Source organism: Musa acuminata, chromosome BXJ1-3, assembly GCF_036884655.1.
Source record: "Musa acuminata AAA Group cultivar baxijiao chromosome BXJ1-3, Cavendish_Baxijiao_AAA, whole genome shotgun sequence".
Taxonomy (NCBI): Eukaryota; Viridiplantae; Streptophyta; class Magnoliopsida; order Zingiberales; family Musaceae; genus Musa; species Musa acuminata.
The window spans coordinates 42,225,767-42,499,315 of NC_088329.1; the positions used below are offsets into that span (position 1 = coordinate 42,225,767).

General features: G+C 40.4%; 38 protein-coding genes, 6 long non-coding RNA genes and 1 pseudogene across 70 annotated transcripts in view; 24 read left to right on the forward strand and 21 right to left on the reverse strand.

The window, feature by feature from the left end:
* The first annotated feature begins 616 nt into the window (after positions 1-616).
* Positions 617-5,538, forward strand: LOC135632066 (cysteine synthase 2-like). The gene is made up of 6 exons (XM_065140418.1): positions 617-908; positions 1,077-1,151; positions 1,666-1,809; positions 2,946-3,332; positions 3,426-3,661; positions 4,938-5,538. The coding sequence occupies exons 1-6, from the start codon at positions 624-626 to the stop codon at positions 5,158-5,160; spliced, it is 1,350 nt and encodes a 449-aa protein (XP_064996490.1). The 5' UTR covers positions 617-623; the 3' UTR covers positions 5,161-5,538.
* A 2,628-nt stretch (positions 5,539-8,166) lies between these two features.
* On the reverse strand, positions 8,167-9,206 carry LOC135580850 (mediator of RNA polymerase II transcription subunit 32-like). 2 transcript variants are annotated; one of them, XM_065140427.1, is made up of 2 exons: positions 8,590-9,206; positions 8,167-8,340 (listed from the first exon to the last, which is right to left on the reverse strand). In XM_065140427.1, the coding sequence occupies exon 1, from the start codon at positions 9,037-9,039 to the stop codon at positions 8,590-8,592; it is 450 nt and encodes a 149-aa protein (XP_064996499.1). In that variant the 5' UTR covers positions 9,040-9,206; the 3' UTR covers positions 8,167-8,340. The 2 variants fall into 2 exon arrangements, with proteins under 2 accessions (XP_064996499.1, XP_064996507.1); XM_065140435.1 differs by having other exon boundaries at positions 8,569-9,125.
* Positions 9,207-11,241: 2,035 nt separating this feature from the next.
* Positions 11,242-15,046, forward strand: LOC135580854 (acidic leucine-rich nuclear phosphoprotein 32-related protein 1-like). Of its 3 annotated transcripts, XR_010494609.1 has the most exons (4): positions 11,242-12,870; positions 14,342-14,605; positions 14,835-14,916; positions 14,982-15,046. XR_010494609.1 is itself a non-coding variant. In XM_065140457.1 (3 exons), the coding sequence occupies exons 1-2, from the start codon at positions 11,650-11,652 to the stop codon at positions 14,576-14,578; spliced, it is 1,458 nt and encodes a 485-aa protein (XP_064996529.1). In that variant the 5' UTR covers positions 11,242-11,649; the 3' UTR covers positions 14,579-14,605; positions 14,835-15,046. The 3 variants fall into 3 exon arrangements, 2 of the variants coding, with proteins under 2 accessions (XP_064996529.1, XP_064996530.1); XM_065140457.1 differs by having other exon boundaries at positions 14,835-15,046; XM_065140458.1 differs by lacking the exon at positions 14,835-14,916 and having other exon boundaries at positions 14,941-15,046.
* A 245-nt stretch (positions 15,047-15,291) lies between these two features.
* LOC135632087 (uncharacterized) lies at positions 15,292-16,398 on the forward strand. Its single transcript, XM_065140464.1, has one exon. The coding sequence runs from the start codon at positions 15,750-15,752 to the stop codon at positions 16,239-16,241; it is 492 nt and encodes a 163-aa protein (XP_064996536.1). The 5' UTR covers positions 15,292-15,749; the 3' UTR covers positions 16,242-16,398.
* Positions 16,399-17,459: 1,061 nt separating this feature from the next.
* LOC135632075 (coatomer subunit gamma-2-like) lies at positions 17,460-25,441 on the forward strand. The gene is made up of 18 exons (XM_065140442.1): positions 17,460-17,646; positions 18,062-18,159; positions 18,259-18,309; positions 18,394-18,507; positions 18,595-18,795; positions 18,874-18,975; positions 19,784-19,891; positions 19,958-20,191; positions 20,566-20,816; positions 20,914-21,085; positions 21,186-21,341; positions 21,427-21,477; positions 21,853-21,993; positions 22,080-22,277; positions 22,361-22,492; positions 22,572-22,745; positions 24,553-24,792; positions 24,957-25,441. The coding sequence occupies exons 1-18, from the start codon at positions 17,601-17,603 to the stop codon at positions 25,149-25,151; spliced, it is 2,664 nt and encodes an 887-aa protein (XP_064996514.1). The 5' UTR covers positions 17,460-17,600; the 3' UTR covers positions 25,152-25,441.
* A 580-nt stretch (positions 25,442-26,021) lies between these two features.
* LOC135632084 (ATP-dependent DNA helicase DDM1-like) lies at positions 26,022-33,878 on the forward strand. The gene is made up of 16 exons (XM_065140452.1): positions 26,022-26,284; positions 26,382-26,475; positions 26,714-27,046; positions 27,127-27,225; positions 27,974-28,320; positions 28,396-28,582; positions 28,675-28,850; positions 30,354-30,423; positions 30,494-30,683; positions 30,839-30,943; positions 31,033-31,127; positions 31,214-31,333; positions 32,136-32,255; positions 32,342-32,440; positions 32,536-32,637; positions 33,317-33,878. Exons 2-16 carry the CDS (start codon positions 26,395-26,397, stop codon positions 33,545-33,547), a joined length of 2,355 nt encoding a protein of 784 aa, XP_064996524.1. The 5' UTR covers positions 26,022-26,284; positions 26,382-26,394; the 3' UTR covers positions 33,548-33,878.
* A 1,317-nt stretch (positions 33,879-35,195) lies between these two features.
* On the forward strand, positions 35,196-55,767 carry LOC103978765 (uncharacterized). Of its 3 annotated transcripts, none has more exons than XM_009394687.3 (16): positions 35,197-35,374; positions 35,487-35,738; positions 36,259-36,490; positions 37,285-37,364; positions 39,458-39,496; positions 41,275-41,293; positions 46,769-46,825; positions 47,542-47,669; positions 47,740-47,808; positions 50,872-50,957; positions 52,689-52,798; positions 53,766-53,816; positions 54,555-54,613; positions 54,709-54,753; positions 55,040-55,114; positions 55,193-55,767. In XM_009394687.3, exons 2-16 carry the CDS (start codon positions 35,565-35,567, stop codon positions 55,307-55,309), a joined length of 1,341 nt encoding a protein of 446 aa, XP_009392962.2. In that variant the 5' UTR covers positions 35,197-35,374; positions 35,487-35,564; the 3' UTR covers positions 55,310-55,767. The 3 variants fall into 3 exon arrangements, with proteins under 3 accessions (XP_009392964.2, XP_009392962.2, XP_064996548.1); XM_065140476.1 differs by having other exon boundaries at positions 35,497-35,738; XM_009394689.3 differs by lacking the exon at positions 46,769-46,825 and having other exon boundaries at positions 35,196-35,374.
* A 4,665-nt stretch (positions 55,768-60,432) lies between these two features.
* Positions 60,433-65,360, forward strand: LOC135632096 (BTB/POZ domain-containing protein At1g63850-like). The gene is made up of 3 exons (XM_065140489.1): positions 60,433-61,674; positions 63,579-63,904; positions 65,080-65,360. The coding sequence occupies exons 1-2, from the start codon at positions 60,529-60,531 to the stop codon at positions 63,855-63,857; spliced, it is 1,425 nt and encodes a 474-aa protein (XP_064996561.1). The 5' UTR covers positions 60,433-60,528; the 3' UTR covers positions 63,858-63,904; positions 65,080-65,360.
* A 1,483-nt stretch (positions 65,361-66,843) lies between these two features.
* Positions 66,844-72,528, reverse strand: LOC135632101 (probable LRR receptor-like serine/threonine-protein kinase At2g16250). Its single transcript, XM_065140500.1, has 4 exons — positions 69,931-72,528; positions 69,158-69,286; positions 67,930-67,952; positions 66,844-67,844 (listed from the first exon to the last, which is right to left on the reverse strand). The coding sequence occupies exons 1-4, from the start codon at positions 71,898-71,900 to the stop codon at positions 67,264-67,266; spliced, it is 2,703 nt and encodes a 900-aa protein (XP_064996572.1). The 5' UTR covers positions 71,901-72,528; the 3' UTR covers positions 66,844-67,263.
* A 4,462-nt stretch (positions 72,529-76,990) lies between these two features.
* On the reverse strand, positions 76,991-81,305 carry LOC135632107 (uncharacterized). The gene is made up of 9 exons (XM_065140509.1): positions 81,154-81,305; positions 80,853-80,924; positions 80,710-80,784; positions 79,701-79,784; positions 78,524-78,593; positions 78,346-78,437; positions 77,853-77,894; positions 77,437-77,517; positions 76,991-77,357 (listed from the first exon to the last, which is right to left on the reverse strand). Exons 1-9 carry the CDS (start codon positions 81,187-81,189, stop codon positions 77,274-77,276), a joined length of 636 nt encoding a protein of 211 aa, XP_064996581.1. The 5' UTR covers positions 81,190-81,305; the 3' UTR covers positions 76,991-77,273.
* Positions 81,306-81,747: 442 nt separating this feature from the next.
* LOC108952318 (uncharacterized) lies at positions 81,748-88,653 on the forward strand. The gene is made up of 4 exons (XR_010496462.1): positions 81,748-82,719; positions 83,594-86,429; positions 87,625-88,316; positions 88,431-88,653. It is a non-coding gene; the product is annotated as an uncharacterized LOC108952318 (long non-coding RNA).
* A 1,767-nt stretch (positions 88,654-90,420) lies between these two features.
* Positions 90,421-95,898, reverse strand: LOC135580868 (sucrose transport protein SUT2-like). 3 transcript variants are annotated; one of them, XM_065140530.1, is made up of 6 exons: positions 95,068-95,898; positions 93,134-93,879; positions 92,992-93,055; positions 92,866-92,909; positions 91,503-91,657; positions 90,819-91,389 (listed from the first exon to the last, which is right to left on the reverse strand). In XM_065140530.1, the coding sequence occupies exons 1-5, from the start codon at positions 95,591-95,593 to the stop codon at positions 91,514-91,516; spliced, it is 1,524 nt and encodes a 507-aa protein (XP_064996602.1). In that variant the 5' UTR covers positions 95,594-95,898; the 3' UTR covers positions 90,819-91,389; positions 91,503-91,513. The 3 variants fall into 3 exon arrangements, with proteins under 3 accessions (XP_064996588.1, XP_064996592.1, XP_064996602.1); XM_065140516.1 differs by lacking the exons at positions 90,819-91,389; positions 91,503-91,657 and adding an exon at positions 90,421-90,704 and having other exon boundaries at positions 95,068-95,895; XM_065140520.1 differs by having other exon boundaries at positions 90,815-91,657.
* A 1,253-nt stretch (positions 95,899-97,151) lies between these two features.
* LOC103978759 (uncharacterized) lies at positions 97,152-99,625 on the forward strand. The gene is made up of 2 exons (XR_010496465.1): positions 97,152-97,445; positions 98,535-99,625. It is a non-coding gene; the product is annotated as an uncharacterized LOC103978759 (long non-coding RNA).
* Positions 99,626-101,143: 1,518 nt separating this feature from the next.
* Positions 101,144-102,925, forward strand: LOC135632120 (transcription factor bHLH25-like). Of its 2 annotated transcripts, XM_065140549.1 has the most exons (4): positions 101,147-101,458; positions 101,545-101,982; positions 102,067-102,429; positions 102,513-102,925. In XM_065140549.1, exons 1-4 carry the CDS (start codon positions 101,423-101,425, stop codon positions 102,591-102,593), a joined length of 918 nt encoding a protein of 305 aa, XP_064996621.1. In that variant the 5' UTR covers positions 101,147-101,422; the 3' UTR covers positions 102,594-102,925. The 2 variants fall into 2 exon arrangements, with proteins under 2 accessions (XP_064996612.1, XP_064996621.1); XM_065140540.1 differs by having other exon boundaries at positions 101,144-101,458; positions 102,067-102,925.
* A 5,034-nt stretch (positions 102,926-107,959) lies between these two features.
* LOC135632127 (inositol-tetrakisphosphate 1-kinase 1-like) lies at positions 107,960-116,212 on the forward strand. Of its 4 annotated transcripts, XM_065140557.1 has the most exons (10): positions 107,960-108,333; positions 110,223-110,304; positions 110,571-110,603; positions 112,256-112,376; positions 112,786-112,878; positions 113,838-113,957; positions 114,035-114,211; positions 114,315-114,370; positions 114,552-114,636; positions 115,762-116,212. In XM_065140557.1, the coding sequence occupies exons 1-10, from the start codon at positions 108,161-108,163 to the stop codon at positions 115,857-115,859; spliced, it is 1,038 nt and encodes a 345-aa protein (XP_064996629.1). In that variant the 5' UTR covers positions 107,960-108,160; the 3' UTR covers positions 115,860-116,212. The 4 variants fall into 4 exon arrangements, with proteins under 4 accessions (XP_064996629.1, XP_064996637.1, XP_064996642.1 ...); XM_065140565.1 differs by lacking the exon at positions 114,552-114,636; XM_065140570.1 differs by lacking the exon at positions 113,838-113,957.
* A 361-nt stretch (positions 116,213-116,573) lies between these two features.
* Positions 116,574-116,900, reverse strand: LOC135638961 (large ribosomal subunit protein cL38-like). The gene has a single exon (XM_065152597.1). It carries the CDS (start codon positions 116,898-116,900, stop codon positions 116,574-116,576), a length of 327 nt encoding a protein of 108 aa, XP_065008669.1.
* A 3,054-nt stretch (positions 116,901-119,954) lies between these two features.
* LOC103978754 (uncharacterized) lies at positions 119,955-126,251 on the reverse strand. Of its 7 annotated transcripts, none has more exons than XM_065140609.1 (9): positions 126,103-126,209; positions 125,839-126,025; positions 124,329-124,415; positions 124,094-124,215; positions 122,042-122,171; positions 121,867-121,925; positions 121,586-121,784; positions 120,277-120,396; positions 119,955-120,153 (listed from the first exon to the last, which is right to left on the reverse strand). In XM_065140609.1, the coding sequence occupies exons 3-8, from the start codon at positions 124,387-124,389 to the stop codon at positions 120,281-120,283; spliced, it is 687 nt and encodes a 228-aa protein (XP_064996681.1). In that variant the 5' UTR covers positions 124,390-124,415; positions 125,839-126,025; positions 126,103-126,209; the 3' UTR covers positions 119,955-120,153; positions 120,277-120,280. The 7 variants fall into 7 exon arrangements, with proteins under 7 accessions (XP_064996681.1, XP_064996660.1, XP_064996653.1 ...); XM_065140588.1 differs by having other exon boundaries at positions 124,329-124,421; XM_065140581.1 differs by lacking the exon at positions 125,839-126,025 and having other exon boundaries at positions 124,329-124,421; positions 126,103-126,251.
* Positions 126,252-127,841: 1,590 nt separating this feature from the next.
* On the forward strand, positions 127,842-129,203 carry XET2 (probable xyloglucan endotransglucosylase/hydrolase protein 7). Its single transcript, XM_009394667.3, has 4 exons — positions 127,842-128,072; positions 128,140-128,240; positions 128,327-128,523; positions 128,613-129,203. The coding sequence occupies exons 1-4, from the start codon at positions 127,901-127,903 to the stop codon at positions 129,001-129,003; spliced, it is 861 nt and encodes a 286-aa protein (XP_009392942.2). The 5' UTR covers positions 127,842-127,900; the 3' UTR covers positions 129,004-129,203.
* Positions 129,204-130,290: 1,087 nt separating this feature from the next.
* LOC135638967 (homeobox protein knotted-1-like 4) lies at positions 130,291-130,858 on the reverse strand. The gene is made up of 2 exons (XM_065152606.1): positions 130,577-130,858; positions 130,291-130,497 (listed from the first exon to the last, which is right to left on the reverse strand). Exons 1-2 carry the CDS (start codon positions 130,856-130,858, stop codon positions 130,291-130,293), a joined length of 489 nt encoding a protein of 162 aa, XP_065008678.1.
* A 4,998-nt stretch (positions 130,859-135,856) lies between these two features.
* On the forward strand, positions 135,857-141,179 carry LOC135632157 (uncharacterized). Of its 2 annotated transcripts, none has more exons than XM_065140639.1 (9): positions 135,857-136,110; positions 136,211-136,266; positions 136,740-136,914; positions 137,376-137,464; positions 137,998-138,130; positions 139,226-139,318; positions 139,459-139,561; positions 140,468-140,908; positions 141,039-141,179. In XM_065140639.1, exons 1-8 carry the CDS (start codon positions 135,943-135,945, stop codon positions 140,845-140,847), a joined length of 1,197 nt encoding a protein of 398 aa, XP_064996711.1. In that variant the 5' UTR covers positions 135,857-135,942; the 3' UTR covers positions 140,848-140,908; positions 141,039-141,179. The 2 variants fall into 2 exon arrangements, with proteins under 2 accessions (XP_064996711.1, XP_064996712.1); XM_065140640.1 differs by having other exon boundaries at positions 135,858-136,110; positions 136,752-136,914.
* Positions 141,180-141,328: 149 nt separating this feature from the next.
* Positions 141,329-143,181, reverse strand: LOC135632155 (formin-like protein 20). Its single transcript, XM_065140627.1, has one exon. It carries the CDS (start codon positions 143,151-143,153, stop codon positions 141,489-141,491), a length of 1,665 nt encoding a protein of 554 aa, XP_064996699.1. The 5' UTR covers positions 143,154-143,181; the 3' UTR covers positions 141,329-141,488.
* Positions 143,182-147,929: 4,748 nt separating this feature from the next.
* Positions 147,930-148,912, forward strand: LOC103978749 (early nodulin-93-like). Of its 2 annotated transcripts, XM_009394660.3 has the most exons (4): positions 147,930-148,206; positions 148,331-148,392; positions 148,469-148,544; positions 148,612-148,912. In XM_009394660.3, exons 1-4 carry the CDS (start codon positions 148,143-148,145, stop codon positions 148,713-148,715), a joined length of 306 nt encoding a protein of 101 aa, XP_009392935.2. In that variant the 5' UTR covers positions 147,930-148,142; the 3' UTR covers positions 148,716-148,912. The 2 variants fall into 2 exon arrangements, 1 of the variants encoding a protein (XP_009392935.2); XR_010494642.1 differs by lacking the exon at positions 148,469-148,544 and having other exon boundaries at positions 148,545-148,912.
* Positions 148,913-148,961: 49 nt separating this feature from the next.
* Positions 148,962-151,670, reverse strand: LOC135580886 (pre-mRNA cleavage factor Im 25 kDa subunit 1-like). 2 transcript variants are annotated; one of them, XM_065140641.1, is made up of 7 exons: positions 151,306-151,670; positions 151,150-151,216; positions 150,248-150,341; positions 149,685-149,758; positions 149,489-149,575; positions 149,300-149,410; positions 148,962-149,199 (listed from the first exon to the last, which is right to left on the reverse strand). In XM_065140641.1, exons 1-7 carry the CDS (start codon positions 151,467-151,469, stop codon positions 149,128-149,130), a joined length of 669 nt encoding a protein of 222 aa, XP_064996713.1. In that variant the 5' UTR covers positions 151,470-151,670; the 3' UTR covers positions 148,962-149,127. The 2 variants fall into 2 exon arrangements, with proteins under 2 accessions (XP_064996713.1, XP_064996714.1); XM_065140642.1 differs by having other exon boundaries at positions 151,150-151,195; positions 151,306-151,636.
* Positions 151,671-152,220: 550 nt separating this feature from the next.
* On the reverse strand, positions 152,221-156,374 carry LOC103978748 (probable protein phosphatase 2C 6). The gene is made up of 5 exons (XM_009394659.3): positions 156,069-156,374; positions 155,004-155,973; positions 154,509-154,889; positions 154,309-154,414; positions 152,221-152,809 (listed from the first exon to the last, which is right to left on the reverse strand). Exons 2-5 carry the CDS (start codon positions 155,754-155,756, stop codon positions 152,475-152,477), a joined length of 1,575 nt encoding a protein of 524 aa, XP_009392934.2. The 5' UTR covers positions 155,757-155,973; positions 156,069-156,374; the 3' UTR covers positions 152,221-152,474.
* Positions 156,375-157,310: 936 nt separating this feature from the next.
* On the reverse strand, positions 157,311-158,587 carry LOC135638973 (U-box domain-containing protein 34-like; annotated as a pseudogene).
* A 6,396-nt stretch (positions 158,588-164,983) lies between these two features.
* On the forward strand, positions 164,984-167,371 carry LOC135632243 (cytokinin dehydrogenase 6-like). The gene is made up of 5 exons (XM_065140646.1): positions 164,984-165,733; positions 165,817-165,944; positions 166,012-166,278; positions 166,360-166,625; positions 166,694-167,371. Exons 1-5 carry the CDS (start codon positions 165,103-165,105, stop codon positions 167,004-167,006), a joined length of 1,605 nt encoding a protein of 534 aa, XP_064996718.1. The 5' UTR covers positions 164,984-165,102; the 3' UTR covers positions 167,007-167,371.
* An 85-nt stretch (positions 167,372-167,456) lies between these two features.
* On the reverse strand, positions 167,457-170,251 carry LOC103978747 (uncharacterized). Its single transcript, XM_009394657.3, has 2 exons — positions 169,881-170,251; positions 167,457-168,077 (listed from the first exon to the last, which is right to left on the reverse strand). Exons 1-2 carry the CDS (start codon positions 170,008-170,010, stop codon positions 167,764-167,766), a joined length of 444 nt encoding a protein of 147 aa, XP_009392932.2. The 5' UTR covers positions 170,011-170,251; the 3' UTR covers positions 167,457-167,763.
* A 1,564-nt stretch (positions 170,252-171,815) lies between these two features.
* LOC135632247 (glycine dehydrogenase (decarboxylating), mitochondrial-like) lies at positions 171,816-179,914 on the reverse strand. Its single transcript, XM_065140656.1, has 15 exons — positions 178,495-179,914; positions 178,133-178,378; positions 177,941-178,018; positions 177,753-177,853; positions 177,486-177,681; positions 177,286-177,411; positions 176,988-177,173; positions 176,570-176,683; positions 174,129-174,281; positions 173,326-173,514; positions 173,006-173,083; positions 172,799-172,924; positions 172,624-172,722; positions 172,309-172,426; positions 171,816-172,216 (listed from the first exon to the last, which is right to left on the reverse strand). Exons 1-15 carry the CDS (start codon positions 179,704-179,706, stop codon positions 172,122-172,124), a joined length of 3,117 nt encoding a protein of 1,038 aa, XP_064996728.1. The 5' UTR covers positions 179,707-179,914; the 3' UTR covers positions 171,816-172,121.
* A 777-nt stretch (positions 179,915-180,691) lies between these two features.
* LOC135632250 (uncharacterized) lies at positions 180,692-183,711 on the reverse strand. Its single transcript, XR_010494646.1, has 3 exons — positions 183,619-183,711; positions 183,429-183,523; positions 180,692-181,052 (listed from the first exon to the last, which is right to left on the reverse strand). It is a non-coding gene; the product is annotated as an uncharacterized LOC135632250 (long non-coding RNA).
* A 1,972-nt stretch (positions 183,712-185,683) lies between these two features.
* Positions 185,684-191,692, forward strand: LOC135632260 (uncharacterized). Of its 3 annotated transcripts, none has more exons than XR_010494648.1 (5): positions 185,684-185,929; positions 186,275-186,402; positions 189,164-189,542; positions 189,644-189,686; positions 191,351-191,692. It is a non-coding gene; the product is annotated as an uncharacterized LOC135632260 (long non-coding RNA). The 3 variants fall into 3 exon arrangements; XR_010494647.1 differs by having other exon boundaries at positions 189,164-189,527; XR_010494649.1 differs by lacking the exon at positions 185,684-185,929 and adding an exon at positions 185,940-186,141 and having other exon boundaries at positions 189,164-189,527.
* Positions 191,693-191,756: 64 nt separating this feature from the next.
* On the reverse strand, positions 191,757-193,386 carry LOC103978744 (oleosin). The gene has a single exon (XM_009394654.3). The coding sequence runs from the start codon at positions 192,457-192,459 to the stop codon at positions 191,959-191,961; it is 501 nt and encodes a 166-aa protein (XP_009392929.2). The 5' UTR covers positions 192,460-193,386; the 3' UTR covers positions 191,757-191,958.
* A 1,716-nt stretch (positions 193,387-195,102) lies between these two features.
* LOC103978743 (amino-acid permease BAT1 homolog) lies at positions 195,103-200,066 on the forward strand. Its single transcript, XM_009394653.3, has 8 exons — positions 195,103-195,493; positions 195,594-195,854; positions 197,005-197,023; positions 197,130-197,349; positions 197,439-197,620; positions 198,449-198,738; positions 198,890-199,019; positions 199,626-200,066. Exons 1-8 carry the CDS (start codon positions 195,357-195,359, stop codon positions 199,971-199,973), a joined length of 1,587 nt encoding a protein of 528 aa, XP_009392928.2. The 5' UTR covers positions 195,103-195,356; the 3' UTR covers positions 199,974-200,066.
* A 501-nt stretch (positions 200,067-200,567) lies between these two features.
* Positions 200,568-203,659, reverse strand: LOC135632271 (uncharacterized). The gene is made up of 4 exons (XM_065140696.1): positions 203,476-203,659; positions 202,537-202,732; positions 201,513-201,532; positions 200,568-200,878 (listed from the first exon to the last, which is right to left on the reverse strand). The coding sequence occupies exons 1-4, from the start codon at positions 203,592-203,594 to the stop codon at positions 200,848-200,850; spliced, it is 366 nt and encodes a 121-aa protein (XP_064996768.1). The 5' UTR covers positions 203,595-203,659; the 3' UTR covers positions 200,568-200,847.
* A 118-nt stretch (positions 203,660-203,777) lies between these two features.
* Positions 203,778-213,306, forward strand: LOC135632276 (CRM-domain containing factor CFM3, chloroplastic/mitochondrial-like). 2 transcript variants are annotated; one of them, XM_065140712.1, is made up of 11 exons: positions 203,778-204,771; positions 205,939-206,431; positions 206,531-206,661; positions 207,746-208,090; positions 208,509-208,665; positions 208,739-209,031; positions 209,160-209,219; positions 210,494-210,568; positions 210,646-210,830; positions 211,560-211,674; positions 212,997-213,306. In XM_065140712.1, exons 1-9 carry the CDS (start codon positions 203,917-203,919, stop codon positions 210,733-210,735), a joined length of 2,499 nt encoding a protein of 832 aa, XP_064996784.1. In that variant the 5' UTR covers positions 203,778-203,916; the 3' UTR covers positions 210,736-210,830; positions 211,560-211,674; positions 212,997-213,306. The 2 variants fall into 2 exon arrangements, with proteins under 2 accessions (XP_064996784.1, XP_064996778.1); XM_065140706.1 differs by lacking the exon at positions 211,560-211,674.
* Positions 213,307-213,838: 532 nt separating this feature from the next.
* Positions 213,839-215,392, forward strand: LOC135632287 (uncharacterized). Of its 2 annotated transcripts, none has more exons than XM_065140726.1 (2): positions 213,839-214,555; positions 214,700-215,392. In XM_065140726.1, exons 1-2 carry the CDS (start codon positions 214,001-214,003, stop codon positions 214,703-214,705), a joined length of 561 nt encoding a protein of 186 aa, XP_064996798.1. In that variant the 5' UTR covers positions 213,839-214,000; the 3' UTR covers positions 214,706-215,392. The 2 variants fall into 2 exon arrangements, with proteins under 2 accessions (XP_064996798.1, XP_064996792.1); XM_065140720.1 differs by having other exon boundaries at positions 213,843-214,555; positions 215,136-215,392.
* Positions 215,393-215,561: 169 nt separating this feature from the next.
* LOC135632294 (uncharacterized) lies at positions 215,562-219,390 on the forward strand. 3 transcript variants are annotated; one of them, XM_065140734.1, is made up of 8 exons: positions 215,562-215,918; positions 215,991-216,223; positions 216,325-216,882; positions 217,533-217,601; positions 217,681-217,787; positions 218,104-218,593; positions 218,787-218,947; positions 219,051-219,390. In XM_065140734.1, exons 3-6 carry the CDS (start codon positions 216,853-216,855, stop codon positions 218,402-218,404), a joined length of 507 nt encoding a protein of 168 aa, XP_064996806.1. In that variant the 5' UTR covers positions 215,562-215,918; positions 215,991-216,223; positions 216,325-216,852; the 3' UTR covers positions 218,405-218,593; positions 218,787-218,947; positions 219,051-219,390. The 3 variants fall into 3 exon arrangements, 1 of the variants encoding a protein (XP_064996806.1); XR_010494666.1 differs by lacking the exons at positions 217,533-217,601; positions 217,681-217,787; positions 218,104-218,593 and having other exon boundaries at positions 215,567-216,223; positions 216,325-216,680; positions 216,815-216,882; XR_010494665.1 differs by lacking the exons at positions 217,533-217,601; positions 217,681-217,787; positions 218,104-218,593 and having other exon boundaries at positions 215,569-216,223.
* Positions 219,391-220,917: 1,527 nt separating this feature from the next.
* Positions 220,918-224,044, forward strand: LOC135580906 (protein SAR DEFICIENT 1-like). The gene is made up of 11 exons (XM_065140752.1): positions 220,918-221,038; positions 221,183-221,269; positions 221,361-221,465; positions 221,545-221,651; positions 221,994-222,484; positions 222,649-222,809; positions 222,900-223,088; positions 223,186-223,273; positions 223,385-223,533; positions 223,620-223,692; positions 223,785-224,044. The coding sequence occupies exons 2-11, from the start codon at positions 221,237-221,239 to the stop codon at positions 223,913-223,915; spliced, it is 1,527 nt and encodes a 508-aa protein (XP_064996824.1). The 5' UTR covers positions 220,918-221,038; positions 221,183-221,236; the 3' UTR covers positions 223,916-224,044.
* Positions 224,045-224,552: 508 nt separating this feature from the next.
* LOC108952398 (uncharacterized) lies at positions 224,553-229,110 on the forward strand. Its single transcript, XR_010494669.1, has 13 exons — positions 224,553-224,814; positions 224,958-225,212; positions 225,305-225,428; positions 225,539-225,664; positions 225,797-225,864; positions 226,652-226,763; positions 227,101-227,592; positions 227,785-227,956; positions 228,058-228,169; positions 228,264-228,351; positions 228,445-228,549; positions 228,633-228,705; positions 228,798-229,110. It is a non-coding gene; the product is annotated as an uncharacterized LOC108952398 (long non-coding RNA).
* A 6,402-nt stretch (positions 229,111-235,512) lies between these two features.
* Positions 235,513-237,905, forward strand: LOC135632308 (uncharacterized). The gene has a single exon (XM_065140768.1). It carries the CDS (start codon positions 235,965-235,967, stop codon positions 237,765-237,767), a length of 1,803 nt encoding a protein of 600 aa, XP_064996840.1. The 5' UTR covers positions 235,513-235,964; the 3' UTR covers positions 237,768-237,905.
* A 10,088-nt stretch (positions 237,906-247,993) lies between these two features.
* On the forward strand, positions 247,994-250,464 carry LOC103979522 (protein trichome birefringence-like 4). The gene is made up of 5 exons (XM_065140783.1): positions 247,994-248,649; positions 249,207-249,399; positions 249,510-249,703; positions 249,778-249,936; positions 250,023-250,464. The coding sequence occupies exons 1-5, from the start codon at positions 248,066-248,068 to the stop codon at positions 250,336-250,338; spliced, it is 1,446 nt and encodes a 481-aa protein (XP_064996855.1). The 5' UTR covers positions 247,994-248,065; the 3' UTR covers positions 250,339-250,464.
* Positions 250,465-250,929: 465 nt separating this feature from the next.
* On the reverse strand, positions 250,930-253,354 carry LOC135632310 (leucine-rich repeat extensin-like protein 4). The gene has a single exon (XM_065140776.1). It carries the CDS (start codon positions 253,233-253,235, stop codon positions 251,079-251,081), a length of 2,157 nt encoding a protein of 718 aa, XP_064996848.1. The 5' UTR covers positions 253,236-253,354; the 3' UTR covers positions 250,930-251,078.
* Positions 253,355-255,401: 2,047 nt separating this feature from the next.
* On the reverse strand, positions 255,402-259,125 carry LOC135632319 (uncharacterized). Its single transcript, XR_010494678.1, has 3 exons — positions 258,524-259,125; positions 255,762-255,917; positions 255,402-255,625 (listed from the first exon to the last, which is right to left on the reverse strand). It is a non-coding gene; the product is annotated as an uncharacterized LOC135632319 (long non-coding RNA).
* A 944-nt stretch (positions 259,126-260,069) lies between these two features.
* On the reverse strand, positions 260,070-261,227 carry LOC103979521 (transcription repressor OFP14-like). The gene has a single exon (XM_018823262.2). It carries the CDS (start codon positions 261,090-261,092, stop codon positions 260,220-260,222), a length of 873 nt encoding a protein of 290 aa, XP_018678807.2. The 5' UTR covers positions 261,093-261,227; the 3' UTR covers positions 260,070-260,219.
* A 274-nt stretch (positions 261,228-261,501) lies between these two features.
* On the reverse strand, positions 261,502-264,769 carry LOC103978737 (aldehyde dehydrogenase family 2 member C4). The gene is made up of 8 exons (XM_009394644.3): positions 264,590-264,769; positions 263,392-263,534; positions 262,914-263,297; positions 262,757-262,846; positions 262,495-262,668; positions 262,132-262,407; positions 261,989-262,050; positions 261,502-261,917 (listed from the first exon to the last, which is right to left on the reverse strand). Exons 1-8 carry the CDS (start codon positions 264,693-264,695, stop codon positions 261,644-261,646), a joined length of 1,509 nt encoding a protein of 502 aa, XP_009392919.2. The 5' UTR covers positions 264,696-264,769; the 3' UTR covers positions 261,502-261,643.
* A 6,075-nt stretch (positions 264,770-270,844) lies between these two features.
* LOC135632332 (uncharacterized) overlaps positions 270,845-273,549 on the reverse strand; it is a 3,275-nt gene continuing 570 nt past the window's right edge. The window contains exons 4-9 of the mRNA XM_065140812.1: positions 273,448-273,514; positions 273,242-273,342; positions 272,195-272,239; positions 271,787-272,122; positions 271,595-271,697; positions 270,845-271,124 (exon numbers count right to left, since the gene is read on the reverse strand). Coding sequence (XP_064996884.1) covers positions 271,042-271,124; positions 271,595-271,697; positions 271,787-272,122; positions 272,195-272,239; positions 273,242-273,342; positions 273,448-273,514 — 735 coding nt within the window. The 3' untranslated portion in view covers positions 270,845-271,041. The remainder of the gene's footprint in view (positions 271,125-271,594; positions 271,698-271,786; positions 272,123-272,194; positions 272,240-273,241; positions 273,343-273,447; positions 273,515-273,549) is intronic.

Here is a 273,549-nt window from a genome sequence, read left to right on the forward strand (position 1 = left end):
CTTTTCCTATATTGCTGAAAATATTGTAATAGTATAGAATATAATAACTAAGTTGGTTTTACTATGGACCGATTCATAGGAAAAGTGATAAATGATTGGAAGTATTCATGGAATTAAACAAAAAAAAAGAACTACTAAGAAATTCTGAAAATGTAACCCATAAAAAGGGACATTTTTCTCGAGAATTCATCCATTATAAAATAAATATTATTTTTATAAAAATAATAAAAATTATGTGGGTAGTGAACAATATATATATATATATATATATATATATTCATAATTGAAATATAATAAATTAAAAAGACTTTCATAATTGATATAATAAAAAGTTAAACCGTTGATTATAAATCATTATATTGTTATAAATCAACATAATGATTTACAACAACATGAGCAAACTATTAAATGACATACGTTTAATTAAAAATATGAAGGACAATATTATTATGATAATTCCTGAAAATATTAAAAGAAAAGGGTAAATAATCCTTTAAAAGGACAAAGATTCCGAAAATTGGAATACGATGAGGTGGTTTGACGCAACCAAATAGCTCATATCAAATTTGATCAGGACCGTCCATGTACGCGACGAAGAGCATCATGTGCGTCTAATTTCGTGCATGCGATCAATTGGGACTCACCCCGACCCAGGCGAGAGAGAGGGGAGAGAGATGGCGGCGGTGAAGACCGCCGACGTTCTAACGGCCACGGCCGCAGCTGTTCTTTCGGCCGCCCTTCTCTCGTACCTCCTCCTCTCCGGCCACGGATTCAAGCTCCCGTGGCTTAGAGATCGTGGAAACTACCGTCGGCATAAGAGTCGCGGGAAGAGGAACGGCCTTGTCGATGCCGTCGGCAACACGCCTCTAATCAGAATCAACAGCCTTTCTGATGCCACTGGGTGTGAGGTAAAGATATTTTTTATCCAAAAAGATTGGATCTTTTATATCCTCGCTAGATTTTTCTTGGCGATTCTTGATGGCTGAGTAAGACATCTTTTCATGTCTTTAACTTGATTCGAGAACTCATTGGTTCTTTGTCTTGATTTGTGGATTTTGCTTTCGTTTATCTTTCAGATTCTTGGGAAAGCCGAGTTCTTGAACCCTGGGGGGAGCGTGAAAGACCGGGTGGCGGTCAAAATCATTGAAGAAGTGAGTGAATGATCTATAATCTACTAGTCATTTGTTTCTATCAGCCGAGAGTGAAAGAAATGACTTCAAACATGCCAATTTGACAACCAAAGCTTTCTTCTTCGCAAGCGAGCCTTTTGGTTTATTCTGTCGTCTTTGTTGGCCATGGATTTCTATCTTGGTATTCAAGAATATACTTGATGATATGACATCACTACTTTACTCATTTTATTTGGTAGGGGGGAACATTTTCGCAGTCACACTCTGATAAGGCAATGAAGGCAATAAGAAGATAGGAAAACAGCAACATTACTGTTTTTGTCATTGTTTTTTATCTATGTTCTGGCATGTCTGATAAATATGTGAAAAGTTCCACTGATATATCTTATGTGCTTGGTCATAAATTTTGTATTTTATTGAATAATGTCAAGCTTTAATATCTTATCCATGAAATATAGACTGCAAAATGTAATCAATTGAACTTTTTTATAATGACATGCCATACTTGTCATCATCGAAATGTAATTTTATGTAGGCACTAGATTCTGGGGGCCTCATGCCAGGTGGTGTCGTGACCGAGGGAAGTGCTGGAAGTACCGCAATTAGCCTAGCGACAATTGCTCCTGCATATGGATGTAGATGTCATGTTGTTATTCCTGATGATGTTGCCATTGAAAAGGTTGGTCCATCATCCTAATTTCATCTTTTGATCTTTTGCCTGTACCGTATATTGCATTATGCAATCAATTTGCAGTCAACATGTTCTTTGATTTTGCCCGTGCTCAAATTTGTTGATGTTCTTCTAAATTGACTAAATATCATTTCATTACATTCTGCAAGTAGTTTTTAGTAAAGAATCGGATAGTACATGCAAAGAATATTTTGTTCTTTGGATCAATGCCAGTGTGTGCCCGTGAATGTTGGTCAATAGAGATTTGTTGATCATAGACACTCAGGGTACTACCGGGTCGCTAGATCCATGACTGAAGCAAGTTGTGAATCTGTTATGATATTGTGTCTTTTAATTGGTGTTTGTATTCTTAGTCCTAACATGTTGGCCTCATAAGCTTTTGGGGTTGAGTGGTGCTTCCTTGCAAAGTTCAAATATTTTGTATATCTTAGGTTAAAGTTAGCACTTAGAACTGCCACCTATACGTATGTTTTTCAAATTTCTCTTGGAAACATGTTGCTATAATCTGAGGAATCATTTCATTTAAGGGATTGCATTCACGCAATTCAGAAACTATTTTAACAACTCTCTCTCTCTTTCTCACTCTCACTCACTCACACATGTCAAACGACTTCCTGGAAGAAAGTTGAAGCATAGGAGCTCATAGGAAAATAGAGCCGATAAGCTTCTGGTTGATAATCACCATAGTAGATGAGTGAAATACTGAATAGGAATTGGAGGTGCAAGTACTCCTTGAAAGATGGATGCAAATTTTAGTTCTGTTTGATCTTTGGTTTCAGTTGTAGGTTTAAATCCATACATGCACATTGCACACACCTTCAAGGCTTTAGATCAAGATAACACCTAAACAAGCCATACCTCTCTTTTGGATTGATAATACTGGCTTATTTGTTATCAAAAGAGGTTTAGCATGGAAATCAGACCAAAAGACTGAAAATTCAACCTTATTGAATCTGAGTAGTATAAACATAAAAAATATGACAAAAGAAATGATTGTATCTTAAAGGTGGCTGCATATTATGTCGAAAGATACAACACAAGGAAAATTAGTTTCTCCCTGTTTTACTTGAATACAGTTGTCTTTCTGTTTATTGTTTAATTTTCAACTCTGGATATTCTTTCAGTCTCAAATAATTGAGGCTCTTGGAGCTACCGTGGAAAGAGTAAGGCCTGTCTCTATTACACACAAAGACCACTATGTTAATGTCGCAAGGAGGAGGGCCTTAGAGGCTACAAATAGAGCTGCAATTCCAATTGAAGCTGATAAAATTAAAGGCATAGACTTGCTGCAAATGAATGGTCATGCACCAAAGCAAACAGAAGGTCATCCTTGCTCTGCTGATAATAAAGGTGGTTTCTTTGCTGATCAGTTTGAAAACCTAGCAAACTTCAGGGCCCACTATGAATGGACTGGTCCTGAGATATGGGAGCAAACTCAAGGGAAATTGCATGCCTTTGTTGCTGCTGCCGGTACAGGTGGCACGATTGCTGGAATATCACAGTTTCTCAAGGTTCATCATTGTTTGTACATTAGATTTTATGCTATATCTAATGCTTTGCTCTTCTTTTTTATCCTTCTACTATCTTGATGTTTTCTTATCCAGGAAAAAAATCCAAATATTAAGTGCTTCCTTATTGATCCCCCGGGGTCTGGTCTGTTCAATAAGGTCACGAGAGGAGTAATGTATACGAAGGAGGAGGCAGAGGGCCGGCGCCTGAAGAACCCTTTTGATACTATAACGGAAGGAATTGGAATCAACAGATTGACCAAGAATTTCATGATGGCCGAGTTGGATGGAGCTTACCGAGGCACCGATAGAGAGGCTGTTGAAATGTCCAGGTGCATGCTAAACTTCCAGACAATCATATTCAATTAGTGCCTGCATATAATTTAAAAAGAGAATAAAAAAAGGAAAGTATCCCAGGTATATAGATATTTTCTGTATGGGCAAATTAAGATGCTAACATATTTACGAAATTGGAAAGAGAAAGACTGGACTTGTTACTTCTTGTAGCACCGTTTGTATGACAGCGCTCGCATGATTACAGTTCCAATCCATTGATGATGTCAGACGACATATATCTTCGAAGATATAGAGATGCATTAACATAACAGTTGTCTATGAAGGTTGCATGGTTCTTTTCTGATTCTGTCACTATTTTCTCTGACAAATATTCTAGGGGTGCCAGTGAATCTTATCACTCATAAACAAATGTGTCTTATTTGAATAGACTGACATTCTTGAATTAGAAACTGTGATCATTTGGCATAATTAATTAGTCTATGAATGTTTTGTTGTTGGAGTGGCTCATGAAATTTTGTTTGTTAAATTATACATGGTTTCTGCTCATTTAAGGTCGTCATTACATTTCTGGAATATGGTTTTAGAATGCCTTTTTGGGTGCTGGACAACATCAACTCTGTCTATATGTAAGATAGGTTTCCTGAAATTTTTCGTGATTGTTTCAAGCCTAAGCTGCATATTCTTGTTTCCAGAGTTAACTTTGATGAACTGGTTAGAAAAATTTTAGGTCTTCAAACATAAATAAGCTTATCAAGCGGCCAACTTAAGACGCGCCACTGAGGAACATTGTGAATTAAAAAAACTAGTCTGGTTGTGAAGTCGCTGGCTTTTACTATATTCATTGGATCAATTAGAAAAATTGCTCTTTTGGACATCTTAAAATAGCTTTTGTTTCTGATTTTGATGAAATATGGACCCCAGCATCTCATCAGTTGATCTTTCAGGTTGTATCTTTCACTCTACAACCTGAAGTTTAATGCTTGATATCATTACTTGTGATTCCATTGCCTGAGAGTGGTGGTCTCATTATTCACATCATTTAGATTGATCTTCTTTAACAGAGTTATTCTGTATAAATAAGTTTGAACTCCTTTGGCAAGTTCTTTTTCCTTCCTCTTCCGATATCTAGACGTTGCAGTTTACCTCATGAACCGATGGTTTGTCCTGCTATCCTCCATAGTGAAACAACTATCCAAAATGATGGTTGATTCTGGTTTTTTATTTTTTTTATTACATGTATTTCCTCGATCCTAACCAAGTTTATGAACAGCAAGTACATATATATATACTTTCTCATATATATCCTCTCAGGTTTCTTCTGAAGAAGGATGGACTATTTCTCGGGAGTTCTTCAGCGATGAACTGCGTTGGAGCTGTACGATTGGCACGATCCTTAGGTCCAGGACACACGATCGTAACAATTTTATGTGACAGCGGGATGAGGCATCTGAGCAAGTTCTGTAATGCTCAATATCTGGTCGATCATGGACTGACACCAACTGCGACCAATCTGGAGTTTCTCGATCACTCTTGAAGTTGTATAGCCTGGCGGCATGCCAGAATTCATACACATATATCGGCATCATTCAGGGATTTCTTCTCATTGCTACCATCTGTGCTGAATACAGATGTGGCATCTCAGGAGATTTGTCACTGAAGCTCTCATCATGCTTATCTTACTGCATATTATGATGGAGCAAGAGATCATGCATGAAGCCTCTTCGTAAATGCAAGAGATGTGTGTGTTCTTGCTTGAGAAGCGTAGCCAACACCTAGGTATTGTTGTTTAGGGTTATTTATATGGAGTTCCTATTGCTTGCTTACACATTTATTCTAGGGATTTGAGGATCTTGGTTTTTTGTTCATGGTACTGGGATGATTAAGAGTCTCCTTTCTTTTCTACTTCCTTTTATATTCTGTGTCCAACTTTTGGATTTTTTGTGTCTAAATTTTGGGTATGAATCTCCATTTCGGCTGTAATCCAATATGCTTGCCGGGTTGGATATGGATCGGATCCCTTTATAATCCGTATAAGCTCATTTTCAATCCGAACCCGACAAGAATAGTGATTAAAACTAATAACGATACACACAACCCCCGCCATATGCTTAGAAGAGAAGCTCTTTCAACATTCATAGTAACATTATAGTAGAATGTGTTCAGAGAAAAATTACCATCTAAAGTTATCACTGGAATAAGCACTTCGAGCCGCAAAGAATTATCCGATTGGATGCTAACTTTTTTTGTTCTTCTTATGAGTAGATTATCTGCATGAACTAATTGAAAGAATTATTGAAACAGGAGACATGCAAGTAAAAAAAAATCGACGACAATTATAGGATTTTACAAACAGTCGCTGAAATTATTCAAAAGAAAAAAATTAAAGCAAAAGTTGTTTTTCTTGCATGAAAAGTTCCTGAATATGTCCAAGTTCAATAATAAACTATCACACTCTGAAATGGTTCATTTTATGATCTCAAAAGTGTGTTCAGATGACAAAGGCAGAGTCAATTGAGACAAAGGAGGTGCACATCAGTAGCAGAACAGGGTGTAATTTCATTATGGGTCTCAAACTACAACAGGAGAGGAAAGAAATGCTTAACCCAGGGTAAGGAAAGATGGCCATGCCAGAGTGTTATCACAAATTTCTTGACTATGATGAACCATTCTCCGAACTTAATCTTAATAATTAGGGCTACAGCGGTGAAAAGTCACGACACAAGTTCGGGACAATCTCATCTCCTGCTTTTTGAATATAAAGAAATGTCGTGCGACTGCAACAAAAACAAATACATAGTAACTGAAACACATGGTTCTCCATTTTGCATCATAAGAATGTTTACTCATTTAAGAAAATTTGCGGACCAAATGTTAAATTATTATCGGCATGTCATCTGTTAGCACTACAATTGCAAGTATAACATGCTTGGTACTAAAGAGCAAGACCATAAAGACCACAAAGTGTTCATTGGTAGGACAACCTGTAAGATCCGAATGCAAATAATTTAGTAACAAAATTTCCTACCTCAAGGTATGAAAGTTTGTTTCATTCAAAAGAAAGCATGCTCTACTCATGCTACTATGACTAACCAACAAGCCTCATCCACTGTACACAAGGCAAAAAGTTCATGATCTTCTCTTCATTGATTGCATCATCCGTAAGAATACTAATATCATTGCAGCGACATTAAGCAACAGGACTAAGCAACAAGCCTCATCCACTGTACATGAGGCAAAAAGTTCATGATCTTCTCTTCATTGATTGCATCATCCGTAAGAATACTAATATCATTGCAGTGATATTAAGCAACAGGAAAGTAAAGGTCGAGCTGGAAAAAGAAACTGTTGGTTCCATCGTGCGGATGCTTAATCTAGTGGTGCAGTCCCGCAAGTTATAAGACATAAACCTTCAGCTCAAAAAACGAATGAAGTGGGAAAACATTGTGCCATAACAAATATCTATAGGAGAGGACCTCAAATTTAAAGGATATAGTAGAAAAAATGTTCACACAAACATAAGATAAAAGCACTAAGTAGTCAGAGACACTCAAGTTCACTGTAAAAAAGTTCGGGATCATGATTTCAACACTCATCCAGAGCATTACGAGTATGAAGTGGTTACAATGAGACCAAACAAGGTTTCAGATGGAAGGGCCAAAACTGTTTGCCAATTATACAACAGGAAAGTAAACAGGAAATTGCATAAAAACAAAGGAAAAATCAAAAGAAGAACAAAAACTGTAAACCAGGCCCGACAAGAACGTTAATAGATGATCAATTAGTCGAAACAGGATCCCTAAGTTTTCTAAAAACATGGAAAGAGAAAAAAGAACCGCATAACCTAATTGCTAGAAATTAGAAAAACTACTTAACATAACAAGATCTGGGGCCTCTACCATTTTAAGAACAGTTAAGGCAATAAAAATCCTTGGAACAGTAAAAAATTGATGCTGCAGTCCTATGAGATTCAAATATATAAATCAATTATGAGTCCTAACTGTGTATATGGGAGGATTGTCACTAAAACAAAATAAAAAGACACAAATAGCGTTCATGGTTATATTATATAAAGTAGCTTTCATAATAATATAACTCATCTTAAGCGAGCATGAGATCAATAAATTAGTATGTCTACAAAACAGTAGGAGAGTTTAGCCCTGAGACCATTCCAATGCTCTTACATTAGTTTAAGGAGCCGGTAGCAATTGGTTCTAACTTTCTATGTTAGGAATTGGATATATATATATATATATATATATATATATATATATAGAAGATTTGAGACTTAAGAGCATTAAAATGCTCTTATAATAATTTTAAAAACCAGTAGAATTTTCAAATTTGTCAATAAGAATTAAATACTTCATTGTTTATAGACATGCCAATTTGGTGGAAAAAAAATTATTGGCAAATAAGGCCGGCATAACTGAGAAATAAAATGAAGATTATCATATCAGATATGAGGAGAGCATGCAAAGAGAACTTATATGGAAGATGACAAACAAGAAGAAATACTCTTTGAGATCTACACAGCTTAAGAGAGTTCTAAATTAGTGACATCCCATTAACCATTTTCCAGTCTCACAGGATTAGAATGGCAGCAAATCTTGTACATATTTCAAGAGAGTCCCAACAAACTATGAGCACAAGTTCTTACTACTGAATGCAGATGCTGTCCTGTCTCCGAGAACACCATTTTGCCTCTTCCTCTCACCTACAAAGAAGAGTTCACTGTCACGAGTTCCAAAGATCAAATGTTTGTATCATTTAGAAATGCATTGCAGTAAACCCAATCCCAATTCGCGTTCTCAATATTAAGGTTATGAACTTGAACAAACCATCAGGGAAAATAAGAGCATTCGAGCATTAGAAGATAAGATCACAACATAAGGCCGACAGAAATCATAATTTCACGCCGATGATTGCGGGGTCCAAGAAATACCTAACAAGGGATCACGCGCACCTATTGTCCGGCGTCGTCGGAGAACCGGGCGTCAAAGGGCGCGGAAACATGGGGATGGGCCGCAGCGGCGGCGGCTGCGCCAACCCCGGACCCGTTCTGGAGCTCGATGACGAGCCACCTGACGGCCTTGCTCATCTGCTCGAGCCGGACGGCGCTGATGGGCGGGATCCCGGGTGCCGTGGCAGGGCGGCCAGCCTTGGAGGGTGCGGCGCCGGTTGCCTCGTCGACTAAGCACTCGGAGCCGATGCGCTGCTTCATAGACTCAACGAACTCCTCGGCCTGGTCGCAGGCGACGCGGAAGAGTTCCCACCGCTGCTTGAAGGCCTCGAGCGCGGCGTCGGTGACGGGCGTCTTCTGCCCGCCGGACTGCTCCTTTGCCTCCAGGGCGGCCGCCGCCGCAGCTACGAACTCGTCATAGGCAGCGCTCAGTGCCTCCACGGTGCTCTCCATCGCCTCCGCCCGATGCGTGGTCGTCGGTGACGGGAGAGAAAAGTGTCAACTGCGACCGGGCGGCCCAGATAAGATCAGTACGAACCATCGAGTATATCGTTGGCCATTTACGGATCTTAAAGCAGTTTGGTCCTGTCACATTACGTGATTCGTGAGACTGATTCGATGATCACGGGATTACAAAGGCTGAGATCACAGAAGCCACATCAAAGGTGGAAACCAAAGAGTTTTTATCCAAAGAAATTAGAACTCGAGAAGGATAAATAAGGCGAATGTTATTTAGGTATTAATCTTATGATATTAGAAATGGGTACGATGAATTTATGAATTCTTGGTATCCATACGTGTCAATAAATGTGGGACTAAATGATCTTATCAATGTAACGTATGTAGCATAATATTATATAATTTTTTTTTATTTTAGATAGATAATAAAATTATTATATTTTATTTGATCATAATGTATTAACTACTTTATATGTGATCGATAAATCAATTTAGGTAATATATATGTTTTTATCTTTATTAGATGCATTACACAAAAAAGTACTTAGTGCATCCTCTCTGATCATAAGCATTAAACCCATTCTTTCATCTCCCCTACATGTGATATATTTTTTAAAAATATATATTTTTTCTTATTACATAAATATTCAATACATACTAAATAGACAAATAATATCCTCACACGTAATACGTTTATCTAAGATTTAAAGATTAACTTATGAAATCATTATCCTTTTTATGCCAAAAATAATTATTAAAATATTATAATACGACATGAAAAAATTATTTATAAATTATAATGAGGGGACTAATAATATGACAATTATCCATAATCAATATAAACTTAATCCATCAAATTTAGTCAGCTTTGAAATGACACGTGTCATATCAAATATGATATCCAAATATATTACATCAAATTTGGATTCGACCAAAATTATCGAGTTTAAGATTATATTATAAATTACATGGGTGTCAAAATTTAGGCTCACAATGACAGTGACGAAGAAATATTCTCATAATAATATGACAGAACAACTAAACGGTGACCACAATTAACTACGTGGAAGCATCATTTCATTGAATGATTGAATCCATGCAATGAACATGTGTGTATGATTAGAGTCCAAACAACACGTCAATTCGGATAATGGATGAAATGGCATTGCGCCTGTCATCATTGTTGCCTGAAGCTTTGGGCTTCAAGAACGGGTTTAGTTTGAACGCAAAGACTTCGCGAACCATATCGAGCAGCAAATTTTCAATTGATTGATCAAATGCCGTGATTTTGGAGACAAGAACTAAACATCGACATCGCTTTGAATAATTTCGAAAAATTATTCACTTAAAATCTAGTTAGAATAATATATGTTTGAAAATAATTTCACGTATTATTCGACTCTAGTTAAAATTATATTATATCAAATCTCGAGAAAATACGATAGTATTGCTATGTGAGTTATGGAAGTGTCAATCATTTGACATCGAGATGTCGATCAATATGTATCGAGATATCGATATGTTAGTGTTTGATGTTGAGGTATCGATCACATAGCATTGAGATATCGGATAATTGACACTTCAATATTGTTATTATTTTAAAATATATAAAAAATTAAGATTATTGGGTAATCGTACCAACATAACGTCGAAAAGATTAATCAAGACAGGAATGTTTTTGATTAAAATTTTTCATGCAGTCAAATAAGATCATATCAGAAAAATAATAGGCATTGCAAGAGGTGGACGGCTTAGATTAATGGTTCAAGCCTCCCATCAACTAGAACCGTCATTATTCAGACGAACGGTCGAGATCGCAGTGGGCCACGAGATTCACGCGCTTTAAGCCGCAGATCAAAATAGCGCGCTCCTTCTATGCTTATCCAGTTGGCACCTTCTAGACACGAACCGCTCCTGTTCTCTCTCAAAGAAAGCACAATCTCTGTACGCCATCATCGAGCCGTCTATGTCTCCCACGTCATCGATCTGAGGCTTCTGATCCAACGGTTAGAGCTGCACCTCCGCCCCAAGAAACCAACAAACTTCCCCACCCACCCGGGGCCCTTGGCGACCCGGTTCATGCCCCGGTCCGCTTCGTCGCCACCCCAGCGGCCATCGAGCCGGAGACGTTGCAATGTAAATGACCCCCAAACAGATGCGAAATCTCGAAAATGGTTAAATGATAATAAATAGATGTAAAAGGCTGGAGGGAGAGAGAAAGAGAAGGCATCTCGTGTTCATTCGAGGGTTTTCCTGGGGAAGAGCTATCCCTGTGCCCAGCCTGGTAGGAGAGAGAGAGAGAGAGAGAGAGAGAGGAGGAGGAAAAGAATTGGGGACGAGAAGGATTTTGTTCTTAGTATTGGGGTTTTTCTTAGCCAATTTCTCTTCCCTCTAATCGAGGATTTGGTTTCCCCCTTCCCAATCTCTGCCTCTCCTTGTTGCTCGCTTAGGATCCACGAGTGAGATCAAAATAGGTCATTTGATCGGGGGGAATTGATCTGTTTGTTGATTGATAGGGCCTTTTATTTGATTGGTTGGTGTGGTTTCTGGATTTATTGATCGTTCTTGGAGTCTAGGGTTCCTGTTTTGTTTTTGTTTGTATAGATGGACGAGGCCTGGGAGAGGGCCGTGGAGGCGGCGCTCGGAGGTCAGGCGGACTCGTCGTCATCGTCGTCGGCGCCGCCTCGGACCCTCACGCTTGACGGCTCCGTGAAGTGCCTCCACGGCCGTCTGCCGCCACCCGAGATCCTGGAGCGGTACCAGTCGCTGGAGCACCTCTCGATCGCTAACGTCGGAGTGTCGTCGCTGGAGAAGTTCCCGCGTCTTCGGAACTTGCAGCGGCTTATACTCTCCGACAACCGCATCGCCGGGGGGCTCGAGTTCTTGGTGGAGGCGGGTCTGGATTCGCTGCGGGACCTCGATCTATCCAACAACCGGATCCAGTTCCTGGAGGACCTGGCGCCTCTGGCTCACCTCCGGCTCGTATCCTTAGATCTGTATGAATGCCCTGTTACTAGGACCAAAGATTATCGATCAAGGGTGTTCGGAATGATCAGGACTCTGAAATATCTAGACAAGATGGATGCCGATGAGAATGAGCGACCAGAGTCTGACGAGGAAGAGGAGGAGGAGGAAGATGATGACGAGGAGGATGAGGAGGAGGATCCTGGCAGTGGCGAGGTTGATGGTGATGATCAGGCTGGGAGGTTGGTGAACGGTGTTGGTAGTGGCTCTAGAGGAGGTGGGATTGTCGATGTCGATGAGGAAGATGAGAGTGATGCTGAAGAGGAGGACGCTGAAACGGTTAGGAGGGCCGATTCCAATGCATCATTACAGAGGTATCATCTAGCTAATGGATTTCGGGTGGCGCCAGTCGGTGTTTCTTCTTTAGACGGGGAAGAAGATGAGGACGAAGAGGAGGATGTCGAAGATGATGATGACGAAGAGGAAGACAATGATGAAGATCTGGGGGAGGAGATTGATGCAGAGGATGGTGACGAGGATGATGTGGTTGAGGTGCATGACGTTGGGGACAGCGATGAGGATATTGATGGGGTCGAAGAGGATGGCGAGGAAGAGGTGGATGAAGAGGAAGAGGATGATGAGGATGGTAGCGGGGAAGAAGACCAGGAGGACGTCGAGGATGAAGAGGATGACGGTGTGCCTGGAAGCTCGGGGAGATTGATTAATGCAGAAGGGGAGATTGATGGTCACGAGCAAGGCGAAGGGGATGAGGATGAGAATGGAGAGATTGGAGAGGAGGATGAACAAGGAGTGGATGACGATAGATTTTCTGAAGAGGGCGATGGCGAGGATGATGATGAGGTATAATAACTTATCAAAACATATCCAGTGTGTGTTCTGTATAAAATTTATTCCATGATTAATTATTGATTGTTTTATCTAATTGGTCTTAGATGATATATGTGATATAATATTAATTTTCCAAGTATTGATTTATGATAGTAGTTTTTTCTCTTTTGGATGTGATATTTTTTTGGTATTACTTAGTTATTTTCTCGGTGATTCTTTGGTTCAAAGAAACAAACTTGGTTATCACATGTTACGATCTCCTTTTTTTTTATCTGGTGGATTTTCATGGAATATTTTGTCTTGTTGTAATTTAAGAAAAAGATAACTGTATAACCAAAAGGATAGTTAAATAGTCCATGTTGTAGTGGATCTCTTTGCTGCCATGCATGTTGGTATGCAACCATACCTTTGGTTATAAGTAGCTCTTAGACTAGAATTTTCTTCAAATGAGTGAAGCTTCCATGATTTGATTGTAAAACTGAAATTAGATTTGCTGTTAAATACTTTTGATTAGTCTAGCATGCTCCTTTGGTAATAATGAACCTGCTGACTGTGCAGTGGTGTATTCACCATCAACACTATTAATCTCCTCATATGGATAATGACAAGATTTAACATGTTGTGGTGGCTTATCCTTTATAAGCCTTCTTCGGTATATACTTTTTTTGCTAAATATAACACTTGTCTTTCGGTTAGATTTAGGTGTTATCGAATTCCATGATTATCCAAATTATTTTGAAAAATGAAAGTATGTTTGGACTATATGACTATTTTTGTCATTGACATGTACCTTATTTTGTCAAATTAATAAAAAAACAGATAGGTCCCACCCAAACCCAAAAAGTCAAACACAAAGCCTTGCTAGATGAGATTGATTGCATGTGTTGAATTTAGAACTGTTAAGTCTCGAGTGTATGCGATGTACGTGTTGGTTTTCTGTTAGGAAACCCTCTTGGTCTCGAAGGCTCAACACAAAATTACTGTTTTCTTGCACCAGTCCATTTAGTTACCTTTAGTTGCTCTGAAGTCATTAGTGTTATGGAAACCTTATCTTTGCATTAATGTGCTTTCCAATACCTCTCTCTGCTTCTCGAGTGTTCTGAATCAAGCCTGATTACTTTGCATGTGGACTTAATAGTTAGTTCTTTGAATATATTTTTGTGAGAGCATGATTCATCTGTTGCTTTCCCCTCTTTGCCAGTAAATGTAATAGCCTGTTTTCTTCTTTGTAGATTGTGTCTGTTATGCTAATGCTAGATTTTTTTTTGGCCATGTCATTCTTTGTTGATCATTGATCTTTTCACCTGCCTTGTTTGGTTTGTGATAGTTAGCCACTCATCTCAGTAAGGACTGTACTATATAATGTTGTATTTAGGTTTCTTCTTTTGGTGTTTTGTAGGTTTGCTTAGCCCTGCATATTTTCATTTCCTTTTTCAGAGAAATTTTTGTTTCATGATAAATTTTCTTGAATTTGATTCTGCAGGATGATGATATTGGCGGGGAATATCTGGTGCAGCCGATTGCTCAACCTCCAACAGTAAGAAGAGATTTTGATGCTTGCAATGATGAAGAAGAAGATGAGGTTGACGACGAGGAAGATGATCCTCACAGGAACACTACCTTGCCACACCAGCCTTCCTCTTCTCAGCCTAACAAGAGGAAGAGAGATGAAGAAGATGACATAGATGATCAGAATCTGAGATCCTCCAAGCATCCTTGATGATTCACCAGCAGTTTGAAGGACATGGTGGGTTTTTTTTCCTACAAGGCCTGTCTAGATCTTATTAGTTCAAAAAACTAGGAGGGAAGAGTTCTCCAGTAGGTTTCTTCCCTCTCTCTTCCCCACCCCCTCATTTCAAAAGTTCGGTAGTATCTTTGTCAGTACATGTTTTCCCGTTTAGCCGTTGGAACCCTTCCTTTCAAATGGCAGTTATATATACCTATGAGGCTTGAGTTTTTCCCTCCATGCTGTGCAGCGAGTTCAAATTCTAGTAGCCGTTGCCTCCTTTTGATTTACGCACATTATCCATCCGGGCTCCCAGTTCATCTGATATTGTGGTATGGATCCCTCGTATCAATCAGATATTGCATCGAACACCTGGTGTGCCTGATGCTGTTGTCAGGTCTTGCGGGAATGCGGTTGCATCCGCTGATGTGGAGAGAACCACATGCGTCGGTGGTGGGAAAATTTTGGTGGCTCCCCAAAGTGGTAAACTTTATAGCCTCACACATAGCTGTTAATTGACTTCTTTACATGGCTAATGATGCCTCTCCAATTATCTTGTCGTCTTTGGGACAGCTGTGATATGGGGCTTAGCGGTGCCAACACGCCAAAGGCCCGCTATGTCCACCGCCCGGTCCCGTTACCCATCTCATTCATTGAGTTGCCTCGTGTCGGATCGCGCCCCTGCTAGCGGTGCTGTGATACCAATTAATCAATGATGGACTCCGATCCGGCATCGTTGGATTGCAAAATGCGGCCCACTCCATGCGCTTGCGAGTCACTGATCTCCTAAAAGCATTGAATCTGATCCGAGACGTCTTTCTCCCAAGTCCGACTGCGGTGGCTGCATTCAACTATATAATTGCAGTACTTCAGAAATACTCAAACCGTGATACTTGCGACGAAAGGGGACATTTCTGTAAATTTGCATAAATTGTACGCGTCCCAAGCGGCGTCAGAAACGTGACACGAGACTCACATGCTTGACATGTTGATTCCATGGATGTAGGTCTTATCGATGCATCCTCCTTAGCCGCGATCTGTTGGGTTCAACCTGACCCGGAAGAAGATAAGCGGTCGGGCTCCATGGGCATGGCGCGGAGAAACGAACGGCCCCGGGGCGACAACCCAGGATAAGGAGGTGCTCGCATCTCCTCCGCTGCTGCACATGGCGTCTGCGTCTCTCACGAGCCTGCTCCTCCCGCCTGCTTCCGGGCCCCTGCTTCGCTCGCCTGACCGTCGCGTGCGGCGGCAGGCGGCCATCAAGTGCAAGGCGAAGGACGCCGGGAGCAGCAGCGGCGGCGGGGGCGGGGGTCTCGAGATCGCGGTGGCGGCGGGCGGCCTGCTGTCGTGCCCGGTGATCGGATTCTCCCTGTACACGCTGAAGACCACGGGCTGCGGGCTGCCGCCGGGTCCCGGCGGGTCGTTCGGGGCGGCGGAGGGGGTGAGCTACCTGGTGGTGGCGGGCATCGTGGGGTGGTCGCTCTACACCAAGACCAAGACCGGGTCGGGACTGCCCGCGGGGCCGTACGGCCTCCTGGGGGCCGCTGAGGGGCTCTCCTACCTCGCCGCGCTCGCCGTCATCGTCGTCTTCGGCTTGCAGTTCTTGGAGCGAGGGTACATTCCCGGACCTCTCCCCGGTGACCAGTGCTTTGGGTGAGCTTGATCCTTTGTTTATCTTGTCTCCCCGTCTGATTGCCGAAGCAGTACTTTATTGCCTGTTCTTTCCTTATGACATATATTAAAAGATCAAAAAGATGAATTGTGCATGTAATAAATTGATTTACGATTTTAAAAGTATATATCGTATTTGCTAACGAATTTGTCAGTCAAAAGTCGATTTATTATCTTTTCTATCATTTTTGAACTAATTATCTTTTAGCTTCTTTTTTTATCTTATTATAAAGGGGCAATTATACGGAAAAAAAATATGTTAGAATGTGTATCTTATTAAAATAGAGAATGTTCTTTCCAACATTTCCAATACAAAAAATTATGCCTAAAAATATATCCCTTCATAAGAAGGAGGATTTTGTGAGTCGAGCATGTTTCCGAAACCCTCGACGTGCTCTTATGTCAAAGTACAACAACAATAACAAAGTCATGACAAAGTCCCAACTATCACATTTAAACCATTGAATTCACTTATTAAAGCTTAACTTGCATAAATACAAATCATACCAAATTTATATACTCTCATATTTTCAGAGTTATATATTAAGAATTTAAGAAAATAATATATGTATTCTGTATAATGGTAAGAATATTTGATTAAGATTGTATATATTCATTCTCTCCCGATCTACGTTATATACGGTTGCACAAAGATATTTATGATGATATTACTCATATTTTGTTTCCTTCATCTCTTGTTATAGTTTACCACATTGGCGACATCGTCCAATCATGGGTTTAGTCGAATAGGGTTAAAGCTAGGGTTAAAGCAAGAAGAAAGGGGGTAAGAATAATAAGATAATAATGTAATATGACATAATCATGAGGTGATGATGATTACGATAGGAATAATTTTACCTTAAAAAAAAAAGGCATGTGATAGGATAAAACAAAATGCGACAAAGAGAAGGTGAAAACATGAGGTTTTCTTTTAGGAATTGGCATATATCTATCTATATATACATACGATTTCTATTTTATTTTTGTTGTGTGATTGACATGAGACGTTGGATATGCACTCTTCTCCATCATCTGCCGTTAACAAAGCACGTGCGTTCGCATGTGTTCCTATCCGTGCGATTCACGTGGTCCCTTGGATTTGCGCTCTCTTGCCTCATCCACCGTATACAAAAATACGCATGCGAACGCATCGAGTCCCGACCTCTATCCCTCGGCGCAGTTAACCGAACTTTGGGGCCGGTTACCAGTACAAATCTTGCACCGCAGAAGGAGGACTCTCGAGTGAGTCGAGTCTCCCTGCGTTTCTCTCTCTCTCTCTCTCTCTCTCCACTGAGCCGGTCGATCCCTTCCCTTCGTCGATCTCATCGGATCTCGCGGCTCCGACATGGCTCAGCCCTTCGTGAAGAAGGACGACGATCTCGACGAGGAAGGTCGTGTCGAAACCCTAATCAAACCCTCTTGTCTCTGTCGAATCCGTGGCTTTCTTCGTTTTCGCCTAAAATGATTGTTTCTTGATCAAATTCAACCGTTGCATCAAGCTTCCGACGTGGATCCGCCACTTTCGATGTGGATCTGTGTGAAGAGCCCTTTTCCTTTCGGAATTTATTACTTCTTACGATAGATCTGATGTGGTGGAGATGTTATTTCCCGGTGGAGTGATGGAATTAGCCTTATTTTCTCCGTCTCATGAAATGTAGTGCACTTTCCTTTTAGATCTGGCTGGTATTTGATGGGCGGAGGAAGATAGACTGTGCTGTAACTTAGATCTAAGCTCGTGTTTTTTGTGTTCGAGAAAATTGATAGCCGTATCGTTCATAATTTGATTCGTTCTTTGGTGTATTGCAGAGGAATACTCTCCCTTCCACGGAATAGAGAAAGGTGCAGTACTACAGGAGGCCAGAGTGTTCCACGATCCTCAGCTCGATGCCAGAAGATGCTCACAGGTAAGCTTATCCCGAATCTAGATATGTTCTGTTTCACGTGCATTTAGAGGAACATCTAGATGGACTTCTTTAAATCATCATTTTGAGCCGATTCTACAGGTGATCACAAAACTTCTATATTTGCTCAATCAAGGAGAAACTTTTACCAAGGTGAGATCCTGGTGTTATCTGATATCCTTTGCAGCTTTTGTTATGCCTCAAGTCTTTCACATCTCTGTTAACTTGATTTTGTAGGTTGAAGCTACGGAAGTCTTTTTTGCTGTGACAAAACTGTTTCAGTCCAAGGATACAGTGCTGAGGAGAATGGTTTATTTGATGATTAAGGAACTTTCACCTTCTGCTGACGAGGTTAGACAACAATAATCTGCCTTAAAATAGTTTTGTGATTTATGTAACTTGTGGTTTGAGGATAACTTGTTGATTTATGTTGTGTAGGTTATTATCGTCACAAGCTCATTGATGAAGGATATGAATAGTAAGACCGATATGTATAGGGCCAATGCTATACGAGTCCTTTGTAGGATCATAGATGGTACTCTTCTTACCCAAATTGAGAGATACTTGAAGCAAGCGATTGTTGACAAAAACCCTGTTGTTGCTAGTGGTGCACTTGTGAGCGGAGTTCACTTGCTTCAGGTACTGTTTCATCTCTCTTGGTTGTGGTCATTGTTTACTTTCAGGTTTAACATTTTCATTTATGTTAATCTAAAACAGACAAACCCAGAAATCGTAAAAAGATGGAGCAATGAGGTTCAGGAAGCTGTTCAATCAAGAGCTGCTCTGGTTCAATTTCATGCACTAGCGCTTCTTCACCAGGTGCATTTTACAATATAACAATTTGTTGACACCTTAAATGCACTTGTGAAATTGCATCCTTTCATATATAAAATTTGAGTGTATGCATCAACATGAGAGGGAATTGCATCAGTTATTTTATATGCATGCACGTTGGAACCATCAAACCTACTGAAAGGGTGAAAGTGAGTTGGACAATATCCATTAGATTACATTTATGACAGATAGGAGCTGGATATGGCCACAACATGCGTTTGTCATATACTTATATTCAAATTTTGTGATCTCAAGTCTTCTTGATATATGTTAGTTTTGTTTATCTTAAAACATTAAATTTAATATATTAACCTAGATAAGGTCGTTATGTCATTATTTTTTTTATGCATAATATATTTTGTTCTCCTCATTCTTTGTTTTATCTCACATTTGTTTTAAAATTTCTTATCCAAAAAATAATTGATTTATTAATTTCTGTTGCCATTTTTTAAAGTTTCATCACAGTTTTATCATGCCTATTATTTTCCTTGTCTATTTCCTAGGCCATATAGGAGTCAAGATTTTTCTACTAATGTTTTTGCAACTATCTGCAAGCAGTCCTATTTACGCTCCTATTAGGACATGAAATTTATTTTAGTTATATGTCTATTCTTTTAGGTAGTGAGGTTTGTCTATTTTCTATAAGTGTGTGCTAACTATTATGAGATTATAAGATAAGGCAAAATCTAGAATTACATCTCTCTCTTCATTGTTTTCCTTGTATCCTCTACTTAAAGGGATCATTCCAGTTCTTCATCTAAATTCACTTTAATAAAAGCATTTTTACTTGCAGATAAGACAAAATGACCGCCTGGCTGTTAGTAAGCTGGTTACCAGCTTGACAAAAGGATCAGTGCGCTCGCCTTTAGCACAGTGCCTTCTGATAAGATATACCAACCAGGTATTTTCTCAGAGCTTGACGATGAGTATAACCAATATATAACTGAACAGATTGGCATTTTGTCAGGTAATTAGAGAGTCGAGCTCAAATACACAAGCAGGAGAACGACCATTTTTTGATTATCTTGAATCATGTCTCCGGCACAAAGCAGAAATGGTTGTTTTTGAGGCAGCAAGGGCAATAACTGAGTTCAATGGTGTGACCAGTCGAGAGTTGACTCCTGCAATTACTGTTCTTCAGTTGTTTTTGAGTTCATCCAAGCCCGTTCTTCGGTTTGCAGCTATCCGAACCTTAAATAAGGTGACTCTTTATATTATACAGTGATCCTGTTTTATCGTTGTTGAAACCTGAACAAATGTCAAAAAGTTGCAAGTTTTTTTCCAGCTAAGTTGTCATATAGTATTAAAGTCTGATTTTAGTCCTTTTTTTCATAAATTGTAATATATGTACTTATAGTACTATGACAACGTAAAGAAACACCTTATCTGTTCTCTTCTGGTATACTATATTTATTGTTGGGTATGTATGTCTACACCAAAAGTTACTGTTGGTGTATAGAAGCCCAAAAGAGCAAACGCCAAGCATATAAAATCATGTTGAACATATATATATATATATATATATATATATATAATCTTTCATAGTGTTTGCTGAACTTTACTGGCTTCTTGCAGGTTGCTTCGACACATCCTCTGGCCGTAACGAATTGCAACATTGATATGGAAAGCTTAATCTCAGATCAAAACAGGAGCATTGCCACTCTTGCTATAACTACACTTCTAAAAACAGGCAATGAATCAAGTGTAGATCGCTTGATGAAACAAATAACCAATTTTATGTCAGATATTGCAGATGAGTTCAAGATTGTTGTTGTGGAAGCTATACGATCTTTGTGTTTGAAGTTCCCTCTCAAATACCGTTCACTGTATGTAACATTGCACATGACACTTTTTAATTCCTTGTTCGTAAGATTCTTATTTCTCGCGAAGTTAATTATTTTCTTCATTCAACTACCTGACTAGGATGAATTTCTTAAGCAACATTCTTCGGGAAGAGGGTGGTTTTGACTATAAGAAAGCAATAGTTGATTCAATAGTCATACTTATTAGAGATATACCAGATGCTAAAGAAATCGGCTTGTTCCACCTGTGCGAATTCATCGAGGACTGTGAGTTCACATATCTGTCTACTCAGGTAAGTATCATGTGACGCTTGTCTTCATCTATACTTTGATGTTCTTATCCATGTTCATTTGTCGAATGAGAATCAACTTACTTTGTACTACTGGTGCTAGATACTTCACTTTCTTGGGAATGAAGGGCCAAAGACTTCAGATCCTAGTAAATATATTCGTTATATTTACAATCGGGTAATACTTGAAAATGCAACTGTCCGAGCTTGTGCTGTAAGTACCCTGGCAAAGTTTGGTGCAATGGTTGACTCGTTAAAGGTACTCAAACAGTTTTTTCTCAAATTAAAGTTCATAAACTAATAATCTGTTTCTGATGTCTATTAAAATTTGGTTATTGCTGCAGCCTCGTATATTTGTTCTACTGAGACGTTGCCTGTTTGATGGTGATGATGAGGTAAAACTGTATAGCCTTCTAAATACAATCATTTGTTGGCAAATGCATGGATCAGTTTTCTTTATATTTTCATGTGGCAATATCTAGTTGAGTAAAATCTCTAGCACCTCCTGTCCTCTAAGATCTCTGGAAATCTCCCCTTCATAATTTCAACATGTAGGCTAGCAGGTATTCTTACATATGAAGTTATTTAGTTATTTATTAACCTTTAATCAGCATGATTACTAGCCACCAAACCATACTCAGACGTTAGTACCTGGTTATGACAAGCTATTGCAACATTTCAATCTTCTGTTTGCTTCCTGGGCCATTTCCCGAATAAGATGCTGGCTCTTGAAGTATCATCTTTCTCTATGTCGCTATGGTTTGACACAGGTGAGGGACCGGGCAACACTTTATCTTAACACTCTAGGAAGTGATGCATCTGTTGGTGGAACTGATGAAGACGTAAAAGATTTTCTATTTGGACCTTTGGATGTGCCACTTGTCAACTTGGAAACAAGCTTGCAGAACTATGTATGTGTCCTGTACTATTTCATTATGTGATGCTAGATAGTTATCTCTGACTTAATATTTTACTTCCTCCTCCCCTTTTAATCCAGGAGGCTTCAGACATACCTTTTGATATATATTCTGTTCCAAGAGAAGTCAAGTCACAACCCCTTGCTGAGAAGAAGGCTCCTGGTAAAAAGACTGCTGGTTTGGGGGCTCCTCCTAGTGGTCCTACTTCAGTTGTTGATGCATATGAAAAATTGCTTTCTTCAATTCCTGAATTTTCCAGCTTTGGAAAACTCTTTAAGGTGTTTGTTACTTTTAATATTGTAAATTACTATTCATATTATTACATTTACATGTCATTTTAAGTTTATCTCTGTCTTCTCAGTCGTCGTCACCTGTGGAGTTGACTGAAGCGGAAACTGAATATTCAGTTAATGCAGTGAAGCACATCTTTGATGGGCATGTTGTATTCCAATACAACTGCACAAACACCATCCCAGAACAGTTACTGGAAATGGTATACTATCCATGTTGGGAAACAGCTGCTCCATTAATTCTGCTTACCTTTGAATTTTGTTCTGATTTAATTTTTCCAGGTCACTGTTTTTGTTGATGCATCTGAAGCCGAGGATTTTTCAGAAGTTGTATCAAAGCCTTTACGAACCTTACCTTACGACTCACCAGGGCAGACTTTTCTTGCGTTTGAAAAACCAGAAGGTGTTCCTGCTACTGGAAAATTCTCAAACCTTTTAAAGTTTGTGGTTAAAGAGGTTTGACTCGTCACTCATTTACTCTGATTTTGTTTTGGATATCATTTCATGTATTTCAGTATGTAGCCATGCTTCTCTGGCTGAAATAGATTTAAGGAGGGATGTTAGTGGATAATTTCCATTTTCTGATTTCTTGAGTTGTTGATTCCATGCAATAAGTGCTGTTTCCCTTATAACATATGGGTTTAATCGTATTTGGTCATTAGTTCAATTACTTCTTTAAGTTCTGTCAGTGGCATTTCCAAGGCTACCTGTTGTCAATGTAGTAGTTGTAAAGGAGAAATTAAGATGAAAATATAGGTTGCTTGATTATGATAAGTAGCATATAGCTGCTTAAGAAGGTCTGTAGATTTTTCTATGAAGTAAATGTGCAAGAGTATCAGTTTTAGCAGTCTTGATTTTGGATCTGTTACGGTACTGTATTTTGTAAGTGATGGTGCAATGGAATTAGCAGGCACATCTGTTTGAGTAAGAACTCTTAGTGTGGTACTTGTCATGTTGCGAGCTCATTACGTTCAAAACAAACACTGAAGCATATGAGGGAATTGAGTTTTGTGTAATGATGCGAACTTATTTTAAATCTTCGATGGTTTTCAGCCTTCTTGGAGGGGATCTAATTTTTTTCTGCATTTAACATGGGTTTTACCTCTTAATATTATTTAATTTTTTATATGCTTATATGCAACCAATATCGAATAGTAGAAAATTTGCATTTCTAGATTAAGATGTGGGTTATTTATAGAGACGAAGTGCAAAAGGATGCTTATTTGAAAAGATTCACACTGTCTGTGTTAGAGCATGCATAACCTTCGCAAAAAGGAAAAATCAGCACCTGTGTATAAGCTACTACACTACAAAACATTTAGTCCCTCTTGATAAATGATTATTGCTGCCCAGGCCATTATGCACCTTAGATTAATTAAGACTTATCTAGCTACATTGTATATCAGGAGAAAAGCAGGTTCTATTGGAGCTCTCTACATTGCTTGTATGAACAATTGGACACTTAAGTTCTTCATTTTTCTCTAAAATCCCATTTTCATTTACTTGCAAAGAACTTTGTACTTATTCTGTTGGGAATCACCAAATTTCTTTTGTGACATTCCATCTGCAAAAAATCATTCATTCTCCTGTTATGTTGAATTTTCTTCCCAGAACCATTCGGTCGGAGAGCATAGTGATGCACATGGTGTCATTTGTTTAAGATTCAGTTGCATTAGGATATTTTGATCTTGTATTGGTTGTTGGGTATGGCAGTGGCGGTAGGTAATTTGGATGCCTTGCTACCCTTTCTAATATTCTCCAGATTTGGATGAAGATTCACGTGTGCTGACCCATTTCCCTGACCATATATTATCTTTTAAAACATTGCATTGGACCAAATCGGCTGTCTGGTGACTTGCTCAACTAATCATAAAGATGTTGCATCTACATAAATTAACTTCCCTTTTGAGGCATGCCTAAAACAAGCTGGAACTGAGCATACAGATATTTTGAACAAAGATAACAAGAACAGAGGGTGGACCTTGGTATCATAGAGAAGTTGCTCCTTTGTGATCTAGGTGACCATGATAATGATTCAAGTTGCAATAATGGTCTCTCTGCTTGCATGAGTAAAATTGTGTGCATTGACTCTTCCCACGCCTTGATTGGCAAGAGCCTTTTGCAATGTGTCATTTTTTTGCTTGAGAGGACAAGAATAACAACTTGCTACTAAATTTTTACTACTTGGTGTCAGCTAGCTGCTATTGCACATATTTTGCCATTGCTAGGGGTGTTCACCATCCACATGTTTTGTGTACCTCAGGTAGATCCAGCTACAGGAGAAGCAGAGGAAGATGGTGTTGAAGATGAATACCAGCTAGAAGATCTCGAAATTGTCGCAGCTGATTACATGTTGAAGGTGGGAGTCTCCAACTTTAAAAACGCTTGGGAAAGCATGGACCCAGGTAATGAGAGGATTGATGAGTATGGCTTGGGCGTAAAAGAGAGCTTGGCCGAAACTGTGACTGCAGTAATTGATATTCTTGGCATGCAGCCTTGTGAGGTTAGTCCTTTCAGTCAATTCTAATCTTTTAACCGATGCATCCTGCCTTCTTGTTCGTTGCGATCGACTGGGATAAATCCATGGTTATTTTCCCCTGCAGTTTGTTTCCTTTCTAGAATCAGATCGTCAGTGTTCTAATTCTTGTATGTCAAATCTGTTGGCAGGGAACCGAGGTTGTCTCGAGCAACTCGAAGTCTCACACTAGTTTGCTCTCTGGAATTTTTGTCGGCAATGTGAAAGTGCTAGTGAGAGTGTCATTCGGTATTGATGGGTCTAAGCAGGTTGCAATGAGACTTGCAGTCCGATCCGAAGATCCAGAGATCAGTGAGAAAATTCATGAAATTGTTGCCGAGGGCTAATTGCAAACATTATTAAGCCTTCATTTCTCTCCCCCAGCAGCCCCTCTTGGTGACATAGAAGCAGTGTCAGCCCTTTTCCTATAGTCCTTATTTTGTTGTTTATTGGCGTCAACAATATTAAGCTTGAAAGAACGATCCAATTTCCGTGGATTATGAGATACTTGTGATAGGAAAACAATTTTTTTTTGAAATTTTGATTGCCAAGAACTTTTGAAATTGTGAAAGAAGAGATTGTAATTTTCTTTTCTTTTCTTTAATTATATATACCATCTTATTTCCCTGTTGGATAATGGATCTAGGAGTCATGTTTTACAAAATTTATTGTTTAAAATTTTCAATAATGATTGCCACGCTTTTCTTTAGAAATTTGTTATTGACAACTCTCCTTTTGTTATTGGCAATCTCTTAAAAATAATAAAATATATTTTTTACTATTTATATTTTTAAATTATTAATTATATTTTTATTTTCATAATATTTTATTTTCATCCATTTGAATCCTACTTGTGTAGATGTCCCTCTTTTATACTTCATCGTCCGTATATGGTTCAGAAGTTATATTTAGATTTTTCTATTTACGAAAATAAAATATTTAATTTTACTAATCATAATATTTTTTTTTTAATTTTATAATTTTTTTTAATTTTATATAAAGATATTAATATTTTATTTTCGTAAGTATAAAAATTTGAATGTAACTTTTAAAAGCGTAAACATTGAGATGCTTATAGTAATTAATTAGATGGGATGACATGTAATTAGTAAAAAAAAAATGATGGTCGAAAAGAAAACATCTTTTCCTTATTTATATGGGGTCGGATGAGTTAGCGGTGTCCCACGTCGTGCCATTCTCGTAAATTTGTTAAACTAGGAGGCCCAAATCATGGTAGCCATCAAACCCTGCCGTTTTCCCGCCGAAAAGCCTACCTCCTCCCCCCCTGCCGTACTTAATCGCAGGGTAACCCTGGAGCTTCAAAATCGAGCAACGCCGTTCTCTTGCTCTCTCTCTCTCTGCGCTACTGTTCTGGCCGATCTACGCACGCACGCAAGGGAAAGATAAATCAAAGGAAGGAGAGGGCGCGAGGATCGATTTGGTTCCTTTTTTGGACATTGTTTTACCTTTGTCGTCTTTGGTATGGTCCTAACGCCAGAGCAGTTTGTATCCTTTTTGTTTTGGTCTTGTTGCCTATACGGTTGTGCCGATTGATTTCGATGGTTGATTTAAGTCAGATATAATCTTGCGATGAGGAGAATGGAAGGAGAGGAGAACGGGGTCAAGGTCGATGGAGCTGCGGATTCTCCGACGTCTGTCTTAGAAGAGGAGGTTTGCCTCGATTTCTTCCTCCATTTTCAATACAAACGCTGTCTTCTTTTATCCCTTTCCATCTCCTCTTCGTAATCATTTTCACTTTTAGGGTTAGGGTTTCTATTTGTTCCTTGTCATGTAATTGGTTACACGTTCCGTCGTTGAAACGAACATTTCGGTACATCTCGCTGTTTTATTTGGTTCCAAGTTTCTCTTTTCTTTGTTTACTTTTATGCCAAACGTTTTGGTAAAGCAGGGGATTTGCAATGCCAATGCCGTTGTGACTGCTTCCGAAGAGGAGGAGAAGCCCCAGATCGGAGGTCATGGAGAGAGCGTTGTGGCTGAAGAAGACACGGCTCTGCCGCTGGAGTTTGAGGCAAAGAATGGAGATACCTCTCTCATCACGGACGCCATGGAGAAGGAAGAGGGGAAGTTACTGGACGCCCGGATGAACGAAGCGAAGGTCAAGCAGGAAATGTCTCGGGACATTGACGACCATGAGCTTCGCTTCAGCAAGTTGGATGAGTTGCTGACCCAAACCCAGCTTTACTCGGAGTTTCTTCTTGAGAAGATGGATGACATCACATTCGTAACGTCTACCATGAGATTTCATATAGCTCCTTCATTTTGCAATGGGTTGTTGAGATTCTTACTTCTTGTCTTGTTCAGCACAATAACTCAGAGAACACTGCTGAAGTAGAAGATGAGGCTAAAGGGAAGAAAACAGGCCGAGGTAGAAAGAGGAAGCCAGCCTCACAATACAACAATGTGAGTTTCGTTGTCATTGTTCTTTAAGCTATTCTATTCTGATTGGAGGTCAGAGTAAATGTGATTGTAGTAAACATGATGTTGAAAGGGATAAGTTTTTATGGTATTTGTTTTCAGGGAAGATTATTGTTTTTTTGTGTTTGCATGGACTATGTTGATTTGTTTCCTGCCCAATTCTTTTGTTCCTTTGGGTCTCTAAAACAATCTATAATCAAATTTTGGAAGATTTTGTGGATAAATCATTTCTGTTGATGCATTTGTCTCTTCTCATACTCACTCATAATTTTATTGATGGTTTTATTATTAGTAATTGTTGTATTTAAAGTTTTCCAGGTTTTTCTTTGCCGACTTTAACTAACGGAACTTTTATCTAATACAGAATTTCAAATTTCTGCTTTTCTTCATAACTGAATTAATAATCATTTTACATCCATATGAATCATGCCATTCATGGAGTCATATATGGGGAACAATGGAGAACAAGTTTCTTATACCAGTGCTGACAAGTTAGCTTTCTGCAAGCAAGGGTCTTACTTGAATCCTATTGGCAAGGAAAACCTGTTTTTATTTGGCAAAAATCCAGGTGACCCTGTCACACACATGCACACACCTCTATATGTATTTGTATTACAGAGAAAGATGGTTCATCTGCATTTATTAGTAAGTTGCCTGTTGTTAGCCTATGTCACTTGTTTCCTCTTACCTTAGCTCTCAAGTCAAAATCTACATTCTTTATGCTGATTGTCAGAGGAAAGCCAAGACTGCAGTGCGAGCCATGTTGACACGATCTCATGAAGCTATGGCTCCTGAAGATGCTGGCCTCACAGAGGAGGATAAGGCTGAGAAAGAGCAATCTGAGTTGGTGCCCTTGATTACTGGAGGGAAATTGAAGTCTTATCAAATAAAAGGCGTAAAGTGGCTGATTTCTTTGTGGCAAAATGGTCTCAATGGGATACTTGCAGATCAAATGGGTCTTGGCAAAACCATTCAGACCATTGGATTTCTTGCACATCTTAAAGGAAAAGGTTTGGATGGTCCTTACATGGTTATTGCTCCCCTTTCTACTCTCTCAAATTGGGTGAATGAGGTTTCCAGGTAAATCTATTTATTTTTAGTCTCTTCATTTTACTCTACAATCTTCTGTGCTCTGATGGGCATTTTTTGTGTCAGGTTTGTTCCTTCTATGACTGCTATTATATATCATGGATCAAAGAAGGAAAGGTTGGATATTAGAAGAAAACACATGCCTAAGGAGATTGGCCCTAAGTTTCCTCTCATAATTACTTCTTATGAGGTTGCAATGAATGATGCAAAATTTCTAGCTCAATATAAATGGAAATATGTTGTTGTTGATGAGGTGATGCTGGAACCAAAGTTCACTATCTCTTTTTTCATCAATTTGATTTGACTATGGTTCTTTTGAACCTAATTATTGTTTCTTTATTCTAGGGTCATCGATTAAAGAATAGTAAATGCATTTTGTTGAGGGAATTAAGGCGTCTGCCAATTGAAAACAAGCTTCTTCTGACTGGAACACCCCTGCAAAATAATTTGGCTGAACTTTGGTCTCTACTAAATTTTATCTTGCCTGATATTTTTGCATCCAATGAGGAGTTTGAGTCATGGTAAGTATGCATTTAATTGTGTTCCTATTTTAAAATGGATTGCTAGCAGTGATTGACTAGGAAGTTACATTCTTGTTTTCTTGAAACTCTCATTATATGAATCCAGTTTTTCATCATGGTATATAAAGGCGGTTGAGGGATTTTTTCTTTTTCTTTGCTTTCTGGAGGACATAGACTGCAATTTGGAACACAAAATTTTGTGTACAAAAGTTGATGACATCCTGATGACTACATGAGTGAGAGATGATTGGAGTACACCTGTCTTTATGTCAAGTATGCATTTGGGTGATAGTCAATTGCAATTTTTTCTTTTGTTTATATTTCCCTTGGCTGATTATGTATTTATTTGGTTATAGACATTTATGATAGTTAATTTACTGCAGCATCTAATTCTGTAAGGCACTAATTCATGAGTTTTTTCTTTACTTTGTAACACAAACTTATGTACACTAGGATAACTCATATTGGTCTGAACCAACAAAATATAAGCATTCTTTAATCATCGTATCTTTTGCTAGTTTCCAGTATGCATGGACAGGCTATTTATTAATCTGTTGGAATTAAGAAAATCTTTTGTTATTTTTCCTCCTTAAAAAACAAACTTTACTTGATCATCTAGTAGCAAGTTAACCATTATCAATATCTATTGGCAATATTTAAAAAAACGATGGTTGTATGCTGGCAGTCTAGGCATTGCATGGAACATCCCTGGTATCTGAAAACATATGTTTTTCAATTAAAAAATATCGAGAACAAGTGCAATATATTTTATGTAAAAAATGTGCAATCAAGCATAAATTATGAATGTCTAAGACCAAAGAAAAATATAGAGGAAGTCATCTAACTCATTTTAAGTTATAATAAACAAAGAAAAGATTAGGCAACATTGTCATTAACCTAATATGTATTAGAACTAAGAAAATAGTTGAAACAATATTAATAAGAAATATAAAACATTTTTTATATAGTGTTACATTTCATGCATATGCAGATAATATATGTGCAATAGATATCACATATATAATAGCACTGCATAGTTATGGTGCATCGCCTTATGGGGTGTTGGCGTATGTACAGATGTCATCTAGTGGTAAATTGTTTCTTAAAGATACAAGTTTTTTTTTTTTTTTTTGCTAAATTTAGAACACTTTTGTCAAGTATGAACTGTTAGTGGGACCAGTGTGACTGCCATTGTTCTGTGCTGCTAGATGCCAATAAATGCTACTATATTTGATGGTATTTTTAAAGCTCTAAAAGAAGGGGGATCAGTAAGATGTTGGTTGTGGAATCTTTCTGCTCAGAAATTCACTATCTGCTGCAAATATACTCAAAGGTGTTATATGCTCAGCAATTACTACTTGCCACAATACTACTTGTTGCAAATATGCTTAGAAATTCACTATCAAGCATAGTGCTTGTGTTGGTCTACCTGAGCCATATGTTAGAGAACATGTTTCATCTCGTAAGTTTTCTTTTTGAGTAATAATCATCATGTTGTTGAAGGTTTGATTTTTCTGGGAGGGCCAATAGTGAGAGTCAGTTGGAAGAGAATGAGGAAAAGAGAAGGGTTCAGGTGAATAATTGATTACTTTAGTTATTCTTTTTGTATTCGTCAGTATTTCTAATTAACTTTCTATTTTCAGGTGGTCACAAAGCTCCATTCCATACTACGCCCCTTTCTCCTACGAAGAATGAAGGAAAATGTAGAGCGGATGCTTCCTCGCAAGAAGGAGATAATTTTATACGCTAACATGACTGATCATCAAAAACATATCCAGGATCACTTAGTTGATAAGACTTTTGGAAATCAGTTGGAAAAGGAAGCAGATAATGGTGAGTATTCATTTATTAAGTTTGTTATCTTCACAAAATACATATAGAGTAGATTTACATAATCTTGATAGGATAGCTTTGTTGCACGTAGTATTGGTCCGTTGTAATGTGAATTCTTCTAATTCTCTTCTACTAAATTTTGAATTACACTATAGTGACTTGGATGTCCGGCATGAAGGGTAAACTGAACAATTTGATTATTCAGCTTAGGAAGAACTGCAACCACCCTGATCTCTTCGAATCTGCAATCAATGGATCGTGTATGCATTCTATGAACCCTTGCCACTTTATATTGAATAAGTGCAGATTGAATTATTGGTCGTGTTTTCTTTGTCTGCTCACTTGACAGATTTTTATCCACCGATTGAACAACTAATAGGACAGTGTGGCAAGTTTCAGTTGCTGGACAGATTGTTGGGTTTGCTGCTTGCTCAGAAGCACAAAGTATATTGCTTGAATTTTCTTCCTTGCTGGAAAGCATCTTATGATTAATATTTCTTTTATCACTTCAAAGATGGGTACATGTACAGGTTCTTATTTTCTCCCAGTGGACTAAAGTTTTGGACATCATTGACTATTATTTAAGTGAGAAAGGGCTTGAGGTTTGCAGAATTGATGGTCGTGTTAAGCTGGATGAAAGAAAAAGGCAGGTGAGTGTCATTGTTTCCAGATGATATAGCTTAAGTCACTATTTTTGCTTTGTGGACTATTAAAATCATCTATGATTATTTTATTCTTAAATTAAGGTGGATGATCGAAGTTAGGTGTTGTAGTATTTGAGAGATATTTAGCAGACAAACATGTAGATATAATAACTCCAAGTAGGTTGGGAGTCAGAATATGATACACACTGTCCTTGGCGTCGTCAAAATACAGAATATGATCGTGCAGTGTTGTTTATGTGCACATAAGAGAATATGATTCTTGCTGCTTGTATTCTAATATGCTATAACAATAGTGTCTAGAGGTGTTTGCACTATCGTATGCAGTATTTAGGATGCTGATCTCAAGTACAATAGTGACACTTTTTCCCTTTTTATGACAAGTAAATGACTAAAATGGCCTCATTATTGTTTTGACATCTGTAAAGATGTTTTTTTTCTAATCTTTGGCTGGTGTTATGATCTGCTCTGGTATACTGAAAAACTGCTGAGATTGACTGGTTCAACTTGGTTGAATTTGATTTTGATCCAATGAGATTGAAGTTACATTTAAGTTAGTGATGGAATATGCAATCATGAAAAAATGTGATGTATTTAATGGGGTCTATTATGATCATTTGAGATTCACCAATTTCCTGCATAATTACCTTTAGGTGTAATAGCTCTATGTGCTTTGTGAATATTTAACTCTCATATAATTGAAGTATTTTTTTTTTTTTGTGAATTGAGTTGCAAATCCATATCAGGCCTTAAATGTGCTCTAATTCTTTTCTTCTTTTCTTGATGACAGATAGAGGCATTTAATGATTTAAACAGCAATGTTAGTATTTTTCTTCTCAGCACCCGAGCCGGTGGGCTGGGTATAAACTTAACAGCTGCTGATACCTGTATCTTATATGACAGTGATTGGGTAATTTAATTTCTCTAGCTTCGGTACTTGTGTTTATTATAAAGTTGAGTGGTCACATTGAGTAACTGACTTTGCATGGAATCCAGAATCCTCAAATGGATCTGCAGGCAATGGATCGATGCCATAGGATTGGACAAACACGGCCTGTTCATGTGTATAGGCTGGCAACATCACACTCCGTAGAGGTAGGATATCTGTTTTTTCTCCTTCATTCTATTATTTATCCTATCAATGTCTTGCACAGCCTTTAAAAGAAATCTTTTAAATTTCATGTTCACAGGGACGGATAATTAAAAGAGCTTTTGGAAAATTGAAGCTGGAGCATGTGGTCATTGCAAAAGGACATTTCCAACTAGAGCGGATGAAACCCAACACATTAGAGGTTAGGTTTTCTGTTTGTGATTTCTTTTCTTTTTCATATTTAAATCCGATTTTAGCATTTACAATATGCCTCTTCTATATACATACTCAAATGTACATACACTATGTTTATAGGAATGTTCATGGGTCTGATATGCTCCATTTTTCTGGTTTCACAAAACCTGAGAGGCCATTTGCTCCATCACATGTATCCAACACTGCAGAGACAATTATAATATCATGCTGGATAAAATAAATACTTTGAAATTGCATGCTCTGAAGGGGTTTTTGTACCGTCCATATAAACCTACAATCTAGCCTATAATGACATCTTATTTTTTCGGCAACTCGATTCATTTTTTTCTTTTATTGGGGTACATATTTTTTGCTTGAGCATTTGATCAAAGTTTTATTTTTTATGCCTTTATCATCGCTTTATTCCTAGTCATGCATTTATTGTTATTCGTGGTCAAAGTCAAAATATATTGCTTATTTCTGTCTTATATCCATCAGATCATCTCAGTAGACACCTTCGGATACTTGTCTTTTATAGGCACCACTTCCGATTTTGGCAATTAACTAAGATGCATTACCGAGCAGAATTAGCCTAAATTACCTTATACTTCAATTAGCTTTGTTCATTTCACATCAAACTTCCCTTCCCTTAAATCTGATTTATGTTTTTCTTTGATGCCCATTAGGAATCCGAACTGTTGGCACTGCTGCGAGAAGAAGAAGACCCCGAAGATAAGCTGGTTCAAACAGACATCACTGATGAAGACCTATTGAGAGTCTTGGATCGCAGCGATCTGACAGGTCCAGTGGATGGTGATGCAGCATCTCGCAATTCTCTTCCTCTTAAAGGACCTGGTTGGGAGGTGGTGATACCCACCAAAAGCGGTGGCGGCGTGCTGTCTTCACTCAGCAGCTGATTGGGGTGGATGCATCTTAGTGTTCTGGCTAGAACTTCACATTTTGTTCGGTCAACTCTGCAGCTTGTGAGGCTGATGGCCGACCACCGGACGGTTTTCGTCTTGGAACTTCCATTCAAGAAAACTTATTGGCAAAACAACAGCACGCATGGCTTTGTATTTTTCTTTTGGGAGGTCTTTCTTTTGTGCTGTTGCAATTTTGCAAATTACTATGTGTAACAGCAAGCAGCATTTAAGATCTTACCGCTGGCTATGCTACGTCCAATCTATATATGGAAACCTGATGACCTGTAAAGTTAGTACAAAAAATATTTTATTGGGCGTTTGATACAAATTGGTCCACGATAACTAATTTTGGGCTGAGCAAGTGTTTTAAGTGTATCTATATGAGATTTGGATTCACGGTGTAATGTAATGACCAATCTAACCATCAAAAGGAGAATGGGGGAGGTGGGAAGAAGTGGAAACGAAAGAGAAAAAGATTTATTTTTATGGTATTACATTGATATTTTTATAAATATGAGACATCCAAGTTTATTTATTTTAACATCGTTGATTTTATTAATAAAAATATAAAATATAAAATTTTAAATATTATTTTAATATTTAAGTTAATGATGATAGACGATAGCGAGTGGTTGTTGTAGATGAGAAAAGCGATGATGAGAGGTGAGGGTCGATCTATATTTATGTCGATGTAATTGCCGAGTGACTTTTTCACTGCTCTATATTTGAGTCGATGTCGACGTAATTGTCAAGCGGTGAAAGGATCATCGATGCAGATGTCAAGTGGCGTCGGTCGCTCGATAACTACGCCGACACTGACGTAAATATAAAGCCACTAATAGGCCCCAGTGATGTTGTCGTTCATCGTTATCAATTGAAAAATTAAAATTATTTTTTTATTATTTATTTTCATATTTTTCTTACTAAAATAGATAAAATAAAGGAAATAGACTTAGATATTTTATTTTTATCACTACAGGGATCAATATAATTTTTTAAAATATAAGGATTAAAATATTAAGAATAGTTAACTATATAAAATAATATATAATCAGAACGAAAAAATAGACGAAAAAAAGCAGAAGAGGAAAAAAAAAAGGAGGGAGGAGGAGGATAAAAATTATAAATTAATAAATTATTTTTTTAATAAAAAAATCTATAATTTTTATTTATTTATTATTATTTTTAAAGGTGTCCCCTAGTTTTCAGTATCCTTTTCGCATCTCTATTTATTGATAATACCCTGAATATCCAATTGCTTTCTCCTCCGATAGACATTGTTGGTTGTCGCTTCCGTCTTCACCCACACCCAGTTGTTTTTGCCCCGCTCGCGAGGCCCCTCTTCACCGTCGTGGCCGCTTCTGCCCCGCCATCGTCGCTTTGATCGTGCCATTGTTGTCACGAAGGTAGAAAAAGAGAAATCGCAGCAGCCGAATATGGCCTTTTTCATATAAATCGCTCTATTTTATATATGTTCTTAAATTTATGATCCAACCAATTGACGACACCGTTGAATCAAGACTTGATCCGGTCGATTCCCGGTTCGGTTCAAACATCGGTTCGGCTCAAATATCGGTTCGGTTCCGATCACGATGCTCTAGAACCAGAAGACCAATAAATCCCTCTGCGAGAGGGTTTCCAAGGTCAGGAAAACCCCAGACCTCTCTCTCTCTCGCTCTCTCGCTCGCTCTGGGTGAGTGGGTGTCTGAGCTCCAAAAACCCCAGGCGGCTCCCTCTTTCTCGCTCCCTTTCTCTCTTTCTCGGTGAGTCGGAAATCTTTTCATCGCACAGGCGCAACTCCCACCATTTCGTCAACTGGGGGTACTTCTTTCTTCCTTTCCTGTTGCGTTGATTGTTCCGTTTCGACGTCGGGGGTGAGAAATCGGGGCGGTCTTTAACCTACAAACCCGACTTACCTTTGTACGAATCGAAGCTCTTTTCAGGGGAAAAGGGTATCGGAGTGGTTCTTTGGATGCTTTGCTGACAAGGATGACGAGTTCGGCATGAGATAATGGTGCGGATGGCCTGTTGTCGGTTGTCGCTGTATCGCATCCATGCGTCCTGGAGGGATCTTCATGTTCTGGGCGGGTGGAATCGTCCGGGGCTGGAGGCTGGTCGCAAGATTCGGCATAGCTGTTTCTCGACCCGGTTCCATCATGGTCCCCTCACCTTCTTGTCCAAAAGGGTAATCGAAATTTGAACTTCGTATCTTTTTTATTCGTAATCGCAATAGGAGTTCTTGATTCAGGATTATTAACTTGTCAGGAGAGGTAACCATGGTTTATGCAAACTCCGATTTCTACTCTGATAATGCAGAGAAATCCGTAAAGCTTCTATTATTCTCTTACATGTATATCGTTTGTCGTAGTTTCGCTTGTATATTGCGCCCAAATTGTAGGAGCAGTTTGCAACACATCATCTTGAATACTGTTATCCTTTCTAACTGGTTATGCTGGGAGTCTGGAAGTGTGGGCCATTTGGTTCTTCTATAGAGAATGGAGAACATCTTGATCGATTCTTGTAGGCCCACACTTAATTTTGCCATTGATGTAAAAAGGGAACTATTTAATCAAACTGTTTTATGATTCTGGGCTGAAAAATTATAAATAATGTCTCTTCAATCAACTATATACATATTATAAAAATCCAATCATATCATGCTTGAATGTTTTTACCAAAATTCTCACCTGGTAGCCCATTGTCAGGGGTACTCCATGCTGCCTATTTTTCCAAAGTCAGATCCATCAAACACTGCTGAAGGACTTCCCTTGCAATATAGTTTACTGAATTCTTCCACAAGTGGGAAAGCAGTGCAGTGTGAAGGAACTGATTCATCTAAGCTTCAGGCAAGCGAGCCTACTATTGATCCAATGAATAATCGTGTGATGTTGGTTGATGGAACTGCAATTATGTACCGGTCTTACTACAAACTTCTAGGTAATTTGGATTTATCTGTTGGTTATTGTTCTAAATAGTTTCTTGATACTCAAATCTTTAGGATGTTTCTATCAATGTTATAATTGATGGTTGCTTTGTTCAATTTACGGGGTGCACATTATTTACTCACTGTACTTGCTACATCACACTGGCTAGAAAGCTGCTCCTGTGGAGTAACATGGATCATATCGCTTTGTTTTTTCTGATAATTACAGCCAAGGCCCAGTTTAAGTTTTAACCTCTTCATCCTTCAAGATCAATGTTACAGTTTAAGTTTTAACATGGATCATAATCATATTGCTTTGCAAACACTTTTTTAACTGTCCCATTTTACCTCATTGGTATTTAGTTAGAATGGGTATAGTGGATCCATAATTTTCCGCTCAGTTTATGTTGGAAGTTTGGAAGTGGATGTGTTGTCCCTTTGCTGTCCTTTCTTCTTGATCAAAACACGCAATGACAAAAAAACCATTAAGGATTAACGATCATTATTGGTTTTTGAATGGGTTTATTTACTCCTACTAGCATTAAGTCTCCGTAGCCTGAATGGTTTGTGGCAGTTTTAACCTCTTCATCCCTTTTTTGCTTTGTTTGTGTGCTAAATAGTGGCAATATGGCTATGTCACTTGTCTCCCTTTATTATTTAATTAAATGTCACCATTTAATTAAATTTAGTCTAGTAAAATAATTTACTATCATTAATGTGTCTATGTAGGCCTGCCATTACAACCCAAAATTCCCTTTGATAGTAACCTTTTTATTTTACTTATCTTTTTGTTTTTCCATTGGTGTAGCAAAGCTGCAACATGGTCTATTGGAGCATGCTGATGGCAATGCAGATTGGGTTTTAACTATATTTACGGCTTTATCTCTTGTAAGTTATGTTACTCTTATACTTAGATGTCATCATTTGTTGTTATTTCTTATCTCTTGTAACTCATTGGTGGAAAAATATCCATGTGGCTGATTCCAAACAGGTAGGACATTGCTTGTTTTTTTTGTTGCTGTTGTATACTTCAATTTCAAAGTGTCCAAGCATGATGTATGCTTTTTCCATCTCATTTGTAACATGCTTCAACCCCTCTTGTTGGCATGTTTCACTTTTGTTGCTAGCCTATCATGTATACCATTTGTGTTTCAGCCTGAAAATTCTTATTGAAGTTATAAGCACATACAAATCACTACTTATAATTGGTGGATTTGATATCTTGATATCTCCAATAGATTGTTAGACTTGCTGAAACAAGTCATTGTTCCGACTCTTATTATTAGACTTTTGGAGCATAATGGTTCATTATGAATCAAGTAATGATCTAACATTTTTGTCATCTGGCATCTTTTTCCTCTTTAAAGGTGCACAATAGTTTATTTAATTTTATCCTTGTGATTTTTATGGATTTCACTCAGTGCACAATCTTGGTTGCAGCTACAATACAATTAGTCATCTAAAAAGGCGATGCATAGTTGAACCAATTTTTGCAAATTGTTGGTTGCCTCAGTGTCCAAGATATTAACTTTCTAGTTCCATGATGATGCAATCAGCGACATGCATGGGTTATTCTGTCTGTCATTGTAGTTAATATTCAAAGACATTGGAGGTTATAATTGGTGAGAACATGATCAGTGAACATGGTATATAGTATATACTATATAGTATCCTGATGATCCTGAGAATATGCTATTTGTGTATGGGCACGTGGAAAACAATGAAACAATATCTATTAGTACGCTGAGGGGACCTAAAATTTGGCTCCTTGATTTATGATATTTGACTAATTTTAAGTTTGGTTATGTGATACTTGGTGATGAGGAAGCTTTTAACTAGTAGTGATATGTCATATTTTATAGATTAGTCATTGTGAGAAAGCTTCATATCTTGGTTACTTTGTTGAGTTGCATATAGGCCTTAATAGATCTGCTTGCCTTCTGTGCCTATGTAGTATGCAAATGATCGGGCCTTTCGGTTGCTGTTCCCTTCTCTTTGACCATATGTGAAATACTCATTTTTCAACTTCCTGGGAAATGAATATTGTAGCATCCTCTGTCAGTACCTGTTTTTAGCATGTCATCATATGAGTTGGAGCCTTATCAATTTATCAATCTACTTTCCAGTGAGTTAATGTTTCTTTGCAGTTTTTTTTTAAAGTGCATTAAGCTGTTGCAAAGAGTCTTCCTTAGGTTTATTTTACTGTTCTTGTATTGAATGTGCTTTTGATCGATCAACCAGTTTTCCATTGTTTATGGTGAATTCAGAATATTAATTAGGTTTTGTCTGGTTAGATGGATGTCTTCTTGTGTGTGCAAAATCACATGTAAATTAACAAAAGCCCATATGCTGTATCTGATCTGCTATGACCTAAGACTGAAGGGTTGCAGTATCCATGGAACTCGGTGGCATCTATAGAAGCTTCTAGATTATTAAGTCTCCTTTTGTGCCTTTTGGCAGGACCAATTTCTCCTGGTTTATCTAAGCTGTTCTCAGTCCCTTTTATGCTGATCCTAGAGATTAAATGGGAATTCGTGGCTGCCAAGAATGGGATTCCTGCTAAGATGAGCATTTTTTTTTGTTTTCTTTTTGAATTTCATGACATATTTTGTTCTTGACAAAAGGATGGTTGATGATAAGCTGGATCAGAACTTGTAAAATAATTATGACTACAAGTTAACATGTCCATCAAATGATTGTGTCTTATGATTCATTATTGCTAGTTAAATCTTTTTCTTGCCTACTAATAGTTTGTGCTAAGTTAGAAACCTGTTTGTTATCTGATTTTCTGCTTATTACAACAGAGAGGTAATTAGTGGTTAAATTCTACATAGGCTAGGTTTGACCAGTTCCCACGTGTCTCTATTTTTATACATATGGAACTACTTCAACTGAAGTTATTTCTTTTAAGTAAAATTATTTTTGGTATTAATTGAAGTGTTCTTCATGATGTGATACTGGTCTCTGTTTTTTTTTTGCAGCTTTTAGACGTGTTGGAATTTGTTCCTTCTCATGTTGCGGTATGTTTACACAATCTAAATTATTTTAATAAATTTTCATGTTTCATGTTTCATATTTCATATCATGGTATGTTAAATTTGGCTCTTCTTGAGAATCCATTAACATTTTTATAGTATAGTTTTTAACGATTGAGTTTCCTGTACTTCAGCTTTTTTTTGGTTAACTGATATTGAGTAACGATCATATAGGATTTAAATCAAGTGGGACTTTGTTTATTACATTATATATGCCTTTTTTTCTTTAAGAGTTAATTTATCTACTGATAGGGATAGCTTTTTTTAATATCTGGCTCTTCACCTCAACCACAAAATTTTATCTCGTACATGCAATCAAATATGAGGTTCTTATTATGACATGGCATACTCATTAAGGTTTTAAAGGTTGTCTCAGATGAAGTGGCATGCATTTGAGGTGTCACTTCGAATATATTTGATATGGTGGAATAGAAGCCATAATGTTCCAGAGAGTGGTAGCTTTGGATGTTCTTTTTACCTGTTCTATCTGAAAACACAAGCTCTTGTCGTTGTTCCCATTCTCACAAACTTTGGTTACTTATAAAAAGTAAATAACCACTGAATCTAAGAAAATTCTTTTGTCTGAGCTGTCAAAATGAGCATATATCTGATGGCGTTATGTTATGGTCATTCATGTAGCTTACATGTCCTGTTCAAAGATGGTAGGCGATAAACTTAGGAGGCTTCTAAAGCATCTGAGTGATGGAGGTTCTATTCTGTAAGCAGAGGTCTATGTTGATGTTTAACCTGCCAGAAGAGAAATTAAGTGCAAAAAGGAGCAACCGACTGGTAGCGCAAAGGAAAGAAGTGAGACAGCCTCTAGTTTTGAGAGAACAGAAAGACATTGAATTGGCATTGAAGGACATACGGAGAAAGAGAATAATAGAGCTAGATATGTGGAATCCACTAGAAACATTGTCTATAATCTAAAAATAATAACATATGGAATGACTTTTGTATATAAGCCCATAAACAACTCAGAATATATTGAAGCTATTCAACTAAATCTCCTTGTGCTGATGCTTCCTAAGGCTACTGCCTCGATTTTAGAAAAATAATGGAGATCAATTGACAATTCTACTAAAGATTAGGAGAAGTAATGCAAAACTCTGTGAATTTAGTTTATCCCATCTGAAGTAGGTTGAATTGAAAAACCTTTTATCTCTTGAATTTAACTTAAACTTATATTGGGCTTCACAAGAAGTGAGCCCAAGTATTGTGGCAGCTGGAGTGTGTGACAAGGTCAAGATGGTAACACACATATAATTATTTACCATGATTATGCCTCTTAATTTACCCCTCCCCTGACTCAGAACTCTTGCTTACGGTTGTTTTGAATTTCTTACAAAGAGACCTTCAAGCGCTAACAAGAAGTCAAAAACATTTCTTAAGCTAGAGCAGCATCTTCTTGGATCATTGTTGCTTCCAGGTGACAAACTACATATTATTTCACTAGAAGGGCGCAAATATTAAGTTCTTGTGTATCATAGGACTAGCAAAAATAAATAAAGATGACTGATATGCTGATTTATGTTTCTTGGCATGTTTGTATTCCTGATCTGCCTAAATCTTTTGTTTCATACTTCTTTAATTTTTAATCATATTTCCCTTCAGCTTCATATTATGGTATCTGTGAACTTGGCTTCTTTCTGATTGTTTTTGTGTTACATGCTATTATATAACATCCTTATCTTGCCTTGTCCTTGTATTCTCATCTTCTACTTGATTTTCTAAAGTTATGGATGAAATTCTCTTTGATGCAGGTGATTTTTGACTATGATGGTGAGATGTGTACTTCAACCATGAACGTCTTCATTCAGTTATTAGTTTCTCCAAGTCATCCTGTAAAACATAATTCATTGCTGTGCTTGCAAAATACTGATCTTCTTTTGATTTTGGGCAAAATGCATCTGCCTTGTTGACTTCCTGATTTATTATATTCTCCATAAGTGGATTTTCTGCATTCCGTTTTATATTGACTTCGAGTAGGTTGACTTGATTGCAAATAAATATGTAATGGGCCAACATTTTTTTTGGAGCTAAAAGTTATTATCATGGAAGATGATGTTTGACTGTTGCACCTTTGACAATTAAGCGGGTGTCCAAGCAAGTACTAAAATGACCTCTCATAATATAGTGGACAAATTTTGGTGACTTAGCTGTTCCTGTGATCTATATTTTTCAATAAATGGGCAATGATTGGTCATCATTGGTCTCAACTTAGGAAGTTAATGGTGGAGTGGATCCAGGAATGGGATTGGGGAGAGTCAGCCTTTTCACGAGTCATGAGATTCAAGTTCAACCTCGAGGCTAGAGAGGGAACAATGTGCCTACTAAAAAGGATTTGATGCCACATTCTTACTATCCTTGTTTGTCAAGTTAAGAAGATTTATAGTACTAAGTGAGTTTTTGAATTTCTCCAAGGTATTCATGTTTACATCAGGAAGGACTATTGCTTAATAAAAAGGTTCCAAGAGATAGAGGCAATAAAGGGGCAACGGTAAAGAGTCACTCGGCACAGCTTCTGAACCTTGGATGTGTAATTATGAAACTTACACAGTAAAAGGATTGCCTTTCAAATTAATAACTTCATAAATTCAAACATACATTTTACTCATTAAATGTAAATTCTAACATAACTCTTACATGTGTAATTGTACTGTAATTATTAATCTTTTTCATCTTTGATACAGCAAGATTCTTCCGAGAACTGTTTGTCATATGCCAGTAGTGACTAACTTGTGTTTTCTTATTCTTCTTCCTGTATTGTGTTTTTGTTTGCTAATAACTTGGCAGATTATTTGTGATAATATGTCAACATTCTTGAATTTTTTTTTAAATTCTGAACTTCTTGCATATTTGACCATATTGCTATGAAGTAAGTAACTCTTCTAAGCTTTGCATGCATTTTCTTATTGTTGCCTGGACAGGTTTTCTTTTCTCCTTAAATACCATAATAGTGGTGCATCTGCTTCTTTCATTTCTTTCAGAAATGAGCATGTTTTTGTTAGCTTGCACATTCATATTATGTTAACCCAGCATATTTTCAGCTCTTGTTTCTGGATATCATGATTCAATTGATTGATAATATCTTTCTTTTTCAAGTTCATTGATGGTTTCTTGGTCTGCATTGTTGCATTTTGTGTTTCTCGTAATGTAGCCCTTATGATTTATTTCTTCAAGAATGTCTTTTAACTTCTTGTCCTGCATTTATTTGCAAATATGTTTCTTTTTCCATCATTTCTTTTCTCTTGTTTTATTAAAAATAATAAATGATGATGCTGCTACTCTCATACTCAGCATAGAACAAGACTTCCAAGGAACCTACTGTACTGTTTTATGCTTGTTATGAGGAAGCATATGTCATACCGAATGTTTGCAGCTTATTCCCTTTGTCCCTGGCTATCTTTGCTTTGCTTATGTACCTAAGGGAAGTGTTATACAGAAAATAACTATATAGACATACTATATTTATTATCTACAATATGGATTTGTTTCTTAATTTTTGGGATGTTCTTGTGGTCTTAGTGTTACGATCTGTTATTCCATGTTTTGATGGGCATAAAGCTATTTTGCGGCAATCAGTCTTCAGTTTTCACAATCCACCAATAGAAAAGTAATTATCTTGGGAAATTGACATTTGATGAGGTTCATGTCCTTGACATTTGATGCATACTTGCAATAGCACAGAAATGAGGTCATTGTGATCGTATCATTAGTCGTGGACTCCTTAAAAAAATGGTGTTCCATAAGATTTCCAGTGACTCCTTAAAAAATTGTTGCATTTATCTTTTGAAGGATGTTCATTGGGAAGAGAGCAAATTTAACAGCTTAAAGAGTGTACTTGAATGTGACCATAGTGTATGCTCTTTCATCATATGGTGCATCTTTATATTATCTATATGATCTGTATATCTTATTTAGAAACATGAGATATTTCATATGCTTGGATGTTTATATTTATTAATGCTTTTGGTCCATCTCTCATCAGGGCGACTGAGTTGGCAACACTAGAGTGAACAAGTCACATCAAATACTAAAGTAGCAACTTCATCTTTCTATGAACTTGTGACTTGGGATTGTATAGGTGTATCCATGTGAGTCTAGATGAGTGCAGCATGTGTCGATCAATGTAGGAATGGTAAAAGAATGTTGACATGGGCTTTCAGTAAAGTTATGCTGCTATAAAAATAAACTTAATTATGTCTGTTATTTCACAAGGGTTTACTTATGCTCCTGTTCTATGACATGTCGTTACCAACTTAGTTCAGTTGTTCATGCTTTATGTCATTTTAATCAAGCCTTTGGTATGATTCTAGGCCTTTCAATCAGCCTAACCTAATGCATTTAAAATCTTCAATTAGCTAGTCTCGTACTTCTGGATACCTAGTGAAACTTGATGATTCCCCTGATCTCATCAAGTGGTAGATTTACAATTTGTAATGTTTCCTCTTCTTATGTAAATTAGCAAATTGGATTGGTTTAAACACTTATGTTCAGCATATTTTTGTTTGCAAGCAATGCAGATATTGTTTGGATTTCCACTTATGGCTGCTTAGGTGTTTTAGAAGATGTTTTGATTTGTTTCAACTTTAATGTGATTTGGTTACTTCTTTGCTGACATCTCCTGCTTATCTAAATTGGTTTAGTCTCTCTGTGCTGGTTTCCTTTTCCCTATATCTTTCATAGTTGCCTTATGTCTTTTTGAGATGAAACAATGAAAAAACCATATAGATTCCTTGCTTATTGATTGGTTCTAGTGGTACGATTTCTATGTGATTGGGAATTTTGAACCAATGTTTTAAAAAGTGCTAGGCGCCAAGGTCTCAAAATGCTCGAGGCATTAGGTGCTCACCCGAACGAAGTGAGATGCTTTGAAATATTAAAATATAAAAAATATATAATATAATTGATAAATATAATTATATAAATAAAACTATATCATTAAATTGAAAAGATCTAAAGTATTAAGTTATATTATCCATCTTCTAATAACAAAAATATCCAAAGACTCTAAACAATAAAGTTTTACATCAAATTCAATCATTATCATAATCAATATCGTCATTCGTAAACATATCATCTTTCTCTTCCTCTTATTCAACTTCATCAAAATATGTTTCCTCCTCTCCAACAATGGCAGGAGATTAACTTAAGGCTTTTGTACTCATTTTTGTCTTCGTTATCTATTTTGTATATGTCTGTAATTCTCCAATACCTAATGCTCTTGCCATATCTCTCCATGTTAAGCTGTCATCTTCAAATACAAGCTCATTTCAACATCTTGCAAGTTCACTCCCATTTCCCCTTACTAACCACTCATTTGAACCATCAATGTCTTGCAATGAGATTAAATTAATACTGTTTCATAATGTGCTTAATTGTTGTTCCCCTTGTATCCTTATTACGAGCATCACTTATATTTGTTTATCTTAATTGTTGTATTTGTTTGACATTGTTGCTTCTGTGATCCTTTACACACACACAAACACACACACACATATATATATACATATAAGTCCATCGGTCCTTGTTTACTCTTTTTAAGAATCATAGCTTCTTTTCCTTTTCTGTTATATATTCTTTTCTCATAGGAATTGTCACTTTTTGAATAATCTTTTTCTTCACCATCATCTCTAATATATTGAACATTATCCTCGGATAAAATCGTATAAGATTCATTCTTTTGCATATTTTTTTAGTCATTTAAGCTATCAACTCTTCTTTTACATTAGGTGGACGCTTTTTGCATGCTGATGCATTCTTGAAGTTCTCTACTTGATGTTGTTTTGCACGGAAATGCCACCTCTAACAATCTTGTCACAGAAGATGCAAGTAACTGCATTAAGATCTTTAGGATCCTTTAGATAATTGCATTTCCAAGCAGAATTTTTTTTGAATTTTTTGATGAATCTTCTAAATTCCTTTGTGCACTTGTAATGAAAACCCCAAAAACTATTCTAAATAAATAGAGATTACCAGTGCTAAATAGGGACTACTATATGGTAACAATAGTTAACACTAAAGGGTAATTTTAATATCAGTTGAGGATTAATAATATACTTTTAACAGTATTTAGAGGGGAAGAAAAGAGTTATCGGCGATGGAATGTGGGGAAGGAGAGGGTGACGGTGACGGAGGGACTTTCAGACAACGATAGTGGTGACGAAGGAAGCTGCGGACGACAGTAGTAGTGACGGAGAAATATTCGGATGACGGTGACGGAAGCTACAGTGGTGGAGGAAATTGTGCACGAAAGCTAGACTTTCGGATCTATCCGTTGGCAGTAAAGGAAGCATTGAACCTGCGTGTTGACGACTGGAGCAGAGGTGAGTCGGTGCAACAAAGTAGGGTTTATGGGTCGGGGTCGCTTTTTCTTTTTTTTTTGGGGTGGGGTTTTACTATTTAGCTTAGTTGGTTCAATCGAACCAACTAAGTTACTATTTAACCGAACTAGAGTTAATCATCTGGTTTGGTTGCTTTGCTTTAACTAGGTGCTCGCTTGAGGCACCGGGTGCCTAAACCACCTAGGTGGCGCTTCACTAAAGCGCGTTGCCTGGCTATCGTGCGAGGCGCTCGAGCCTCGCCTCGCTTCACCCGAGTGCTTAGGCGAGCACCCTGGTGCCTTTTTAAATCACTGTTTTGAACTTCAAATTTGTTAGCATAATAATCTATTAATCTGATAGTTCATGTTCAGCTGCAGAAAAGACGGTTAATTACACATGATTGTCTCTTTAGAGTTTGGCACCCTTGTCATATCTGTACTGACATTGCTATAATGGCTGCAAGTTACTTCCAGTGTGTTTTTGTGCCTAGTGTTGAATTTCTCAGGAGCGAACCATGTTATATTGGGTTATTAGATGCTATATTGGCTCTTCTTTGTTTTGCCTTTTTCTTTTTGCTGATAACAAGCTTGCAGAAATGTGCAACCATATTTGTTCATCAGGGTGCTCTTCTTATGCTGGTTCTAGTTCCTAGCATCAGTGTGGATATAATTGATTGTATGTTTATGGCATCATGACTTCATGGGAATTAATCTGAGCTGATCCCTATCCATTATAGTAAAACAGTAGAGAAATATTATTATAATCCGATTTGACCAACTGCTTTGATTACAGTATAAGTTTGTTGCTTATTTCTTAGTAAACTGCATTGCGCATGTTGTCTGATGATCCTTCCTAGCGTCATAGTTTTTTAGAGGGGACTAAGAATTTTCAAGTTAAGTGACATATCAGTGGCCCAACTTTTTTTTTTCAGGAGTTCCATATGGTCACACTACTGCTATGCCATCCAAAGAATGTTACATGGCAAAAGGTAAGATGTACCTTCCAATCGTTTAATAGAATGGTGAAGGCAAGCTATATTGCGTAAATATGAGCGGCTGAATGCAAATCTGGGTGGTTTTAGGAAGCTTAGCTTTGGTGATCTTGTGGCTCTCTTATCTAGTTCTAGATATCTAGTATTGTTTGCTACGTTATTAGGGTAAACTTCTTATGCATACATATATATACACATATATTTATATATGTATAATGTTTGTTTTACTTTAGTTTCTTTTTTTTCCTTTTATGCTCACACTGCTTATCTTTTCAATTAGGTGAGGGTAGATGGTGCATATGTCAATCTTAGGTATTTAATAAATCTTACCTGATAAAAAATATTGAAAATAAACATCATGCACTTGCTTTTTCAAGTTTTAATTTTTCTTTATCAATCAGCTTGTAGACATTCAAAGATGATTGTGTAACACCTCTATTGGCTAATTTTTTGGACATTGACTCAATATTCAAAACCATGATTGTGCTAATTGCCCCAGTTTTTGTTTTCTGCAGATTAGTTTTTAGGTCAATGGTCCTTATCTGATTCAATTTTTCCAGTTGTGTGCATTTAACCCATTATATTTTTGACAAAGGCTTTAGATGCTTTACTCTCAACTATTTTACACCTGACATTGTTTGTTTTAGTGCTGTCATTACTTCATGAGCCATATTTTCCTGTTGTGTTTCTAATTAACAATCCTTTACTTGAAGGCTTAACGTTCCGTCACATGTTATACCCATCCTACAAAGGCAACCGCAATCCTACACCCGATACAGTTGTTCACGGTCTTCAGTATTTTAAAGCATCCATAAAGGCCATGTCGATCAAAGTGGTTGAGGTAAATCATAATATTGCATAGTGTCAGTGAGGATTGTAGAGGTATCTTATTCTAATGTGGTCAATGGCAGGTTCCTGGTGTTGAAGCTGATGATGTAGTTGGGACTTTGGCTGTAAACAGTGTTTCTACAGGATATAAGGTGATTTTCAAAATCCTGTTAATTAAATATAAGGGCAAAATTGAAACTTCAGTTGCTTTCTACATGAGAATTATGCTACAAGCATGGTGCACCTGTTTTGGCATTCATTGGATATTTAATTACCAAGAGACTTGGAGGCATATGTCCTTTGCTGATCAACTTTTATCTTTTTTTGTTATTTAAATTTTTGCTATTTATGGAGTTAACATTTTGTTTACCTAATGTTTCTTTTAATTTTTAAAATAAGCTGTAATTTCTGTTAAGTGTGGCATATCATTAGGATAAGAGTAGCTTAGGAGTCGTCATTACCATTCTTACTGATGGTATATAAACACAACACTTCTTTCATACTTGGATTCCTGAACTTAGTCCACAGTGCTTGCTGTCTAACTGCATGTATACATGTGCTTGGGAGTCAGCTGCTGGCTCTCTTGGTATATGATAAGCTAAAGCTTACCAAATCAAATTCTGTCCCCATCCTCATGCTCCCTCCCTTACCCCGGACTTCACATTAGCTGACTTTGGCTCATTACATTACTTGAGAGGAGTTAACTGTGTTAAAATCATGGTTAAAAATAGCGTTGGGACTTGATATGGCTTGGTGTACATATGTTTTATTATTGTTTCAGCTGATACTGGCACTTACTGGTCTGACAAAATACTGGTATTGCTCGATATCTCGTTACCATACTGACCCAACATGTTATCTACTTGGTATTGGACTGATATTGAAAATCTTGGTTCACTTGTCTACTGCTTAGAAGGATCTATCATTTGATGCCCATAATGAGGTTCACATGAGATTGTCCTATTACGGTTCTTATACTGACCCAGCACTGTTCTATCATCTAGGCCAACAACTATAACCTCTCAGGAAATTTCATCGCCAGGCAGAAGTGATTTATAGCCGTTGGTTTCTTTTTCCGTGGACATTTTATATTTTATAATATACTGACTGATATCATGCTATCTTATGACGTTGCTCTCTCAACCGTCATGGCCATGTAATGTGGTACTCATATGTAGTTTACTTGCTAGTTAGTTATGCCATGAGTTTAACTTCTAGTCTATCTCAAACATGCCATCATATGTCAATTTAGCTCAAGGTTTGCAATTTCAGTTTGTACCGGTGTATCGAGTCCTATTCGGTACAGTATGTACTGAGGCATATTGATGGTACGTTAGTGCATACTGACAGTATGCCCAAAATCATTAAAAAATCATAAAAAACCTAAAAATAGAAAAAAGTTAGATTAGGGTTTTTAATTTAGAAGTAAATATAAATTTAGTATAATTTTAGCAAAAATAATGTAAATTAGGAAAGAATAGTATCGTATATCTTTTTTGATTATATTGAATTGACCTAATATCAATCAAATTTTGATAAAATCATCATTAAAACTATTAACCACAGTATTAAAAAAAATTAATTAAAACCTAATTAAACTTATTATACCATCACAAACATATGATCCAATTCTTAATATGCATAAAATATAAAGATTTGACCTATTAAGTATCTAATTAAAAAAAAATAATATTAAACACACTAATCATAATATTAAAAACCTTAATAACTCCTTGGTTAAGACTATTCTACCAAAAAAAACATATCAAACAACATATTAGATATTAAGTCATACACTACATAGAATATGCTTAATCATCTCATAAATTAACAAAAATCTAGAAAGAGAATACATACCTCTTGATTAGAGTGTTCTTCCTCTTAATCCTTCTAAATTATTCTCGTAAATATGATCCACTTGACAAATCATAATTTTATTGAGTTTAAGAGAGAGATGTGAGTTTAAAGAATTTAAGAGAGCTTAAGAGATTGAAAGAGTGTAATGAGTTGAAAGAGGGGGGAGGAAAGGACTTAAAAACCCTTTTCTAAGCCTCAAACGGTCAAATTGATCGTTTGAAATAGGACAGTCTCAGCCTTTGATTGGTAATGGTCAAAATCCGATCATTACCGATCGGTACATATCGGTAATAGTCAGATTTCGACTGTCATTGCCTGGTACAGACCCTGTATCGCTTGATACAGGGTCAAGTAACTGGTACCGCCCGGTAGACGGCGGTCTGCATACCGATATCCTATCCGACTGGTACGTATCGCTCATCTCGAGTGGTACACATTGGTACAGCAAACCCTGGTTCTGCTAGATAGGGCTGTAGTTTTATCCTTCTCAAATTCCACACCAGCTGTATATACAATATATATGTTATATGGTGCATTTGTTTATGAATTGAGAAACATATAGTTGTTTGGTGCTACGGTGGCCTTTTTTTCTTAAAAATCTCCAATTCTTTTTAAGCAATTTGTTTGCATACTGATACCAAAGAGTTCTATTGAAAGAAACCATCATGTCTTCATTCTTGCTTTCTGGTGGTGGCTAAAGTTATCAATGAGACTTATGCCATCTTAAAGCTTGAGACTTAGTATTGATTGTAGAGTAAGCTAATTTTGATTGATTTTTGGTGTTTTTATATTTTGACATTTGTACTGATTTTGGCATTTAAAGTTGCAAGAACCCTAACTAGGCAGAATTAGTTAGGTGATCAGTGCAAACATAGGAGTGGCACCAAACAACACGTCATTGAGAAGCTACCAAGATTGCCTGGAAATATGTATTTAAAGACTTCCAAAGCATAAATTTGCCACATTATTGCAGTGCGAAGAAAGAGAAGAAGAAAATCTAACATGTTTTGAGGATAGCAGTCAGGAGTTAGTTAAGACTTAAGTGGCTCTAATTCAAGTGATAGTTTGTAAATTAGATGCAAGGCGAGATTCATATAGTCTATTATATCATTTTTGTTGGTAGGTTGTAGTAGTCGATAAAGATATGACAGCATTACCTATTCAAAAGATGTGAAACGGAAAAAAAGGAAACATTTGGTTGGACTGGTAATTTTGCAATCTTCTTGACTCCAAATAAATATGTTCTTACACATTTGCGTATATATTTAGGTATCAGTTCCACATGCATATGTACTGCTTATGTGATTTACGAGTGTTAAGTTTGTCTTAGCTCTTAAATATATTTTATGTTATTACAGGTGCGAGTTGTATCTCCAGATAAAGATTTTTTTCAAATAATTTCGCCCTCTTTACGTCTCCTACGAATTGCTTCTCGTGGACCAGGGTTAGTATTCTAGTTGTTTTTGTGTCAGACGATATGAATATTGCTCCAGTAGCTAAGATTGTTATGTCTACTTTTACAATCTCCAAGTCAAGGGATATGATGAGTTGCTTTATGATATAGCGTTGCTAGTTATCCTTTGAGTTGTTTGGGCAGATTCTCTTGTTGCCTAATGTTGCTTTTGGTAGGAACTTGGCATCAACCTTAGAGTTTTGATTTTAGACTGATGGCCGGTTGTAAAAATCTATTAATTTTTTTGTTGATATTTTTACTTTTCTCTGGTTAATCTGATAACTCTTCTGTTCACTGATGATGATGATGCGATCTTGCTTGTATTTTGCTGGTTACTACCAAGAAATATCACCATAAAGCTGAGCATTTCTGGCATTTAAACCTTTCAGCATCGGCTTAATGCATCTAGTGAGAATTTTGCTTTATTCAAAGTGGTCTTCCCTACTAAAGGTGTACTCTTGCCTGTCTTTTGCTGATTGTGTTATGGTGTTAGCAAAATATTACAAATTACTTGAAAGTAACTGGAACTCATGTGATATGATGTCTTTTTGATGAATCTGGTAACCACTTTGCTTGTTTGAACTGAATTTTCTTCTAGAATTAGCACTTTCATGTCTCCTCATTTTCCTTCGAATCAGCGCTTTTGTATCTGCTCATCACTTCTATCCAGACAAAGTGTGGTTCTTCCCTAAAAAGACAGTATATTTCTCGGATTGCAGTATCATGAGCTTCATTTTTTTTACGTCCCACTTGAACTAATGATAATCTTGGTCCTTCTGGACTCTAGTTTTGTCCTTTTTCCATTGGTGTCCGTATTTTCTGACTCTATGCTTCATAGATTGTAACCTATTGTAGGCATAATTTCTTTAAGTTACTACTAGCATTTGGGAATTTTCTCATCTGATCCATCTTTATTGTGCTTTTGACTGCATAGCCTTGTTAATCTTCTGATCTCTGTTTCCATTAGAAACCCTGTTCTAAAGTGTTCATTTTTTTTTTTTAAGCCCAACTAGCATGTGATGTTAAAATATGAGGGCTCTAAAAGGAATAAGTTAATCCGTCAGGCTCTCCTTTCTGTATTATCCAAGGATACCTTCTACTTAGGTGGGACAAGTTCAATTTGAACTTCATAAAAGCTGTATTTTACTTAATGGTGGATCAGATGCTTTCTAAAGTCCTATTGTATTTTTCTGACATGGAGCTACATTAACTTTCTTGCACATCTTATTACACTCATATAGGCTTCCTATTGTATTTTTCTGACGTGGACCTACATTAACTTTCTTGCACATCTTATAACACTCATATAGGCTTCTTATTGTATTTTTCTGACGTGGACCTACATTAACTTTCTTGCACATCTTATAACGTCATATAGGCTTGTATTGGAACCTTTAGGGTCATGAGTCTTAGAAATCGTCCTGTCACTATTGTGAAAGAAACTGAATATCATGCCCATTATCAGGTTCTGATGGAATTTCAAAGCAAAAGTAATTGATGCCCCTTTTCTTCAATTCTAGCATACTCATGTTTTATCATATATATATATATATATATATATATATATATATATATATATATATATATATATATATATATATATATATATATATATATATATATATATATATATATATATATATATATATATACACTTGAGTTTTCTTTTTTCATTTTTTCTTGATGCAAAGTTCATTCTAATAGCTTGGCTTTTTTGTATAGGATGGTATCCTTTGGATTGGAAGACTTTGCTAAAAGATATGGTGCACTAAAACCTTTCCAGTTTGTTGATGTTGTTGCTCTTGCTGGTGACAAGTCTGACAATATTCCAGGTTTTAGTTGCATATGAGTTCTCAATCTCCTGTATTTGTCAATTACTGATGCTTATTGAGATACCTAGAAGATGGTGTTCCAAATTCGTTGTATCTTCAGTAATATTTCTTAGAAGTTTTAATTTTAGAGGGGCGGGCCTTGTTACAATGGTAAGGTTGTGCCTTTGTGACTTGGGAAACAGTCACTCTAGAGGTAAGGCTACGTAGTACATTAATCCTCCCCATACCCCAAATTGGTGTGAGCCTTTTGCACCGGTTATGCCTTTTTTATAGAAAGAGATTGGAACAAGTTTCATTAATTGATACCTTTAGATGAAGTTAGTTTAAGCTGTTATGTTGGGGATATTTTGGTGCTTTTAGTTAATCACAAACCAAGGGGGAATGTTCCCTTGGTTTAGTCCAAGTTTCGTTCTGGTGGTTCCTGTTTTGTAAACCTCTCTAAGTTGACTTGCTAAAATTTTTTACTTATTGGTTGTTCATAAATTTATTTCTATTCGTTTAAGAGATGACATTATAAGCTTTTCCAATTGACTCTTAGAGGAACTGAGTACTTAAAGATGCCAACAATTCATGAATGGACAGAGGAGATTTTTTATTTTTCTAGCAGAAATCACCTCAGAGCCATACTAATAAACTTGTTGAAGAAATATGATTCGACTTATTCATTATGGTTTCAAAATAATACATTGCAATCCATATTGCCAAAAGAACTACTATTCTTGGGAAGACCACTTAATTCTTTTCCACCAAATACAAGATGATTTAAGCCAAGCTAATTCACCAGCATTTTTTCTATCAGATGCATGCTGCAGTCATCTCTCATTGCATGTTTTGCTCTAGAAACTCTTTATCTGAAGCGACAAAGAGACACTGATTCATGTTTTTTGTGTAGTCTAAATGATTTCTTTAAATGAATACTTTGATGCAATTATACTACTAAATATATTCAAACTAAGCTTTTATGCAGGAGTTGAAGGCATTGGAGATGTGAATGCTTTGAAATTGATTACTAAGTTTGGTATGCTCGTCTTCCTCCATTTAGGAAACATTGTGATATGCATGATAAAAATGCAAAGTTGGCAATGTGATGTGGTTATGCAGTACGTAGCAGTTGCTCTCATTTACTCATTTAAGACAACTTTGATTGTATCCAGCATTTAATGAACCTTGAAAAGTTTGGGTCACTCTTTTTAAAGTAAAAATAGATGTTCTTCTGTAGTTATCATTTTATAGGACTTGTTGATTTCCAGAAGCTTGTTGCTTGAAATTGGTAGCTGTGAACATGCTTTATATTGATAGCTAAGGTTTCTTGTGTGGGCTAAATGGAATAGGACATTAGTTTGCCATTTGACAGTTCATATCTGTTTATATGCCTAACAAGTATAGACAGTATCATAATCCATGCAATTAACATTTTGTGCATTCAGCAAATTTTCCAATTGATACTGCCAAAAAAAGAGGTCCTGAATGTTGAGGAATTTAATGCTGTCTCCAAAGCCTCAAAAAATTTGTATAAATGGTCAGAAGGCAATTTTACTTTTAGAATAGTATCCTTACCATTGCTTGCTTTTTATTGTTACACATGCTGTGGCACTTCATTTTCCTAACCCAAGCATCTTGGTGCATTTACCATGCTGATCTATTGATGTTGTTAGCTGAATATTTTGGTGTCAATTTTGCTTCCATGTGTAATATTCGAGCTTCAGAAATCTGCTTTATTCAACTGAATGCATATGTTTTTCATGTGTGCTCTCAGGTTCATTGGAGAATTTGTTACTGTGTGTTGATCAAGTTGATGATGAGCGTATTAGAAAGGTGTATTCTTTCAGAATAATTTTCTGGGTATCGTTGGATTGTTAACCATCTTTGGAATGGCATGCAATAATATTCTTTCAAACTGCCTTTTGCAGGCCTTAATTGCATGTGCTGATCAGGCTGTTCTTTGCAAGAACTTGGTAATCCCTTTGTCTCTATAGTTATTTTTACTTGCACGGGAAGGAGCTAGTTGAATAGTTTCTTAATAACTACTGAAAGTTCATAGTGTTCTCGTATTCAGTAGTCAGTCCTCACTGGTACAACTAGGGTTACCTGTTCCCCTAAAGATGTTCACTGATGATTGATGGCTTTTTGTACACTGTTCTTGCATGCAGTTCAATCTTCTCTACTTTGCGTAAGTTCCATATATTGGTAAGGATTGGGATAATGCTTCTAACAGTGAAAAATTTGGTAATGGTGTGGCAGGCAACGTTACGCTCTGATCTTCCGTCTTACATGGTTCCATTTAAGACACCTGACCTAGTGTTTCAGAAACCACAGGTTTTCTAGTGTTCTCTCAGAGGTATTTTAGTCATTCGATCTGTCAACTAATTTTAATGCCTGGGTTATATTTAACAGGACAATGGCGACAAGTTCATCACCCTCTTGAGAGCCCTCGGAGCATATGCAGAAGGCTTCTCGCCAGATCCAATAATCAGAAGAGCAGCTTACTTGTGGAACAAACTTAAGACGTGATGATTTCTTGTTGATCTGTTTACTCCCCCTCAATTTAGGTGATAACAAAACAACAACAAAAAAAAGGCATTAAAGAGCTGGAGGACAGTGGTGGCGGGTAAACTCCCGCAGTGAATCAATGCGCAGAAGTGCAGAAACTTGGGTGATATGTTGCTGTCCAGTGTATCACCAATCATATCAAGCTGTTCTTGCGCTCTGACTTGTACCCTATTCTCACAGATCCAAATCTCGTTGTCTCGACAACGTGCGTGAAGTTTTGTTTTGGTCCCCAAGTGGCCGAGGCAGTGGGTATCCACTGTCGTCATTTCTGGGTTCGTGAGAGACATCGAGGTACAAATATATCTTTTCGATGATTCTGGCCTTTGCTGCCACTCTCAGCTCTGACTGAATACAGTCTCGTTTGTATATGAAAGATCAATCTGGTTTGTTCATCTTAATCTTAAATGCTTTTACATGCATCGGTACATTGTATCTCATTCTAAATTATTCCTGGAAACATTTGTCTAAACACGTTACAGCCAAAACATGTGATGATACCCCCACTCTGACAACACATTAGAGAATCCTAGTTTAAGCTAATTAGTATTATTTAACAATTCCTTTTTGTTCTTCTTTTTCTCTTTCTTAGAACGGCAATTACATAACCATTGTTCGAGTCTTTTCTCAAGTGATATTTGATAGATAAGCCTCGAGCCCAGCCCGGGCAACATCGTGCCCGACCCGTTCGCCCTATCTTAACATGTGGTTCGGGTGCGACGACGTCCGTGTGAAAGGATCCGGAGGCCGTTTTCGGGCCCGACCCGTTTACACCCTAAACACATCGGGCGGGGGGCCCACTTGGTTCGTTAATTCTTCTCGTAATTTGTTCATTTTCATTCGTCTGCTGGGTCGGGGGTGGGGATCGAGAAGCGCTCCGCCGTGGCGGCCGGGACGGCGGATCAGAGAGATGATCACCCGCTCCAAGCTCGTCGAGCAGCTGCGCGAATACCAGATCCGATCCCAGCACAAGTGGGGCGCCCTCACGGCCTTCTCCTCCAAGCCCCAGATCACCACCAGGTTTCCCGTCCCATCCTGTTCCTCGATTATCCCGAATTATGCTGCCAGATTTCTTTTCCTTTTTTCTGTTTATCTGAGCCTGGTCCGTCCTCCGCTTCGATCTCGAAATTAGTTGTTTTTGCTATATGCGGATTGGCTGGACGCGTCAACTTGACTAGATAATTTCGCGTGGGGAGATGAGCGGCCGGTGCCCTTCTCTCGATATGTGATTTGACTTGATATAATTATGGTTCGTCAATTTGAGATCTTGTCGTTTAGGTTAACCACAGGAGAAATATGTAAAGCTGGCATGAGTTTCGTGGAGATTGCGACTGTTTCATTGATTATTACCATGAATTAGACGTGTCGAGACTTTCAAAACACGAGAATAACTCGTAGAATAATTCGTGATGTATTGGGAAGGTATTGTTTAAGTCATGCCGAGATTTAATTGTCGATTCGTTCTCCGTTTTCGTTAATTTCAAATATCTTTTCCATATGTTGTATTTGCTATTTTAAATCGAGTTCAGAGTTATATCTTGAGTTACGTTCTTGACTTTATAATGGATGGGAGAGTTGTAAAGCCATTGGGAATCATGGTTAGAGAATGTTAGGCATGCTGATGTTGTGGGATTTTGGGTTTTATAATAAAAGAATTCTTCAACTTTCTGAAAAGTTCTTGGATCAAAGTTAGGAAACACAGAAACATACGGATTAATATGTTTGATCTCATCCCTTGTTTGTGAGAAGGAAAAGTTAACTCCTCTTGACAATAAATGGAATGCTACATGTCTATGTGTTAGCTTTGCTCCTTAGTCATGACGTGAGAGTTTTGTCTAGGCTGCAATTTGAATGTTGTCATTAAAGATAAAGTTATCAGGAAGTTTACTTTGTGATTAGTTTAATTTTACATCCGATCATATTGTTGAGGAAAATACGATGTGTCAGACTTACAAACAGAAAACTAAATTTTCTACTTCATTAAGAGGAAAAAGAGTAATTCAAGTGTAAGAGGAGCTAGTTTGCTCTTTCTTTTTCTCTCCAAAAGGTATCGCAAGTTTCTTTTCTTGGACATAACCTCCATTAGAGAAGGAAATAAATATCAGTTTTGATGATTCCCTTTACACTATAGTCAATCACTACTTTGAATTCATTAAAAAGTCCTTAAGAAGAGTTCCACTTATCATAGGTTCCTGATACCTATCAATTTGGGAGGCCGGATATGGTAGACATGAATTCTGATACATATAATGGGAACCATAATATGAGCTGTAAAAAAATAAATATAATTATATATATATATATATATATATATATATATGTGTGTGCTTTCCAGATATTTGTGATAATTCAGTGACAAAACCAAGAATCTGAAGCAGGTTTTGAACAAATTAATAACTAATTATATTCTTGTTTAGTTGACCTTCTTTGGTGTAATTGAAGTGATAGAAGATATTGCTTTGATTTCCTCCTATAAACTTCAAAGATTAGTTTATAGATTCATCTTCATTTCAGGAAAAATTACTATTTACCTACTTGTGGCTTGATGTTATTGTAGCCTTTTTACTGTGTGTGGTGTATAAGGTTGTTCCTTAGCTCACTTGTGTTTTGTTCTATTAGAGGCAGCCCTTGTCACAAGACACCTAACTTTGAAAATAACATGGGATGAAATAGTGATGTGATGCCTACATCAAGATGACATGCCACTGATGTGGTGCATATGTGGCATCCATGTGTGACTCAATGGGCCTTTGTTACCAGTGTGCTTACATGACATTGATAGCACAAAGGTGGTATCAATGTGAAGCCAATGAACTCTCATGACCATTATTGTTGTCATGTTTCATGCCTAGTAATGTGAGCAGGAACTCATAAAGTCACATAATCACCTAAGTTGTTGCTAACCCCGCAAAACTAAAGTTAAGCAAAGCTGAATCATATTAACTAGCCTCATGATATTAAAAGAAATAAACACAAGATTCGTCTAATATGAAACTCTCTTGCCTCTCTTCATGATTTATAAGAAAGACCTTTCAAAAACTCCATTTCGCTATGGTCTGTACCAGATTCGCCTTACCCTAACTTGTCCTGTTGTCTTAAGATGGACCTGTGGATTATACTTTTCCTCTCTCTCTCTCTCTCTCATTTTGCCCTCCAAGTACCTTTTCTCTCTCATCCATTAGTTCATCACCTCACTGAACTGACTATCTTTACCAATCCTTTTTTGGTGATCTCACAATTTTAACATGCACTGGCATGGCACCCACTGTATTGTGTCGGCCCAATATTATAGTGTGAACATGGCATCAATATGTGCATCTATTTGACTAATGTAGGACCAATATGCATCCTATTTTAGTCATTTCATATGCATATGTACACCAATCAATGTTGTACACCAATTCAATTCATCTATTTGTACGCCCAGCTTTTTCTTAATATTATCATTACGTGCACAATTTGCCCCTTTGTGATACAACTTAAATTTCACATATAAGTGCATCTTCTGTTATAGTTGTATTTTATCAATGCAAGGTGGTAGGGTGAGGGCTAAATGTTTGATGGTGCAAAAAATAGATGAGTTAAGTGGTCATTGGGGCTTGGTAGTTTCCCCTGAAATTATAGTTATTAGGAGTAAGGAGCCCGTATCTGGAGACACATTAAACATAAGTGGTAAAGATAATAAACGTAGTTATACGGGTTGTTTTTGGACTTCATTTTGATGTTTAGAGTTCATTCGACTGCATTTACAAAGGATAGTTGATGCAAAGCTTCTGTATTGATGGCTGAGAAAATAAGTGTAAATGCAACTCGAAGACAGGATGAAAATTGAAGAGCTTATTTATGTCATTATCTCCATTCATGCCTAAACCTGTAAAACTATTCTGATTGATCTGTTTACTAATTGGTATTTCTTAGTTTTTCTCTGGAATTTGTTAATTTTACATTTTAATTATAAGATCATGCTTGACCATATCTTTGATGATTTTCTGATGTTGTGCAGACGGGATGCTGCGTTGGCTCTTACATGTGCTGTAGTATTTGTCTTGCTCATAGTGTCTTGTTATGCAGCACTTTACTTCAGATACTTCAAGGTTTCAGCTGTTTTTGTATGCCTCGGAATTCTTCTTCCGACATGCCTTAAGATTTCTAGGCATCGATGGGTTGCAAGGAAAAGGGAGAGAAGAATGTTGTTACCTTTGTCCATGTGAATATTATTGGGGTTCTATAACTTTTCTGGCAGATAACCTGCCTAATTTGTTAAGAGATGAATTTGGCTTAATTGTCTATCCAAGAGATCACCCATTAAAGATCTAACATTGGTTGCTGATGCCCTCATGATATTCCCAACATTTCCCGGACTAATCATGGTATGCCATTTCTCTTTGTTCTATATCAAAGGATACTTCTTTTACCTATTGTCTTCATCAAATGTTGAGGCTGATGAATTTGTCATGGAACCAATATCTCTCTTCTCTTTGTATAATATTTGATAGGTTGGAAATCATCAGGTTGTAAAATGTTGCAACCTTGTCATGGCCCCTCTGGTGCAACCAATGTATGATTTCTTCCATGTCCAGTGTTTAACCATAACAATTTTTTAATTTAGCAGATAAATATTAATCTTCAATTCGCAGCGTAATTGAATGTTTATGATGATATTTCAATTTGAGAAAATAGATTATTGGCAGAAAATTTCATGTTCTTGAAGACTTCTTTTTTCCAATAAGTAAAATTATGTCGATTTGGTCGATAATGATTATTTTTAGCAATGAAAAAATGTTAGTTTTGCTGATAATGATTTTTAATTTATTGATAAACTTGAATTTTAGCCCCTTCTTTTTTAGAAAACTATGATATGGAATAAAGAATTTTTGTTGGAGTAATTGCTCAAGAAAAGAGTACATACACGTAGAAATCAAGCTGGAAGGCACGTAGAAATAATAAAAGAGGCTTTAATTAAATTAGAGCCTCAAAGAGAAAATATAATTTTCGACGAATTTCTTGAAAATTTACGATTGTATGGGAGGATTATTTCCCAAAGGACTTATCTGTGCCTCTTCGAAAAGAGTCGACCACATATTTCGGTAAAGCAAAATATGTAGGGAAGTTACAGTTCTTTCTCTCTCTCTCTCTCTCTTCTCGCTCTGCCTCCCCAATTTGCTCGCGCCCCATCGACCACTATGTCTCTTAGGAAACGGCAACGCGTCGGGAGCAGCGGCCACCTCTCCTCCCTCGACGGAGCCCTAGCGGAGGAGCGCTCCTCCCCCTCGCCGTTCCGCTGCCCCGCCTTCGACCCTGGTGGCTTCAACGACCCTTCCTTCTCTGACGTCCTCCTCCACCTCCAGTTTGATCCCGATCTCGACCCCCATCCTGACGCTTACCTCACCTGCCTCGACCTTCACGTCCAGTCCGCCGCCCTCCGCCGCTCCGACTACTTCGCCGCCCTCCTCTCCGACAGGTGGCAGCGACCTAGCGCTTCATCCGGAGACGCGATCCCGCTCCGGGTAACCCTCAAGATCCCTCGAGACGATGATCGCCACCGTCAAGGCCCCTTTGACGCCCATGTTGCCGTCATTCGGCTCCTCCACACCCTCGATTTCTCCGGAGCCGTCGCCTCGGTTACTGACGCCCTGGAGATGATGCCGGTGGCGCTGGAGTTCCTGTTTGAGGACTGCGTCCGGGCTTGCGTTCGGTTCCTCGAGGCAATGCCTTGGACGGAGGAGGAGGAAGAAAGGGTCCTCACGTTGATCCCTTTCCTCGGTGAAGAGGAATCCCGGGAACTCGTCGCTAGGGTTTCGCCCATGGTGGCGGCCTCGGGAGATTGGAAGAGCATGTCTGAAGAAATGCTTCATGGATTGATCGACGTGGCGATCAGGCGGCACCCCAATGTGGCCACCGTCAAGGCTTTTGTGGCGAAGATACTGAAGGATTTCCCGTATCGGGAATCGGTACAGAGGGTACTGGACCAGGCCTTCTTGTCAAGCTTGGAGACGGTGAAAGATTACTTGGGCAAGTATGCGAGCCCAGATGTCCGGGTGGCGGAGGATAGCGATGAGAGGGAGGCGATCCAGAGGCTGAATTTGCATGCGGTGATGTCGAACTTAAAGCATTTGCATTGGCTGGTGGAGAGGATAATCGAGGTCAGGGTGGCCGACACTGCAGTGAGGGAGTGGAGCGAGCAGGAGGCACTGGCAGCTGACTTGATGAAGACTTTTAGGGACGATACATGGAAGAATATTGCACCCGGACTACCATTGCTGGTCACCAGGTGCAGCTACCGGCTTGCCGATGCTGTTGCTTCGGGGGCTACTTTGGCTCCTCGACAGGTCTGCCTTTCATAACCTTCGTTTCTTTACTCTACAACTTATGTTCTATTCTGAAAAATATGTTAATTAAGATTGTTCAGCATCATGCATGGGGAACAAGAGCTTTAAGTTTTCAGTTATGGGGAAAAATACCAACGATTTGAAAGAAGTGTGATTTTTTTCTCCTCCAATTTAAATTTGTGACGGAAGTTAGTTTTACTCAGCTTTCTTTTATGAGGTAATGGGGACTCCTGACAAAATTAATCCAATTTTTTGTTTAAATAACATAGGTTTTTTTAATTGTTATTTTTTACTATATATTTTTTCTTTATTGCCATTGATAGATTAAGCCATGTTGGAATGGCCAGATTTCAGGTGGGTGCTATGGAAGCTTTAGAACTTGGTCCTTCAGACCTGCCAAAATTAGTGTTAGAGGATGTGTATTCAACTATTTTGCTAACTATGAGCCCTTGTAGTGATAAAAAGTTTGCAACTTTTGGTCTATCCGAGTCTCCTTTGAGGTAGAAACATTACTGCAATTCCACAGACTAGGGATTTCACTGCTCTAAAACTTTACCATAGGTTCCACATTTCATGTTCGACAACGATTCAATCCCAAAGGATTTTGGTTGATTCTAGTTGTCATGCCCCAAGTCAAGGACGTACATAGATGTCATATACTTACAAGTACTAGGCACAATTTCGTTTTAGTTTTACTATTGATTTGCAATTTTGTGGATGCCGCAGGATCATTTCGTCTTACATTGTCATCGTCATCTTTTTTTCTTTTTCCTTTCCTGTGCGAAAATTGCAGGATAATTTGGTCTTACCTGTGTCTTCATCGTCTTTTTTCTTTTTCTTTTCCTGTGTGAAAGTTGCAGTCTGCAAGGTGCTTAATCCTCTTGTCTTGCAAGTCCTGTTCCCAGCTTGTTGCGTTAGTCAATGGACTGAACTGCTCTCCTCAAGTGTGGTGGCTGAAAACAGCATTTGATGATTTACTGGATCTTTTGATTTTTGACAGGAACATTGTTGACATGTTCATCCTACCATTGCTATCTATAATTGAAGTACATCATTAATACACTATCATTTTATAATAGTGGTAAATTCTGCCTTGTATCATTGCTTAATCCACCACCATTTTGCTGCTTATCCATTTTTTTTTTCCATACCTTTTGTGTCCTTGTTCCTGATGTGCTGATACCATTGACAAAAGTTATGTGCCACCCACCAACTCAGTGGACACCAATCAACATTCCTATCACTTTTTTTTTCATAGATATGGACTTATTCATAATTATGTACACAACCAACTGTTTCATGCAAATTCATGACCAGAATGCCTATCGTCTTTAACTATATGGCTGCTATACCCTTTAAGTTAGTCCATGCAGTTGCCATCACCTCCAGCTTGCCAGAGGTCCAAAACAAGAAAATATCTGTATTTAAGTCTATCTCCCTCCATCTTCTGTCGGATGCGAGATGAGTTTTTTTTCTTATGTTTTTGTAAGTTACAGAAGATGAAGCTTGGGATCAAGTTCCTATTAAATCATAACCCATCCATGTATAAGATTATCTATACCTAAATAGTTCTCATATTGTTTAACAGTTTAATATCTCTTCTACACTCCTTAAAATGGTTCTGTCATGAGTGACAAACTTTTTCAATAACTTGAATGTAACAGTTTATCATTTTTTTTATAATTTATTCCTACCAAGATCACATGATTTTTATCTAAGATGTTTAATTTACTAAGCATTACCATATTCGTTGAAGTTATATACTTTATTATTATTCTTTATTCTTCACTTATTTAGTTCCATGATGCTTTTGAATTTTTGGTCTGTCATACCATTGCAATCTAAGCTTCCCAGTTAGTGATTGGAGCCGATGAACTCCTAACTGTAGTAATTCCTGGTCTCAGGTAAGAATGAAGATTGTGAGAAACTGGCTCCCTGTGTTGAATGTTCTCAGGGATACCTTTTCACCATTGCCTAGTGGCTATAGAACACTTTACCCAGATCTGGAAGAGACATTTTTGAAGATTATATCCACCTTGCCGCTGTCTGATGCTCAAGAGTTGCTACAGCAGTGCCTAAGCTTCTCCACCCGCAATCTTGATGATTGCCCACACTTGACATCCGCATTCAAAACATGGTTCAGACGTGCTAATAGGCCTCCTCATGATTACAGAACCAACTAATTGCATCTTTCCAGCAAGTAGCAGCTGCATGAGATTACGGCTATCAGGTTAGTTGAAATTGCCTATAGCTCTGAAAACTGGAAGAAGTGTTTTTTTTTTTTTGGTATCATCCATACTGCCTATTCAACATTTACAAATTTGTTGAATTTTTGCTAATGATTTTCTGGATTTCTTAGATTGTTTTCTGCTAGGATCATCAGTTATTGTTCTATAAACTGTGAATTGGTGCACTTTGAGTAATAAATTACTATCTCTGGCGATCACAACAATGTACCCGAGATTAAATTCCAATGCTGAGTCAGTTGAACTTATTTTTTATTATTTTATATGTCATTAGATTTTGTTCCATTCCATAGTTCATGCTTCAACTATTTGTGGCTCAGAGTTAGACTATATATATATATATATATATATATATATTTATTTATTTATTTATTTATTTTTTTTTTTTTACTAGTTCATTTCGCCATGGTCTTGTTTATCTTGAACATGTTGTTTGTGTAACTATTTGTTCTTTTCCTTCTTGGAGAATTGCTCATCATAGAAGAAATTTAGTCTACTAAATTCATTCCTTACTGAAGCATTTATTAGTAAAATTAACTTGCTTTTTCAACAATCAATAGAAAAATCAGGAATTTACCAACTGATTTACATCAACAGCTACAATCATTATGATTTTTTGGAGGTCCCTGATAGTCATAATGACATGTGAGAGGCTCAGAAACCATGGTTCAAATTTTGGTCATACCCATGGACACTGATTGGTATTTACCGATGCTATGGCTGACCACTACAGGGACTGGGCAGATTTCACCCACTGGCCAAAATGGAGCTTACCAGCCAGTAAGCTCACATTACAGGGCTGACTAGACAGTAAGCTGATCGGTAACGAACTGCACTTGATGATCAGTATTGAGTTTTTTTGTTCTGGTTTTTTAAGTTGTTGACAACAGTCTTATCTTTCTTTTATTTTTTTTTCTCTCTTTCTCTTTCTCTCCTTTTCTGCTGCCGCTGCTCCTTTTCCTCTGCCTCGTCCACCACCACCTCCTCCGCCTCTGCTACCCCCACCTTCTGCGGTGCATCATTCTTCTATTAGAGTTGAAGCTGTTGATTACTTGATTATGATCTGTGTTTTGGGTGATTAAAGAGCCCAATTGTGGCTTATACACTTTATTTCTGACGGTTCTTATGTTGACATTATTCTTTTTCTCTGTCTCTTCAGCCAGCAGTGAGCGCGAGATTGATGCCATGCTGCACAATACTGGAGGTGGTCTACCATTGCAGATTAGCTATCTTTTACTAGTTCCTGTTAAGTTTCAGACATCTGAGGACTTGAAATCTGTAGCCATCTACGTGGATAACACGGCACCACTGAGGCATGAAGTATAGATGGTAACTTGCTATTCGTGGTTCCCATTTGTGTATGTATTGAACTCTCTTTCTCGTACGTCGTGGAGGATTGGAATCCTCGTTATGACATCTACGATGCATCGTTTCCGATGATGTTATGCTCTTGCATTAGATTGCAGTATGTATGGTAATTCATCGTCCTCCAAACGACACTCGTCGTCGGAAACTTGATGTGCTTGTGTTCCATCGTGGTCGTCAATGGTGTCACGTCGTTGCGAGAGCCACCTTACCAGGTATACGCCGCTTCTTGGATGGCGGATGGAAGTTGATGCAGGTTAGGGTATTGCTTTGTGATTTGTGACTACGGATCGTTGGATGGAAGTCATAAGACGGACCTGAACTCATTGACCGGTTCGATTTTGGGTCGATTGTGTCAGTATTACCGAAAAGAGCCGATTGACCTGGTCGCCGTCCCCTTTGGTTCAAATAACGCAGTCGGTTATCCTTTCTTTCATAGGCCGGACCGGTTCAAGCCGGAAGTTGCTATGTGTGTTATCCTATGGGCCTGCCTAATCATCCGATTCGATTCAAATAACGCATTCGGTGCGCTCGTTTCTGAACCCTTTCTTTTATAGACCGGACCGGTTCTAGCCGAAAGTTGGATTGTGTGTTATCCAATGGGCCAAATTCTTTGATTTGGTTTAAATAACGCATTCGTAAGTTTGTCATGGTTTTTGAACCCTTTTTTTTTAGACCGGACCGGTTCGAGTCGAAAGTTGGATTGTGTGTTATCTTATGGGCCAAATTGTTCGATTTGGTTTAAATAACGCATTCGTAAGTTGTCATGGTTTTTGAACCATTTCTTTTATAGATCGGATCGATTCAAGCCGAAATTTGCGATGCGCGTTATCCTGTCGGCCCATCCGATGCGCGTTATCCTGTCGGCCCATCCTGTCCCAGTTCCATTTGCCTTTCAGCCGAGGCTTCTTGCCATGGTGAAGGCACCGCCGCCATGACTCCCTCCCTCCAAGCTCCACGCCGCAAGCAGGCGGTGGCGCAGTTGCGTCGACCCATCACAAGATGCAGGGACGAAGGGCGCAGCCCCAAGTTGTCGATTGGAGGGCACGCCGTGACACAGGCAGACCACGGCGGAGTGAGCGGCAGCGGAGATATCCAGTCACCGTCGGTGGTAATAAGAACGGCGAACTTTAAGCATTTGAGGCCAAAAAAATAATTTTTGGGCCCCTTCGTCATCGGGAAGGTGGACGGTAACCTCACTGGGCGGTATTCGTACCCAATCCTTACAGGCCGGGCCGAGTTGGGCCGCCGCTGTCAAGTCTCTGTCCACCTTGACGTCCTTGTAAGAATGGGTCTGAATCGACCGTTTTAAGTGGGCCTATAACAGCAACAAAATCTCAATTTATATTTGGCTGACAACCAAGCAGGAAGTCTCATGGATTATGTTTCCAGAAACATTGCAGAACATTCATCAACACAACAGCATCAGCTTCAAAATATGTTTCTCAATGGTGAATAGCAAACAAAACCACAATCACAAAGGGGAAATCTAAACCCAATATCCACAGTTCTTCATCCGCATACCAATTCCCTTGAGATGAGAGACTATAGACTGGGATGAAAGAAACAGCAAGTTAAATCAATATACAGAACCCCGAAAAACCACCAATAAAGGATCAATTACATGAGAAAAGAATTGCAAATTGCAGCTTGTTTTACAAGAACAAAAAAGAACCAAACCAAACTGCAAAAAAATGAATCAGCAGCATCCCCATCACCGTGACCGACTGAGACAAACCTTTGCCTGCCTGCCTGCTGCCTCGAGGACCAGCTCTCGCAATAGAAATTTTGTGTAATAAAGGCATGGGCAGGAGCAGAAGAGAAAGAATTGAACCGACACAACTCTCATCTCCTGTAACACTTGACCAAATTGAGGAGGGTTGAACACTAAACTGGCCATGAATCGGATGCCGATAGGCAGGAGCTCAAATGGAGAGTCCACCATATGTTATTACCCATCAACTCACAAAAGACCTTTTCAATCGTCCATGTCACGTAAACCCGATGGCTCTGGGAAGATCTCCTTGGATGGCCTCTTGCGAGAGAATGACTGCTCCCCGCCGCTTCCTTGGGACCTGGTTGTGCCGGAGCGTCTCAACAGTTGATCCTCCCTCAGTTGGCCTGGCACAGAAGCAATCTCTGAGGAGCTGCGTCGCCAGCTCCCCATGAATGCAGCGTTCCAAGAACCCCTTGACGAAGTGGCCCTTAGCCTGGCCGAGCCAGAATTGTTGTCTTCTCTTACCACCTTCAGAGGGTTCTCCAATGCCTTGAGGATGTGTCTCATTGGTGGACGCCTGCTAGGCTTTGGATCGAGGCAAGACTTTGCTACGATTGCCATGGCCCAGACCTCCTCCAAGTGGTCCTCATCGACAACAAGGAATGGATCAACAATCTTCGCCACAAGTCCCTTTTCGTACATATTGATGTAAGGCAGGGTGTGATCAAGCATCTCATTTATTATGGCATCACTTGACCCGCTAATGCCAAGCTTACCGGTAACCAGTTCGAGCAATATCTTGCCAAAACAATATACATCGTATGCACACGTTGCAGGTGGCCCTGCAAATTAGTGAAGGAACAAAATTAATCACCTGCAAATCGAACAAAACAATGAGAATCGAAAGTTCCTTTAGAATTTCCATACCGGAAATAGCTTGTTCTGATGTCCTGCAAAAAAGAAGAAAAGCAGATGTTAGATCATGGCAAGCTTAATGATATTTTAGCAACAAAAAAATTCTATAATGTGTCTTTTTTAGAGAGATGACAACATCAAGGTATTATGGCAAGTACAAGTATCTAATAAACAAGATTTAAAGCGGTAGACAATGATACAAGATGAATATGCGTGTTTATCAAATTTTGACACTTTCTAGAGCAGGCCCACAGGTAAAAACGACAAGCATACACCTGCGAGTTTCAACCAACAGAAGATCAGTGACATAAATGGAAAAAAAAAAGAGGAATCATTTGCCTTGTCTTCCTGTTTACGAGTCATCTTTTTGCAGCATAGATTTCAGTGACTGTTCACTCTACCAAATCTCTCAATTTTTCTTTGCTATTTAATGGCTAAACACCTTCTATGGAGAAGAATAAATGGCCTCCCTCGACAAGAGTATTCACAAGAGAATTAGCAAGACAGCCATCATAACAGTTTTTCTAGTTAGATACATCCACAGATGAAAGAAAGATTAGCTATTCAGCCTGGCTGATTGTAAGAATCTAATGCAGCACGGATCTCATTTTTGTCACCCGAAGGATACACTATGATGAGATGTTCACAAAGTTAGTGAAGATTCACAACTATTGATGGTGAACATATATAACAGGATTATTATTTGCAATATTCGATCTTTTCCTCTATCTGCTAACTCAATCTATCTACTTCTTTCTTACAGGAATCTCAAATCATCAAGAAACAGAATATTACAAACTTCTGAATAACAACAGCTTCTAAGAAAATGATAAGCTGTGCAAGGTTTCATGTTGCCTTTCCAAGGCTGTCTGTGATTGATGTTTTATTTTCTAATGATGGTTTCCTAATTGGATGCAGCTGATGCTGATTCTTTTCTTATGTCTTTTTCTGATTAATCTTTTAATACTAATATCCTTATATTACCGAATTGATAAATATGCTGCGGTTTTCAGGACAGCACCACACACTCTTGTTTTGTTTAAAGAGGCCTACTTTATGGCATAAAAGAAGGTAAGAGATTGGAATGGATACCATCTCACAGCATTTAAAGAAAAAAGCAAATTCCGAATAGATATTAGATGATGCACAAAGATGACCAAGATCCAATATAGACAAGAAGAAAATGGGAAAAAGTAAGTACAAGATTTGTAAACAAAGGATAATGTTAAATTAGACTTACTGTGACTTTCTCAAAAGCCTAGTGATGACATTTTGGTGCGCTTCTCCTTCCTGTGCACATACCTCGCTTAAACTAGCAAGCCTCACTTCAAATTTATCATCAAGAAGGATACTGCTTGCTTGGATGTCTCTGCAACCACAACAATTTATCAGTTGGATAATACTAGATGAAATACTTGTGACAACAAGGATATTTTGACAGTATTGCCTCAGAATATATGGATGGAGGTAAGGAACTCTAGCTAAGAATTTAAGTTTGCAACAAAGATGGGAAATCTAGGCTGCTTGAATTACACAAGATACAATTTTATGGCTTGTGATCTAGAAAGAAGGGGTCATAGGACCTCTGTACAACATGTTCTTTTAGGTTTCATTGAAAGCTGCAGTAACTGATGCTGGATTCATATCTTATACAAAAGAATGATCTAAAATCACAGAAGCATGGCAGGTGTCATGTATTAATAAATTATTTACCAACTGAGCGAAGGTCAAAGACACAACAGGTTCAAACATTGAGCCCAAGAGGGTTGCTAGCATCCCTAAAAATGATATATTTGCCAAACAGAATAAAAAATGTATAAATGTCAAAGAAAGGTTCAGCATTAATGATGACGATGAAAATATGATGACAAACCAATTTGGTGTGCATGAACTGGCAATGAATCAAGTTCCCTGATGTGAAAAAAAAAAAAATGAATTTACGAGACGAAAAAAGGAACACTAGAATCATGTGTCAAACAACAACATAAGAAACTTAAGAGGAAGATATATTACCTATGGACAAGGGGCGGCGAACATTCATGATGAAAATAGCATAGGGCCTCGGCAATGCCTGTTGCAATCTTCAACCTCTTTAACCAATCCAATGAGTGAAATCCTTCTTCTGGCTCAGGTTTCCTCTGCAACGCACTACAAAGATCACCATTTGGCACATATTTATAGACAAGGAATTTCTCATTCTCATTCTCATTCTCATTCTCCAAGCAGTGGCCTATAAATGGCACCAATCTCCTGTGCAAACCCTTGGAGAACAAATCCAACTCTGCAGCATAAGCGTCCTTTCTGACCTGTACATTGATCCTCTTCACCACAACAGAAACTCCGCTTTCCAAAACACCACGGTAAATATCTCCAGAGTGTCCATGCTTGATAAGGTTCACATCACTAAAGCCCGAAGTTGCCCTAACCAGCTGCTCATAATGGAAGGCCTCTCCTACAGCTGACAAATTGACAACAACACTAGAAGCCTGTGTGCCATCCCCAGGAGGGCCTTCAGCTCCACCACTCTCCTGCTGTTCAACTCTTGGGCCACCTGATCTCTTCAAACAATATACCAGCAAAAGAATCGATATCATCAGCACCAATGTGCCGCCGAGAGTTCCTATCAGTATATATTTTAAGTTCCGATGCCCCTTCTTGGAAGTGCTCGACGGATGAGGACTTTGGGTCACATTACCATCATAAGGTAACCCTCTCTCAGTGTAGAACTGCAAACATTCTTCTGGTTTCCTTTGGTTAATAGCATCTTCAAAGCAATTCAATCCAAAAGTTATATTGTTGCTCGCATTATCTACTGGCAATGCACCTTCTAAGTAATTATTCGATATATCCACCATTACAAACTCGGTGAAAATTCTCCCAAAGCGAGAAGAGATGGAACCATAGTAGAGATTGCTTGAAAGATCAAAGAGAGCACCACTGATGTTCTCATTGACAACAGCCGGCGTAAGGTCTGGAAGTATTCCAGTAAGGTTATTGAAAGAGACGTCAAATACCCTTAGCTCTGAGAGAGACCACAGTGAGTCCGGCAATGCCCCTGAGAAGTGATTGTGACTCAGCTTGATGGACTGAAGCCTGGTGAGACTGGCAAAGAGATCAGCAGAGAGAGAGCCCGAGAGCGAGTTGTTGCCCAAGCTTAGGTTTTGTAGGCTCCTCAGGTTCTGGAGATCATCAGGAAGAGAGCCGGCGAGGGAATTGAAGCTGAGATCAAGAACTGTGAGGGAGGAGAGATCGCCGAGCTGTGCGGCGATCGATCCGGTGAGGCTATTGTTCCCCAAGATCAGGGTTTTCAAGTCTCGGATAGTGCCGAGAGCCAGTGGCACCGGGCCGGAGAGGAAGTTGGAGGAGAGATCCAGGTAGGAGAGATTGACGAGAGCCCCGAAGGACGTCGGGATGGACCCGGAGAGAACGTTGCGGGAGAGGTCGAGGACCGTGAGGTTGCCGAGCTGACCGAGAGTGGGCGGGATGTTCCCGGTGATAGCGTTGCGGGCGAGGACGAGTACCGTGAGCCCCGCGGCACCGCTGAGGGAGTCGGGGATGGAGCCCAAGACGGAGGCGTCGCGAAGGACGAGGACGGCGAAGGTCGGGGCGAGGTCGCGGCCGAACCAGTCCGGGATGGGGCCGGGGAGCGCGAAGCCGGTGGCGTTGAAGGAGCGAAGCTGGGTGAGGTTCCTGAGCCCATCGACGGCGAACCGTGGGTTCTGGCGCCCAAGCCGGGTGCGACGGAGGCCGGAGAGGTCGACGCCAAGGACCCGCCCGGCGGCGCTGCACGCGACGCCGGCCCAGGACGTGCAGGGTTCCACACGGCGCGGCCAGTCGCGGGCGCGGAGACCGAGCGAGGCGCGGAGACTGTAGAGCCCCGAGAGATCGGACACGGAGCTCAGGTTCTGCGCCGCCGCGGCGCACCACAGCGCGACGACGAGGACGAGGACGAGCGCGACGACGGCGGCCGCGACACGGGGCATGGCTACGGGTGGGACCGAGGATTACCAAGAAGTGGCAACCTGCGGCACACGGTGTGGGCCCTAGCGGCCATCAATCACCGCCCGCCCTCCGCCAGCGCCCCTGCTTCGGGCCTCCTCCTCCTCCTCCTCCTACTCCTCTGCTTCCGCTCCGCAAGCAGCATTAACAGACCACCGCAGTCCTATCAATGCCCCTCCCTTTCTTTTCCTCTCCGGCCCTCCTCTCAGTTGCAGGGGGAGGAACAGATACGAAGAAAAAGGGAAAGGAGTAGGGGAAGAGGAATGAAGAATCGACGGAAGAAGCGAAGCAGAAAAGCGGGCGGGTAGAGCAGCTGCTTCGTCTACAACTACTCGTTCGGGGCGAGTTAAGAGGGGCTCCAATTAAATGCTCAAACACAGATGCCAGCTGCCTCTCTCTACCTCTCACCCTCGCTCTTCTTCCCCCCTAATAATGGCGACAATAAAAGCAATACTGGACGACCATAGGAACATTAAAGGTTGGAATAAAAATGAAAGTATTTAACTTTATGGGCTTTTGATCGGTTGGGTGGCCGGCGGAGGCGGAGGCGGTGGCGGTATGAGCCGCCGGAGGAGTAGGAGAAGCAGTCAGGTGGAGTAGGGAGGGGTTGACTTGGACGGGAAAAGCGCGAGGACAGCTAAGTGAGGAAGGCCGACATTAAATATTGGCAAATGGCAAATGGCAAATGGTTTCCGGTTTCCGAAACCGTTTCCCCCTCCTCTCGTTTCCTCTCCGCGTCCGAGCTCCCGTGACATCTCTCCTTGTTAGTTTTACCTATCTATCCCTACCAACTCCCAAAAATAACGAATTCCCCCCACCATAATGTGATCATATATGCACACAAAAAATATTTTTATTTATAATTGCTAATAATGTTCTTATATCTCGTTTTATTTATTTTTGTACTTTATATATGATTATTTTATAATGATGCTATTTTTTATTTAATATGATAATGAAATTTTGATTTTTTTTTTAAATATTTTAGAATATTTTGACTGAGGTGGATGATGGTGGGACGGAAATACCCCTGATTAGGATTGCTAATTACAAAATTGGGATCGTGTCCAGCTTTGTGATTGAGACCGGAGATTAGGAGGGTTTGGGAAGTCGAAGTCATTGACCGGCCAAATTGACGGCTGTGATGGCGTCCTCCACCTCCTTTTTCTTCCCAAGATTTGGAGCTTTCCATGTGGTCGGCAAGAAAGCTCCATTTGGAAAAGAGAGAGATCCGATAGACCCTCTCTTGTCTCCTCACTTAGAAATTTGCCATCATTTTGATATTTTTCTTTGGGATTGAATACATGTCAACAAATATTATTTTAATTCATATTTATTATGAAAATGTTTAATTTCTAATTATTTGCATCAATGGAGGGCGGTTAAAAGATCACTTTCATCATGATCATGAAAATTGAAGTTATTAAAGCAACAATATCAAGTTGATGTCTTAGGGCCACCTTTTATTATGATATACCACCTAATAAAACTTACAAAATCATTTTACAAGCAATACCTTTGACATTAATCAAAAGTAAGTAGTATATTTTCTCTTTATGAGTTTTACTTTATTGTATTCCAAAGAGATCACTCGTTAAAACTCTTATCATTAATTAATATTTGTAGAACATGTTTGCAAACAAAATAAATTTTCACTAATCATGAAAATATTATGAAAATAGTGATACCATAATAATGTTGGTTGTGTTGATAACAGTAGTAATGATAGTATATCTTACTTGATCGATTATATATAATTATAACTTAGACATTAAGCTACATAAAAAATATTAAACCATGTATAAAAATTTCTTATACGGATTCGAACAGTATTGTGTAGATCGTCTTTCCTTACTCTTCATCTTCCTCCAACTATTACAATCTCTCTCTCTCTCTCTGCTGCTACCATTTGTGTTGCATATGGTAGATGCAGGGTGGGCTCACGGTCTCCTGCAACCACTGTGGTGATAAGAACTTGACGGCTTCCCTCACACAGCTTCTATAGTCCCACCATCCTGCACTCGTACTTAGCTTCCAACCACAACAACCTCTGTCACCATGCGGTCATCATTCTCCTCCTGCCTTTGAATGCCTTTGTCGTCCCCTCTTCCTTCTCTCTCTCTCTCTCTTGCCACATTGCTATCCTCTCATATTCATCGCTTGATGAGAAGGAATTAAACGGGAGGACGATGCTGTGGTGGGCAGTTGAGAGGAGCAAATGATACAGTAGCGTACATGGAGAAGGGTGATAGAATTGAAGGCAGCAACCGTAGGGTTTGGTCATGTTGTTACCAGATAGAAGACATGGAAGGGAAGTAGAATATGGGGTCGCAGCCAAATAATGAGGTTTTACGTTTGCTATTCACAAAGGGTACCGTCCTACCTATGTGAATGCATTAAGTTCCTTGAAGATACTCAGATGCATGCCTCCTTTCGAACCAAAACTGAAGGAAGTGCGTATGAGATTTCCTCTTCCTCATATATATATATATATATATATATATATATATAGTTGTTGATGTGCAATCTATTTCCAGTGATATGGAAGGCAGAACATGTCAAAGTATTGTTCATATATAAAGTGAAAACCTGAGAAAAGAATACAATAATATAACTTTTATTGTACATTAGAAAATTGAAAGTATGAATTCAACTTGGATATTTATGTTTTGATCCCTCCATAATTAAGCAGCGGAAGCAATAAACGCCGACGTGCTGCCATCGCTGGTGATTGAGCGTGGCAATTTGGAAGTTTCAGTAGAAGCCAGGGTGCATTTGGCAAGACCTGTCGCTGGTCAACGGGGAGGTGGGCGGGGGTTCGAGAACGGTCGGAATCGCCGCGAGATTTAAAGCGACGACACGGGGACCACTCCGCTACGGGCGGCGCGATTTGGACGCGTGTGCGATTGCCGCACCCGGTGATGGCCGGCGGACCGAGTCCCTGAGAAGAAACTCACGAAACGGGACCCGCATTTGGCCCGTGCTCGGTCCAATCGAAGTCAGGTGAGGGATTGGGTAAGTCTAAAGGGGTAACATCGCCTCTTGTAGTGTTTTGAGAGCTTCAGGAATGGATGGCATCGGAAGAACACCAGCAAAGCTTTTGTTTAGGGGGAAAGGAGAACAAACGCAAACTAAACACCGGAAAGAATCGTCTTCATATTCTGCATTCCGAAGAGCTTAATTTCTGCTATTTACGTTCTCTTTCTGTTCTTCGAAGCTTGTGAGATCTGCAGCGTAAATACGGCTCGAGATATAAAATATGGCGTCTAAACTACTCTTTCATCTCAGAAAAAGACAGTGTCGTAAGTTGTCGTGTCGAATAGAATTGCGTTTGTAGACACCACCTCTGATAATGAAATCCTTCAGCAAGTCGTGGCAGACTTTTGATGGACATATGTGAAGAACAGTTCAAAAGAACCAAGTGGTGTGACATTTTCCACACTCTAATATTTGTATTTTAGCTTGCCGAAGAAGGAAAATTGAGCTCAAAGTCAAATAAATGAGCAGGTCTGCATTCGCAAACTGTTCTTCCAAACTACTACAAGTCGTACTAGTATGTTTTCTTTTCCTTTCTTTTAATTACATTATCTTTTCTCGGTGTTCTTCCTCCGAGTTAGGTTGGAGAAACGTGTGAGGCGATTGATCAAGAACAAGAAGGTGACAAAACCAAGTTTTAACCTTATATAGCCTTCTAATTTGACTGACTGCAGACAAAATGGACAGTTTGACTTTAATGACCATGAAATCAAGTCCTTGAAGTTATTAAGATGAGAGAGGGGCTTCCGAGGGATATTAAACCAACGATGGAGGAAGAGTCGTGTAGTGCAATCACATCATGAAGATGTCATTTTGTATCTTCATGTGTAGTCGATGACAATGTCCGATGAGAGGTCGTCGGCATCCAACCTCTGCATGAGATCGGCAAATCCCGTTGTCAACATGGCACGAGATCATCAACCGCTGTTTAAAGTCTGGAGTACCACACAAGTCTCCTAACAGGACGAGACTTGCTTCTTCGAGGATCCGTCGACACTGCGAGATGCCTCTAAGCTCGGCAAGACGCTCTTTTAGGATGACATGCATCATACTCAGTTGACGCTGCAAGAAAACTTGGGGTACTCACCTCTGAAGACTATATATACATCAGACTGGAGCGTTTGCCAATCCAATCCACAAAAAGAACACTCTAAATAGTCGGTAGATTCATCGAGTGTCCGATGGAGTTTGAGCTAGATCATGAATCTATTGACTTGGGTGATTATTATTTTGATGGAGATGATCTGAGATGCCTTGCACCGCACTTGGTTATATTTATATACATGAATGGTGAGAGTAACGTGATGGACGTGTCTCTGCATGCACACTACAACATGCACGACGTTGACGCTTGAAGCTAACACTGTGGGAGTGCACATGTAAGGCACGTGCATGCCACAATGTAGATACTGTGTCCAGGCTGTGATCCAGCTACTGGGATCAGTCGCAGGAGTGACTGCAACTTATAATACGGAGAGTACGACGGCAATTAAGTATCAGCAGACGGAAGAAGAAGATGGTGTCCGAAGAGAATACGTCTGTCTTAAGTATGTATATATATATTTATATATGCTTCATCCCTATCCCTACCACATCACCATGTACTGTTACAATGGTAGCATGATTGCTTGCATTAAAGAGCTTCCGATTCATCATTAGTCCATTTCTTTCACCTTACGATGAATCTAAATATACATGATTAACTCATAAAAGCTCATGATTAGCCTTTAATGATGAGTTCTTTTCATTCACTTTATCAAGAAAGCAATCAAGCTAATAGCTTTGCAAGTGCGATGGTTTGGTGGTGTGTCGAGCTCAGGGGAAGTATAAGGACAAAGCTGAGACTAAACAAAGTGGTGTGTCGCTGAGTCGATCTCTACCAAAAGTGGCTTATATTCTCAATCGGTGCCTTTAGCTTGTGACTTTGATAAGTCAACTCTGGGAAATGGGAGTCAAAATCAAGGTGGGTAAGCTTTCTTCTTCATTGTAATTTAATTCGAATTAAGGAAATACATACGAATATAACAAACAAGAGATGTTGAAACAGAAATGTAATCGGAAATCTTCATATCATGGAGAAGTTATTGATATTGATACAAAGAAAAAAAATCTCTAATTCCAATGTTGACAAAGCTTGAAACTAAGACAAGCTTATGGTATCGTTGTTAAACCATCTGTTCCACTAGTAACCATCCGAGGCAATGCATTAACATTTGCATTTGTAATCTCACGGTGGCGGCGAGCATGCCATGATTTGGCAATAAAAATGGGATCAAACAGATTGCTGAAGTACATACATGATCGAAGAGTCTCAAAGTTGATTAGGAATCTGGCAGAAGCGCTTCACGGATAAGCTTTTCTGTGAGAGACTTTGCGAGTCCCATGACACTATCTGTGGTTCCGACCTGCACAGCCACCGAAGAGAGCTTGAGTGCCGCATCGAAATAATAGCCAAGGAATGGATGGATTTACACGACTACTAACCACTGCTTCAACAAATGGCAAAGTTAATGGGTGTTCTAGCAGTAAGCCACCAGCAACATTGAATACAACACCCTCGTCGATCTGAACATAGAACAAGAGAACCAAGTCAGACTTCACCGTCAATCAAGAAGCTGATACAAAAAGTGCAATGTGCTTTTAAGATGTAATCCGTCTGATCTATTGGCTCTTCTGGATTTTGGACATACGAGGCAACAAACAACAGTAATGGAACATCAGATGGTCAACATATCATGTACAGGCTAATATCCGCCGTTTTTACTCTCCATGAAACAGGGTCAACCAAACACTATGAGCAAACCGAGAACATGGATCATATTCCAGACATGCATGCAAGCTGTTCAGCATCGTTATCAGAACTTGAGTGGATAACCTAGAGAAATAAGATGAGAAAGTACCAGGTTCTCGACGATCTCATCTGGTATGTCATGGAAATAGACCTGCAAGTTGTAAGAGAAGCTATGATAATTAGATTGTTCTTCATAAAGTTAAACAACGACAAGAAAAACAACACAGCCAACTATCTGGGGACAGCCACTTTGATTTTTCTTTTTTCCCATCATTGAGCTCTGTTGACAGCATCAAAAGTAATAGAATTGAGAGCCATAAGAAGTGATCCTTTCTTTTTGTTTGGAAAGATTGATATCATGCAGACAAGTGTAAATGAAGAGAGAGGATAACATATGAAAATTAAGTCTCATTATTGCTTATTTCTATAAATCTTCAATGGATGGATCATGCTCATAAGAAGATGCTCAATAAAAATACACCGTTTTCTGGTACACAAACTCACATCTTCTTTGTAACAAGGCAATAAGAGAATTTTCTGCATGGACATATGATTTTATCAACAAGCATATAAAACACATTCACAAACTTTTTTAATCTCACCTCAGCTTTATCCAAACCTCCGTACCTCCTGCCTGTCTTGAGATTAGTAACAAGAACCGAACCCACCGTTGATACATGGCCTCCAGAATAGCCTGCAGCGAGTATTAACTCTAATTTTTTGTATATACATATAGCTGAATCATCAGATAGGAAAGTCAAGCATGATACTTTCTTCAACCTTTGAGGAACTGACGGGCTTCTTCCGTGCTGCTTGGCTTTTCTCTGATTATTCCTTCATGGACCACCACCTCCAAATTAATTCCAACTTAGTAATAAAATAAACTAAAAGAATTCAAGTTTGTCATACTTACATTAAATATATATGAACCAAAATAAATATACATGAGCTAATGTGAATATACACAAACAAACCTTCTTTAGCTTATATTTTTCTGATCTTGAATAACAATTTTATTAAGCATTGTGTTCTATAAACCAATCATTGATAATGTCCCTAAGCAGTATTTCATCCTAATCCTAGTCTGAGCATCCACCAAATTGTAATATCACAACTTCTTCAAATCTACAAACAAAACCAACATGCTAATAAATAAAATTATGCTAGATGAGTGCTGACAACGGAATGCTGCTTTTTAATCTGTTTCTGCAGTGAGATGAGGGGAATCACAGCTATGGCTTTCTTTATGTGGATGTTGTACACCAGATTTCGAATATCAACCAGACAAATATGAATATAATGTACTAGCTGTTGATCGAAGAAAAAAAAAAAATAAATAACACAAAATGACAAGCTTATTACACACAACATCTGTATATATATGTCTCTGAGTAGTTCCAACATCAATTAATGCAAAATAAAGAATAAAAAAGAAATGCTGCTTCCTTACAATATGAACAAGCAAGCAATAAAGAGGTATGTCAGTTAAGACATTGTCAAATGGTTAGTATGTTGGAAGAAGAATTTTTCTTTTAACATGAAATGCAACTAGCATATCTCCAACTTGGCAAGCAACCATCTGAAGATCAAGAGATATCTACATGGCCTGAGAAACACATCCTACCAATTAGGAATACATTCTTGGGTCATCACAAGCCATGTAACTTTGCGACAAAAAGCAAGTATACAACACTGCTGCACGGAAGTACAAAATGATAAATGGTCCACCCAGTTCTTCTAAAGCTGGATTACACCATAGTTCCTAGTAGTAGCAATAAGAGTTTCACACAACCATATTCTGGGACTACCAGGTGTGTAGATTTTAATGGAATCACTCAACCTTAGGCTTCCAGCACAAAATAAGGCCAAATGTCTAAACTATTTCAATGCAATTAATAAAGTGAAAAAAAATTATAATTAATAAATGTAATAACATATCGAGGAACTTAATACATACTATATCAGAAGTAATTAAGAGTGTTGGTTCATCAATCCTTTCCACGTAACCTTCGGACATTATCCTGGATATGATGGCATCAGCCTGGAAAAACATCATACTTTAGCAAAAGCAAGACAGAGAAATAAAAGCATCAAAGATTTTATTTGAAGAAACCAAGGTTCGCAATACCGTACCATACCGGTATTTCGACCTGGGCTCGGTACCGGTACGGTACGGTGTACCGAGCGGTATACCCAGGTGCTACAGTGCTACAGTGCACTGCTACAGTGCGGGCCGATATCGGGCGGACCGCGTACCGCTGGCCTGTCGGACCGGTACATACCGCCCGTACCGGGCGGTACGATTCGGTATGGCAGACACCGGAAGAAACACAATAAAATTTGTTCTAAACATTGTGGAATCTCAAGAGTTGATTCATTCACGGAGCATACAATGTCAATACAATATTTATATGACCATTCGTGGGCTAATAACACACAAGTAAATTATATTAACTCCAAGTAAATCATTAATAAGTACATGTGCCACAAAATTATACAACCTTAGGTTAGTTAAATCAACAAGTATTATTTGCCATATTCTTGGATTGAATTTCTATACTAGTATCAAACAAACAATTATCAAACAGATAAAGTATGTTCTTGATCTGTTCATGCTCGTATCGAACAAACCACATGTAGCATACATTACGCAGATGTAAAGACAACTCTTAAGCACAATGGCAGGATACGATATTCATACATTATGCCCCGAACCACACAAATACAACGAACCTCAATAGACGTAGGAACAACTCTCAATATACTTGAAGTCCAAAGAATAAAAAATCTAATATGCCAGAATAAGTGCTATTGCAGTCACTTGGAACTATGATCTTGATTAATCTATTATTTTTAAACCTGGTTTTAAATAGTAGCCACACAATTGTAGAAACAAATGGACCAAGTTATCAGTACGGACATCTGTAAGCGCTGCCATAGTAGATTCCAAAATTGAACATGAATACCTTTGCCTCCGCAAGAACCATGACCAATTCATCTGGATTGTCCCTGCGAATACTCTTCTCGTCTATGTCTGCGGTCTAGAAAGAAGCCAGATTACCATTTCTATGCCACGAAGAACAGAATCAGAGACCATTAGTTAACAAACCATGACTTCAAATTGATATCCCATCTCAGATAGAATATGCCGACGAGCCACCGACGAAGATCCCAAGATTATCTGCCATCAAATTCATCTCAAGAATGCTTAGCGGACAAATTAGAGTGTGGACTAAGATTACAGCTTAATGCATCTACTATATCAAAAACATGATTAGAATCGGCGCAGGAAAGATTAGCAATCAGATGCTGAGGAAACAAATTGGCAATTTTTATGTGATTAGAATAAGATGACAATCGAATAGAAGTGCGATTCGATCATCCAGACGACGGATTAAATTGAGCCATACCTTAAACGACGGAATAGGAGAAGGATTCGCCGCCATCCTAGTTAAGAGTCTACGAGCCAAAGCAGGAAGAGATGAGAGGCGACCGACGCTGACCTCCCATAGGGTTGGAAAGAAGATGCATAGTACTCGGCGGCTGTTTCTGACGGCTTTAATCTTCGCGAACCCACACGATTACATAATTCCATTAGATCCCAGCCGTCGGTTGCTAGTCTGCCTGAGGGCTCTAAGAAGATCAATAGCAATCGACGGGTGTTGCTGACGGCTTTAATCGAAGGGCTGGGAAGAAGATAAGCTGTTTCTGACTGCTTTAATCTTCGCGAAGCAGCATGATGCCATTGGATCCCAGCCGCCAGTTGGGTGCAACCATCTGATCCAGGAATCATGCTACAGTTCCGATTGCTTTAATCTTCGAGAACCAGTATGATTGCATATTTGCATTAGATCCAGCCGTCACTTGGGTGCAACCATCTGCCTTATAAATCGTGCCGATATGATGCAACAGTCGCCTACGTCACTTCGCGAAGCGCGACGGAGACGGGGTCTATATCAAGACTTGATGATGGCGTATCTGTAAAATAGCTGCTCACCGTTGAATCGTTCGGTGTGGTTTCCATTCCCCGCCCCCCAAAAACGCACAACGCCGTCTCGCGTCACTTTTGCGCGTCTCGGCCGCACTCCTTCCCTCGCCGCCGATCCCTCTGGGGATGGATTGCGATGACGAGTTCGGAGATCTCTACGCCGATGTCCACCGCCCCATCCCCGCTGCCCCCGATCCCCTCGTCGCCCTCCCGGGAAGCGACGATGACGACAACGTTGAAGACCGGATGCTCGGCCCCACCGGTCCGGCCAATCCGCCGAACTTGCTGCGATTCCATCTGGAACGTCAGCCGACGGCGGCGACGACTGGATGCTCGGCCGCGCGCCCCCTGCCGTGGAGACGCCGGCGTATTGGGATGACGACGACGATGGACGCCCGTCCAGGTCGGATGGCGCGCCTAGGGTTTTTCAGAAGGACTTGGAGGGAGAGGTTAGGATTTCTGGGATTCCCCGTGGAGAGGTTGAGGCGGTTGGAGATGCAAATGAGGGCAGGGATTCATTCGTAGGGAGCGAATGAATCCCTGGTTTCTCAGGGATTCTCAGCTGACCTCTCAGGGATTGTCAGCCGGTCATCCTTGGCTTCTCAGCTGCAGCAGACCCTCCGGGGCATCCTTTTGATGCGGGCGGTGGAGGCATGGACCGGTCGGGCAGTCAGGGCCGGACAGCGATAGCGAGAATGATCTCCAGATCCTGCTGAATGACAACGACCATCGTCCACTTAATGGTGTGACAAATGATAGTTTCAGAAAGGAGTATGAGAATGATTGCAAGGATGGAGAGGATTATTTAGTTATTGTCACGGATGAAGGTCATTATCATCGGCAAGATTGGGCTGAGGATGCCATGCAGCCGAGTAATGATGGTGTGATAAAGGAGATTGGGAATGCTGACAAAGTGACAGGTTCTGCTGAAGAGTTCCTGGGGGCTGGGGGGAGGACTGGATACACCAATCATCAGTCGACGCACAAGGTCAGTTCTTTTGATGAGTTCGAATCTTGGGTGAAAGCCAAGAACTGGGTTTTCGTATAGTAACTTTAGATATAGTATGTTTGGTGCAGAGTTTTTTCTTATCTTATAAGAATGTCTGTGCTTAATGCACTAAGCTTTATCATGAAACACAAGTTTTTGTTGCTTAAACCGTTGATGAGTAAATTGCTTTGCAACTCTCACTGAATGTTGGTTGGTGAGTGTACTTTAGATCAAACAAAAAAATCATCAATTAGTTGTCAGAAACAAGGAGGAAGGCATTGAAATTATGGACTAGCAATCTCCATGTAAATGCTGGTTTGCAGATTATTCATCCTAGATGCTGCCATATTTGTCCTACTATAATTTCCTAGAACAAGTCATCAGATCTCCATGTGTGGCAATTTCACCCAGTTGAGTCAAAGCTGGTTCATAGGAAGTATTGTTATCACCAATGCTCAAGTACAACTGTGTCCGGTACTTTCAGCTGTTAGTGCAGCATGTAGGTGAAGAAGATGCCATTGTTGGAGTGATGATTGGAATATTACTCTTCCTGTAGTCACAATGGAAATAGAATAAGTAAAACTTTTTGCTATCAGATTAGTCCAACCCGACTTCCCTTCTCTTGCTTCAACAAAATTCTGTTTAAGACACTTTTAAACAGGAAATAGGGGTTAAATTGGATTGCTTTTGTCCCTTTATGTAGCCACTATATATATAAATCAAAGTCATCTGAAAACCTGGAAAGTACAAAATTATCAACTTGAATTATGAGTCATAGATCTTGGATCAATATTGTTGTACAGTATATTGTAGCTTTGTAGCCTAGCCTAATACTATATGCTATAATGGCTGCTTTTTTCTCTTTTCACTCCAGGAATAGGCTTAAAAAGAAGAGATTCTTGGAGTTAGAAGCAACTAGCAATGCTACCTGCAATCTGAGTTTGGGTTTGACATTGCTATATTTCACCTTTATCAACCTTTTTTCTTTCTGATCTCTTGCTGAAAATGAAGAGTCAAAGCCCTTCTTTTAAAGACAGAGAGCTCTCTTTATGTGCCTAGCACATTATCATTATCTAAGCTTCTAGCTTGTTCAATTATTGCTTTAGATTCTGGCACTTCTAATTTTCATCCAATATCAACAAGGCTGCAGAAAGTTTACTTATTTGCCTATGGTTCTGGGAAGTTCTTGATTGCTATCTAGGAAGCAGTGGTTTAAGGTTTGGAGTCCTTCTGGCATGAGAGAGTTTTTGTTTATTATGATTTGGTGCTTGTGGAGACATTTTTTAGCTAATTTTGCCATTCTTCTATTGCAAACAGCATAATAGACCTGGTACATCACTGCTGCTTGTGGGTCCTGTTGCTGCCACGGTAAGTTGTGTTGATGTTGTGCAGCCTCCTCTTGCTTTTGGTTCCATTGCTGGTCGAGGAAGAGGAGACTGGAAACCTGCTAGCGTTGGGGCTATTCCAAATGCCTCCAAACATATCCATTACAGGTTTTTTGGAGTTCCTGCTTGGGCAAATAGTTCAGTAGCCTGTGCTTTTGGTAGTGGGCTTGACTTTATGCTTCCTGCACACAAGTAAGCTTGTGGATGCAAATTTTCATTCGAAATAGAAACTTTTTTATCTGTTTTATGCGATTCCACAGGCTTTGATTTTGAAAACAATGTAGCCAAAAAACCAGTGATTTATGATTCAAAAAGTAGTATAAATTCTTCTAAACATACAGTAATGTGGATGTTAAATATTAAATTAACAGAAACAGATGTAGGTAGCAATGAACAAAGAAAGTGGAGTCATCTGATCTGGGATACTGTGATCTCATGGTGTCTATTGAATTAGCTATATGAACTCAGTTAAAGATGGTGGGCTTCAGGTTGGCATGCGGAGATGCTGGGTACACAGATGGACCTCAAGGCATAGAACTAAAGGCATTAGCTTGTGATAATATTTATGTGACTATGATCATCTAATGGAGCTAAATTCGATACATATAATCTGTGCAAAAACAAAGTCATAATCTCATCAGGCTATTTCTGGTATTGTTGACCAAGCTTTCTTCCTTGTTTCCAGTCTTCATCACCCACATATTTGAATTTGCTTCTGTACATTTAATGAGTACGATTACTTTTTTCATTATTCGTTGATCTCTACTCATTACATTAATGAATGAGAGACTAATGGACCACAATTTCAGGTCGCCTCAAGGAAGCTTACATGGAAGACGCTTCACTGATAGTGAACACTCAAATGACATCGTCTTTAGCAGAAGTGTCCACTTAAACAGGTTCGACAACCAATAGCAGAAAAAGCTGTTTGATATCATTGAAGTTAGCCAGAATTCTAAAATATCACCTTCTGTTGAAGAAGAAACTGCACGACATCTGAGCACTGAAGGAAAATATGATGAGCCCAGTGGAATGGTTGCTAGGTGATGACAATGAAATTGAAGGAGACAACAAAATATTAGATCTCCATGTATCCAGCGAAACTGTCAACAGTGATAACATAAATCATCTAGGCAAAGAACAAAAGCTTTGTTCACAAGTTGAGCAAACTGAAACTTGTATGAGTGATGTTGAGGATGAGTTGAGGACCTCACATAGTGACAACAGTGGAGCAAAATCCTGAAGCAGTGAGGATTTGTAGAAGCAGCATGAAAATATTGGAGACACACAACAAGGATATTTGGGTCAAACAGATGATTTGCAAAGGCCTCAAAGAGAACACAAGTCTCATCAAATAGATGGTGATGGTCGGGATGCTAGAGAAGACATAAACAGAAAACAGTTGGCTTACAGAGGTCGGAAAGATACTTGTCACTCGTACAGAAATTAGGATCCTCTTTCTGCACACCCTGTCGAGATAGAAGTTTGGAGCGGACAAAGGATACAGAAGTTTCTGTTGGTGTTTGGTAGAGAAGAGAGGCTAATTTGCAGAGTCAAAGAGTTAAAGATAAAGGCGTTAAGTGGGAGAGCAGTGAAGAAATAATGTAGAGGCACAAGAGTAAATTAAGGGCCAGTGTCAGGAATCTAAGAGATGATCTTCACTCAAGAAAAAATGTGGGTGGTGAAGAATGGAGAGGGCATAATAGAGATGAAGCCTAGAGAGAGGGATGATCTTTTGACAGGTCATCATGAAAATGTAGACTATGCATTCATCAAGAGGAAAAAGGATGAAGTGAGAGGGAAGACTGACAAGCAAGATACCATGCATGCTTATAGGGCTAGGGAAGACAAAAGAAAAGAGAAAGGGATGAAGTCAAAAATCATAGAAGAGAAGATAGTAGTAGTATGAGGGATAAAACTGATGCTGCTAAGCACAAAGATGATAGATGCCAACTCAGGAGAGGGAGGACAGGAAGCTGACTTAAGCAACCTCATAAAAGTGTACCAAAGCACCACAAAAGAGAAGAGGGTCAGCGTGCATTGAAGAATGGACAAGTTTTAGATGATACACCATTGAGTAGGAACCAGATAGAAGACGGCAGAATGAGCAGTCTCGGGAATGAGATTGTCCAAGAAATGAAAAATGTCTTATGACATGAGGGACGTGGAGATCAGTTGGCACCTGAAAAGCCATTTAGGTGCTTCTACTGTATAAGGCACACAGAAAATACAAAGAAGGTTCAAGGTACCGAAGTTTATGAACACAACAGTTATGGAGTTGGCAAGAGAAAACCTTAAAACCACAGTGCTCACAGGAACAAGAAGGTATGTTTAGGTCTGTTGAACCAGTACTATAAATTTTGCTGATGTATGCTCCTAAACAATCAAAAAAGGAAAAATTGTGACTTGTTTCCTACCTTGTGTTGGCATTAGTAAGATTTTAGAAAAAGGACAGATTTCAAACTGAAACAAGCTATATAAAAAATAAACAGATAAAGTTAATTATTGGAAATTAATCCTTTTATCTCTTCTCTGATGTGGAGAATGCTTATTCCTCTGTATGTGTATATATAATATACATATATCGTCATTAAGAAATGAAAAACTGCTGTGAAGCTTGGCCGATTCAAACATCACTGAAACTCTACATTTTGCTCGAGTGCCATATTTAATGCATGGTTAAGGTTTTATATGGTTGTATGATTAGCTAGAAACACTATATATAATTGTAAGATTAGATAGAGTTAATTTATCATGTGAAGCAATCTTGAATTCTTCAATGCATTAACCATTTGGTGCCATCATATGTAGAAGTTTCTATAACAACCATAAGTTTAAAATAACAATAAAAATTAACACAGTGTTTGCTCCCATTAGACACCTCACATCAATAGAAGATAATCAATGTCTTATACACATCCTAAAATTTTATGTATTACAAGTTTTCTTTGGTACCTTATTTTGGGTGAATTTACCACCTTTGGAGAAAACATTTCTCGAACCTTTTTCCATATGCTTTTTAGTTCAGATTGCTGACTTTCTCTTGAATCTTGTGTTTATCTCTGAACTAGTGTTAAGAATGTCTTGTGACATTTTGATCGAGAAACACTAGAGTATGTTTCCTTTTGTATAACTTCTCTTTAATCTTGTCTAGTTTGTATATCAATTAGGAGAGGGCTTCTTATGTCTAAAAACCTGTCAACTAATTGATGTTGGTTTAATCTCTTTTTATAATACATTGTATCTAACAAACCGCAATATGGCCCGAGTTACAAGTAACTTGTGGTTGAGGAAGCTATAGTCTAACGTTTACTTATCTGAGAAATTGATTTAACTAAAATATGATATTTCAAATTTTAAATCTGGTCTGCTAGACATTCTTGATAAAAATTCTTTGATGACAAACCAGCATGGCACCGGATAGGAAAATTCATGGTACCAAGAGGGAGTACTGCACGGACCTAGTCACCCTCTCTTGAAACTTCCTTTCTAATGAGATGCTATAATTTGCCTTTCTCAGGTGAGCATGATGGGCTCAGATGAGCAAGAAAGCAGCAATGTGAAGAATGGTCATCAACCAATTCATGAACAACTAGAGGCTCCTCAACTGCACCTCACTTTGGAACATGGAGAAAAAGATCCAGAGCATCAGGTGTGAGTCTCAACATAGTTCTAGCCTCTAGGAGAGGGAGATCCTAATTAGAGCTTTCGACCTGCCACAAGTAGAGGGGTTTTTGTTCCACTGAAAACATGTGTGTATCATCTGCATCTTGAAGGCCTAAGGAGATCAAGACCCTAATGTAGATGTTGTCCAGGCAGATGAATCAGCTAAAAGCGAAGGTAACTAGAATGCTGCTGCTTTAGATGACAAAGATGCTGATACAACACTGGTGGATAAGAGGGTCGAGGATAGGAATCTCCACCCTGACATTGTGACAAAGCAAATGTTTCAAACTTCCTATGCCAGGGGAAAGAGATATGAATCTGAGCAGAGATTTAGAGACTGAAGTCCAGACATTGCATTTCTGATACCGCCATTGATACAGAAGTAAAGCCAGAGGGACCTGCTAAAAAAAGAAGTGGACTGGCAGTTGAGCTGATCAAGGAGGAGCTGTATGGAATCTCATGGGCGAACAGTCTTTCAAGGAGGCAGGTGGAAGACTTGGGGCTTCTGAAACACCCCCCAACCTTCCTGAATTCTGCTTATTACAGGTGTGTTTTCTTTGACATGTAAACATGCAACCCTTTAAGATATTTTTTTTCATCCCGCGGGGCACTAAATCTCAACACAGGATGTGCCTAACCAATTCTGATGATACTAAACAGGCTTCGACCAACGACTAATCTGGCATTTGAAGAAGCATTTGAGCTTCTCTGAGGGAAGCTTCAAGCTGTCATGGAATCTATTACCTGCTTTGATTTCCTGGTTCTGTAAGCCTCGGTGAAAGCCCAACAACGTGATCAACTTGGCAAACATTCTTGACATGTTTATAGAAGAAACTACATGTTTAAAGGTGCACATCCTCCTAACCAAAACTTGTACCGCATGTTTCTGCTCCAGATTTAAATTCTTTTATTCAAAATATATTTATTTTGATATGAATGGATACAGTTGATAATTCTATTTTTACATTGTTCGTAGTGTTCATCCACATCGACCAATGTGTAGGTTCCATTGTGTTCTCGATTCTTGTTTCATTTTTCATGTGAAACAACGACGTCACTCGATTGCTCGACGACGGTGCACAAACAGTTCGATTGCCATGGTTGATGTGATTAGTGGACCTTTACGAAGGAAAAATAAGTTCTTAATAGATTGCCTTTCAAGCTGTAATTAAATTTTACCTTAAGAGGAGTTTCCCAATAAGATTATGAATATTACTAACCTCATTTGGAGCATTATTTTCATATATGATTCTCAATTCTGCTATAAAAGAAACTGATAGAGATGAATGAATTAAGCATCTTTATTTTTTCTATTACCTCTTGCGTTGTCTTTTTAAAGCATCTTTATGTTATGTAGCATCGAGGTCTGTCATCACCTTTCCAGTTTCCTTTTTCCTTTTAACCCAATAAGACTGATGCTTTCCTTCCATGTAAGCAGCTCGCTAGCACGAATCAGGATGCACACAATTACGATGTAAACTTCATCTGGACCGTTCAGCGAAAAGCGACGTTGTCGGAGAACAATGCCCTTCTTCAGTGTTCCAAGGTATGCATTTTGAGTATACGCTTGTCTCAGTCTTGTCTAACTTTATGAGCTTTTGGGATTGTGATATACAAAAAACCTACAATTTTTTTTTGGGAAGAAAGATGGATGGGAAGAAATCAAAAGAGATCATCATGAATCTAAAACTGCCTTTGACCTTTTTATCAAAACATAACCGAAGCTTCCATTTGATAACATGGACACAATTTATCTATAACAACTGGGTTGTCACCAAATGAATGATAAGAGAGATGAATAGAGAGAGAGAGAGAGAGAGAGAGAGAGAGAGCTAAATTCTAAAATTACCAACAAATCATTAGTGTGAGGTAGGGAAAACCACAACCAGTGGAAAATAACATAGTAACAGTATTAGTGGGCAGAGCAACAAAAGGCCTAAGAAGTCCCTACAACAATGACAATAGCAAGCACAAGAGTTTGACTCATCTCTTGGTTGCATTCCACAAAGGCCCCCTCTGTCATTGTATTGCTGCATGGGGGAGAGTTTAGGACCTCTCTCTCTCTCTCTCTGTGTAGGCAATACGGGCACCTATCTGTCCACTTGCACATGCCCCACTTCCCAAGCTATCCCATTAGGCCTTTGTGGAATCTTAGATTAGTACACTGGGACACAATGGACCGAAGTTTGGATTAGGCAAATCTTAGACCTACGTTATCATGTTGTTTTGATGTGGCTATCTCACAGCTCGCTTCAGATATAGGACCAACCTGAGCTGGCTCAACAAAAGATCCCACAGATGTCTAACCTAAGTCTATCAACACAGGACAAAGAGGCATCAACCGATATTGAGTACAATACTGACACCAGTATTAATATTAATCAAACAACAAAATAATGATAACAATAACAAGAACAACACAGAGAAGACAAACAAGCTCCATAACCATATGTAGAAGGCTAGTAGAGAATATATTCACACTGCCAATGTGTCCATAAGCTTTTTGACTTCTGTCACAGCTCTCCGTGTGTGGTTAAAATAAAAACAGAAATGATCTAACGATTAGATCTCTGTTGGGCTCAGTTTACATAGGCTTTTTTATAAATACTAGCTTAAATAGACAGGTAGAAAAAAGCAGAAGATACCCGAGTTATGGAAAAAGATTGCAATTGTATTGACTTTATCAAATTGATACAGTACTGTCTTCATCATTTCTATCTGGAACAATAATCAAATAGCTGTATAGACCGAGGAGATAGTAATAACTAGAAATACTTATCTTTGACCCCTTCGTCCCGCAATCTGGGACCGAGGAATACCAATAATTGCCACAAGTCCGCTCACAAAAGCTGCAAGTGCTCCTACAGCAAAGGCTGGTGAGTTGCCACCACCAAATAATTGATCCAATGGCCCACTTCCCACAGATATTAGCACCTGATTTAGCAGACTTTCCATTAGCAAAAGAAAAAAAAAAAGAAGAGAAAAGAAACCAATTGTTGTAACAAACACAGAAAATCATATTTGAGTCATTTTTGCCATTATTGAAACCAATTACTTCACTAAAATATCTCTAGTAAATGACATCAAAGACTACTAGTTATATTTATTGCAGTTTCTGAATTCAACTGAATTTGCAACAATTAAATTAATCAGTCTAATTGTGGATTTTTTTTTTCATAGAGTGTAGTAAGCACAAACTTTGGTGTTTCATGTGATAAGGTGTCACCTTTTCATTTTAATATGGCTTGAGATTGCTGCATGACAAGCAATTTAGACCTAGGAAGCCCTATGCAGCTCATGCAATAAGGTGTCACCTTTCATTTTAGCATGCCTTGCCACTGCTACATGACAAGCAATTTAGACCTAGGAAGCCCTATGCAGCTCATGCAATATAAAGTTATAAAACATTTTACTAGAACCAGATTTTGTTTGTCAGTACATGAATCAGTACAAACAACCAAATGGATTGCATGAAAGACCAAATGCAACATAGGCTGTTGGAATCATAGAGAGGGAACACCTTAAAATATAAATATGTCTGCCTTCTGGATACTTCAAGAATATATGAGCCATGATATATTTCTGTCGAGCATCGGATGACATTCCAGGTATTCATTCTCTGTTTCAAATAGATGACTGGCTTTCATGTACATGAACATCAAAGCAGATAGGCAACCAAAGGATACCTTAATTGAAAATGGAACTGGAAAAGAACAAGCAGCTTCCTCTCACCTTCACTATCTCTACTTCCTATCCATCCTCAGGTCTACACTGACTTCAGATTCATCTATGTTTGTCTCAAAACAGCATGTGATGACATCCTCTACATAAGATCTTAGGGGTGAAGAAGATTGATTCATTCTAAGTGATCCAAGAAAGTGGACTTCCTAAATACAACAAAAGCACCATTACTTACCAAACAAAAAACTTTACCTAATGCAGATCAACTAGCGCTCATCAAATCAATAGGCCAAATTAGATTAAGCCTAACAGATATGCCCATAAAAACTGTTAAAAATTCTAGAGCATACAAAATCCATGTTTATATTCATTACTAAACTGGAAAAGATGGTGGATTACTTGCTCCAAACCTGACTGAAACAAAAGAGGTTGTCACTTGTTACAATGTATAAGGAGCCTAAGAAATACGTGGACATTAGATAGTGGAAGAAAAAGCAAAATAGTCAACCACAGAATATAAAGTGGCTCTCTGGTATAGACAAACCAACAGAGTGTTATGTGGCAGCATGTCATACTTCAATTTCTTCTCTATAGGCTTCACATCATCGGTACTTCATTTACACTTCTGCATGTTAGACAGAAAACTTGCTATATTTTTTTAGCTTGAGCATCATTGTTGAAGCCTTTTTCCCATCACTAACAGGTCAAATATAGAGCACAACTAAAAACAAGAAGGGTCCATAGAATATCTGACTACTTTACTACTTATCAGCCTTATGTTACAAAGCAATAGTAGGTGTCAACATCTAACCAAGGGAATAGCTACACAAGGTTTGATAGAGTTTGATGCTCATTCATGTTTATTGCTTCCTAAATGAAAGCTTGTTATTTAACTATTTCAGGAGACTCCTCTAGGTTTAGGGAATATAGAAGCTTTACTTCCTGACTCGATGAGCTAAAACTGCCACTTGATAGAGTAAATCATTTTGGGTTTTTAGAAAAATCCTGCTCTTGCCTAACCTAGCATTGGTTAAGCAATCATTGCCAACTTTAGCTCTTTTTTGTCACGCTAAAAGGTGACCACAGAATCTCACACATTGCGATGCCCAGTCACTAGTTGGGTTCTAGTAGTGAGCTATACATAAGTGTCAATGATAATCATGAGGTGGTCATAATAAAACACATGAAAGGATGCATCCACATTATAAGGAATTTATTTTCTTTCCTAAATTTCAATTTCTATTCATCGCTTTGTATAAGAAGAAATAAAGGATAATAGAATACTCCATTCTGCAATGTCTATTTATGTTCTCTTAATGACATTATCTCTACTTGATCATTTAAGGGAAAATACTTCTAATTTAGGCTTAATTAGATACAAGACAGGATAATATGATAGCAAAAACATGTCTACCTGAGGTATCACAATCGCCAAATTTAAGATGCCCATCGCCAACCCTGCAGTCAAGAGAAGTATTAGAAACAAAAACACAAAGCAGAACAACAAGGAGAGATGGAATAGAATCAACTCGTCACTCACCCTGGCCAAATCCTAAAGGTTCTGTACGTGCAGAAATCATTGCATAAGGAATAGTATATGTGACCTGCAAAAAAAGGTCAATACTGATCAAACAAATTAATAAGATGTGCCAACAAATAGTGAAAATAATAAAATGACTCACTGCCAAAGGTGCCCCAAGGATCGTAAAAATAACAAGTGAAGCAACAACAACACCATCCGGAGGAAGTCCATTTTGCGGGTATTCCTTATTTTTTGCCCAAGAAGATATTATAAGCATTGCTAAAAAGCACAAAAACATGAGAATGTTGGCAATTCCCCAGGTCAAGCCAGCACCCCACTTTCTGCAGATTTTTTCCAAGACCACCGAGGTACATCCAAGAACAACAGAGTTCAACAATAGACCAGAAGCACCCATTCTGACTCCAATTTGATAATTTGTCCCTTCATTTGGGTCTCCCTTGTAGATCTCCCGGCCCATCCAATCAGTATCAAAAAGAATGAATGGAAACCATCCTATCCAAGTAAGTGCAGTGACAATTAGAACCATCCAAATAGGCAGAGTTAGATACCTACACGAACCAATTAATTCCCATAGAAAAGCCTCATGCTCAGTATTTAACTGCACTTGTGTCTCTCCAGAAGAATCCATAAGTCCGCCAGCAGAAGAAAGAGGAGTTTCCTTGGCTGATAATACAGTGATGCAAGTAGTGATTGCAAGAATAACAACATCAAGAAGAAAAGCAGATTTGAGATTGGCACAATTTATGCCGCATGCTGAAGTGACACTGAAGGGAAATATGCTAAACCAACGACTAAAAGATCCAGTAGCATAGCCGAGTATATTCCCCAGTGCCATGAAGAGTGAAAAATAAGCATTAGCTACCCGAGTCCGTCTGTGATCCTTGCCTGAAATTGCAGGAAAGAAAAGGAAAAAGATAAACATGTATTAGGTAACTTGTACAGCTAACATGAAGTAACTTAGGCACTGATCATGCTGACTTGGTCTACAGCACTACCCCTTAGGTAATCCTGCCAGGTGACAAGCAAGTCAGCTTGATCTTCTGTCTCATGGTAAAATGAATAGAAGAGACTTCCCATCAGAACATATTTTGTTTGCCACTATTTATAACCTTTAAGAATCTCTGTTATATAGAACCCCTCAAAATTGGAGGAAAAAAAAAAAGAAGCCAGACCTTAAGAGAATGGGGCATGTGGCCATCGATCTCAGAATTTAATCAAACCCACCGTATGCAAGACCAAAGAAACATGGCAAATAACAAAATAAAATAGCCAAACAGATGCAGCAAGGTGTACATGAGAGCACAATCGTCAATTTTCATGGAATTTGAAGCTTCATAGAGATATTTACAGAAAGCAGTTCACACATGTGAGGAGACCACTCACCACCAAAAACTAGTTTCAGGCAATTTTTATTTTGAGCTGGAATAGGAGTGAGATTCTTGAAGTGATCTATAGGCAAAGTTCTACAAGGGTCATCAATATCATCAAGGCTCATTTATACTTAAAGGCCATAAAAGTCTAATGGCAACCCATGAAAGACCATACAAACATAAGATGATGAAATCTAGCAGTTGGTCTGTTGGAATTGCTATTAAATCCTGCAGTAGGAAGTTGACTGCCAAGTCAACATCTCATAGCTGAGCCAATGTCGCCTCACTAAGAAATCAAACGCAACTGCACAAGGTCAAATTAATGCAGATTAATCACAAGTTTAGCAACATTAAGTTCGCCAATATGTGCAATACGTTACCCAATTTAGAATGATTTCAAGCTTGTCTTCTCCTTCTAGGCGACATAAACGCTTCCACAAGGACAGCTATTAAGAGCAACCACAGACGTCAGTGGGATACGGTGCCCTTGGTCGTAATTTACCTAAAACTTAAGGACATTTACGCACGCTTGAAGCAAGGAAGGGTTATCTAGAGCAACCACAGACATCGCTGGGATACGGTGTCCATCGTCCTAATTTACCTAAAAGTTAAGGGCATTTACGCACGCTTGAAGCCAGCGGCGACCCGATCTCAAGGAGAAAGAAAAGGGGGGGAGGTTGGGGAGAGGGGAGTATCGACGGACCTGTGAGATCGGCAAGGAGCGCCCTGCAGGGTCCCTGGGTGGTGTTGTTCCCAACGTCCAGCAGCCAAAACCCTAGCAGGTAGACGGCGATCGCGCGGTACCGGGTCTCCCCGCCGCCGGGGTCGCCGAGGGCGCTGCCGATGTCCGCAGAGAACCCGACGAGAAGGACGGCGGTGGATATAGCGGCGGCCCCGCCGACGATGTATGGTCTTCGGCGGCCGAATGGGCTGGCGCAGCGGTCGCTCATGTGGCCGACGAAGGGCTGGACGATGAGGCCGGAGAGCGGCCCGCAGAGCCACACTAGACTGGCCCACTGGTGGGGGATCCCCAGCTCCTGCACGTACGGCGTGAGCAGCGACAGCTGGAGCGCCCACCCGAACTGCACCCCGCACGCCACCGACGCCACCCGCAGCAGCTGCCGCCGCGAGACCTTGTGCGGCAGCGCCACCGCCTCCCTTCCCCCCGCCTCTGCCGCCGCCGCCGCCATCGCCGTCGTCGATGGCCTATGGCGCCCCGGAACCGTCATCCTCCACTCTCCTCCGCTCCGCTTCCACCACCTCCCTTTCCCTTCTCTCTCTCTCTCTCTCTCTCGGGATAGAAAAAGGAAAAAACGAAACGGATTAGAGCATCCGACTACAAAACGATCCGAGGAGATTGGCGAGGCTCGCTGTATGTAATAGACTTCAGAAGCAGGCAAAGTGAGTGGGGGACAGATGCGGGTCCCACTCCTCCAGTCCTTCTCCTTGTTCGTACTCGCCTACAGTGACGGTTGGTCCCGCACCGCCCACCACGGCCGCGGAGCCCACCGCCCTCGCCAAAGGCCATCCCTTGGGTCGGGTAATGGCCTCGCCCGAAGTCTATCGGATTTTTGGGCGGGTCGATCGGATTATATAGAATCCGTTAAGATGGTGACGCGCTGGTACCACAAGGCAACCGGGTCGGACACCCCTGATCACGCCAGGTTCCTGTTCTCAGCAGCTGCTCCTCTTGTGCGCCGCGGGACAGCAGACGCGGTGGTGGCGATCGCTTTCGGCGGAGCAGGTGCCGCGTTCAGACAACGATGAACGGCATCTCCACCGTCGACGTCCTACTCGACCCGCATACCTGCGACACTGATTGCACGGGAACCGCATCGTGAGTGGGTCCCCTTTCCAGCCCCGGTCACGTAGGTGAACAGGGAAGAGACGTGAGCGGGGGGATGACGACCGGAGATTCTTTTGGGCTACTCGAGGAGCGATATGATGGCGGCAGGTGGGCGGAGCGCGCGGTGAGGTCGCCCTCGGGACGCATGACAGCGTCGCATGTGGCCCAACTCAGATTCCTTTTCATTCAAAGCAACATTTTTGTTACGTCACGTGCGCCCGCCTCACTGGCTCGTGCGCACTCCGTTGCCTCGCGGCTCTCCGGTTCTTACCGCGGAACCTCCTCCGGCTTCTGGAACTTACCACACAGCAGCAGTCTCTGTCTATCTTTACCGTGTGAATACCGACGCTTCAGTATTCTCTATTCTTTTTTCTTAATAAAAAAATATTTTATGGATAAAAAATAATATTAGTCAAATATATGATTTTTTTTTGACATTCCATTAATAAAGATGATGTTGATTTGTCAATAATGATAAAACGACAATAGATCAATGATTGCTCAAAAAATGTGAGCATCTCCGGTCAGTCTGTGACAAGTGATTAGCAGACAAAGATTTAGCTGTCAAATAAGATAGCATTTCTTCTCATAAATATCAGCACATCAATCAATGGTTATATATTTATTGATTTGTTTATTATAAGTTCCAAAATAATATGACTGGTTATCGTTGAAATAATTAATGTTCGAGTGGAAGAGTCGCATATATTTTCTGTTCATTTATGTCATGTGCTGTTCTTTTCTTGTCACCATCGGCACTTGCTTCGTTAAATTATTAATGTGACTGATGTTTGCATTTATGTACGTCAAACTAAAAAATAAAACGTCATTTAATTATATATTTTTAATAGAAAATTCATATAAACATTAATTATTTGTGCAATAAATACATTAATCGATCCTAATTTCTGACGATAAAAAAAAGAATAATAATATTTTTTATTTCTGATAATTTTTCTTCCTCCTTGTGTTTTAGGCGGCATTTAGATTCAGTAGGGTTTGATTCTTCACCTGTGGGATAGGGATTCCACAGCCTCTGCTTCCTCTTTTGCTCGTGCCCGTCGTCTCCACGATCAGCGCAGTGGAGGATGTACCGTCGCGATCATTGACAAATGCATCGGGTCTCTGCGGCAGCGATGGCATTTAGAAGAAGAGGAGAAGCAGGTGGAAGAATCACTTGCCGTCGAATCATCTCCTCCTCTTTCGACGTCTGCCAACGACGAACTACCGCGCAGGTGCTCGATCCCCAATTTCTATGTATATATGTACGATGTGGTTTGACACCCTATGGTTTTTATTGTGATCTGTATTGTCGTCTCCGTGTTCTTGTCTTACTTTGCTGTAATTGATGCCCAAGATCTAACTGGTGTTCGTATCTCGGAGATGTAGTACCATAACTCTCTTAGGAATACCAAGAACTGGTGACAAGTATGTGATGTTTCTACTTAGACTAATATAACGAGCATATCATGTAATAACACTTTAGATCTGTCTCTTGGTTCAGGTATAATGAGGATTATCAAGTGGTTAGAGGGTTAACTTGCTGAACACTATCGGATTAAGAATGATAAATTAATTAATTCAGAGTGATTTGGGTTGGATAATCTGGGATGGATGGTTAAATTATCTTCTACCTATCAAAGTACATGAGATGGTTAAAATTAGCTAGATTGTGATAATTAATCCGAATATAATGCCCGAACAAATGTAGCTGAATGATGAGCTTTTTGTTCTGTTAATTGTCATTGTGAAAAAGCTGTATGATTTGGCTTTCCAGTGAGGTGTTTCTTGTTGAACACTAATTCGTAGAACTTAGCTGTTGATGGTTTGGCATACTCGCAACAATATTGCCAGGCAAAGCTATTCCAAATTGATTCCATTAAACCTTAGTGATGGTGATAAAGATGAACAATGTTACCTTCATTTTGCTTTACTACAATTTGTATGCGTTTCATCATGCTCTTGATACCCCACTAGGTAAAATCGAATTTTACCATGTATCTACGGATCAGAGGAGAGGAGTCAACCCAGTGCTGAAAGTTTAAATATTGAATAAAAAGGGTTTAAGAATGCTTGTATCGTGTATTTTCGGGCCTCTCCATGTGTTTGTGTGTTTCTTGTTGTCAGTATACCGAACCACAAATAGTTGGGACATTAGGACTTGTTGTTATGCTACGTTCAAAATGCATTTGATTTCGTCAGACTTTCCATGACCAGTGTTCAAAACATTATGAAGGATTCCTTGCCATTCTGTTTTTATAACTCAAGAAGATGCATTCCTTCTGTTTCAACACTACTCTCTAAAATAATATCTGACCTTTCAGAGGCTGCAGAATTTTTCAAAAGGTATGTTCTTGAATGCGCTTATATCGGAAGTTCTCTCAAAGTTCTTTCCAGCTACAGTTCTGCCCAGATATCGGAAGTAAATTATCAGTGGTTCAGAAGACAAGTCTGTGTACCACTGGGAACTCCAAACAAGAAATCTTGTGCAGAAACTGGAAGTTCACGAGTATCATGCCACCCATCTCAAAACATGATTGCTTCTGGGGTAATTGATGACAATAAGACAGTGAAAATATGTTTCAGAAGAAGTAAGATCAGCTGGAAGATCGGTATTTCTTCTTACAACTCACTAACTAGTGGTGTGGACAAATCCAATCCTGCATGCAATCTTTATTATGGTTTAGTTGAAGGGCTGGAGTTTGTGATTAGTTTCTTTGTCATGTAATGCAACAAAATATCTGTCATACAGGCTTTTCATTCCCGGGACAAGCTCTTGTCCGGTAGCATCATAGACCTGAAGCGGACAACTTATGGTGCAGGTTCGAGCTTTAGGGTTCCTATCACCGATATCTGTCATCTTTTTAACCTCAACAAAGTTTGTGGACAACTGGTCTAGCAGTTCAACATCTCCTGCATCTCCGATAACCATGCTTCGCCGCAGTCTCCAATCGATTTGCAGTTTATGAATGGCTCATTTGACCTAAAAATTATTTGGCTTCCATCTATTAGAATTCATTACAGCAGGACTTCCAGTATCACTAGGGACAAGGGAAACAGTGGTGACCATGGTTGGATGAGCTGTGGCATGCAAGTACAGTTGATGCAGATCAACTGTTGCTGTTATTATTATCATCATCATTATTCTTGGCCTTATCATCCTCAGCCTTTTTGATGGTGTACTTGAGGGAACAAATGCATCTAAATGGCTTGACATTGTAATGCAACAATCTCCATCCTCAGTCCATTGATGTAACAGTATGAGAATTAGTCCCAAGGGAATCTTAATTAGGTTGCTAACAAAGTTTGTGTTTGTTGTCATCAGATAATTTTATATGCTACTAATTGAGAAATCATGTGCCAAATGTTGTTATCAGTCTAAACGAAAAGGAAAGATGGAGATTTGCTTTGCTTTGCTTTGGAGTTTTACATGTCTATCCTTCCGAAGACCAGCAGATAACCTCAGCTTCATTTGTGGTGGGCAAAGCTTATCTCTTGGATTCTTGGATAGATGATAGGGTGTGGAGATATGAAATATTGAATCCCAAGTTTGATTTTTAAAGTGTTCGTTCTTAAGATAATTATAGTGGATATGGGGGGATGGTCGGATGCGCTGTCTCGGTCACCGGGTGGAGCGCTTATACCATGTGTGGATCTGAGATGGATTTGTGTTTATTATGTTGCCATAACATGACATGTCACTACATTATTGACCCATGCTTCATTGATTGATATGAACAGTTGAGGGTTTGGCTCCTGCTGGTAAACCCTCAAAGGCTCAACTTTAATTTTATTTTATTTTATTTATTTATTATTATCAATGAGACGCAGAGTCATTTAACTATTTTTAATATGCATTAAAATCATTTTTTTCAAAAAATTATAATGATAAATATGATATATTCAAACAAGAATATATATATATATATATATATATATATATATATATATATATGTATATGTATATGTATATGTATATGTATATGTATATGTATATGTATATGTATATGTATATGTATATGTATATATATATATATATATACATATTGTCCTATCGTTTTTGTGTCGTCAATAATACTTGTTATGGTAAATGAAATTAGATATTTCACTTTCATAATTATAAAAATTAATTTTTTTATAATTATAAGAATTATAATATAATTTTTTTAAATATAAGATAGTCATCAATGATTTCTCAAAATAATAAAATTAGAAATGTTCTAATAGAAATCACTAACTGATTACCGCATCGATTGAAAGAATCAAATAAACACCGAACATCTTTGATTTTGAGTTTGGAGAATTGTGAACATTTGACTTAGATGATGATTAATTAACAGAGAAGAATGCACGTACGAAGATGACCAAGTTCCCCGTTTCCCGTTGCTGTAAGATTGGAGGCGATGTAGTGATCCATGGATAGATCGAGGACCAGATGATCAGCATATGGCCTCGGAGAAAAAGAATGTGAGGCAGATCCGAGATTGCTGGAGTTGCAGTATCTTCCATTAATTTGTTTACGAGATTGTGCTTCTGATTGGCTATCAGTGCTGACGTTGTTGTGCGTGTTCTTCGGAATAAGACGAACAAGATTCACCAAATGGGACGCTCTGATGGTAGATGAGACATGGAATTTGGCTTGGAAGAGTCTGAACGAAGAGGAAACACGTAGCCGACACGGTCGCGGCGGATTGACTTCAGGCAGTCAGTCAATGTGCCACGTGGTCAAATGCACTGCAATGGCGAGGGGACACATGTCGCGTCACTCCAAAGGCCTCCTCTAACGCGTTCTTCCGTGTGTACGCTTTGCCTCGACTCCATCTTCTTCCCCAGCAAGCAACAGTACTTTTGTTTCTACTCTCTCTCTCTCTCTCTATTTATATCTCCTCGTGGCTGAGTTGCTACAGATGGGCGAAGCATTATAAAATACTATGGGGACTACTGAGATACCAATTATTTCTTGGCCATCAATTCAGCCATAAATAAAAGCTGTTGACGAGCTACATATGAAGTTGCTGACACCACAGGCAATGGGACACGGCAGGATAAGCAAATAGTCTTCGCATAGAAAGAAGCAACCAAAGCGTCGGTCATGGAGGCAGTAAGAACGTTCAGACCAACGGCAGAAGCAGCCTTCGACCGAACACCATAAACATAAAAAGGGGAAGAGGTTCGCTTCTCCTTCTTCGTTGCAGAAAAAGTATCTCTCTTGATGGAGGCATCGGCATCTCCGTGCTACTCCGACATGGTAAGCGGCAGCCGGGATCAGGTTCTTGGGTTAAGCATTTCTGAGATGATTTCCTGAATGATGCAGTCGGTCTTTGGAATCCGCAGGGAATGGAGCAGAGTTTCTTTGATCAGTGGGAATGGACTGCTCTGGATCAGCTCGGCGCAGACCAACTGGGAGTGGGCCTCCTGCGAGATGTAGAACCGTCTCCCTCCTCTGAAAGCCATGCTTCGTTTCCCAAGAAGGCCACCAAGACCGACGCCTCGTGGCCAAGAATTCTATCGTTTGGCAGGCCGGAATCACCCATCTGTCACTCCGCTCTCTATGTTCCGACGATGAGGCCGAAAGAAGAGATGGCTGTGCCGATCCGCGGTGGCTCGAAGAGGGACTACGACACCATGTCGGGGCAGGGTTCCAAGAGGGCAAACATGGCGGCGAGGACGGCCTCTCATAACCCGGAACACGTCGTGGCCGAGAGGAAACGCAGAGAGAAGCTTAGCCAGAGATTCATCGCACTCTCCGCAGTAGTTCCTGGTCTAAAGAAGGTACGTTCTTGGATCGGCTCCTCCTTTCTGCTCCGCCAACGCTCGACACGTCTGATCGACCTCCAAATTTCTACTCCTTGGAAGATGGACAAGGCCTCCGTTCTCGGGGACGCCATCGAGTACCTGAAGCGACTCGAAGAGCAGGTCAAGTCTCTGGAAGATCAAGTTGCGAAGAGGCAGGCGGAGAAGGCGGTGCTCGTCAAGAAGTCTCGGCTCTGCGCCGACGATGACGACAGCTCCTCCGACGAACACCCATGCGGCGGGCCTGCTCCCGAGATCGAGGCCAGAGTGTGCGACAAGGCTGTCCTCATCAAGATCCACTGCGAGAACCGCAAGGGCGTGCTGGTGAAAGCTCTCTCCGAGATCGAGAAGCTCCACCTTTCCGTGGGGAACACCAGCGTCATACCTTTCGCCGCTGCTTCTCTCGACATCACCGTCATGACCCAGGCAAGATCCACCGCCCTTCTCCTACCCACCACGGTCGTACGGACGAACAACATGAACGAACTTGTTATCATCTTCTTGTGCAGATGGAAGAGGAGTTCTGCGTGACGGCCAAAGAGGTGGTGAAGAAGCTGAACTCCGCTTTCAGACAACGGTCGGTTCGTTGAAGCTAATCAAGATCTCCTCCTCCTCCTCCTCCTCCTCCTCGAGACAAGTTTCACTAGTTTTTGCTGCATGGTGTTGTCCGATCTGCAGGTTCATTGCTCTTCTCTCTTAGCTTTTTTGCATGGTTGAGCTACTCGATCATGTTTTTGGAGCAGAAGAGTGACACAGTTGCATGTTCTTTTGAGGACTTGTAGTAGGAGGGAGGTTGACTCTCATAAAACCTCTGTTTCTTCCTCTTCTCTGAGGATTTCGACAGTTCAAAACCTGCTTCTCAGTTTCCATTCGATGTCTAATCCTTACAAAGCCCGACGACTCTAGCAAAAGATGTTGTCCATCTCCTTCTCGAGGATCTCTTATGAGTAATTTCTATTCTTTTGTGCTCATCTTGTGGAATTGGACACCGAACATGCTGTGCTGTTGCAAGCAATCTGCCAATCATGCACGAGAGCTTCCATTTAGGTTTGAGCCTCTCGGCGATGCCACCGCATCAGAATTCGGACGCAACGCTTCTAAATCCTACAAGAAAGAGGTTATCGGATCTTATTTCAGGGTTCTAAACCCGCACCCGAATAAAGCGATCTCATCCTCACCATCCATCTAAAAGCGAACGGCTTTGATCGACCCGTAACGCTGGTCCCGTCACTACTCATAAAAGCGAACCGCTCGCATCATTCCCTCGCCTCTCATTGGTTGGATTTCGCCATGTCATCTATGGGACCCAGGGATCTGCCGCCTATGAAACCACCCCTCTTCGTCTTCTTCCTCGTCTCTGCTCCGGCCACTTTCTTTCGGTTCTACGAATTCCTTCGGCGATCGATGGCGTCTCGCCCTCTGTTGCTGGTGGGGATTCCTAAAATTTCTCGTGGTGGGAGTTTCGAACGCTCTAATTTCCTTGAAAGCCCTGCATCCGGCCCCTTCCCAGGCGATTTCGGTAAGCGAACCCTAAAAGATTTCGAGTTCTTTCTCCTGCAATGGAACTATGGGTTTTGGGTCGAAAGATCGATGGAGTCTGGCTCCAGGCGGAGGGCGTGTGGGTGTCGGGGTTCGGCGTGCGAATCGGCAGGCCGTCGCTTCCTCCGCCTCGAAATCAAGAAACGAAGTGAGCGTAAGAGATCGGGCTCGAGAAGGCCGGCGTGAGAGGCGGCATGGCTGGCTTACGGAGGCGGAGCGCCGGCGAGAAGCCGGATCTCTGCGATTTTAGGGTGGGCGAGGTGAGACCACAGCCGGTGGTGGTAGTGACCGCAGCGGTGACGGGGGCGGCGGGAAACGAGGTGGACGCGGACGATTTGCTTCGTGTCCCGACCTATTTCACGACTTACATTACGAACCACGGGCCGGATGAGCCCAAATGAGAGAGGGGTGGAGAGTGTATGGGCTGATTTGGGCTGAAACTTAGATTGGATTGCAGGCTTAGATCATTTTGGGCCAATGTATCCGAGCCCAAATGACGACCCAAATTTATCGTACTACTACTTGCTTTGGAACCTTTGACATGCTGTTTTCTCTCTGTGGTGTAGGTGTCTTTCAGTGTGGCCGTATCAAAGATTTGAAGTCCACCAGAAGGAGGAACCAACGAATTGGATTGATTCCACGACATAGGAAGTGCCACATTCAAGTGCGTCGGCAATGTTACTTGTGAGAAGCTCAGGTATGGACTACTTATGGAATTCCCAAATCCGGAACTTGATCCCGTAGAATCAGTATTCCATTCTTGCTTTCTTTAAGTTGAAGATGCTGCAAGTCTCTTTGGTTTTGCGGTGTGGTGGTGGAAGCATCCGTTTACCAATAGATGGATTGAAGGGAATCCACAAATGGAACCCCTGATATCACCATGCATGGACTAGTGGATGCTTGGCCTGCATACAAGGAATCCAGATCACATCCCTTATTCTTAGAATGTAAGGACCATGGCCTTGGAAGCGAAGAACCAAACCCCTAATGAAGAATCCATAAAGGCTAAGAAAGGTTCCAGTCTTGTGTTCTAAGAAATGCATAGTGCATTATACTCCTACCGACGTGGAGTCGTGAAAGGTCAACATACTTCTAGATATATTAAAGTGGACTAGAACTAATCTCAAAACAGCAACCCTATCCTGTCTATTAAAGTGGAATAAGTCTCGAGTTTAGTCAAAGTATATAAGACTAATTACATATTATCCGTATAGTTTGCTACCTTTTAAAAAGTTATATTGTATTTCTATACTTACGAAAGTGAAATATTTAATCCCGTTTATCTTTATGTCGTCGACTCTGTTAATGAAAATGTCACATATATTGTCACGTATGAAAAATAACATTAAAACAAGGTTTAAAAGATAATTTTATAATACTATTTTCATCGATATTAATTTTTATTTCTATAACTTTCGTAAAAGCAATAGTTGAGAAACCAATAGTTTTGCAATACTTGATGAATGAGGAGGCATGATCACAAGAGAGAGAGCATTTTTATCGAGTGTTTCACTTTTTAACAAAATCTCTAAAGATACAAAGAGAAGATGAAGCAATTGAATTGTATATCTTACTTCGTTTCCCAACAAAACCCTCCTCTCTCTCTTTCTTAATTTTTTTCCTTTGGATGGTGAGAATAGCATTATGAAATTTTCTTTTTAACCTTCTTTTAGTGTCGTTTTGTGCTCGTGGCAGTACGTATTGTATTTTTATCAATAGAATTGATAGTATGAGAAGAAATATAATTAAATATTTTACTTTCGTAAGTATAGGAATCCCAATATAATTTTTAAAAGTGTAAGGATCGAGATACTAAAAGTCGATCATTACAAGGGATAATATGTAATAAGTTCGAGAAAGCACTTGCATATATTAAAGTTTTACTAATATTCCTAATAGGTGGATTTATTTTTAAAATATCCATATAGATGGATTAGCTAACACTCATATGAGTGTTCTTAATTTGGATGTAGCATTTTTTAAGCTATTAGATAAAACGGCATCGAGTAGGATTGCTGGACATCCCAACCTTTTTATTACCATATGCACCACAGACATGTGGAGAGAAGACAAACAAACTCCTCTTTTTTTGGTACCTTCCTGGCCAAACAAAAGGAATCTCATACGCTTAGTTGAAACTTGCTCTCTAAAACTATCTCCATGTGAAGGTAGCAGCCATCCGCTTGTCAGGGGCATGTCATGATCACTGGATGCGATGAGATTGGCCTCGAAAGCAAGTTGATGGCTGATTCTTGTGGAAATGCCGCAGCCAAACGTGCCACATGCCTTTCGCACACCCAAATTGTGGCCAACCACGTGTGAGTTTGTAGATCGAAGTATGCATTTGTGCGCCACTGTATGGATTTTAATGTTACGATCCATCTTCGTCGGAAATATTCATGTGGGGTGGAAATTTGGGACCTTTTATATGTTAGTGAAGGGAGTTGCTTTGTAGTGCAACTTTTCTAAGTTGGCGAAGGTATGGATGGAAGGTTTAAAGATAGGGATACTTGTGGCTGCCGTAGTTTTCTCTTCCTGTGTGCTCTGAATATTTCTTCGTCGAGTGAATTGATGCTATGTTTTTTATTGGTCTTGTCGGTAGATAATATTTTCCTTCATGGTCGTTGTTGATGGCAGTAGTAATCCAAGGAGAGAAACCTCTCTCTCCTCGTCACATTACGTCATTCCATGGATGGTCTCATGAGCTATTTTCTATTGAGGTAGCAGGTGGAATACGTCCATTACTAGCTAGGCAGCAGAGCAAACATTAAAAGATTGCTTGTGGGTTTCTGGTTGAATCACCAGACATTAATGACAATCCCGTGGATCTTATCCTCAACAAGATCGCAAACCTTGGTTCCGTTTGTTTTTAATTTTTTTTCTTTTTACATGTCGCAAAGACAGGTCAAATGGATTGAATAATCAAAGAAAATTCTAACCTGTAACCTTTTTTTGGTTGCAGGTTGTGATTCCACCATATAGTAAGGTTTTTCCTTACTAACCTTTTATGTATTTAGGTTTTTGCTTTTTTTCATTCTTACTCTAAATATTAAGTTCTTTTAACATTTCGATTCTTCTCGATTATATATTAAGAACAGGTACACTTTGATCTTCTTTTCGTTCTTGAGATAGATAGACCCTCGATTGCTACGAGTTCCGGAGGATGAACTAGTTCAGATGAGCGACCCATATGATGATGATTCTAATAGAAACGATATAGATAACATCACCCATACGCGGATAACTCAAGAAAGTCCAGTTTGTGTTACGTGTCAATGAAACCGATGGTGTCAAAGTTGAGGATCCGACTTAAGTATCGAGCACCGAGCGCAATCTCTTGTAATAAAATATGACAACAGGACGTTGAGAAGACGGCTACGTAAACGATGCAGCTGGATCCCATGCATCGGCGCCACGCGTCGCTTCAGATATTGCAGGACTGCCCCTCCTCCTTCCCCGTTCTCATCAAACCCACCATGGCGTTGCTCCATCCATTTCAACGTAACCTCCAATAATGATAAGCCATGATGTGGCACGCAGAGGGAGCTGGCATCGATCTCAGTCCCACTCATCAATCGTTCTTCACGAATCATAAGGAACGACATGGACTCACTGAAAAAAGAAATTTAATCGCATAATAATTAATGCCAAAAGCTAAAACGATAAGGATCTTGCTTGTACGCAAACCTCCCTCGATTCGTGGCTTGAGTTGCTCATTTCACTACGTGTTGCAGATTCGGTCCAACCAACTGCCGAGTAGGGAGGAGAAGCATTCATATGAACCACATTTTGTTGCTTTATTTGGATTTCGATTTTGTGTATATCGGTCTTGTGCCAACGACGTTAAGCTGTCTTGAACATATCTTCTATCTATAGGAAATTTCATTCTTTTAAAGAGGATCGATCGTGTGACATTAATCCATAGCTAAATGTCTCTGAGGAGAGATGAATCCCTTTTCCCATTTGGGTTGCACTACAAGAAGAACAACCCATGGTTGTTTCCCTTTTTTCACATGTTCCCCCCTAACGTTATCATACGTGCTGTTTCCGATTCAGGTAATGGCCACGTTCATATTCCTCATAATATCTATCGGGAGATTAATTGCACAGCTACCTAAAGAAATAATAACGCGTCATCTGTCCACCATCCACCGATTTAAATGTGGGAGACTCGAGCTCATATCGATTCGGCTTAATCTCCAGACCCATTTTAACCAAACCCGACCCGATCTATGTAGTCACGTGGGAATCACATGCTTTGGTCAAGCCGTCTCCACCGCGCCCTGGTGTGTCGGCACGATGGCAATCGAGTGATTAACAGCATCTTGGGCGCCCAATTCCGTCATTGCAGCTCCTGATGGAATCGTCCTCCGAAGCTCCGCTACAAATACCCCGCTTCCTTTCGACGCCTCCCACTCTCGCTCGTCTCGGGTCTCTGGGTGGCATCTCGGCCTTCTCCTCGCCTCCCGGGATCGAAGCCATCGCGCGTGTTCTTTACGCCGGCCGATCGAGGACGACGGACGGCTCCTTGTAGGGTTCCGTGGTTTCTTGCGGATCCCTCGTGGGTTGTTTAGGGGTTGGTTCGGGGAGGGCAAGAAGGGTGAGAAGGAGGGTGGCCATGAGGTTGATCGGGGAGATCTCCTACGTTCGGAATGAGGAGGATAAGGAGAACGAGGGGGTGCCGCCGATGTCGCTTTCGCCTCCGCCGCAGCAGACGCTCGTCGTGGGGTACGCTCTGACGTCGAAGAAGGTCAAGAGTTTCTTCCAGCCGAAACTGGAAGCATTGGCCAGGTGAGCCTCTCCCTGAAAAGAGAGGAACAGGGAACAAGGACCCCATGTTTGATAGAATTTTCTGTCTTTTCTCGGCCATCGGATGTTTGATTTTTTGGGGATAAACCTTGTTCCCAGATGTTCTTGTGATACCACTAAATTGCTCTTCTCTCCCACTTTTCTTTGATCTTTCACCTTTTGATCGTCAGTAGATTGAGTGTCAGAGGGGAATCTTTAATGGTTTCTAGGCAAAAAGAAAAAGGAGAGACTTTTAAGAGTTAAGTTTTTTTTTTTCCTTCGTGCGAATGAATGCCTTTTTAGTGTCTTTTAACCTTTTTTCCGTGCCTCACTTGTTATCGTGAGATATGTCGATTTTGATGAAGCTTGATATGGAGAAAACCCAAGCGCAGTCATTACTTATGACTTACGAAGAGATCCACAAAATTGTGGATTAATTTTTGGGTTCCTAGCCGACCATTATGCGACACACAGTGGGAAATACGTTTTAATGCTGGTTTCTGAGTGTTATCTCCCGAAAGAGTCTATAACAAAGCTTTCGACACTTTATTTCTCCTGGAGGAAGTTATACACCAGCAAAACACCGGTATTGATTCGCCAGTTGGTTTTTATTGGGGATGGTCCTTTTTCTAGAATCTTCAGTTGTTTAGATCAGAAATTCTGCTCCTTGTACGGCTCAGTCTGCTGAAATGGTCAAAACTATAATAATTCATTATAGGAGTCTTGGATCCTTAGCATGTCATATCGTCATGGTTGACATTTGTCTGTTGTGGCTATGCTGCCAACCCTCTCCTGTTTCTATTAGCTCTTGGTTTTAAAGGGTATAGTCTGCTGACATTGACTTTACAGGCTTTCATGTATCAAGGTTTATCCTTAACAATCTGCTTTGCCAGAAACTAGCTATTTATTGACTTTTTATTCATTTATTTGTTACATGAAACTAAATTTATTAATGAAACTTGAAGAAGAATTTTAAATATGCTTGTGATATGAGATGTCCCAACACAGGTTAGACATGACAAGTATAATAGTAGAACACTGAGGAAATATTGGGGGGAACCATAAGAAAGGTTTCAGATTATCTAGTGCTATTTTTCTTGAACCTAATAACAAGAAACAATCAACATATTTAAACCTAAATATCTGGGATCGACTACTGCTTTTTCTTGTATAAACCTTTTTAATTTGGTCTCATTGTTCTTTTCTTGGTTATTGCTGTTGAAAATATGGGATGATGGCATTTATGCAAATTATTGACTTTGCAGAAAAAAATTCTCATCTATGATGGATAGTAAGCTTATTTGAATGCTATTGTGAACAGTAATAGATGAATGTATTCCGTATATAATTTACTTCCTTTTTTAGAATGTCTACTGTAAAGTCAGTTGTAGATTTCCATGATTATTCTTCTAATCCCGCATATTACTACTAATTTTTTTTCTTGCTGAATACTTGGTTCATTTTCTGTTTTCCTTTTTACCAACAGTTTCTCGAGTGTCAAATCAATGTTTTTATCTTCTAAATTACCATTCTGATCTAAATTTTGCTATTGCCCACTTCATTTTGAGGTCCAAGCCACATTTGATCAAGTAACCATCTAATATCTTGGTAACTGTTGTGGTTTGATTGTTTTAGACAATGTTGACTGACAATGACCATTAGATTTTATATTAGGAGAAGAGTAACTCCTTTTTCTTGACAAGGAAAGCATGCACATGGGGTTTTCACATATATGCTAAAGAATTTTCTATTGCTACTGATATTCTATGTCTATTCATCTTATTTATCTTAGGGAAATTGGTTTGCCATTTTAATGACTTAAATATCATGAGACATGCCTAGTATTTGATTCCGTGAACTTAATTGATTAGACTTTGTACTATGGGGTGCAGGAAGAAAGGAATTGTGTTTGTCGCCATTGACCAGAGCCAGCTTCTTCTAGATCAAGGTCCTTTTGACATTATTCTGCACAAGGTCAGCTGGTCACCTTTAACACTTGAAGTTCTTTTGATGGATTACGCAGGATTACTAGTTTAAGGATGATTGATGTTGATTTTCATAGATAGACCAGTAATTCTTGCCATGGAAATAACTATCAAACTGCTTGCCATTGTCCTTTTAGAGCTCAATGGTGCTTTCTGTAATTATGGGAGGAAGACCCATTAATCCAACTATTATGGATTGATTTTAAACGTATCGAGACTGATAAGCTCTTTATCTTTCCTTTTTTTCTCTCTCAGTTGACTGGAAAAGAGTGGCAACAAGTTCTGGAGGTTAGTAAATTGAAGGATCACAGAAGTATCTCACCTTCTGTAGGCTCAATATTATCTCTTGATATCAATGACTCTGATGTCTGAACAGTACATAATTGCACCCTAACGTAATTCATGCATCATAGAAGTTCTGAATGGTACATTTGAATGATGATCAAGTCTGAAGTAATACCAAGTGGTAAACAAAAAAGCATGGTAAAGTTAAAAGCTTATCTTTATGTGTAATGACCTAAATAGAATGCATGCATTTTTTCTTGTCATGGTTGATTGTTAGGTAGTTAAAACTTGAAGCTGCAAGATTTCCTGTATGTCAGGATTTTAATTCATATTGTCTGCTAAGTCTCATACGGTTGCCATGTAACTCCAGGTGTTTATAGAATTAGCTGCACTAGATTTTGGTTTTGGTACACTGGATCCTTGTGGCATTAGCTGCACTAGATTTTGGTTTTGGTACACTGGACCTCTCCATATTCTTCTATTATTTAATTTATATAATTTATCTTTTAGCAGATTCTAGATCTTCTTTTACAAATATGTTTTGTGAACCTCTATTGTAAACTAAACTACTTGTATTTTACAATTGAATTACATGGCTACCTTTGACTAAGAAAAGGTCTGATAAAAGCTTACTCATTACATGCTTTAAGCATATTTGAAGTATGCTTGAATCTAATAAGCACGGACACGGACACGATGAGGGCATGTGTATTTTTAAATATATATAATATTTGATTAATATGTTTTATAATATTTATACTTAAATTTTATAGACTTAGCATTGTGAACAAATAAATATCATCATATAATTTTCAGTGTACTCAGATACTACAGCTGTAATACAATTAAATTTATCAGAAAACAATAAAGATTCATCCAAATAAAAATCGAACCTACATGATATGATTTTTACAGTATATGAAATTATTAATTAAATGCAAGTAATTTTTACAGTATATAAAATCACAATTGATACAAGTCTTTGGATGAATTCCAAAAAATGATTCAAAAAAAATTATATAGCTTTGCACAAAAAATGATTTACTTGATATTTTTTTAATTCCACATGATTCAACAAAAAAAAATTCCACATGAGCTTTGCACCAAATTATAGCTTATAACATAAGTAGTTTAATTCCACATAGTACGCTTGATATTTTTTTAATAAATTTCTAACATATATCCACATAATTTACTTTATTCTTGACTTGTTACATGGTCAATTAACAATACAAGTTCAGAATAAGAGGTAGTAACAAATTTACCATCAATATAGTTATGTGACATTATAGTACTACTATATAAAATCAAGGTTCGTCCTATCACTGCATGCCGTCTGGTATGGGCGGTATGTATTGGTCTAACAAGGGACCAATACAGGTGGTATATACCAAGGTTTCTTGTTACATGCTTTAAGTATATTTGAAGTATGCTTGAAGTAGTATTATAGTTGAATACCTTCTTTTGGTTAGTTTTTAAGTCTTTCACTCATCTTCCATTTTTGGTTTTAAGTGTGAATGTAAATGTATGTATGAAATTCTTTTTTTTTTGTGTATTGTAAATGAAATAGATATGAGATTTGCAAATTGAATTTGCACTACCCACGCCTTTTAATTTTTCATATCTTTACTCGTTTTGTTTGTCATTCTTTGAAGGATTATATGGAAAATCATCCGGAAGTTACTGTCCTTGACCCACCAGCTGCCATACAACGTTTGTACAATCGCCAATCGATGCTTCAGGATGTAGCTGATTTGAATTTATCAAACTGCTATGGTAAGTTAAACCAAAGTTTGCTTCAATATGTAGTATGTCAAATGGGTTTGGTGCTTGGTCAGATGTCTTTTCTGTTTCTTGCTTTCCTTTTTATCAAGTTGAACTTACCATATATCTACATTAGGTAATAATACGACCATCTTTATGTTCATTTTGTAGTTGGACATTTAGTTTAGTTTCTTTATTAATTTTAATGATGATTGCTAGGTATTGACCATCAGTCACATTAAATCTTTCTCATAATATTGAAAAATGATTTCCTAATTTAGATATTCTATTTCTTAAAAGGTTTCACTGAAATTTTATAATATTCTGATGCAATTTTCTTGAGCAGGAATAGAAATTTGTCGTAGTTCCAGTCTATCTAAAACTATCTAATTGACTCATAACTATCATTTCCAATTTCCAGGCAGAGTTGGCACTCCCAGGCAACTAGTTATCACCAAAGATTCATCATCGATCCCGGATGCAGTTAGCAGAGCTGGACTTGCTCTACCATTGGGTAAGACACAACGGTGCCCAATTTGTTATGAGCATCACTATTATTTGCATCTTGGTGTTCTTGTTACATATTACAACAAGTGCTCAAGTAATAGTTTGATGTATCTCAACTCTTATAGTAGTAACGGTAATAGATACATGTGATAGAATTTCTTACTTTTTCTTAGAAAACAGTATTTTGATGTATCTCAACTCTTATAATAGTAACTAATATTCAGACATATTTGAGAAGTATATTTCTCATGTCTTATATTCTCAGCCTAAATATATCCATTGCATACATATTATATGTTTTAGATTGCTCAAATATGTTTTGTATAATGATGATAACTTTTATATTTGATTAAAATCATAAAATTATCAATTTTTGGAATAAAATTCTGATGACTAACTGTCGAATTACTCATACGCTTAATGATCTGCCGCATTTTGTCTTATATGAGGTTACAAATTTGATCTAAATTGATGAAAGAATATCTTGTGGTATGAAAGAATATCTTGTGTTATGAAAGAAATGAGAAATTTTATTTAAGAGCGAGGTCCATGTGTATGACAGGTTGCACTCAAAAAGCCCATGTATGTTCCCGGTCCAATGGGGAAACTCATGTAGTATGTACTCCCAATGACAAATTGTTCTTATGAAATAGGTCAATGTGAATTCAGGGGAGGCATGTGTTCCTAGAGGCTCCTGTTCCCTTGCCATGTTTGGGTTAGTTTGCCGTTGCACCCTTAAGTCACATGTATGTTGCACCACCTGTTTAGTCAGGCTAGTAAACATTTGATTTTGATGTCCTTTTACTTACTAAGCCATAGATAAATGTGGTCTACAATCTAATTCACTGTTTATTGTATGTACCATAGTAGAGATGAGTAAGGATGTGAGCTACATTTCTAGCTGGTAATTCAAGCATGGAAATATTCTCTGTGATCTTGTCGATTCTTTTTCTCTCCTATTTGCAGTCGCCAAACCATTGGTGGTTGATGGAAGTGCAAAGTCACACGAATTATCACTTGCCTATGACGAATTCTCCTTGTCAAAGCTTGATCCTCCCTTTGTTCTTCAAGAATTCATTAATCATGGTAGTAGCATGTTCTTGATTGCCATCTTCCAGGTTATGCCATGTACTGTGTAAATGTATTTTCTCACCCTTGTACAGGTGGTGTTCTCTTCAAGGTCTATATTGTTGGAGAGGCAATAAAGGTTGTTCGTCGATTTTCCCTCCCTGATGTCAGTAAGCGCGAACTATTAAGCAGTACCGGTGTCTTTCAGTTTCCCAGGGTTTCTTGTGCAGCAGCATCCGCAGATGATGCCGACTTGGACCCTAGCATTGCTGGTAAAGTCTTTGGAACATATGTGGCCTTTGGTTTCTTCATAACTGACAATAAGTATGTTGTATTATGTGAAGTGTGAGTTCTTTCGATATTGTCCTTCTATAGAGCTTCCTCCAAGGCCATTGCTTGAGAAGCTTGCTAGGGAGCTCCGTCGTCGTCTGGTGAGATGATTTCTTATATATGTGCATTATCCAAATAGTTGTAGGTTTTTAAAGTTTTTTTTGTTCTCACCTTTGTGTCACATTAGGGTCTTCTGGTGAGATGATTTCTTATATATGTGCATTATCCAAATAGTTGTAGGTTTTTAAAGTTTTTTTTGTTCTCACCTTTGTGTCACATTAGGGTCTTCGATTATTCAACATAGACATAATAAGAGAGCATGGGACAAGGGACGGGTTTTATGTCATCGATATCAACTATTTTCCAGGCAAGTGTAGTTTTTTTTTTTTTTTTTTGAAAGTGGAGCTTATTTATTCACACTATTTTCAAGCTGATGACCACCTTTTTTTTTTTCTTTTCATCATACATTGGTTTTGTTATATTTTCTCTTTTGAGGTGTTTCTATGTTTAATTGGAAAATTCAGATTCCTTACGGAACATTTGGAATGATAAAAAAGAAAAAGAAATAGACCAAGAATAGTTGGTATTTTGTGGGTGTACATCTCTATGTAATGCATGAATGAGAATCACACATGAACAACTAGAGCAATTGATATAGCAGTCAGGAAAATTTGGTTTTGAGGAGTGAATAATCTTAAACCTTGGTATTGTCTACTATTATTTTGGTTGTTTGATTTCCTGTTAAACTGTCAAGTATTGAAGATTAAGAAAGAGAGAGGAACAAGAAGAATATCTTCATCACCAGTCCTGTCAGAAGAAATGACAACAGACCATAAATTATAATTTCTCAACTTTCATGTTTGCCATGAATGCAAGCAATGGTTAGTCGGTGAGTTTGGGTGCACTTATTAAAGCTAACCGTATGAAAGTATGTCTTATTAAATTTATTTAAATCCAACACCAGAAGTACTTGTGAATTAAAATCCAAAATAATAAGATCTTAGTCTGTGTAATTAGAATTGTAAACAATGCAAAATATCTTATATTTGTTTGTTTTTGCCGAAAGTTATCAGAAAACGCTGAGTCGATGAGTTTGGTTGGAAACAGCTGAGATAAGCTTTCCTTGTTTGATAAGTGCATAGTGAATCTATTTATTATCAAAGTTGGTAGCCTTTCAAATAACAATCCATTTGATTTGATTTGCACCCTAATGGATTGGTTTATCTTCTCAACTAAACTAAATGTTGGGGCTTATGAGCATTATAAGTTTGTCATTCCCTCTTCCTTGTGTACTCCTTGTCGACGAAGGACCTTCGGAGGGTTACTTCATAGCTGCTGCATCGTTCTGTTTCGTATGATATTAAACTCCAATAAATGGGACACTGTATTCTTATAACTAGGAAAGTTTAGATCTTCTTGCAAACCTATCCTGCCACATTTGGACTCCAAACCTACTCTTCTTACTAATTGTGTATTTTGGAAATCTTTGCAGGTTATAGCAAAATGCCAGGATATGATCACATATTTATCGACTTCCTTGCAAGCATGGCTCGTAGCAACTACAAAAAGCGACTAAGCAGCAGCAACTGACCAGACCATATATATATGGCTTGTGACTGCTGCTTGCTTGTCAATGAAATGCTGGTGAATATGATGATGATGATCCAAATGCCACCAAGATTCACAATCTAAAAGAGCCTCTGATGACCGGATTATGAATCTGGATTGTTGCATTACGCAGACAAAAAAAGTGCTGATCACTGATGTCACTGCATGCTGGTTTGTTTATCAAACGCATTCCACCCCTTAATTTCTTCTTTTGCTTGTTCATGTGCTAGTGAGATGACTGATGGTTCCATTCAATGGTACCATGATCCATGTAATCCCAATTTCCCAACACTATGCAGTGGCTCTGTGATGACCAATAAATTTGTTGTCTTGAATGCCTTTTTGTAACCCTTGTGGCTGATCACCGATTCAAGCGACAGATGACTTCTCCGGCCTCGATTCCGCCCGATAAAGGTGATGCATTCGAGGTTTTCTTGTTTGGTTTCTCCCTCGTGTCCTCGGATTTTGGTGCTTCGTGCCGGAGATGATGATATCTTTCGGGAAGTTGAAATTTCCCCTAGTTTTCTTGCTCCCGATTTAGCGCAACTGTGGGATCGTCTATCGTTAAATTTCCATGGAAATTAATCTTTAGCAGATGGGGACTCTCAGAGAAAAGCAGAGAATTTAGTTAAATGGCAAAACATCAAACAGTTGGCACGCAAATGCTAGCACGGAAAAGAGAAAGCAGGTTCCTCATCACTCTGCGCCGGTGGCCGGAGCTTCTTCCACCTCCGTCGCCGCCGCCTGCTCCTGCTCGGGGACAAGGGTCCAATCCGGAGGGAGGACGGGGAGAGGTGGGTACGCGGTCGGGCCCTTTCGCTTGACGTCCCAAGGCTGCGTCTTCTTAGGCCTCGTCTTCATGTGGTGCGCCGTCGCCTTCTTCTGCGGCCGCGACGAGCACTCCACTCCCATCCATCCCCCGCCGCCGCCGCCCGGCGACGCGGGAGACGAAGCCCTGGGTCTGCTGCTGCTGGTACACGACATGGGAACGGCGTACGCCAACATCCCCGTGATCGACGCCATCGTCTCTCGCTCACTCTCCCTGTCCTCTCTGCCTTTGCAGGAGCTCGGTGCGATGAGCTAAATAGAGGATAACGCACGCGATTTGGGGCCACGAATTGGTGTTGAGGGAGGCGAATGGATGATGATGAGCCTCGCCTTAGCACACGACTAAGACATGATCTGGTACGAGCTATCACCCTCTCTCGTAAGGTCTGTCGTACCGAATACTGTACTATAGCAGTACTATAATATAAAAAAAATAAAAAAATATTCGATACATCAAGGTATACCGTTCGGTACGCCTTGATATATCACCCAATATATCGGTACTATACCGTATCGAACCCGGATCGAAACGTCGATACGATACGGTACAGCGAACTTAGTCTCTCGCAGTTTCCTTTTCGTGCGAACACAGATTTCAAAGAAATAAAAATATAACTTAAAGTTCAAAAGGAAAGAGAAAAAATAAATCTTAATTTTGTCCTTTTAATTGCATGGTTAACTGATGTTTTTTATTATTATGGGTTATTTTTGGGTGAATTCGTCCAATTAAAATTATAATTTCACACACACACACACACGTGTGTGTATATATATATAGACACTCGTTTGGTGGGAAAACCTACAAAGAGTAGTAGTTAAATGGGAATAACGAAAGCAGAAGGGCTCTTTTAGAAAATTGTCCCAACGAGTTATATGGATTCCAGTTAAGCTATAAGTTCCGATGGCGTAAGTCATCGCATCGAACCATCGGGAAGCGCATATAAGGACTCGCTCTCCGGTCGACATATAAGAGGCCTCGAGCGGAGTCGTCGGAAGGGCAAGGGTTCTAGGGTGGTTTCCTTGTCTTGTCGTTGCTCTTCACCGCATTTAGAACAAGAAATATGGTGTGATGACGACTTCTCCTCTGTTATTTCTTATGTCGGAGTAATAGTGCTCTTTGTTTCTTGGAATCTCCTTTGGTGTTCAGTCTTGTTGTCGTTTCTGATGTAAATAATCTTGGTTTTCGTCGGAATCTTTTGGTGCTAATTGTTGGATTTTGGTGGAAACCAATTCGTGTTTCCTTCTTTTACTCCAAGTTTGTTTATTAGGGTTGTTGATTCTTTGGGTTCTGATTCTTCGTTACTTGGAATCACTATTTATTTGGGTTCTTGATGGTCCTTATCGGAAATTTGTGGGTACTAAATCGTGTTTTCTTCTGTTGATATATGTTCGGTAAGGTTCTTGCTGGATTATTTTGGGTATTAGTTCATGTTTTCTCCATTTTCCTGACATTTGATAGGGTTCTTGATGGTTCCCTTTGGGTACTGATACTTGTTAAAATTTTTGTCTATTAGGGTTCTTCTTGATGGATTTTTGTGGGTATTATTAGTTTATGTTTTCTTCTTTTACTCGATATTTGTTGGGGTTCTTAATGGTTCTTTTTCGGTACTAATTCTTCTTGTGATCTCTATTTTCTTGATGGATTTTCGTGGGTATTAGTTCATGTTTTCTTCTAATGCTCGACATTTGTTATGTTCTTGATGGTTGTTTTTGGGTACTGATTCTCCTTGTAATATCTGTCTATGAGGTGTCTTCTTGATGGATTCTTGTGGGCCCGAGTTTATGTTTCCGTTTCGTACTCAACATCTATTAGGGTTCTTGATGGTTGTTTTCAGGAACTGATAGTTTGTTTGGATTCTTCTTATAGTCTCTGTTTGTTTGGATTTTTCTTGATGGATTCTCGTGGGTATTAGTTCATGATTTCTTCTTTTACTCGACATTTAGGGTACTGATTCTTCTTGTAGTTTTTGTTTGTTGGGATTCTTCTTGATGGATTCTCGTGGGTATTAGTTCATGATTTCTTCTTTTATTCGACATTTAGGGTACTGATTCTTCTTGTAGTCTATGTATGTTGGGGTTTTACTTGATGGATTCTCGTGGGTATTAGTTCATGATTTCTTCTTTTATTCGACATTTAGGGTACTGATTCTTCTTGTAGTTTCTGTTTGTTTGGATTTTTCTTGATGGATTCTCGTGGGTATTAGTTCATGATTTCTTCTTTTACTCGACATTTAGGGTACTGATTTCTTCTTTTACGCCACATTTAGGATACTGATTCTTCTTGTAGTCTCTGTTTATTGGGATTCTTCTTGATGGATTCTCGTGGGTATTAGTTCATGTTTTCTTCTTTTACGCCACATTTAGGTTATTGATTCTTTTTATAGTCTCAATTTGGTTGGGTTCTTAATGGATTCTCGTGGGTATTCGTTCATGTTTTCTTCTTTTACTCGACATCTATTATCGTTTTTGATGGTTCTTATTGGGGTTCTTCTTGATGGATTCTCGTGGGTATTAGGGTACTGATTTTTCTTGTAGTCTGTGTTTGTTAGGGTTTAGTGTTCTTCTTGATGGATTCTCGTGGTGTTTTCTTCTTTTACTCGACATTTATTTGAGTTCTCGATGATTCTTTTTAGTACTGATTCTTTTTGTAACCATATTGGATCTAATCCAACAGACAGCCAAACTACTAGCAACTCAAGAAGGGTGCTAACGAAGGTTTTTTTTCCTTTTGTTGAGATGTTGTTATGGAAGTGACACACACGACGGTTGTTATGTAAGTGACGATATAGGGGAAGAAATAACATTCTTTGATGAGATGTAACTAGGTAGCGTTGACGTTATGGCATTGCGTATATTATTAGTCCACTACTCCTAGTTTTCCAGCTTGGGGTCCATCCATGTACTTACTATCTTTATATCATGCCACCTGTGCTCATCAGTCAAGCCTCCTATTATTATTATTATACAAAAAATATAGGGATTGATCGTTTGATTAGAATGTTAATCTGAAAGCCAAATGTTAATGCGAGTGGCTGAATGCCAGTGATCTTTTTTATTATTTATTATTGGGGTTTTAAAATTGCGAATCCGTTTGAATTGTGTGTATGTGTGTTGTTTGATGTTGTGCCTTTGCAATGTTCAGGTTTTCTGTTCCCTATGTTTTTTGTTCCTCAAAGCACTTTTTGGGGTCGAGCTTGTGGCGGGGATATTCTTCGCCATCGCAAAGTATGCAGCACATTTGCAATCAACTTAATCAATTAGCCAGAAGATATATTCTTCGCCAATAAAAACTGCGCCTGGCCTTTTTGCCTAACTTAGGTTTTTATCAAAGACTACTCTGGAGCGAGAATTACACAACTAACAAAGACAAGTACCGCGAAGCCAGAGCCGAAGGGTCAACTCATACTTGAACCGCAAAGGAAGTCTACCTGCTGTCACGCAAACACCACTGAAAACCAAAAAGTTCACAATTAGTTTTTTGAAGTCCATACTAGTCACAAAGCTCTTAATAACACAACACCACAAACATCATCACACAACACTAGTCACAAACAAAAAAAGATGATGTTACCATTTCACTGATTAGTTACAATTTGATTCTGTGGTTGTGCGAAGAAGTCTTTGGCATTGCGTGCCACCTCTGCCTCCACCACTGCTTCTAGCAGAATATCGCAACCTTTTGCTTCTTCATCTGACATCACATCAAACAAAAAAAAAAAAAAAACAAAAAAGAGGAGTTTCAGATGATTGATATATATATATATAAACTAGTGATGCAAGAGATAAAAAAAAAAGGCATAAGAAGACTTTATTAAAAGAGGTTTAAGTTGTCTTTTAATTAACTAGAGATATTGTCCTGTACGGAACTTAATAGAGAGACAGACAAAGAACTATTACCTCCCAACTAATGCATAACTTCGTTCAAGATTATATAAAAATTGATTTATGAACCAGCCAAGGTGCTCCAAACTTTGATGGATTAATTGTAACATCATCTTTTTTCTGTCCCACTCCAATAAAAAATCCAAATCTAAAGAGAATGTGAAAAATTAACAAGTTTCTGCTGTCATAGATCTCAAATGCTACTTGATCAAATGGCCCATTTTTAACTAATATTAGATTCAATTAAATTGATTTAGTTCAGGCACAGTTTCGTTTTTAGGTTAAGCATTATTTACTTCTTGAAGATCCAGATCTGTTGAAGGTCCAAATTCTCTATGTTGTAAGCATTTCTGTATTATTTTCAAGTTAAGCAAGTTTCTGCAATCTGTGAGAAATCAGTTAAGCAAGTTTCTGCAATCAGTCGAGGAATTGGACTAGGAAATTTTGGTCAAACATGGAGAAGAATCAGATGTATTCTCCAAGCTTCAATCATCAAGCATACAAAGGCAATAAAGAAGAGAGAAACACATCATCTGCTTTACTAAAACCTTGATTAAAACCAACAAATCAACCAGAGACTTCTGAAACTTCTGCATACGAAGAAAAGACAAAGAACCCACAAATTAAGAATCTAAAATGAGGTAGAAGACATTTTTGTTTTCTTTTTTGTGACATCAAAATATATATAGAAATATCCAAAATTTTCTCACCCAGTATTCTTTACGGAACTCATAGTGTATAAAATCTAAACATAACTGCACCTTATGAAACTTACTGGTCGCTGACATTTTAGTCTCAGTCAATGACATTCACTTTCATGCCCATTGCTCAATCATCGTCTTCTTTCTAAATATCTTAGAGTCCCTTAAAGTTAGCCTATTTTTCCTAGTCCAATTCATTGACAAAAACTTCATAGAATTGGTACAAAATATATAAAGTAATTCAACCTAGATAAAAACATGGAATTCTATCAGCAGCAGAAGTGACTAGAGATTTACCACGATGCTTTGGAAGTAATCCTGCAGATTCAGCAGAGACAGGCAGAACAGTCAGCAGATCGCCTTCACCATTAAGTTTCAACACATCTTCATGAGATTCAGAAGAACTTAATTTGATATTTGGAGCTTCAGCTAGCCTCGCATAAGCCATTGCTTGGCTATGCAGACTGGAAGAAACTGAATTTGCTCTAGTCAGATCCTGGAGAGTGAAAATGAATACAAGAAATAAGCAACTTGAGATGCATAAACATGATAACATAATTATCTGGGTTGAGTGAAACCTTAGAGATTGTTGCTATTGGCTGATTCTCTCCATCAGGTTTTGCAGTAATGTCAAGGCCTGATAATATCCTTGAAAAGGCCTTGTTATAGTAGAAATTCCAAGAAGCATTGTGCAGAAATACAAAGAATAAAGGGATCTTGAAATATATCAGAACTACAAAGTTTGCTCCATACCAGTGTTTTGCACTTGTTCTTGTCCATCCAGCCTCCGTGTAAATGGACCTGGGTTTATGATTGATATGCTACGTATTTCATAACGAATTGCTTCTAATTGAGCAATGGTGTCTTGTAGTTCTTTGTGTACCTAAGAATGTGATACTATGAGGAATACAATGATATATAGGATAAGTTACATGAGCCAGATCAGCATGATTCTCTTAAAGAGAAACATAATGTTCTATTGTCCAGAACAATCAGCAAGAGATACTATCATATACACCACATTGAATAGGATTTATTGTTCTCAACTTCTTTCAATCAGATAAAGAATAAGAAAACAAATGACAAAATAAGAAGGCCTGGTAGATCTTTTATGTTTCATTAAGTTCTAGTTTGTTGCATGCATGGATTGACAAAAGGTTCCAGACACTTCACTTTCTTTTCCTCTAGAAAAATCGAGTTTCGCCAAGAGAGAAACACAATTCATGAGGATTCCAAAAAAATAATAGAAATGCATGGCTGTTTAATCTTTTTAATAATCCTTGCTGTTCACATTATTTAAATTTAATCATTAATGCCTCATCTATTTTTTTCTTGTCCATTAATTTTTCGTTGTAATTTAGTCCTAGTTGTTTCCAGTGTCCACAAAGTAACCCATGCTACAAATCCATAATTCTTGTGATCCATGCTGCACAAAATTTAAACCAGCACATAATTCACTTATGGTGACACAAGATATCCATAACCGCCAATGCTGTATTCATACCACCTATTGTCAGCTTGCTAGAAATTTTTCCACATTTTACGCAAGAACCATGCTTTAGCAACGTTCATCACAATTCCTCATACTTTCCTCCTTTCTCAAGCTTCATATTCCAATTGGACATCCCAATGCCACAGCATTATTATTGCCTGGATACATCATGTGCTACTATGATATTTTGTCCTTAGAAATGGATAATTTTTCATTAAAATAGAATGACATCTTGTTGGCTTCCTGGAGAACAAGAACATTCCTGGAGAACAAGAACATTAAAGATATGTTATAGCTATTTCTGGCACCTACTCCAATCATCTAGTTAGCAGGCTTTCGATGTTAATTTTCGGTCAATTGTCCTGAACTGATGCCTAGGCTTTCTTAAGAAACTCCATTACTCCTAGCTATACTCATGGTAGAAACAAAAATTTATACTCAAGAAATTTCCTTTCCATAGCTTCTGCACATGTCATCATAACATAGCTATTTTCAGTTTGAAAGATCCGCCATATTCTTTGTATTACGTAAGTCTCACATAACTTCAAATCATTTCATATATCATTTTATATTGTATTTTTCAACTCAAGAGCTTCATTGGAAATAAAATTAACAACATATATGCTAGTCTTTCAACTTAAATTTCTCACATAACAAGCAAAAGTCCTGTTTCAGAAAGGAAGGCCAAACAATTTTCTCCACAAAGTCTACTTCTTAATTACTTTGTGAATCCTGTGATGCAGACTATGTCCTAAAGAAACTTACGTGGCAAAAGAAAGTGATCTTGGAATAAGTCAAAAGAAATCCATTTTCACTCATATGCAACTGAAATGAGTTGCAATTCTCATATTATAAACAAATAGCTAACTTAATATGCAAAAAAAAAAAATCTATGACAAAGAAGCTGAATTGCTTTCAACCATTCATGTCTTTGGAACAATGGTTCTAGAAAGCTGAAGTCTCTACGTACCACTGGTTATCTACAAATTGACATTTAGTGTAATGCCATCATAACAGGCTAAATGACACTGTCATGTAACCTTGCATGACTTATAAATTACAATTAGATATTAACTGAAGAAAGCTCAAAAGCATGGGATCTTGAGAAAGAAAGCAACAACAAGAAAAAGATAGAGAAAGACTGCATCTGAACAACAGCAATATTTAGATGCCTGCATTCTACTGATCAAGCTTATTCCCTTCCATGAGACATGCAAACTGTTCATAGCAAGTCACTTGTATCATCTCATGTTTATGAAAAATAGATTTATTCATAGACAACTGAGCTTAGCAGAAAGAAAAAGTAGCACCACCTTGTTAGCCTGAGATTGCTGCACAACTGTTTCAAACTGCCCACGAGCCAATTGAACATACCCAATCGCTCTTCCTGCGAGTCTCCCAGCCGTCCTAGCAATAACTGGGAGATCCTTTGGGCCTAATTATATTGGAAGGCAATAATGAAGTTAACTATACTGATTATAGTAAGATCTACAATTCATTAAATAAAAATTTAAGAAATTTATTCTCAAGAAGCTAAAGAAGGTATACCGATAAGGGCTGCTGTAGCCCCTAGAATAAGAAATAGCTCTCCGTATGAAATTCCAAACATTAAACTACTGGATTTCACACAGCAAACTGTTCCTGCATTTAAACCATGAAATATAAGAATGCTCAAGGTACACTTCATTGAAATGATGAGCTTTTAGTTATATATCTGGCTTTGAAGCAATCACTTGTAGATGCATAACCAGAGGACTCGTCTATCATGCTTATGTATCATTTATATGTATCAATGTCAAAAATTAGAATATAACCATGAATAAAGCATCAGCAGATCCAAATATCTCAAGGGAAAGGCATGACAATGCAAGATCATAAAACTTAGCTTCTTCTTGCTTTGTCAATTGCTTACACTTAAACACGCGGAGACATCATTCAAAATCTCATAAAAATGAAATTTCTTTAACCAGAGTAAATCAAACGAGGATGCAGAAAACATATGATAACTTCCACAAGTGAAAAACTACCCATATGTTTAAATGAAAGGAAGTGGAGAGTACAGGTTGCCAAGCAACATTTAAGGAACATGGAAGAAGGGGAATGATGTTTGCAATAAGTTGTACAATGAAAAGGCTAAAGAAACTCTTCTTGTTCAATTTAATTATCTGAATTGGAAAAATGCAGTCTGTGTGAAAGATCACACATGTAGATCCGTTTCTTGACTAACAAACTGACCATATTATCTTCGAAGATCAGCAAACAGAAACATGCCGAGTGAAGAACTTCCATGGAAATGTCACAAAAATGCTCAAAGAAAGCCACTGACTTCTGCAATCTAAATGTTGAAAGCAAGAAGACTAGTGCGGCCAACACCGGCAGGGAAGAAAAGCGTTCAAGAACCAGATGATTGAAACAAATGCAATATGTATTTAGCAGGAGCGCAAAAAACCCAATTACATACGGTGTCTCATAGATGCCCAAAGAAAGGCAAACTATTTCAAGAAACTCACAAGTCCATCACCGATGGGATCCAAAAACACACCAAGATTTGCCAAATCCACCACCCCACACCGGCTGGGCTGGAGAACCAACGACGAAACATCAAGATGCCAAGATAATTTGTCCGATAACGATTATATATCAAGAAAATTCATACTACCAAAAGCCCCCAAGAACCAAAACCGCTCACCAAGACGCTAAGAACAGAAGAACCGACGCTACCAATCGGCGGAAAAGGAATTAAAAAAAAGAAAGCAAAATATTTCGAGAAGCTCACAAGTGGATTGGAGAAATCCGTCACTTCCCGCCAGCTGGACTGGAGAAACAACGGGGAAACTTCAAGATGTAATAGGAGAATCATCCCAAGATAAATCGGCTAGTCACGATCAGAGATCAAGAAAATCCACACAACAAGAATCCCCAAGAACCAAAACCGATCACGAAACGCTAAGAACAGAAGAACCCACGACTACCGATCGGCTAAAAAGGTACCAAAAAAAGAAAGCAAAATATTTCAAGGAGCTCACGAGTGGATCGTGCATGCTATCCGAAAACGCACCAGGATTTGCCGAAATCAATCACTTCACGCCGACTGGACTGGAGCATCGAGGGGAAACTTCAAGATGGATCGGCCGGTCACAATCAGCCATCAAGAAGATAGATCCACACAGCAAGAACCCCCCCCCAAGAATCCAAAACCGATCACCAGTACGCCAAGAACACGAGAATCGACGGGTACAAATCGGCTAAAACCCACCAAAAGCAAAAGGAAGAAGAAAGCGTATCGACCAGCACGAAGCGACGACGGATCAAGATTCGCTACCTTGAAAACGGCGACGAAGGCGACTCAGGAAGAACACCCCGCGCGCGCTAGGGTTTCCTTGCGCCACCTGCGAACGCCGAGACCACCGAGCCGGCGAACAAGATGACCCGCAGTGGGTTCGTTGGGCCAAGGGTCAGGTGAGTAGACGTATGGCCCATCTGCATTATATAGTAGAGTAATATGGGCCACAATGGGCCTAATGAGTCCTTGGACTTTAACACGAACCGGAAACGCCGATCAAACGTGATCACGACTTGCACGAGATTTGATGCAGATATCCTTAATTCCTGTTTTATCTAAAAGACTCCTTTTCTTTATTTTTCTCTTCGATAATAATTATTTCTTTTAACAAAATGAAATAAAAGTGTGGTCATAACACTGCGACACTTCAATCTAACGTGCATGTACTGCCATGCACGTACAACGTGGCCGGATTAGTCACGCATCGGCCAACCTATCTCGCTGGCTCCTGCCACACCTGTACTTGTTATCCAACAGCTCGCTGTGGTCTGTCACAGAGTACAATTCGTCGATCCAACATTATTACATGCAACTCTTCCTCCATCTAATTCACTTGTCCTCCATTATTATCCTTACTTGCGCCACTCTCTCTCTCTCTCTCTCGAAAGATCTACATACATCTGTGTGTATTCGGACCCATGCAAACCCTTGCTTAATTAGATGCATGGATAAGTGGGTGGATCGATTCAATGCATGCTCCCTGCTCATCGAGTCATTCACTCAATGGTCTCTCTCTCTCTCTCTAATCATAGACAAAGGCCTGTTAAGATGGACAGCGTCACATGGATCGTCTAATGAGACATTAAATTGTGGAACCTAATGAGCATGTGGATAAAGACACCATCCAACCAATGGAAGCCATACGAATCCATGAAATGGTGGTGCTTATCAAGAAAAAGAATCAAAGTAGGGACCGTAGATCTCAAGTCGAGGATGGTTGGTGCGACTTAGCAATCACATATTGACCATTGTAAAGTACGATGAGACTGCGGTCGTCCTCCTCCCTTGAAGCTCCATAAGGCTAGGTTTTACTCGAGTGCATGTCTTCTTAGCTCTTACCATATGAGACCAGTCACGTTCTATTGAAACTGACACGCACACATCAAGAATGACAACGACGACGATCGATATATGGTTAACCACATATCATCTCTTTTTGTTCTTGTGGAAATTAGAACAGCCATTATTGCTCAACTGTGATTACAGTGAGCTCCATTAGAATCTTGCAATCACAGCCAAGTCAAGGACATGGTTGTTGCCACGTCCTAATCTTCCAACTTTTTGCTTGGACACTTGTATATGGGGATGTTAACATAGCTCGTTTGCATATTAAGTTCCTGGAATATTTTCCCTATTTTACGGTGCCAATTTCTCTATACTGCATTGTGATCCAACACTTATTGAAGTTGTCTCTATTCATGCACGATTCTATAAGGGTGTTTCTATTTATAGTCTATGTAATTAGTTCACGATTATATTACAAGTGACTTTAACGTATTCTCATGCAATATTAATGCGATTAGATCGAATTAGCCTCGCACTAAGAGACAAGCCCAAGGTTAAACATAGCATGGTCATAAGAGGAGAGTCGCAATCGAGGGCCCTGCGACGGCTTGCCGTGAGCTGGAGGCCAAAGCTGTCGTGGGGCTCTCATCCTAATAAAGCAGAATCCCACTCTTCCTTCTCTCTCAGCTATAAAAGCATCCCCCTCCGGAGATACATCTCACTGCTTCTGCCTATTACCAGTATTGGCAGGAGGAGGAGGAGGAGGAGAACAATGGGACACACCACTATCTTATCTCTTGCCTTCTTTATCCTCGCCCTCGTCGCATTCGCCGGCGCACGCCCGGCCAATTTCCTCCAAGACTTCCGCATCACCTGGGCAGGAACTCACATCAAGCAGCTGCAAGGCGGCAGTGCAATTCAACTGATGCTCGATCCCTCCTCTGGTACTTCCTCTCACTACAGCACTGCGTTCTCGCTACAGTACTCATAAGCTTTCCGTGGTCAACTCAGGTTGTGGGTTCGCTTCCAACAAGCAGTACCATTACGGACGCGTTAGCATGAAGATTAAGCTCATCCCCGGCGACTCCGCAGGAACTGTCACCGCTTTCTATGTTCGTGTCTCGTGTTTAGTTTCGATGGCATGCATTCTTCACGTCCGTATGGTACACAAGCTTGAGACGATGGTTGGGTTTTGCAGATGAATTCGGACACCGACGCCGTCCGCGACGAGCTGGATTTCGAGTTCTTAGGGAACAGGAGCGGTCAGCCGTACACGGTCCAAACCAACATTTACGCTCACGGGAAGGGCGACCGGGAGCAGAGAGTTAATCTCTGGTTCGACCCTGCGGCAGACTACCATACGTACACTATCCTCTGGAACCATTACCATGTCGTGTGAGTTCCCCCGCCTCGTTCATGCATATATTCTCTGGCATTCTCTCTGTGACGACGACCGAATTCTGATTGCTTCATGGCACGTGTAGCTTCTCCGTCGATGACGTGCCGATTAGGGTGTACAAGAACAACGAAGGCAGAGGGATACCGTACCCCAAGGTGCAGCCCATGGGAGTGTACTCCACCCTGTGGGAGGGCGACGACTGGGCGACGCGAGGTGGGCTGGAGAAGATCGACTGGAGCAAGGCGCCCTTCTACGCCTACTACAAGGACTTCGACATCGAGGGCTGCGCCGTCCCCGGCCCGGCCAACTGCGCCTCCAACCCCAACAACTGGTGGGAGGGGTCGGCGTACCGGCAGCTGAGCCCGGAGCAGGCCAGGAAGTACCGGTGGGTGAGGGCCAACCACATGATCTACGACTACTGCACCGACAAGCCCCGGTACCCGGTCCCGCCGCCGGAATGCTTCGCCGGCATCTAAGATATATAGCAGAGTGTGTGTGTGTGTGTTTGTGTTTGTGCCGATCAGGTGAAAGGCATCATGCAATAAGGTTCCATTTGTGCTCGAGTCACACTGTTTATCTTTACTCTGTCATTGTAGCGTGATTATCTACTTATGCAATAAGGAAGAATTGTATTGGATGTAATTTACCGGAATAAATGAAGAACAGTTTTATTGGATGCGACGTGATTCCATCTTACTTTGTTGTCATCAGATTCGTCTCCATCTCCAATTAGGTGTATCTTTTATACTCTCTTAGAAAGTAAGATTAGTCTTAATTCAATCTGTCTTCTCATTCATCATTGTACAGTTCCAACAACAACAACAATAAAGATCTGTCTTTCTCTCAAAAAAGAGATAGATCGGGACAAAAATAACTAAGATTAAATACACCTCTTCTTGATTTTTGTCTTTCAAAACTTAAAAATCAATAATTATATCGAAAAATCGACGTAAGATTTTACTTAACTCAAAACTCGAACCCAAAAAATTTAAATCTTTCTCTCATTTTATTTAGAAACCTTATAGATATCACTCTTTCGAGAGAGAAACACCGTAATACTTAATTTATCTTTTTGTTATAATGACTCTATAAATTTTAGAATATTTATCGATCGCAATAGATCTAAAAAATTATATTGATAAGTTTTTTTACAAAAATAAATCAAAATGATAATGATAATGGCAATAATTAAAAGCAATAATGAACCGTAAATTTTGGTGTGGCCCGCCGGTGGACACACTTTGTCTTGTTCCGTAAGGAACTAGTCTAAATGTCTGAAGCATGCTTGCATAAAAAGCTGGAAGAATCGACCATTGTCGAGGTTGGCTCAGAAGCATCCAACAGGAGCACTGCAGACCAATGGTCACCATGCAAGTACCTACGTGATCTTTCCCCATTGGACAGCATGAAGAAGGCATGTATTATTTTGCCTCGGATTGATTGTTAAGTTAAAGTTACTTAATCGAATGCTTGAGATCGGGAAATAGGAATTAAGATGACCTGCCGACAAGAAGATGGATAAAGACGGCGTCTTTCGATCTGAACATTATCGAATGCAGTCAAACATTTCGACAAGCAAATGTGCATGGAAGATGGCATAGCAGAAGAATCTAACTTCGAAGAGGCATCGACGACAAAATACAACCGATAGCATTACCAACGATACGGTCAACACAGATACAACACAAGATGGGGGTGGACTTCCAGTGTTCCGATGAAACCTTAAGAGCTCGCTCGTGGCACACAATATGCATGGTTGCGGCTCAGGGACCGAAGCGATACAGACCTTCGCTCATGAAGTGGCCGTCCATGTAGAGAGCAGCAGCATTTGGGGCATGGTACCCATCCATCATGACGAACTGCATGTCCTCTGATGGTTTCCAGTGGCGTTTCCTTTGGTTTATGAACCAGTTGTTGATCTGCTTCATGTCGAGTCCGGTGGATTCTGCCAATGCCGCCTTCTGCGCCTCCTGTTCATGGTTATACGAGCAGGCTCACCATCGATGTAGTGCTTTGGCTAGTTTTGATGATAGAGAGAAGAGTACTTACCGAGGGATACGGCCATTTATAATGCAACTCCCACCAGTTGAGCAGCTGCTGTCGAGCGTCCTTGGGAAGCTTCCCTTTCTTCTTTTTCTTGGAAAGCTCTTGTTTCAGGCTGCTCAGGTATCCACCATACTTCTTGAGGAGATGGTGTTTCAGCTCTTGGTCCTCGGTGCATGGATCGAGCTCCATGATATCCATTTCTCCGCCGCTGCCTTCTTGGTTCTCTTCGACGGAGCAAACTCCAAACTTGTCATCTAGCATCCAAACAAGCAAAAATGTAACCATCCATTTGTAATTGTAGGCATAACAAGACACTTTGCATTCGCAGTCACCCTACCCGAAATTATAGTATCGATTAGGATGGATACAGCATGAGAAATAACCAGTAGAAACAAATCACATTCCGTCAATCATCGATCAGCAATACTCATTCAATTTTTCAGTTCATGTGCAATGAGTGACAACAAAGTCTGAAATTGAAATATGGATCGACCACCCTAAAACACGATACTTCATGTCTCACCCTTGCTAGAGAAATATATTGGGCTTGTCTATTACTCATCCACAAGATTATGACAAAGAAATTAGTACAAAAAACAAATAAATGCAGGACAAATAAGAAAAGATTGTTTCTAACATCATTGTGACAGGAACTCTATCCTCTTTAGAAAAATGACAAGTCATGTGAGTTAGCAAAGATCAAGTAAAATCATGTCATTTTATCGACATGGGTGTTCTTTTGAATTTACAACTCAATATTATGATAGCTGCAGTTGAAGTTCTAATGATATCATGAATTATCAAAATCAAAATTTCCAGTGGAACTAGAATTTAATAGTTTGTGCATGTGAGAGGCTGCCAGAGAATTTGAAAAGGAATTCTCAAGATGACAGTCATACAAGTTCGATTCCGAGAAGTATTCGCCAAAAATTTCCAATCATGCTGTAGTGATCAAGCTTCATTTTTCAGATACCTAATTTCAATCAGATTTTCAGTAAAGCAAACAGGCGTTTCAAGCCACTAAAATCTCATTTAAATTTCAAAAAAAAAAAAGGAATAGAAAGATTACATGTTAACTAATCAAACACAGTAATCTACATTAATATCAGCTTAAACAAAGGTGCAGAACTTTGATCTTCTATTGAATATGCATTGCTGAGATTGCTTAAGCATATCTATCATCCATAGTATGAGTTCACTCGGACAACATTTCCATCTCATGTCATTGTCAGAACCAATGGATTATCAGCACACAGCCACATTCTAGAAAATAGTTCCATTCGGATTTTCATTACACATGTAAGAGAAAAATGTTCTACTGTAGATTATGTATAGATCCACTAGATGTTCTTGAGAACTCAAAACCTTGTTAGATTTATAGAAATTTCACGTAAAAATGCACACAATTTATATACTTTGACCAATTAATAATATACATCACACCCGGCATGGCACCGCAGTGTGACAGAAGGATTACGTGGGAGTTCTTGAGAGAAATGTTAACAGCACTACATCAATCGTGAGATATAGTTGTGGCAAAAGTTGGACAATCATTAGATGATCGAATGAAGAACCCATTCTCCTTGATATGCTGCTACCCAGACTGACCACACCAGACAGAGACCGGACACAATATTAGATTCGAGCTCAGGAAAATTGGGAGTGATCCCTTGATCGTTCTTGAGCTGAAGGGGAATCAAGATTTTGTCCATGGAACCCTAAGAGAAAGCCCACGACAGCATTCAAGAAGCTGTTCTTGTGGACTCCAAATGCATCTTTCGGTCGGGCTTCCTCGATTCCTCTCCAACTTTCTACTAGACTATTATGTCTTTAAGAAGCATGCAAGTTATGTGTGGAGGAAGAACGTGAGACGGCTACCAGCGTAGCAGCCTCGACGCAGGGCAGGAAATGTGGGCACCGTAACTCTTCCATCTATTGGATTAATTATACTGTTGTGCACAGTCATGTGGAAGAATAGATAATAGAGTAAAGGAAGATAAAAAGACTGGAGACAGGCCAGAGGAGATCTTTCATTCAGACTTGCGGGAAATAAGGGATTCTCCTCGTAAAACCGCACGTACTTCGCCTCCTGACATACGGCAGTGGCGCACCTCGGCATTGCAGTGTTGAAATCTACAGAAGACTGAAACCCTAAAACCAACTCTTTTCCCATCTACTATCTATGTGGAGAATGGTTTATGATGAGACAATATAGACTTAGTATGTGATTCCATCTTGGATTCTTAACCTGTCATCTTTGCTTTTTCTGTAATCTTCTTCTTCTTCCAAGGAAAGGTTTAATCTGACTATCGTTTTCATCAGAAGGAAGGCTCAATTACCATTGGATATTATGCGAAGGGAACCAGTGTTGTCCGAGATGGAGTTGAGCTGAGACTCCATTCTTCCAAGGAACTCCATGGCCTCTTGCAGCGGCCTTGACAGCTCTTCTCTGTACTTGACGAGCATATCATGGTACGCCTCCTGTCACAACTCGCCAAGCCAGAAAACATACGTGACATACTCGACAGAAAGAGACCAGCAAATGTTCGGCTATAAGCAAGGAAGAAGGTTAGAACCATGAACTGGTCCAGCTCTGGGTCTGCTACCGCGTCGCGGCAGATCAAACTCGCCCGCTGCCTCATCTCAAACTCTTGGGCAACGGCCGAGAGCCGCGCAGCTACTTCAGGTGGCGCTCCCACCTGCAAACACGCAAGAGAAGTGTTAGCGGAAGGGAAGCTCGCGGTGAGATAAAGCTCGGGACATCGAGATGATGAGTGCCTTTTGGCATTCTATGTAAGCAGAGACAAGGCTGGAGTACTGCGGATGGGAGACGATTTTAGCCTTGATGGCGTCAACATCGCCTTGTGGGATTTGAGAAGTGGAAGCCACATCGGGTTTTGCTTGGAGCAGGTTGGGGTTTTCGTGGTGGTCGCTGGGCAGAAAAGGGTTCGGAACGCAGTATCTTCTATCGAAGGCTGAAGCTGCCGTGGCAGTAGTTTGTTTGGCCGATGAAGAAGGGGTGCACATCAAGCCTCCCCATGGATTGCTTCCCAGCTGGGAGAACTCCTCCATTTCCAAGTATCAGGCTTCCAAAATGTTGGAAGAACTAAGAAGAAAAGCTAGAAAGTAGTACCCTAAGGGAGATGAGAACACTGAGACCCTGGAAGAGGCCAAGGGAGGGAGATGGGCTGGAAAGCAACACCGGGCGCACACATGCACACACACACACACACACAGAGGAAAGGTGAATGCAAGTGTGGTGGTTTTCTTTTCGGACGTCAAATCGTGCAGATAGGGTTTAGCTTTGCAGTGGCGGTAGAAAGACTGGAGATGCAAACTCAGACATCATGAGTTGAGTTACACTTTATGGATAATGTTTTGCGTCCCCAGTAATCCCCCCAAGAAACATCTCCATGAACTCGATCATATATCGACCCACAACACAGGTCTGTGAGAGACTCACGCAGATCAACAAGGTTCTGCGAGAAGAACAGTAGATGATCCTTCAATCATAAAAAAAACACTCTATTACAGTGGAAGCGTACAGCGACAGTGTGGAAACCAAACACACACCACATGTTGAGATGTGATGGAGCTCATGGGCTGGTGGGGATGCGTTGTCGAAGTACCGTGTGCTCTCTCTCACTCTCTCTCTGTGCATGTTATTAGCACTTCGATCAGACCTGCAGAGAAGAGAGCGAGAGGGAGAGAGAGACCAAGAGGCAACACATCTCTCTGTCTCTCTCTCTCTCTTTCTCCTGTCACACACAACCATCCTGTTACTTGTTCTTTGTTGGGACGCGTGTTGTTACGTCCGCTGTAAAATTGCCCTTTTCTCTGCCTTGGAAGTTGGAGATGGAGGAGCTCAGTTGAACGAAATCTCTTCTTCTCACAAAGTTAGCACTGAGACAGGTTAATTATTCTCTCCTCCTCCACCCGTACTACTATTATTTGACGTGACTTGTGCATCTTACTAGTTTCATTGCCATTAACTCTTTAATTGGCTGTGAACTAAAGGAAACATCAGTTCAAGCGTTCATGCATCCCACCTATCTCAGGGCTAGAGTTCTAAGACCTGTGTGCTTTGGTTGTGTTGTGTGCTTCCCACCGTCTCATAACTCGGAACTAGGTTAAGAAAATAGTTGTCAGTCAGCAGAGGTAGGTGATGAAGTAAGCCTAAATGAGATGAGAGGTAGGGAATGATAGGGAATAAAGTAGACGGCATGATGATGGGATAGATGAATAGTGGATCATATATAGTTGATGTGTCTTTTGTTTACTACTTTCCCATAGTCTTTTTATTTTTGTCTGCTTATGTAAAGTTTTGCAACGAATCTTATTTTTTTAAAGATTTGTGTACTTATTTTTTAAATATATTTATATATTTTAAATAAAAAGTTAACTTTTTTTAATAAAAAAATAATTAATATCATTAATATCGATTCTAAATAGAGATGAAAAATATGAAAATTATATCAGATCTTATGAATATAAATATTAATTAATATAAAAATTAAATAATCGACGTCAAATAATTGAGACTTACAATTTTATTATTCTTATTGTATTATAGAAATAATGTAACTTTAAGTCATTTGAAGATAAAATCATATAAATTTGCCTAGAAATTAGTTTTAGAATGGGATTTGATAGTAGCTTGAAATGATATTTATTAGTAATTTAACCACATTAAAGGTTATAATTATGCTAAGTTTGTTTTTTTATCAATTATTTTCTTATTTCATAATTTGAAACCTTAATAATCATTCTATATGATTGCATAAAATTTTTAATAAATTTTGAATTTTTAAATCCTTTAGTTAGACTATTTTTAAATGGGATTACATTATTTTTCAATAGAGGTTAAAAAATAATGTAATCTGACTCAAGTCATTTGAGGTTAAAATTATCTAAATTCATCTTAAATGGTTGAAAATTAGTTGTGAAGTGAGATTTGACAGTATTGAAATTTTTTGAAGATCCAAATGATATATATATATATATATATATATATATATATATATATATATATATATATATATATATATAAACTAATTTAATCATATTAAAATTAAATTTATACTCAATTTGATTTTTTTCATCAAGTAGTCCTTTAGAAGCGGGTCCCATAAGAACTCCATTGCTGGAGGCACTCATGACAATGGTAAACAAGCGGGTTGGTGACGAGCAGGTTGACAAGTATTTGTTTGGGGCCCACCCAACGGGCCCTTACGAACGCGAAGCACGTGCAGGAGTTTCTCTCGACATAAGCACAAGCTGTTATCCCGAGTGAATTCATACACCAAAGGAAAGGAAAAGGTTGGGGAAGAAGAAAAACCTCCTCCTCGTTGCTCATTCAATCGCGTCGGATGTTGTCGATACGCTTCGCGTCGCTTCGAGTCTCGGCGCTTCCGTCGGGGAGATGGAAGAAGAAGAGGAGCGGGGGGATCGTCCCGGCCATTCTCGAGGCCAATCGAATGGTTCGCCTGGTCGCCCCTTGGCCAATCCCCTTTTCCGCCAGCCAAGACTCTGCTCCGGTATGCCAAAGGAGCCTTATCCAGACAAACTGAGAAAACTTTCGTAAATTCGATGGGGTTTTTACTTTGTTTCTTCCTTTCCTTCTTTTTCCTTTTGCAGCTGGATTACGATCCGTCAAGGGAGCTGCTAGGGATCGATGTCGACCCGCAGCCAAGGTTCGACTGTATTCTCTCTAGCTTTGCTGCTTTTCTTAATTTTCTTGCGTGTTGAATGATTAAAAAAATTCGATTTTTGATAAAGTGATGTGCGATGAAATGGACATCCTGTAGAACAGAATAATCATCATTGTATGTGGTTAGTGGAAATGTCCTCTTCGCGAGTGGTTTCGACTAAGCATTTATATCAACAGTTCGAAGAATTTCCAAATGATGATGCTTAATACTCTTCACAAGGTTTAACGACTGTCCGGGAAATGACTGTGATGCAGAACTGGGTGAACATAAAAGTGTTCCGATAATGACGTAATTGGGTATTTTAACTTTGACATTTGCTTCGCATTTTATGCAACCTAAGTACTGCAAAGCTGTAATGAAAAAATCATGTTGTTATGTGCAGAAAGTTTTTTGATGAAATTTCTTCATCCTCCTAAGTTACTTATTAGTCATTATTTTATGTCTCATGCTGATAGAAGTTTCTTCAGGAGTGTCCATTCTGGTGCACAAAAGCTAAGATCCTGGTTTGGTCCAAATGGCCAGTACATCCGAGAGTTACCTTGTCCTAGTTGCAGGGGACGGGGTTATACGCCATGCACGGAATGTGATATAGAGAGATCAAGTTCAGGTTGCTCCCAGTGCAATGGAAAGGTGTCTGCTCTTACTTGTTCCTTGCGTTGTGAGTTCTTTTGTTAACATTAAATCACTTCAAATTGTATGCACACTGCAGTATTAAGTCTTATTAAACATGATCCATATACACACCAGCGCCGTACGATCGATGTGCAGTATTATGTATACTGACACATCGATCTATTCTATTATCCACAGAGTCCAAAGTCCTTTGTTTAAACTAGTTTAAAAACTTTAAGAATGTTGTGATATAGTTCGATGGAACACATTTCAGTTGCTATGTGGAGACTTTTCCTGATCTCACATCTTCACATTCTCCCTGACTTAAAGAGTCTCTCCAAAAGCTGTTCCTTTCCATGTTGATAGTGGTTGTATAGGCACATATTATGTACATAGGTTTACTATTTTCTGATGGACATGAGTTTTTTGAAAGCCAATCTAGATGTCACAAGCACTGACAGTATTTTAGATGACAACAGGGTATTAGAATCTGCCGACAGTGCTTTGGAGATTGTGTAATATGGGAAGAGTCGATTGATGAGCGACCATGGGAAAGAGCTCGATCTAGGTAAGTCTCCAAGTTATACCACTTAATTTTGCCCATGAAATATGTTTATTTAAATCATTTTGTTGGTTTTTGCCAGTAGTTAGATATATGTTGGAAGTTATGGCATTTAAGGCTCATATGTAACCATAGGTGTGAAGGGGCTGCTAAAGATTAGAAGTTCATTAAATAGATACATCAAATGGACATGAATATTTAAGGTTGTACATGGTGGGGCTATTCTATATTTGGTATATCTTGTGTGACTGTTTATTTAGTGGTCTTACAGCTGAACTTACAAGGTGCTCCGAACCAGTCTACGTTTGGTAGGTTAGTCAAGTGCATTTCAAAAGTGTACAACCTTGCATCTGAATCTGTGCAATCTGTAATAATTTCTATACTCTCCTTGAGTTTTCCAGTGGGGCTTGTCGCACATTCTCGATCTGTGTGGAATTTAATGTGCTCTTTTCTCATAAGTTTATCAACAATCTAATGGCAGTAAGTCTCTTACCTCTGTACGAGCAAACCATTCTGAACCATGCATATCTTAATTGCAGCTCTCCTCTGAAAGTGAAGGAAGACGATGAAGTTGACAAACTGGATATAAAGGTTGATGTGTCCAGAAAATCAAAGCGTACATACCAATCGCCATCACCTGAAGTCAGCTTAAAGATTAGCAGATCATTACGAGTTAGATTCCCTTCTTATGTTTAGTGCAGTGATACTTTACCGCATACATACTAATCGCTGCACCTGAAGTCAGCTTAAAGATAAGCAGATCATTATGAGTTAGATTCCTTTCTTATATTTAGTTCTGTGATAGTTAACCTATCTTATTTTGGAAATTAACTTCCATTTTGGTGTAACATGGTCTTCACGTGACTCATTTTAAAGGTTCTGCATGTGCAAGCTTATAATTTCTTTATGACCTGCAGTTTATTATGTTATGTAAACAACCAATCCTTGTAGTTTTAGAGTTACGCTCTTTCTGCTGCACTGCAAGTCTAGATTTTTATAGCTGCCCAGTTTTGCTAGAGCTTTGACTCGCTTCTTATCTGTTTATATATATTGTAATGTGTTAAAATGCAATAATAGCTTTGTCAAGTTTGAGAAGGCAAGAAGATAACAGACACTCATTTCCATTTCCAAAGAATGAGGAAAATAAAGACCTCTTAACATGGATAATGTTTGTAAGGAGAAATGCTTTTTCCACCCACTTTGTCAAATATTCATCCTCTTGATGTGAACAAATATCCTTCCCAACACTATCCGACCCCTTTAATGTTGACAACTTATTTTCTTAATAATGTTTCTTATTATTTTCTTAATAATGTTTCATCAATTAATTATGTGACAGTTGATGAATTTTCTTTCCTTGGACTAGCTAACATTTATTATATCCCTGGTTGAGCTACTTGGATTGTTGTGTTTTTCGAGCTTTGATGCATGTGTTTCTTGTAAGCTTCAATCCTCCTCTAGCTGTTGGTATTGGAATTTCTGTTAGTTAGGGTGCAGACACTTATTTAGACATGCATGCTTTCTAAATTTGAATTGTCCAGTAAAGATTAACAGTGATCAATGTGGAAAGGAACCACATTGATGACCACAAATAGTTGAGAACAAAATATCGGCAGCACAAAAGTTATGAAATTGATGACCTATTTAGGCTTACTATAAACATCTAGATTTAGGGGCCTTTTTCAAAGAAGGATCGATGTTTGAGCATGCTTATTTTGACTAACTTGTGCTTGTTGCTTACCATTTTCCCATATCCTATGGTTGCAGAGCCTTAATGCTAAAACAGGACTATTTAGTAATCGCATGAAGATTATACATCAAGATCCTATACTACGAGCTCAAAGGATTGCTGCAATTAAGGTAATAGCTTAGGATTGCCGCAATTAATGTAATAGCTTGAAGTGTCACGTGAGACTTATTCTAAAAGTATGTGTGTTACAGTAATGTTACCTGGGATACCATATTCATTTCCTTATACAATAAACATGCTGATTTTTCAGAAAACAAAAGGAACTCCTGAAGCACGGGAGCGGGCTTCTGAAGCATCGAAAGCCTTCTTCCGTGATCCGGAGAATCGCCTCAAGAGAAGCATAGCTATGAAAGGTTCGTCCCCACAACATAAATCATTCTAGATCAAGCTTTCACAAGTTTGTTTTACTGGTTATGAGATCTTAGTCGAAGCAACTTAAATCCGGAAATAGTACCAGATCGTGTAGTCTCTCCCATATTTTCATACCCTATGATAAATCCTGTACCACTAATCCACTTACAAGGTTTTGTTGAGAAGTGTGCTAGAAATTGTGGGATCTGATGATGGGTGTTCCAGTCACAATGGCCTACTACATGAACAGATGGGACCTTGTCAACTCTAAACTCAAACTGCCTTTTGGCTGGTACTGCATAAACCCCCTTAGATCTCAACTCCTGTGTTCCATACAAAATGGTAATGATTTAGTGCCATCTCCAACAATAATAATTGGAAAGGAACAACAATAATCAGGATTTACTGGTATAAAATTACGAGTAATAGCGAGATAAGTGGGAAATGGGGGTTGGAACTTGCAGTCTAGCGTAGGTTCCAGATGACACTAGAATAAGTGATGGGGTGAAGAGGAAAGATAATATGATAAAATAAAAGCTTATTACATGCATGTTCTTGATGCAGCAGCAGCTTTTGGGCACCATAGACTACCTTACCACAACACTGGTGCATCAAAAGTCAGATCAGGGCAAGAAAATGTTTATTAAATTGTTTGTTTCAGAGCAGCTCTCCCTAAAAACATTCCAATTTTAGGAGCTGATTAGTACTATTTTCATTATCTCGGAAATTGCTAATTTGTGACACAGACAACTAGAGGAAAGAGCGAGCAGTGGGCAAAACTTGAACAATCTTTTACTTCCAAATTTGTTCAGAAATTGCTGCAATCAGAGTCCTTCCTATGGATTCTTTCTTAGCTTTATGAACCTATTATATGATGTTTTGTTGAATGTTTCCTTTATGTTCCACAGGAGTAAAATTTTACTGCAGCATCTGTGGGGAGGAAGGGCATCGGAGACACTACTGCTCAACTCTAAGGGAGACTTCTGCTCCGATACGTTTCAGATGTCGCAAATGCGGGATATTGGGGCACAATCGACGGACTTGTGGTAAATCGAAATCAGACAGAAAACCACAAAAAGGGAGCCAAAGTGCCTCGCGCCATTGCAGTTTGTGTGGCCAAAACGGGCATAATCGTAGAACGTGCACCGAATTGAATCAGCCAGGATTAGGCAACTCATCATGCACTGAAACCCCACTGATTTCTGTCACCAAAAGAACTTACTCATGCAGGTTGTGTTTGGAAAAAGGGCACAATAGCAGGTCATGCCCGAAAAGAGAGGCCATTTAGGAGGCGCATTGCTTGCAGTCTGTGCCATTCAAGTTTCTTGCTACCTTCCAAATGAGAAACCGTAAGTTTCCTCGTTTCTCTGCTCAACCATCATTAAGATCACTCACATTGCAAAGCTTACATGCTTTTCTAATATCCCAATTAGTAGCTCAGCATCATCTCACCTATTGTTGTTGCCTTCTCCAACACAGGCACAATGCTTGATGGAATCGAGCTATCGAACATCAACATGACTTGGACGTGTCACTGCTGCCCACCACTTGTATAAACGTTGGAGGAGCTAATGTTTAGTAGCGGAGTTGGTGCTACATGCTTTAAGCTAACATGGGATTAGTTGATCACCACCTACTAAATGCTGGCGTTGGAGAGTCTTCGTCCAAATTTTACACAGGTCTCAATCCTTACCTTCTTAAGTTTAGCACATAAAGGATTATGAATCCGAACCATGTAACAGCATAAGAATAATAGAGAACAAGAAACATGATCTAAAGCCCAAATTTGCGCTCTATGATGGCAGTGTTCATCTTTTATTACCATGAAGTCGAGACGACTGTGTTGGGGAGAAGAACGAAGGTGAAATGGATTGATTGCGGCGTTACGGAGGCGCCGGAGAAGGTGAAGAATGAGTGCGCGTCGGAGCTTCATTGGGACGCCTTTCTGGCCATCTTCAATTCAGCTTCGTGTTGGTTTCGTCGCCTCCGCCGCTCCTTCTCACGTATGGAGTTCTGCTTCTCGAGCTTCCAATTTGCATGGAACCGAGCGATGAAGAGGTCCGCCTTGTTGTTCACGTCGGGGCTCGGGCAGAACACCGACGCCCCGTCCCTTGATTCTCTTTGCCGAAACCTCACCGTCTCTCCCCTAAGGGGAGAGGAAGGCGGGGAAGGGTACTTTGAAAGGCTGGACTTTTCTGGTCGTCTCGAAGATGAAGGCAGGGGAGGCGGTGGCGGTGGGGGAGGGTGTAAAACTTGCTTCCTATGGTGTTGTGTTAGCGCGGGTGGTAGTGGAGGCGGTGGCGGTGGTGGAGAAGTTGCTGGGACTGAGTTGATCCTCCCGTTCTTGCCTCCCAGTTTCTTGCGGGAGAAAAGCTGGTTGAAGAACGCAGAAGGCAGCGGAGGGGGTGGAGGTGGCGGCGGAGGAGCGGAAGAAGCCACGACTTCGTATTGCAGGGTTGTATCATCGGGAGACCTCTTCGTCTTGCTCCCTCTCTTCTTCTTCTGATAGGACAAAGCGACAGTTGTCTCGATGTCCTTCGCCCCAGCAGTGCTCCACTTATTATGACTAATTATCTCCTCCTCCGGCGGCGGCGATCGTATCGGCTGAGGTGGTGGAGGTGGCGCTGGCGGTGGTGTCTGAGGCTTCTCGAGTGGGAAATCAGGATCTTGGTCCACCTCCCATTTTGGAATATTCCCGACGCTCCCTCTCCGACGCTGCGAGGTTTCCGACGCTGGTAACGACAGGTGAGACTTCATCGCGAACTCTGCAATCTGCCTCATTTCCCCGGCCGGAAACTTCTCCATGGTCTTCCTCCTGCTCGGCTGGGGCGGCATCGGTGGCGGCGGCGGTAACGACCGTGGATGAAGATTCTCCGAACTAAAGATCTCATCTTTGTCCACTTCCTTGTCCTCTTGTAACTTATCGACGTCGCTCCTCCTCCCAGGCTGGCGCTGCGACGGAGGCGGTGACTGTGGATGGGGCTTTTCTGATCGAAAGATCTCAGCCTTGTCCGCCTCCCTCCCTGGAAGCCCATCTACCGCTCTCTTCCCCGGATGCCGCCGCGGTGGTGGCGACGGCGGACTCGGCGGAGATCTAGATCTTGTAGAGGAGCTCTGTCGAAGAACGAACGTGACCACCGGAATCGTCTTCGGGTCCAGATACCCAAACCTCTGCCTCTCGCACCTCTCCGACTCTGACCTCCGGCGACAAAGATGGGCATCATCGTAGCAACGCCACCCATCATTGGAGGCGGCGCCAAATGTCGCTACTTCCGCCCTCAGATCGCCGTAGGAGCTGCTGCTCCGCATCACACGAAAACCCACCGTGGGGGCGGCCTCCTGAAGAGACTTCTCAGCGTCGCCGTCGCCGCCAGAGCGGCGGCCGAGGAGGCCGCAGAGAATGGCGAAGAGGACGAGAAGTAGGTTGAGGGTATCCCATCCGTTCCTTACCACAATGATACGGGAGCCACGGAACGAGGAAGAGAGGGAGCGAGGAGGGAGGAATAGGAGCACCAACACGGAGAAGAGCAGAACAAGAACAACCCATACCCGAATTCCAGCAACACAAGCAGAAGCTTCTCTTTCTCTTACCATTGGGGAGCGAGGAAGGACAAAAGATAAGCCTTTTGCTTTCTTCTCTTTCTCTTACCTCCTCTGCTGCTTTTATACACGTGAGAGGTTGGGATGATGTGGTTCTTTAACTTGAAAGCAAATTACCCGACGATTGTGGGAAATATAATATACCATCAGCTTTTTCATCCTGCAAGCAGATTCTTTTTGGATCCATCTATCAGCTTAAAGCTTGTAAGCTTTGACTTGACGTGTGCTTTGGAGTTGCAGGAAATGAGAGAGAGAAGTGATGACGCTACCGTGGTCGTTCTTAAGCTTTCACCCTTGCTTGCTTCTGCTGGATTCCAGAGGGAAGGCGACATGCTTTGTTCTCGTACTTTTGCTTTGTCGTCCACGGGAAAGCAGGCAACGCCGTCGACCACCCTGGTGATCGTAGTCATGGCGTGACTTAGCTCAAAAGAAACAGCTCTTAGGGGAGATGCGATTTAGCTCGAGTTTATTGTTGTGAGAGAGGAGATCATTCACTGACTCTGATGAATGCTTGGGGGATGGCTGTTTTAGGCTGTGCGAGAAAGCTTGCACGAGAGGAAAAGTAAAAGATCGCAGTCGAAGGGAACAGAGAGAGAGAGAGAGAGAGAAGAAATGGGGCCGGAGTTGGAGGTGTGCCTGACCTGCACAGCACTGTGAAGCTGTGGTCATAACTTCTACTAATCATTGACGAAAGAATTCATTTTATTGGATTCATTTGGTATACACTGACTTTCGAACTAATTATTTACAAATATTTTTTTCCTAATGCTTAGATATAATTAAGGATAAATATCTAAAAAAATTTTGTTTTTATTTTTTTTTTCATGCAGTGTCTCTTATTTTCTAAAAACAAGATTACCCTAATCTTCATCTCGCTTGTTGTCGCCTTTATCCCGTCAGCTCGTTATTGTGTCTGTATTTATTAGAACTCTCCTGGTTGTAAAATTATTGTATCGATTGCCAATGGTTGAAATTGCACACTTGTAAAATTACCCTAGTCTTCATGTAGTGCTTTTATTGTCTTCGTCCTATCGTCGTGCCCCTGTCTACTAGGACTCTATCTACTTTAGCCCTTTGATTAGGGGAGCTATAATAACTCAGAGGAGGCATGGGCAATGCTTGATGCAATGGATCATGCAAGGGAGGGAAAGTTTAATCATAGTAGCCCCGTTCCCTTTTGATAAGGTCGACGACAAAGATGATAGGGTGAAGGCAAAGTTTTAGCAATGCTTCAACAACTATGAAGGACGACAAGAGTAGCAAATAAGAATGATGACATAATCGATCGTTGACATCGAGACGGAGGTCAACGGGACGAAGCCTAGGGGTAATCTTTTCTTTAAGTAAATTATAGGCATTGTACAAGAATAAAACAAAATCAGGTAATCTACTGGAAATTTATTTTTTTGAAGTTTTTTCTTTTGAAATTTGCCCTATAATTTATTATGTATAAAGGTATATTTATACCTAGTAGTACAAGATTACATATCCTTGCCCAACACTAGTCCTTCTAACCTGACCGACGACCTTATAGTACGTAGTTTATTAGCTAAATGTGATAGTAATCACATCAAATACTTGTGTAGATCTTCATAATTGTTGACACACAGCGAGTCAAATTATATAGTGATATCATGTCTTAAATTTTGTGCCATAAGATATTCAAATTCAGATTTAATTTGCAATTTAACTTACAAAACATAGCATACATTATCTCATATCATAAATCTTGTACCGTACTACTACTGTCTTCTTGTATCGAATGATAAGTAGCTATTAGTTCGATTAGGAAATCAAGTAAATGGGGCTGATAAATGTATAACAAGCATTTAAAGTGTATCAGCGTCCGACCTCCATATATCATAAATTTCATCAATTTCACTAAGACCGGTGACGAGTGATGAAGTGGACGATGTTTTGGTTAGCTCGACATGGTTCAGATATGTATGTGCAAGGTTGTTCAAGGTGCATCTAAGATGAAAACTTCGAGCTCCCAAGGTACCACCTACATGAAGACTGAGGTGAGGAGAAATTTCTCAACTTGATCCCCCTAACGCCCAAGTTAATAACTCATGGTGTATGAGTGCGGAGGCGAGTAGTCAAAAAAGGCAAAGCTCCTTTTCATTGTGTTGGAGATGAGCTTTTATACCTGATCATAAATTGGTAGAATATTTGATGAAATATTCTAGAGGGAGGTAACGTTTAACCACCTCCAATAGTCTCCTCTTGACCTCTTGTCCATGTGGTCGATGGGGGGATTGCAACCCATAATTGTCGCTTGCCCACGTGGATAGACGAGTGGAAGGTGACATTGTCTTCTCCTTCTATCCTGGACACTATATAATATTTATGTATTAGATGACGATTAGCTGACGATATAATCCCTATCATTTGTCTCACCACCCAAAGGCATGGTTTGGGGCTCTTGCTAGAGGGGTCCAACGTGCTGTCATGGGCAAAATTGTAAATGAGATTTTCGACGTAATGCTATGTATGTCCGTGTCTTTTGGTTTGTTCATACTTTGCATAGCATGCAAAGGGCTGGCAGTAGGCTTAGCAGCCTCATTTTCTTTCGATATATAGTGGACCATTTTGGATCATTTGTTATGCGACCGTTCAGAGCTTATGAAGTTTGTTTGTAGTTTGTATTGATTATGAAGTATTTCCTGAAATGATTACTTGTGGATCCCGAGTGAGATATTTTCTCTAACCCGTTTTCTCTTTTATAGATCCTAAGGGACCATAGGAGGTTTCAAGGAGGTTGACCTTTACAGACGGACACGCAAGGGTGCCGCATGACTTATACAAAACCAGCTAAGTCTGTGATAATGCGACGTCTAATTCATCTGACATATCAAACTCATACCTCTTCGATCCATTACCAACCTTGTGGCATGTTTAGTTTGTCCAGTATGTTTACTCTATCGTGCACCTCACATCATTTGAAATGAGTTCATTTGGCATGTTCATCCAGGATCACCTCCTCCTATGTTGCTAATGGCAATCCATTATTAACTTGCTCCTTGTATCATCGAGGGATGCACATTGGTTGAACAAAGTCGAGTTTTTCAACCTCCATGCCTTAGGGAGAGGAGGGGGTCGAACTTCTTGACCTTCACACCTTGAGCACATTTTGTTTTGTGCTTGCCATGATAACGAGTTCATTTTGTGCGGGTTAGGATTTCCCGACTCATGCACCTTGGGCATATTTTGTCTTATGCCTCCTGATGTGGTAGGTTTCTTCGAACGCAGGTTGGGCTTTCCCAACTCATGCTTTTCGAGTACATTTTGTCTTGTGCCTCCTGCCATAGAGGTTTATTCGGACATGAGACGAGCAAGTGGCTCAGGATCATCCCAAGAGGTGAGAGGCCCGGGTTGTTGAATAAATGCTAGTATTGCATTGATGTTTTCATGCCGAGGTGGATGCATTCATGTGCGGAAAGGGTGACTGTTGCCTCTCTTGAGTGAAAGTACTATGATTTTAGGGTAAAGTTACCTTACTCGAGCATTCATTTAGATGGTCAGTAGGCCGACGTTCCTATGATATTATGCACTTCTTCTAGTATCAAAATGATGAGGGAAGAAGTCGTTGACATCTTGGTCAACTTGACGTGATGTAAACCTATATGTGTAGGGTTGTTTGATGTGCTTCTAAGAAAGAAACATCAAACTCCTAAGGTGTCACTTATATGAAGTCCAAGGTCAAGAGAGATTTTTCAACATGATTTCTTTGATGCTCAAGTTAGTAATCCGAGGTGTATAAGTGCGTATGTGAGTAGTCAAAAAAGATAAGCCCCCTTTTCATTGTGTAGAAGATAAGCTTTTATACCTTGCTATAAAGGGATATGAAATATTGTGTGACCTCCGATAACTTTTCATTGACCTCTTATCCACGTTATTGATAAGGGAGAGATAACTCATAACCATCTTTCTTAAACGTTTGCTCACATGGACAACGAATGGAATGTAACATTATATTTTCCTTCCACCCCAGACATCATGTGGATTGTGTGGAATGATTATTAATCGATGATTTACTTCCAATCAATTAAAATACTTGTGAACTCTTAGATGGGATCGGAGAGGATTGTGTCAAAGAATAAAAGCGGAGATCTAACCCAATGAAATTACACGTGACAGTGGAAATTGTAATGAAAAATTTCATGTGAAGTGTACTATCGAATTCTGGTCAAAGTCAACAACGCCGATGAATTCCTTCCTACATCCACGGAGACAACGGCCGTGAGCGACTTGGGTAACGACCCAAGACGCGGCTCGCTCGCCGGCGCCGCCCACGTGGTCGTAATTACGTGTGTCACACCAGCAAATCGAGGGTTAGAATGCCATTGACCGACTTAAGTCTTGACGACGCAGCAGCAGTCGAAGCATCCACCGATCACATCCTTCCGACGTGGGTTCCATGGCGGTCGGTCGTGCGTCGGTCTCCTCTTCTTCCTCCGGGGGTCAAATACCGTTTGCTAGCTACTCCGACTGCCATGAACCGAGGGGCTCCACATCACGCTCGCCCACCGTTTGGTTCCTTCTCTCTCTCTCTCTCTCACAGTCTCTTGCATTTAGTGTTGTCCTTCTTTGATGCAGCTAACATTGCAGCTTTTAATGAAAGCATTAAATGCGTTCAACTCATCCATAACATAGTTCTAAACAAGGTTTCTGTTGGTGCACATGCATCCTCTACTTATATTAATCACATTATCCCACTGCTTAATCTTTCTTCAGTACAACACTCCCGAAAGCTGCAATAAAGAACTCTCTGGCGATGGGGTGAGTCTGATCTTTGGATTCAGAAACCAGCATGCGCGCACTGTAAAACCCATCGGAAAACACTGTAAAACAAGCGACTACCAAACACCAAAACCATCGACTGCTTCGCTTATACATAGGCATCCCCATCCCCAGCTTGATTCAGTCTTCTGCCAACCTTCTTTCTGCTCTTCCAAGTTAGCTAAGGAGAAGAAAAGAGACATGAGCACGGTCACTCGTGCAGCTCTGGATCAGAAGCTGGCCATGGCCAAGCTCTGTTCCCACGGTATCTATATTGTTACCATTGCTATTGCTTGATCAACAACAAAGATAAAGAAGACCATTACGCTTCTTGCAAGCCCGCCTGACATATGGTTGTTGTTTGTCATCTTCCTTGGAATAACTGGCAGAGGGAGTGGTTGCCGGAGCGAAGGCCGCCGTCGTCGCAACTGTGGCAGCTGCCATCCCCACTGTAAGCCTCCTCTTCTCTACTTCATCTTCGACTGTGTTCGGCCATCGGTCGATGAACTCGGTTTCATACATCGTAGCTGGCTAGCTTTAAGATTCTCCCATGGGCGAGATCCAACCTTAATCCCACTGCCCAAGCCCTCATCATCTCCACAGGTTCTCGACACACTGCCTCTAGTTTGGATGCTTTCTTCTTGCTGTTTTGCCTATGGCTAAACTGCAGTCGCAGGAGCTGCCTACTCCATAGTTGCGGACAAGACGGTGTTGGCATCAGCCAGTAAGAACTCCTACGAGGGAGGCAACATTAACGTGCCCAAGAACCCATAATTTGGGAGTGTCACCACATGTTATTGGTAAATAGTGAATCGATGCCTGTTAATGGCAGTTCTCTGCCCATCAGCACTTCATTTGCAGCAGTGTTCATAAACACGCCTGCATCAAAACTATTCACACTTGTCCAATCTTGTATCCTGCACTCGGGACACATTCTGCAAGCAATGCATATTATTTTGTGTGACATCGATCGATAATAGTTGCTCATGACACTCAAGTACACGTATGCTTCCAACTATGTGCAAGAAAAATTCAAGATACCTTGAAACCACTTTGTACAGACTCTGCACCATAAAATACTATACGTACATTCGCAGTATGCTAATTGACTTCAGCTACAAATTTCCCACGCCACTATACACGATACAAATTTTCCAATCCGAGGAGCAACAGTGTAAAGTCCCGTTCAATCTTGGATGATGTTGAAGGAGAACTTTGACAGTAATTGTGGTATACCGGATATAATCGGGCCATATGTCTGCAAAATTGTGGAAAGAAGAATCACTGACCAATATCACTCAGGCACCCAAATTTTCCAGTGCGTGCAAACTGGGCAGAATAGAATGTTTTCTTCATACCTCGCTATTGTCATGTAACTGGCACAACGGCACGGCAAGCAGCTTCAGGTTTCTTGGTACGATAAAATGCCGTGTCATTGGCAGCTTAACCAGGAAAAGCTTTGTGCATTCCTGTAGTGGGAAAGAACCACAAAACAAAAGTAATAAGCATGGTTTATATACAACAGAGCAACATGAGATGGTGCACACCTTCGGTCGACGCAAATTAGGAGGCAAATATGGGAACGGTAACGTTTCAAAGTCTGACCTCCACCACATCCCGATACGCTCATCTATCTGATGAGAAATACTGAGAAGAATAAGAAGTTTGACAGCCAAAAGCAAATAGACCATATGCCAATCAGCATCTAATGTGAATTGCAAGACCAAAACAATGCAAGGTAACCTGCCAGTCATCATTCGTGCCATTTTCTTCACTGGAGAGCTTTCTTGATAGCTTGCGTTTTAGACCTTCAACATCTAAAGAAAATCACATATCAATCTTCCTCGGTATCAATCTTATCAACAAACTGAACTGGAAGATTCATTTTGATAAATGTCGACAGAGGCATCTAACTAAACTACATTGCTGCAGGTTATAGAAAAGGTATACACAATCTCCGGTTTAACAGCATTTGAATCCATCATACGCTAACTGTTTGGTATTTAGAATTCGGATGCTTTTGGGAGCAGTCTAAGATGAACATGGATGGTTGCTTTCCAAACCAATAATCTTGAGGACATAACTACATTATTATTGGCCTAGGATAACCAGGTCATAAAGCATCAACTGTTGGTCAACAGCTGCTCCCTTCGGACGAAGGACTAAATGCATTAACTAGAAGAAGATTGTATTACATAGGACAGATAAAATTAAAATTAAACTTAATGTATCGAGATATGACATGAATTGATCTAAAGGCATCCGGTGTGAGATGAAAGAAAAGCTTTGGAACAAGTACGACAAACCTGATTCACCAGATCGAAGACGACCTCCTGGTAGCTTAAAGAAAGAGTTTCTCACTTGCAGTAATAGCACATGAGGGTGTTGAAACAATTCGACCTGCTTCAGCAGACTCTTAGACCCTTGTAATGAAACACATACCGCAGAATTCCTAGCAAGAGTTTGGTCTGCTCAACGGAAAGCTAAAAGCTACAGCTAAATGACGATGGATCACAAAATTAAGATGAAAGAATAATCATAGTGCAAAGTTAACCATATTAACGGTGGCAATGTAAACAAGTGCAGTTTACATCTCATATACGCACTGAAGATCACAGAGATATTTCATTACGAAGACAAAGCAAACTGCATGAGCACTGGTGTGAAATGTCACCATTAACAACAATCTACCATGTAAATGTCAGACTGAAACCAAGAAAACATTTCCACAAAAAATCAGAACAGAAATCCAGGCATAATAATCAGCTATTAATCACAGGCAGATGGAATGTCATGTCGGGAAACAACAAAAGAGTTTGTGAATCTTCATATCCATCTAACCATCTAATTAAATTTCATAACCCCTTAACCCAAAATAACAAATAAATAAATAAACAAAAAAAAGAGAAATTTTTTCTTCAGCTTGTAGCAGTCCCCTGTTTCTTGTAGAACCATTTTGATAGGAAGCATGTTAGCTTGATCGAATAGCTTCATCAAACCCTAACAAAAAAAAATCCCTTTCTTTTCTTTTTGTTCATGTGTGTGTTTATTTAGGTGTTCAAAGATCAAATTCCAAGACCCTTTTCCTTTCTAAGCAGAGAACAAAAGGATAAAGACTGAATAAAGGCGCATGTAACTCGGTAATCGATTCCACACAGCTACAGGATGTCTCAAGATACGAGGAAGGGCGACAAGGGAAAGAACCGACCAGAAGGATCCCGTGGACGCAAGTCCTCATCCCACGAGCCGCGTAACTGCGAGAAACCCACCAAGTGCTTGTATTTATGCCGTAAAGAAAAATAATACATCAAATCAATCCACAATACGACCGAAAAAGAGAGACAGACTAGATTATCTCACATACTTAGCTTTCATCCGCTGGATTCGGTCGGCCAGGCAGTCGTCCTTGTCAGGGATGGCGTCTTTAGAACCGAAGAAGTAACGACTCAAGGGATATATCTCCACCACGTTGCTTCCACCGCCGCCGTCGCCGCTGTCGTTGCAGTGGAACGTCTCACCGTTTTCCATGGTGAATCTCCTGGGCGACAGCGCAAGCGGGTGACTCAAAGTCTGAGTAGAGATGTTTTGGGGGAAGGGGCAGCGATGTGGCGCGAATCCTCAGACGTCTTCCGACGACACTAATCCACAATAACAATTTAGGTGATGCCGTGTGTCGAGCTATCCACGGAATTCCTTAAGAAAACCAACGGTGATCGACAGCACCGGACATCCCTTTGCTTTCTTGTTCTTATTGGCTCCGTGTGGCACGCGTGGCCGAACCGAAACAACTGATCCTTTAGAACATAGAGGGTTCGTTCAGTGCGCCCCCACACGCGTCTTCCTGCAGACACGCGACGGCTTCGCCTAAGGCGTTTCCACTCTCGTCCGCGACCCAACCACAGTGATAGATTAATTCGGTCAGTAAATTAAGTATAATTCAGATATCGTTGTTACTATTATTGTGATGCAAAATGTAATAATCGGAGAACAAATAAAAAAAAAAGCTAAAACTATAGCCATAAAAATCGAACCTAATTATCAAACTCAAAAAATCGGAAATATAGTTAAGATTACTTAAATATCCTGGATTTAATTTTTATATTATCTGTTCAAGAAGGAAGTATTATAACACTTGGAACAAATTCATAGCTACGATTGCCATGGCAAAGTCCACCATAAATAATCCTTTATAATTTGCAACATAGATAAGCTTTGTCCTACTTCTGAAGAATCCCTTTTGACAACATCAATCAGCAAGAATCCTGACAAGAAAACATAATTTGCAACCGAAAGCTGTGAAGTTTACTGTTAAGTGTTTGAGCCTATCTCATGAAAAATGAAATTACAAGATTCTGACCACCTTCATTAGAGATATGAACATGGCAATGTTGTATATAGTATGTGTAAGTGTACATTCCTTTAAGCCCAGAAATAAAGAGATGGGCTAACTCATGTGTCTAAGTCTAAATAGCTACCTAGAACTCAAGTTCTCATGTACATGGTTCTTTGGGGAAGTCCAACTTACTACCATGACTACTTGTTTTTGAACTTTCGTTGTGCTTTTAGATCCACCACGATGATGGTGATGTTGTCCTTGCTTCCTTTCTTGAGAGCGAGCTTTGACAGGCAGTCTGCAGCAGCTTGAGCTGCAGGATCAGCTTGTTTACCCCTTGGAGTGGATGGTGGCACAGGACCATTCTTTTTGTGCCAGAGCAAGATCCGCCTGCGGGCTACATCGCACACCTCTTCGTTAGACATGACATCCCACAAGCCATCACTAGCAACAATAAGACATTCATCCTCTCTTGCACGTTGGACAAATGTAATTTCTGGTTCTGGAATGATCCATGGCTTCAGGTACCGATCCCCTGCATACGGCAGATCAATTAGTCACTGTTTTCAGGCTTTTAATCTATGCATGTAAGAAATAAGAGGACCAAACTCGTGGATATGAACCAGTGTTCGACAGCCCATGTGCAGATTTCCTTCTCAAGCGAAAGATATACATCACAATATCTGCTCATGTTTGTGATATGAATGTTATTCGTAATATACTGTACTGTAACATCACAACCACATCTCAGAGATCAGTATATCTGTCACCAATCCATGACCTAGTACTTTAGAATTTTAGCACAAATTCTATTCCAAGATGCTTTGAGTTAACTGAAGAAAGAAAACATAACTGAAACTGCAAAATATAGTAGCCCCGTTATTGGAACGCCCCATTATCAACAATTTTAGCATGAGATATACATAAAAAATAAGTGATGGCAGTTTTCAGCACAGGTAAGAATACTTCAGACTGATATGGAAGTGTTGGTCTTACAGAACCACCAAGTTCTAACATCACCAGGAAGCCATTTCAAGCCACATGAGCCTGCATGCTCTAGGGAAACATTGATCAAGTGAACATGCACATTGTTTGTCACACTCCATACACACAAAATCACAGCATTGGAAAATGGGCAAGAGGGAAGTTTATGTATCATGCATGACAAGGTTTTTTACTTCAAGGAAAAAACAAATGGAAAAATACAATCTATGGAATCCAGTGCCCTATAAATTAGGATGATTTTTATGTTATTTAAAAATGACAAAAAAATCAAATTTCATTCATGCATAAAGATGACTAGGTATTTTGCTACCTAGTAGTATTGTGAGGTTAGAAAATGAACAAATGCATAGTTTAGGACCACTGAAAAGCTCACAACAAAGTATAAGGGTGTTTTTGCCTATTTTTATATGGCATTTTTGCCTATTAGTATTGTTATATGGCATTTTTGCCTATTTTTCCTAGGTTAAGTCCATCATAATGCACAGATTGTTCATGATATTTGTTCTCACAATACAGAAATTGCAGATGTACCCTCCTCCTCAAAATAGACAAAATTAACTCTTGTTTTTCAGTGACCACCTATCTCTCTCACTATATATATATATGTATATGTGTATATATATACATATATATATATGTATGTATATATATATATATATATACATACATACATATATATACATACATACATATATACATATATATATACATACATATATACATATATATATACATACATATATATATATATATATGCACACACACACACACATTCACCAACTTTGGCAATAGCTCCTATATAATACAATGAATCAACAAGCTATTCATTAGGCTTGTTCAGCTTTCAATGTTTGAAGCTGATGTTTTGTTATGGGCATCCCAATGCAATTGAACTGTCATAAAGTTTGACAAAAACAAGCATGATCATCCACACTGTGCAAATAGAACAATCCAATTATTACAGAAAGGTAAACTTAATGAGTTAACTCCACTGCTAGTAACAGATTTATAAGAGAGAAAGATAAATACCAATTGAACGTGACATGGCAAGAACACCAAATACACGATATCCATTCCACTGTATGACCTTACCACCCTGAGCCTCGATCCTTGTATACTCATCTTCCCTGTTAGGCTAAAGTATACAGTAGAAAATTGGCTTGTAGTAGAATAAATTTTAAATGTAATCTTGGAGATCCATAGTATTAAAGTTTAAAACATAATCTTACTTTATGATCCACTGATAGAGGCATTGGTTGTTTGCCACGGCAAAGTACTGCCCTTGAATCCCCACAGTTTGCAATGATAATGTGTGATGAGGAGATAACAGCAACCACAGCTGTCGATCCTACAGTGTCTGGGGCAACAGGTTCTAATGGTACATTAGGACAAGGCAGGTTACCTTCGTTGGGTGCTTCGGCTGTGCTTCCCATATTTCCTCTGCTTCCTTTCCCTCCAACCTCATCATCAATTTTCTGGAAGCAAGCAACGAAGACCTTCTCCCACTTCCTCTTCCAATTGCTACAACTTGTGCCTCCCGAATCTTTAACCAAACTCCTCAATTGGTCTATCAACACAAGATGGAGATGCTCACGACAGTAGTTAGCGACCTGTAATATTAGAACAAAAGGCAGCATAAGAACCAAAGATCTTTGAAGTTTTCACTCAGGAAATTGGACAGCAACCAACCGTGGAATTGAATGTTCTGACCAAAACGTGAGTACCTGGGCACCCCCATGGCCATCATATACACCAAAGAAGTGCAATGGCAGGCGGATCACATCTGGGTCTAAGCCATCCACAATCTGATCACCGGTAAGCAACCGAAGTGGGACTTCGAAAAAATTAGGCACAACAACCACAGCATCCTCCATCTCCGGCCTTCGCCCACAAATCGTTATGCATCCCCAAAGGGGCAAACTTTCCATCAAGAACATGCTCTGCGAGCGGCCGGCGCCACCACCTGAACGGCTTTGTGGGGTTCCGTACTCAACAACAGGTGTTATGGCCGCATCAGGATCAACCATGCTTACGGCTAGGAGTTCCACTGAAGCCGACACCGGCACAATCTCAACAAGGCTGTTTCCTGCATCAACAGAGGAAGGCGTCCCCATCTCACAAGAAGAGTCAGAAACCGAGAACTCGTGCATTGCGCAGCTTATGCTGCTTCTATCGCTAACGACAGAACAAGAGCTTTCGACCGACAATCCAGGCTCGACGGATGTTGAGTCCTCCATGTCACTCTCCGTAATCGGATCATCCCCGCCCCCGTCCTCCTCCAAAGCAGCCGTCGGCGCTGCCGCCTCGATTTGCTCAACAACACCGACCGAATCAGAACCAGATGCTGCCATGGGACCCGAGAGGAGGTGCTCAGCTTCTTCGGCAGTTCGTTTGCGGTGAGCGATCTCGACTGCAGCGTCGCAGAGCGAACTGCCTACCCCGGATGGCAAAGAAAGCGCGGGAGGCATCTCATCCATCCACTCCCCCACCTCCCCCACAAGCGCTGTGGTCGCGGTGAAGCCAGTCACTGCGAGACGTGGCGCGTGTCGACCTCACGAGTCACGCGCACATCCCTAACTTTGTCGAAGATCCGTTCCCGCCGCCGCGGCCTCGTCGCTCTCTAATTCACGGGTCACGCGGCGTTGCCTCCCGTGCCCCAGAGACCATGACAGCACCATCCAACCAACCCCCTTCCTGTATCAGAGGAAGGATTATATTAGACTGGAAACAACAATTACAAGCGACCCAAACAAATCGAGGCAGTCTCCCTACTCAATCAGGGCACTCACCAGCATACACCCAAAGAAGATAAAGGAAAGGAATTGATGTGTGGCTATGTTCCCCAAAACGAATCTCACTGCTGAGAGGTCGAATATAAGCAGCACAAAAGGATGGGGTGGGCGAAATCGAGAACCTTTGCATTATCATCTCTATTGCACAAGAAAACGCTCCGGTGGGGGTGCTCGGCATTGTCTCAGTTCCCTGGATCTGATGGAGGCTCCATTGTCTCGATAATGAGAAGGAGATGTGGAACTTTGACAAACAAGAGATGCACAGCAGAGAGAGACGGAGAGAGAGAGAGAGATGTCCGAGGAAGCCGATGTGGGAGCGTGAAACGGCCTGTTGGATCCAATCCCTTGTACCGAATCCCCCAGAAACTCTCTCTTGTGGGCTCGTCTCGACACGTGTCCCTTCTCGGACCGCGGAAGGGCCCCGCGAGAGCTCGCGTGTTCCTCTTCTCTGTGTGGGGCCCGCGGCTGCTCACGTTTTCGCTGCACGGTTGCGGGCCCCAGTCCCATCGGGTCCGCGTGTTCCGAGGACAGTCATCTCTCCTGCTGGATGCTCACCACGTGGCCACGATAGGAAACTTCACCGAATCGGATCCCATACTTCGCGCAGCCGGACGAACGAATCACGTGACCATGTGGTCAGCGGTCTCTTACCTTCCACTGCGGCCACCGTAACCAGTAGAGGAAGTAGCGGGGGCCCACATTTGACGTCCCTGACGTGGACGAAGTGATTACCGGTAGGGAAGACTCACGGCACGAGTCAAAGAGTCGGATTTGAAGGCGCCAGTGACCGGAAAAAAAGCTGTAGTATGACTGAAACACCCCTGAAGATTTCAGGGGTGATTTTGGTCGTCCAAAGACTAATGGATCATTAACATCTCTTAATGTATCTATTTGTACACGATTAGGATGCTTTTGTCTTCTCCAATCATTTCTTTCTGATGATTACTACTGAAGCATTATTGTGCCGTCACTCGTAATAGCCGAGAGTTCTGTCATGTCCATGGAGAGAGCAATTAGATGTAATGTGTAATTACCAGCTCCTTTCAACATATCCATGCACCGGTGCAGGCCCGATTGTGCCCTGAGCTTCGTCCTAGCTTCAGACGCCCTCTTCCCTCAGCTCTCCACTGTGTCCGTCATAGACTTCCGTGGCGTCCCCACGTTTGGTTTGCTCATCGTCATCTCGTGGTCAGCAGAAACCAGCACGAACTTCCATTAGCATCTGATGTGAAGCTTCAGCTAAGCGTGGCATTTGTAATGGTGATGCCTACGAAAACGGATTGACGAGAGATCTGGCTCGCCGTAACTGTGTTGCCCGTTGCTTCTGTAGCTGCTTCTGCTGGTGGCAGTGCCGTCGCTGCCGATGGAGCTCGATTCATAAGCATGCCCAAGATTCCTCAGCCGGTTCAACTCCGGCAGCACCACCTTCCCAAGATCCGGCCGGTCTTCCTCCTCAATTCTGCGCACTTCAGAGCGAGCTTGGCGAACCCGAGCGTCTCCTCCACTGGCCAGTCCTTCACGGTGGCGTCGAGCATCTCCATGAAGGTTCCCCTCTCGATGGCTCTCTCCACCGGATGCGTGAGGCCCATCGGCGGGTTGGCGGTGATGATCTGGAGAAGCAGGATGCCGAATGAGTATATGTCGGATTTAGTGCCGAGCATGCCCGTCTGCTGGTACTCCGGGTTGATGTAGCAAAAGGTGCCGGCGGTGGATGTCATCAGGTACCGGCTGACTTGGTTGGCGACCGACGGCGGGACCAGGCGCGCCAGGCCGACGTTGCTCATCTTTCTCAAGTAGTTGCGGTCGAGGAGGATGTTGGCCGGCTTGAGGTCCCGATGAACCAGCGGCTCTGGCTTGGCCTGGTGCAGAAAGAGCAGAGCGGTGGCGATCTCAGCAGCAACCTTGCCTCACCGGAAGGTGCGGTCCTCAAAGCTTCCGTTGTCCATCTTACTATTTTCTTAGCGCGACTTACTTGATTGAGTCATCAGGATCTGAGAGTTGAGAGTTGGCCGAAACGGGCGGTAGTAGGTGGAGTTCTCGCCGTCCGTACGGTTGTCGGCTTCCCTTTCGATATGGCATACACTGCACAAAACTCTGGTGCCAGTTTGGTTACGTATGTAAGTACGTCAGGATTCCTAAACTTCCAGCAAATGAAAGCAGAGACTTCTTTGTCTTCGTCACAACAATAATTCCATGGATTACAAGGTTTGCATTGCAGAGGCTTCGGAGAAACGTAGATACTTCATCAGTGCATTTCTGCTGGAGGCACCAACAACGATGTCGTGGACGTAGTTTGCGTTGATGTAGTCGATGATGGCCTTGGAGATATCACTGTCTTCCAGTACTACCTCCGCATCTGCTCCTGAAGACCATCGACAAAGATCACGCAGCTCTGAGCTTTGAAGGTTTTGTTTGCTGATCGATTTGGAGCAAGAGAAAGAGTAGACCTGAAAGGTTACCCACCCCTTTCCGAGCGTATCATCCCCTGTAGGGGAGAAACAATTGTGATATCTCATTCTCCGACTGTTCCCGGGCGGCGTCCGAGTTGGTTTCGGCTGCAGCACCCGTCAACAATGATTCATCGGCAACGTAGCAGGAGCAGAGGTCGGAAGAAGAAGGTGTTAGGTGAGGTGAACTAGGTGTTGTGTGAGCGAGTAAAGAGGGAAGGGTACCTATGGTTGGGCTTGGCTTCGACGTGAACGAGGATGAGGGCGTCGTTGCCATGGAGAACATGGTCGACGGTCCGTTTCACCGCCTGCTGGCTGTTCTTGTCTTTGTCGATGGTCACCACCGTCGACGCCGACGGACGCCCGTCATCGTTGCCTTAACCGCCGAGCATTTCCGCACTTGTTCCCGAAGATGATGAGACGAAGACGACAGCGATGATGGAGAAGAAAGGCGACAGCTTCCTGCCTCTCTCTCTCTCTCTCTCTCTCTCTTGGTTGACATAATTATCGAACTCGGGTAATCGGGTCGGATCTCTAACCGCCTCGCTGCTTGTCACAGCCTCTATATAAGGATAAAACTTCTATTTATCGGATCCGGGTAATCGGGTCGGATATCCAACTGCCTCAAACAATCCCATGTTTCCTCGCTCCTCGACGCAAGCCACGGGCGGAAGCCACAGCAATCCCATGGTCGCTGCCGCTCCCTTCCCTATCGGAGCAGACGGCGAGCCGACAGTTACCCCGGACCTCGACGCTTCCTTTGCTCGATCATTGATTGCCGCATTCCATCCTCCAGCAACGGCGTCGTCGATGGCCACTCCAATCCGCCGCAAGGGTTTTCTTGCTTGATAAAGAAATATTGTTCCTTGATCGAACCAACATCTTGCTTGAATCATAATCTTGGATCGTCTCGGCGCTCAAAGGACGGTCTCGACTTCCAAGAGGTTAGTGATATTAGCATCGAAGAAAGGTTTCATTTGTCCTGTGCAGTGTCCGTTATTAGAGTAATCATGCTTTCAAGAGATTACTGTCTTGTAGTTTACAACCCATTCTCTGTATAGCTGTGCTTCCTTCCTGCTTTATTGCTTCTTTTTGTAGCTATTTATCTGAGGTAAACATACATTGTTGAGTTAATGTCTTTTTTTCTAGCACCAAAATGTACTTATTACCAAAGGAGCAAAACTTTTAGCTTTGATTCAGCCTACTTAGCCCCAATCAGGTTCTTATATTCATTAGGAGTAATAGGACTATGTCCATTTCATGTGGTAAAAAAGGTCAATTTGGATTTTTGAATTGTTGACAAACAAATCACAGTTCTACTTCAGATATGCATTTCTCCATAGAATAATAGTGCTTGATCTGAGGTTGGAAAATGTTAGCTCAGTGTTAAAGTTGGTTTGTAGACTGGTATTGATCACTGCACCAAGCCAATTTATGATTCCCAGTAATTGCATCATGCAAACTCTTGGACAGAATTTTCTAAGAGTATGTTTACCTTTCATGAGCAGAGGACTGAGGGTTTATCATTAATCACATCTCTGGTAAAACAGACATATATTGCAGGGGTTTGCTGGAGAAGCACCTTATGCTATATTGTCATCACTTGGAGCCTCTACTACTAGTTTGATTGTCAGCAATTTTATTATTTTGGGGTGGGGGGGGGGGGGGGGTGTAGTTATTTTAATTCTCAAATGATCAATCTTGGGTAATAGCCATCTCTAAGGTCATTAACCAGCAATGCTATTGATGCTTTGGTTTTTGTCACCTATTTCCATACAGTATGGCCTTTGCACACAGGCTATATATGCATGGCTTGTTCTGTCACCTATTTCCAAACACCAGATTGTTTGTGTAATAAGTGGTTCTTTCTATCTTGACATTTATGTTGGTGATGTTTCTTGACACATTTTTTGGTTTTGCAATTGTTAGGGTAATTTCTCATCAGCACTGCAAAGTAGGAAGTTTTAGTTGAAGGTTTGATAGTTTCTGCAATAATACATGAGAGAGGCTTTGGTGCATGAGGATTCCATTGATGTAGGATCTGTGGTGGATTCATGCCTCTAACCTAATTACCTTTGCTAGCAAAGAGGTTTTTGTGACTAAAAACCAGTCCATGAGGGTCTCATTGATGTAGGATCTAGGTTGTATCAATGTCCATGGTCTTGAAGAGAGATTATTTATGTTACTTGAGTCCTGATCACTCAAATTGCAAATCAGCAATTTTAGTGTAGCACACAAGAAAACATTGAAATCAAGAAGAGCAGTGGGTCTATGGTTTGCTGTTGTTGATACAGGTAGTAGCATATCATCAAGACTGATGAGCCTTGACTTGGTAATAAAATGATATATACAGTATATTCTCAAGATACAAGGAAACAAATGTAGGCTCACAAGAAATACTATGGTTTATGTTTGTTGTCAATGATCAATTATCATTGATCTGTCTGACCTAATGCAGGTCACAATTGCATCTCAAACCCTGAAGTTTCATGAACTTGAGTTTTTTTGGAAACTGTGAATTTTTTACACTGTATTGACATGAATGAGGTTCACAAGGCTGAGCTTCACATCTATTAGCATATTTAATTAGAAGGAATAAGTGCTTGGAATGTTGTTCATGCTTAATGTCTTACCTTGCAATGAATCCTCTGCTCTTCTCTCACATTTTTCTACTCTCTGTCTTCTCCTTGAGAAAGAACACATGAAAGCTGCCTGGTTTTGCAATGTGGGCTTCGCAAGCAGTCTGTACTTCACCAGATTAAGTTGCTGATGGTTTGTCCGGTTGGATTACATGGTAGTTTCTTGGATAGCCAGATGAATCAGATCGAGGACATCGACATGAAGAAAGAGAGCACTCTAAAGCATCACTCAGTCACAGGTTCTGTTTCCTAAACCAAACTTGGAATCGTATTTTTTCTAATCAAAACATGTGTTCGAGTGTTCCTTCTTCATGTTGTCAGTGATGCAAAGAGATGAAGATAAAGGTGGTCGGCTGACATGGTCTGTTGTTGATGGAGAACCAAGTATCTCCTGGTAGCCAAAGCAACTCCTGTGAAGCTTTTCTCTAGTGGAACCGAGCGGGGGTCCAAAAACGGTCCCTTCCTTCCTCTCTTTCCAAAAGTTGGAAGGAGATGACCAAAAAAACCCACTTGCACCAGAGGAAAGAAGATAAGATTTTGCAGTGCCCGAGAAATAGTAGAAAGATTTCTTAGTACCAGCATTGATCTGATCCTGTGAGCTCCACGGCTCAGGCATATCTTTGTGAGCTGTCTCATCAAGCCTGAGGCGAAAAGTGGCATCAGAAGCTGGAACCTCTTTGAGGACACAGAAGAAACTTTTGATCCCCTCCTCATGAACAAATCCACCGCAAAAGTAGGTTCTCCTGCAAAATGATCAGACGGGAAAGCCGTCACAGGAGCTCTTTCGATGGGATGCAAGGGGTGAGACAAAGCTGCGAATGGATTGGATGTCGGACACATGTGATCCATCTCCTGCAGGCTCTGATCCCCAAGGGGATCTCAAAGTATCCATCTCCCATGTCTCTTCCTTCGAGACCTATTCCTGTGCATCGACCGACATGTGAGATCTTTGAGACCAGCGACACCATCCTCCCATCATGGCCGGCTTGCTTCCATGCACGTGCGCTCCGGCACAACGAAGCTATCTATCTGCTGCAGCTGACATTGTTGCCGGCTTGGCCTCGAAGTGTGATTATGGACCGACGCAAAGATTCACATGGATCGGTTCTGCTAAGGGTCTTCCTACATCAATGTGGTTCTGCAAGAAGCGTGCATCTGATTGTGGTAGTAAAGGTGAAGATTTGTTTTGGAGATCGATTAACAGTACATGCATCAGAATGCAACCAAAAGTTTCAATGATTCGACAAATCTACAGCAAGTTGGCTTCACTGCAGAGCAAAGAGGTCATCTTATCTCCTCAACGTCTTATCCAAACTCAAAAAGTCATCTTCTCCTCCTCTGTTCGAATGGTTTTTAACACCCACCTCCTCTAGTGACTATGGTAGGCACTGACTTATGAGATTTGACAACAGCTACTAATAGGTCATGGCAGCTATCAGCTGGATGCTCTGTCTCTGATCATTGCAGATTGCAATCCAGATAACATTTTCCTACTTGAAAAGATGGCATAAGTAACATGGATGAACAGAGCTTGGCCTGCAATGATTGAGTCCATCGTGGTACCGATGACAATCTAACATGAATGTTACGAGTAGCAGCTGATGGAGTTATCAGGAAAGCGTATGACGCAGTATTCCGATATGCTTTTGTTTTCCTCCTCCATTTTAGTTTGTTTCGAGCAAGACAAGACTAAAGGCTAACTTTCTCTGTCACCTGTTTCACAGGGTCTGCTCTGTGCTCGCTACGCTCCGAGGGTTGTAGTGTTAGATCCCAGCATGATGGAAACCGAGTCGGTCGTCCATGGCGATCGCAGAGGGCTCTTCTTTTGAAGCTATCTCTTGTTGGACCCCATGGGCAATTGCAGTCCCCTTTCATCTGCTGGATCTACCTCGAAAAGTAGAAGAAAACAGTGGTTAGCATTCGAGCCCTGCGCAAATGGAGGCTTTCGTGGTGACGACTGGTTGTCGTCACACCTTCCCGGTGGTGGGGGAGATGAGACTCCTCCGACCACATGCAGTGTGTGGGTTTGGAGTGAAAACACAGAGGAGCTTTCTTCTTGTTCTAAGACAAGTTGCGAAGATGTTGGCCCACGACACATGGAGGTGAGATGGTCGACGGCCATATGCCACTGGCTGCGGGACTTCGTTACAGCAACCAAAGCACAAGCGCAGAAGAAGAAGAAGAAGAAGAAGAAGAAGAAGAAGAAGAAGATGATGATGATGATGATGCTGATGATGATATATATATATATATATATATATATATATATATATATATATATATATATATATATATATATATATATATATATATATATATATATATATATATATATATATATATCCTCCAATTAAGCTTTGAAAGTGACAAATTTGTTTTTTTTATAAAAGTATTTATATTTTTTTTATTTTTTTAGTTGATTAACTGTCATTCAAATTCGATTCAGAACAATTTTTTTATAATAATAATAATTATTATTATTATTATTTTTATATCAAGTTCTCTATCAATCTCTTCATGCTGACTATGAAATAGGATTTTGGATATTGATGTGATCGAATGATAAGAAATCTTTTCGTCTTAAAGAATCTCTTAAAAATGCAAGAGAAAGGATAAGAAATTGGAGAAGGAAAAGTCATCTCAATAATAAATCATTTAAAAGGCAGTCTAAAACGCTTAGCTTCGAAGACTTTTTCTTTCCCTTGTCCCTCAAAAAACACCTTTTTAGCACGCCATCATCTTGATGATCGATGAAGAAGATGTTCAAGAACAATCCCAAATTTGACTTGCGGCGATTACATAAGATTAAGTCAATAAACAGTATTTTACGGTTTGAATAAACAAGTCAATGATTGCTCCGTAGCATACATGAAACTATAATGGATCAGAGCGTGTGATCTGAGACAAAGTTCGTGACTCTCATCACCGAGCTGAGCACTCGACGATCGGGCGGCGGATAGGATTCGGTGAATCTATCATATTAATTGACCAGCCACACACAAAAAATGCCTCTTCCCAAAGTCAACTCCACGGGTAGAGTCAACCTGCACCCAGGAAACATGAAACCATGTCAGGTTTGACAAATGTGATGATTGCTGTGGCTTCAAGAAAGTCAAAGTCAAAATGATGCACGCTTGCAAGCGGGGAAGTCAACTGCGGGACGTGCCACCATCTTCTTGTTAGAGTAGATTGGAATCCGAATCATTAGATATTTAATTAGAACAAAAAACACTAATCTTTGTTTGATCACCATCTTTTTGTCATGACCATCAGAAATTTAATTTTTTTAGGATTTAAATTTATAATTTTATCAAAATATTTACCAATTGGATTAATATTTTAAAATTAAGATCAATTCCATTCAATCTAAATCGGTCAATTAAATAAAAAATTCTCTCAAATTAGAATAATTTATAATCTTTAAAGTCAAATTATTAATAAATCAATTTGGACCAAATTAATTAATTTGATTTAAATTTTCGATTAAATTTAAACACACCTAATACCGCCAATACGAATCCATGGACTCCACCTTCTTCATTGTTCATAGGCATCTCTCTCTCTCTCTCTCTCTCTCTCTCTCTCTCTCTCTCTCTCTCTCTATGAATCCATGGACACCACCTTCTTCATTGTTCATAGGCCTCTCTCTCTCTCTCGCTCTCTCTCCCCCATTTGCGGAGACTACCAAACAAAAGAAGTCGACGGCCCACTGCTCTCCTCAGTTTCCTTTTTATTTCTTTCTACTGTTGTTTTCTTGTATCATCTCCCCACATAGTACAGGAAAAGACCAGCCCCAAAGATCTTCTTTGCACCCCTACAGATCTCTCCCCACGTTCCTCTTCGCCTTTTATATGACAAGCCATCCTCACCCTCTACTCCACACACACACACACACACACACTCTCTCTCTCTCTCTGAGATCGACGACAAACATATCACAGGACGATGATCTTCTTACCCAGGACCAGCTTCATGTTCTCCTCGGTGGTGGTCGTGTTCCTTGTGGGCGGCCTGCTGTCCATAGTTGGGCAGCACAAGCCGGGGCCTGCTGTTTCATTGCTCCAGGAGATCCACTCCCTGAAGCTGAATTCCACGGTGTGCGTCGACCCCGAGGCCGTCGACCGCGCTTCCACAGACTTCGGGCTGATTACGCGAGCCGTTCCTGCGGCGGTGTTCCGCCCGTCGTCGGACAGCGACATAGCGGCGTTGGTGGGGTTCTCGTACGCGTCGGCTCGGCCGTTCGGGATAGCCCCGCGAGGCCGTGGCCACTCGGTCAGGGGGCAGGCGCTAGCCCGCGACGGCGTGGTGGTCGACATGGGTGCGCTGAGGGGCGACGGCCAGGGTCGGATACGTGTGTGCGGGGAAGGGTGCCGGCCGAGCTATGTGGACGCCGGTGGCGAGCAGTTATGGATTGACGTCCTGCGGGAGACCATGAAGCATGGGCTTGCACCCCGCTCCTGGACCGACTACTTGTACCTCACCGTGGGCGGCACCCTCTCGAATGCCGGCATCAGTGGCCAGACCTTCCTGTATGGTCCCCAGATCTCCAACGTGTATGAACTGGATGTCATCACCGGTACGAATCATTTCTCCTCTGCTTCACCTAATCATCCACTGTTCCATCTGTAACGTTCGGGAACGAATGATCATGTCGATCAGGAAAGGGAGAGACGGTGACATGCTCGGAGCAGCACGAAGCAGACCTGTTCTTTGCAGTTCTGGGAGGTCTGGCCCAGTTCGGGATCATCACGAGAGCTCGGATCGCTATAGAGCCAGCTCCAACAATGGTACGCATGCATCGATCCAGATGAGTGCAAGAAACGTGGTCTCATTCAGTGAGTTTCGATCCTGCAGGTAAGATGGGTGCGGCTGATCTACAAAGACTTTGCAGCTTTCACCAGCGATCAGGAGAGACTGATTTCACTGGAGAAGAAGAAGGGGTTCAACTACGTAGAAGGTTCGGTGATAATGGCCGATAGCCTCACCGATAACTGGAGATCATCGTTCTATGTAGAAGAGGATATCACAAGGATCTCAAGGTTGGCAGCACAGTATGGTGCAGTCTACTGCTTGGAAGGAGCCAAGTACTATGACCACGCTACGGCATCTTCCATCGATCAGGTGGTAAACCGATGTTGGAAATGTAGAATTCCTTCGTTCTGATGTTGAATTTGGAACCTGTTCGATGCTTCCTGTTGCCAGGAACTCAGATCGGTGGTGGATGATCTGAGGTACTTGCCAGGGTTCGAGTTCAGGAACGATGTCAGCTACATGCACTTCCTCAACCGAGTGCGGGAAGGAGAGACGAAGCTTCAGTCCAGGGGCCTCTGGAACGTGCCCCATCCGTGGCTCAACATGTTGATTCCCAGTTCCAGAATACTGGAGTTCGATCGAGGGGTCTTCAAGAGCATCCTCAAGCACAACAACTCGGTGGGTCCGATCCTAATCTGCGCCATGAACAGGAACAAGTGCGTACGACTTCTTCATGCATCAAACTCATTTCCACATGCACATGACGAGAGTGTGGCGGATGCAGGTGGGATCAGAGGACGTCGGCCGTCGTTCCCGACGAAGAGGTGTTCTACGCGATAGGACTGTTGCGGTCCGGCATGGACGGGTGGAAGAATTTGGAGGAGCAAAACGACGAGATACTGCGGTTCTGCGACGACGCCGGAATAAGCTACAGACAGTACTTGCCTCATTACACGTCTCTTGCGGACTGGAGGAAGCATTTCGGGGCGAAATGGGATGTGTTTGTGGAGAGGAAGATGAGATATGATCCGAGAGCATTGTTATCTCCTGGCCAGCGTATATTTACCTCCTCCTTTGCTCAACATCAATCCATGTAAATACCAGCATGAATACCTTAAAAGATTAGCATATTTCTCTCAAAGAGGATGTAAGAGAGAAGCTCAAGATTTCCTTTTCTTGGGGATAATGTAAATATCTTTGTGGTTTCTGTAGCACCCAACTGGAGTGATCTACTACTCAAATCACAGGTCAAAGACTTCCTCCGATATATTGTACACAAATGATGTGGCGTTGACTTGGTTCGAGCATCATATAATCCGTATGAAGTTGTCTGGCACAGTCAAACTACTTGTTTCCTGATCATAGAGATGGATAATTGAATGGAAACAGAGGATAGCAAGCAAAAGAAGGATCTCACAGTCTCATGATTCAAGCTTCTGAAATGTCCATTAGTAACAACTGAGCAAGACACTTAAGATTTCAATCAGTGCTGTCTAGTGTTTATGCATCGAGAAAAGATGTGTCGAAAAAGGTTGAATCCAAAGGAAAATTTTCAATACTCAAACTTTGATCATTTTCTGTAATTATTGGACCATCCGGCCGGTACAGAGCTTGTTCTAACACAAGCAACTCATGGTAGAAAGTAGTATCCAAAACAAGAGGTCTATCAATTATGATCACAACACGGAACATATTTGCACAGATTTGATCCAAGGCAGCACCTTTGAAACTTCAGTGCAAAAGAATCAGCTTACACGGTACTGCCAGAATCGCAGAAAAAGTATTAGGATAACATGACACGATGCTTGGTCGAAGCACAACAACATGCTCAAGGATTCATGAAAGATGAGGCTTTTATATGCTGGGAATAGATTTTGCTCCAATAAACTGCTTGAGGAGAGCCTTCTCATCATCAATTTTTTTCTTCTCGGCCCGATCACTCGGCTTCACTTTCCTCTTCTCCTCCAGCATCCACTTAAAGAGTTCTCGCTGCTCCTGTTCTGCTATAGGAGGCAGAACCTTCATGGGTGCTGGAATAGGTCCAGCAACAGGTTTCTCATCAGGAATCACAGATTCGGTGGCAGCTACTGGGGCAGCCGGAACCTCTCCCGCAACCTCTGCATCCTTCTCAACTGACTCATTCTTTGATGTGCTAAGAAATGCATACACTGCATGAAGAGGATTGTTAAATCGAGGAAGAGAACCATGGATTAGAAGTATATATGTTCAACATTTTGATCCATCATTTTTATCATGACTAACTTGTTGCTTTCAAGGGATTTCTGCAATTCAAGAATAATACCTCTGAATCGCCCCACAATGAAATGATCGGGTTCATAAATGAATACCATTTATAGCTTGTAAATATTTGAAAAGAAACAAAATAAAAAGGACACTGGTGCGGATTGCCAATTGTTGCTTTCACAATTACTTTACTTAATAAGAGTCGAAAAGGTTGATCAAATCTGAGAGTGATAATGTACAAGGGATTTCAAAATGACAATATAAACCATGCAAGGTGATCAAACATTCCAAATTGCCATCAAGAAAAAATCACATGATGTTAAATCTTCATGCCTATACATGTTTTCAAAGTGAAGTTATCATATGCCCCCTTGAAAATGTAAGCATTTCAGAATGTCTACATATATTTTCTGTTGCGAGGACCAACATTTTGAACTGATTCAAAATTGAGGAAATTTCTGAAACCGAACGGTAATGAAGAATGGGTATTTCAAAATGCAACAACAGCAGTTAGGCTAACAAGAGACATGAACATTATCATTGAAGCAGTCATCTAATGGTCTGTAACTTTAGATACAATGATAGCAGGGAGAAAATCTGTCAGCACAATTCGCAAAATGCAAAAGAGACAGTAATAACAAAAGAATAAAGAGAGATGATGCTATCTCACAGGTCAATTTTGCTAGCTCAGAAATGGATGAAGAAAGAGAGAGGTGAACTGGTCCAATTAGGAAGGAAGATGGAACAATTTTCACAATGGAAAAAATGAACTGCATACTTTCTCATGATTTGTCCTTTCAGACAACTGGGAACAATACCACTGAGGTTACCAACACTACATTTTACTGAGAAAATGTCAAAACTAATGCGTATAGCAAAACTAGCAACAATGGGCTTTAAAATACAAGAAAATTCCACTCCAGAGTACTGCAGAGTTTTTACGTTGCAGACACTTTGCGAGAAAAGAAAAAGACAAGTTGCATGGATTCAGGGTGAATGTGTCTCATCACCATGCAAATTTTGGTTTCTACAATCTTCTGATGCCGATGAAGGAAAACCTTGCACACACAATGCAAGCTTTGACGCTTCAAATTATTAGGGGCAAATTGCTAACGATAATATGTAAGACTCTAATTGCAATTCATATGAAAGACTTGTCTCTATTGAGACATCCAGATTGGTTAGTGCATTGTTACACAAAGTGATAGGTCTCAAATGATCCCAAGCCCGGATGAAAAAGGTGAAGGGTTACGTTAGGTCACTGATAATCTGTGTAAGATCTCATGAACATGGATTTTAACTAATCTCAATGGTGGCAAAAACTCAATGTAGCCGACACCAAATATTTGAAACTTTGATAGTAGTATCGTAGGTCCTCTCTATAATTATAATTTAGGATACACCGATACAATTAGTTCTTTCGGAACACATTAAAGTAGACTAGCCATTCCAAGATTGACCAGTTTGATTCAGATTTTCTATCTTTTACATGACTGTAATGTTTTGGCGAGAAAGATTCTCTTTTTTCCTCTTAGCAAGATCTGACCAAGAAATCCGAGACACCGTGGGCGCAATTAAACAAGGTTTCACTTCCTTGAATCGTGAAGAACGAGCAGTGACCGTGATCTTAGCGCGAACGACTCTCAATCCTCCAGAGAGGGGGAGAAGAAGTAAAGCTTGGGAATGGAGATGGAGATTAGCACGAAAGCGAGAGTGAGAGAGATGACCTCCGACAGCAAGATTGGCGGTGAGCATGAAGGGTAGAACGCGGCGAAGGAAGCCCTTCTTCGCAGCAGCAGGCGGCAGACGAGGAGGAGGAGCAGCAACGGCTGCAGAAGACGCTCGTGAGACCGCCATGACAAGGACGAGTTGTCCGCCACAGTCACAGAGAGCGATGGGTATGACCAACTCGGCCGGATGGATTTCCTTTCGGCTGTGGATCCTCTCCAAAAAGAACTCCAGTGGAAATTTTAAACTTCCTGTATATAGTCGGATACGGCAGGGCCCCACCAACGATTCCGAATCAAACAGTTCTAATAGCGACAAATAACCTTACAATAATTGGAAGAGATCCGTTCCCTTCCCTGACGCGTTCCCTTTAGTTGGAGCATTTTCATTAGCTTTTATTAGTTACTTTTAATAGGAATAATTGATGAAGTGATATATATATATATATATATATATATATATATATATATATATATATATATATATATATATATACATGGCACCACATCGCAGCACCTCCTAGAGGGAGAAATACCTCTTAGTCTTTTATTGTTTTGAACTAATAAAAATAAAAAAAGTAAGTCTAAGTACAATAAGTTAGATTAGTAATTTGAAATATAGGAATACTATTTTTGGAAGAGAGGATAATTGATAGTCATTTGATTAGAAGAAGAATAAATATTATTTGCTTATAAAAGAGTAAGTGAATATGGAAAAAAAACTAAAGAGATGATAATACTATATTTAAATTTGGTATAATGAAAAAATTAAACTCAGAAATTATATGAGAATTATTGTTGATAAGGTTCTTAAGAATAATATTATAAATATAAAAAAAATTTAGAGATAGAATTATAATTCTAAAATTTGTGAAAGGATAAAGATGTTTTGACTATCATTAGTACTTATGCATCTCAAGCCAAATTGGATGAATAAATCAAAGAGAATTTTAGGAAATATTAGTTGATATCATCCTATAACTAAAAAACTTATAATTAGAAAATATTTGAATGATCATGTATAGAAAATATATGGTGAATATAAAGAGATGTATGAGGGCTTTAGTTATAGAAAGAGAAATGAAGATGATGGTATGATTTTGAATTTTATAAATTTTTATGATCTTATAATTATAAATACTTATTTTAAGAAAAAAATAAATATTTTAATTTTTTATAATAGTGGTCATAACTATAATAAAAAAAAAAATTCTCGTTAGAAAGGTAAATAAAATTATTTGTAAGAAGTATAAAATTATACCTTATAAAAGTTTAACAAATCAATGATATTAGATATTTATTATAGAAAATAAAAGAAAAAAAGATAGAAGAAAAAAATTAATAAGACAAGATGGTAAAATTTTTAAAATGATATTGTAAACACTATTAAGAATAAGATGGAAAACGATGGGACTTGAAACTTACTCGAGGATAATATTAATATTATTTAAACTATGATAATTAATAATATAAGGAGCTGGGAGATTCTTGATAAGACTAAATGTAAGGAAGTTTAAAAAATAATTTTACTAAAAATCATATTTTAATATTTTAAAATTATAAAAATAAAGAAAAACTTAAAATAATTAAAATAATTAAAAAAAATAATTATAAATGATTAGTATGGTAAGATACAAAGCTTAGGATAATTTTTATAATAAATTAAGTATTAAAGATGGTAAAAAGGATATATATCGAATTGTTAGAGAAAAAAAAAATGATTTAGGTAACATTAGATGTATTAAAGATGAAGAATTAATTTTTTTTTTTAACCAAGAATTTGCATGTAAGAATCTGTAGTTGGGAGCAGCACGAGGGATGTTGACTTTTGGTCAACATCCCTAGTTGACCCGATTTGCCGAAATCTGACTCAATTTTGAATCAGTTCTCACACTAACATATGTCAAAAAAAGATCAGTGTTTCCACACATTAACTGACCAAATCAGCTTCATTTTCTAGTATGAGAAACAGTAAGAACAAGGAAATACAATTTGACATAATTTAATGCAGATGTTTCATGAGTATCATTGACTGGTAAATAAACATAAATTGTAAAAGGCAGGAATTAGACTTGGAATAAGTTGCAGTAAGCAACATGTTTCAGAGAGGAGAAAGGTCTTTTGGCAGCTGCAGTAGGCATGCAGGAGCGAGCACTCCCACGATACATATATATGTACAGTCTAAAAGAGTCACCAGAGAAAGACTTTCCTCCATGTCGATGCAGCAGGAGCACGATATGTTTATGCAGTAGCAGCTGCAGCTTCTTCAGCCATTTGCGACACAGGAAGAAGGGTGCAGATGAGATTACGATCGCCATACACGTTGTCGACGCGTCCTAGTGAATAAACCACAACCAAATGCAGTATTGTCACTCTCAGTTCTCTTCCTGGTAAATGAAAGCAAGATAGAGCGAGTCAAAGCTCGTACCTGTAGTTGGCCAGAATTTAGCGCCTCGGAGCCAAGCAGCAGGGAAAGCTGCATATTCCCTGGAGTATGGTTTACTCCATGTGTCTCCCATAATCAGAGATGGAGGATGAGGAGCACCCTGCAAATAAACTTGTTAGTTCTAATCATCAAACAAAATTCTTCTGCAAAGCAATTACATGAATCATTGATTGGCTATATTCTTAATCGAAGAGGAAAAGATAACACTTCAATGAGAATGGCAAGATTTTATTGACTCATTCAATAAGGCTAACGAATTCTAAAAATTGCATTTCAAGCAATTTTACATCTTTATACCTTCAGGACATTGATGTTGATGTCAGCTTTTCCGTTCTCGATCTGCGCAATCTCTTCCCTTATAGAAATAAGAGCATCACAGAATCTATCTAGTTCCGCCTGCAAGGGAGACCAAAGTTGCTTAAAGAATGGTCTCTACAAGACAGGTTGAGATCAGGGAGTGGTGGCACAATACCTTGCTTTCACTTTCTGTGGGTTCGATCATGAGTGTCCCTGGCACTGGCCAAGACATTGTTGGTGCATGGAACCCATAATCAATAAGACGTTTTGCAACATCTTCCGCTTCTAGACCAGCAGTCGCCTGCAATAATTCAAATATCAGCATTTACAAGGGTCGAGAAAATAATATAATTGATTGAATGAAAATAGGTTGTCTACGGACCTTAAACCCCCTCAAGTCAACAATGAATTCATGGGCAACAGTTCCATTGACTCCACGAAAAAGAATGGGGTAATAGTTCTGCAAAACCATATATTTGTTAGAGACAATAAAAACAAATGGGTCAAACAAATAAAAACTCAGAAAAAATATTTTTTGTCATAAATTTTCTTTTCTTTTAATGTTTTGGTAACAACCTGTGGATTCAGCAGTAATTTGCCAAACAAGAACTGTTGCCAGCTTAGCATAATGAAAAGGACTTATTCCTGGAGGAACAGAACTCTCACACTGCCTAATAAAACATAAAAAGCAAATTGAAGTACCTCTAGGCGCTTTGCCATGTAGTTTGCATTGAGGATCGCAATCTTTGAAGCGTCAGTTAACCCCTTAGAACCCATCATGGCTATGTATGTGTATGAAATTGGCAAGATAAGTGCAGATCCCCAAGGTGCTGCAGCAATGGTACCAAGAGGCTGGACCTTCTCAGGGGGAGGTATCCCACCAGTAGGCACCTACAATAACAAAATGAAAGAGATAGTCTAAGTACTGGAAATGTTCAACACCAAACCAAATAGATAGAAACTTGGATCTCCAGATCACAAATTATACCGGGACATTTAATTTAATTATCACAAAGTAAAAAATAATATTAATTCAAATAAATCTTAGAAAGGAGAAAAAAACTGTCTATTCATAACTTGAGAAAGTTATTTCGCAAAAAAAAAAATCAAATGTATTAGGCTTCCTGTATTCTTAAATCAAAGAGGAGACTTGCTCCTTCATATTGAATCCTAAATCAGAGAGGATGAGCCTCAGTGTCACAGTAAAGTTGCTCCTTTATGTTCTTAAATCATCATTAGAAAACCATGTTAGTTTGTATATTGGTGGATTTTAAAGTAATGCTAGTGTATGCAATGCTAGCTTACCAACAATGGAAACAACTCAACAATCATAAATGACTGTGCAATCATATGACTCTGAATCACAGTGGAGGAGCAACGTCAAGGGATTTACAAGAACAGTCTGTTTGTCTTAAGTGATGTAAGTTGTTGTGAGATATTGACAGGTAATACATGCTTTTGTAAGTTCTATAGCTTCAATATTTAACCAACTTAAAGAATCATACCACAGGATGTGATGGCAAGAACGGCGCCAAGTGCTTCTTCACACCAATGGGACCCATTCCAGGACCACCTCCACCATGTGGGATGCAGAATGTTTTATGGAGGTTTAGATGGCAGACATCTGCTCCAATAAAGCCTGGACTTGTAAGGCCAACCTGAATAATACATAAAAGTTAACGTTAGAAGGAAGCAACTTTTGGAAATTGCCAATATGAAAGTGAAGCCTTAATTCCAGCACAAACCCTGCCAAAAACATTCATGATCATTAGATTGACCAAAATCCGCAATAAGACGATGAAAGTTGTTCTGTGATTAAACACATAAACAACTCATTCTACATAGGATTGCATTGTAGAGAAACTACTTCAGTAAATTGTAGCATGCTAAGCAACCATAGCCATGGTACTGACAAACAGTATCATTGGAGAGGTTAGATTTGACAAAGCATACAGGAAACTATCATTCCCTAAAAGGCACCTTTGAGGATGCCTATTCTGTTGACAATGCCCATGTAGTTTTGAGCCCAGATTGTGACATCTGGAATATATATATATACACACACACACACAAAAGGATGAGGTTATCTGATATCTTTGTCGCATCACGTTTCTAGTCTTCTGAACATTTAGCACTTAAATGTCTTTGATGTCTAAAACCAATCTGGCCTTATCATGATAAATGACATAAGACATGTCAGTCATCTGATATAATAGTATATTTCTCACATCAAATTTTCATGAAGAAAGGTAACCTTAATCTAAGACAACTAGGTAAAATGTTGCTGCTATTGATGTCGGAGATAGCAGTTATAGCCTCAAAAGTAGTGTGGAAACCGAAGCACCTTCCATATCTTCACTAAGAGCCAAGAGAATTGAATTGTGATGAACTTAGATTTGAATCGGATTAAACAGGTTTTTCGTTTGTCATTTTTGTTTTTGCTATGAAATAATTTTGGTACTTAAGAGCCTTTTGTAACTATCATAAGTTGTCACATGATAATATCTTCCATGTTTCCGTTTCATTATCCTAAGATTGCTCAAGGAAATGGGAAAAAAAGACAAATGAAAAATGGAATAAATCAAAATTTGGATTTGGTCAAATAATCCAAGGCTCAATCAAGGATTCAATCCCTTTTAAAAAGTTTAAGACTGATGGAAGAATCCACAATATCAATCAATAGTATGTAAAAGTATATTATTTTCCAAACAAATTTGGAAGTATAAAAACCTAAAAAAGGAAATTAAGATTGACATGCCTTGATAAAGAGAATGCAATTCTTTATTATGAATTTCTTATTATAATATACACTATTGTTATAAATTGTATTTTCTTCATGTACCAGGAGGCTTACAGAAAAGCAAAAAGAGTTACATGCATATCATATATTGGATGAACTAATGGAGGAAAATCCTTTTTCCTACAATACATGTCAGTAGAGTGAGACTGTTATGTTCCTCCAAAACAAGTTTGAAAGACCTGGAATGGGTACAAGATATCTATCTAGTTTCTATCTTCTTCCCCCTCCTCCAATTATCCCAACTCTCATTTTCCACCATTACATATTGTCCTACAGCCTCAAAACCCTCTCTATTCTGTATTTTCTTTTAACTTTTGCAATCCATCAGACCCCAAACTGTATAAAACATCGAGAACAAGTGGTTCAACATCAAGTATCAAGTAAAGCTATTCCAAAAGAGAACCATCAATGTCTATCTCTCCTGCAAAGTTTCATATATGTTTGAACCTGTTCTACTAGTGTTTTCATTGTTGAAATAATTTTTCAACGAAGCGATCATATTTTCCCTTATTTCCATTATATTTCATTATATCACCAATCCTTTAAGCCTTCGCACCATTTAGGGAGTTGCATATCAAGTGCCTCCATAGAGCTGAAAATATTCTATAACTACAAAACAACAAATGAACTAGACTGAAGGTAGAGTTTGGAACAATAATAGGCTCTTCAGACCAATTCTTCCACCTAAAACATTGGTCTAGTAGTGATGTACCAACCTCACTCATCAAAGGTTGAGGGTTCAAGAACTCATCTGGTATCTTTTTAAAATTCATCTTCACTACTTACCCTTTGTAAAAAAAAAAAAAACTCTCACAAATATGCACAATCATATGAACAAAAAAATGTGATGCTTGAATCACAATGCATAGCCATAATTTATAAAGATGACAAGAAGTAAACAACAGTTTGTCATGTCCATGTGTTATGCTCAATGAAAATATTTACATGGAAAAATTGAAGTTGCTCCTACAAACTCATGACTGATGGATCATGAGTTGGTGTGTTGAAACACCACAAAAGTTCTCACATGATCGACGACCAACACAAGTGGCATACAACTACAGTTCAATATTACTTTCCAGACCATACAAGAGAACAGAAGCTACAAGTAGATTAATGTCTCATTTAGGACATTGAACGACAAACCTGTGCATTCATGTTAGCACCATCCATGTAAACTTGTCCACCATTGTCATGAATAATCTTGCAGATTTCATCAATGCCCTCTTCATAGACTCCATGCGTTGAAGGGTAGGTAACCTGCAGAGCGAGGGTGGAACCAGTATTGAAGGAAAGCAATCAATTAAAGCTTTTAATAATGATCAAGATATCGTACCAAAAAATATCCAGTATTTTAAAACTTAAATCAAGAACAGCAATTTAAAGAAAGAATGCAATGTGTTACTAACTACCATATAGGCCCACAAAAATGTCAATTTGCCGGTAAATGAATGCTTTGACTGCCTATGAATGCGAAGCATACAAAATCATTAAAGATAACTGATCAAAGAACTAGTTCATCATGAATGCTAAAATAAATAAATTCCAAAAATTCACCCTTTACCATCAAAGCAGACAAATTTTCCTTGTGTGCCTCAGCTGCTTTTCTTAGTTCCTCAATGTTAATATTACCCTTGGAATCAGTTCCAACAGCAACAATCTTCATTCCACACATAGCAGCACTTGCAGGATTTGTACCATGAGCAGACACAGGTATGATGCAAACATTCCGATGGTGATCTCCTCTCGACTACAAATTTTCACCAAAAAGGCACATAAATGACCCCATGGTTTAAAGCATAAGATCTAATTCTCGAAGATTAATTTCTTAAATTGACAATTTCAATGTCCAGACGACTTACTTGATGGTAAGCACGAATAACCATGAGCCCAGCATACTCTCCAGAAGCACCAGCATTTGGTTGCAATGAGAAAGAATCAAAGCCTGTGATTGTGCACAAGAGCTCACCAAGGTCTTTGAACATTTCCTGTTATGGAAACAAATAAAAAGTCTGTCAGAAACACTCTTCCAACAGATTAAAGAAAAGAAAATTTTTATCACCTGATATCCTTGAGACTGGTCAGCAGGGGCAAATGGGTGAAGGTTTGCAAAGCTCGGCCAAGTCACGGGCATCATCTCCACAGTAGCATTCAGTTTCATCGTGCAAGATCCGAGAGGAATCATACTGTGGCATAAAGAGAGATCTCTGGATTGTAATTTGTACATGTATCGTAGCAGCTCATGCTCTGTGTGGTAACTAGAAAACAAAAACAGAAAGGTTAAGTCTCCTCACGAGGCACCTAACTTCAGAAAATCTACACTGCCTACGAGTTGAAGATTGAATGTGTCAAATATGGGCTCCCTCTGACGAGGCCTTTTGGGATAGCCATCTGGACCTCTGGAGCTAGAGATTCAGCGGTGAAGTTGACCTGATAATGTTAATTAAGTTCAGATACTTCAACAGTGAGAAATATATTACTCATTCAGAAAGCAGTCTGTTCTCCATAGGTTCTTACAGGCTTGCCACAAGCAAAGACTTTGAACAGCTTATCAACGTCCTCCAAGGTCGTAGTCTCATCAAAAGATACAGTTATCTGCAATTGTAGATGATAACTACATGAGCAATGACAAAGACAAGTGTAAAGAATGTTCACACATCTCAACATCTTCTATCCATTAAAATATAGAATTTTGATAAAATCACGCACCGTGTTGGAGTCAACAACCCGAAGGTTCATCCCATGCTTGCAAGCCTCATCAGCAATTGCCTTTGAATCAGAACAAGTAACTTTCACGGTATCAAAGAATGGAAGATCTTGAACGGTCACCGTCCCAAGCTTCTTCAGCCCAGAGGCAAAAGCGTAGGAAAGTCCATGGACCCTCTGGGCAATAGCCTTGAGGCCTTCGGGACCATGATAGACTGCATACATTGCAGCCATGTTGGCGAGTAATGCCTGAGAGAGTTCAAGTTTTCCATCAGAAAAAGGTATTGCTTTAGAGATGAGACAAGTGAAACGAATGAACATAAATTATGAGTGCGGTTGGCAAAATTAATACATAGATCCCCAACCTGGGCGGTGCAGATGTTGCTGGTGGCCTTATCTCTCCTGATATGCTGCTCTCTGGTCTGCATCGCCATCCGCAGTGCAGGCTTGCCAGAGGAGTCGACGCTGACCCCGATGATTCTACCGGGCATCATCCTCTTGTACTCCTGCGATGTGGCCAGGAACGCAGCATGCGGACCGCCGTAGCCCATGGGCACCCCGAACCTCTGAGCAGATCCAACGACGATGTCGGCTCCAAGCTCGCCCGGTGGCTTGAGAACCGTCAGCGCCAGCAGGTCGGTCGCCATCACAACCTTGACGCCGTGGGCATGGGCGTTCTTGATGAATTCACCGTAGTCCAAGATCTCACCTTCCGTGCCAGGGTACTGAACCAGCACCCCACAAACGTCATTCGACGTGTAGTCAAAGTCCTTGAGGTTGGCGACAGCGACCTTGATATCAAACCCCTCGGCCCTGGTCTTGCAGATGTCGATGGTCTGCGGGTGGCAATTGGAGGCGATAAAAAAGGTCTTCTTTTTGCCTTTCTGGATGTTGTTGCACATGGCCATGGCCTCGGCGGCAGCGGTGCCCTCGTCGAGAAGGGAAGCGTTGGACATGGGGAGGGCGGTGAGGTCGGATATCATGGTCTGGAAGTTGAGGAGGGACTCGAGGCGGCCCTGGGATATCTCGGCCTGGTAGGGGGTGTACTGGGTGTACCAGGCCGGGTTCTCCATGATGTTCCGGAGGATGACGGCAGGGACCAAGGTGTCGTAGTAGCCCATCCCGATGAAGGACTTGAAGACCTTGTTCTTCGCGGCAAGGCGGCTCATGTGCGCGATCATCTCGGACTCAGTGAGACCGCCGTCGAACTTTGCGAACTTCATGTCGGGGATGCGGATGGATTTGGGAACGGTGGCATCGATGAGGGCGTCAAGAGAACCGAAGCCGCAGGAGGCGGCCATGGTGGACTGCTCCTCGGGCGTGGCGGAGTTATGGCGGCGGGGGAAGGTGTCAGAGGGGCGGAGGGCGTCGACGGAGATGGAGCGGTACTGGCCATTACGGAGCAGGGAGTTGGCAGCGGCGGGTGGGCGGAGGAGGGAGTTGCCGGTAGGGAAGACAGAGGATGAGGCGAGGGAGGAGAGGTGGCGGGTTGTGGCAGGCGTCGGCGCCGACGAATTCGTCTGGGAGATCAGGCGTCGGAGAATTCCCCGGCTCGCCAACTTTCGAGCGCGCTCCATTGGAAACCTAACAAACACCAACAAAGATCTCTGCTTTACACCGAACACTCCCCAAAAAAGTCACTTCTTTACGCCAACGAACCCCTAAAGAGCTGTTTTTTCAATTCATTCCCCCTGGAAACACTCTTATCTGCATGCCCGTCAGGAGGCGAGAGAAAGGGAAGAGCAACGGAGACACAGCTCGTCCTTCTCCTCCTCCTCCTCCTCCTCCTGCTATCGTTCAGCTTACTGAACTCCTTATATTTAGGCAGCACGAGTCCGAGTTATGGTTGTACTAAAAATCTACCACCGCGTAAATACATAAATAATTCACCGAGATATGATGCAAAATTTCATATCCAGACCCAACCAGAGGTGGAAGGGAGTGGGTGACGTGGGGGCACAGTTGCTCGGAAAGGAACCGTAGGCCAATGCAACGACACACGAGGGGACGCTCAAGGCTGACACGGAGCGAGAAGGATCGCACGCGTGTGCAAGCCTAGCACTCAAATCCAAAACGTGATCCACATACGTATCGGGGGACGGGAGGCGCAGCGTTGCGGCACGAAAGGATGGAGTTTGTATGGACGAGGAGGGCTGGGAAAACGGCTCTTGCCTTTGCTTCATCTGTTCGAGCATGCATGTATCTTAGTGGAGGGGGAGCGAGGCAGGTTGGCGAGCCGACGAGTCACAGGTGGCTTATCGCTCCCTCGAACCTCACAAAAATGGGTGGATCAGCTCCTCTCGGAGCTTATCTGGGTCGACAAAATCTAAGCCAGATTCCAGAGAACTTAGCGGCAAGACACTTCGGAATCTGGGGATTTAATGGCCAGAAATCAATGAACTGTGGTGTGCAGTCTGTATCACATTTCATCAAACAGTTGACTCGATGTAGATCCTGAAGAATCCAGTTCCTTGTGGTTTTCATACTAAGAACAGTCCTAAATCAGAACCATCATTGCGCATGGAGATCAAACTGATGAGCTTGAGTTCTGGTCCTGCAGAGTTCAGATCTACTGTTCAGTTCATCAACCAATATTGGAAATTACATTAATTGTTGCCACAAATAAGCAAGGAATTTTCACATAATAAGGGCATGAACATGTAAAATAAGAAGCCGTCCGAATTATACTTGATGCAATGCTTTTGACAACTAAACACGGTAGTATAATAGACACCTCCTATGGCTGCTGCAGAGCCTATGTTTTGTAGCCAAACTACCATCATTCACCTGACAAGCTGATGAAGTCCAACAGAAAACATTAATCACCAAAAGAAAGTAACAAAATTATACTGATGGCCACAAGTTAGATATCCCATGTATGCTGCTTCTTGTTATTTCAGATCCACTGGCCGAGGTAACATTCCTGTGCAATTAGTATTTCAGATAAGATCTGCAACATTGCACTATCCTAGCATATGAACAGGGTAGCTAATCTAAATGACTTGAGATCCCATCTTTTGAAAACATAAACTATTAGACATATTTAATTTCAACAATTTTTGGTGGCATATGTTTCTTCAAGTACATTAAAGATGATCTTATGCAGTGGACTTCCATGACCTATAAAAGTACCGGATATATACAATCTCAATCAAGCAATATGGAAATACGTGTTAAAGAACTTAATGGTCTAAATGTACATAAATCATGAAAATTCACTAACACAAAGTTATACAAGAATTAAAAGAAAAATGACCTTGTTAGAAGAAGAGGATGAAAGAAAATTTAAAAAGACAGTATTAAGGTGTCAACCCTAGTTTGTTAGAGATTATCATAGAATGATCAATGCTTAGAGCAGCAAATCGACATGAAAAGAAATGGAAATATCCAAGTACAGATAGCTAGCTACTCTATTCTATTGATTTGGATTCAACTGCTCAAGTCGGAAGAACGTGAATCAAGCAAAAAACATAAAACAGTTGATAATGGATCCATTTAAACATCTTAGTCAAATGGGATTATGGATCCATTTATTTGTTGAACCTAAGTAATTGATCTAATAATATGTTTAAACTTAAGCACACTTATTGACCCTAAATTATTCATCCAAAATTGAGCAAAATTAAGAGATTGATACAATTTTAATCTTATAAGAGTGGAAATAAATAAAAAATATATATTTTAAAGCTTGAAAATAGAAAGAATGGTCATTTAGATATTTATAAGATATTTTCTAAGATTTTTAAAAAATAAAAAAGAAAGGTGAGTTATATTGTTTTTTAATGCGGTTATACTATCTTTAAATAGTGTCTCAACCCTACTCTAAAATAATGTAACACAAGTCCTCAAAAACTTTCATTTTCCTTAAAATTTCAGAAAAAACCTTCTCGATAATATTCAAGTGATTTTTGACCCAGGGTGATTTATAGTCCACCTTAAATTGGGTAAAGTTATAAAATAATATAAATTCAATCTTTAAAGCTTGAAATTGATAAAATTATATATTTTTAAAAAACTGTAAATATAAATAATAATAATAATACTTTTTTATTTTTTTATTAACTTTATACTTTTTATTTTAAATATAAATAAATATATATTTATATTGTTTGATTTTATTGACTATTATTTATTTGAGACCGGTCTAATATTGACTTAAACTGGTCCAATGTTATAGTTCATTTGAATTTGACTTAAAATGAGAGAAATAAAAAAAAAAGATGAATAAGTTGTTGAGGGTATTTTTGTCCAGCTGAAAAATTAGGGACTCTATAGTTAAAAAAAAAAAGAATGTTATGCCGGAGAAAATATAATTCAGATGCTTTTCTGGAGAATTTACCCAATCATTTTTCTTTGTTTCTGAAGCTGTGATTGCCTTGTAGAAGAAAAGAGTTATTGTTAAGATGTTGAAGATCACAGATCCCAATATATAAACATTGGAGACAAAATGGCAACTTCTGCTAAACTAAAAGTGTATACAAGAATTACATATCAGCTTTCATTGCCATGAAAACATAAGCATAAAAGATCCACAATGTCGGTATTCTCTTCCATCAATTTAAAGCATGAATAGCAACAACTCATCGACATCATTTTATCCATTCTAGAGATTATAAAGAAACCATCTAGATCATCGCCCGGAACTAAGGAAAAGAAGCATGTGTTTGCTTGTCACTAGCACTGAAATCAGTGGATAAGCATGTGTTTGGCACTTTATATCATAAGTTTTTCTATGGAGGACCACCTTAATTGACATACATAAAATGAATTTATCAAAGATCTTGATATTAAACATAGAATTAGAATAAAAAAGAGAAACGATATAATCCAAAATGCACCAAGATTCAGGGATACAGGTGAAACATTGGTATGGCTAACACAAAATGCATCAAGCTCTGCATGATGCAGAGAAACAAAGAAGCAATGCAGTTTGTGACTTTAGTCTGTACCTTTGTTTCAAAAGCCCTAAACAGGACATGACAAGCAGAAAAGAAGCAAAACTTTCGGCATTTACTTCCTCCCGGAAGTAACCCTTAATGAACCTATGGGCATTCAATTCTTTAGGGTCAGATCGCAACATCTTGGCCCGTGTAAAGCAATCAGAAACTGATGCTAAAGTTCAAGATCCTCAGTAAGAGATCAGACAATAACCATGGATGAGATTATATGGATGAATAGCGAGTTTCTTGAATCAGATCACTCGGCAACTCTATTTAGTCAACTTAATGACGAAAAAGCAATCGCGAGAACGCTTGCGACCAACAAATACAAACGAAAAGTAGGAAGAAAGTCGTCAAACCCCCAAGAAAAGAGAATGATTGCTCACGACTCCGTTGGATGTGTACGTCTTGACGGTGAACTTGTGATCCGTCTGGTAATCCCTGTAAAGAAGATCTGCGTCGACAGATGAACAAATAAGAAGGAAGAATCCAACAATCATCAAAAGAATAGGTAGAATCACACCGAAAAGATAGATTAGGGAAGATTACCACTGGCTTCATCGCTCTGCTTGATCGACTTGGCAGTGCCGATGTGAAGGAAAGAGGACGGCTTCCCTTTCCCGGTACTCGAAGCTGATATTTAGACAAGGGTTAATTATGCATTAGACCTTTTTAGTATCTATTTAAAAATATATATTTAAATTTTTATAATAATAAGAGTGCAATATCTAATTTCATTTATCCAAACATCATAGATTTTACCAATAAAAATATAAAAATAATAAGAAAAAAATTTAATATCCTAATTACGTCTTTGATGGTGATGAAGCGACGTTGTTGAAAGTTGAGGATGACTATTATGGATAAGGAGAGAGGACGACGTAAGAGTTAAAGCAAAGGGATAAAAGAAAGAGAATGATGCAAATGTCCATGCTCTTCGTATGCGTCGACACGCTGCTCTACATTTGCGTCAGCACCGCTTAGTAATTCTATCTTCTAGCTCCAATGTAGTAAGACGGTCTCCACCCTCTCTTCAACCATCCTACATCGTCGCTTTTGTGATCATTCGTTGAGGATCTACGAGCTTCTTTCCCTGAGGTGCTAGTGTGGAGTCGGAGGTGGAGAGGCAAGAGCTCAAAGACAAGGAGGTCACAGAGTGCGAAGGGGAAGCAGTAGGATCGGGATCGTAAAAAGCACAAAGGGGGTGAACCTATAGCGGACCTGCACCGAAGATGCGACAGCTAGCATTGAGCAAGTAGCACAAACGACTTAGCAAATATGATAAACTACAAGAATGTTGATGTTATGTACTGATGCATCATAAGCCCAACAAAAGAAGATTGTGTATGGCTCGCAGTAGATTGTTGCCCTTTCACCGCTATGCATTTGCGTCAGTATCGATGTAGATGTTGAGCGGCCCTTTTGTCACTATGCATTTGAGTCAATGCTACTTGACAACTACATTAATGCCGATATAGATGTAGAGCGTCGATATTTGTGTTATTCTATTCCTCCTCTCCCTTTGTCTCATCTTTTATCATCGCTCTTCATCCTCATCCATAACAGTCATCTGTGGCCCCAATGACATCATCGTCCGTCACCATCGAAAACATAATTAAGATATTAAAATTATTTATTTATCCATCGTTTTTATGTTTTTGTTGGTAAAATGGGTGACGTTAGAGTAAATAAACTTATATGTTTTACTTTGTAACTATAAAATTTTTAAGTCTATAAATTTCATAACTGAGATGTTTTACGTTAATAAAAAATTTTGAAGTATAATGATCGGGATACTAAATAGATTTAATTATTGAAGTAATTTATAATTAGTCTTATTTACGAAAACAAAACCCACATAATAAACCGACTCCCAATTTCTGTTATTTTACTAATGTTCCGATCATACCCCATCCCTCGGACCGCTGAGATCTCGAAATGGTCAGATATGGGCCGTCCGATCTTTCTTGTTCATCATCGTGTACGTTGTTAATCCACGTGCAACGCATGTGAGGGTCCAACAACATCTTCTCTTCGTGTCCGCCGCAACTTGAATCGTGCCGTACGTTGCACACTTGGAGACTTGGCGTCCACAGTGGAGGCCAATCATGTCGACCACCACGGCGATCGTGTTTTTGATGGGATCTTTACCGTTCATTGAGATAAAAGGATGCAGCATACGTGATCCATGATCTTAAGACACTGATCTAATCGAATCGGATCTTAGAGCGTAACTCCATCCGATCCATCGATAAGTGGCGCTAAAAGCTTCGGAATATATGAATCTTTTCATTATACCATCCACCTTCGTACTTAACACATTTTCTACTGTATTCTTTATGTTATACAATACTATTAATAGTCGTATCGCTGTGCAAGTAGACCCCGGACATGGATGATCAAGTGGGAAACAGAAAAAGTTTTGGGATTTCCTGTTCGATCCGAGACAGCGTTAGTGGATTTTGCCGCCGACAGATGGAGAGGCCCCCCCCGAGAGACGGGGGCTCGTAAAGCTAACTCTGCTGGATCGTGAATCCTGTTTGGGATCGGACAGATGAGCGTCGACCTAATGGTTTGAGTCCCCATCGAAGCTTCATTTCGTGCGGGTCTCCTTCGGCCTCGTCTTCGGTGGAGACGCCTCGGGGTGCAGCAGGAGGGCCGAAGTCGTCCTGAATGAGCTCGCGATGAGGCCGTCGGATTCCAGACGCGAAGCGCAAGACGAGGCCTGCGGCGGCGGAGGGGAGGGCGGGAGGGAAGGATCCGCCACGCCGCCGGCCTTGCGAGCTCCTGGCCATTTGATCGCTCGGGTCTTCTCACAGCTCGATTGCGTAGATCTCCTCAACTGCGCCCTCGTCTGCAAGTGCGTAACTCAATTCACATCCCGCCTTCTCGTCTTAAACCCTTTCGGATTCTATTGGGAGTGCTAGATTTTGCCGTCCTTCTGTTGTATGTGGAAATGCCGTGTGCCGTTTCCGGGGCTCTTGTGGACGAAAGATCACTTGATGCATGCGAGCTAGTCGACTGAATGCTCAATGACGATTTTCTAACTGACGAAAGAAGTTAAAATCACATGTATTGACTCCCCATAAAGTCATCCTTTTGTTAGATTTCTTTGATGCTCGTTTGGTGAATTTGTCAGTTGTTTCATGTTTGGTTATAAGGGGATTTCTTACTCCGTGGCATTTTGATTCTATTGAATTGGCAGACAATGGTATAGGGATTCGGCAGAGCTAAGGGAAGGTTGGAAGAATGAATACTTTGAAGCATGGAATCTGTATGGGCTGTGCATTAAAAGAGAGACGCATCCACCATCGTCCAATTGCTCCATAAGAGGTGCGCACAGTTGGTGCCCTTGAATTCCCTTTCTTCTTAAGACAGCATAACACATTCAGCATCCGAGACGGCACATCTCTGCAATGCAAAATAGTGTGTGCTTCCTGCACCTATGCTGTATGTATATATGTCTGCATGTGAGATGGTGACATATTTTGTCACTCATTGATTCAATGAAGAATTGGACCAATCTACTTCAGAAACCAATGTATATCTCATGTAATACCTGAAAATAGGTTGGGTGCACAAGAATTTTTGTTTGGTTACGTTGCTAATAGAACAATATGATCCCTTTTCTGATAGAACATGATTAATAATTTTTCTTGCCTGTGTATCAAGGAAGTAGCAAATGCGACAGCTAGGTAAAATCGTCTAAGGTTGGATTGAACCTGTATATTCAGTCCAAGGATATAACATTTTAGATTAAGCATCTTGTTAAATCAAGATTACTCATAATGGATTTGATGAGCTTGATGGTCACAATATGCCAATTATTTTATATTTGCTATTTTTGGGGCTCAAACTGAATATTCATATGCTCTTACTTATTGTGTCTACACTTTTTTGTTTTCTGATTACCTTCTTTTAATTGCCATTTCTTTTCTTAATTCTGCTTTTGCTTTTTCTTCTATGGCTCATGAAATATACTAACAGACTATGGTCTAGATGAATAAGAAGGGTCTCTACTGTGGTGATGTCCAACGATACATTCATTATGGTTGACCTCCTCGTTGGCTTGCAGTACGTTACCATTTCATATAGAGAACGCTATTGCCACGATTCTAAGTGTAGTCACATATGAAGATTTTTCATGTTTTGTTTCATGTTCTTGGAAGATAAAATATATTGTGTCCTTTTTACCAAAGTTAAGCAGCTTCATCACAGCATTGTAAAATTCTTTCAATCATTTTGCCATTAAAAACCAAAAAGATAATACTTGGTTGAATGGGTCTAGTAGGATTTGGTACAGTTGTGCTGATGGGAGCATTATCATCATGGATATAATTGTTGAACAACCTAATCAGTGCCCTCTCTTAAAACTACCCCTAATACTGGACTACTGTTAGAAGTATAATGAATGTAGGAACTCTAGGGACATACCGTTTAATAATATATGGAGTTTAGCAAACACAAAAATCTCGATTCTTTGAGAAGAAAATCTTATGTTAACTTCAAGAACTTAGCTTTCATCAAAAGGTTCTTTAGTCCTAGGAATTATTCTTGATAATGCTCACAGGCATGAGAGAATGCAGTTTCATATGCATATACCATCTAAAAAGTTGATTAGTATATCTAACTAGCTACATGTGTTATATAACATGATGTACATGCATTCCTACTTGCAAGTGCATCCAACTTGAAATATTTATGCTCTTTTTTGTCATATTATGCTGAATGTGTAACCAATACTTAGGGATTTGTATCCTGCTCTTGTCTTTTTGGGTCATCAGATTCTTTCAACATGTCACACTTTTTCTTTATGACAACTCATACCATAAGGACCTGAGAGGAAGTTACTATATATATTTATAGAACTTTGGTTGATGATATAGCTATTGAGAAAATTATGGAATGTCAAAGTCATTTAAAACTTTTATTGCCTGTGGAGTTTTAATAAGAATTCATACTAAAGCTAATGTTTCATATCCTTAAAAACATGGTAGAACATTTTTCATCAAACACATTGATTGGTTGATTTATTAAAGGTTAGAAATCAAGAACCTGCTCATGATGGTGTTGTGAGTTATACCAAGCAATGATGCAAGAGGCAATCTACCAATCATATGGAATACAAGGCAATTTTTTTTTTTAATCTCTATTCTGTTATCCCTCCTCTCCATATTAACAAGCTCACTGATTTGTTTTCCCTTATGAAGAATCACCATTGGATGTGCATCAAGATGCTAGTCTGCTATCCTTATCCATGAGGTGTTGCTTACATGTAAATATCTGATATAGATATCCAAGTCTACTATTTTTCCAAGTGCATGTAAGCACTTAAAAGGCCTCACAACCATCACCTGGGTTTCCACTGTTTCGTTTTGATCTAAATATTCGACTTTGATATCTTTATGGATGACTGTTTAGAATCTTAAATTCTGCTGCATATCTATATCAAAGAACCAGTCAGTAAAAGAAATGAATGTCTTGGTAGAATATATAATTTCTTGAAATTTAGGTTTATTATTTTTTAGAAGGAGTTCTAAGAAGAAAGAAAATGGAAGAACCGACGGAGAGATGCTAGTCTATCCGTGTATAATTTCGTGGAATGTAGGTAACCGTTATGACCGATCCTATAGAAAAGAAGGAATAGTATGTAACTTGGAAAGAGTGGACAATTAGCTAGAGGTCGATTTCAAACTGAAACTGGATCTTGGATCTAAATGGTTTGGTTTATGGTTCTTGGATCTAAATGGTTCGGTTTATGGTTTTTGCGAATCGGAACCGATGGTTCATAATAATAAAAAAATAATATATATATATATATATATGATTTTTTTTAAATTATTTAAAATAAAAAAATAAAAACCCTTCAAATCGAAACTGGCCCTAAAAATTTGATTCAAAATAGTCTAATGCATAAAAATTTTATGCATTAGACTATTTTGAATCAAATTTTATCCAGTTTGCTATCTTTAAGTATGTGCTGATGATGATTCCTCGAAACCTGATGTGATTTTGATGGAAGATAGGTTTAGGTGTCCATATACTATGCGAGTCGCCTTTTCTTAGACAAGTTTAATGTAGTCTACAAACGCAGAAGAAGAGGAATCAAGTTCATTAATGAGCGGGGCCCATTATTCCGGTCCGGCCCATCATCGCTCGTAACCGCCCAACTTTTACCTATCCAACCCGTCTCGGCCTCCACAGCGCAAGAAAGCAGGCGGCGGTGGCCGCGGTGAACCCCCGAGCACCGGCGGGGCGAGCCATCGGATTCCTCCTCCGATCATTCGATACCATAAGATCTGTCAGCGTTGTTCCTTCTCCCTCCTCGATGAACGCGGAGGACCCCAAGAAGAAGAAGAAGAATCTCTTCGGGGTGGCGCAGTTCCTGCCCAACTGGGGGATCGGCTACAAGATGGCCAAGACTCACTGGAGGGGACGTCTCCTACGAGATCACTAAGGTTAACCTCCACAAGGTGGTCTCTTCTCTCCACCTTGTCGTTTCCCCTTCCCCTCTTGCACTTGTTGTTGTTTTCTCACTTGCTTATTGCTTCTCCCTTGCTTGATTCTTGCACAGGATGGACGACATGGCAAAGCGCGGCGAATCAGGTACAAGGCCGGTGAGTTCGTCTTATAATCCCTGCTGAAATAGTCACATCTCATTTCACGATTGCCTTTTCCGTCCTATTCTCTTTCTCCTGTATATATTCGTCGAGAATTGTAGTGGTACCTCTTATTGTTATCTACTCTGCAGAATCGTGGATAACAATTGCAACATGATGAAAAAGCTTGCTTGGTTAAACATGCAATTCAGCTTTACCCAAACATGAAATCTTCTCTTTCTTAGAGACTACCTGTTTCTATGGCAGCAATGGGAGATCCATATGTATATATAACTTGTTTATGAATGCTTTCCCCTTGAGAGAAGACCTCCTTAGAAGGAAAATAAAGTTATTTTATCCCATAACCACATTGTTCTTAGGGTTAATTACATATTACTAATTAACTAACTTTAGTATTTCGATCCTTATATTTTTAAAAATTATATTAAGATCTTTATATTTACGAAAGTGAAACATTTGATCTTGTTGTTCCAACAAAACCCTTCTCTCTTAATCCTGTAAAATTATCTTGTTAATCCTGTATAGAGATATTATTGTTTTACCTTCGTAAGTATAGGGATCCCAATATAATTTTTAAAAATATAGAGATTGAGATATTAAAGATAACTAATTACAGAAAATAAACTATAATTAGCTCTTATTCTTAAGTCAGATTGTAGAGTATACACAGTGTTCATAGATTTTTAGATGTCATTTTATCATGACAAAGAAACTACTATGACTTGGAGCAAGCAGTACCTCATGGGTCATGATCATTAGGCCCAAGTTATTATTAGTAAGTCATTACTTTTTCTTTTACTTCGCAAGTCATTTTGTTGTATCAGTTGTTACATTGTTTCTTTGTTCCATATGAAAGAGCACCTAATCATTGAGATTGTTGAAACATGATAGTTCTTGATTATTGCGATTGTTGAAACATGGTAGTGCTTGATTTCTATGATTATTGGAAGATATAAGCGAGGTAGAGACATTCATTGAAAGGGAATGAAATGCCTCAATGACTAAAAGATCGACATACAAGAATTATAAGCAGTCGACAATTTCACTGAATTGACTTCTCACAGAATTACAGTATGAAGTCCAACAGATTGATGAAATATTTTCATTGAGCGGCTGGAATTGACACACCACGATTTTGGATTGTGAGACATGTATTATCATAAATCAGAAGCAATTGTGTGGAAAAATTATGGCTTACAAGTTGCTTTTTACTATTATTGCAAAGTGATGCAATAGATGACTTAAGTTTTTGAGCTAGTGTTATACAGGAGCAATTTAATGATTTCAATTTCGGATTTCGACAACCATAATGGAGTTTGATCTACCTCAAACTTGTCAATTACATGCAAGCGAAGCAGTCTTGTTATTTATAGTACCGGGTAGCACTTTTATGTAGTTGTCTTGTTACATATTATAACATTTATGTATTGTATTCAATGATAATCCTAGTATCTTTGCATATGTATTACTCTATTAAGTTTCTAGCATTTATACCAGTAGACCACAGGACAAAGTAGTTATTGGTACTTTTGGAAGATGTTTTTGGTACCTGTACAGTATATATGTGTGTGTGTGATCACAAAATTTTCATTTCAATTACACTTCAACTACACTGCTGTCATCATTGCTTAGGTGTGCTCACAAAATTTTCCAAATTGCAGCAGGGATTCTTTATGTGATCATTGACTAGGGTTTCATTTCAACTGCACTGCTGTAGTGTATCAGATGTATGGATATTTCTTTCAGAGACAATCATCAGAGACCAAAGGACACTGGGCACCAATAATTTTGGCCTAATGGTTTGGGGAATGGGGTTGTAGTCTTTTGTTGTTCAGGTCAACTTTCATATAAAACAAGACACAGTTGAAGCTTGGTTTATGGTACTTGATCTGCAAATGATACCTTTCCCTGAGCTTGTTTTGCTTCTAGTGCTATATGCATGTAACAACACTTTACAGTCTGGTTCCCATATTAAATTTCAAAGTTGCTAAGATGATCCTGAATTCTGTGTCAAATCTTTTGTAGAAGTGCACACTTAATTCTTTCAGATGTAGTCACATTTTCATGTAGAAGTAAAATGTGCAGGTTTACCAGCTGCAGATGTTTTGCTGGGTTAAGACTCCTAAGGCGGACTGCTTATTCTCCGTCCTCCAAATGTTTCTTCCCCGGTGGATGAGGAATCAAAAGAAGAAACGCTGCAGTAACAGAACCTGGCATAACACGAACATCAAAGCAACATGGCGTAACACTAACATTCGAATGCCGTCGATTAAGCTCCCGGCGCCGCATCTTTGACCCGGCTCTTCAGGTACCCGCTGTACTCTCTGGCGTAGTCCTTGACGTGGGTGGCGGTGTCGGCGATCCTGCTGCGGGCGTAGTCTACCCGGTCCGACCCCATCGGGTGGCGCCCCATGAAGTACCTGTACAGCCACGAGGTGCCCGCCAGGACCGCCACGCCCAAGCCGCACGCGGAGAGGACCACCACGGTGGCCACGAACATTACGAAGACGGCCGGCACCCATATCGGGCTCGACAGGAGGATGATGGGGCCGAAGAAGATGAGGGCCATCACGGCGCCGGTGAGGGTGAGGCCGGTGAGCAGCAGGAGAATGGCGCCGGAGACGACGAAGGTGAGGAAGCCGATGACTTGCGTGGAGTTGGGTGCCTGCTCCTGAAGCCGGCGGACGAGGCTGGTCCTGCCGGGGGGGCCGGTCGCCCATTGTGGCCGTGTCGACGGCGCTACGCCTGGGCCAGCTTGCCGCTCCGCCATTCGGCCTGTTGGAGATCAAGTGGAACAAACGAGAGACACAGGAGGATTATATACTAGCATGTGCAGCGGAATTGGAGACACGTATAGGGCAGGCCGTTCATCGATGGGCATGCAGAAGCACACGTGTATACGCTTATTCCCGCGAGAGAGAGGACCGGTTCTTTCTTGCGTTTGCCCACAGCCATGATGCGACCGTGTGGAGATGGTGAGAACGTGTGAATCCAGCCATGCTATTGTAGTAGCTACGTCCCCGTCCCCGTCCCTGTCGTCACGCTCTCCACCAACTCCTACCATTTGCACCACTTCAATTATTGCATGCCTCTCTCCCTCTTTCTCCTCTACCTTTCCTTCCTCCTCCGGTTTCTTTCTTCATCCTTTCCTCCTCCCTTTCCAGAAACCCGACCATGAATTCAAAGCACTCCTCTGCGTTTCTCTTTTTCCTGTTACTCTTCGTTCTTCCTCGGTCGAGTCGCTCCGACTATTCTCCCCCGGAATGCCCTTACCCGTGCCTGCCGCCGCCAACATTGGGGACGAATTACCCTCCGCCGCCACCCTCGGAGCCGACATGGGGCGGCTACCCTCCGCCGCCCGGGACACCGTCCTATGACGGATACTATCCGCCGCCATCAGGAGGCTACCTGCCTTCCTATTCTCCGCCGGACTACGCGCTGCCTGCACCTCCGCCGCCGAACCCCATCGTTCCTTGGTTCCCTTTCTACCGCAGGGGCCCATCGCTGTCCCCGTCGTCTGCTTCCGCTGCCGCTGCCGCTCGCAGCGGTGCAATCTTTGCCCCCTTGCTGACGGTGTTCCTCTCGATTCTTCTTGCGTAATTACATGCTGTATGTGTTAATTCTGTCGTTTTCATTTCCGTGCCATATGGTGAGACTCAGCTTTTTTCGCCCATATGGAAAGCAATAATAATTCGTGTTTCTTTACGCGTATAAATTTAGGTGTTTTGCTTAGTATATGGCATTCTCTACGACAGGAGTCCAAATAGTCGAGAAAGTGCAATGAGAGGTCTACCGATAGGCTAAGAAGAGTGCATCGACAACAGTAACTGTGAAATATGGTAATGATTTAGAAGCTTCAAACATTACATTTATATGGCTCCATTGATGAATCCGCATGTGTTAGGTTGGGTTGGGTATGGAGTCATGGTCTAAGATGCCATGGAGCGGGTGAAGCGGAGCTGTCGAGAGGTTGACGCTACGTATTTTAAGTCGTGGTGGTGTTCGACACCTCCTCACGAACACCTATTCTGCTCTCTTTCACCTTACACTAATTGAGAGAGATGTTTCGAGTCTTGTCATGGGGTTTAATCTCACGCCCATACTGATACTGATGGGTGCATCAACAACTTTTTTTAGTTATGGACCTATCAACCGAACCAAATTAGATGATCGGATTGAAAAAAATCAATCAAATTAGATATTGGTTGGATCCATGTGCATAAGATTATTTAATGTGTCTTCGAGATAGAAACAACGAGCTTCTTTGGTGTCCCGTATATGAATATCAATGTTCGAAAGAGTTTTTTTCTCTATTCGATTTTTTTAATATCCAAATTAATAATTCGAGGTAAGTGTGTGCGATTGTGAGTGATAAAAAGTGATTCCCTTATCACTACGTTAAAAATAAAATTTTATATTTCATCGTAAAGTGATAGAATATTCTATAGGGAGGTAACTCTCGACTATCTCTAACAAAATCTACTTGATCTTTTCTTCACATGCGCAACATGAGAAATAACCTATAATTATCTTTCTTGGATCATTGTCCATATAAGTAAACTAGTGGGGGATAGGGTCTGTCTTTTTTTTTTTTAACTTGGATACTATGTAGAGGTATTCTTTCTATCAAAATTATTAATGGATCCAAATATATTATTAACTTATGGTAAAAAAAAATGAGCTAATTGATGGATTGGTTTTTGAATAACCCTTATGAACCAATCCGGTTACAATAAATTAGAATATTATAATATAATAAAAATTATTTAAATATCATTGCCTTATTTTTTATTATTTATTTAAGAGAATATTTACATCATTTATAAATTTTAAAGAGTAAATTGTGAATATGATTTGAGTCTATCAAAGTTTTTATCACAATAAGGTGAATCAAACAAATGTTACAATAAACAAAAATAAGTTTAAAAATTCAGATTATAATACGAAATTGACTATTTATTATTATTTTTGTGTATATATTATTTTTGACAATTATATTGGGAAAAACTATTTATTCTATAATATTAAACGATTGAATTTGAATTGGATTAGTGTGATTACTAGCAAGATTTCGTCATGTGTTATTAAATTTAGATAAACCATTATGTATAAAATGTCGGTTGATATTCTCATATTTATTATTATTATTATTTAAAATAGTAATATTAAATATAATTTAAAATATTGTTAATCAAACATGATCGGTTCGATTATATATTTATGGCTCCTAATTAATAGAGCATATCATCATAAAGTAGTACAACCCACACCACATGAAACTATATAGAGAAAGCTTATATTGTTGCTAAAAAGACCCAACACGCCTCACCTAAAGAAAGCGGACGACACGTGGACGGCCCCGATCGACCGACGATTCCTATGACGACAAACCATTTAATATCGTCATAAATAACATTCCCGGTTTATCCACATCGCTCGTCGGATTCCCAATCCCCCCCTCCGAAGCAGAGTAAATGAGTGCCATACTCGTCTTCGAGATCCCTTCGCTGATGGATTCCCCATCTCCTCCTCTGCTTCTTCTGATGGCGGTGATTCGTTTCCGAGCGTGTGCGCGGTGAGATTGCAGTGATCGTCGCTGATCGCGTGGTCCTTGGCTATAAAGTTGGCCTGCGGATGGATTAGTGTTGTTGTTGTCGAGAGCGAGAGATGGTGTGGGAGAGGGACGAGGCCGCCAACGGCGGATCCACCGGGGTTGACATCGACGATCCGGCCGATGCTGTGGATTCCGGGCATGCGCGGCTCAGCGAGCTCGGTTACAAGCAGGAACTCAAGCGCGACCTCTCGTAACCGACCCGACCATAGTTCTCTCTGTCTCTCTATCTTGATTCATTGGTTTTGGTCGTGCGGGACTCATTGACGTTTTTCTGCCGGCGGAAATGTTAGGGTTTTGTCGAACTTTGCCTTCTCCTTCTCCATCATATCGGTTCTCACCGGCATCACCACGCTGTACAACACCGGCCTACGGTTCGGCGGCACCGTCACCATGACCTTCGGTTGGTTTCTTGCTGGGGTCTTCACCATGTTCGTCGGACTCTCCATGGCCGAGATTTGCTCGTCGTACCCCACGTCTGGCGGCCTCTACTACTGGAGCGCCAGGCTCTCCGGCCACGACTGGGCCCCCTTTGCTTCCTGGATGACCGGCTGGTACTGCCCGTTCTGCAATGCTCTTGAAACTCTACATGTGATTAGCAAGTCGTGCGATTAGTTCCTCATCCTTTGGTTTGATGCTGCCACTTGCAATTGCTTCATATCGCCAAGTCTATCTGCTACTTCTATTGTTGATAAGAAGCATTCACATCTGTAGAAGCTCGAAATTGGATCTGTTCTTTAGGATGTAGGGAGTGAACAAGATAGTGAAGTAGGAACATTCTTGTTGTCGATGGTCTTACTCTTACATCATAACAATCTTCTTTTAGTTACCCACAGAAAGGAAAGATATAAAGACAACAATAGTTATCAAACCTCAAGTTTAAGTCTTGTAGTTGAACTTTTGATAAATTGAGTGACCGTAGTTCAGAAAGTCTATGCCCCCTGATCCATCTTCCATGATCAAGATCTGATGCATTCACAGTAGAAAAGTTTTTTTGTATGCATGCTAGAAAAAAAAAAAAAACAGAGCAAACTCTGAGACTGTATAAAATGACTACTCTCAGCAACTTACTTTTCATTTAAGATCCTTTGACAGAATGGAAAGGAACCTAGAACACCAGCTTTCATGTTTATAATTGAAATTAGCAGGTAATATAACAAGTAGATATACTAGTACAATATCAGTTACAAAAATTCATTCGAGTCACTGACAGATTTACATGATAAATTTGACTATCTTCTTGAAGCCAAATGCTTAGCGGAAGAATGAGTGTTTTGTTTGAACATACGATAAACCAATATCTTAAGGGAGAGCTTTAACTGATGAAATTTGTTTTCTTGTTATTTTGTATGCTTAATTTTTGGCTTGATGAAGTTGCTAATGCAGATTGTAAAGAAACAAAATTATTGTTCTCTTGGAACAGATCCATAATGTCTGATGATAATGCAAAAGTTATGCCAACTTAAATGAAAGTCGCCAGAACAGGCACAATGACGACTGTCTGTGGAGCTTAGACATACTCAATGTTCAGAACTGATGCATGGAAAGCTGGTCATTCATATACCTTCATGAAAATATAAATACTTTTTTCTTTTGCAAGTTATTTTGGATAACTTTTACTGTTGTCCTTCATAATTATGGCTATGGTATAGAAGCTGGTAGCTCTCAATAAGCTTGACAATATCCTTTTTTAATTGTTTGCAGGTTTAACATTGTTGGGCAGGTAATTGTGGCATCTGTTTCGAGCTATGAAGACTTTGCTATCAAGTGGATGGTGATGAACTGTAAATTATGTTCTTCTGGGCTAAGAAAGAAATTCTATTTTGCAGTGGGCTGTCACAACTAGTGTAGATTTCTCACTGGCGCAACTTCTCCAAGTGATGATTCTACTCAGCACTGGTGGAAACAATGGAGGAGGATATCTTGCTTCTAAATATATGGTTATTGGTTTTCACGGAGGCATTCTCCTAATTCATGCCATTCTGAATAGCCTTCCTATCACATTGTTATCTTTATTTGGACAAATTGCTGCAGCATGGAATATAATGGGTGAGCGCTCTCACTTCGTTTCTTCTTTCTTCTTTTCTTTCCCATAGATATTTAGGGGATTTCCACTTATTATTTCAATTGATGCTTAGGTGTCTTTGTGCTTATGATCGCCATACCTGCAGTTGCCACTGAGCGTGCCAGCGCCAAATTTGTCTTTACTCATTTTAACACTGAAAACACTGATGGAATCCACAACAAGCTTTATATATTTGTCTTGGGACTCTTAATGAGCCAATACACACTTACAGGTTATGATGCATCTGCCCATATGGTAAGGATCTCTTTGATATATATATATATATATATATATATAGTGAGTTTATTTGAAATTTTACATGCATGAAGCATAATGAAAACCTAAAATCTCCATTCTCAGTCCAGTGGATCTTTCAAAGGTGCTTCTCCTAACCCTAGTGAAAGGAGACCCTTTTCCTGGTCTTAGTAGGAGATCCTCTCCTAATCCTAGTAGAAGGGTACATATATTTTCTATTAGATTATAAATAAGTTTATCTAAATTACAAAAACTAATCCTAGTTGACTAGTTATCTTAGGATTGGAGGGAAAGGAGAGAGTCTATAAATAAAGACATTGTAACCCTCTCGAGGCTTAATAATTTAAACCCTCTCCCTTTTCTTCCTTCTCACCCTCTTGTTTTCCTATTTTATAATCTATTCTCTGATCTTCCTCAAACCTCTTTAGGAGGACAGTTGAAAATATAAGATTCTTGATAGGAGGGGGCAAGGCATATCAGTTCTCAACTTGACAAATATAGCTTCATCACTGTAAGCAGACAACATGAGATTTTAATTTCCATCACTGCCCATTCTATATTTAAGTTTTTTGCATTCACCTACATATACCCTCTTCTATTACATCCTTTGTCTCACATATCAGCTTCTCTCACAACATCAAGGTCCATTTTCACTCAAATGAATATGATAGTTTATTTTCAATAATTTCAAGTCCATGGGGCTTAAAATTCTAGGGAATGAGGATGCAGAAATTTTGTTCTCGTTGCTAATTTTTGGGTCTTGTTCTGTTAGAGATATTATTTCCAGAACACTAATATTCTCTTGTGGGTACTAAACACTTGTTTCAGACAGAGGAAACTAAAAGTGCAGATAAGAATGGTCCAAGAGGAATAATTAGTTCCATCGGCATATCAATCATTGTGGGCTGGTGCTACCTACTTGGCATCACGTTTGCAGTTACCAACATTCCAAATCTTTTGAGCAGTGACAATGATGCCGGAGGATATGCAATCGCTGAAGTATTTTATCTTGCCTTTAAGAGCAGATATGGTAGCGGGACTGGTGGAATCATTTGTCTAGGAATTGTTGCCGTTGCTATATTCTTCTGTGGCATGAGTTCAGTGACGAGCAACTCCAGGTAAACTTTTCATTGTTCCATGCACCTCACTAATGTTGCTGGGTTATAAAAGTGGACATCAACTTTGCCCACCTCTTCAAAATGAATAATTCATTTGCATATATTTGCCAATGCCTGTATCTCTGAATAAATCTGTTTTCTGAAAACGTAGGATGGTATATGCCTTTTCGAGAGATGGAGCCATGCCTCTATCCACATTTTGGCACAAAGTGAACAAGCAAGAAATCCCAATCAATGCAGTTTGGCTCTCCACATTTGTATCATTTTGCATGGCCTTGACGGTAACCATTTCTGTCTGATTTCCTAATTCCTCCAAGAATTAGTCGATCGTATGCTTTGTTAAGCCCTCTTCGATTTTAGTTGTTCATTTGGTTATAATCTATTCAAAATTCACCAAGTTAATAGAATCCATTATGCCATGCTCTGATTATGGTTATTTGGTTATGATTATGGTTCCATTCCTAATTCCATCACCTCAAGTAGTAACCTGTAAAAGCTGTTTCTCCCAAAAGTATTGCAATACTCAACAAATGTCAGATAATCCCAACAAATGTGGTCAAAATAAATCTTATGGAAATTGCAATATAAGTTGGTCTTCACTTGGTGTTTATCTGCTTCTTAGTTGACTAAAACAAACTTGGCTGTCTGATTTTGATAATAGAGACTGCACTTTGCCTTTCCGTGAGAAATCAAGTGGAAATGTACTTACTTCCAAGTAATGTCATGGAAGTTCAACAGGAAAAGTAAATCAAACCAATATTGGTTTTAGTCAATACAGAATCTTAAATAGGCTAAATACATGATTTCTGTACATGTTCTTCCCATACTATGATCACTCGAACCATCAATACGATGTTTTATCTGAGTACCATGTGTGTCACTTGCAGTACCTCGGAAGCTTGGTGGCGTTCCAAGCGATGGTGTCGATAGCTACCATTGGGCTTTACATTGCCTACGCATTGCCCATCTTTTTTCGGGTGACTCTGGCACGTAAGTCATTTGTTCGAGGACCCTTCAACCTTGGCCGCTATGGCGTATTGGTAGGGTGGATCGCAGTTCTCTGGGTTGCAACCATCACCGTGTTGTTCTCCTTGCCGGTGGCTTATCCCATTACCAAGGATACTCTCAACTATACTCCGGTGGCTGTCGGCGGCCTACTCATCCTCACTGTTTCATGGTGGGTATTAAGCGCTAGATACTGGTTCAGAGGGCCGATAACCAACATGCCAACCTGAATTCTAATGTGGTCTTTCTGTATGCAAGATTTCGATTCAACCCATTGATTGAAGTAGTAATTCTTAATAGATCTTTTGAATTCCTTTCTCTTACTTCATAGCAACGTCTTTTTTGAGTGAAATTTGGGAATCAGGATTCATTTGGATATTAATATTGCCATTCCAGTCCAAGAAGAAACTACTTGTTGGAATATTTATAGGGAAAACAAAAATCTCTCTCTCTCTCTCTCTCTCTCGCTTATTTCTTATTTTAGGATTGTTTCTCTACTTATTGCTGACAAGAAAGAAACAGAAACAAATTTTTTTTTGTTTTTTTTCTGCTATATCTCATTTTCTTGTGGAACAAACCTCGAGAAGATTGTATGCCCACAAAGAACGTTGTACGATAAATTTTTATATTTATGGATTTTCCTAAATAATACATCAAAATAAAAATCAACCAATTCTGATTCAGTTCAGGACAACAGAACCATTCACCTAATGTCTCTCAAGTGGGTTTGAGAGATCATGATATATTAATATAAAACATTCACTGTTGGACGCTAATGTCTCTCTCACCGGAAGATTATCTAACAAAACCATCACAAAAGAGCATGAACCAAAAGCAGAAACAAAATCACTTGAATAAGCAGAATCAATTATCCAAAGCACTATGAAGACTTGCTGCAGTCTTCGCAGCATCGTAGTAGATTAACCAGAAAAAAAAAAAAAATGTATGCATCTTAAAAGTTTAACAGAAAAGTTTCCACCACATAAGAGGTCGAGAGTCGTGAAGATAAGTGATTGACCTTTTGTAGCTCGAAGAAGGTTAGATAAAAGAAGAATCCTTGAATGCTCCAAGGCACCTTCCAAAATCACCAAAATGTTGTCTTCTTCAAAATATATGAACGATGTCATACGCAAATCTGGATATGTCAAGGTTGGACTTCACAAGACCAAGGAAAGCAGTGCATATGATGTATGTAACTTCTAGTTTGTGACTTATTGGCAGAACAACAGAATGCTCGCTAATAAAAGTCATCTTGTAGTCCGAATAAATAGTTCACTTTTATAGCCAAAACACATACGTAAACGACTTAAAAATATAAATCACAGCATACAAGATTTTGGCTAACAGATTCTTTTGTATCATCACAAAAAACTCCACAATGGCAAACTCAAAGGGTTGTGATAGTATCTACTCCGGAGGGTTATCAGGAAAATTGCCTACAAATTGTTCTCCTCCAAACCAGATATTAACCTTTTAGATCAGCTTAACATCTTCAGTTTTCAAGGCCACTTAACATTATAGATTGATTCTAAAGACGATACACTAATTGTTCATAGATGGTTTATCCTAAAATCAGGAAAATAACAAAGCCTGTCCACCACATTGACCTAATAGAGCATATTTGTCATTTGTTTTAAGAATTATTAATATATAGAATAAGATTAAAACAGCAAGACAAACAATGGTTGAGACCAAACTGTCAGAAAAGGTCGGTAATTTTCAAAAGCACTAGTAATAGCATATAACTGAATTTATAGATAAAAGGATACGTCCAGAACAGCACAAAAGACTGCAAATACATTTAAAAAGAAAGTGTTAGTGAAACATCATAACAGTGAAGGGAAAAGATAATAAAATAGTTGTAAGCAAATGTCTGAGAGATGGAAACATGACATGCAAATTGAAATTGGGAATAAAATGAAGCATGCTGCAAATATTATTAGAAGCAAAAAATTCTTAATATCCATCACCAGAAGCCTTAACTAAATAAACAATGTCTCATCCTGGATGAAAGCAAAATATAGCAAATACCCGACTTTGTCTAAACTGGCAACCCGGCAAGCCTGACTAAGTCATGATAAATGAATCTCATTTAACAGATGAAACCACCTTATGGTGCCCAGTCTGCCACGGTCTTTTCCATAGATTGGAGTGGCAAAAAAAAAAACGATGACCAGGATTATCAAAAAAGTTGCACTGGTTTGGGATTTAAACTTATAGCAGTGTCACGAAATAGACTTGGTATATATTTTTATGTCGTCCAGCATGATAAGTCTAGGATATCTCTTCCTTGCCTCTATGACTTCACCATTAGTCTTCAACTCTGTGATCCTTCCTTCATTCTGTTCCAACTAATGGAAGAGAAAATGCCTTTGCTTCCCATGCTCATGGTACACCATCACCACCAAGTCCAGTTGCCAAGGCCATAATTATATAGCAACAGTTTCATTTTTAAATAGATTTTCTTTCCAAGTGGCAAAAGAAGGCCCTTGGTCAACGCCTGTGGTGCAGGCAGGCAAGACACCACAAGAACTAACATGTTTGATGGATGAATAAGACCTCATGGTAAACATTGATTGCTACTCCTTTCAGATTATGTTAGGTTGCAAGTAGGTTACAATAACAATTTCAGTTCTTATTTTAAATTTTGATTCTGCGCTATTCCAGGATTGAATGTTAGTCCTCTGAACATCTTTCTTCATATAGGGAAGAACTTCCAACGGCAAGAAAATAGCAAAACCAAAAGCACTAAAACAAACTTGAGCACAATAATAAACTTCTTAGATTGTTTACCATGAGGCCACCAAAAATCCCATCAACCAAAATCCTGCTCCAAGAGTCGAAGTATGCATGGACAGAAAATTTTGCTTTGGCTGCGAGACTGAGAGAAGCAGCTGCCATCACTATGAAATAAAAGATGAAGCCTGTCAAGCCTGTAAATCCCCATATTCCAGCAATCACTCCACCAATGATGGACAAGAAGGTACGACTGCAGTAAGAAGTACAAAATGGCTCAGTCCATCGACTATCTTATTACATGGTCAACAATAATGTGCAAGAAGCAAACTGAATCTGAACTTGTAATAGAATAAAAACATTTATCTTCTTTTGTTGCATTGGTGGGATTCTCCTATGATAGACTAATTATAAGGTGTCATGTTCCTTTCTGTCAAAGGCCCTTTTTTAAGCAGTGTTATCAGTCTAAGCTAAACGTTTGTACGATTATGGCATATGTTTTGATATAGACAATATGGTCAAAGGAAATGGAAAAGAAAAGAAACAAACATGCTATATAGTTACTCTAGTATTTGTCTAAGAACAATAATTATGGTAGAACTTGCACTTGAAACAACAGGCATATCTGGTCATCAATCTACTTTAAGACTAATTGTCCTTCAAACACCAGATATTAACCATGACACACATCAGTACAATAAAATCTCTTACATCTATTTCGTCTACATTTTTTGCCGGTTCTTCTTCTTTCTTCACATCCAAAAACAATTGGAGGTTCAATAGTATCTGCTCATCATGTAAAGAGGTTTTCCATTACATTCATGATCATTCGGCTGCCACTAATGTCATTAGGGATCCAATTTTAACACCATAGCTTACATCACGGATTACTTCTACGTGACGAAAAGGAATAAGAAACTCATACAAGTTTGTTCTTCAGAGGACCCAAGGATCCACGAGAGCAAGCATGGGCATGATGCGTTTTGGGAGGGTTACCTATAGTAGATCGACTTAATGTTGCTCTGGAGATTGTCGACGTTGAAGATGGGCAGATCATCCACAGCATCCCCGAGTGATTTATTTGCCGAGGCTCTCGGATCTCCTTCCACCGCCATAGCCGCTCCTTAGGGTTTGTGTTGGGGACGGAAGGAAGCGCCCGCCTGTCGTTGGAATTGGATCACAACAATATAACGGTATTAGTATTACCGCAAGATCAATATAACGGTTTTGGTACCGACGCTACAATTATATAACGGTAAACGTTATTTTAACCAGATCAGAAACGCTACCACAAAATATCCCCCGTCTCCTTCAGCCGCATCCTTATCCTGTCGCGCCTCTCATGGCGCTGCTCGTCTCCTCTCGTTCTCCTTCGAGCAAAACCTCGAACAGCTTGTGAGCATCTCAAGAAGTAGGAGAAGCAAGAAGCAGAGAGACATGGCTCTCCTCCCCGCCGCCAAAATCTCGGAGCTCTCCTTTCACAACCCTCTCCCCCTCTGCTCTCGCCCCTCCCTCGTGCTGTCCCTCTCCCTCATCCGCGGCCGCTTCCGCCGCCTCATTTTTTCCGCTGCCGCATCCTCCTCCTCTTCCCTCCGCCTAGCCGAGAGCGGGGGCGGCGACTCTGACTCTCGCCGCTCTCCCAGACACCGCAGGAACTCGCGGGATGACGACGACAGGCAGGCCAATGCTAATCCCAGAACCCCTGTCCGCTCCCGGCTCCCATCCGCGCCCTGGCTCCAGCAGTGGGCTCCTCCTGATCCCTCGCCATCGCCGCCATCTCCGGAGAGAAAGCCAGCTGAGCCCGACGCTGGTCGAGGCGGCGCCATCGAGAGGATCGTATATCGGCTTCGGAACCTTGGGCTCGACTCCGATGATGACGAGTATGAGGGTGAAAGCACTAATGAACCGACTTTGTGCGGGGATGAGAGATTGGGGGAACTTCTGGAGCGGAGCTGGAACCGGCCAGATAAGTCGCTCGATATGGGTCGGATGCTCCTTCCGTGGGAGAGGGAAGACCACGGAGGGTTTGCCAAGGAAAAGGACGGGAGGGATGCGAAGCGGAAGAGGGTGAGGGCGCCGACATTGGCAGAGCTGACGATAGAGGACTCGGAGCTACGGAGGCTCCGGCGTCTGGGGATCATGCTGAGGGAGAGGATCACGGTGCCCAAGGCAGGTGTCACACAGGCCATCACCGAGAAGATTCATGATGCATGGAGGAAGTCGGAGTTGGTTCGGCTCAAGTTTCATGAGACATTGGCCAACGACATGAAGACAGCACACGAGCTTGTCGAGGTTGGTTAAATTTTGTCCTTTTACACAATCGAAGGCAAAATGTGTTTTTTTACCTGATTATAGTTGTTTTTTGACCTGCTTCAATTAGCAATATCATTACAGTTATCTAGTTTTGCCTCTTGCTGTTTGCCATAAGCTGCCAAGTTATAGGTTTTAGATTTGGCTAACTGTTTAATTCAGTGGAGGTGGCATTTTGATCTGATGGATCCAACTACTTTTTGATTCTACGATCAATTCATGGCTGACAGAGGAGATAATCGACAAGAAACTTGTTCACTGTTTCTGGTTTCAAGAACAACCGAATAAGGAGGACCTAAAACAAACTGAAGTTAACTTAGATGTTCGTACCAAGCTTTTTTGAATGCCAATCAGGGTGCTTGCGATGCATCTAGTTGCAAATGGATCTCGAAGATATAACTAGATCTTTTGTTTCTTAGACATATTATCTCCCCTAGTACATGGATTTTAACTAACTCCATATTTGCCTATGATGAAAAATTACTGTCATCTTCTGACTAAGGTAACAAATTGCTAAAAACTGAATATGAGATAATAATTTTGCTTAAATACTGAATAAATTAAAATGATACTAGATTTTCCTAGGCTCAGATGTGTTGGATAATAATCTAAAAATAGTGTCAGACATCCATATTAAAGAATCATATTGCTATGGTGGTAGATGCACAGAAGAATTCACCTTGATTACTAAAATTGTCATCTATCATATTCATGGAATACGATACACTAGCAAGATGCCTTGATGGTGACTCAAAGTCTTGTGCTAAAGAGCGTGAAGGCCTCTTACTAAGTTTCAGTTCTGAGAATATCAATTTCAAATAAACCTAGCCCCTTCTTAAAAATTTGGTTTTCGTGGTTCATATGAGTTTTGAAGCATACCTTGGCGTTACTTCTTAATCTACATTCCTGATGTATTGTTGCTATTACTTCATTTGAATGCAAAATAAGCCATTAAAAGGGGAAAGCTGTTGCTGATATCCAGTGGTAATATAACAATAAGTGCCTCTGTAGTAATTTCATCTTGATCCATCTACCTTGCTCAATTGTTAGTGTATCAAACAATTTCTGTATCCATGAAGTCTACATTTGAATTTGTACCTCTGTTTGAGAACTGAGATGGCCTAAAACAAATCATCTTATCATGAACAGCGTCGCACTGGAGGATTGGTTATTTGGAGGTCTGGAAGTGTCATGGTGGTCTTTCGAGGGAGCAACTACAAGCGTCCTTCTAGATCTCAATCTTTAGATGCTCAATCCAATCCTACAGGAATATCACATGAAACTGAGTCACTATTCATTCCAGATGTTCCAAATACCACAAAGTTGGTCGAGGATGATAATTGTGTTACTTCCTCAAAAACTGAACAGCCAAAACCATCTGAAATGAACCTTGAATGTGATGAAAACATGACAGAGGAGGAAGCAGAGTACAATGGCTTGCTTGATGGGTTAGGTCCTCGATTTGTTGATTGGTGGGGAACTGGAATTTTGCCTGTTGATGCTGATTTGTTGCCTCAAAATATTCCTGGCTTTAAAACACCATTTAGACTTCTTCCTACTGGTATGCGGTCACGACTCAATAATTCAGAGATGACCAATTTGAGAAAGCTAGCAAGGACTCTTCCTTCTCATTTTGCCCTTGGTATGCTTAGTCCAAATTAAAATTGGCTTTGTGTTGATCTTGTTTCTTTGTTGCCTCTTGCATGCTCATGCTACTACCTCAACTTTTTTTTTGGTAAAGGGAGAAACAGACACCATCATGGTTTGGCAGCTGCTATTCTGAAACTTTGGGAAAAAAGTTTGGTTGTGAAAATTGCTGTTAAACGGGGAATTCAAAATACAAACAACAAACTTATGGCTGAAGAGCTGAAGGTTAGTATACTTTTAGTTGTCTTCAGTCATTTTTCTCCTTGTTTATGTATCCATCTTTATATTCTTAGACCTGAATCATGATAATTAGCTTAATTGTTTATCTTTTAAATTGAAGGCATGTTCCTTGACATATACTTTCATTTTTTTCACATGGAGGTATGCTCCTTTGGACCCTAGATTTATTGCTTCATCTTAAATTTGTGGTCTGTGGTACTCACTATGGAAGTCTAAACTTTAAAATAGTTTCATAGGACAAGCATTTTACATGCCTTTACTGAGTCAAGCTTGGGGTTCCCAAGCCTGATCTAATGTTGAACCTAGTTAAGTTTATAGCATATTCAGGCTTTTTTTTTCTGTAAGGCCTTTTGGTCCACTCAGAGGCTTCTTTATACTGTACAATCTTGTTTGAGAAAATAGTTGTGGCTTCCTTCAAACTTCAAACAGTTCATTGATCTTTTTTTCTCATGTGATTATTTTAGTGAATACCTCTACATGAATATCTTTTTCTTTTTCTCTCCTGTGGTTGTCATGATTGCTGTTCTATAATGTTTTTTTTGTAGTTTTTAAGTCTTCCAGTTCCAGCCTTCTGGATGATGTTAACCACATAGCCTCCGATTTTTTTCCAGATATTCCACCATTGGCTAGATCCTATGAATCAAGTGGTTATCTATTTTTCTGATTTTCCTCTATCCTGATCATTTGTGATTCCTCCTTGTGGCATTTCTTTTTTGAAATGGCTTAATGATTTTCTCTCATCTCTTACAGAGCTAACACTATCCCTCAGCTTACTACAAATCCAATAGGAAGAATGATATGCTGTTCTGCATATTTTTGGTCTCCTTTGAAGTTTATTGTTGTCTTGAAAAGCTTTACATGAAATATTTCTCACTAAATGATACACTAGCTTTATTAATAAATCTGCACATATTGCAGTCAATTGGTGCCTTATAAAATTGTGTGGTAATGCATTGTTGTCTTACTGATTGGGAAAATTGGAAAAATTATGAGGAGATGCATAGGATGAACCTTTCTCTTTGTTGTTCAAAACCATGGTTGATGCCTAAATTGTCACACTGTACTATAGGCTTTGACTGGAGGAATCCTGCTGCTCAGAAACAAATATTACATTGTAATTTATCGTGGGAAGGATTTTATTCCAACAACTGTCGCCACTGCTTTGGCTGAAAGAGAGGAACTAACAAAGGAAATTCAAGATGCTGAGGAGCAAATGCGCAAAAGCATGATTGGAGAACCTTGTGTAGATGCACTTGAGGAGCATGCACCTGTTGGTACTTTGGCTGAATTTCTTGAGGCTCAGGCACGGTGGGGAAGAGATATATCCTCTGAAGAACGTGATGCAATGAAAAAAGAAGCTTTAAGATCTGAAAGAACCAAGCTGTTTAAGAAAATTGAACAAAAGCTTTCCGTTGTAAGTTATCTCCCTCTATGGCCACTTGATGGATATGCTTTCATGAAACTTATAAGTGTTGACTCTTTTTAAATTTATTAAATCTGTTTTTTTTATTGAGTAAAAGTAATCTGCCTGCGAACCTGAATAATCAAGTAGTCCATGTTTCTTGTTGCTGTAAGACGATCAATATGGAATTGTTCTTTTTCTGTTGGTGTGGCATATGCTACATATACCTGCATCTGCTGTAAATTTTTTATGCCTGCTTTTGTGATGTAATTTTCTTTTGACATTTGTGCAAGTTGCACCATCTGGGGTATAAAGTTTTAGTATTATGATCTTTTATTTGTGATTTCTGCTACCTTTCTTGGTTGTTTTTCTCCTTTTAAGAATTCTATAGTATTCAGGCTGAATGTTTCTTTTGTCACTGCATGGGCAGGCTCAAGCAAAGAAGTTAAGAGCTGAGAAACTGCTCGCTAAGATTGAAGCATCCATGGTTCCGGTGAACCCATCTAATGACCAGGAAACAATCACCGATGAGGAACGATCTGTGTTTCGCAGGATTGGTTTGCGGATGAAGGCATATCTTCCTCTTGGTCAGTTTCTGTTACATTTGTGGAATTATTGCTTCCAACTTTTAGCCTTATCATTCTTTGTACCCATATACAGGAATTCGTGGTGTTTTTGATGGTGTAATTGAAAATATGCACTTGCATTGGAAGCATAGAGAATTGGTGAAATTAATATCAAAGCAGAAGACCTTATCTTTCGTTGAGGACACCGCACGACTTTTGGAATATGAGAGTGGGGGGATTTTAGTGGCAATTGAGAGTGTCCCCAAAGGTTTTGCACTTATTTATTATCGTGGGAAGAATTATCAGCGGCCTATCAGCTTGCGGCCCAGAAACCTTCTAACGAAGGCAAAAGCATTAAAACGTGCTGTAGCAATCCAGCGCCATGAGGTTTGTTCATTTTCTTGTTTCTAAAATTACAAGAAAATGAGGTCCTATCAGTCTCTCAGATACAATTTTCATCAGTTTACCTGAGATTCTAGTCTTAATTTTTATTGTGCCTTAAATTATTGTTGCAGGCCCTTAGCCAACACATAGATGCGCTCGAGAAAACCATAAAACAGATGAAAGAGGAAGTGGTATGTGCTATTGTCATTATACTCTTTAGTAAGAAACAGTTAAGACTGAAATTATCTATGCTGTATTAGGTGGACTTTTCCTGTCAAAAATAATTAAAAAATCATGTGATTGTAACATGACATAACATGTTTACAATGGAGTACGGATATGGTTTATAAATCTGTGTATAATGTGTACAAGAACCTCAGTGCTACATGTCTCTCTCCTTTGAATGTCAAATGTTGATTAATATAATGTTTTACAATATAGGCAATTGATATAAACCTAAATTATATACAAATCATAAATTGAACTTCTACTATTTTCCAATAATAAATTTTGTGTCACTGTCTTTTGGTTATTTGTTCATCAGCCCACCAGAAAACAAAAAGATACCCATCTTTGCAAAAAGTACATATGAGGAATCAAACTGTTCGACTAATAGTTCCAGGTTAACTTTTGGCAATCCTTGGAAACCTAGGGTGTAAGAATTGCAGAGATTGTCTTTTTGGCCACAACATGACTCCAAAGTAACATGGAAATTCTTGTGAAGCTTGCTAGTTGTTAGATCTGTAATTATCTCCATTGTGGTAACTCTGAAGGCAATTGGCATGAACAATAGGTTATATCTTTTTAAGCTTATATAGAAGGGTGAACAATAGGTTATATCCTTTGAAGCTTATAGAGAAGGGCTATCAACATGACCAGTAGTTTATGTTCTCTGAAGCTATTGCAGAAAACAAAAGCCTTTACTTAAATGCATTCCTACTTAGAATTCTAATTGGCACCTTTATCTTGGATGGTGCATAATATGTTAGGCATGTCAAAGAAAGGATAGCCAACTCTAGTTTCATGAAAATGAGAGCATAATGATTCAGTTATCTTTTTTCCAAATTAAGTGCAGTATTTAAGTTTGTAATTATTACATAGTTATCAACTTTATTTGAGCACTCCATTACCAAAACTGACTAGGATCAAGTAGGATGTTCATGTCTTCCCGATCTTGTCTTTGATCAGGTGGCTGGTACATGATGTCAAAATAGCTGGAGAGATTCTAGTACATATAGAAATTTTGTCATGTTGGTGTTATTAAAACATGCTTTGGCTCAAATGGCTTCAGATAAATTTGAACTTCCAAGAGAAGTGGCAATATACTCTGATAGGTGGAAAAATTATGAATGCTGTAGTTGACATAGCCCACACTGGAAAATCTTTATTCTCTGATGTCACGAAATCTGTTCCTTGTTGACTGATTGATTGCGTTAACTTTCTTATTACTTTCTAACTCGTACAGGGGATCTCAGAAGACGAGTTAATAGTTGCTGATGACTGGAAGACTCAATCTGATGACGATTCATGCTCCAGTAACGTATGTGTTGGAATGCAACTTAATACCGTCACGTGCATGTCATTTGTCATTTATTTAAAAAGTATCCTGCATTGCAGATGGAATATGAAGATTCCTCTCTGGATTCTGAAGATGATGATGACAGTGTCTTTTATGATTCCAATGTTGATGAAGCTTTAAGGTCTTGAATAGAGTACTTTCTAGTAAATCACCAAGCTGGACTCTTTTGCTCAATCATTGGTTACAGGAAGGCATCCTTCAGGTCATCTTGTTGGAGGTCAAGGTTAGTATTTGTCTTCCTAATTCTCTTCGGTGGAATTTGTACTAACATGTATAGTTCTGGACAAAGAAACTAAATGAATAAACAAACTTATATGTGCTCTAAGATGGCACTGGCAGCAGCCTGAATGATAAATGTTTCAATCTAGAGTTTGTTTTTTTTTTTTTTAATGATTTTTCATGTGCTGGAACTTGGTGTGATCACCTCCACTGGAAAACATTATAGGCTGCCCTAGATGGAAACAAGATTCTCTAATCTGCATGCAAATAATAATGGAGAACTTGTATGGTTATTAAGTGGTATTTTCATCGAAGGCTTTTGAACCATCTATTAAAAATTTTGGAATAAAATGATTTATTAGCAGAACTTCTGAATTATTAAAGCCTGTTTAGCATCTTAGATATTTTAGAAATGTCATATATAAATGTCATATGTTCTGGAAAGTAGTTCATCAGGCTTGTTATATTCTTGTACCATTGTATCTGGTTTTGGAATCAGTCGTGTGATCCAAAACACATTAGTTACTGCTAGAACTTAGTTTGGAAGTCTGACTTCCTTCGATAGTTCATTCCTGCTATCTTAGGTAAAAAAGTTAGAAGATGGGGCAACTTAAGATGCCCTATTTCACCCAGTTCCTGAACTCTGCTCTTTCATGTTCATCTACTGTCCTGAAAATTCTTATAGCTGATCCTTTTTTCTATTAGCTTTTATCCAATTCTAATTTTAAAAAAGGAAGAAAGGAGGGGACGAGGGGAGAGCAAGAGCAAGCAACAAAACAGAGCAAGAGGGAGGGAGGAGGAGAGCAAGGGTTTCCATTCTTACCAGTCCTAGAATGTGTCCATGGAATGTGAGTGTGCCGTTTTTAGCATAACTCATCCCTTTTCTTGCAGATATTTTTGGCAGACTAAGTAGTATCTGCAACCAGTCAATTTCTATGGTAGTTTAGAAACCAATTTGGGATTTTCTTGGTTTATTTCAAAGGCATAAGCAAAATTCCACTTAATCTTAAGAAGGTTTCTGCTGGTTATGAGAGGAAGCATTGATACCGGTGATCTAGGTAAGTATATCTTTTTTACCTTTGGCTTCTTGTCTCTTCCTTTCTCTCGTTTGTTCTTCTTTTTCCCCCAGCTTACACCTAGGCTGGCACACCACCATGCGATATCATATGCCAACAGCATGTGCAGTTCTGGCTGCTTGCTAGCATGAGGCTATGCTGCCGATTTAGAAATCTTTTGGAGGGAGTGAGAGAGGAAGGCATGTCTGCCTATATCTTGTAGCAGGGTGGAGGAAGCAGCAACACAGCCGAGCGGTAATGTTGATGTGCCCGAGCAGCACCGTGTCAGAAGCTGTTAAATAATTAAATAAAGGATTTGGGCGTTGGTGAAGGTTAACCACCTGGTGCATCCGGTTTTAATGATTAAAACCGAATGGTTAGTTCAGGTTGGTCGGGTTTATCAGACACTAACCCTGTTTCAAATCAAATCAAGCTAAATCATTTGGTCCACATCCCTTTTTCCGGTTGGACTGGTTAATATTGGACCGGTCTTCTAATCCTTGGTTGGGAGCAAGATGAGACTTGAGAGAACATTTCAGTTTGTCTGCAAATGTGTGAAGAGTGTTTGTTGTTATCTTGGGCATCATGGGGATTGAGAAGCTCAACTTCAAATGGAGGTGTCCACGTCACTAATGTCACAGTGAAAATGGACATATTGACTGTTGTGACTCGAAAGGATATGGTCCATAATAAAGCTGAAGCAGATGGGGACAATGATTGGTACCAAAGGCTTTCAAATGTTGTCATCTCCACAATGCATGTTATTATCCACTGCTTCCGTGATACCTATACATCATAGCATAACAAGGGATTTCTTTTCCACCTTTAAAATGTTGTTGCAAATTTTACTCAATTATCACATCTTATACTGGAAATAACATGAGCTGAAGAGGTTGCTTCACTGAATGTAGTTCTCAACATTGTGCAAGCAATGCATGTGGCATGCTCTTGTTGTGTATTAGACTCTTATTTGGCTTTATCTTGGATTAGTTATTCCATGTCTTTGTTCTATACCATTGAATTTTCTTTGTGAATGCTTCTGTTATCCTTTTTATGCTTCTGCTGTCCAATCTATCTTCCAGAAAATCTCAACAAATTTGCACTCTTCTGTGCAGAAAACATGTTGAAGATGCCGCCGTGTTTAGTCTCCGAGGTTGGTGGCCATTAGAATCTTTACATAGCCCTCCCTTCCAGCACACCATTTAATTCATAATCTTCTCTGTTGTTCTTTCCCCTCATGTATTTAAAGCCAGTAGTTCTCTGTCTTCCACAATTTTGAATTGTATTTTAGTTATATGGTGGGCTGGTCTGAGGCACCATTGTTCCAAATTACTGTCAAGCATAGTCACTAAGCATACCACCATTGCTTTAAGCTGACTGCTTAATGACACTGAATTTTACTTCAAATTGAATGGTCTTTGCATACTTGGAAAGATGGTTCTGAGGATGCTTCCAGTTAGCGTTCTTTTCTGCAACTATATTTGTCTGTTACAGTTACTATGGGATGAGAGTGCGATGTGCAACTTTACGCAACTATTCACCTCTTCTTTTTGGTCTTTTTTATGGGGATAAAAGGCTTAGGTATTTTATCCATATATCTGATTAATTCAGGTCGCATGAGCTTTTCTTTTTTTGTTTTTTTGGGGAATAAATTTAGGCAAATTAAAATTGTGGGTAGGAACACGTCACCTACCAGCAACAGGGCTGTGTCACGTGGATTTCACGTGTTTCCAAGAGCGGCGACCTCATCACCTCCTTATTGCCTACGCGTCAACCAACGAGTCATTGCCTTTGCCGATTGGGTTCCTTTACGCTTGTAGTGGGGACGCCGAGATAGCTACCCACAATTGTGACCCGTCGAGATAAAACCGACATCCCCCGCTTTCGTCCTCGGTATCTTTTCGGGTGATCGGTCTCTAAGCAGATACCGAGCCTTGCTTTTAATTTCCCAAAACGCCCTTACACCCGGCATTAAAACCTTCGACGACTCTCCACCCTCAACCGGTTCCTCTCCCTCTTTTCTCTGTCGTTTCTCCCACCGGCGGTGCCTGTAACCGTCGACGACTTCGCACCCCCGCTCCCGTAGAAAGCGCGGATCCTGTGGCCGCCCGGTCGAGCGATGAGCGGCGGTTCCATGGCGGCCGCGGAGGACCCACCGCCCAGCGAACTGGACGCCAACCTCCGCCACCGTCTCCCCTTTCCGAGATGGGGCGACCGGCGGATACCCCGCCGCGGCAGCGTCGACCGGAACGGCGTAGATCGGTCCCGCTCGGAGGCGGCGCCATCCGGTAGCCGTGGGTCCCCTGCGGGGCAACGGAGCTGCGGCGGCGGCGGCGGCGAGGACGGGGGGTTGGAGGAGCTGAGAGCGAAGCTGATGGGCCATCTCCAGGATGCTGCGGACCGGATGAAGCTGGAGACTCCGGAGGCAGCGCGAGAGACCGCGAGGCCGTGGAACCTGAGGGCGCGGCGGCCGACGAACGGGAACGGCCAAGGGGGTTGCGCCAGCGCGGGGACGCCTACCGCGGCGACAGACGAGGAGGATAAGAGGAGGAAGAGCGGACTGACGGTGTCGCTGACGGCGGAGGAGATCGAGGAGGACATCTATGCCGTGACGGGATCGCGGCCCCGGCGGCGGCCGAAAAAGCGACCCCGGGCCGTGCAGCGCCTGCTGGACGTAAGCCTTTCTAATTTTTCCCTGTTTTATTTCCCTACGATGCTTTTATGGCCCGTAATATTTCTTTAGTTACCCTCTCCGCCAATTAAACCACCCTTTTTCTTTTCGCTACATATCATATTTCGATTCCATTATTCCCTGTAGCACTGATGCGCTACTTCTACTGGTGACAAAACGTCCCTACGCGCGTACACACGGTCGCATTTCTCCCCATGTATTTGTACGTAGCTCACAGATACGTGTCAGGTAACTATTGGAAGCATCGCGAACCGATTCTCGCATGAGGTCAGTTGGCTGGGTCCCAGACAAAAGCCACACACGTTGGTTGGCCGGCCGGCGGACAGAACATTCTCTCCACATGTTTGGTAAAAGCATAATATGTAGCCAAGCGATAAATGCATTATTTCACAGCTCTTTATGTTATCTTTGCTTTGCTATGTATGTATATATATATAATCTCTGACGTACATATGTGCGCTGGCATGCAGGTATGTATGATGTATAAACTAATAAATGATATTTGTGGTTCGTCATGGGTTACTGATAAATGACTCGGTCTCGGTTTACATGTTTTGGCCAGTCTCTCTTCCCAGGATTGTGGCTGTCCGAGATCACGGTGGAGTCTTACAAGGTTGGGGATGACTGAGTCGCTGACGCTGCCGTCTTCATCCCTGCAGAGCAAGACTTGTGTTGCTGAAAGCTATGTTACATGTAGTTGTTTCCTTTTACATTTTATCGTTTCTTGTGAGCATTTGTGGTTCCTCTGTTAAGGAAACTATGCAAGACAAGAGATGCCAGTTTAATGATCAAACATTGTATAGTTGTTCCCTCTTCTCAGTGCTGAAGCTCCTCAGCAGTAAAATGAAGGCGTTTTACCATTAAAATGGACACGTGTATATGACGATGAGAAGGGTAAATACGATTATTATTATTATTATTATTATTATTTGGGGGCCGAATCATTGGCTATGTGCCTCGATCATGGGAAGGCCCCAAATGGGCCGTCGGGTCTAATGGCCCGAACTCGTCACCCAGCGCGATCGAAAGCGTTGAATTAAAAGGGGACGGGGCGGCGGCGAGAGGCGCGGATGGAGGACGGCGTTGGTGCTCTCGGCTCCACCCAGCACTGGACCGTGGCGTTCCGACGCGCGCACCCGCGACTCCGATGTCATACTGGCGGACGCAGACGTCTCTCTCCCTCGGATCCGATGCCGCCATGCCCTAGGGGTTTCCATCGGTCCACGACCTGCGCAACTTTCATCTTTCGTCGACTGGGTCACCATCAGAACCTAATATTTCGTCTTTCATCGAGTGGCACTGGCATGGAAGACGAGAGATGGTTGTCGATGAAAGATTAGAGATGGTTTGTGCAATGGCATTGTAACTTGTACATATGCTACCATATTCCTTTAGGCTGAAGGGGAAGAAGATGCAGAGCGTTGAGGGGGAAGAGATTGGTGTTCGTGGGCGACTCGCTGAACCGCAACACGTGGGAATCGCTGCTCTGCATCCGGAGGCACCCTCTGAAAAGGAAGCACCGCGTTTTGGAGGTGTCCGGGAAGGAGGAGTTCAGAACCGACAATTCGTAAGCTTTTCGATTCGAAGCATGCAGTGCTGCACCTCCTTCACGGATATCATCCATCTTCCCTTCTCTCTTTGTTGGCGGTGGTGGGTTTCGTTCATGCACCTCCTGCTCACGAACCGCGCAGGACTACAACCGTTACATATGCTAACCATAGTGTTTTTCCTCTATAAAAAATAAAAAGCAGAAACACTCAGCCGCCATTCGCAAGAGGTAACTTCGTCGATGAACCCCACATTCATCATGAAATTTCATTAAGGAAGGAGAAGAGCATGAAGCTCTGCTGCGACGCTTCCTTGTTTGCTTCCTTGTATGACTGTAGATTCATCCTTTCTCCCTTCTCATTACGTTTTGTTCTTCTCCTCCCCTCTTCCTTTCATTCGATTTGTCCTGACCTTATCTTACTGAGTTCGATTGCAGAGAATAAGTAAGTCGGTTCATCCGGAGGCCACGTGGATCAGGACTACTTCTTTGGAAGCCTAAGCAATCTGTTAACACAACCACTTTCTGCTTAAAGCTCCATATCTCTGCCTGTTTGATTATGTATGTTTTTTCCTCAGATTTACAGAGGACGCAAGAAGGATTTTTGCATTTAGTGGATTATGCAATCAGTTTCATTTATTATGACCGCATAGGAGCGAGGTTTATCTGACTTCCGGTCTCCATTTCCTGGGCAGAGAGCTTTTGCAAGCTCCGAGAGTGGTGTAACTTTGACATGGCGATGGAAGATTCAGTTCGAAAAGTGGTATGGTATCTTTTTAATCGATGCTAAAATTTTATGGAATAATTACTGACTCACCTTCCTCTTCTTCTTTTCTTTAATATTGAGCACAGTTGGTCCAAATCTTGTGTTCAGTAGGAAATCCAAGCTTGTGTTATTATTCAATAACTTTCTGTAGGGCTGCATACTGCATTGTATAAGTGAACGTAGGTTTGATCTGTTGTGTGCTATATTTCAAAAAATTTTGCTCATTTTATAAGGATTTTTGCATTTAGTGGATTATGCGATCAGCTTCATTTATTATAATCACATAAGATCAAGGTTAATCTGACTTCTGTCTCCATTTACTGGGCAAAGGGCTTTCATAAGTTCTGAGAGTGGTGTAACTTTGGCATGGCAATAACTGATTTGGTTCGGAAAGTGGTATGGTATCTTTTTAATCGATGCTAAAATGTTATGGAATAATTACTGACTCACCTTTCTCTTCCTCTTTTCTTTAATATTGAGCACAGTTGGTGCAAAGCTTGTGTTAAGTAGGAAATCCAAGCTTGTGTTACTATTCAATAACTTTATCTAGGGATGCATACTGCATTTTATGAGTGGTTATATTTCAAATATGTCAAAACACTTCTTAAATATTGTTTGCTCATTTAGGTTTGATCTGTGTGCTATAGGCGCTAGAGGAGCTGAAGCGCTTGTTTCCTGAAGTTTTCAATGATTTGTTTCAGCGGTTGGAAAGAAAGGTTATTTAAATTGCTCAAACAGTTCATTCTATCAATTACGTTCCATAATATTTCTTAAACCATTATCTAATTGAAACAGATGAATGAGAAACCGAAGCATGTGATTCCTCAAATTTTAAATCAAACTAACAATATCATGCCTCAGCAAGCGAACGGGGTGATTGCTCACAATAGTCAGTTGCCAAGGTAGGACATGTGAAACCCTAACTTTTGTGCAATTATGTTGATTATAAAGTATTTACTGTATCTCTGTAAATCTTAAGAAAAATGGAGGGAGCCATTGTCCATATAGGCAGTCACCTTGGTCGTTTTTATTGTCCAATTAATTAAGGCTAACACCTGAAGCGACTGCCACAAGTCTTTGAATCTCTTCGAAGACGAGAGATGCAAACTGGTAGTCCGAGGTCCAATTGGTTAACAAACCGTTAATGTGTGGTGGCATAGGAGAATTTTGTGCTTACTGTTTGTTATTTAACTCGGGAGGGACACAATTTGACTGCAGATCCATGCCTACCGAAGGCGTCCAGCCAGCATCAGACTTGCAACTTGCCTTCACAGAGAAACTCTTACTTCCAAGCTTCAGCGAAGATGTGATCAAAGATAAGGATCATAATCATTTCCAAGTGTCACTAATGCAATTCAAACATGGTCAGAGTTGTGTTTTTTCGCTTCACTCACCTATCAAAGTAGAAATAGTGGTCCTCGATAGAGGTTTCCCCAGAGAAAATAGTCAGGACTGGAACGCTGACAAGTTCAAAGCAGCATATCAGAAGAACGGAAGAGTAGGAGATCATTGCTTCTAGAAGAGAGCAAGGCCACATTACATCAAGGCATAGCTTCCTTTGGAACACTTCAGGTCACTGATAACTCGAGTTGGGTAAAGGCCGGGAAATTTAGACTAGGAGTCAGAGTTTCTCCGGGCAGCTATAAAGGACCAAGGATTAAAGAAGCGATAACAGAAAGTTTCCGGGTTTTAGACCATCGAAGCAAATGTAAGTCTAGTGTTTGTGCTTTGTTAGTGATAGCTGTACTTTGTTATTTTTTGTATATCTGATTTCTCCTTCAAGGAACAAGTATTTGACAATATATATTCTCGCTTAGAAAACACAGAAGCTAGATAGCGAGTTTCATAGTCTCTACAGTGCTTTATCGATCAACTGTTGCCTTTCTTTGTATGCCTTCCAGTCGATCAGAAGCCGCATCCCCCATCTCTTGATCACGAAGTATGGAGGCTACTCAATATTAGCAGGCATGGAGCAATTCACAGGAGGCTGGATGCTGCTGGAATTAAGACCGTGCATGATTTCTTGAAGCTCTCGGTTGTTGCTCAGCAATGCCTCCGAGATGTACGTAAGCCAAAACTCAGGCAATTCCAACCCTTCAAAATTTTGAATGTCTTAATCGGTGCTCTATACATTTATGAGACATAAATTTATCTCGGTCAATCAGATTATAAAGATGTCAGACAAGAAGTGGGGAGAAACAATAGGACATGCAAAGAACTGAAAACTGGGAGACGGTTTATACTTGTAAGGGTTAAGGCTGTCAACCCTCTCGTAGACAACAAACAAGCACCCAAAGAAACAAGACCTGTCGAATCGACTTAACTGGAAACTCGCCTTAGTAATGAGTCTTCTTGCGCCTTACCTTGAACTTGAACCAATGTAACTAACAGCTTCTTCTCGGCTTTCAGACCCAATTGCTGGACTCTTTCTACCCTTGCTGTTGCTGATGTACCTCTTGCTCGCTCCTTTCCTTTGCATTAATAAATTCATCTAGCCTTCCTTCCTGATCTGTGCCACAACTAATTCTTAAAGAGGAGCTTATGTAACTTAACTGGAATCTGGAACTTCACTTTTAGAATCGATTCTATCCTCCGCTTCTGATCTTATAGATTCAACTGGAACTTCGTAACTCGTCTTAGCACTCGAAACAAGTCCTGTTTTCGACTACCTTGTTTGTGCGAGAGCTGTAGGGCCTGGAAGAGAATGTCAACGTTAGGAGCGGAACTGAACTCGACTCGAAAGAAGCGTTTACAGCCTGAACTGAACCTTTACGTGGTCGACCTCTAGTTGGTAACTAAACCAATTGTCCTTCCGGAGCTTGCCTTGGACTTGCAATTTTGTCTAATGTAGTGCGGTGTACTAAAGTGGAGTCTGCTGAGTCTTTAGATGCGAAGTATAGATTCGGTGATTGTGTTGTTGATTCAATTTGTTTTGTCGACTGTGGAGAGGTGATAGCTTTAGGAGAGGAGAGAGAATCTCTTTGTGTTTGAGTGTCGTCTACCAGAGGTAATCCCATTCACACAAGACTCAGCGGGACGACTTTTTGACAAGTCGCGTTGGTGAGCTCAGCAAAAGACATAGATGAAACAAAAGAAAAGACATAGATGAAACTTCCATTAGCGTTTCGGGAGTTCCAGCAGTATCAGATGAAGGAATTGATTCAGAAGATAGAGTAGATGAAGATAAACATTCCATTCCTGGTTTGACTGTTTTACTCGGCGCTTACAGAGTCTTCGTCGGTGAGCGGACCTACAGTTAAAAGTAAAGTGATTATTTGAGTTCACCGTTCTTAATTGTGATTAAGGAGTTAGGTAGACTAATGCTTAGTTGTTTACTAACAAATCTATACCAATTGCTACATATATTCTATACTTTTGCAACACTATATTCTCTTCTTCTTCTTCTTCTTCTTCTTCTTCAGTTAACACTCTCTTCTCTTCTTCTTAATCTAATCTATAACGTTGCAAATGAAAACTTAGCATGCATTCTTCTCCGTTCGTATTGCCGTGAATAAGAAGATATCTACTTCCTATTTAGGTTGCAGGGGAAGAAGATGCCGAGAGCGTTGAACAGTAAAGGTTAACGGGGTTACCATATCTTTACTTTCATCGAGAGGCACCGAAATGAAAGATGAGAGATGGTCTGTGCACTATCATCGGAATTTTCACATATGCTACCAGTGTATTATTTCCAATAGGTTGGAGGGGAAGAAGATATCGAGAGCATCGAATAGTCAAGATTAAACGGCGTATGCATATCTTGCATATTTCATCGAGTGGCACTGGCATATTTCAGAACCTGATCTTTCATCTTTCATCATGTGGCACTGGTATGAAAGATGAGAGATGGTATGTGTACCGGTATCGAAATTTCCATACAATGCTACTAGTGTTTTTCCCCGTTTCTTTTGGAGGGGAAGGATGGGGAGAGCAAAGTTTCTACAGTCAAAGATTGATGGAGTGACCATACAATTTTTCCTCTATAAAAAAAATCAGAAACGCCCCCCCCCCCCCCCCCCCCCCCATGAAATTTCTCTCATCAGGAGACCTCACCCTCACCGATGGCTATAAATTCCGCCGCCTCCTCGTTACCCTAGCGTACTTCTCCTCCCCTCTCCTGCTTGAAGCTCCATATCTCTGCCTGTTTGATTATGTATGTTTTTTTTTTTAATATCAGATTTACAGAGTACGCAAGGAGGTTTTTTTTTTTGCATTTAGTGGATTATGCAATCAGCTTCATTATTATGATTTAATAAGAGTGAGGTTTATCTGACTTCCGTCTCCATTTACCGGGCAGAGAGAGAGAGAGAGAGAGAGCTTTTGCAAGCTCCGAGAGTGGTGTAACTTTGGCATGGCGATCGAAGAAGATTCAGTTCGAAAACTGGTACGGTATCTTTTTTTAATCGATGCTTAAATTGCATGGAATAATTACTGACTCACCTTCCTCTTCCTCTTTTCTTTAATTTTGAGCACAGTTGGTGCAAAGCTTGCGTTCAGATTGTGTTCAGCTTGTGCGAGAGGAGATGAAGCGCTTGTTTCCTGAATTTGTCAATGATTTGTATCAGCGGTTGGAAAGAAAGGTTATTTAAATTGCTCAAACAGTTCATTCTATCAATTACGTTCCATAATATTTCTTCAAACATTATCTAATTGACACAGATGGAAGAGAAACTGGAGCATGTGATTCCCCAAATTTTAAATCGATTTGAAAATATCATGCACCAGCAAGCGAATGGGGTGATTGCTCATAATAGTCAGTTGCCAAGGTAGGACATGTAAAAACCCTAACTTTTGTGCAATCATGTTGATTATATAGTATCTCTGTAATTCTTAAGAATTATATTGTCCAATTAATGTGATGTTGTGCAAACATGTAAAGCCCTAATCTGGGCAGTCACCTTGGTCGTTTTTATTGTCCAATTAATTAGGGCTAACACCTGAAGCGACTGCCACAAGTATTTGAATCTCTTCAAAGACAAAGAGGGATGCAAACTGGTAGTCCGAGGTCCAATTGGTTAACAGATTGTTAGTGTCTGCTGGCACAGGATAATTTTGTGCTTACTGTTTGTTATTTAACTCGTGAGGGACACAATACACTTTCACTGCAGATCCATGCCTACGGAAGACGTCCAGCCAGCATCAGACTTGCAACTTGCCTTCACAAAGAAACTCTTACTTCCAAGCTTCAGCGAAGATGCGATCAAAGACGAGGATCATAATCATCTCCAAGTGTCACTCGAGCAATTCAAACATGATCAGAGGTGTGTTTTTCCGCTTCACTCACCTATCGAAGTAGAAATAGTGGTCCTCGATGGAGGTTTCCCCAGAGAAAAAAGTCAGGACTGGAACACTGATGAGTTCAATAGCAGCATATTAGAAAAACGGGAGAATAAGAGATCATTGCTTCTGGGAGAGAGCAAGGCTCCATTAAGTCAAGGCATAGCTTCCTTTGGAACACTTAAGCTCACTGATAACTCGAGTCGGGTAAGGACCGGGAAATTTAGACTAGGAGTCAGAGTTTCTCCGGGCAGCTATAAAGGACCAAGGATTAAAGAAGCGATAACAGAAAGTTTCCTGGTTTTAGACCATCGAAGCAAATGTAAGTCTCAGTGTTTGTGTTTTGTTAGTGATAGATGTACTTTTGTTATTTTTTGTATATCTGATTTCTCCTGGAAGGAACAAGTATTTGACCATATATATTCTCGCTTGGAAAACACAGAGGCTTTATTGATCAATGGTTGCCTTTCTTTGTATGCCTTCCAGTCAATCAGAAGTCTCATCCCCCATCTCTTGATCACGAAGTATGGAGGCTAGTCAATATTGGCAGGAACGGAGCATTTCAAAGGAGGCTGGATGTTGCTGGAATTAAGACCGTGCAAGATTTCTTGAAGCTCTCGGTTGTCGATCAGCAACACCTCCGAAAGGTACGTAAGCCAAAACTCAGGCAATTATTTTGAATATCTTAATCGGTGCTCTATGCATTTATGAGGCATAAATTTCTCTCTGTCAATCAGACTATAAAGATGTCAGACAAGAAGTGGGAAGAAACAATAGGACATGCAAGGACCTGCAGACTGGGAGATGATTTATACTTGTATGATAAACCTCCTTTCACTGTCAAGTTGAATCCTATTTGCGAAGTTGTTGAAGTCAGGAAGAACGGCGTGAGCATCGCTCTTACACAGCTCGCTTCAGAAGAGACAGTAAGGATGATGGATGCACCGACTTAGAATCGATTTATTTGCCATGATTAGCATGCTGGAAGAGAATTATTTATGTGGGGGTCTAAATTTTATGCAGGTCCAGCATGCTACTGAGGCATACCAAAATTGGAACCGGTTGGAGAGAGTTCCGGGGACGCCTTCTATGATTGGAGCACAAAAACAGAGTAGTATAAACTACATGTTTCTTGTCAGCAGCAGTGTACTCATGTGCATGTTCATAGTTAGATAACTAGCTATATACATATTAAGAGAGCACATCCTGATCTGTTTTCCAGATTCTATCAAAAAATGTGGACTAGAATCCGATGAACCAAGGTGTAGTAATCCGCTAGATGGGTCTCAGAGGGAGCTGTCCGCCGGCAATGTGACTCCACCACTCGGAGCTTCTGTGTGTGTTCTTGAACAGCTTCCTTCACCGCAGAGAGTAAATACAAACAACATCTTGGGTACATTATAAGCTTGAACTGGTATGACATTAACTAAATTATATGGTGCTCAAATGCTATGCAGGCCGGTGCAGAAAACCAAAACTGGAACCCATCGGACTCCGATGGAGGAACCATGGAAGCGCAACAACAAAGTGGTAAACATCCATTAATTTCTTTTTCTAAACATGTTTTAGTTTGTGTGACTAGGGACATTACTACATTGAGAAATTGCCCTTTAAATTGTCAGATCATTTTGGCGACCTAGGTAGATCAGCCGCATTGTGGAGTCCCAGCTCGCAATTGGCATGGAGTCCAAACATGTTTTGCGGCACCGGAGAATCCCCAGGTGAAACAATAATAGGAGATATTTGGCAATAGGAAAAGCTGACCTGTGGATTATGATGTTATTTGATTTTGTACAAATTTCCAGCGTCAAAACGTTATATGTTCTCACCGACGCTTCTCATCATTCAATGAGTCGATGAATCCATTACAGTATTCACATAACTCTGATCGCGAATAGCCACTAACATATATTGCTTTGGGTTAGCGATCGATTTGAACAAGCATCGCGGGATTTGTTGAAAGATTGTTGATAGAATAAAAAGAGAACTAAACTTTTGTATATAAATAAATACTAAGATTTATGTGAAAAATTCTTCGAACGTAAAGGGTAAAAATCACACGGTAAATTAGAGGTAATCTTAAGAATAATTAATATAGAAATATCAATTTTTTTTTTTTCAAAACTTAAGATACAAGAATTATTTCACTGTGTATAATATATTGAAAATAGTCTCTCTGTGTTGTTCTTGTCAGTCGTAATCTCCCAACTAATCGTTGTCACAATTGAGTTTAAAAGATCCTACGTTGAGAAATCCATCTATCTTATTGTTTTTCTTAGATTGATTGATCCATATAATATAATAAAATAGAGCAACAACTCAATAACTTCGTTGGAAAGGATGCCAAGCATCTTCAACAAGTATACTCACGCAGCTCATATAATGGCATGGGAACGCTCCAAATAGGCCTTCGATTCTAGTGGCCCGAACTCGGCACCCAGCGCGATCGAAAGCCTAGAATTGAGAAGGGAACCCGAGGGGAGGCCGGCGTTGGTGCTCTCGGCTCCACCCAGCTCTGGACCGTGGCGTTCCGACGCACGCACCCTCGACTCCGACGTCATACTGCCCCCCTGTCGGACGCAGACGTCTCTCTCCCTCGGATCCGATCCCGCCATGCCCTAGGGGTTTCCATCGGTCCACGACCTGCGCAACGTGAGACTCTGTCGCTCTCACACATTTAGGTCACCATCAGAACCTATTCTTTCATCTTTCATCGAGTGGCACTGGCATGAAAGATGAGAGATGGTTTGTGCAATGGCATCGTAACTTGTACATATGCTACCGTATTCCTTTAGGCTGAAGGGGAAGAAGATGCAGAGCGTTGAGGGGGAAAAGATTGGTGTTCGTGGGCGACTCGCTGAACCGCAACATGTGGGAATCGCTGCTCTGCATCCGGAGGCACCCTCTGAAGAGGAAGCACCGCGTTTTGGAGGTGTCCGGGAAGGAGGAGTTCAGAACCGACAATTCGTAAGCTTTTCGATTGGAAGCACGCAGCGCTACACCTCCTTCACGGATATCATCCATCTCCCCTTCTCTCTTTGTCATCGGTGGTGGGTTTCGTTCATGCACCTCCTGCTCACGAGCCGCGCAGGACTACAACCGTTACATATGCTAACCATAGTATTTTTCCTCTATGAAAAAGAAAAAACAGAGACACTCCTTCGCCATTCGCAAGAGGTAACTTCTTCGTCGATGAACCCCACAATCATCGTGAAATTTCATCAAGGAAGTAGAAAGAGCATGAAGCTCTGCTGCGACGCTTCCTTGTATGACTGTAGACTCATCCTTTCTCCCTTCTCATTACGTTTTGTTCTTCTCCTCCCCTCTTTCTTTCATTCGATTTGTCCTGACCTTATCCTATCGAGTTTGATTGCAGAGAATAAGTAAGTTGGATCATCCGGAGGCCACGCGGATCAGGACTAGTTCTTCTTCGGAAGCCTAAGCAATCTGTTAACACAACCACTTTCTGCTTAAAGCTCCATATCTCTGCCTGTTTGATTATGTATGTTTTTTTATCAGATTTACAGAGTACGCAAGAAGGATTTTGCATTTAGTGGATTATGCAATCAGTTTCATTTATTATGACCGCATAAGATCGAGGTTTATCTGACTTCCGTCTCCATTTACTGGGCAGAGAGCTTTTGCAAGCTCCGAGAGTGGTGTAACTTTGACATGGCAATGGAAGATTCAGTTCGAAAAGTGGTACAGTATCTGTTTAATCGATGCTAAAATTGTATGGAATAATTACTGACTCACCTTCCTCTTCTTCTTTTCTTTAATATTGAGCACAGTTGGCCCAAAGCTTGTGTTCAGTAGGAAATCCAAGCTTGTGTTATTATTCAATAACTTTCTCTAGGGATGCATACTGCATTTTATAAGTGAACGTAGGTTTGATCTGTTGTGCGCTATATTTCAAATATATTTTTGCTAATTTTATAAGGATTTTTGCATTTAGTGGATTATGCGATCAGCTTCATTTATTATAATCGCATAAGAGCAAGGTTTTTCTGATTTCTGTCTCCATTTACTGGGCAGAGAGCTTTCATAAGCTCTGAGAGTGGTGTAACTTTGGCATGGCAATAGCTGATTTGGTTCAGAAAGTGGTATGGTATCTTTTTAATCGATGCTAAAATTTTATGGAATAATTACTGACTCACCTTCCTCTTCTTTTTTTCCTTAATTTTGAGCACAGTTGGTCCAAAGCTTGTGTTCAGTAGGAAATCCAAGCTTATGTTATTATTCAATAACTTTCTCTAGGGATGCATACTGCATTTTATAAGTGGTCATATTTCAAATATGTCAAAACACTTGTAAAATATTGCTTGCTCATTCATGTTTGATCTGTGTGCTATCAGTGCAAGAGGAGCTGAAGCGCATGATTCCTGAAGTTTTCAATATTTTGTATCAGCGGTTATTTAAATTGCTCAAACAGTTCATTCTATCAATTACATTCCATAATGTTTCTTAAAACATTATCTAATTGATATAGATGAATGAGAAACTGGAGCATGCGATTCCTCAAATTTTAAATCAAACTGACAATATCATGTGCCAGCAAGCAAACGGCACAGCAGGATTGCTCACACTAGTCAGTTGCCAAGGTAGGACATGTAAAACCCTAACTTTTGTGCAATCATGTTGATTATAAAGTATTTACTGTATCTCTGTAATTTTTAATAAAAATGGAGGGAGCCATTGTCCATCTAGACCATCACCTTGGTCATTTTTTTCTTCTCTTTGGTTTTTATTGTCCAATTAGGACTAACACCTGAAACCACTGCCACAAGTATTTGAACTTAGGAACTCTTCAAAGACAGAGGGATGCAAACTTGTAGTCCAAGGTCCAATTGGTTAACAAACAGTTAATGTTTGCTGGCATAGGAGAATTTTGTGTTACTGTTTGTTATTTAACTCGGGAGGGACCAAATTTTACTGCAGATCTGTGCCTACCGAAGATGTCCAGCCAGCATCAGACTTGCAACTTGTCTTCACAAAGAGAAACTCTTACTTCCAATCTTCAACAAAGATGTGATAAAATACGATGATCATAATCAACTCCAAGTTTCCCTCATGCAAATCAAACATGGTCAGAGTTCTGTATTTTCGCTTCACTCACCTATCAAAGTAGAAATAGTGGTCCTTGATGGAGATTTCCCCAGAGAAAATAGTCAGGACTGGAACACTGACGAGTTCAAAGCAGCATATCAGAAGAACGGAAGAGTAGGAGATCATTGCTTCTAGAAGAGAGCAAGGCCACATTACATCAAGGCATAGCTTCCTTTGGAACACTTCAGGTCACTGATAACTCGAGTTGGGTAAAGGCCAGGAAATTTAGACTAGGAGTCTGTGTTTCTCCGGGCAGCTATGCAGGACCAAGGATTAAAGTAGCGATAACAGATAGTTTCCAGGTTTTAGATCATCGAAGCAAATGTAAGTCTAGTGTTTGTGCTTTGTTAGTGATAGCTGTACTTTGTTATTTTTGTATATCTGATTTCTCCTGGAAGGAACAAGTATTTGATAATATATATCCTCACTTAGAAAACACGGAAGCAAGATAGCAAGATTTATAGTCTCTACAGTGCTTTATTGATTAACCGTTGCCTTTCTTTGTATTTCTTCCAGTGAATCAGAAGTCGCATCCCCCATCTCTTGATCACGAAGCATGGAGGCTACTCAATATTAGCAGGAATGGAGCATTTCACAGGAGGCTGGATGCTGCTGGAATTAAGGCCGTGCATGATTTCTTGAAGCTTTCAATTGTTGATCGGCAACACCTCTGCAACGCCTCTGAGATGTACGTAAGCCAAAACTCAAGCAATTCCAAGCCTTCAAAATTTTGAATATCTTAATCAGTGCTTTATGCATTTATGAGATAAATTTCTCTCTGTCAATCAGATTATAAATATGTCAGACAAGAAGTGGGAAGAAACAATAAGACATGCAAGGACCTGCAGAATGGGAGATAAATTTCTCTCTCAAGTTGAACCCTATTTGCGAAGTTTGTAAGGTCAAGAGTAACAGCGTGACTTAGAATCGATTTATTTACCATGATTAGCATGCAGGGAAAGAATTATTTATGTGGGGGTCTAAATTTTGTGCAGGTCAAGCTTGTCTATGAGGCATACCAAAATTGGAACTGGTTGGAGAGAGTTGTGGGGATGCCTAATACGATTGGAGCACAAAAACAGAGTAAAAACTACTAGTTTCTTGTCAGCAGCAGTGTATTCATGTGCATGTGGCCATACACATTATTAAGAGAGCATATCCTGATCTGTTTTCTAGATTCTATGCAAGAATGTGAACTAGAATCCGATGAACATAGGTGCAGTGATCCGCAGGCAATGTGGCTCCACAGCTTGGAGCTTGAACAGCTTCCTTCACAGCAGAGTGAATACAAACAACACCTTGGGTACATTAACTTGAACTGGTATGACATCAACTAAATTATATGGTGCTCAAATGCTATGCAGGCTGGTGCAGAAAACCAAAACTGAACTCTGTCGGATTCCAATGGAGGAACCATGGAAGCGCAACAACAAAGTGGTAAACACCCATTAATTTCCTTTTCTAAACATGTTTTAGTTTGTGTGACTGCGGACATTACTACATTGATAAATCATCCTTTAAATTGTCAGATCATCTTGGCGACCAAGGTGGACTCGCGACATGTTGCAGTCCCACCTTGCCACAGTGTGGCTCACCACACTTGTTTTAAGCACCGGAGAATCCCCAGACAAAGTAGATGTAAGAGATCTTTGGCAATAGAAAAAGCTCTGATGAATCATTTCCAGCGTTGAAACGTTGTATGTTCTCTTTGAGGCCTCTCATCATTCAAGGAGTCGATGAATCCATTACAGTGACTGAGCGTAGCCATCAACATTTATTGCTTTGGGTTTGTAGTCCAATTAAACAAGCATCGCATGGGATCTGTTCAAAGGTTATAGCATCCAAGCCCTGTTTACGATTGTGTTCTCTGGTATCGTGGGGGTAGTATTATCAAAATTGCAATCCTAAAGTTCATCCTTTTTTTTTCCAAAAAAAAGGTAAAAGTCTATAAATGAAAACTTAGCTTATATTCTTCTCCGTTCGTATTACTGCAAATCGGACAAAGTAAATCAGGAGTAAAACCTTCTCAGTCACAATCAAAAGAGGAACTCCCATAGACAATTTGACGGAAGAGTGTAGCAATACTTCAAGGCGTTGTCGAATGCTTTGTCAAGATATCAACCACAGCTCTTTAATCGTGTTAGCAAAACCTTCGTCATCTTCCCTCAGTCTCCTGGTTGGTTGGTTGTTGTGTCGTGAATTCGGTCTATTCTTTTTTTTTTTTAGATTATAATAGAATATAATACTATCAGCTAATCATCATCTAATACGTAATCGTCACATAAAGCCCTCGGTGAGAGAAAAAGTTTCAGATCACTATACATTCGCCTGCACGCCTTGGACAAAAGTCTAAGGCAAACAATTTGGGGTTATCCCTTTCTTGTCGCCCATGTGGATCAGACGCCAAGGGAGGACCATGGGGGTAGTTAAAGACTACCTCATCGTAGAATATTTCATCACTTTGAGACCAGGTATAAAAGCTCATCTTCACTACGATGATGAGGGATTGATTTCTTTGGACTACTCGTGTCTGCACTCAAACACCTCGGATTACTAACTTGAGCGTCGAAGTGATCGGGTCGAGAAATCTCTCCTAACCTCGAACTTCGTGTAGGTGATACCTCGAGAGCTCAATATTTTTACCTCGAAGGCACATCGGACAACTCTTTACATATGAGTCTTGACTATATTGGATTGACCAAGACATTAACGACATTATCCCTCATCATTTTTTCCCTAGAAGGAGAGCTCGATGTTGCAGGAATGCTTGTCCGCCAACCTCTCTCAACGAACACTTGAGCGAGGAAGCTCTACACCTGACTCGTAGTATTCAGGGGTGGCAATTGCGACCCTTTATGCATATGAATGCATCTACCTCTATACAAACACTGATGCAGTATTGGCACAAATTTAATGACCCAGGCCTCCCACCCCCGAGAATGATCCCGAGCCACCTACTCATTTTTACTGAGGTTTTCTTGAAGCTCACCCTACAGGTGCAGACGCTGACGAGCATAATACAAGTCGTTGACCAACTTTTGCCCTAACTAACCCAATAAGTAACACCACCAACTCATTCGCGATCAATAGTTTAACCGTCGCTAGCACTAATGCCTATCGAGGTTCCCCCACCTGACGTAGTGCTGACACCCCAATAGGCCGAGAGGGTGCTCGCCGAAATGCATGACAGTATCTGTGGGGAGCACATTAGTGGACGGACCCTTGTCTTCAAAGTATTTCGACAGGGGTTCTACTGGTTGATGTTGCGCAAGAATGCAATAGGTTATGCCTAAAGATGTCACAGGTGCTAGAGGCTTACTCGAATATAACATCAACCAATAGTCCATTTGAACATGATCGACTACAGATGGCCCTTTACATAATGGGGTATAGACCTCCTCGAACCCTTTCTACCATCCTCGGGCTAACGAAGGTTTCTTATCATATGAGAGACTTTGTTGAAATTAGTGGAAGCTGAGCCACTAGCATCACTCATCGAGAAGCAGGTTGAAGGATTTGTATGGAACAATATTATAATCTACTTTTGAATCCCGAGAGCCCTCATCATTGACAAGAGGACTCAATTCAACAATGTGAGGTTCAAAGAGTTCAATCAATCTTACAGAATTCAACTCAAAGCAGCTTGGTGGCCTATCCTCGGACTAAAGGTCTTTCTAAAGTCACCAACCGAGTCATTCTCAAGAGGTTAAAGAAATGGGTCATTGGAGCAAAGGGTACTTAGGTGGATAACCTACCAAACATCTTATGGGCCTCTCGGATGACACATAAGATTGGGTCAGAAAAATTTTCATTCAGCTTAGCTCTTGGCATCAAGGCTGTCTTATTACCCAAGATAGTCTTTCCAACACTAGAGCTCTAACGAGGAAACATCTAAAACAGAACTTCAAGCCAGATTTGACATAATTAATGAGATCAGAGCAAAAGCACACCTAAGAGCATTGAGATATAAAAAGACGATGGCCAAGTTGTATGATCAATGTGTTTACCCTCGAGGAGTTAGACTAAGGGACCTAGTGTTTTGTAAAGTAGAAGTTAACAACCCCATTAGGTCCCGGGAGAAGTTGGCACCGAACTGGAAAGGGTCGTATTAAGTCATCGAGGTTGTCCGAGACAAAACATGTTGCCTTGAGACAATATAAGGAGTGGCACTACTCAGGATGTGGCAAATTACAAACTTCAAATTTTTTTACCTTTAAGATATCTCTCGGGATCAAGATAAGGAGACTACACCCCAAGATTTGAGCATTCTACCATGCTCATAGGGTCAATTATAAAGTGTATCCTCCATATGCCAGTGTTGCGAATTGAAAAAAAAAAACTTTAGTACTTTAAAAGGAATTACATCGACTCAGCTATACCTCTATATCTAAAGTAAAACCTTTACCTATCAAAATAGAAAGATGATAGGGCGAACACACCCGATACAATGAACCAGTCAAGTAGAGTAACTCGATGACTCAAAAAATCTAGTATAAAGGGAAATGACAACTTAGGCATCATGATGAGGTGGTGAGTCCAAACTATCATCAAAAGATACCTCGGGCACCATCGGGATGTTTTAATCCTTAGGGTAATCAGTGAACGGATCTTCCTTAAGCTCCAGCCTAGGGTACCTCATTTTGAAACAGACTATAGTGATTTGGCATCCAAACTAATATAAGATAACCTTTAACCTCTCTAGACCCTCCTAAACCTGGTGGACATCTTATAATCGATGATTGCCTTCGCTTGATACTTTAACATCATGTGCCGCTCAACCTCCAACACTTCCTTTAAATTCTAAACCTACTCGGTGGTACTCATAACTTGCTCATTGGCTATCACGACTTGCTCGTTGGCCGCCATGACTTACTTAGTAAACTCTAAGTTGCATATCCTCATCGAATCCAGTCATCGAATCCAGCTCTTGATTGAGTTTCGATAACTCATCCTCCATGTCCCATTTATTGCTCCGGACTGCTTTCAGCTACTTGGCGAAGTCGGCGAGGCGTTGCTCAGCCCCCTATGCCTCCTCCTTGACAACAACTAAGGGGGCTCTTCCCTCCTTCAACCCTTTGATCTCTTCTTGAAGATCATCAATTATAAGGGACTACTAGTGAATGACTGAGTCAGCATCTCGTACATAATCAATAAGGGTTGTTATGTAGTAGTGGTGCTATAAATCAAAATCAAAGACAAGTAGAAGAGCGATGCAATACTAAAGAGGCTAGCCATGACTTAACTTACTAGTACTTCATTGTAGTAGTAGGTATCGATCAAAACATTCGATGGGGAATGATAAATCTATTTCGCTACCATCGAATGTAAGGAAACTCTATAGTACCGTTTCAAAGCTGTAACATCGCCTCACATTTTTTGCCCCTCCTACAAATCCTCTTATCTCGATTACAACGATGCACCTAGACTCGGGTGTGACAGGTCGGCTATTTGTAAAGTGGTAAAGAGCAGGGGTTTGCCTTTACATAAGTCAAATATCGACCTTTATCTCTCCTCTCTTTTCCCCGAATAAGATCTAGAACTTTAGGGACCCTCTGAAGGCATCAATGCTGTGGAGGTAGGAGGCACTTCATTTGATTCCCTCTCTAGAATTGGCTTCTCAAGTTTCTCATCCTTTCAGGGGTGGGGCACCTTTCTCATAATGATCTTTTGCTTCTTCTTCGGCTTATTGGTGTTTGCATGATGACTAGGCCGAGTTGAGCTCGATGCTTTGAGCGACGACTTGCAAGTAATGGCCGGGACCGAAGAGGCCACTACCGTGCTCGAAAAGGAGCCAAGCCACTTTCTCTTCAAGAAGTGTAGATTTATGCCTGTAGAGGATCAAAACCATAAGCTTACAAAGGATTAAAAAGAGAGGTAAGGTGAAGTGATAGAGTGTTTGGGTTATATCCCAAGAAGTCAAGTTGAGACTTATATCGATCAGTCAATCCTCATCCATCTTTTGAATGACCTCAAAAGAAGAGAGTATGTCCCTTAGTCAAACCTCTTAACCTGCCTCCTTGTCAAACAAGAGGGGAGACATGTTATCTATTCTAGTGTGGAGACTTTTTAAGATTGAACCCTTAATCTCGACCTAAACCTATGAGAAAAAAGCGCTCCTTTATGGTTGGAAGGGGCACCACTAACTTTAAATTCCCGAGTGACTAAGTAGTAGCCACTTCTCCCCTTGCACAGTTGAAAACAAGTGGCAAGAAGTTTACACGTCGAAATAATATCGACGTACCAATATTCTCTAATGAATACTATTAAATAGCATCACGAGCTGGGCATCATTTGAGAGGGCGATATGTTCCACCTCAAGAGTGGAAGATGAAATCACGCCTCAAGAGTATCACATGACAAGCAAAAGGACCAAAGTGTAGGGTCGAATGGATATTGATTGGATCAGGGGACTTACAAATCAAACTTGGTTAAGATGTAATACTTAGTTCACAAGTGATCTAGGAGTGGTGCACTCATAGTTGAATCATAGTTATACGAATTTTTCAAGAACTGTAAGTCATGAAGAACCGTAAGTTCACAAAAACTACCTCCCTGATGAGAGGAAGGTTGAGACCTCCTTCGCGCTCGGGCTATCTAAAAGCGAATGATATGATAAAATAAAATTGATTGTTTATATTGATTGATCAATATAATAAAATAAATTAGAGTAATAACGCATAACTATGTTGTAAAGGATGCTAGGTATCTTCAATAATTTTACTTCCATATACCGCACCTTCGAGTGGCGACCTTTGGGGGACCCACAAAAGCTACGCCAAGCCCACCTGTCTCACCTCTACTCGCACACGTACACAGACCAATGTCCCAACTCAAATCATCAATCGTCTCCCACCTGAGAACAATGCGTTGGTGACGGCGTTATGAATCGGACATGCAGAACAATGAGATTCTCGCCGGAGGCCCTTCCGTCAAGTGACGCCGTTCACGGCGAGTGGTGAAAGGTCCTTGTGATCCCCTTATATATATATATATGGACAAGCGGTCTCCGCCTCTTCGTGCGTCTTCTTCCTCGCTCACTTCGCCCCTTCACCTTTCTCTCGCGCCCACCTGTCTTCTCTCATCTTTTCCTTGCATGGCAGCCGATCTGAAGGGGCGAGTGCTCGCCGGAGACTACGGAAGGCGCCTAGTGAACCACATCTTGGCCGTCTCTCTGACGTCGCTTCTTCCAGGTTCGGCCGGTCGGTGAAGAGGTGAGTGCACGCTTCGTCGTACGACAGGAACGAGGGGGAGCAGGTGCGCCCCGGCGTGGTGCCGGGCGTCTTCGGCCCCGCCGCAGATACGGGCGCTGCAGCCAACGCGGCGAGTGGCCCGTCCGCGCTGGACCGTACGGTGTGGTACCGCCCCCTGGCCGAAGGCGTCGACGACACGCTCCAGCAGCAGCACTAAATCAATGCTAGTAGTGGTCAGTAGTATCGGGCGAGAGAAGCACCGGTCTATGGTTTAGTGTGACGATGATGTGAACGCTCCGTTGCTTTTACTGCCGTCTTTGCTACTTCTTCGTGGGATTCGACATGGACTGTAGCAGCTGCTCGTCGGCTCGCGCTTTTCCCTTCCATGGTGGTAGGCGAGGCGTGTCGCTGCAAGGGTTTGTTCCTCCCAATGTCTGTCATACCGAAGCATACCGCTCATATTGTTATAATGCTACAGTATTATATTATAGCATTGCTACAATATAAAAAAAGTATAAAATTATTTGGTACACTAGGTGTACCGCTCGGTACACTATGGTGTATCTCTCGGTACACTGGTACCATACCGTATCGAGCCCGGATCGAAACGTCAGTACGATACGGTACGACGAACCTTAGTTCCTCCTTCATTATTGTACAGATACGAACTTATTTATGTTACTTAGCAAAACTATGGTCGTTTGATATAAGCTACGAGAGAAGAGGAGCCTTATTGTCACAATTATCAACTTCTAAATTCATCGTGTAATTGCACGACCAATTTATAATCAAGGAAGAATCTTATTGTCATCTACCCATCCAACGCGAACCCGCACAGATACCTTATCGATGATTGGTTGAAATTGTGGTTCCATCGCCAGTACGAATCACGAAGCTGATACTGTACCGCTTCCCATAATTAAGTCACTCTAACCGTTTGATCTGACATCGGACGGTGATGCTGGCGGCACGAATTGGCTGACACATCTTTCCCACACGTCTACCCAACTACCCACCGACCGTCGTCTATAGAAATGTTTTCGCCTCATTTTCGTCTGTGTGTGGTGGAAGCTGCGGGGAGGCCAAACGAAGCCGATCCCCCGTTCCAGGATGTCGCCTTTCCTCCCCCTAAATCGATCGCTTATTCCTTCCTGCCTCGCCTCTCTCTGATCCTCTTCGATCTCCTTCCGCTGTTTCTCCTCCAAATTTCTTATTGCATACTTCTCGGTTTCTAGGTTTTCATTCGCGGTTTGCCTCTTATTTGAGGTGAACCCTAACCCTAGTTCTTCTTCTGGGTCATGATTTTGAAGCGATAGAAATCTCATCCTGGTTGAAGAGTTAGCGTTGTTCTTTCCTTTTTATTTATTTTGGGATAGGGCTCTTCTGTTCCGTTCTTTTGTCGAGGTTTAGTGGAAAGGATTGGATTTGCTGCTACGATTTGGGGAAAAGAAGGAATCTTTACTGTCTTGGAATGGCAGATTAGGAAAATGAGAGCAATTGCAGGAGATGGATCTGAATCTTTACCTGGGCTTGCCTCGTTCGCCTCGTTCTCTCGGTGTTGGTCTCGGTTCTGACCTCGCTCTCAGCTCATTGCCCCTGTTGCCATCTTCTTACACTTCTGTCCAGGACAACCAAGCTCCGACTCCCATGTCGGGTGTCGTGGAACCATCGGATTCCCACCCCCCATACTCTCCATCACATGCTGAGTACATCCCTGACCTGCCGGCTGTTCTGCTGTCTGATATAGTCGACAACCGAGAGTACACCCCGTACCTCCCTGCTTATGAACGATATGGTCCGTCGTTCTTGCCCGTTCTACCAGAACCCGATACCCCATATTCTCCTCCCGGCGTCCAACCCCTGCCAGCTGTGGAGGAACCTGATGAGACTGCAGTCCCGAACGTGGACTCACATATGCCGTATGATCCTGCAGCTCCACCTAGGCTTGCTGATGAACCCATAGCCTATTCGCCACCTTATGTTTCTGGATCGACGGATCCACAAGACCATGGAGCAGCCAGCTTTAGCTTTTACCCATCAATTACCACAGAAACAAGTGAATTTCTCTGTCCGGAAGATGGATCCTCTTCCAGGCCTGAGCGCCTTCGATGCCCTGAATATCGTTTCAGAAGGCTGATTGAGTCCAGCCATCGATGGCCAAACAGACGGTTTAGGTCTTCGCTTCCACCTGCTGGTGAGAGGTTCCGTTTTGGTTCGCCGTCATTGCCTAATCCCGAGCAATCGGTGCATGATGTTTTAGACTCCCAAAGACCTCCAGAATGCAACGGGAAGCATAAAGTGATCGCCGAAGATAATGCAGCGGAGACTTCTGGAGAGGAGATGGAAGAGAAAGGCAGAAGTGCTGCTAACTTTGAGTGCAATATCTGTTTTGATATGGCTGCTGAACCTGTTGTTACTTCATGTGGACATTTATTTTGCTGGTCGTGTTTGTATCAATGGCTGCATGTCCATTCGGATCATAAGGAATGCCCTGTATGCAAAGGAGAGGTAACTGAATCAAATATCACACCTATTTATGGTAGAGGGATCTCGCAACCTAATGTTGAAAAGAAAATTGAGGAAAATGGTGAATCAACTCTAAGAATTCCACCAAGACCAGGTGGAAATAGATTTGAAAGCTTTAGGCAGCAGTTACGCCCAGTTTCACGGAGGTTGGGTGAAGGACTTGCAGCAACATGGAGACGAATTATAGATCAACACATGCGTAGTGGAAATAGTTTTGACGCATATGCAGACCCAAGCCTGCAAGAAATATTTGACAATGTTCATCGTAGAGCTCTTAGTAGGCTAAGAGAAAGAAGAGTGCAAAGAGGGGTGAACCGTGAAAGTGGATCTATAACTGGAGAGGTCAGAATGCCTGAAAACAATTTGCGAAACAATGCAAATTCTATTTTCCAAGATGGAGTTGATCTTTGGCAGCGGTTTTCCATGTATGGCATCGACACAGACAGATTGTCTGCTATGGCCAGTAGTATTCGTAGGGTGGTTGGACGATTAGCTAGTAACACTAATGGATTTGATGCATCCACCCCATCTGTTGATCCTCCAAATCTCGAACCGCTGGTGACTGGGCCTCGTGTTGAAGCAGCCTTGACTGTGGACCGGTCCTCTGTGTCAAGCACTATGGCAGTGATACAGGGGGATGTTGCTTCTTCTGATGCTCTTGCAGAACCAAATAGTGTGGGATCTTCTCGGTCCATTAGAAGGAGAGGTAGAAGTAGCACCTCTGGTTCTTTTGATGTTGATGGAGGCCCTCTGTTTTCACGTAAAAGAAGAAGGCTGAACTGAATCTCTTGTTTTTTATATCTCCTGCTTATACACCTCTTGATGTATTTGTGTGCTTAGCCAGTGCAGTGTTGTTGTTAGTTATTTGAATATTGTTTTTCTTAATGGGTTGAATTATCATGGGATCATCTTGCCATTTGATTTTCTTTGTTCCATGCTATTACACCCAGAGCAACTTGTACACTGGAAATTTGCACAACTTTGTTGCTGTATTACAATGTTGGTGACTAGTTCCTTTCAAGCACTTATCAAATAAAATAAAGAATCGATGGTTCTGAAGGTTTCTAATGTTGTTTTTTTCACAATTCTGAAGTATGTTATTATGGATACTGCAACCTGTTTGGTAGCTCGGGATGAGGAATTCTCAATTTTGTTGTCAAAGTTCTCTTCTTTCTCTCCTAGACTTGTTTGAAGTTCCAGACTATACTGCATAAACCTCTACTCTTGTTTTGATGTCTTAGTTAAGTGCTTGGATTTGTTTGTTTCTTTTATCCTTCTCGTCTCCACTGAGATCAGTTGATTTCTTGGTTTGCCTTGGTCTCTTCCATCTGCCAAGATGGCCGATATAGTTGATACTGAAAATTATGGCTTAAAGTATTGGCTGACATAGTTGATGCTGAACATTATGGCTTAAAGTATTGTCCTCCAAAAGAATTTAACTTAATTGACATCATCCATCTATTTAAAAGTAGCTTATTGGTTAGCTTGTCATCTTGAGCTCACGGATGCAAAACCATCCTAAGCAGGCTGTCAACCATTGGGAACCACTGCCTTTATGTATGAGGCAGGGGAGGGCTCATTATAGGTTAAATGAACCTCAAAAGTCATAGTTACCCATTGATATTTCTGCAAGTATTCTAGTTTGCAATTGTAGTTATATCTAGTACATTGTTTCTATGGGCTTTGATGGGGTGGCCGAAGTTGTATAGTTTGATGATATGTGCTTTTGTAGAGTGCTTTTATGACCATGATGAATAGAGAAACATTTGTATATTTGCATGTGAATATCACTCTTGAATGTCTAAATTTTTGTCTGGGAACCATTACTGGTCCTTGTATGCCTCATAGTTATGACCCATGATAATTGTACCCTGGAACCCGATAAGGATTCTACATCCTAGTCTGCGGTGCGGCACTCTGGATCATGGTTCTACACAATCCGGATTGTGGTGATACACTCTGGGTCTCTTTTTCCCCTAGTGAAATACAAGTAAATCGCATAAGATATTCCTACTCCAAATTGCACTAAATAGTTAAAAATAAGGAAAACACCAATATTCAAATTCATGCCATCAAGCGCACCATGCTACAAAGTATGCGTTGTTTCAGCATAAAGCTCTTATTTCAGTGTGTTCGTCACACTGGAATGGAAATGCCAGCATTCTATTCGAGAGTGGCATGGTTGACATTTGTTATTGTCAGTAATGCAATTTCATTAGTAAAATTGTGAAAGAATACAGAAAAAAGAAGACACGGTTGTTATCAGTCATCATAAAAAATGCTTATCTTGCATGGTTTAACTGCCATGCTAAATTGCAGTCCACTATAATTGCTCTAGGTCAAGAAAATCTAACAATTCTTAAATATTGGACACAAGCATTGGTAGATTACTTGAGTTGGGTTATCGTGGTCCATGGGGTAAGCAGTTTTTTAGTTAGTGAGTTTTTTTTCTTTTCTGAAACATCATTATTGTGAATATAATGATACATCGTCATGGCCTAGTAAATTGCTTTCATAGAGAATCTGTCTAAACTAACTCATCTTTGGATATATTTTCTTGTCAGGTCTCTTTGAAAAGAATGAATAGAGAGATTATTACATTTTAATATTTGTAATGGATGTTCAGAAGACTGGAATATTAGATTTTCACAGGTTATCTTTTTGTTCTATAGCCTCTTGTAGAACAAATCATTTATCATATTTTGAGTTGTAACCCTTTTGTGACAATAGTTTTGCAAAATCCATAAAAGAATATGATACACTGCCAATGAGTTTAGCATCTAATAGATGGCTTTAAATTGTGCCTTGTGCATCACATTGATAAGAACCTCAATAGCTATCTCATTGCTGTGAGCATAAATTTATTCATTGTTTGTCTTGTGTTTGATTTGTGAACATGTGAATTCCAAATTTAGATGAATCATTAGTTATTTTAGCCATCAGCTAATCAACAAACCTCCCATTTCCAGCTCTGGCAGAAGGTTATGCTGAGAAAGATGTTTATTAATCTATAATTTGTTATCATATTTTCTCTCCATTTACTTGATTGTATCAACCATAAAGTCTTCCTTTCTGGGAAAGCGCGCCAAGGAGTTTCACAATTCAGTTATGGATGCATACTTTTTTTCTGATGCTCATTCTATTTCGCTTTCTTTCCCAATTTTGCAGGGACTCTGGATTTTATTCAATTGTAGGTTGTCATACATCTGCTAGTTTAATCATATCTGGATTTTGCTGGTTTTATTCTTTTACTGTATTTACTGCTTTCTAAATGTATTTTTACAAGTCACAGGGAAAGTCTACCATGGAGTTTCCCAGGTCAGTGTTTGGCCGTAAAGGTCAGTTATGGATGCATATGTATTTTCCAATGCTCATTCTATTATGCTTTCTTTCCCAGTTTTACAGGGACTATGGATTTTATTCAATTGTAGGTTGTCTCACATATCTGCCAGTTTAATCATATTTGGATTTACCTAGATTTTTTTTCCTGTATTTCCTGCTTCCTAATTGTTGATGTTCATTTAGGTGCTTTATTCTTTCTTTTTTCTAAATCATGTGCTTTTTTGTGATGATATATCTAAATACTTCCTGTACAAAAAAGTCAAAAAGTTTTCAAGGCAGTCTTCTTTTCCTTGCTGACCTCGTTTCTGATTTTGATGTAATTGAATTGCTTTCATTTGTGTTTTAATCATGTTCCTTTTTTGTGAGTCTCATTAATGTGTGCAAATGTTTTCTGTGAAAACTAAAAGCTGCTTGTGGAGTGTTGTTCTAATTGGTTTTGTTTTTTTGGATTACTTCTGACAGGTGAAACTTTGGTTATGAGCTCACTGTGCTGTGCAGATCTGGAACCTGAAATATCTGAGTGCAAAACTTCACTGTCAAGCCACTTCAGGATTAAATTGTTGAAGCAATGAAGCTAAGGAGTTAAAGGTGAACGATGAAACTTTTCAACTGGTACAATAGTGCTCTTTCTTTAAGATAATAAGTTCAAAACTATGATTATATCTTTGATTGGACTACAAAGAAGTTTGCAAGTCCCCCACCATCATAACATTTTCCACCTATGTTCAGCACGGTGTAACTTTTAGGCTTTTTGCTAGTTTTCTGTACAACAATACTGATGCTTATTGTTGTGGGTGTCACAAGCAAAAGAAGTTTCTACTGACATTGTAACTGGAATTTCATGCCCAACATTCTTATAAATATTCTAGATTCAGTCCTTGATGATATAGAATTTTCTTACTATTCACATTTTGGTAGCTTCTTGTACCTGTAGCAAGTGTGAATCTCTGAAGTTCTGTTGAACCATATGTCCTTATGAAGATGGTTTTATCAGGCAATAATTTTCTCAGTGGTAAGTTTTAGGGGATAAAAAATACGTGATATTACTTGATATTTTCTCACTTAACCAGGTGAATCTGGTATCTCTTGTTTATGAAGTGTCATGCAATCTTGAATCCATTAGGGGGAAGCCTCCAAGTCACTCTTTGGTGTGAGTAATAACCTGCACACCCAACCATGTTCCCATCAGATGTGATATTATTTGATTTTTTTCTAATTTTCCACTATATTCCTTGACATCCTTGTGGGGACAAATCTATTTTTGGTAGATCTCATGAGAGACAGATGATGCTACAATGGCAGCTCCACCCTCTTGGATGCTCTCACTGAGATATATATATGAGTACTTCCCTGCTGGATCTACTAATATCTACATCTGCTGTTCTAGGTGAGCTGAGTACCATTATTGTTGCTACTTTGCGTTGGCTTTGTCTGTGAAATGCTTGGGATTTTCCATTCACGGAGTCAGTATTGTAGTATCAAACAGCTATGATGTAATTAACAGCTATGATTATTACATCAGCACCTGTGTTAGGACAAATAAGTTGCACGAATAATGCATATCTGTTGCTAATATTAGAAGTAGACTTGTAAAAATCTTTTTAGTTGTTTGTTTACATATCAGTTGCAAATAACCCAAGTATATCTTAAAATGCTTCATAATAATTTATATAAGATCAGGTGTAATAGTTTGACAAGGCAACTATTGAGTTTGTTTGCTTCACTAGACCTGACCTGACCTGACTTTGATTGCTCCACCAGGCTCAAATCTTTTGCATGCCATAGAACTTTGGATACAATAGCTTAGATTGTCCTGTTCATAATCAATGAGTTAAGACTGGTATACATGAACTTGATGGGCATGCTATGAGTAACTTGAAAGCATATTGAACCACTTGGTCAAAGGCCCAAGAACCCAGTTATTGGATTAGTAGGTCTATGGAATTGCCAATTGTTATTGCATTGGTAGGAAATGATCTTACATTGTGTGTTGGTCTTGAGGAGGTCGGAAGTGGGGAAATGATGATGGGTGTGATTAACATGATTTCTATGATGCTTTAAAGTTAGAAATAAACTGTTTTGTTATGTACCATGCTAGCTTTGTCTTTAATTATATGAACATAACTATTTTAGTGTATGGAATATTCAAAGTTGGTTTCTATGTTGCTTGAGTTAGATTACTCTTGAATATTCAGCAATGAGATGGAGCATCCAAATGAAGTGTCAACCTTTTCTTTAGATCAGGTGAGTCGAGCCACATGCACTGAGGCACCTTTGGTTTTCATGGTTCGGAAAACATGTCTTGCAAAATCTAGACCACTGCAGAGCATATATGGTTTTAAATATTTAAATCCTTGTAAGATTTTGTTTACAATATCCATTAAGTTCTTGCAAAATTATTTTCTTCTATTTTCTTTTGATTGTTAAGTTTTTCTCCCGCAGGTGTTATGACTGCTCTGGCAATTGAGACGGAGTGTAAATACTTCTGAACAGATGCTGCGAGGATCAAAGCAAGGGAGCCATTGGATACTCTGAAAAGAGGTCGTCTTCTATCATCTTCCTCCTCTGAAAACAGGCAATTGGAGCGGTCGTCTGGATGGTAATCTAATTGCGTTCTTGAATACTTTGCAGCGCATTTCCAAAACCTTTGAGGTTGATATCTGCCGGCAACAGTGAAAAGTTCTTGGTATGTACTTTGGAGTGAAACAGAGGAAAAGGCACATCGATTGGAGCACTCGCAACGGGGAAGAGCTCGTCGCAAGCAGAGGTCGAATTCTTTGCAATGGCAAGCAGAGATTCATGTGGAGAAGAATCAGACCCCTTTTCCCTTCTTCCTGCTAATTAATTTATCTGACTTGGTAGGAACATCGATGGTGATTTCCATGATGATATGTTGTTGGATTCTAATATCATGAAACATGAAATGTCAAGCAAGCTATAGGAAAGTCGAACGACTCCCTCATAACGATAATAATAATAATAATTGTTAAGGAATACATTAATAGTTAATCATAATTTGATATTTAAGTTATTAAATATCATGGAAGTTAGGTCCGAGATAGGTTCAAGTTATTAAATAACGATGAGAGAAAAAAGTTCAAGTTATTATCTATTCCATCTGTTGACAAGAGTCCGAGATAGGTCGCTCATGTGGATAAGATTTGAAGAGAGATAGTTAGGGGTGATTAGAGATTATTTCGTTGTGAAATATTTTATGAAATAATTTATTCTTTTGTAACTAGATATAAAAGCTCATCTATTATGAGAGACGGGTTTATTTGTTTTGATTACTTGTATTTGTCCTCATGTATTTTGGATTTTGGTGTTGAAGGAATTATTGGATCGAAAAACCTCTCGATTTCGGTTTTTATGCAAGTGGCACATTGGGAGTTTGATGATTTCACTTCGAACAACTTTGCACATACCGATCCGGATCACATCGAGTTGATCAGGATGTCAATGATATTTTTCCTCATTATTTTAGCGCTAAAAAGATGTTCCCGATGTCATAGGAATGTCTGTCTGTCAACCCTCTCAATAAACACTCGAGCAAAGAGGTTTTACCCCCGACCCATATTATCTTCACTTTAAGAGGGCAATAATACCCTTTCCACACATTGATGTATCCACATCGGTACAAATGTCGATATGATACAATCGTCTATTTAATGACTTGGGTTTCTCACCCCCGGGGGTGACCCCAAGCCACTTGCATGTCTCTATCAAAGTGTTTTTCAATCTCACTCGACAAGTGCAAACATCAATGGGCATGATATGGGACATCGCAACTCTTTTGCGCAAGTTAGCCCAATAGGCGATGCCATCAATTCGGTTGCGATCATCGGCTCAATCGCTACCAGCACTAGCGCCCATCGAGGTTCCCCCACCCGACGTGATACCACATCCCAGGAGCACCTGAGAACTATCGAGCCAAGGGTGCACTTTGCTCCCCAACAATATAATTTAATGAACCACACCACCATTTAACCCTACCTGAACTCGAGACCCAATTGACAAATTCGATGGAGGATTTCCTGTTGATCCAACTATGACAAATGGACTGACACTTGAAAAAGATGCGATGAGAGTTTCAACAATCCAAAGGGGAAGTGTTGGTTGACCCCACCCCTCACCTCGGGTCAATTGCTATTCACCGAAAAAATCTAGGAGGAACTAATTCCAACGAACTTCTACCTGTGATTGTTGGAGGCATTCAATGGTAGTGCCGACCCGATAAAGCACATCGTAGCTTTTCATAACCAAATGTCATTGTATGACACTTCGAACGCCTTGATTTACGTACCTTCCCAACCACATTATGAGGTCCAACAGAAGAATGGTATACCCACCCGAAGTTGCTTTCCATTAGTTATTTTGCCCAGCTCATGAGGGAGTTTGAACTTCACTTCCATGGGAATGTGTACTTAAGACCATCGACAACAACATTTCTTGAACGAAGGCAAGGGGATGAGGAAACACTTGCAAAATTCGTTGCTCGGTTCACTAATGAAATCTAAGGTATCGTGGATGCCCATTCATCACTCATAATGCACACATTCATAATAGGGCTCAAGTCCTCTCATCTCTTTTAATCATTGGTGGAAAGGCTATTAGTGACGATATCAAAGGTATTTTAGAAGGCTAATCAATACATTATCATCAAGGCAATGGTCTCTGATAAGTATGAGAAGTCATGCAAGAGGCCGAAGTAAGAGCGACTATCAGCCACTCGGGCCCTGAGGTCACCAAGGCGAAGAAGGAACGAATGACCCGAGTTACCTCGCCTAAGGTGCAGAGATTAACCTATAGCTTTTCTTGACTTAATGTGTTGCAGGTCCCTCATGAAGAGAACGCCTAGACCGATACGTTTGCTAAATTAGCATCAACCCAAGCCCTAAATGAGGGTTGCTCATTGGTCGAGACATTACCGACCTGAACCATTGAGAAGCATCCCCTAGGGTTAGGTCATGATGATTATGCCCTAGTGTCAAGCTTTAGTCTACCATACTTTTGGTACTAGTTATTGTTATTATTATTATTATTATTATTATTATTATTATTATTATTATATAACTCCAAAATAAGACCTTGACTTACCGAGATAGAGACTGATCTGGTGAACAAGCCCGATGACACAACAAGGACTAAATCGGGTATGCAGACTCGACGACTCAATAAAAATCAACACCTCATAAAATAAGACAATGATCGCCTCCAGCTCTCAACGAGGCATTACTCAACCTCTTCTAGTTGCCTCGCCAACTTAGCTCCTTGAGCCTCTACCTTAGTGAAAAGTACTATGTCTCCCCTTTGCCTCTTCAACCCCTCTATTTTCTCGTTAAGATTATCGATCATGAGAGACTATTGATAAATGAGGGAGTCAGTGTCCCATGCACGATCGAGAAGGGTCGTGATGTAATGATAATGCTATAAGTCAAAGACAAATTGGTGCCTCAAAAAACATAAAAGAAATTCATCATAGTGGGAGGAGTAAGATAAAATATACTCGAGGTGTATGAGTTAGGAAAACTTGACTAGCGTAAGAAAAAATTCATCACGACGATAGGCATAAGACAAAATATGCTCAAGGCACATATCTTGGGAAAACCCAACCCGCGTAAAAAGAAATTTGTCATGGCGAGAGGCACATGATGAAATGTGTTTGAGGTGTGTGTCAGAAAAACTTGACCCATGTAAAAAGAAACCCTCCACGACGTAGGCACGGGGCAAAATGTGCCCGAGGCACGTGAGTCGAGAAAACCCGACCCACATGAGGAGGAATCTACCACGACAAAAGCACAGAGCAAAATGTGTCCGCGGCATGTGAGTTGGAAAAACCTGACACATAAGAGGATAAATTCATCAAAGGGGTAGGGAAAACCCGTATGAGGCATGTGAGTTGGGAAAACCCGACTTCTTGAGAAGAAATCTGTCATGGCGAAGGCGCATGACAAAATGTGTCCAAGATGCGTTAATTGGAAAAACCCAACTGCGTGGGGAGAAATCTACCATGACAAAGGTGTAGGGCAAAATGTGCTCGAGGTACACGAGTCAAGAAAATACGACTCATGTGAGCAGAAATCTATCACGACGGAGATACAAGATAAAATATGTTCGATGCGTATGACTTAAAAAAACCTAACCCGTATGAGGAGATTTCGAATGCACTAATGTTGAATGAACTAAACGACATACTTTGAACCCCTCTCGTAAGAGTACTGAAGCACACCTCGTGAGAGGGGGAAATGATAGGGAATATACTTTCGACTAATCATCTTTTGATATGTAACTGTCACATGTAGTCCTTACTCAGGGTTGCCCGCATGGTCAAGAGTCCAAGACAAGTCCAGGGAAGGCAGTTCAAGTTTGTTCCCTCCTTGGCACCCACACGGACAAGAGGTCAAAAGGAAACCGTTGAGAGTAGTTATAAGCTACCTCCTTATGAAATATTCTATATTTTTATGACTAGTTATAAAAGCTCGATAAGAGGGGAGCTTACTTTTTTTGAAATATTCATGTCTATACTTATAGACCTCAAGTTACTAATTTAGGCATCGAATGGATCGGGTTGGAAAATTTCTCCTAACCTTGGTCTTCGTGTATGTGGCATCTCGAGAGTTCGGTGTTTCTACCTCAGAGGTATTTCAGACAATCCTACACATATAGATTATGACCATATTGATCTGACCAAGATGTCAATCATATTTTTTCTCATCATTATTATTGATGATGAGTATTTATGGCAATAGCGTTCCTCATTGACGATGACTAATTACTCTTCTTTTAACCGACTCTTCCAATTATGTAAGTAATTTTATCACATCAATTTTGTCACTCCCCAACCACATGAATATTAGGAAGGTGGCACCATTCACAACATATCCGACCATTACATACCAAAAGACATCCGATGATTCTACATTTTTGTTACTGTTGAAAAATTTGATCCATCATCGTAAGATTTTGGATTCGAATTCTTCCTTCGTTACTGATTAAAAAAAAAAAAAAATACTAATGATATTTTTCACTCGAAATAATCTAAGCAAGACTATAACAAACGTGGCATACACTGTGGTCAACACATAGCACATCCATTTATAACCAAACAATTATATATGGTTAGAAAAGTCAAAGAACAATAATTGTGATATATGAATGACTTGTTTTCCTAAAAGGCAACACAGTTGCAATGTGAATAGTAACGTAGTGGAAATCTATTCTTCCCGATTATTCAATCAAATATTCCATTTAATTCCATATACGATCCCACAATATCACGCATTAAAAAAGAGAAGAAGAAGAAGAAGAAGAAGATCCATAAAATAAGTTTGTTTGGTAAGTTAGGATAGGATATGTATTATGAGAGGCTCCATTAGATTCATTAACATACGATCCCGTAATGTAGATGTGTTTTATACACGAATCCCTAATCGTGTCAACTTAGGAAACAATATGCATTATGCATGCATGCATTCATGTGTTACCATTCATGCTTACGCCCCTTTTAAGTTGGATGCTTCGCATCGGAATTGGAATTCCATTAGGATTTGCCCTCTTTGACTCCTCATTATTACTACTATTATCATTGTCGCTCTGATTAGAATTAGTATTACTACTGTGATTGGGAGCGAAGAGATCGACAACATAAAGCTTTCTTGCACCTGCAAATAAGGGTGCAACTGAAGCGCCAACCGCCCACTGCAACCTTCTCCCTCTCTCTCTCTCTCCCTCTCCCTCTAATGGCCTCCTCCATCTTCAAGTACGTCTTCAAGGACTTCTTCAAGCCCATGCTCCAACTCCTCTTGTTCGTCTTCCCGGCGTTCTACACCGCGGTCTTCTCTCTCCTCGTCTTCTTCGCCTTCGTCGTCTTCCTCGGCCGCAGCCCTCAGCCCGCCACCTTCGTGTTCGACCCCCAAGTCATCGCCATCGCCGACCCGCGATCGGTTCCTGCCGACCACGCTAACGCCAGCGGCCTTCTCTTCACCGCTCCTCCTCACGCGAACACCTCCCTCGGCGTCCGGAGAAAGGCAAGCCCGGAGAACGCTTCCGATCTTGCACCCGCCGCAGCGAACCACTCCGCCGAGGCCAAGAAAGGGAGGGGTGGGAGTCCGGAGAAGGGACAGAAGGCCTTGGAGAGCAGTAAAGATTTGGCGGCGACGTGCGATCTTTTCGATGGGAGGTGGGTGTTCGACGAATCGACGCCGAGGTACCCGCCGGGTTCGTGCCCCTTCATCGACAGTTCCTTCGACTGCTTCGGTAATGGCCGGCCGGATCAGAACTACACCAAACTCCGGTGGAAGCCCAAAGGCTGCTCGATTCCGAGGTCCGAAGTCCCATCCCTTTCTTGCTTTACGTTTCTTTTGTGTCTTCCGTTTCTTTCGATGCTGTTTTTGGGGTGAAGTTTATAGATTGGAGATTTACTTTGTGCTTCTTTGTAACTACAAACATAAACATTTGACCTCTAATTCTTCTTCTTCTTCTTCTTCTTCTTCTTCTTCTTCTTGTATGGATTATCTTAACAATCATGTAGGATCGATGTGAGAATAATATAGAAGATTGTCATTGACAAGTCTGTTTTTTTCTTATTGATAACCTCTTATTTATACTATCATCTTAAATAATAATAATAATAATAATATATAATTTTATTGAGTACAATCATATCATAGCTAATGATAATTTAAGAATATTTAGGAGCATTATAAATATTAAAAATAATTAAAATTCATTTATTTTATTTCCTGCTGTATGTCTCCAATTCACAGCTAATCGCTTTCACCCTCTCTCTCTCTCTCTGTGTGGGTCTCTGATAGAGCGTTAACTGAGGGTTTGTAGTAGTAAATTCTACCCTTCCTAAGAAGACATTTGCTTCCTATATAGGCTCGAGGGGAAGAAGATGCTGAGAGCGTTGAGGGGGAAGAGACTGGTGTTCGTGGGCGACTCGCTGAACCGCAACATGTGGGAATCGCTGCTCTGCATCCTGAGGCACCCTCTGAAGAGGAAGCACCGCGTTTTCGAGGTGTCCGGGAGGAAGGAGTTCAGAACCGACAATTCGTACGCTTTCCGATTCGAGGTACGCGGTGCTACACCTCCTTGAAGGATATCTATCATCCATCTTCTCTTCTCTCTTTTGTCGTTGGTGGTGGGTTTCGTTCATGCACCTCCTGCTCGCGAACCGCGCAGGACTACAACTGCTCGATCGAGTTCTTCCGGTCGCCGTTCCTGGTGCGGGAAAGCTCCTGGGTGGACTCGCAGGGGAAGAGCAGGGAAACGCTCCGGCTGGATTTGATCGAGGCGTCGTCGGATGCTTACAGGACCGCCGACATCCTCGTCTTCAACTCGGGCCACTGGTGGACGCACGAGAAGACCTCGAAAGGGTGCGAGGAACATTCGGCGGCATGGTCTCTTTCTGCTTTTTTGCTTCGGCCATCTGATGTGTTTCTTTGGGCAGGAGGAACTTCTACCAGGAAGGCGACCATGTCTATCCCCAGCTGAGCGCGGAAGACGCGTACCGGAAGGCGATGAGGACATGGGGAACCTGGGTCGACACCCGGGTCAACTCCAACCGCACTCGGGTCTTCTTCCGAGGTTACTCCTGGTCGCACTTCAGGTAAACCACGGGAGACGTGCGGCGATTAGCGACGCGCCGTCGATCGATCCAGGACCTGATGAGCCGCATGCATGCTCTTTTTGCAGCGGCGGGCAGTGGAACTCGGGTGGCAACTGCGACGGGGAGACGGAGCCCATCACGGAAGACAAGCACCTCGCCAAGTACCTGAAGCTGACGGGCATCCTGGAATCTGTGATCGGGGAGATGACGACGCCGGTTCTCTATCTCAACATCACGAGGATGACGGACTACCGCAAGGACGCCCACCCGTCGGTGTACCGCGTGCCCGCCGGCAAGCGGAAACCGGGAGAGTTCCAGGACTGCAGCCACTGGTGCCTCCCCGGAGTCCCCGATGCGTGGAACGAGCTCTTGTACGCGATGCTGTTGAGGGAGCTCAGTTGATCAGACTATTATTAGCAGCTAAACAGGACTGGGAGCACCCAAAGATGGATGTGGAGAGTCAGTCGTACAGGAAGACATGATGGCAGCCAGTCCAGTATGCAAGTTTTAAGAAACACTCGTGTACATTATTATTATACTTTCCCCAACGCATCAAAAACCAGCAAGAAAGTAGATAACGATAGGAACAGAGGCGTATGCGGAGGAAGGAAGGCGTTCGTCAATAAGAAGAAGAAGAAGAAGAAGAAACATTACGAAGCAGAGCTTCTTCGTGTGGCAAAACTGCAAGCAATCGGATGAAGAAAAGACGGGAGTTGAACATCAAAGGAGCACACCATGAAACGAAAACAAGCATAGTAGGGAATGAGATGATGGTTTACTTTTTAGAGTCGCATGCTCTACTATACATTAAGTTTCACTGCACCTACACTTTTTCTCTTTCTCTCGCTCTGATTTCTTGACTGCCTCTCATAAACCCATTCGTTTATTCACAACCCCGAATCATATATATGTATCATCACCCTTCGAACGACCATGGAGACGCTCTCTCCGTGCCTTGTTTTCGAGTCTTCATCACCTTGAGAAAGATGGGAAGAATAAGAAACGGAAAAGAGATTTTGATGGAGAAGACGACGAGACTGCAAACACATGAATTCAGTAAACAAGGGGCAAAAGGAAATGAAATCCTAAATTTGGGGATTGGAGGGTGGGTGGGTGGGTGACGAGGAAGATTTGAAAAAGAATTAGTAGAAAGGAGGCGGAGGGGACGCGTAGGTGACTCCGACGACGGGCGGTAGGGGTTCATACAGGGGAGGTGAGGGACCAGGTGATGGCGGCTCGATGCATGGGGGAGGTGGTGGCTCGATGCATGGGGGAGGTGGCGGCTCGACGCACGGAGGTGGTGGCGGCTCTATGCATGGAGGTGGAGGCGGAGGTGAGTGTGGCGGTGGAGAGTGCAGTGGAGGAGGAGGGGGTGGTGATGAGGTAGGCGGCGGAGGTGGCGGTGAGTTAGGCGGTGGAGGAGGTGAATAGATCGGAGGTGGTGGTGAACTAGGCGGCGGAGGTGGTGGTGAGTTAGGCGGCGGAGGTGGTGGCGAGTTTGGTGGCGGAGGGGGTGGTGAATTTGGCGGCGGAGGGGGTGAATAGATCGGAGGTGGTGGTGAACTAGGCGGCGGAGGGGGCGGTGAGTTAGGTGGCGGAGGGGGTGGTGAGTTAGGTGGCGGAGGGGGTGGTGAATTAGGCGGCGGAGGGGGTGGTGAATTAGGCGGTGGAGGAGGTGAATAGATCGGAGGTGGGGGTGAGTTGGGCGGTGGAGGAGGTGAATAGATCGGAGGTGGCGGTGAGTTGGGCGGCAGCGGAGGTGAATAGATTGGAGGCGGTGGAGAATGCACCGGTGGTGGAGGAGAGTTGTGGGAAGGTGGCGGTGGAGATCGTTTGCAGTAAACAGGCGGTGAAGGAGATCGTGGGCAGTAGACTGGTGGCGATGGAGATCGTGGGCAGTAGACAGGTGGTGACGGGGATCGGACACAGTACGGTGGCGGTGGTGGTGAAGGCGACGGCGGCGGTGGAGATGGTGGAGGAGGCGACGGTGGTGGAGGAGATAGCGGAGGAGGTGAGGGTGGTGGAGGAGATGGCGGGGGAGGCGACGGTGGCGGCGGCGACGGGGATGGCGGAGGAGGTGATGGTGGCGGCGGAGAAGGCGGAGGAGGGGACGGCGGCGGCAGAGCCGGCACGAAGGGCTTGCAGCCAAAAGCAGAGCAGTCGACGTGGTGGTGGGAGAGGAACGACCCACATTGGCGCTGGGTTCGCTGCTTCGGCCTGCCGGGTAGACAGTTCCGGCGGTCGTCGAACGACTCCACCGCAAAGCACTGAGGCGGCTCCTCGGCGAAGAAGTTGTAGGAGTAAGTGAAGTTCTTCAGCCGCGGCAGGCGGCAGATCGAGGCGGGGATTCCACCGGAGAGGAGATTGTGCGCGACGTCGAGCTGCTCGAGGTTGAGCATCCGGCCGAGCGAGTCCGGTAGCGGCCCCACGAGCTTGTTGAAGCTGACGTCGAGCACGGTGAGGCCGGTGAGGAGGCCGATCTCGGGAGGGAAGCACGAGCTGAGGCCGCTGTTCATGAGGATGATCTCGTTGAGCGTGCTCGACATGTTGCCGAGGCTGGCCGGAAGGCAGCCGCGGAAGTGGTTGTGGGCGAGGACGATGACGGAGACGGGGGAGTTGCCAATGTTGTCGGGGATGTCGAAGGCGAAGCGGTTGTGGTTGATGAAGATGGCGTCGAGGTCTTTGTCGAACAGCTGCGGGGGCACTGCGCCCTCGAACTCGTTGAAGCGGAGGTCGAGGTACTTGAGGGAGGGGAGGCGGAGGACGACGTCGGGAAAAGGGCCGGCGAGGCGGTTGTTGCTGACGTCGAGCTCGTGGAGGAGGGCGAGGCGGCGGAGGGAGCGGGGGATGGTGCCGCAGAAACGGTTGGAGTTGATGTGAAGAAGGGCGAGGTCGGCGAGGAGGCCGAGCTGGTCGGGGAGGTAGCCGGCGAGGTCGCCGTGGTTGAGGTCGACGCCGGCGACGACGGTGAGGTTGGGGTCGGAGGGGAGGGAGGAGCAGAAGACGCCGGTGTAGGTGCAGACGCCGGGGCCGACCCAGTCAGCGGTGAGGTTCAAGGGATCGGAGAGGATGGCGAGCTTCCAGGACTGGAGTGCAATGTAGGCGTCGCGGAGGCGAGGGTTGGGGAAGGCGGAGGAGTTGGCCGGTATATCTTCCCCCCGATCTTGGAGGTGCCGCCGTAGCCGCCGCATGTGGCCATCACGGCCGGCGCACGAGGAGGCGACAGGGAGGAGGAGGAGCAATAACAAGGGGAGAAGGAGGAGACGGGGATCTGGCTTGAAATGCCGAGTACTCACCATCTCATCCTTGTCCTGTCGCTTGCGGTGGAAGAAAGGAGGAGGAGGCGGAGAAAGGGTTGCAGCAGCTGCCGGTTTTTATCGGAAGAGGAAGAGGAGGAAGGGGTGGGGGAGAAATCAATAAACAAGTGGTGGAAGAGGGGAAACGGAAAGGGGGAAAAGGGAGAGGAGTGCATGACACAAGTGGACAGCTCAAAGCCTCACCGCAACAACAGATGGACGGTTTGGATGACCGGTTTGCTCGCGTCCTGTGTTTGTTTTTAGTTATTGATTGCGAGCGGGGGTTAATTAATAATAGTATTAATTCGGTTTCGGCTGCTACTCGTACCGCCGGTTGGGTTTAATTATGGCATGTGGATTTCTTTACGCCCATCGAGCCAAAAAAGAGAGGGTTGCACGTTACGGAGGATTTCTGTGTTATTTCTTATTATTATTATTTCATATACTCGACGCGGTTCGTTAGTAAGGTAGTGGCGAGGAGGTTGCTGCAGCTCCGACGTATCCGATACGGATGTGGTCTCCGCGTTCACCGTTTTCTAATGTATAGGTGTTTTCAGTTACTCTGCCTCAGCATCCAACGGCTAATACGTTATTAGTAGTCGAGGCTGGTTTGACAGCGCGACATCCGAAGAAAGCGGGCCCCGCGTGGCACCTCCGGCTCCGTCGTGATCTCCAATCTGTATATATATGTATGTATGTTGGGAGGTCATGCCACTCCATTCTCACCGCGTGGCCTTCATACGTAGTTCGTGGCATCAACTACGCTCTATTTTTCCCTTCAGTCGTGTAAACCATTTGAAAGCACAAACTGGAAGCATGGATACCTCTATTTTGCCGCGCGCTTAGCCAAGTGTTCTGAAACATTGGACCGTTGTTGTCCTATGCCGACACAACCTTGGGAGCAGGTGGTATTTGTTACCTGGGCCCCGCCGTAGTCCCTACACCGATTCGAATCAACTCGTCTCTTGGGGTGTGTTTGGGAGTTTATGCTCGTCTTTTGTTGAGACGATACGTCATTGAATTATTTTTTTTTTGTTTTTTGGCCTTTTCCAGTAAGTGAGGAGATGGCAGGACGAGGAACCAACCAATAGATGGAGGAGGCAGGACGCAGAGGGGCACGTGTGGCGCGGTACAAACCGCAGCAGACACATGGCAGGAGGGGGGCGGCGGGGCCTTCAAGTTTGCTGCCGTCGGCACGAGACGTCCGCGTGCGCTTTTGATGGTGTCGGTGGCCAGCGCCGACCCGACCCGACTTTGAACCCATAGCAAACCCGAAACCAACGAGGAGGGATGAAGCGAGAACCGAACAGGAACGATACTACGTCACACCATTTTGTTTGGCCTCACGAAGACATGCATGCCCTCTGCATTGTCCAACCTGTAGAGTGCAAAGAGAAACAAACGACTCATTTCACCAAATGGTCACGCAATACCTGATCGTTTCGTCTTCTCCTTTCCCAAGTGCTTTCCATCCAAACAGGCTATAGGTGATTTACACTTTGCCATATGTATTTAAAGTGACATACATCTACTATCAACTATCATATGAAATCCTAAGTCACCAAAACAAGTTAATCATCAGCTTTTTTTTTTTTTCTTATCCTCTAAAATATCAAAATATATCTTAAACTTAATATAAAGGATTTGAACTACCCAAACTCAAGAAGAATCTCAAATTACTAACTTAGAGCATAAAAAGGATTGACTTAAGAGTATAATATTTTCACCTTGAAGATATCCCGAACATTCTTCCGAACTCAAATCTGGACCACGTCAAGCTGATCAAGACATCAATAATATTTTTTCCTAAATATTTTCTTAAGTCATTTGCAATAAATATCCCGTTTAGCAAATTTTACCATGCCCAAGTTCTTCACCTCCTCCCTATCTACTTAGTAAACACCAATACTAGGTTTAGATCTAGTCATCGGAAGCAAGTCTCCAAAACCAGTTTCTATGGATTCATCATCCTCTCTCCCCCTTTTTTTGTTTTTAGGGTATATAAATATATATAACAAGCCTATATTGAATGAAAGCAAAGTATCACATAGCTATTAGTTTTAGTACTGGAGTAATTAAAGAAAACTTTTAGAATGTTGTCAGATCAGAAGCCATCTTAACAATGACGAGTGTCAAAAAAAAAATTCAAAACATATGCTCATTCAATGCATGTATTAAGTAGAAAAAGCAATTCAACACAAACTTGCTTACTTGGATGAAGCCATGTAAATAGGTATTTCTGGCAATTACAAACAAATATACACAATCACTCACCAAGCGAGGATGGCCAACTCCCATATATGATGCATATAAAAAGATGGATGATGTAGATGATTACTGCAAAGTCCAAGCACTTTCTGGCCCTTTGGATTTACATAGAACATGGAAACTGCCTGCTCAAACAAATAATATAAAGAAAATTAAAGGATATTTTCTGGAACATATTTACCTAAGCACAATTAACAATAGCACTCTTAAACTAGTAGACAAAAATCAGTGAATGTGATTTATTGGATTCTAGTTCCTTACATAAAGCACTTGGATCTGCCAATGATGACAGCATTCCACGAAATTATTACACGTATAGATATGCAGGTTGAAGCAGTCAAATCTTTATCATTGTAGCTCTAAGGATATTTGGTTCTTCTGCAGCCACATCAACATTCCTCAAGAAGATAAAGGAAACTACAATGTAACACATGATAAACTTAATCACAAAAAACATTTAAGTGAATCTCAAACCTTCAACTATTTCCAAAGAGTGTCCCTCATGTACATGTTTCCTTGTAAGAGTCTATGAATCCACATAACTGGTTACTGATAGAATCAACATGTAAAATATGATAAGACTTTAATTTAAATTCTGAATCACCAACTCTATCTGAAACTTGTTATCCTGATAAGAAAAACAGAACAGATACTCTCTTTTGCTAGATATAAAGTTCCCTAAATGGGAAAACCCTTTACATATTTTGCTTTTGGCATTGAACTGAGAAGTGACGATGCATTTTGGCAATCCGTTAGTCGCTAGTGATAAAGCAGGGATGCCATCCAATGGAATAACTACTTCTGTTTGTCTCTGAGACAGCTGAATAGGAAAGACCAGCCTGGCAATGTGTGTAGCTGGACAACTCCACTGCCTAAAGTAACAAAGATTACTTTCCATTTCATCATTGTTGTTATCAGCATGCCTATGTCAGAGAAGCAGCAGCACAATCCTCTACTGACCATAGATATCGTCTTAACAGCTGGGGGAAGGGTTACTACTTACAGTTCACCAGTAATGTGAAAGAAATCAATAGGACAGAAACATAAAAGAGACGTGGATGAGGCTAGTTTCATACAACATTGGTGACTTAATGGAAAGGATAACAGAGCATCCACATGAAGCAGAGATTGGAGACCAATTCACTTAAGTAAATCATCAAGGGGTATGATTAAAGGTACGTTTAGGAACACATTTGAAATGTGCATTGATAGTCCAATGCACATTTTAAATATAGAGTGGTGTTTGGCAAATTTTTTTCAAATCATATTTGGCTTGGATGCTGCATTACAAGTACTCAAATGTTGTTGCTACCTCATGGTAGCATCACCATTTTAACATTTGCAGGATGCTAATGTAATTTTTTTTATTTTTTAAATAATCCTAATGACATTATTTAAGATCACAAGATTGCCAACATGACTTAGTGAGAAACCAACATGATCCATGTCTTTTATAAGTTAAAAATTTATTTATTTATTTATTTTCAAAGGTTTTTTTGCGTTCATTTATATGATTATATTTTTTTATTTATTATATACCTAGGCCATATGTAATTTTTCATTTACCAAACACTTAAGGGTATTCCACGACTACACATTCACTCAAATATCTTTCTCCAAATGCATATTAGAAATGCAAATGTGTTCCCAAACGAAATCTAACTATCACATGATCAAGTGAAGGATCCACACGCGCATAAAGCACAAACATGAGGATGAATAAGTTGAACCATCAATGTGTTCCTTCCCCAAAAAGAAAATTCAAATCTATCTTGATCGATGATTGCATAAATATTTCAAACAGATGGGTTTTACCCTACCAAAGGACAGGGCTTAGTTTTCAGATAGATTTTGCAAATTAGAGATAGAGTGCAGCCATGTGTGACAAAAAAACATCATTAGTATATGTAATATTCTGGAACTTAATATCTACAAAAAATAGTCCATCATAAGAACAACAATATCAAGATATTTAGTCCATGCTCCAACAGAGCAAAAGTAATCCCCAGCACATTAGAAAATAATATCAAGAAGTGTGCTTAACAATACTCAAGTTGATCTGCATTAAGATTCCAATCTAGAAGATAACAACATTGGTATGACATAGGTGACTTATGTTCAAGAACAAGAGAAAGATATACCAAATCAGCATCATGTTGAATTTGGAGATTTCCCCTTGTAAAACAAAAGAAAAACAAGGCCTCATTCCAAATTAATTAGATTTGGAGTTTATGATAAGTCAAATCATTTACTATTGAAGATAACATCACAGACGAATTCAAGGGCTCATGTCCTTGTTCCAGTGTTTTTTACCATGTGCTTTTGGATTGTATGTCCCTCTTCCACCATGAGCAATCGGCATACACAAATAACATTTCAAATTGATGATACCTTTGATGTACTATGACCACAATCTTTCTAAATCCATCTTTGGTTCAACACCAAAAACACATCTCAACATCTGCGCCTCAATAACATTTAATTTTTCAATACAAACTGTTCCCTTAATCCCCAACATGATGATCCTTAAGCTATTATCACCTTTAAGCCATTCCAAACAGTTTATATTCTATTTGACAGCTACTCAGCATTCACACACCAAATGCACTTCTCCACGTTATCATCTCAATCTCCACCATCTAATTCAATAAGAGTCTCTCAAGATCTTCTACTTTTCAACATTTCAAGGACTAAGCAACAAACTTGGAGAACTTGACATTGAGAAAAACTAAAAACCCATGTGGTAGTAACTTTGGTGTCATTTGACGATAATGTTAATTTCAACAGCGAGTGCCAGCATGCCTCAGCTAGCTGAGTATTTGTCTCAACCTGGATTCAAGCTCAAGAACTCACCATTCAAGTACCGGATAGTTGGCCAAGGCTGGAGAATCAAGAAATGGTTCACTTAATGGAAATCATAAGCACAATCGTGCAAGTTTGTGCCACCAGAAAAGTAGACAAATTCTTGGATCATCTACATATACAAACGAGTAAAGAAGCGAAATGACTAGGTGAAGAATTACCAGGGAAGACAACTGAGAAGAAAGGAGCAATTGCGCACCAACCGTTGATGGTAGCGGCAGCGAAGGTGGAGAAATTAAAGTGGCTGAAGCTCATCCCGTGTGCCGACCATAATGGTCATGAGCAGTCCAAGAGTCGAGCATTAGAAGCAGCGCAGGCGGACACTGTGGGAAACGATAAGCAACGGATCCCACACCACCGCCCCATAGAGCATAGCGACCTACTTCTCGTCTCTGCCCGTCATAGGGATCCATCCACCAAACCTTAGCCAGAGAGCAGACCGTCGCGATTAGCAGCACCGAATCTCTAAAAGACCACCACCCTGCCTGGACCGAATCGCCCAAGAAATCCCCTGCTTAGAATTGACGAATCGGAACAGCCGAAGGATCACAGTCACCTCGAAGGTGATTGCAAAAACAGAACGCAATGGACTCCAGATTGCTGCAAGTTTTCTTGTGTAGTTAACTCCAGATTACATGGCCTATTAATCTGAAATCATGACAAAACAAAGACTTGACAGTTCAGAAGCAAATTATTCTCTCCGTAACAACTACATTTCTCAGGAACTTGTGTTCAAGGGTACAAAATGATCCTTACCAGGACTGTGTTTACCGTTTGTATCTTATGTGGTTCTCGACTTCGACAATTATAAATATGATCAGGATCCGCAGATGACAAGATATAAGAATTAGGTAGGAGTTATTGTCATCCTAGATCAGGTACAGTTAGAAGTCATTTTCTTACAATGTAATGTCTCTTTCGTTCCTAAAATACATCATGCACCCACAAAGAAGATTATGCCCCTTTTTCTCCTTCTTAGTGTGATAATCCACTTAACCAGAGTCAAGTATCCTTTTCCCTAGCTTTTCCTTTTCTTCTTCCATTTGGTTAGAAGATGAAAGTTGTATCTATGATAGATCTTCTCTAAATAGCTCAAATAATAAAGAGAAATTCTATGGTAGAACAAATTGAAGGAGAGAGTCAAATTGTTTTGTCCAACATTCCTCTCCAATACATCTCTTCTTTCATTTTCGAGGACTTCAAAAGGCAGACCCCCAAATTCTCATCACACGGCAACAACCTATCGAGCATCTAAAGGTCCCACAATCCAAAGGAGAACAAAGTAATCCACCATTAGAGGGAATCAAGTGTCATCTCACATCACTCACAGAGAATACACCATGAAACGGAATCGAACACCAAGAACAAAACAAAGAAAAAGCAGCGGCAGCAATAGAACGAAGCGGCAAAATAAGGATGAAAAAGGCACCGTAAAAGGGAGAATTTTCCCTCACCTTTTTCCTTCGATAGCAAAGCCCTCTCGTAAGATCGCCCATCAACATTCGAAGAAGAAGTGCTACAGAGAGCCATTTCGTCCTCATAAATTAATTATGCCACCACATATTTATTTTAAAAATAAATCTAATTATATATTATTATATTATTCATTCTCATTACATGACATGCAAACGATTTCAAGTGAGGCGTCTTTACGTCGTAAAATAAATTAAAAGAAAATTACTAATCAAAATAAATTAACATAAAATATGCATGGAAAAGAGTTCATCAATTATATATATATATATATATAAAATCTTAGACAATATATTTATATTCTATCGACAATCCCGAAATCCTCTCTCTCTCTCTCTCTCTCTCTCTCTCTCTCTCTCTCTCTCTGATTAGTTTCAGTCCATGTCAGCGGGTTGCCGGAAAATGACGCGGCACCACCATACACCCGTCTCCGGCCGCGTCGGCTGGTCTCCTGCTCATCATCATCCTCCTACTCGTCACGTTGCCACCCGACGGTGCTCTACGCCTCCGGACCATAACACGGCGGCGGAAGCTGGCGGTGAGTTCAGTGAAGGCCCTCAAGATGTGCTTATGGACGCTATGATCGTTGAGATCCAGGTAGCAGAAGAGGAGCTCCTCCATGAAGTCCCAGTCCAAAGGCTGGTTAGGGTCCACGTGCCGCGCCTCCACCATGTCCTGCATGGACCGGCGGAAGTCGTCGTAGGGGTCCTTGGAGAACGTCATCACCGCCACGCCGCCGCCCGGGACCTCCGCCCCTGCGTCGGACGACTCCTGGAAGGAGCACGACACCGATGGCGACGAGGAGAACGAGGACGAGGTCGCGCTCGCCCGGGCCTCGTCGAGGAGTGAGTTGGACGTGCCGGAGGAAACGAAGAAGGGCTCGGACGAGCGGAACGCGGTGGGCGGCGGGTCCTCGTCGTACCTGGCCGGGGGCTCGGATGAGGAGAACTCGTCGCCGTCGTCCTCCCGCGGGTAGATGGAGTTGAAGTTCTCGTGGAGGAAGCGGTCGACGTCGGAGAGGGTGGCGGCGAGGTCGAGGCCGTGGTCATGGCGATGCTCATGCCCATGGCCGCCGTCGTCGTCGGGGTGGTCTCGACCGGCCGCGAAGGAAGGGGTCTTGGGATACTTGCACGCCGACAACAACCAACTGGTGGCGGTGCCAGGGTGTGGGGAATTGGGTATGTGCAGATGAGCTGGTACCTTCTTGAGTTTGGAGAGATACGTTCGGAGAGACTTGGGAAGGCCTTTCTTTCCCATCCCCACTCACTCTCTCTTCTCCGCCTCTCTTTCTCGGGGACAGACACAGAGAGGGGGAAAGCAGTCGATAGCTATTATATAGACGTAGAGAGATGCGGCAGTTCCAGAATGATCAGACCGCATTAGGGAGAAAAGATATTGTTCGATCTTTAATGCTGCTCTGCCAGCCGTTTGAAAGGAATGAATCAATTGGATTCATTTAGTAAGGAGAAAGAGAGGGGGTTAGATATCCATGGGAAGGTTTGAAGTGACTTTATGACTCAATCTCACATTCCTCTTTCTCTGCCTACCATTCACTTCTTACCTTTCGGGAGAGGGAGAGAGAGAGAGAGAGACAGGGAGGGTGTGATGCCTCTCGCTTAATTTTCATTGACTGCGATCGAAACGCATCATCTATCTTTGTGAGCCATCAAAGAACAGTCCAAATTCTTATAAATCGTAAGATGTATGAAGATTTTTCTGAAGGATATACCGATTAATCGCATCATCCTTACAGACAGCTAAATTTAGATTCTGCAGACCATGGCATTATTGGTTGAGTCGTGCAACTGTTACAGCCATGGGGAAGAGTGGAGAGGAGTGACCACAGACTTCACCTGGAGGTACTTGTTGATGGCATGCATGCCGAGGTCCCTCCCGAAGCCGCTCATCTTGTATCCACCAAACGGGCATCCCGGATCGAACGCGAAGTAGCAGTTGATCCAAATCGTTCCTGCTCGAACCGACCTCGTCACTCTGTTCGCAGTGTTCAGATCCTTCGTCACGATCCCTGCTGCTAATCCATACCTTGTGGCATTCGCTTTCTCTATCGCTTCCTCGATCGTCCTGCAAGCAAGCTTGAGATCAACATCGATGCTTAACCTCAAACTCCGGTCTCTAAAGATCGGAAAGCGTACTTAAACTTCATCAGCGACATGACTGGTCCAAATATCTCCTCCTGCGCGATCCTCATCTCCTCCTGTAAGAAACAATAATCTCTCATGCAGAAACCAATTTGTCCGTCGATCTCTACAGTAATTATGCATCTACTCTTGTTTACCTTGACATCAGTAAAGATCGTGGGTTCGATGTAGTAGCCTTTGTCGCCGCAGCGTCGTCCTCCTGTAAGCAGCGTAGCACCCTCTGTCTTGCCAAGCTCGATGTAGCTGAGAACTCTTTCGAACTGTGTCTTGTCAACCTGAGGCCCCTGTTGAACATTAGGATCGAAAGGGTCGCCGACCACCCAGCTTTTGGCGCTCTCTGCTGCCTTCCGGACGAACTCGTCGTAAATTCCTTCTTGGACATACACGCGAGAGCCAGCCACGCAGATCTCGCCCTGAAGGTGTCACATAGAGTATGGTTACGTCTCCGTCGAGATCACTACTGGATCGAAGGAGGCGAAGGTGGGACGCAGAGGCGATGCCTTGTTGTAGAAGATGGCGATGCGTGCGAGAGCGACCGCCATGTCTACGTCGGCGTCGTCGAAGATGATGAGGGGCGACTTCCCGCCCAGCTCGAGCGATACCGTCTTCAGGTTGCTCTTTGCAGCGGCCTCCATCACCAGGCGTCCCGTCTCCGTTGAGCCGGTGAAGCTAATCTGGAAACCAAGGTTTGGAGGATGATGTCGGCATGCAACGATGCAGTAAGACAACATCACTGAGAAGGAAGAGAAGCTGGAAACGCACGGCGTCGACGTCCATGTGAGAGCAAAGTGCAGCACCGGCAGTGGCGCCAAACCCGTTGACCACGTTGATCACTCCATCAGGAATACCAGCCTATACACGAGATTGAAGTCAACGACACCATGTCTAAAGGGAGGAAGAGGAAGAGGAGGAAGCAGACCTGCTTAGCCAAGTGGGCGTAGAACAAGGCGGAGAGAGGGGTCTGCTCGGCGGGCTTGACGACCATGGTGCAGCCGGCGGCCAGAGCAGGGCTGGACTTCATTAAGAACATGGTGGAGGGGTAATTCCAGGGTATTATGTGGCCCACCACGCCGATGGGCTCCAGCAACGTGTACCCCTGGTACTCGCCGGCGAGCTTTAAGGTCTCACCGTGTACCTTGTCGGCGGCGCCGGCGTAGTACCGGAGGATGTGGAGGCAGTGGGGGATGTCCACCGTTTTGCCACTGGTCAGAAGCTTTCCGGCGTCGACGCTGTCCAGCGCCGCCAATTCCTCGATGTTTTGTTCGATGAGATCCGCGAACTTCGACATGATCCTCCCCCTCTCCTGATCGAGATTCAAATCCAATTTCGTTTCTTCATCTCCAAGAAAAGATGACAGTCAATGAGAGAGGAGGCGATCGAGGTGAGGGCGATCATACAAAACCAGACATGCGGGGCCATCGGCCGTGATCAAAGGCTTCGCGAGCAGCCTTCACGGCTAAGTCGATGTCTGCCTCGACTCCCTCCGCAACCTTCGCTATCACCTCGCCTGTCGCGGGATTCACCGTCTCGAACGTCTTGCCTGCGTCCACGGCGAGTAGATCCAATCACTAGTCGTCAACTATGGCTGTTGCTTCCGATACAAAGCATTCCATTTTTATCTCATCATCCACAAAGAATAATATGGACATAGATGGAATGAGCACGAAGGAGATATTAAGAGCAAGAGGTGGTGGTGCCTCGCGATAGACGAATGTGACAACGAGAGGTATTCATGAGATCATAGTAAACATGGACATGAAAAAAATAAGAAACTTACTGTTAACCCTTATTTACTATTCACAATATGCAATTGATGATCTCTTAAAAAATAATAATAATAAATATTTTATTATTTTCAATCCTAATATTAATGATTCTACATTTTATTTTCCTTCATCATAATTTCTTATTTAGGTTAATTTAAGAATAAATAATTTATAAATATTAAAAAAATAAAAATAAAAATATAAAATTATAAAGAGAGATGGCACTCAAGAATAAAATCCTAAAATAACTTTTTCAACAAAATCACCCAATAATACATGGCACTCTTCTTTCGGAGCAAAAGTCAACTCATCCGGCGGATGTATCTCTGTCTTCGATACATCAGTAATCCTTCCGTATCGTTGACGCAACGTAACAACGTGCAGCACGCAAAAAGAAAGAAAAATAGTAAGAGAGAGAGAGAGAGTAATATTAGGCCAAAAAGAAGAGAAGAATCAATTCTTGTGGGCTGAGAAATGTTTCTGTCAATTTAGCAACCTCAATGATTCTATAAACATGTGGAGATGCATCTACGAATTTTGACCATAAGAAAGAAAAAAAAAGTGTAGTATTAATTATTGTGTGGCAAAGAACACGAGGAAACAATCTCTCTACCAATTAATAGAGGATTATAACAATACATCTTAAGACCCATTCATCGATCGATTCCCACAGCCTTTTATCTTGCTCTAATTTCCATCTTCCATGAACAATAAAACAAAGCTTTCTTGGGAAGAGAACAAGAGAAAGTTGCAGTATATTTATCACCAGCAAAATAATATCATCAATAGATAGAGAGAGATATATATATGTAAAGAGGTATTGCAGTACCGGAAACGGAGTCGACAAACTGGCCATTGACGAAGAGCTTGGTGAACTTTATTTCTGGTGGCTTGAAGCTCTCCTTGCCGTCGCCGTTGCAGCGGTGGTTCTCCATGGAGGTCAACAGGAGACAGACCAGAACAGAGTCTCTCTCTCTCTCTCTCTCTCTCTCTCGATTGAGGAAGAACGCACCGTGGTGATGGGCTTTTAAGGATGTTGGTGTGCTTCTTCTTTAATTTGGTTACTGTGGATATGGACGTCTTCATTGACTGTTAGGACGGATCAATAGATCTCCGTAATGAAGAAGGCATTGACTTTGGCGGCAAACAAGGAAGCCATAGTGGCAGGTATTCTATGAATAATCAAAGTGCAGTTTAAATACAGGAAAACCATATTGTAGTCTTTTGTTGTATAGCTATTAGGGAGAGGATAAGGATGCCAATACAATATATATATATATATATATATATATATATATATATATATATATATATATATATATATATATATATATTGTGGTCTTTTGTTGTATAGATGTGGAAAAGGATGCCAATACACTACCTATTAATATTTTGGCAAATACACACACACACATATACATATATATATATATATATATGCAAGATTTCAAAATTATTTCATCAGACACATCAAAATAATCAATGAACATGCTTCCCACTCCAGAGTTATAGCTGTTCCTTTCTGTCATCTTCTTACTTTTCTTCTGGTTGGCACATATCTCTCTCTCTCTCTCTCTCTCTCTCTCTCTCTCTCTCTCTATATATATATATATATATATATATATATATATATATATATATATATATATATATATATATATATATATATATATATATATATTCTTTCATGTTGAGTTAATGCCCTATAATCCTTTGGAAACTGTGAGCAAATCTATCTTTATCAGCATGGAAGTGGTCTTTGGAAACCATGATTTTCCTCTTCGTGTATGCTGGTCAATTGACAAGAAAAGCTTCTCAGTTTGAAAATTCCTGGATAATGATTTATTTTTATTATTTTTTTCATCAGTGTGGCCACTTTTGCCGTATCCCAAAAAGTTCCCATTTTCCTCACCTAAAAGTTGTAGCAACCGAAATCGTTGATTCTAATTTTCAAAAATCAAGAATTATAATCGTCCCGTGACGACGAATCATTCGATGGTTGGATTATATGATGAGTACTACTTTTTAGTATTTTTGAGATTTAAAAAGGAAAATGCTCATGATAAAAAAAAAATATTATTTTCTTACGAATTCGTCCATCGTTATTTGTCCTATTTGCTGGTGTCTTCGATGGTGGGAAACCGATAAGACAATATCGAGCATGTTGAAGGCTTAGTCTATTTGTTGTATTCTAATTAATCACCTTCGATAGGTAGAGCACGAAACTGCATGCGAAAGCGCGCCCAATCCAAAAACTGGATTGGGTAGAAGAAAGAGCTGAGGACGTCTCCTGATGACCTAAAAAGACTCGGTCGGTGAAGACGACATCTCTGGACTGATTTGATTCTTTCGATCAGTCCGTGATAGAAGATAAGATTTTTCTGAAAAAATCTCTCTATGTTGAGAAAAATCCTCTATTCTATTGAGCGAAATATTTTCTTTAATTTGTATAAATAGGAGAGGAAAGTATTAAAGCTGAGAAAAGCGAAGTTTCACTCCTTTCTTTAATTTGTATAAATAAGAGAGGGAAGTATTGAAGCTGAGAAAAGCGCGAAGTTTCACTCTTGCCTAGCTTTTCACTTCTTCAATAAAGCTGAGAAAAACGAAGTTTCGCTCTTGCAATCGCAATAGTAGCAAATCTTGAAACATTTTTTATTTATTCAATAAAGATTTTATCTTCTATTCTTTTCATCAGATAGAACATATCTAAGATGATGTTTTATAGCGAGTTAATAAAAAAAAATTATTTTATGAAATATTTCTTAATAGAACATTTAGTAATCATCATTTTGAATTGATGTTGATCTCATCTTGTTATTATACCAATTAGAAGTTTGCTTCGAGACAAAAGTATTTTCATCTTTTGTGTTGTGTTTAATTTCGTCTGTATTATATCGTAACATCCTTTTCGAACTCAAAAGTATGAAGTTGATTTTTTAAAATATTATAATATTTAGAAGATTGAAAAACACGAGGAGAATTACGACTAATGGAAGAAGCATTCGTCGTGAACAAAAAAATATTTTATTTCTTGCGAAAACGGCACCAATTTCAAGTTAGTGTTTTTTTTATATAATAGAAAATAAAAATAAAAGCTTGTAAGAAGCTATTTTTTATAGTGATTATTAGTCTTGTAGTTTGTAGAGAGAATATTTGGTCATTTATCAACATATTTGGGTTGGTGAGTGGTCATCTTCCTATCGATTAGGCTTCGGGCGTTAGAGCTTTACAATATTAAATTGTTGGTTGAGGAAATATTTAATCATTTATCAGCATGTTGGGTTGGTGCTTTGTCATATGTCTTTTGATTAGACTCGATATTTAAGTCAGTCATATCATCTCCACCTCCAATCGTTCTTTAGTGTGAGATTCTATCCATCTAAGAACATAATGTTCACAAAAAGAATTAATTGATTGATTGATATATCTAAATATGTTTCTTTATTATGAAACTACGTGCGGAAGCATACACGATTAAAAAAAGGGATCACACGTTGAGGACAACTGTTGATGAGCTAAAAGGATGCCTTTCCGACCGGCGACGGAGAAGACGACATGTTGAGTGGGTGGAGACAGCGGTGATCGGTGCAGTTGCGACGTCGACGTCAAGCGGGTGACACACTTTGACTTTATTACGAGGGCTCGTCTCATGTGTAGTGTTTCAGTGGACACGTCATCCTCTTTATTTTTATTTTGGGAGAACCAATTAGGTTAGGTTATTAAATTGGGGGGCTTTTCAAGGGAAATTTAAATTGTAATATGGTTTACTATGTCTTTGTTATTTTATAAAATGTTATTAAATGATTTATCGTCTCTGGAATGAACCCTAAGAAGTCATTAATAAACTATCTTTGATATGTGAATTAGACTTTTAATATTGAGTCGCGATTGATATTTGTCTAATATCCATTTATTTTTAATTGTACTACACAATGAGAGCTTATTTGTCTCGGAACATAATATTTATTTAAAAACTTTAATAGTTGTTATGTGATAGAGAATGCTTTGACAAATCAGAGTAGCCCGACAATTGATCACCATCCAGATGTTAGATGTTGATATGGAGGATGAGGGCCAAGTCCCCCCCTCCCCCCACTCGCTAGTGATGTGGGGGTAATAATGACCTATCGACCCCTATGGATAATGGTCTATGGAAAGGTGTTCGAATTTATCCTATCGGTAACCATGGATAATGGACCCCGAACGATCATTCAAACTTGTTTCTCCTTAGTTAACCTCCATGGACGACAACCCATAGGAGGCTGATTGGGCCTATCTCCCCTGTGAACAAAACACCAAAGAAATATTTTTATGACGGTTACAAGCAGACCTCTCGATCGCTCAAGTATAAAAGTTGACCCTCGGTGCTTGCCCAGGTGTCAGACCTCTTTTCAGAAAATCCATTCACACTATATACTTTCCCAAAGCTAACCTAAGTATTAGAAGAGTCGGGTTGGAAAACTCCTTATGACATCGATCTTTGTGTGAGAACGTTATAAGAAGCTAGACTCGACACTCAAAGTCTACTCGAAGATCACCTTAGAGGCCTTGATGCCCCGCAACTATCTCATAGGATGATCACGAGGGTTTTTCAAATGATCCTATATCTTTGGGTCAAGACCAAGTCGTGTTGACTCACGATCAACGGTACTCACCCTCACAACATTATGTGTTAAAAAAATGATTAAATGATAGCATCAAATATTTTTTTTTCCTAATCGAATATGTCACGTGTAAGAGAAAGCTTTATTTACGACCATTGTTTTGAATTTTTTCTTCTTGAACATACACGATGCTTTGGATGATTTTGAATATACACATCATATTATATATATATATATATATATATATATATATATATATATATATATATATATATATATATATATATATATATATATATATATAAACTCACTAAATACATAACTCACTTAATCATGGGGATCGTACCAAACCCATTTATATCATAAAATATTTCTTTGAGGTGGGACCCAAACAATGTATTAACTACATAATCATAGGGATCGTACCAAACCCACTTATATCGTAAAATATTTCTTTGAGCTCAACTTACTATAAAGTCTACTAATTTACTATTACTTAGCCTAACTTATTATAAAGCTCACTAATTTATTATTATTAAGTTATTGTTCACTCGTGACTCCACTTTTCATCTCAGTCCTAATTTAAGCGTCAAAAAGATTCGATTGGACACCCGATCGGATTTTGGTCTCGTTCGTGTTTAGCACCTCAATAGACACTCGGGCCACCCTCTTGGTTATTTTAGGATCATAGCACATGTGGATATCATCGACATCCACATCACCACACACAAAGATTTGAGAGCTTATGCATGCTTAACTTTTAATTTGTTCTTTTCGATTTCATAGTCGACAAATCTTAATGATCGAAAACATCGAGACCAGTCGCTAACAAACTCCAATCGAAGAATTAGCAAGAGAAGAGAAGATAAAAGGGATCAAATCACAGAATATTTGAAGGGTCTCTCCATCCAAACAATTGCACTGCTACGAGCGAAGAAGCTCAATGGACGAGGTAGGTAACGAAGAGCGCCAGAAGCATCAACACATAAGCAATTCCTTGATCGATGGCCTTCCCTGCACCACATGCACCGACGACGACAACAATTACTCCACCATCGACACCGACAAGAGAGAAAAGAGAGCGTTTGCACTCACCATCAAACTTCCTCGAGCTGGTCATCGTCGAGGTTGCGATGTCTTGGCAAAGACAAGGGTGCAAGAGAACCGCAAGCAAAGCATAAGCAAAGAGGAGAGCGTGAATCTTCAGTGAAGCCATCGCGTCTATCTGCCTGCAGGAAGTGAGGAGAAAGGTTGGATTCGAGATGAAGAGGCCTCCGGCGTCGTACGGAGTATTTATAGGCCATCGTCTACATCGATAGGTTTGACTCGTGGTGGTATATATTTAGCGGACGTACAGCATACGTTGAGGTCTTCGGCAGTTGGAAGGTATTGATGTGGGCGGCTCGAGTCATTAATGGCAGAGAAGGAGAAGCCATTGGAGGAAGGGATCGGCCATTTCTGACGGAGTCGTAGGTTTGATCCATGAAATTTCATGAATATTTATTATGACTGGTCAATTACGTCTTCGTTTACTACTCGTGAAATCAATCGAGTTCTTCCATAAAATAAAATGATGCACATGTGACGTCTCTGAATAGATTTTATGACACTAACGACTCTCCAAGGGAATAAGCTTTGGTTGTACCACACGTTAGCTTAAGTCATGATCTTAGAGAACACAATATTTGATTTCTAAGTCAAAATTGGTTGTTCCATTGAAGTGTTGACTTCGAACCTATGGATGCTCTTTTTCATATAATGTGGTTTTAGGACCGTTACACTTGTAAATATGCATTGATGTCATGCATCGTCGACTTTGGTGGAGTCACATTACGTCGAATCCATGGGGTGTGTGGCGTGCAACGGTGACTTTGGTGGAGTCACATTACGTCGAATCCATGGGGTGTGTGGCGTGCAACGGTCATAATGTGATCGGTAATATTTGAGACACAATGGCACATCAATCATATATGATCAAAATATCAAAGACGATATCATTATTTTTTGCTACATTATTATTTTCATAGTGTGGCTTTAGGATTATTACACATATATATTGATGTCACGCATCTTTAGCCTTGGTAGAGTTATAATACGCCGACTCACGAGGCATGCGATATGAGATCAAAGACGTAATGTTGAGGTATCGATCACATAACACTAAAATCGACTAATAACTTGACACGAAGCAATTGGGTTTGCAGTAGCCGTTGAGCTTTAATAACGTCAAGCATTAACTACCTCTTTAAAATCGCAAACAACTGTATGCAGCTACTCAAAGTTATCAAGCTTTCATAAGTGACTAAACCATAGACAGAAAAAATTGCATGCTAAACCATTATGTGAAAATGTTTTTCTTCCTAAAATGCAGAACAATTCATAGATAGAATTGGACATGTAAAAAGTATGTCTAATTGCCTTCAAAACCATCGATCTCAACCATTTCTTTCTTTTGAATACAAAATGAGTTGACTTGACTATGGAAAGAGAATTAGCATTCAACAATTCCCATAGCATTTGGAAGATGGATTCTAACATAGCCACAGTGAAATGCATGTTTAGTGTTACAAAGTTTAGCATGTCACACATTGCGTTTGGATACAGAGGAAAAATGATATTCCAAAATGAAAAGGTTGGAAGATGATGCCAATGTTATACACTTCAATTCGATGTTAGTCTATTTGAACATGAATTTCCACACTTCCCGTACATTTGAGGAGCCATCAGCAACTTCAGCAAGCAAACAGGCGGTCAATATACCTGGAAAGAAGTTGCAAAGAATTCTTAGTATAGATCAAACAAGATGACAAAGGATGCCGCTATTCGAATATTTATGCATGTCATCCACCCACATTACATATATGCACATCAAGTACCTGTGATAATTAATTTCATAATATCTGCTACCTGAGACAAATAAAAAACAAATACTCCACACTCTTAACAATTGGAGAAGATATTCTGCCGGAAGCGTACATTACATCGACATGTAGATATACGTTGCAAACAAATTCTGACACAGATGCTTAATGTTTCTTATTTCTTTTTCTTTTCATGCTGGCATCTGCAGTAAATTGAACATAAATACTACAGATCGGGGCCTATCAACCAGCATAACCATGATCATGAATGAAAACTTTTAGAGGACTGAGGCAAGGAAGAAAATGACAGCAGGATGAAAGAATGCAAGAACATGCTAAAATTCACAGTTTGAACAAAGCATAACTCACCATCTTCTTCGACCAGATTTACAAATTGTCTTGTACCACCACCAACACCAAAATAGTGTTTCTTTCCTGCCATATAGACAACTCCAGATGGGCGGTGCATGCACTGCAATGTATATGATTCTGAGGAGATCATATCGATAGAACTACTTGGAAGCATGATCGACTGAATCTTTTTGAAGGAAAGGCACTAACCCTTTTAATAAGCTCATAAAGACAATGAAGGGAGGACAGTGCATACACAGTTTCTGCCATCAGAATAACATCATAACCATCACATGACTTTTCCTCTAAACCACCATTTGTTGCTTTTCGTTGGTCAGCACTACAAACATAGGGGAGCAGCTGATGAATTTCATTCCAATCACCAGCAAAAAAACGAACGTCAGCGGTGATGCTGGTTGATGTCTTGCTTGTAAGCAGTGGCTGTTGTTGGTTCAACTCTTTCTTTAGGTTCACTGTCACATTTGGTATGGTTAGACTACGAAGCACCTCAGCATTGAAATCTTGGAAGTGGATAACTGCTGCACCCTGAAATACTAAAAAGTTGAGAAATTGCAACAGATAACATAGGTATTATAGCTGCTGAGGCAGAGAGCATACCATGAGGCCTGCAAAGATCCCTGGTAGGCCATGTCCACATCCAAGCTGAAAGATGACCCAAGGATTAGCGGCAAACGTGAAACAAATGGTTAAACATACTTATTAGCATAACTACAACAAAGTACTGAGCCCACCCAAGAACAAACTGTCATGGTTTTCACAATTTTGAGGCCAGGAAAAAGTATATCTATTTGCATTAATGAAGAACAGGCAACCAATACGAAAATTTGACCCGATACCAACAATAGAAACAACTCAAGAATAAGAAAGACAACCTGTAAAATTCAAAACACATTAACTACTTTCTTGCACTAATCATAAAATCTCCCGGTAACTAAAAGGCAGATAAATGAACATTAAGTGTGAATGTTTAAAACACTCAAGAGATTGGTTGGTATCTGAGAAACAACAAAGTTGTTCAATATAATATTATAAACCAAAGACAGTGATATCAGAAGTGACTCTTTTGTCCACAGAAAATGAGGAACATGTTATTGCTAAAATCAGGCAATACAGTTATACATACCACTCATAGACTACCAACAAACCATCACCTTTGATACCCAAAGAACTTCCATTATGGATCTCATAATTTCTATAGAAACTTATCAGGAAACATTGAAAAAGAAGAACTGTTATCTGCACCTGCTTTATAGGAACCTTCTGACATTGAATATTTTCATTCTGATATGTGTCTATTAACATCAACTAGAATGATTTAATACAGATGCTAGTAGCCAACCGATGCCTCAGCATGAAACCAGGCACATGCATGTGTTTATTAAGTAAGTTTTTATGTGTTAATTGTAATGATAAGTGTACCAAGACATCAGGATTTCCTTCGGAAAGCACAAGAAATAGTGATGGTTATGAGGCAAATAGTTCCCGAAAACAAATGGAACTAAGCATGCACATCGGTATTGGTTCAAAGGAAAAAAAACTCAAACCTAATGTAACATAATTGATTGCAAGACAATGAGTCCCTAATTACCATGGCATATTACATTCTAGAGAGCACAAATATCACCTGGGGATCAAGCAACCGACCTCTAAAACTCGCTTTCCACGGAGCATCAGCACGCCTTCTTCAATCTCCGAATGCAATTTTTTGACAAGGTCAAGTGAGCCTTCCCACAGCTTCAGCCCCCCTGGCAAGAGCAGTAAAACCAATTTCTCTCTTAGCCACATCCTTGATTCCATTTAGCCAACATCAGCAAGTAGAAGGAAGAAGAGCAAAGGGAAAACGGTTGCACCTTCATACTTTCCTGGGACCAAATCCGAGTTGGCCACCCCGAACACATCAAAAGTGCTAACTCTTCCCTACAAGAGGATCAAATACAGGAAGTTAAGGCAAA

Bases quoted from the DNA above. Each gene is read 5' to 3' on its own strand.
- LOC135632155 (XM_065140627.1), bottom strand. From the start codon at position 143,153: ATGGTAAGAGAAAGAGAAGCTTCTGCTTGTGTTGCTGGAATTCGGGTA.
- LOC135632308 (XM_065140768.1), top strand. From the start codon at position 235,965: ATGGATCTGAATCTTTACCTGGGCTTGCCTCGTTCGCCTCGTTCTCTC.
- LOC135580886 (XM_065140641.1), bottom strand. From the start codon at position 151,469: ATGGAAAACGGTGAGACGTTCCACTGCAACGACAGCGGCGACGGCGGC. The intron at 151,217-151,305 runs GTATGTGAGATA...CATAAATACAAG, and splicing joins ATCCAGCGGATGAAAGCTAA to CACTTGGTGGGTTTCTCGCA. The intron at 149,200-149,299 runs GTATGAAGAAAA...ACAATTTTGCAG, and splicing joins AGTTACATGACAATAGCGAG to ACATATGGCCCGATTATATC.
- LOC135632157 (XM_065140639.1), top strand. From the start codon at position 135,943: ATGTTGTCGATACGCTTCGCGTCGCTTCGAGTCTCGGCGCTTCCGTCG. The intron at 136,915-137,375 runs GTGTCTGCTCTT...AGATGACAACAG, and splicing joins GCTCCCAGTGCAATGGAAAG to GGTATTAGAATCTGCCGACA. The intron at 138,131-139,225 runs GTTAGATTCCCT...CTATGGTTGCAG, and splicing joins AGATTAGCAGATCATTACGA to AGCCTTAATGCTAAAACAGG.
- LOC135638967 (XM_065152606.1), bottom strand. From the start codon at position 130,858: ATGGTTACATTTTTGCTTGTTTGGATGCTAGATGACAAGTTTGGAGTT. The intron at 130,498-130,576 runs GTAAGTACTCTT...AACCATGAACAG, and splicing joins ATAAATGGCCGTATCCCTCG to GAGGCGCAGAAGGCGGCATT.
- LOC135632087 (XM_065140464.1), top strand. From the start codon at position 15,750: ATGGCGTCTGCGTCTCTCACGAGCCTGCTCCTCCCGCCTGCTTCCGGG.
- LOC135632075 (XM_065140442.1), top strand. From the start codon at position 17,601: ATGGCTCAGCCCTTCGTGAAGAAGGACGACGATCTCGACGAGGAAG. The intron at 18,160-18,258 runs GTAAGCTTATCC...CCGATTCTACAG, and splicing joins ATGCCAGAAGATGCTCACAG to GTGATCACAAAACTTCTATA. The intron at 18,508-18,594 runs GTTAGACAACAA...TATGTTGTGTAG, and splicing joins TTTCACCTTCTGCTGACGAG to GTTATTATCGTCACAAGCTC.
- LOC103978748 (XM_009394659.3), bottom strand. From the start codon at position 155,756: ATGGATGAGATGCCTCCCGCGCTTTCTTTGCCATCCGGGGTAGGCAGT. The intron at 154,890-155,003 runs GTACTCACGTTT...CTAATATTACAG, and splicing joins ATGGCCATGGGGGTGCCCAG to GTCGCTAACTACTGTCGTGA. The intron at 154,415-154,508 runs GTAAGATTATGT...TGTATACTTTAG, and splicing joins CTCTATCAGTGGATCATAAA to CCTAACAGGGAAGATGAGTA.
- LOC135632310 (XM_065140776.1), bottom strand. From the start codon at position 253,235: ATGGTGAGTACTCGGCATTTCAAGCCAGATCCCCGTCTCCTCCTTCTC.
- LOC135632243 (XM_065140646.1), top strand. From the start codon at position 165,103: ATGATCTTCTTACCCAGGACCAGCTTCATGTTCTCCTCGGTGGTGGTC. The intron at 165,945-166,011 runs GTACGCATGCAT...TCGATCCTGCAG, and splicing joins TAGAGCCAGCTCCAACAATG to GTAAGATGGGTGCGGCTGAT. The intron at 166,279-166,359 runs GTGGTAAACCGA...TCCTGTTGCCAG, and splicing joins CGGCATCTTCCATCGATCAG to GAACTCAGATCGGTGGTGGA.
- LOC103978747 (XM_009394657.3), bottom strand. From the start codon at position 170,010: ATGGCGGTCTCACGAGCGTCTTCTGCAGCCGTTGCTGCTCCTCCTCCT. The intron at 168,078-169,880 runs GTCATCTCTCTC...CTCTTCATGCAG, and splicing joins CGCCAATCTTGCTGTCGGAG to TGTATGCATTTCTTAGCACA.
- LOC135632096 (XM_065140489.1), top strand. From the start codon at position 60,529: ATGTCTCTTAGGAAACGGCAACGCGTCGGGAGCAGCGGCCACCTCTCC. The intron at 61,675-63,578 runs GTCTGCCTTTCA...TCCTGGTCTCAG, and splicing joins CTACTTTGGCTCCTCGACAG to GTAAGAATGAAGATTGTGAG.
- LOC135632294 (XM_065140734.1), top strand. From the start codon at position 216,853: ATGGCGATGGAAGATTCAGTTCGAAAAGTG. The intron at 216,883-217,532 runs GTATGGTATCTT...TGTGTGCTATAG, and splicing joins AAGATTCAGTTCGAAAAGTG to GCGCTAGAGGAGCTGAAGCG. The intron at 217,788-218,103 runs GTAGGACATGTG...ATTTGACTGCAG, and splicing joins CACAATAGTCAGTTGCCAAG to ATCCATGCCTACCGAAGGCG.
- LOC135580854 (XM_065140457.1), top strand. From the start codon at position 11,650: ATGGACGAGGCCTGGGAGAGGGCCGTGGAGGCGGCGCTCGGAGGTCAG. The intron at 12,871-14,341 runs GTATAATAACTT...TTGATTCTGCAG, and splicing joins ATGGCGAGGATGATGATGAG to GATGATGATATTGGCGGGGA.
- LOC135632084 (XM_065140452.1), top strand. From the start codon at position 26,395: ATGAGGAGAATGGAAGGAGAGGAGAACGGGGTCAAGGTCGATGGAGCT. The intron at 30,944-31,032 runs GTATGCATTCTA...CTCACTTGACAG, and splicing joins ATCTGCAATCAATGGATCGT to ATTTTTATCCACCGATTGAA. The intron at 32,441-32,535 runs GTAGGATATCTG...TCATGTTCACAG, and splicing joins CAACATCACACTCCGTAGAG to GGACGGATAATTAAAAGAGC.
- LOC135632120 (XM_065140540.1), top strand. From the start codon at position 101,423: ATGGAGGCATCGGCATCTCCGTGCTACTCCGACATG. The intron at 101,459-101,544 runs GTAAGCGGCAGC...TGGAATCCGCAG, and splicing joins CTCCGTGCTACTCCGACATG to GGAATGGAGCAGAGTTTCTT. The intron at 101,983-102,066 runs GTACGTTCTTGG...ACTCCTTGGAAG, and splicing joins TAGTTCCTGGTCTAAAGAAG to ATGGACAAGGCCTCCGTTCT.
- LOC103978765 (XM_009394687.3), top strand. From the start codon at position 35,565: ATGGTGCGGATGGCCTGTTGTCGGTTGTCGCTGTATCGCATCCATGCG. The intron at 47,809-50,871 runs GTGATTTTCAAA...ATGTTATTACAG, and splicing joins GTGTTTCTACAGGATATAAG to GTGCGAGTTGTATCTCCAGA. The intron at 55,115-55,192 runs GTTTTCTAGTGT...TATATTTAACAG, and splicing joins TAGTGTTTCAGAAACCACAG to GACAATGGCGACAAGTTCAT.
- LOC135580850 (XM_065140427.1), bottom strand. From the start codon at position 9,039: ATGGAGAGCACCGTGGAGGCACTGAGCGCTGCCTATGACGAGTTCGTA.
- LOC103978754 (XM_065140581.1), bottom strand. From the start codon at position 124,389: ATGTTTGGAATTTCATACGGAGAGCTATTTCTTATTCTAGGGGCTACA. The intron at 124,216-124,328 runs GTATACCTTCTT...CAATATAATTAG, and splicing joins GGCTACAGCAGCCCTTATCG to GCCCAAAGGATCTCCCAGTT. The intron at 121,926-122,041 runs GTATGGAGCAAA...GGATATTATCAG, and splicing joins AGAACAAGTGCAAAACACTG to GCCTTGACATTACTGCAAAA.
- LOC135580868 (XM_065140516.1), bottom strand. From the start codon at position 95,593: ATGACGGTTCCGGGGCGCCATAGGCCATCGACGACGGCGATGGCGGCG. The intron at 93,056-93,133 runs GTGAGTCATTTT...CTTTTTTTGCAG, and splicing joins TCCTTGGGGCACCTTTGGCA to GTCACATATACTATTCCTTA. The intron at 92,910-92,991 runs GTGAGTGACGAG...TCTTGACTGCAG, and splicing joins ACCTTTAGGATTTGGCCAGG to GGTTGGCGATGGGCATCTTA.
- LOC103979522 (XM_065140783.1), top strand. From the start codon at position 248,066: ATGGCCTCCTCCATCTTCAAGTACGTCTTCAAGGACTTCTTCAAGCCC. The intron at 249,400-249,509 runs GTACGCGGTGCT...CGAACCGCGCAG, and splicing joins CGTACGCTTTCCGATTCGAG to GACTACAACTGCTCGATCGA. The intron at 249,704-249,777 runs GTGCGAGGAACA...TTCTTTGGGCAG, and splicing joins CACGAGAAGACCTCGAAAGG to GAGGAACTTCTACCAGGAAG.
- LOC103979521 (XM_018823262.2), bottom strand. From the start codon at position 261,092: ATGGGAAAGAAAGGCCTTCCCAAGTCTCTCCGAACGTATCTCTCCAAA.
- LOC135580906 (XM_065140752.1), top strand. From the start codon at position 221,237: ATGGCGATCGAAGAAGATTCAGTTCGAAAACTG. The intron at 221,270-221,360 runs GTACGGTATCTT...TTTTGAGCACAG, and splicing joins AAGATTCAGTTCGAAAACTG to TTGGTGCAAAGCTTGCGTTC. The intron at 223,534-223,619 runs GTAAATACAAAC...AATGCTATGCAG, and splicing joins AGCTTCCTTCACCGCAGAGA to GCCGGTGCAGAAAACCAAAA.
- LOC135632066 (XM_065140418.1), top strand. From the start codon at position 624: ATGCGATCAATTGGGACTCACCCCGACCCAGGCGAGAGAGAGGGGAGA. The intron at 1,810-2,945 runs GTTGGTCCATCA...ATATTCTTTCAG, and splicing joins ATGATGTTGCCATTGAAAAG to TCTCAAATAATTGAGGCTCT. The intron at 3,333-3,425 runs GTTCATCATTGT...TTTCTTATCCAG, and splicing joins GAATATCACAGTTTCTCAAG to GAAAAAAATCCAAATATTAA.
- LOC135632247 (XM_065140656.1), bottom strand. From the start codon at position 179,706: ATGGAGCGCGCTCGAAAGTTGGCGAGCCGGGGAATTCTCCGACGCCTG. The intron at 178,379-178,494 runs GTTGGGGATCTA...GAACTCTCTCAG, and splicing joins GCAACATCTGCACCGCCCAG to GCATTACTCGCCAACATGGC. The intron at 176,684-176,987 runs GTAAAGGGTGAA...CTCGCTCTGCAG, and splicing joins AAAATTTGTCTGCTTTGATG to GTTACCTACCCTTCAACGCA.
- LOC103978744 (XM_009394654.3), bottom strand. From the start codon at position 192,459: ATGGCGGAGCGGCAAGCTGGCCCAGGCGTAGCGCCGTCGACACGGCCA.
- LOC103978737 (XM_009394644.3), bottom strand. From the start codon at position 264,695: ATGGAGAACCACCGCTGCAACGGCGACGGCAAGGAGAGCTTCAAGCCA. The intron at 263,535-264,589 runs GTACTGCAATAC...CCGTGGACGCAG, and splicing joins GTTTGTCGACTCCGTTTCCG to GCAAGACGTTCGAGACGGTG. The intron at 262,408-262,494 runs GCATCGCCTCTG...TGACACCTTCAG, and splicing joins TCGCCATCTTCTACAACAAG to GGCGAGATCTGCGTGGCTGG.
- LOC135632101 (XM_065140500.1), bottom strand. From the start codon at position 71,900: ATGCCCCGTGTCGCGGCCGCCGTCGTCGCGCTCGTCCTCGTCCTCGTC. The intron at 67,953-69,157 runs GTAAGTCTAATT...TCTTTTTTGCAG, and splicing joins AGGCTTTTGAGAAAGTCACA to GACATCAGAACAAGCTATTT. The intron at 67,845-67,929 runs GTATGGAAATTC...ACTAATTTGCAG, and splicing joins ATCAGAACAAGCTATTTCCG to GGCCACCTGCAACGTGTGCA.
- LOC135632271 (XM_065140696.1), bottom strand. From the start codon at position 203,594: ATGGCGGTGGAAGGAGATCCGAGAGCCTCGGCAAATAAATCACTCGGG. The intron at 202,733-203,475 runs GTAACCCTCCCA...TTCTTACTGCAG, and splicing joins ATTAAGTCGATCTACTATAG to TCGTACCTTCTTGTCCATCA. The intron at 201,533-202,536 runs GTAAACAATCTA...ATGTATTTGCAG, and splicing joins GGATTTTTGGTGGCCTCATG to TCTTTTGTGCTGTTCTGGAC.
- XET2 (XM_009394667.3), top strand. From the start codon at position 127,901: ATGGGACACACCACTATCTTATCTCTTGCCTTCTTTATCCTCGCCCTC. The intron at 128,073-128,139 runs GTACTTCCTCTC...TGGTCAACTCAG, and splicing joins GATGCTCGATCCCTCCTCTG to GTTGTGGGTTCGCTTCCAAC. The intron at 128,524-128,612 runs GTGAGTTCCCCC...TGGCACGTGTAG, and splicing joins TGGAACCATTACCATGTCGT to CTTCTCCGTCGATGACGTGC.
- LOC135632276 (XM_065140712.1), top strand. From the start codon at position 203,917: ATGGCTCTCCTCCCCGCCGCCAAAATCTCGGAGCTCTCCTTTCACAAC. The intron at 206,662-207,745 runs GTTAGTATACTT...ACTGTACTATAG, and splicing joins TTATGGCTGAAGAGCTGAAG to GCTTTGACTGGAGGAATCCT. The intron at 209,220-210,493 runs GTATGTGCTATT...TAACTCGTACAG, and splicing joins AACAGATGAAAGAGGAAGTG to GGGATCTCAGAAGACGAGTT.
- LOC135632287 (XM_065140720.1), top strand. From the start codon at position 214,001: ATGAGCGGCGGTTCCATGGCGGCCGCGGAGGACCCACCGCCCAGCGAA. The intron at 214,556-215,135 runs GTAAGCCTTTCT...TGTTTTGGCCAG, and splicing joins CCGTGCAGCGCCTGCTGGAC to TCTCTCTTCCCAGGATTGTG.
- LOC135632107 (XM_065140509.1), bottom strand. From the start codon at position 81,189: ATGGCGGCGAATCCTTCTCCTATTCCGTCGTTTAAG. The intron at 77,895-78,345 runs GTGAGATTAAAA...TACAACTTGCAG, and splicing joins GAGGTTTGGATAAAGCTGAG to GTCTATTTCCATGACATACC. The intron at 77,518-77,852 runs GTACTTTCTCAT...TTCTATGTTCAG, and splicing joins ATGAGATCGTCGAGAACCTG to ATCGACGAGGGTGTTGTATT.
- LOC103978743 (XM_009394653.3), top strand. From the start codon at position 195,357: ATGGTGTGGGAGAGGGACGAGGCCGCCAACGGCGGATCCACCGGGGTT. The intron at 195,494-195,593 runs GTAACCGACCCG...CGGAAATGTTAG, and splicing joins GAACTCAAGCGCGACCTCTC to GGTTTTGTCGAACTTTGCCT. The intron at 197,621-198,448 runs GTAAGGATCTCT...CACTTGTTTCAG, and splicing joins ATGATGCATCTGCCCATATG to ACAGAGGAAACTAAAAGTGC.
- LOC103978749 (XM_009394660.3), top strand. From the start codon at position 148,143: ATGAGCACGGTCACTCGTGCAGCTCTGGATCAGAAGCTGGCCATGGCC. The intron at 148,207-148,330 runs GTATCTATATTG...AATAACTGGCAG, and splicing joins GGCCAAGCTCTGTTCCCACG to AGGGAGTGGTTGCCGGAGCG. The intron at 148,545-148,611 runs GTTCTCGACACA...GCTAAACTGCAG, and splicing joins AGCCCTCATCATCTCCACAG to TCGCAGGAGCTGCCTACTCC.
- LOC135632127 (XM_065140557.1), top strand. From the start codon at position 108,161: ATGAGGTTGATCGGGGAGATCTCCTACGTTCGGAATGAGGAGGATAAG. The intron at 110,604-112,255 runs GTTAGTAAATTG...CATTCTTTGAAG, and splicing joins AGTGGCAACAAGTTCTGGAG to GATTATATGGAAAATCATCC. The intron at 114,371-114,551 runs GTGAGATGATTT...GTGTCACATTAG, and splicing joins GGGAGCTCCGTCGTCGTCTG to GGTCTTCGATTATTCAACAT.
- LOC135638961 (XM_065152597.1), bottom strand. From the start codon at position 116,900: ATGGCGTCGATCACGGGGATGTTGGCGTACGCCGTTCCCATGTCGTGT.